The sequence below is a fragment of the Tiliqua scincoides genome, chromosome 5, assembly GCF_035046505.1.
Source record: "Tiliqua scincoides isolate rTilSci1 chromosome 5, rTilSci1.hap2, whole genome shotgun sequence".
In the NCBI taxonomy this organism is placed as follows: domain Eukaryota; kingdom Metazoa; phylum Chordata; class Lepidosauria; order Squamata; family Scincidae; genus Tiliqua; species Tiliqua scincoides.
Window position 1 is genome coordinate 82,139,291 of NC_089825.1, and position 274,383 is coordinate 82,413,673.

The 274,383-nt window shown below is 45.0% G+C and overlaps 6 protein-coding genes and 3 pseudogenes across 8 annotated transcripts; 4 read left to right on the forward strand and 5 right to left on the reverse strand.

Moving 5' to 3' along the window:
* Positions 1-2,317: 2,317 nt before the first annotated feature.
* On the reverse strand, positions 2,318-16,032 carry PGAP3 (post-GPI attachment to proteins phospholipase 3). The gene is made up of 8 exons (XM_066628497.1): positions 15,814-16,032; positions 14,140-14,237; positions 11,564-11,716; positions 10,413-10,475; positions 9,397-9,458; positions 8,780-8,916; positions 7,249-7,453; positions 2,318-4,127 (listed from the first exon to the last, which is right to left on the reverse strand). The coding sequence occupies exons 1-8, from the start codon at positions 16,001-16,003 to the stop codon at positions 4,064-4,066; spliced, it is 972 nt and encodes a 323-aa protein (XP_066484594.1). The 5' UTR covers positions 16,004-16,032; the 3' UTR covers positions 2,318-4,063.
* Positions 16,033-26,348: 10,316 nt separating this feature from the next.
* On the forward strand, positions 26,349-98,564 carry ERBB2 (erb-b2 receptor tyrosine kinase 2). The gene is made up of 27 exons (XM_066628432.1): positions 26,349-26,564; positions 60,397-60,548; positions 61,864-62,050; positions 63,200-63,340; positions 65,197-65,265; positions 65,824-65,939; positions 67,284-67,425; positions 67,986-68,102; positions 69,238-69,364; positions 70,271-70,344; positions 70,486-70,576; positions 72,736-72,935; positions 73,501-73,633; positions 74,542-74,632; positions 77,538-77,698; positions 80,618-80,665; positions 82,918-83,056; positions 84,310-84,432; positions 85,374-85,472; positions 85,645-85,830; positions 86,621-86,776; positions 88,960-89,035; positions 89,115-89,261; positions 90,597-90,694; positions 92,992-93,162; positions 95,567-95,840; positions 96,420-98,564. The coding sequence occupies exons 1-27, from the start codon at positions 26,483-26,485 to the stop codon at positions 96,809-96,811; spliced, it is 3,792 nt and encodes a 1,263-aa protein (XP_066484529.1). The 5' UTR covers positions 26,349-26,482; the 3' UTR covers positions 96,812-98,564.
* LOC136654974 (5S ribosomal RNA) lies at positions 70,081-70,207 on the forward strand (annotated as a pseudogene).
* Positions 90,296-106,614, reverse strand: MIEN1 (migration and invasion enhancer 1). Of its 2 annotated transcripts, XR_010794542.1 has the most exons (5): positions 106,397-106,614; positions 104,987-105,084; positions 103,853-103,929; positions 102,634-102,778; positions 90,296-90,389 (listed from the first exon to the last, which is right to left on the reverse strand). XR_010794542.1 is itself a non-coding variant. In XM_066628431.1 (4 exons), the coding sequence occupies exons 1-4, from the start codon at positions 106,474-106,476 to the stop codon at positions 102,695-102,697; spliced, it is 339 nt and encodes a 112-aa protein (XP_066484528.1). In that variant the 5' UTR covers positions 106,477-106,614; the 3' UTR covers positions 100,939-102,694. The 2 variants fall into 2 exon arrangements, 1 of the variants encoding a protein (XP_066484528.1); XM_066628431.1 differs by lacking the exon at positions 90,296-90,389 and having other exon boundaries at positions 100,939-102,778.
* Positions 106,615-115,438: 8,824 nt separating this feature from the next.
* Positions 115,439-186,749, forward strand: GRB7 (growth factor receptor bound protein 7). 2 transcript variants are annotated; one of them, XM_066628420.1, is made up of 16 exons: positions 115,439-115,668; positions 119,940-120,030; positions 155,897-156,092; positions 157,841-157,985; positions 169,767-169,923; positions 173,469-173,590; positions 174,263-174,343; positions 175,393-175,530; positions 176,188-176,298; positions 177,391-177,489; positions 180,328-180,408; positions 181,330-181,446; positions 183,060-183,120; positions 183,663-183,750; positions 184,434-184,527; positions 185,546-186,749. In XM_066628420.1, exons 1-16 carry the CDS (start codon positions 115,513-115,515, stop codon positions 185,690-185,692), a joined length of 1,884 nt encoding a protein of 627 aa, XP_066484517.1. In that variant the 5' UTR covers positions 115,439-115,512; the 3' UTR covers positions 185,693-186,749. The 2 variants fall into 2 exon arrangements, with proteins under 2 accessions (XP_066484517.1, XP_066484518.1); XM_066628421.1 differs by having other exon boundaries at positions 169,767-169,821.
* On the reverse strand, positions 162,063-162,179 carry LOC136654654 (5S ribosomal RNA; annotated as a pseudogene).
* A 1,398-nt stretch (positions 186,750-188,147) lies between the features above and the next one.
* On the forward strand, positions 188,148-205,620 carry LOC136654279 (retinol dehydrogenase 8-like). Its single transcript, XM_066631231.1, has 6 exons — positions 188,148-188,244; positions 189,986-190,147; positions 194,946-195,125; positions 196,086-196,179; positions 197,647-197,830; positions 205,381-205,620. The coding sequence occupies exons 1-6, from the start codon at positions 188,148-188,150 to the stop codon at positions 205,618-205,620; spliced, it is 957 nt and encodes a 318-aa protein (XP_066487328.1).
* Positions 205,621-219,600: 13,980 nt separating this feature from the next.
* Positions 219,601-219,717, reverse strand: LOC136654461 (5S ribosomal RNA; annotated as a pseudogene).
* Positions 219,718-224,794: 5,077 nt separating this feature from the next.
* Positions 224,795-253,009, reverse strand: IKZF3 (IKAROS family zinc finger 3). The gene is made up of 5 exons (XM_066627404.1): positions 252,943-253,009; positions 252,229-252,396; positions 249,260-249,376; positions 242,601-242,717; positions 224,795-225,507 (listed from the first exon to the last, which is right to left on the reverse strand). Exons 1-5 carry the CDS (start codon positions 252,965-252,967, stop codon positions 224,795-224,797), a joined length of 1,140 nt encoding a protein of 379 aa, XP_066483501.1. The 5' UTR covers positions 252,968-253,009.
* Between the last annotated feature and the right edge of the window lie 21,374 nt (positions 253,010-274,383).

The following is a 274,383-nucleotide window of genomic DNA, read 5'->3' on the forward strand; positions in this document are numbered from 1 at the left end:
TATACATGGATATCCTGCTGTAGGCACCAAAAATGGCTTGAGTAGGACCTGGCAATCTTGTATGTCACTGGGTCTTTTGGAGCACATTTACCAATAAGAGCATTTTCTTCCTCACAGCATTCACTGTCCCACAGTGCTCTTGGGAGCAGCGGCTGGGAGAGCAAGAGTGATATAGAGGTCATCGGGAAAGCAGCAGGCCGATCCCTAGGGCCAAGAGATGGCAAAGGAGTCCAGGTGGTTTAGTTAGGCCTCACTGGGATACACCAATGGAGTATCTGTCCGCTGATCCGGTATGGGAATTTCACACTAAGGACCTGTGAGTACCCTGTTCATTATTACTTTTCCCCCCCTCCCAGTTTTCACTATCCTCCTATTCTGGCCACACCACATCACCCATGGCTTTTCCTATGCTTTATGTCATGCCTACATGCAGGCAAGCTAGCTTTTGATGTGACCTGCTGTCACAAAAAGCAAACAGACAACCAGGGAGTGGTTTCTGTTCCCAAAATACAGTATAAGGAAGGCAGAGGATGCAGCACCTCTCATTAGATTACTAAATGCTCCAGGGGCCAAGGACAAGGAGGCAGTGGAAGACCCACCATGAGAGGATGCCTTTTCACAACAGCGTGATGCGTACTAATGAGATCTTTCTTTTGTTCTGAGTAAGTTTCAGAATAGGCTTACTTTGTCTACCTTTTCTTTTCAGCAAACGAACATCAGCCTTCTAATCAAGAAAGGCAAGCCAAGTTTCTAGCTCTCATTGCACAGGAGAAGCCTGAGTAACCGTGGTGGAGTAGGGTTTCATGGTTGTATCAAAGCTGGGGAGTGAACACAAATAGTGCTGGATGGGGTAGGTGTGTGTGTGGGTGCGTAATGTTCTTTCAAAGGTGGAGGATTCTCCTCCTTGGTCCTGAGCCCCACAGCTAGCAAAAGCAGAATGAATCAGGCAAAAATTTTCAAATGTGCACTTAATTTCTTCCACTTTGTCCAATATAGCTTTTCTCAATATAGAATTTGGGTTTGATGTGCTATGTTTCAATGGGGTTTGGGGTGCAGTGATGGGATGCAGGAGCACAACTCACTGTTCCCAAGTGGGGCTGTAAAAAACCAACTCTCCTAAGGCCTTTGACCTTTAGCAGAAATATAATGGGCTTTGGTGACAAGCCCCAACAGGTCACCTTGATCCATCCAGTTTCCAAGCTCTTAGCCAGACGGGTTGGCAAAGGTTGTGGAATGTACAGAATTTTGACAACAGGGAGGTGGGGGAATGGTTTCTTGATTGGAGCAATGGGTTTACTGTTAATCTAGCCAGAGACATTGGGCAGTATCCCAAATTGCAGATGACCAGTAAGTGCTATAGATAAAAAATCTGCAATGGGGCAATTGGCACCTAGACAGAAAGCAAGCTACTCCTTCCTTATGTGCTGCTGCAGCATGGAGAATCTCGTAGCTGCCTCCTCATAGTCTCTAACTTTGTTACTTTCCCATCTCGGTCATCTCACTGCATTACAGGGGTAGGCTAGCGGCAGGGGCAGGCCCTCCCTTTCTATATCTCTTCATTCAGCAATGCCTTAAAGGGACATTGTGTGGACAAAATACACAGCACAACAAGAACAGGATTCCTTCTCTGTGACAAACATGCCTCCAACATGTTGCAACAAGCTTTGTACTTCTAATGCAGGGGTGGACAACCTTTCAACTTTAGGGCTCCTAGACCTTTAACAACTGTATAGAGGAGGGAATTTCAGCAGATGCAGTTTGTCATCCTTGAGATGACACTTGATGAAGTTCCCTCTTCTACACAATTGCTAAAAGTCCATTTTCCAGCATTAGAGAGTAATCCCAGGCATACCTGCTCTGAAGTAAATCCCATCATGTTCAGTGAGGGTTACTGCATATGGGATTGTTGCCTTAGTTTCTTGGAACACACAGAGGATGCTGAGTTCCAGGCCACTTTCCAAATGTGCACTGAATCTCACATAGAGGAATATCTCTCTCCTGTACCTAATGCCTGAAGTTTAGAAACATAACAAAAAAGTGATAATTTCTCTGCTATGCAACTCTTGCAGGAATGCAGGACCTGAAGTTTGCAATGACTACACCCATATTCATTGAGTGTTCCTGTGACAATTTTCTCTGGAACCGAAGTTTCCTACAACGTGCTCTAAAAACCACTGCATGAAAATAAATAATCAAATCATCAAAGGCAAATGCTGGTTCCGGACAGATTAAGAGGCAACTGCTAATACCAGTGAGTTGGCCACCACTGCCACCTAATGGCTGACAGGAGCCATAACAGCCTACAACAGCAATCCAACCTGCTCCATCATCCTTTTACTTTGGTTCATTCTTGGTTTCTTGTCTTTGAGAACATCTGAATCCTTTGGCACTCTTTGCACAAAAGGCACTTTGGGCCTCCTTCTGGTTTTCTGGCAGACTTTTCTGAGAGGTGTAAAAAGCTCAAGTGTTCACACTCATCTTGTGGAACGTGTACTTTAAGAATGGCGCAGTCTTGTGTGGTATCAAAACAGCAGAGATGTGTAACCACAGATCTCGAGACACAGGGACTTGGGCCACTTGTCCCTGGGAAGGTACAAGAAGTCATCTTCCTTGCTAGAAATCTCCAGGATGCTTACCACCCATAGCCCCAGATCAGAAGGGGGTCCAGGTCACTCCAGTTCTCTTAAGAGGCGAAAGGAAGATGGGCCAGCATCATATGTAAACTGGAGGTCTCCAGGCTTTAACAAATGGTTGGCCTTAGAATTCACTGATGTTTGATCAGGCCAGCAATGGCTTTTAACCACAATAGTTAAAAATGGAACCTGAGGCAGCAAACTCCACAGATGCTAAGGACATACAGCAGGGCATGGCTTCTTCCATCAGGCTTTATCGGCTTCTTAGACACAGCTGGCTACTGCTAGATTGGATGAAACTTCAATCAGCCACAACAAGACAAATTTCATCACTTAGAAAAAGCCCCATCAGTGTCTGTATTGCTATTTTAAAACAGAGAGCAGATGTATCAAAGGACAGAAGAAATGCCATTTATTTCCTCTCCTACATTTCAGTCTGAAAATTCTCAAGCAGCTCCTGAAATCTGGGAGGAGCAGTCTTTGCAATGGATGTTTCACAGATGCATCCCAAACACCTCTTGGTTATTAAGCAAATCCCAAGGATTTTCCCCATCCAGCTCTGAGTAATTTGAATCATGGCTCAGCAGTAGAGATGGTTTGCAGTGTCAGAGTTCAGCTGTGGAACAGGAGGAGTTTTAATAATAATGAATTGAATGTGTCTGATCATAGGCAGAGTGTCTGCTCCACCAAGAGGTATTTGCAGCCAGTTACACACCTTTGGGATTGGTGTGTATAAAGCTTCAAGGTAAGAGGGCATAACTCCTAGGAGGCTTGAGCCCAGCACTTCTCTTTCTAGAAATCACTGCCATCAGGAATGTCTCTTTTGCTTTTCTCAGTACCGATGAGGAAACAGAGTTTGTTGTGTAGCATTTCCCAGTGGGCCAGCAACGAAGAGCAAAAGATAACCCGTCAACGAAGCAGCAGGTCTGCACTGCTTTTCTGAAAAGGTCAAAACTTCATTTTGCTGGTGGTGGTGCCACTGTACAAAATAGTTTCTGAGTATTCTGGGTCACCAAGCCACCATGTCACCATTTTCCATGCTGCTGTTGAAGTCTCTTTAGCAGAACCTATTTGATCAGAGGATCTAACCCCAAAGAGTTGCTTCAAGGAAAGAAGAAAGGGGGTGGATTTAACCAAGACAAACTGTTCCACATCCCCCCAGAGAAGCATGAAGAGTTAGAAGGCAATACGAGGAACCCAAGTTCCAGGGTAGGTGAGAGTCATACCCTGATACATCCAGGAGAAAGGCAGACAGTTTATTACATTGTGGCAACAGAATCCAGTTATGGAAGAGCATAAGGACAGAAACAGAAAGTGCAAATTCTCACTGATTCCCAAAACAAAGTGGACTTGAAGCAGCACACTCCCTTGGATGCTTGAAATCACTTGGATGCTTGAATTCTTCCCCAAGCAATGCTCCAACAAGGACTTTAATCTATCTTAATAATGTCTGAGTTGGCCTTCAAGAGATAGATGCTGTCATCAACAAGGAAACTGCAAGGAGACAAAATTCATAATGCTATTGTTACTGGAGAGACTGGCTAGTGGTAGGCTGGGTTGATAGGCATGGAACTATCATCTACCCACTGGCCTTTTCAACCCAGAGAACCTGCATTGGTCCCTCTAGGCTTTCAGTGGATCAGGCTATTGAATTAAAGGTGGGAAGGCAAGATTCAAACACCCTCAGGAGTCATAAGTGATCTTGGAACAGTGGGCAAGATATGGTCCTCATAGCCTAAGCAACAACAGGGTTGTTGAGAAGATAAAATTGGAGGTGGGTGGGCAGAGGGCAGTTGGGGGGGGGGGGAATGAGCTCCAGGACTTCTCCTGCAACAGGACTAATGATATCATCAGCAGGTGTGCTCAGGTGCTGCCTTTGAAACTTTTTCAAAGGACCTTAAATGAGAAGAAGCACCAGATTTAACAGGATGTTAATTTGCCTGGTGGCATATCTTAATATCCAGGCCAAGGGCCAGCTATAAGATAGTATGGAGCTCATGTTATATTGAGGCTACAATCTTAAACACACTTACCTGGGAGTAAGCCCCACTGAATATGGTGAGACTTATTTCCAAGTCGAGATGCAAAGGATTGCACTGTCATATTCTTTTTATATTTATTTGGGATTTTTTAAATCCCGTTTTTTCAGTTTGTATACATTTGTTTAAAAAAAACGATCACAACCAATTCCAGTTTGAGATGAAATGAACTGGATATTTTAGTTAAATATAAGACATTTCAAAGTAGAACTAAGTGGTGGGGAAGAAAACTCTCTAAGAAATGCAAAGTTGATTGTTGTTGTTGTTGTTATTATATGGTCTTTGTGGGTAGGCTTCATGATGGGGCTTCATGGAGGGCTAGCCTTAGGAGAAGGACCAAACTGGAAACATTTTTTGCTGAGCCTCCAGGTTTACAGTCAAGGTCTGTAGAATCTTAGAGACCGAAATAAAATTTATTATATATTTTATATCTCTACAGTAGAAGAGAAAGCAATCAAAACGTGCACTTAAAAAGCGCATGTGAGTTAATGGACCAAACAGATCTAAGCACATGTTAATATAAAATTGCATACATGTGAGCCTACAAGTAAACAAAATGTGGAGATCACCTTTTAAAACTAAAAAGTTTAAAAAAAACACCATTTGTTTTAGTGACTGTGCAATGATTTAGTAAAAATATTGATTTTATTTCTTAATTTTACCACAATGCGGGGGACCCTTAGGTACCAGGGCCCAATTGAGAGCAAATTGTTCAATTAGCTTAAAGCTGGCCCTGGTTTCATAATGAATATTGATTTGGGAACACTGGAAACTGATTCTGTCTGAACTGGCCAACCCTTGCATTTCTTTTCTTTCGGCACTTTAGAATTTGCCACAACACCTGGCAGGGGGGGGCGGTGTCCACATATAACACCCTGAGCTCCTGTCCTAAAGGGGCAGGATAAAAATGGAGTAAATGGGGTTGGCGCTTGCATCAATTCCTTTCTGTTGCTCCTCAATCATCACCCTAGTTCAGCTTCCTGTTTCTGTGCTGATCTCCTCAGCAGTGTTGAGAAGGACACAGTCTCACCTCTGCCCATCTGCCTTTTCCCCCACCCTCTGAACATGTCAGCCACATATAAAACACACCTTTGCCATAAATTTCCAGTAGGTTCCAGCCGCCACTAGCAGTGTGAGGGAGAACAAGGTACAGTCTTCCCACCCAGCCAACAGTATGTCTGTTGATCAACAGTTACCCAAGGAGGGAGGAGTATCTAGACTCTATGGTTGCTGCTTCACCTTTCATCCACTCTCAAGTAAATCACTATACACAGTCAGACACAAACAGTAAGTTCTTTAGGTTGCATTTTAACTCAGAGCATTTTGGCTGCAGAGATAGGGGACTGTTTACTGTTGAGGTTAAAGGAACAGGCAGGGTTGTTTAATTGAAATGAAAAAGGATTATCGGGAGTCAAATTGGGACACGGGTGAAAAAGTCAAATTCTAAATTTCAGATCAAGTGGAAAAGTTCTAAATACAGTCAAAATGGATTCTAACTACACTTCCCTATGTGTTGGATGCAAAACAGGCATTAAGCATCATGCACCATTTTCTCCTTGAGCACAGTGGAAAGTGACAGCTTTGGGAACTAATTCTTTCTTCACTGGCCAACCCTGGCGTTTCTTTACTTCTGGGGGGAATCTCACAATTCAACTCAGCCAATCAGCTCTCTTTTATCCCGTTTTGGGGAGACTGGTGATGGGATGTCATGGATTCCCAGTCATGGGATTCCAAGAAGTACTTGAGGGGGCAATGCAATACAGCGGGCTCTCCTTATCTGCAGGCCTGGCATCTGTGGATTTGAGCATCTGCGAATGCCAAGCCTGCACCTTAAGAGGGAAGTGGCAACTGGAAGCCACTTCTGGTTAATGTTGGTGACTTCCATTCACATCCGGGAGCTGTTTTGAGGCACAGGGAGGTCATGCGCATCCTCCCAGTACCTCAGAACACCTCCCAGATGCAAGTGGAGATCTCCAGTGCAAACCAGAAGTGACTTCTGCGCATCCGAGAGGCCTTCCGAGGAGGCTGAGAGGCTGGCATGACCTCCGGAGGGTCCGATGCGGCCTCCAGTTACATTTCTCCCCACCATGGATTTCAGTATTGCAGAACCGACCCCCACAGGTACTGAGGGTCCACTGTATGTGATACACGACACAGGGCTCTCAACAGAATGGAGGATGTGACAGGCTGATTCCTAGGTCAGCCTCAGTGTACAAAGAGGGAGTTTAGGGGAAAGGAAGCCTCAGGAGAGGGGTGCTTGTTCATGATAGTTTGCAGTACTAGCAAGCCAGATGCTCCTGGCGACTTGCAAGCAGGACATGACAGCCTTCCCCTATTTATCCTGAGCATCTCGTATTCAGAAGCACACTGCATCTGAACATGCCATTTCCATTCTTAGCAATCACTGTGAACAGCCTTTAACGTTCCTATCTCCTCCATAATTAATTCTTTTTAAAAGCCACCTAAAAAGGGGAACGGGCCATCCCTATGTGTTGTAGCGTTGATCTTGGCAATCAAACAGCAGAAGGCACCCAAACGAGGATGAAAAGGGGAAAAGGTCAACAAACTGGACTGACCTGTAGAAAAGGATATTGACAGGGATGGTGCTGATGTGCCAGATGGCATGGGCATCCAGGACCCAGAACAACGGTGGGAAGTCTAGGAGTTCCAACAGGGCCAGGGCTTGCAGGAGCAACACAACAGCCACACACTTCCACACGTATGGCAGGCGCTGCTGGTTCCTCATGCACCAGCCCAGCCACCAGAAGAGATTGAGAAGGCCTGCAAGGTGGCAGGAGAAAAAGAAAGAGGGTAAGTGGTGTATCAGTGCCATTACTGGGTAGTCACAGGAGGGGTCAGAATGGTTGAACATTGTGGATGCAGCAGTACTACCGCCCAGGACCTGCTTTCTTTAAACAGAGGCTAGACCACTCCCCCCCCCCCCCGAGGATTTCAGGAGTTCCCAACCATCAGTTGAAGAGCTCAGGGGAAATGAGAAGAACCTGTAAAGTCACACGTTGTAATGCTACTTTTAACTGGTCCCATAAGGCAGGGAGGAGCAAATTTATTAGGACATGGACTCTTTCATACTGTGGAGAACACTAGCACAAAGCCTACACAGGCCACTTCTCCCTGTCCCCACCAGAAAGGGTGCTGCTACTTGCTTCCTACACACACTGTTCTTGGAGCACCTCACCCCCATGAACTTGCAGCTCTAACTAATCTGCCCCGAGGACTATGGGCTGTTAGCTGCCACCCTGGGACATTGGAGCTCCACAGACCCAAGTCCTTCTGTTAGGGACTCAGGACAAAAGAGCTGTTTCAGTGCATGGGGAGGGGGAGAAATGTGTTTCTCAACAAGCCACATGCAGCCTCATCTTTATGTGAGCAGCCTTTTTCTGGGGACATGGCTGTTTACCAGCATTACAGATTTTCAGATTTCTATCACCTTTTGCTCAGGTGATAGGAAGTGGGCACCCTAACCCCACTCTGTATCCAGGCAGAATGAAGGGTTTGTCAGGGAGCCTCTGGCTCAAACCAGAAATCTCAGAGTTTAAGGCTGGAACCTAGGCCAGTGAGCTACTATGACACAAGCGTGTGTCTCAGGTGCAGAAAGGAGTGTGAAATGTTAGCCCCAGCAATCAACAGGCAGTATGAAGCTTCTAAGCTGGCTTGTCACAAATACTCAGAGCCTGGCTTTCTCCCCTTGCCTTCTACCCCTCCACTTCTAGAGACTGTGGGCTGGAGAACCCACGCTCCACTATGGATTTAAGGTATGCTTGCCAGGGCCCCTAGGCTGGCCTTGGAAAGTTCTGAACGGCTTTTTCTTGCTGGATTTCTCTTTCAAGAGATCCAGAAGCACTGTTCATAAACCACATTGTAAAAGGAATAGCTACACAGGCAGGGACATTTCCAGTGGTAACTATTCCACCTACAGCAACACAGCCTGCATCCTGCCTTAGTGCCCCCAACCGCTCTAAGTCAAAGAACTGACTATAAAAGAGGTTTGTCTGCTGGGCCATGACCCCAGCCCCACTTCCATCCATCCAACTGCTCACACCAATCCTTGTTTGAGATGAAAATGAACGTCACTGCAGCAGGCCTCACCGATTGCCACATTGGCAGTCATGTTGTAACCATAGTCAAAACGCACAAGTGTCAGATACGAGACGTGGCAGGCCAGGAAGAGAAGCAAGAAACCCCCAAAGGCAGTGGCAAAAGCTGGACGCTTCAAACCCAGAGTCCTGCAATGAAAAAACAAATGGTGTTTAAGGACTGTGGCATGTTGCATGGATTGCACCTGGCCTGTTTCCCTTCTGCATACAGGTATGTGTGCTGTGGAGGCTGGCCCTGTGGATCAGACACTTGATTGGCTGAAACAGAACACAAAGTCCCCTGGAAAAGAATGCTGACTGGCCACAATGGTAACAGGAAGGTTGGCTTATTCCTGAGAGGGAATGGCTATACCAAGTCCTCCTAAGTAACAGTTCTTGACAATGCTCCTTAGTTGTTCCTCATTTGTTTGTATGTTTTCTGTCCATGCAAATTTGGCCCCTTCTTTTGCTGTTTTTAAAATACAAAGACTGAGAATTCGGTGGCTATGCATACAAAGGGGAGGCTAGGAGAGGAGCTTGTGGAGATGTGAATTTAAAGCTGCAGAGAGAGCTGTTTGCAACCAAGTACTGCATCTTCGTGCCATTGTCCAGGAGGGAAGGGAAACTCACCTGACGCAACACAGGTAAACAGAGTGAAGGATGACTGCTGATGCACAGAAATAGTCCATCTTCTGCAGGAAAGAGAATTTATTCAGAGATCAGGCTCAATGCAATTTGTAGGCCAAAAAAAGTTTTTATGGTCTTCATGCTTATTCATGTTTTTGCCAAGATCACACTGAACTCCATAGATTGGTGATTTTCAACCACTGTGCTGTGGCACATTGGTGTGCTGCGAGGTGGTCATATATTATTAGGGTTGTTGGGGGATGTGAGCCCCCCACCAGCAGCATGGTGTGCCTTGTAAACTGTAAAAAAAAAACTGATGGTATACCCTGACAATTTTAGTGCCTTGTCAGTGTGCCATGAGATGAAAAAGAATGAAAATCGCTGTCATAGATGTTGACTGTCTCCTTAGATGTTACTTGCAGATTCTCAGTCACCTGCTGGGATATTTTGACATCTGGCTATTTCTGTTTGGCTGGAGTTCTCCAGGAAGGCTTTGCTCTGGTAGTAACACCCTTTACATCCCTCCTCAAAATGCACCTTTTATTCCTGTTCATCTTCATCCTCTTCTGAAACCAGGCCCAGGGACACTAACTAAAATGAAATATTATTTCTTGGTCGATCCTCAATTGCCTCCTCTGTGGCAAATTTAGATTGTTAGCTTGTCAGGTCAGGGATTTGCCTTTGTTGTAGAGTACTGTGTACACATTGGTAGTGCTACACAAATAAATAGTCATTAGGCTCAAAAGGCAACCAAGGTTGTCATCCTAAGTACAATGATTTAGAAGTCTTGCATCAGCTGCATTATTCACTTCCAAGTAAACATGTTCATAACTGAAATGTTCACAGGTTCCCATTTTCCCCCTGAAGTCTTCTGGAATCTGTGGAGGGCAGTATTTACTTCATATTTAGTAAAATATAACTGGAGAGAAATGGGGGGAGGGGGGGTAATGCCCAACATTTCAAAACCTTACAACTCTACTCATATAACATTTTCATGACAAGATCAGAGAGGCACTCACCTCAGTTAGATTTGTCTCTCGAGTGTGGAAAACTGTAGACCAGAACCAAGCATTTAAAGAAACCTGGAAGAAGAGGGGGAGGAAAGAGAGAAATGTCCTGAAAATATTTGCAGAATACATTATGCAAGTTATCTGTTGTTGGGATCTATCTACCACAGAGAAAACACCACAGAAATATATAACAACAGGCTACTCAGTTAGGTACTGGGTTGACTGTCAAATGACACTTTGAGAAACAGACCTGGAGTGTCTATTGATTCAGGAACAATGGATTATGGAGCAATTGGGAAGGCAGAGATTTTACAAATGAGAGGTGCTTCCCACTCTCCTCTTGCCTAGGCTTTGGTTTGGAGAACGTGAGGGAGGAATCTGTATTCCTTCTTGGCCATCCTGCTTGCTTTGTACTGTTTATTTTATGTAGAGCCATTCAAACTTGGCCTCTGCCATGAGCTTAACAGGGGCCCTTAGACAAGTCACCACCTCTCAACTCTAGTCTCACACCTGCAATATCAGGACACTAATACTAACCTGCTTCACAGGATAATGTACATGATTGCTTTGAACTCTCAGAAAGTGCTACATTATTGTTAACCTAATTTTTCTCCCCACTATTTGGCTCATGGTGGCTTACAAAACACCACACAATTTTTTTCAGAATAGCAAAAGGAAGACACCTGGGTGAAACCAACAGATAACCTGAAAAGCAGCACTAAAAAAACTCAGGGATTTTTTTTTTTTTTTTTTTTTTTTTTTTTTTGCCAAAATGCCCACAGTGTCAGCCTCAAACAGAGCAGCTTGAGTTTGGCACCCACAAGGAATGCTGTCTGGCTGCCAGACCTCCTCCTCTATAGCTTTAGCTTTCCTTTTGCTGGCACAGACTGGTCTTTGCCTCCCATGATGACCTAGCCTAGCAGAGACCTCTCATTGTCTCTGCATTTTCCAGCTTTTTCCTGATCTGAAGGACAACAAAGGTTTCAGTCCTAAGCATACTGAGCCCGAAATAAACCCCACTGGAATCAATGGCATTTACTTCCAAGCAAACACAATTTATATCATGCTGCAAGACTGGAATGCATCAGAGAGAGAAAGGAGCTCAGCCACCCCAGCCCAAAACAACTACAGTCCCAATATGTCATTCAAAAATGACCCACCCAGGCAAAGGCAATGCAGGTATGGTACATGGGAGAAGATGACGGGACAGCAGCTTTGTATCTGTTCAACATCACTAAGTTGGCAAGTCCATTAAGGAACGAAGCAAAGGCAGAAGCCGGCTCCTGAAAAAACAGGAAACGGGAAAAGGGCCACTGTGGTGGAGGAGAGGGGAAGGGAGGGAGAAGAAAAAGAATGTCATCAGTCAGAAAAGAGAATCTATACACACTTTCCCAGGAAGTCTGAAGGGACTAAGACCAGGGCTTCTAATGATGTCTAACCCTACAGCAAGTTGCCTGGAAGGGTGGATGTTGAAGGGACAACTTAGGATAAATTGCAGCTGGCTGGCCCTTCTGCAAAAGCCTCAGTGAAAGAAAAAAAGGTGGGACTGAGTGAGTTTCTAACTTCTCCCCACCCCACCCCCGCCATCAGTAAATGTTCTCTTTGTTTTACTAAGAGGGTCGCATTCAACTCTAAGTACATATTAGTAAAAGGACTTGTTTTTGCTGGATAAGACTCTGAGTGAACCAGCATCAAAGTGCTGTTCTTAGTGTCAACACAGTCAGATATAAGAAGTTTTAAGAAGGGCTGAGTGGGGAGGGGGGAGGAAGACTATGGCAAATGTCCTGGAGAAGTTAATTTGGTCTGGACTGGAAAGGGCACGCATCTTGCCTAGAGGAAGTTTCAGTTGCCAAGGGCCCAAGTGGAGGGGGGGGGTTAAGTGGCTAATCAGGAAATCACATGGCGATGGGAATGCGGGTCCCAACTACATTTGAAGAGGCAAACATAGACCACAGAACTCTAAGGTGGATGGTGGGTGAAAGTTCCAATACTGGGAGGGCTAAAACTATGTGCCATAAAAGCCTGAATGTCAGAAAACAGGGAAGACTTCTACTGGCCGGGACAAAGGACATCTATACTTGAGGCTTCTATCTTCCCCAATCCCACTTTCCATTCCTCCAGGAGACCACTCTTCTTTGTTTCCTTCACCACCTCCGTTCTCAAAGTTCCACATTTTAGAATGGAAATAAAATGGGGAACACAGTTAACTTCTCCTGTGTATAGCTCACTCTGACCACAGAATAGGTGTGATTTTCTGGGTATCTGCTAGAGTTGCTTGGAGTAGGGAGTCTGTGGGAATTCAAGAATTCATGTAATTGGTGCACAGTTTCAAAAATACAATTGCAAAAATCTATGATTTTCTGCAAACATTTGAGAGCTGTGGCATTTTATGTTTTTGAAAACCAAAGGTAGGGTTCTCTGAGGCATGGCGGAAAACATAACAGGAGGATCAGGGCATCACAGCGCAGGTGGCTTTCAGGTGACCTAGGTGGTAGCTCTCAAGAACCAGAATGTTTTGAGCCTTCTCCAGCCCAAAAGGATCTAGATCATCCCAACAGGATTAGGATCTCACTCAGGGAACACACACAACAAGCATACTATGATTGTCTAGCAATGTTGTCAACTCTCTCTGCTCAGTGCAGGGAGGGTTGCAAAACAAGCACCTGGCACAGTCACTGGATGCTGATTGCCCTATTTCTCCCAGCAACTGAGCAGCTGGGAAAAGATATCTCCGTTGTCTATTGGGGAGGTGCTGCAATTTCGTGGCAGAGAGCACACATTGCATCCTGAAGGTCTCAGGTTTAATCTCTAACATCTCAGTTTGAAAGGATCTCTGGGTAGGGCTGGGAAGGCTTCTTGAGACCCTGGAGGGTCAACACTCCCTGGGGCAGACAACACTGGCCTAGACAGTGATCTGTCAGTGATCTGACAGTGTAAGGCAGTTTCATGTGCTCATAGCAGTGAAATTGGTTCACCTTCTTTTGGAAAATATTTTTATTGGGATTTCAACCAAAGTAAAACTATCATGACTTGAGTGTATAAAACGAGAGAAAGCTTAATAAGGCAATAGAGATAACCCAATATAATACATTAAAAGTTAATCAAGTGAGTCATTCTAAAATGAACAATATTGAAGAGCAGCTCTAGGGACAGGTGGGATACCAAATAGCATAATCTAGCTAATCTCAGTTCACAGAGCAGTTTTTCTAGTAAGGCAATATGCCAACCCCTCTCACACCATCTAACATGAATGCAGACTCACCCTTCCAATGGAGGGCAATTTCTAGGCATGCTGCAATTAACAAAAAAGAGAATTAAATATTTGTGCAGCCAATTCCCATATGCCCACTATGAACCAAAAGAAGAGTGAGCGTCAAGTCAGGCAATCTTAAAGTACCCACAATTGTTGACATTTCAAACAACACTTTCTGCAAAATTGTATACCAGAGTACACATCCACCACATGTGTCTTCAATTGAAATAACTGCAAGAAATATACCCCAACTGAAGCAGCCTAAGATACCATCAATGAAGTAATTTTAAGGAATGCTTTCAAATTTGTGCAGAAGCCAATCAAAACTGCTGATTATTCCATTTTAATTTTAATCACAAGGAAAAATTTCAGAGCCCACGTCTCTTTCTCAAACATTGTTAAGGTCTTGCATGGACTCATACCCCACAGAGATTAAAACATTTTCCAAGCTAGTGGTAAGACACTTAAGATGACATGGCTCACCTTTCCATGAAACTGAGGCACTTTGTATCCTTCTTGGACGTAAAGGCCCACAGTCAACCACATACATTCATATTTGCAATCATCTCGGCATGTCCACCCTAGAACACAAAAGGGGCAACATGCATAAATTAGGTAGGAGTTCATTTGAACTATACAGCACCTAAGACAATGCTATTCACTGAAGTAACATTAAAAGGGGGACAGTGGGGCTGACGAAGGCTCAAACAAGTTTTATTTTAAGACACTCTAACATATTTGTCACTTTCAAATGTTAAGAGTTTGGCTTTTTATCTGGCAAGCCTATTGTGGCCCAAACTGAACAGGGGTCCCGAGGCTGATGGGGTTTTGCTATTAATAATGTGTTGCATATTTCTAAACTGGTGTTAGCCCAGATAGGAAAGTTAAACTGTTGTCTGCCATCTTATATGAAATTCCCAGAATTAAATGCACTTTTGAAATTTGGATCTGCCAGTTACAGCTCAGATGAATAGGCAGAGAATGAGAGAAGAATGAGGGATAGGTGGTTGGGAAACATGACAAAGATTCCCTGAATGAGACAAAGTGAGGAATGTTTGAGGCTGCAATTTACTTGCAATTTACTGCATTTACTTGGAATGAATAAATTATATGTAATATAGTTTTAAATTTAATAATAAATAATACAGTATTTAAATTAACCACATGAAATCCATATACATGACTGTTTTTTAGCTTTCATTTTGTCACGCTCTACATTTTTCTTAGATGTCCTACATTTTGGGATGCCGTGTCATCTTCTTTGGTTATGACATCTGGTCACCCTACTCTCCAATGACCAGAGAGGACTAGCCAGATTATATGCAATCCTGCAGGTATACTTACAACAATGGCAGGTGTGCAACCTAGCTGAAGAAAGGTGCTCGCAAAGGGCCTTGTTATAAAAATATTAAAGAATTGCCTTATATGGAAGAGACATGCTGCAAGGTGCCTGGCTGCTTGAAGCAGGGAGAGGGACAGCAGCTGATCTGTCTGTTGTCCAGCTGCTTTTGACTGCAGTGTGAGCAAAACCAAAATCCTACTTGCTACAGCTGGATAAAGGAACAGAGGCAAGAGCACAGAAGCTCCTGGGTGCTTGCACTTTGCACACTCACTCACACTTCACAAACTCACTCACATTCACTCACACTTTGCACGCTCGCTCACACTCACTCACTTTGCACGCTCGCTCACTCACACTTTGCATACTCGATCACTCGCTTACACTGCACACTCGCTCACACTCACTCACACTTTGCACGCTCATACTTCTCTAAAATCCTTAAAAATACAGGTGTGTGAAAAAAATTTAAGTGCAACAAGGCAGAAGTGGGGTGTACAAGTGCAGCTTGGCTTCATAGCAGCAGGCTAACACTCCTTGCAGAAGACATTACTCAGTGATGTGGAAAACACACTCTATACATGCTCAGATACTCTGCCCTTGACAGTGACTCGCCCCAAGTTCATTCATTGTAGACCCTGAGACTGTTACTTGGTTTCTTCTCCAGACAGAGTGGGCGGGGCCACAGTGGAGAGGGTACTGATGAAGAGAGGTGGGCGGGGCATCGGTCCTTAGAGGGCGGGGCTATGCAAATGAAGAGCATGCTAAGGACCCCCAACCGCGTCGCGTGGGCGGGGCGGCCTGGCGCTTTCCAGTACCTGTGAGGCTCATGTACAGCGGCTGGTGGGAGCGGAAGTGCCGCAGCCCGGCCCCAGAGCAGTTGCGCCTCTCGCAGTTGGACAGGCACTCTCGGTAGACGGGCTCCCGGTCCCCCCGAGAGCCTTGTGCGGGGGCCGGGCCAGCCCCCGCCGCCCCCAGGAGAAGCAGCAGTGCGGCCCGCGCCGCCATCCCGCCTCCCGGGAGGCTAGAAGCTCCGCTTCCGGTTTGCGCCGGAAGTAGTCTTTTCCTCTCAGCGGTGCCTGGAAACTCGAGCTGTGAGCGAAAAGGTCCGGCCATGGTTGTAGAGCGGAGGATTATGGGAAACGTAGTTTTCCTCCTTTCTCATGTCAAAGGAGCCAATGAGTCTGGAAGTGGAACTTTCCCTTCCAACTAAAAGAAGAATTTCATGAAGTCCCCCTGGGGTTCCCACCCCTGCGTATCACCCACTAACTCTCAGGGTTGCCCCCTTCCCACTATTTGTAAGGGACAAGCCCTATTAAAATAAAGAAATGTCCCTATTTCAGCCATCTATCTATCTATCCCTCCCTCCCTCCCTCCAAGGAGCCCAGAGTGGTGTACATAGCTCTTCCCTCCATTTGTCCTCACAACAACCCTGTGAGGTAGGTGCGGCTGAGAGAGTGACTGGCCCCAGGTCACCCAGGAAGCATCATGGCTGAGCGAGGAATTGAATATGGACCTTCCAGCATCCAAACCAATACACCACCCTGGCTCCTTTTGCCTCCTTAGGATGTTGCTAATGCCATTTGTTACAGTTGCCAGTCTTCAGAGTTCAATTTCCTTACTATGGCAGAACCAGCAACCCAAGACCTCTTGGCACCTCAGGTGGTATGCCAAATGCTGCCATCCCCCCTCCCCCCAAACAAATCTGGCTGGCCTCTGTCAGGCTCTGCTATCCCTCCTCTCTGGATTAGAAAAGTGGGAGCAGAAGATGAAGTGTGAAGGAGAGCAGAGCTCCCCTGGCCTGGCTCTCTTCTGTCTTCCCCTCAGGATGCATAGAAGTAGCTCTGGGGAAAGAGGCCAGGCCCAAGAGATTCAGGTGCCAATCCTAACCCACTTTCCAGCACTGGCATAGCTGTGCCAATGGGACATGTGCTGTATCCTGCAGTTGGGGGACATCATGGAGGTCTCCTCAAAGTAAGAGAATGTTTGTTTCCTTACCTAGGAGCTGCATTGCCCTTATGTCAGTACTGGAAAGTGGGTTAGGATTGTGCTCTTACCAAAATAAAAAGGAAGCAAAGTAACACCCCACCTCACCTTATCTTGAGCTGGATCCCTGAACCCTGCCTTATTTATTATGGTTGCCTTATATATTTATTTTTCACATTTTAAAACCACACTTCCTCCAAGGATGGTGTACATACTTCCTCCCTGATTTTTGTCTTCACAACAACCCTGTGTGGTAGGTGAGGCTGAGACAGGTTCAAGGTCACTCAGGATGCTTTGTGGCTGAGCGGGATTTGAACTAATGTGACTTTGGGACTTTTATGCAAGAAATCTTGCCCAAGCATAGTTCCCAAGTCAAAACGGGATAGTGGAGTTGGCTAGAGCACTGCTGGGTGATGGGACATATCTAGCTCTCTCCCCAGAGCTAGTTCTATGTGTCCTGAAGGGAAGACAAAAGAGAACCAGTTCAGAGGAGTTAACACCATCAGCTCTTGAAGGAACCAATATTGGTCTGAAACATCCTAACCAGATGTCACCACCTGAGAATAACCACAACTTAAGTCCCTACCATCGAAGATGATGTCAAAAAGGGCTGTATGGTGCCGAAATGAGATCCCATATGGATGAGAATATCGCCATCAACAAGAAGAACCCTGGCCACGGTGCACCACCAACCTCTCAGTATTCCATTGGATGTGCTCCAGGTCAAGTTGGCCACTTGAGGGCCCAATCCAATCCAATTTTCCCGTGCTGGTGAAATGTGTCAGGGGTGTGTGCACTGCATCCTGTGGTGGAGGGGTAGTCACTGGGGGTTGCTCAAGGTATGGGAACATGTATTCCCAAACTACAGGACTGCATTGTAGCTACACCAGAGTTGGAAAGTTGGATAGGACTGGGCCCTGATTTGGGTATGTGAGTATAGACAGAGAAGCTGTAGGATTAGTAGCGTAGCTTGAGGGGGCAAAACGGAAAGTACTGCAGGCACCGCAATACAATGTGTAAGCAGCCCCTCCCATTCGGCATAAGAGCCCTTGATAAATGCATTCTAAATGAAATTATGAGGCAAATAAATTATATGTTAGCCAGGAATTTACAGTACTTCTCAATAATTGCCTGCATTGGACAACTCTGTGCCAGCGTTTTCTAAGAGGAAGATAATAATTTATCTGAATTCATTTTTTTACACTATTCCCTATTTAATAAATCTCTGACACAGTGTTCCCCTCCCCCTACACTTATCCTTGTTTGTAAACCAAAAAGCTCCAGCTTATTAAGACTACAATCCTATACACAAATATACAAATATTTTCAATTTCTCTCTGTCACAGTGCTCTGTCCCTACTTGCTTGAAGACATCTATTATGGTGCCAGTTCCTAAGCAGACAGTAGTTGCTTCTCTCAATGATTATCGACCTGTGGCTCTAACTTCGGTAATTATGAAGTGTTTTGAGAGGCTGGTGTTGAAACATATTAAGTCTGGTCTTCCACCCACCTTGGATCCTTGTCAATTTGCATACAGGAGTAAGAGGTCGACTGATGGTGCCATCTCTATTGTTTTACATACAGTCCTTCGTCATTTGGAACAACGGGGTACATATGTATGGCTGTTATTTGTGGATTAAAGTTCTGCTTTTAATACCATTCTACCTAGCAGGCTTTTTTTTAAAATGACTAGTTTGGGCATACAGCAAGACATTTGTCTGTGGATAAAGGACAAATTAGTCCTTTTTGACAAATAGGCCACAGTCAGTTAGGATGGGCTCTTATCATTCTTCCTCTCTGATATTAAATACAGGAGCTCCCCAAGGCTGTGTGCTGAGCCCCTTCCTCTATTCCCTGTATACACATGATTGTACCCCATCACATAACACCAATGAAATTATAAAATTTGCAGATGATACTACAGTGGTGGGCTTGTTTAGTGGGACTGATGAGTCTGCTTATAGGAAGGAGGTACAGCAGTTGTTATTGTGGTGCAAAGAAAATAATCTCTCTTAACATCAAAAAAACTAAAGAACTTATAATTGACTTCCAGAAAAAGAGGGATGTACACACACCATTATACATAAATGGTGAGGAGGTGGAGAGGGTTGCTAGTTTCAAATTCGTAGGTATTTACATCACAGAGGACCTCTTATGGACTACGAACACAAGCATGTTGATAAAAAAAGGCACAAAAGCGGTTATATTTTCTGAGGAAACTTGGGAGGTTAAATTTGTCACAGCAGCTGCTTGTGCCTTACTATCATTGCACCATTGAGAGTGTCCTAACCTATGATATTTTGGTGTGGTACGGAAATTGCTCTGCAGGGGACAAAAAAGCTCTGCAGATAATTATTAAGATTGCACAGCCCATCATCAACCTTCATCTACCAGCTTTGAAGGACATCTATACATCTCGCTGTCTGCAGAAGTCACATAGTATTCTGAGAGACCCCTTCCATCCGGCTCATAAATTCTTTGAACTGTTGCCTTCGGGTAGACGATACAGAACTGTTAGAGCATACACCACTGTTACCAAAAGGGCTGTTTTGTTTAGGGGGAATTAGTACACTACCCTTACTGGAACCTCAGGATTGCAGGCTGGATAACAAGATGGCGTAATGCAGAGAAATTCCCTTTGCTTAAAGAGGAGACTGGGAGAAAGATAACTTTAAATAAAAGATTATAGCTTTATTACAAAAGCACAAAGGTAAATATAATGCACATGGAAAAATGTTAAGTATATGTTCCTTGGTCCTAGTACTTGAATCTAGTGTACCTAGCTTTCATGGAGGTTGCATGTAAAAAGTATTTGGTGCATCCAAGGAAATTAGAAAAAGGAAAGGTTGTAGGGAAGGATTTTAGGGGTCCCTGATCTGCCAATCCCAGTTGCTGACTAAAGATGGGGAGAGAAGGGGAGACAAAGGGGGGGGGGTGAAAGAAGAAGGGAAAGAGTTCCAGACGTGAGATAGTTACCTGTCTTGTAGAGCAGTTGGATGGGGGGGAGAGTCCTGTGTGGAGGACCCTCTGACACAACACAGATGCGTTGTGTCCTTGGAGGGGAAGCCAGAGAGAGAGCATGTGGTGAAGCCCTCTCTTTAAGAAGGGGTTTTTTTTTGCAACAGAGCTGAGCTGGGTTGAAGGAGTCAGGATGTCTCTTATCAGCAAAATTCAATGGGGTCTAATGGCTGGCTTCCTAGCTGGGGGAACTTGGGCAACCCAGGAACGCAGTTCAATTTTGCGTACAGTACTTAAGCAGTGATTGAGTTAGGAGACACTTTTGCAAACAGTGATTGGATTAAAACAATACAATGTATAGGAGACACTTAAACAATGATTTACTATGCCAGACTTCTTCCTATACGTGAATTTTGTGACCATGAGCTTGTGACTTGGCCAGAGTTTTTTGGAAAAGTGTGCTGGGAGAAGTGTGGCCTGCATGATGTTTTAGTAACATAACCAGATATAAAATCACAACTAAGGAAAAAGGGGATTTTCACGTAACATCACAAGATTCCTGAACAGTTTTTATCCCATAGCCATAATTACATTGAATAAGGTGATATAGTTGTTACAATGCTCCTGGGCATTATGGTCTGTTATACTGTTTTTATATTATGATGCATGTTGTATAGAATGCGTGGGTGAGTGTGTAGAGTGTGATTGTTGGAATTGTAGTATATATTTATGCTTGTATCTCAAAGGTGCGTAAATTTTGTTGTGCTGTAGCAAAATGACAATAAAGTCTGGGGCTTACACTTTTCTGGGTGTAAGCCCCATTGATCACAGTGGAATGTCTCCACAGACATGCATAGCATTACTATAATCCTCTTTTGAAAAAAATAACAATAATTTGGAATGTGCAGTGCTTGCCATTTTACAATACAATCCTATACACATTTGAATAAATGGATTATCATGCCTGCCTCTTCATAGGATTGATCTAATGTTTTCTCTGATTCTATGATGACCTTTGTGAGATGGCAATGACCACAGCTGATATCTGGGAGAATGCAGTATAAATTACATAAATTATGATGTGTTGTTTTGTTTATTTTCAGTCTCTTTCCTGATATTTTTTATTTTCCCTTGGTCAATATTGGTCAGTTGGGAAACTATTGCTCTTCAGACCTTAATACTCTACAACAGGGGTGCTCAAACTTTCAACTTTAGGGATGCTGGACCTTTAACAAGTGTATAGAAGAGAGAATTTCAGCAGGTGTAGCTTGTCATCTGTGGGGTCATCTGTGGGATGACAAGCTGCACCTGCTGCAATTCTCTCTTCTATACACTTGTTAAAGGTCCAGCATCCCTAAAGTTGAAAGTTTGAGCACCCCTGCTCTACAAAGCTCTGCATTGAGATTGTAAAGGTAAATGTCCTGTCTCTTTTAGGCAGAAGATGCTGCTGCTCTTGAGCAATAAACCCACTCTTTGCGAACAGCTGCAGGGCATGAAAAAAATAAGGACAAGGGAAGAGAAAAGGATCAGTTAAAGAACACAGAGAGTTTTCCCTGTTTTTTGGCTGCCTGCAGGGTTTGATGGATGCCTTGAAAGAGCCCATTCTCTAGCAGTCCTACCACGATCCAAGAATTTCCTCCCCAGGGTTCAATCTCTCAAGCCAACAACCCCCTCCTCCAAAGCCCTCTCCCACCCCCTGGCCTTTCATATCTGAGAGAGAGAGCTACAAAAAAATCCAGCAAAGCTGTGATCAGGACTGGCCGCACAAGCCTGCCAAAAGCAGCAAGAAAATGCAGCAAACTGGCAGGGCCTTACAAGTGTGATGGGGGGGGGGGGAGGATTTCTTTGGTCAAATATCTTTAAGGATCTCCTTGGAAAGGACTTTGCAGGTAGCCTATGAGACCACAAAGAAAATAAGTGGCAAATGCTGAAGGCATGGTTCCAAGAGGGGGGGGGGGAGGAATTGCCCTAGGCCTCACACATGGGGGGGGTGCACATCAACATTGACAAAACAGTACACTCCAACTGGAAAAAGAAGGAAGGGGGCCTCAGATGAGCATTCAGCCCCCAGGCCTTTCAGAGTCTCAAAAAGGGCCAGCCTGTTCCAGCACAAACAAAGACAAGCGCCAGGTTAAAAGGCTTTCTGTGCTCCCATGCTGCTGTACAAAATGCTTGGGGTGCTGGGAAAGGGGAATTGGTTTGTGCAGGCTCTGTGTCACAGATGCATTGGCCAGGGCTCATTGCCGAATTGGCTTAGTGTTTTGATTTGGCTGCACAGAACACAAGCAAACCTAACCTACAACGCTTTTACGGTCAGTCTGGTGGCACTGGAGTGTAAAAGGAGCTGAACGTTAATAGTGAAACTGTTCAGAAAGCCTCCCATGGGGTGGCTGTAAAACCAAAACATGCAGCAATTTGCAAAGAAGCAGCAAATTATGGTATAAGGAGGTTTAAGGACTGCTGGTGTAGAAGGTACATCTCCTAGAATTCTGTATGTTCAGTCCATACATACAGAAGATGAAGAAGTGGGGACAGAGTGGGGAATACTGCCAGTTTTCAAATATTAAACAGGGAAAAACAGAAACATTGTTTTCTCTCCTCAATGAGGACTAAGCAGGAAACAATTTACATATCATGTGGAGGCAGATTTGGTTAAAATTTGACAAGAACATCTGCAAAAGCATCAAAAGAAACTACCTAGAGCTGCAGTATCTCTTGCTGTGGAGGATTCCTAGGTTGAACAGAGATATTCAGGGTCAGAGATAAGAGTTTGGTTTCAATGACCCAGTGGCGTTGGCTGTTGTAACCCCTCCTTAAAAGTACATCTCTTATAGGAGCAATTTACAACCATGGTGCCATGGCACATTGGTGTGCCCAAATGGTCTGCAGATGTGTCGCAGGAGCTTGGAGTCATATATCCTCAAACAGTGTCAGCACCAGGCTGCTGTAGGCCTTAGGACAAAAACGTAGGTCTTCAACCAGTGCCAGACCTAGCAGAATTCCAATGCCACCTCTGTCCTCAGAGGTACGTTAAAAGAGGATAGAGTGACAAAGTCTGCAGTCCTAACCACACTTTCCTGAAAGTAAGCTCCATTGAACAAAATAGGACTTACTTCTGAGTAGACCTGGTTAGGATTGTGCCCTAAAATGATTACTGGACTGGGGCACCTTCCTTATGAGGAAAGGCTACAGCATTTGGGGCATCCAGTCTAGAAAAGAGGTGCCTGAAGGGGAACATGATTGAGACATACAAAATTATGCATGGGAAGGATAGAGTGGATAGAGAGATGCTCTTTTCCCTCTCACACAACACCAGAACCAGGGGACATTCACTAAATTTGAGTGTTGGGAGAGTTAGGACGGATACAATAAAATATTTCTTTACTCAGCATGTAGTTAATCTGTGGAACTCTTTGCCACAGGATGTGATGATGGCATCGGGCTAGATGCATTTAAAAGGGGATCGGACAAATTTCTTGAGGAAAAATCCATTACGGGTTACAAGCCATAATGGGTATGTGCAACCTCCTGATTTTAGAAATGGGCTATGTCAGAATGCCAGATGCAAGGGAGGGCACCAGGATGAGGTCTCTTGTTATCTGGTGTGCTCCCTGAGACATTTGGTGGGCCACTGTGAGATACAGGAAGCTGGACTAGATGGGCCTATGGCCTGATCCAGTGGGGCTGTTCTTATGTTCCACTGCAGGTTCTCAATCGAGAGTTGCACAACAACCATATTCACTGGAGCTTGTCCAAGAGAGCTTTCTGTAGGGGCTGTTCATCAATTCTTGCTGCTCCTTCCTTGTGATCTGCTCCTTTCCTCTCAGCTCACCTACTTGCTAAAACCTTTTTGCAGGCTCTGACTGTTAATTCAGATCAGATAATTTCTGACATTGCAATCCTGTATTGTTGGTTTTCCCCAGACTGCTCAAGAGCAACATGCTCCTTTCTCTTCCTCCTTTACTCCATCTCTTTTCATTGCCAAATGTGTGTGCATAATTGAATCAAAACTAAATTGTGCTTAATTGCTCTGTTCCTGCTCTGTAAGGTGCCCAGGCTCCAGTCTACATGGTAGTCATGCTTCTCGGCCTGGGAATCCTTTTGCGGGAAAGTAATTTGACAGTATTTTCATCTGAGATAATTACATAGTTGATGTAACACAGTGGCTAAGGCTGCAATCCTAGACTGTAACACATTTTCCTGGGAGTAAGTGCCCCATTGAACGGAACTTCTGTCTGAGTAGATAAGCCAGGAGGAGGTATGGATTAGGAAGTGTGTATTCGAACCTTGCTTCTGCCATTGGGTGCCCTCGGGCAACACGCTTTATCCCAGCCTTAGACACCCCCCCCCCCCAATAAAAAACTGATTTATCTTACAGGATCATTGTAAGGATTACAAGATGAAGTAAAGCAATTTGAACACTGCACTCTAAAGCATTACATAAATGCTTATGTATTTGATTGCTTATTTATTTTCCGGGACAGAGCTCTGTCAATAGCAATTCAGTTTATGGGACTGACTTGGCTATTACATTCACCTAATTTTGCTCTGTCCATTTTGGATAGATTTCTCTATCCAAGGTAAGTGATACCTTGGTACCTTTTATGCATACATACAAACTCCCCTGGGGGCTGGGGGATAAGAATAGGCCCTCAGTTTTGTTGTACTTGTTGTAAGAGGCAACTAAACAGCCACCAGGTAGATGGGACTCCTTAGCCTGGGAAGGCAGCTCATCTGAGAGAAGGAAAACTCTGATCCCAAACCTCCACTGCCTTGTGGCTACATCCAGTTAAGGAAAAGGCTTCAGGACTCAACCTCGAGGCAAAATCTGGAGCCGGAGTCCCTGAGGCAGTTCATGGCTGAACACAATCACATTCTGGCAACTCCTGCGACACCGCTGGAACCAACTGTATTGGCCTCTGCCTTTCCATTGGACCATTTCAGTGACGTGGAGAGGGGGGATTTGCTGCATGGGTAACAGCCTATCCTCCATACCTACTTTACCCAGGCTTCACGCACTGGAGAGGACACTCTGTTCTAGAACCACCATTCAGAGCATGACACCATAGTCTTCCGAGACTGAAGGATGCTAAAATGCATAAAAATGCATACCTTTTACGCAATATACGTGCATTTTTTAAAGTAGCACCATAAGGTTTAATTAGTAGATGAATCAACTACAGGTTGGCTGGTGTGACCCAATTTTAACAAATGGGGCTGAGAAGTCCCATCTGTTAGTTTAATAAGTAGAGGTGTTCGTTTCTGTTAAAAACGCATAAAAACACAAAACACTGCCTTTTGGTGTTTAAGATATTTTCCAGAAATTAAAACAGATTACTTTTTCCAGTTAGAAATAATATTATGGCTGCATCTGCTGACACTTTCTCACCTACATCACCTACCTAGTACTTTTAAAGCATTTAAAATTAATAAGGATGAGAACTTGGAATAAAAACTTGTAACACCTCTTGCTGCCCTTTTCACTTTTTTTTTCAAATCACAAAATCTGCCAAAAAAAAAAAATCAAACACTTCTAGTATTAAGAAAGGAAATATTGAAAGCTTCTGCTGCCAAAAAAATGGGCTGTAGCTTTTTGTTTATCAAAAGGGAACCTATAAAGAGATTTTGGTAATATGTAACTACTGTACAGTATATTGGCAACACTACAGTAACAAAGATAAACCACTTGCCTCTTAAACTCTTGGACAGCCCTACAGTTCAAACAATTACTTATTTTGCCCAATTTAATTGTAATTTACAGATTCCCCTCCTTGTTTTTCCTTTAGGACACCTTTATGCCTTGCCAAGTATGTGTGTTTAGCTCATTTCTGCCCAGCCCCCAGGTGTACGTATTTGACCCTCCCTGTTGCATATATGCAACATTGGGCAGAAATGCCTTAGGCTGCCATCCTATTCACTTTCTTCAGAGTAAGTCCCATTGACTGTAATGAGACTTACTTCTGAGTAGACATGCATCGGCTTGGGCTCTTAGGCTGCCATCCTATCCACACTTTCCTGGGAGTAAGTCCCATTGACTATAATGAGCCTTACTTCCGAGCAGACAAGCCTAGGCTTGGGCTCTTAATTCTTTGCTTTCCCTTTGCTCCTTCCAAGTCAGTGCTCTCATATGAAAACATTTCCAAGCAGGATCGCCCAGGGAGAAAAGAGTTCCACCTTCAAGGAGTCAAAACAAAACTTTTTTTCCAAAGTGATCCTTTTTCTCCTCTCATTTCCCACGAGGGACAGACAGACAGACTGAGCTTTTTGACGTGCTCCAACGAAGTCTTTGCTTTGCCACTCCCCAGGGAGCTGGAATCCTACGCGGGGGCGCGCTGGGCGCGCTCCCGACGCCCAGTGTTGGAAAAGAGGTGGTGGCTTTTTTTTTTTTTTAAGGAAGTGAAAGAGGTTGAAAAGTTGGATTGCAACAAAAAAACAAACCCGTGAAGGAGAAAGCGGATTTCCAAAGCTGTTGGGAAGGCACCCGGCCTCCCCCTTGCCTCTCTTTGGAAGGGATCATGAGTTGGGATTTGCAATGAAAAAACAATGGGGCCCTTTCTCAGCCCCTGCTGGTTTTGCACGGGGCTCCTCTTGGTTTCTGCCTGGCCGGGCGTTTGGAGTACAGAAGGTAGGTCTCAAGGCTGGTGGGAATGGATCTGGTTGTGATCCTGAAAGTGGGGTGTTGGTGGGGTGGGGAGAGCGGAGTGTTGGGAAAGCAGGAAAGAAAGTGGATCCTGTCTGGAGGCGATTGCACAACCGAGGGAAAGAAAGAAAGAGAGGGCCACTGCTCCACTTGTGGATTCTTGGTGTTCTTGAAATGAAAAGCCCCGAACCAGATCAACTGGTTTGAGCAAGGCGATCTCGGGGTCCGAGGGGAGCAAGCCGAGGCATCTGGACTGTTCAGCTGGACGGAAAGGGGGTGGATCTCGGATATGGGGTCGAGAGAGAACTTTTCCCCCCTGGGAAGATCGATCGCCCTGATGAGCTTCGCGGGGATTTCAGGGCGCACGTCCAAGTCTCAGCCCGCACTGACTTCCAGTCTTGGGATGTTGGGTTGATCCCAGTGCGCACCCCCTTCACCTTTGTACCCCCTCCCCCCCAATCGTGTCGGCTCATAGGAGTGCATTTGGCAGCCCCGCCCTGCAGTACGTGACTCTGTCGGGAAAGAGCAATTGCCGTCTACAGGGGTGATCATGGAGGTCATTCCAGAGTTGAAACCGTCTTTTTCGGGTGGGTGGATTGCATAGTGATGTTTGGGGGTGGTGGTGGTCTGCTTTGTGGGGGGGGGGAGGAAGGAGAGAGAAGGTGCTAGCCCATGATGTCACCAGGTAGGGATTGTCTTCTGGGGTCCTGCACAGTCCATGTGTCCCTCCCGCCCACCCATCCATCCACCCACCCACCAATGTGTGTTAAATTGACCAACAAAACTACATATTTAAGGGGGCAGCATTCACTGGTCTTCTGGCTCCAAAGGAAACTTCAGGCCACTCCTTCTCTCTTAACTGTCTCAAAGCAGAAGGGCTGTCAGTGTTGAGTGAGTCTGACAGGACAACCAGGGCCGGCCCATTCATGAGGCCAACTGAACTGGTTGCCTCAGGTAGTAAATGGTTGGTGGGGGAGGGGGTGCCTATCTTCTCTGCTGGCCTGCATCACTCTTCCTGCTCCTGCTTAGAAAAGAGGGGGATAGAGAGGAATGAGGAGGGGAGAAGAGTGCTGAGCTAGAACATTGGGGAGTGGGAGAAGCAGAGGTTGGCACTTCATTGAGTAACCCCTGCTAACTGGGTAAGAGGCACTCTTTCAAGTGGGTGCTCCTCTTTTTAGCAGGGGGAGAGTAACTGGCCCTCCTCACCCCAGCGGTGTCTTTTCTAGTGGGTGTCTGCTGGTGATCTTTTTAGATTGTGAGCCCTTTTGGGACAGGGAGCCATTAGTTATTTGATTTTTCTCTGTAAACCAATTTGTGAACTTTTAGTTGAAAAGCGGCTTATTAATAATAATGATGACAATAATAAGGGGATGGCATTTGGCATGCTGCCTCAGGCTCTAAGAGCCGTGGGCCAGACCTGAGTCCAATCCTATGCACAGGGGTGTATCTACCCTGGAGAAAGATGGGCAAGAGCCCTGGGTGCCAGTTGGAGGTGGGCACCGCCATCTGCAATTGCTTCTCCAGTTGGGGCAAAACTACCCAACTGGCTGCTGAAAGTGTGCACACACTCCAATCAGGCTGGAATTGGTGTGCATGCGCCCTCTCAGTTGGTTGGGCGATAGGCACTCGCGTCCATCACTTTCCAAATCAGGAAGCTACAGGAGCGCCTGCCACCTGGGTACTCACAGCCACAGCTTGGCTGATTTTGCCCTGTCACAGCTTTGAGCATGGGCAGTCACTCCTGTCACTTCCTGAAGTGACATCACTCCATTCCTGTCCAGGGTGCCCAGCACCCTGGTACGCTTCTACCTGCGCATGTCTATTCAGATGTAAGTCTCATTGTACTCAGTGACGAGTACAGTACTGTATAAGTGCACCCTGAGTCTGTGCTCTTGTTTAGGAACAGAGGAACCATCTTATTTATTTATCACGTGTGTATATGACCCTTCCTCCAAAGAGAGCTCATGGCTGCTCCCCTCCTTATTTCCTCACAACAACCCTGTGAGGTAGATGAGGCTGAGAGAAAGTGACTGGCCCAAGGTCACCCAGGAAGCTTCGTGGCTAAGTGGGGATTTGAACCTGGGTCTTCCAGGTCTGAATCCACCTCCCAAACCACTACACAACCCTGGCTCTCACCACCCTGGATCTTGTTTTGTTGTGCTCAGGCCAAAAGCTCCCTAGTCCAACCTTCTTTGCAAGAATCCCAGCAAGTAAAGGGTGGCCTGCAGGACATTGGTTAGTGGTTCACTAGGGGATCATGGTTTTCCTTCTTCCTTCTGTCCACATCTGGGCAATGAATTGTACAGTTGTGCAACTGTACATTCTGTCTTCTTTCGTTGTCTGTTTTTTGTATGTTCTGTTGCAATTGAACATTATGGATCTTCTCTTCTTTTTCTCCTGTCCCTTTCCCCTTTAGTGAGACTGCTGTTTTCAGACTGCATTATTAAAGTTATGTCTAAATGCTTTGGGCCCATAGTGTCTATCTGTGGAGAATTTTGTTGTTGTTTAGCCAAGTGATTTCTTCCTTGGCTTTGCTTCTGAGAGGAAATGAGGTGGGGAAAGAAAGAAAGCTTTTTTCAGTTAAGCTTGGTTAATATTCACACAAAAGCCTTTATAGGTTTGGAAACCTCTGGCACACAGCTTCTCAACATATCATATCACCAAAGACTCCCTTAAGGAGACAGCGTTGTTGAACAGTTGCCGGATCCTTCCCTTTGATTAGAGTGAAGGAATGAATGGGTGGTGCTTCTTAGGTCAAAGGGTGGAGCAGAGTGGCACCTAGTGGGGGCAAGGAATGACACTTGGTGGGTCTAGTGGTAGAACCTGGCTTTGCTAAGGTGGAGCTGGATGGGCCCTGAAATATAGTGAACAGGAAAAATTCAAACTGATAGGAAATAGCCTGTCCTCTCAGTTTTCTTGCCTCCCACTCAGATTTTTGTCCTTCCCTTGAAAGTCCAGAGAAGGAAGTTTTATCTCTGGAGACTTTGCAGTGTTAATTACAGAACTGATTATGAGGACTCAGTTCTGCAGGCCCCTCCCTCATGCAAGTGTCTCACCAAGGAATGATGAACTCCAGGAGTGTCCAGACAAAGATTTTCACAATTGACCTCGTGCTTTTGGAGTTTGGTGTTGCCCACAGATGAACAAGGCTCAGTTGTATCTCTTATTTTCCTTGAATCCTGATGAGGCAGGGAGACCTTGAACAACTATTTCAGTAATTTATTAGACCAGTGGTTCTCACACATTTTAGCGCTGGGACCCACTTTTTTAGAATGAGAATCTGTCAGGACCCAATGGAGTGATGTCATGACCGGAAGTGACATCATCAAGCAGGAACATTTTTCACAGTCCTAGGCTGCAATCCTACCCACACTTACCCAGGAATAAGTCCCATTTCCTATCACTGATAAAAAGCATATTCAAAGTAGCCTGTTAAAAAATACAGATGTGCAACATTTCTCCAAATGCAGTCACATACCATGGTAGCATCAAGTCCAATATATTAAAAATAAAATATTGAAATGAATGGGGACCCACGTGAAATTGGCTCATGACCCACCTAGTGGGTCCCAAACCACAGTTTGAGAAACACAGGATTAGACAAAGGTTAATAAACTGAAGTTCAGTCTGAATCAGATGGAACTGTTGTGAGTGGACAATCAAGTTGATGTGAGATTAGGTGGTCCTGCCTGCGTGACACTCTCTTGAAGGACCAAATCCATAACTCAGGGTTCTTCTGGAACCAGCTCTGAAATACATTATGCTCAGACATTGGTGGTGAGAAATCCCTTGTTCTGACTTTGCTCAATGTACCAGCTGTGGCTCTCCTAGATGATGAGAATTTGGCTGTTGTGGCACTGTGCTGGTAACCTCAAGACCATATTACGATCATGTGCTCTATATGAGCTGCCTTTGATGAGCACCTGGGAATTCTGCACCAGAACTCAAGATAATTCAGGACTGATATAGTACCAGTCCTGACCCAGTAATTAGTTTTCAGTTTCCATTCAAAAATGCAGTTATTGACTTTTCAAGGTCTTAGTATAGTCTTGATCCAGAATATCTGAAAGTACGCTTTTCTCTGTATGTCCTTCTCCCACCAGTGCCTTAAGCTCATCTGAAGGTGTCCTGTCTTTTGAAGTGAATTGAGAGGCCACACCAGCTTCCAAGAGACTTCTGTGCATGTCTACTCAGAAGTAAATGCTTTTGTGTTTAGTGGGGCTTGCTTCTAGGAAGGTGTCTATAGGATTGCAGTCTTCGGGAGCTTCTTGGTAGTGGCTCCATTGCTGTAGAACTCTTCACCCAGGGAGACTCATTTGGCCAACTCACTTCTATCTTTAAGAAGGTGTGTGAAATCTTATTTGGGAGAACTTTCAGCTGGAGTTTGAGCAGAGTTATTACTTGCTGATTTGTATGTGGATATTTTACATGTGTGTTTATGCATTTGTTTTAGGGTGCAATCCGAACCAACTTTCCAGTACTGACCTAGCCACAATGCAGCCCCAAGGTACGGTAACAAACATACCCTTACCTTGAGGAGGCCCACTTGACTGCCTCCCCACTGCAGAATGTAGTGCACACCCCACTGGCACAGCTATGTCAGTGCTAAAAAGTTGGTTTGTGCCCTTAGTTGCTTTTCCATATAATTCACCTGTATGTTCATCAATAGGGTGACAAATGCCATACATTCAGTAGCAGCAAGACTTACTGCTTCACTGAGCAGGTGAAGCTTTTTCCCTACCATTTCATCTCCATGTTGGTGGTGATGGGGAAAGTTCACTTGCTAAATCCCTACATATCAGGCTGATGTGGAAACACAGGATCGGGGCCAGTTGGCTGCCGATAAGGTGATGGACTTGGTTCAGTTCACACAGCATCACACAATTGGTCAAAGTTTAGTAATCCGCTGTGAGTTTTAATGTGCACTTTTTTTTCTATGTACTGTATGTGGAATTCTTGTTTTTATGAGAGGGAGAAATCACGCACGCACGTGCACATACCATTCTTCATTTACTGTCTGCTGTGGCACTGTCTCAGAAGGGTTGGACCATACAGTTTTCCTGAACATGCACGTCGGCTTTTTGGACATGCAACCCCCAACTCTGCACTCCTGTTTATCTTTGCTGCCGGGGAAGAAGCCCATCCATGAGTGTGTTCAGCGTGCATTGGAGTGCAGTCCTCCTAGAAGTTTCTTGAGGGTGATGCCATCTTTGTAAAGAAAGTGGTTGGTCTACAATGTGTGGCAGGGGAGGTGGGGAGATAGTTGATTGGCATTTGACAGGCAATGCCAGTAAGATGTCTTAAGAATACAGCTTCATCAAGGGACAGTAAAACATAAGAAGAGCAAACCAAGAGACCAATTCTATCCAATTTTCCAGAGCCGGTGCTGCTGTACCAATAGGGTGTGTGCTGCATCCTGCGGTGGGGGAGCAGTCACAGAGGCCTCCTCAAAGTATGGGCACATTTGTTCCCTTACCTCGGAGATGCAATGCTGCGGCACTGGAACTGGAAAGTTGAATAGGATTGAGCCCCAAATCTCCATCTAGTCTGGTATTGTGTTTCCCACTATTGCCAACCACATGCTTCCAGGAAGCCCGCAAACAGGGCCTGAAAATAACAACCTGTTCCTGCTGGGTACTTTCAACAGTGGGTATTCAGAGGCATACCTGGAGGTTCCATGTAGCGGTTAATGGCTAGTACCCATTCAGAGTGAAGGTGTCTAATTTTTTTAAAGCCAGCTAAGCAGCAGATTTCATCATCGTGGATTGCATGTATGCAATCAATCACTACTTCCAATGAACAAATATATTGCAATCCATAGATCCAAAAGATATCTGCACTCATAACTTTTCCGCCTTCCTGCACTTCTGTCACGCTTTGCTCTGGGGCATAACTTAAGACGCAATTCCCTGCCATCATAAACATTGTCCAAAATTTGCTGCCCTTAAACTGCACTTCGGATTTACTCCATGAAGTGTGGGAGGAGGACTCCTATTGTGTTGAGATCAAGCCAGCCATCCCCTTGCCAAGGTTACATTCACATGTGTCTATGTCTGCAGTATTGGGGTGCCTGTGTGTGTTGGGCTGTGTCATGTTCTCAAAAGGTTGGGTGAGGACATTCCACTGAATGGAGAATGTTCACTTTGCCTGCAGCCCGGGCAAATTGGCCCATGTGACTCCTTTCTTTTTTTCTCAGGAGGTTGAGTGTTGTGAGCTGGGTTGGTGTTTGTCATGAAGATGAGTCTTGATTAATGTTGATGGTGTTGTTTTAGGCAGCGAACCAGCATTTAGTGGGGTTTTCTGGAATGCTGCAAAACTTCTGATGTGGCAAGTGAAGATAAGTTAACAGCATGTTCAAAATTACACAGCAGGGATTATTTCTCAGCCATTCTTGTCACTTCTGGCTCCTTGCTTTGCTGCCTGTTATTCCTTGGCTCCTTTATTGTGAAATACAACAGGCAACTGGCTGTAGTGTTTGTAAATAATATTTTATCTTTGGACTTTGTCATCTTTATCTTGCTTAGTAATCCAAGACCTACTGGATGAATTCAAACAAGAAAGCTGCCAAGTTTCTCTTCTGGTCTCTCTTCATCCTAGTTCTAGATCGGTGTTTCTCAACCAGTGGTATGGATTCCACCAGTGGTACATGAGATGGTGCCTGGTGGTACTTGCAGGACCCCTGTCGCTCGATAGCGAGATCAGGAACTTGATGCAAGAAACAGTGGTAGGAGACTTGGCTCAGCAGGCAGAGCTCCAAATCACGCTTTTCCATGCTTGAAAAAGCCTTCCTGTCCACCCTGAGCCTCTTGCTGGTGTTTGTTGCATCATATCTGGTCTCCCAACTCAGAAGTAACTGACAATGATGTCATCGCCTGTTATTGCTGGTGGTACTTCAAATAAGTGGACCATGTGAAGTGTATGGTGGAGGACAAACGTTGAGAAATACTAGTCTAAGCCATTTCACAGGTTTGTTGCAGGGATAAAATGGAGGCAAGGAAGAGATCATTGTTCTAGATCAGGGGTGTCCCAACATTTTGGCAGGAGGGCCACATCATCTCTCTGACACTGTGTTGGGGGCTGGGAAAAAATTAATTTACTGTTTAAAATTGGAATATAAATTTACTTAAATGAATATATTAGAGATGGAACTTATTTGAATGAATGAAGGTCTTGCAGTAGCTCAAGTCCTATAAAAGACTTTGTACAAAGCAAGGCCAGCCTTTCCTTCACTGCCACTGCTGCATCACAGATGTGAAACAGCAAGTAGTGGAGGAAACCCTTGTCCCACAGCTCAGGTGAGAGGTCGAACAGTCGTCCTCATGCTGAGAGCAGTTGCGTCAGGTCACCATGGGCTCCAGTAAGTCTTTGGAAGGCCAGAGTCTCAGTGGACACTGGGGGCTCCCCGAGGGCTGGATTGGGAGCCCCCGAGGGCCGCACGTGGCTCCTGGGCTGGGGTTTGAGCACCCCTGTTCTAGATCTATATGATCATCACTGGGAGTGTAAGAATTGTCTTTGTTTTCAAACTGACCTTGCCTTCCTGTCAGTTTTATTTTTCACATACTTGATTGACTGACTAGGGAAGTGCATATATGTGTAGGTTTGAGATGGACAATCCAGCGCTGTCAAAAAGATCACTGGGAGACATGGAAAAGGCAGTTTCAAATGTGTGTAGGTGTGAAATATGAAGACATCCTCTGTTTTGTTTTGCTGGAAGAATTCTGTGTGACTGGAATGCCTGTATACTTCGTAGCTGACTGGTGCTAAGCTTAGACATGCTTTGTTGCATGAGTGCCAAGGTTGTTCCATGGTAACCTCTAACCTGGGGCTATAGTACAAAGATACTGGCCTCCATTACAGGGTTGTCACAAGGATTACTGAGACAATGTAATTTACCAGTAATCAGAAACCTTTGTTTTCACAGGGTTGCTACGTGGCTTGTTTTCTACTGACCTTCTCTTGATTTGTCAAGGCTTGGGCCAGATGCCTGTCTAAGCAACACAGTCTGCTTATGAGTGGCTTTCTAAGCAACCTCTGTGACAGCCTGATCTGTCTGGTAGGGTTGGGTTCTTGACTGAGTTCACCTCTCCCGTTCCCTTCAATAAATTACCAGTGCAGATCCAACCAGCCAGAACCAGAGCATGATGGAGGAGTCATAAGAACATAAGAAGAGCCCTGCTGGATCAGGCTCAGTGTGTTGGAACAGATACGTGTGGTCCAGGCTTGGAGGGGGATCACACCTGGGATGTATGTAGTGAGTTAATTTAATCATTATTTATGTCAGTCATCCTTAAGAATTATAAGCTCTCGCTTAGTTCATGCATGTGTTGATCATGCTGTGACTTCAGTGACTGGTGGTTATTTGTAAGTGTGAATAGACCACCACAGTTAGTTCCAACTTATCACCTTTAATACAGTACTTTTTTAAATTAAGTGAATCCACATTGCCACTCACAAACAATCATGAAGTATTGTTTGCACAATCTTAGGCACGTTCTGGGAATTGCTCCCATGTAAGCACTGCTGGTGCTGACTTTCTCTGCACCCTGAGATGAAATCTGACCGTGTTCTCACCTATCTCTATGGCCACCACTGGCTCCTGGGTGCTGGGACTTCAGCGGTTGGCCAGGTGGAACCTCTGATAGCTGTGGGCTGTTAGCCAGTGCCTCACCTGGCCAATCTCTGATGCCCCCCCCCCCAACATGTAAGCACACGTAGGATTGTAGTCTTGTGGAATCTTCCTTGTTGTGAGACAGAGATGAAAAGTTGCCAGTTAGTTCCCAAATGTGTTTTTTATGCCCTCTTTAGGTTTCTGATCCTTAAATTGATGAGCAAAAGAAGTGCACTTTTGAGCATGGGGCTCACACTCGTATTCAATTTGTCTTGTATTGTATACAGAAGGAGCCTCCAAAAATCTTGAGCAGATGCAAATAGAATACCTGTACACTATATGCTCGAGTCAGTTTCAAACTGATGCAGTGATCATAGCATTCCTAGAATAAACCTGGGATTTGGGGGGGGGGGGGAGGTTGGCGTGTGTGGCAAATTCTGTTTGGGATTCCTGGATATCTCTAACTTTGGGGAAAAAATTAGATTAAATTATCTGAAACATTAGAGGCACCTTCTGGATAACAAGATTAAATATGAGCTTGTGTACCGTGATCAAAAGCATCAGACAAATGAGAAGAGCCGCCCTTTGCTCCGAGCAGGATGTACCAAGGGGCGTGCAAGACAAGGAAAAGGTAAGATGGGAATTTGGGACGGTCTGTTCAATTCTCAGCGTTTCATCTCTGGGATATTAGCATGGGGCATGCAAACTCCCTCAACCCAGCTTGTTCCCAAGGTGACCTTCAAACTCCCGCCAGAACCAGGGCCTCTTTGCGCTCTCTCCCTGCTCTCTTCTATTGCAGCTGTTAAATATTGCTGTTAAATATTAAACTATGAAAGGTTTTATAGCGTCAGCAAAAAGCCTTCCAGTGGTCCTCACCCTCTAGCTGCACTGCAGCTCTTCCCCCTCCTCCCCAACTCAGCACTGAGGGATGTTCTAGGAACTTTGCCTGCTGTAAGGTTTTCAGAAGTGGGAAGGGGAGACAAACACAACATCAACCTACCACAAGCCTCTGGCACCTGTAGTCAAAAGGGAAACTGGGAATGAAAAAACAAAGATGGTCATGTTCCTAACCCTCCCAGGCAGGTACATCACCCGAGTTGAGGTACATTCCAGAAACTTCTGCAGTGGAGCAGAGGATGCTGAGGTGCATCTCTAGGATCTGACATTGTCCCACAGTTCATCCAGTTTCCTCTGGAACATCCTCTGATATCCTAGACTAGAGCATGCAGGTTTTTGACTGCACTGCGTTTTTGGCTCTTGTACACATACACACAAAAGCCATTCCAAGTGATTGCTGTATTTGCAATACTTATGTTTGTGTTTCTTTCAGTTCCTCTTTTTAAAAAGATACGTTTGCTTTGTGACTTTTATTCACAAACCATCCAGTAGGGTAGGGGTAGTCAAACATAAGGCCCATGGGCCGAATGTGGCCCCTGGAAGCAATTTATCTGGTCCCTGTTACAGTTGGTCTCTCCCAGTTTGATAAACGGGCTCTCTCATTTCTTGAAAATATGAACAAGATTTGCACATTCTCTTCTGGCATTTGTAGCTAATTAGTTTCTATATGAAAACAAAGTGCTTATTTCTGGCCATCATTTCCTTAATGACATCACCTCCTGCTTCATGATGTCACTTCTGGCCCTCAGCAGACACCATGAATGCTAACTTTGGCGCTCTGTATGAAATGAGTTTGACATCCCTGCAATAGGGGATGGAATATCCTATGGTGCAGTCATATCCTATGGTGCAGGCACACTAAAGTACGAAGGAGGAAAAATTGCTCAATAGCAAGAGCTTGGTTTGGTAAGCGCTGCTCTACTTAACCCCTTCCCTGTCACTTGTGGTGAGTAAAAATAGCCTCCAGGCAAGCCGCCTCTTACACTCCTTCCTGGAGTTATAGGTTACCATTTCAAGCTTGGAAGGGCAGCTGAGGGGCTGCAGATTTTACTGTGATATGGAGACTCTCTTTCTGGCTTCCTGCCTGTCACCTGGGACAGGAAATGGGAGACAATAAAGAAATGATGAAAATGAACCAATTTCAAGATTGGTTTTATCTGCAGTGCAACTGAAAGGCTTGGGAATAAGTCGGACTTGCCAGTTTACGGCCTCTTCCAATATTGTGTGATGTTATCACTGTCCTTCATGTGTCTTCATAATGGCCAAATGAAGTCAAGGTGAAGTCAATGGCCTATGAGTCAAGGTGAAGCCTCATGATCTACTTTCAGTGCCTGGAACTCGGTTCTAAAGCGGATGAAATAGCAATGTGCCTCAGTAGCACATGCAAAATGCCTTGTGTTCAATATGGAGTAACTAACTTAAAGCTTCAATATGGAGGCCAAACTTAAAGCTTCTGGGACTAGAACAAAAGGTTGTAGGGCAGAGGGCTGAACCTGTGCAGATAAGTTTGAGGTCTGTTGTGGTCTTTTCAAAATGAAGTAATATGTTGGACTGTGAAGGAGTGCTCGTGTGGGTTTTTGTGGTGACATTCTCTGCAGAAAGTTGCACATTTAGCGACCTGGGTGTACTTTGTGAATGAGGAATGTGTGCGTGCTCGGAAATGCTGCTTAACTTTTGCTTTAACACTCCTGGTAAGTGGGTGGGTCCTGGGGCCCATCAGACAGTGAGTACTGACTGGGGCAACATCAGTATGCTGCTGAGCTGCCACGGAGCCAGTGGATGGGTTGAGGGGAGACTGTCAAGGAACAGCACACTTGTTCATTGTAGATCAACAGGCAGCAACTTTTGAAATGATAAACTGGGGATAGTGGGCCTGTGTCACACCAGTGTTCTTCAGTGTTGGGGTTGGGACTCCAATGGGGTCGCGAAGCCTCAATTTTAGGGTCGCAGGAACTTCCAGGAGCTAAAAAAGTTGAAGACCACTAGATTAGAGTACCACCAGGTGAAGGGGAAGGCATTAGGTGTAACCCTTCAGGTATCAGGAGATTGTGTCCCAGGCCTGCCCAGGTTCTTAGCAATTGTGCTAAAATAGCTTTCGCTAGTGCCAGGTGTCATGGTAACTTTTTCTGCTCTATGATAAGAATATTTTGTTACAGTGAACAGTCCTGGGAGGGAGTAACGGGCAGGGAGTGAATGGTGAAGGGGGCAGGCAGTGGGCGGATAGGGTCCCAGGAGGGGGTCAGGACCAACAGTGGGTCCCCAGTCTCATACTTTGTTTAATGGGGTCGTGGCTTGAAAAAGGTTGAAGACCATGGTGTTCAACAGCATGTGCATTCAGTGGTAAGTTTCATTCAGCCTAATTTTCCTTGTCATTTGTCAACAGTGTGTCCACCTTTGGGAGCAGAGGGTCATGGATCTTTCCATGATGACTCTGTTTTGCTATTAGTATGCAGGTTATACCAACTCAGTCCTGCCTCCCAGGAGTCTTTGTCAACCACTTTCCAATTCTCCATTTTTATCTGAAAATGAAAACATGACGAATGATGGGAAGATTGGAAGATGATTGAGAGGGGCTGGTATCTGTGCCAGATCCGCTGATGTACTAATATTGTATACATGTCCCTTTGACTTTGTCCCCTTGCACGTATTCGGGTTTGCATGACCGTACATTCCTGCAAGCCGCTTGAAACCTGAGAACCATCCCTGGAAGGCCAACTGATCTTTATTGCAGACCCAGGCAGCACTGAATTTGTGATACTAATTGAAATCGCAGACAGGATGATGGGAACAGGAGCCTTTTACGTAGCAGCTTTTGAGTGATTGAAGGGCTTTGTGTGCATTCCTATGGTAATAATTACAACCATCCCTCTAAGGTAGGCCAGTATTATTAATTCCCCATAATGCACATGGGGGTGGCTGAGGTTCAGACAATTAGTGGCTTACCTCAGGCTACTGGATGAGTTCATGGCAGAGCTGAGATTTGAACTGGTGACTTCCTCCTTCACAGCTCAGTCTCCTAGTCGGTGTGCTATAATCAGATTTCCTTCTGGGTAGACTGTCTTCTTGCTCACACAGATACTTGCTCTTGTCTTGTGGCTTGCTGGGATCTCCTTTGAGTGAGTAGGTTTGAACTGCTGTGTGGCTGGCTCCACTTCTTGACCAAATGGGGAAGAAACAAAAGCTCTGATCTGGGAGTGCTGGATATCACCAGCTTGGAAGAACAGCTCTCGAACTTTGCTACGTACTTCTAAAAGCTTTGGAGCTTTCAGTAGGCATTCAGTACCATTCAGTAAGAAGGACACTTCATATGTACAGGTCCAACCTTGTTACATTGGCGTAGCTGGGGGGGCACGCTAAGTTTTGCAGGGAGCTTCCCTGCAGTGTGCAAGCGGCTCCTGCCCCTCCCTTTGGGAGCCATTCGCCTCCGTTCCCCCACCCACCCACCCACATGGCTCCAAAGGGGGGGAGCTGCTTGCACAAGGTGAGGCTAAAGGGAGGTGAATGGCTCCCAAGGGGAGGGGGAGGAGCCGCTTGCATGCTGCAGGGAGGCTCCCTGCAAAACTTAGTGCGCCGCCCCCCCAGCTATGCCAGTGCCTTGTTATACACTGATTTTTTATACACTAATTTGATTCAACACAAATGGCCCCTGCAAATGAGAAGGAATGTGCTGATCCCTGGAGAAGGGGAAAAATGCATCCCTTTAAAATCACAGCTTAAAAAATTGTTTTTTTTACTGTTGTAGAGAGACAGTCATGCAGGCGATCATTCCATTCTCCTGCTGAGCCAAGCAAAGGCAGGAGGAGGTCCTTTGCATTTCTAATTGCAGATTGTCTCTCTGCGACAGTAAGAAAAGCTGTTTTTAAACCACAAATGTAAAGGGACACACTTTTTATTTTTTAAAACCACTTTTATTTAACACATTTTACGGTATCAGCAAGAAGTTCCATAATCAAATGCCTGAGGATGTCAAGGCAAGACATTATTCTATTAGGAGCAATGGAGGGGCAAGAAACCTGGATATGGGTCTTTAAATCTATTTTTCCACTGTTTTTTATCCATGGATTTTTTTATCCACTAGGAGTTCAGGAATGGAACCCCAGTGGATATCAAGGGACAACCTGTACATATATCCCCATATCCACGGGTCCCATATCTGCAGTTTCACTTACCTGCAGTTCTCAAATGTTCCCTCTTGTGCTCATGACTTTTTATTTCTTTTGCTTTGGAAAAGAAAACAGACAGTGAGAATCGTGACGCGTAACTGCTAGCTAGAGGAATACTAGAGAAGATGACAGTGGGACGTTAATAGGAAACAGAGTCTAGTGTTCTTGCTGTCTGCCTGCTTCCTCTGCTGTTCACTTCCTGTTAACAGCCTCCCTGGAGCAGGGAGGTTGGCTGGCCTGCCCCACATCCAGAGCAAGGTTGGGGCCGAAAGCAGCTCAGTCCAGGGCAAAGGGAATTGCTTCCCCTTACCCCATGTTGTGTTGCAGCAGCCCCAATGAGGCTACTCGGATCTGCCCTGGCCTGCCTGGAACTGGGATTAGGATCCAAGTGCCAGATCCTGGCCCCGCCCCAAATCACACCCCACCCACCCTTCCCCACCCTGAAAGTCTCCTCCCTGCCCTTCCCAGACCCCTGCACTGACCTGACTTGGCCAGTGCAGGCTTACCTTATCCACTGGCCCAAAGGGGCTTGGGCCAGCATCCGTGCACCGGCCTCCCTCCGTGGGTGGTGGCCCGAAAGTGCTTTATGGCACTTTTGTGACACTCTTTGGCCAGCACGACAGATTTGTGCAGGCCGAGGTTGCCCTCTGGCTTGTGCACTAAGTTCTTACTGTCTGCCCCAAAACAAAAGGAAGAGAAAGCTGCCTTTTGCAAAGTGTTTGCAAACAGAGAGAGGTGAGTTATGAGCCCCATGGGAGGAGGATTTGAGTAGGATTCACTACTGTCCATCGTAGCTGCAGGAATTTATCCCCCATGGATATGGGAGGACATCTGTATTCAGATGCATTATTGTAGCCAAATTTCAAGTTTCAGGTTTCCTGGTTGTTTCAGGTAAAGAGGGGAGATGAATTCGGTTGTTGGATCTGACACTGGCTTCCAAAATACATCTGTAGAACTTCAGACATTACAAGACTTGTCTCAAATTAAGCAGTGAGCTAACAGTGCACTTACACACACATACGAGTCATCTGTCTACTTACTTGTTTTTGTTTTTTTTAACTAACCTTGTCTTCCAAAGATCTCTAGTGTGTGGTGCCCTGTTGTCTCTCCTGAGGTCACACCATGATTTATGCCTAGTAGTCTGGATTTTTCCGTTCTTTTAATTAATCTGTGGAGTCTTTGGGATGGAAGAGTATGCTAATCCTAGTTGTCAGTGTCAGGTTTTAATATTTTCACTATTACTTTTTTTCCCAGTACAGTTAAATTTTGATGAAAATTTAACAAATCATTCTGCATGTATATGTGTGTGTGTGTACTGTGCAGATTAATATAGTCTCATTTACAAGAAATATTTTATCAGTTTTATATGAATGAGAATTCTCGTCCACTCTGTCCTGTTCCCCACCTCCCAATCATTCTTGTAAGGCCCAGATTTGGCATTGTAGCTCACCAAACCTCGTGATAAAGAGGGAGAAACAAAACAGTGACATCATTCATTCATTTTTGAAGCCAGAAAGAGCAAAATATTCCAAGAAGGGTGGCAGATCAACTCAAGAAGTCTTCTAAGGAGGCTTTCCTAAGAAACCCTCTTTTGATAGAATATGGTGTTAAAGTGAAAAACTTGCATATTCAGGAATATCAGTTTATTGGACTCCTGAATAGTCTGTTTTCCCAGCACTACCTATGAGCCCTACAAGGGGCAGAGCTATTCCACCTTTGGGAGGTGTATGTTTTTTTTAGCAGATGCAACTGAGAGTTGGCATAGTTTCCAGCTACACCTGTTTTGTAGGCAGTAGTACCTTGTTTTCTCATTGCGTGCATAGATTCTGTTGATGTATACTGAAGTTTGCCTGGCAGATATAATTGTTTCCACTTGGGAACTGGATTTTACACATTAACAGTTCTGAAAATGTTAGTATTTGGGAGGCTGGATCACAGCTTTTTTTTTTTCCTGGCAAGATTCTTTCCAGTTGTGAGACAGGAGGTTATTCAACAGGTGTTGCTTTTCCTGTCTTGAATCGAAAGAGGAAGCTATATCTTTTGAGTTTCTGCTTATCACATAGCTGCTGAAAACACCCAGAAACCCTTCCAGGGAAAAAATCGATGGCAACCCTATTTGAGAATGAGATGTTGGGTGATGGTAGCAAATGTATGGCTTCTAAAAAATTCAGAACATACTTTCTGAGCTGTTGTATTTTGGAAGTTTAGTATATAAGAAGAACCCTGTGAGATCAAACCAAGGGTCTATCTTGTCCAGCATCCTGACTCCAAACAACAACAGCTGGATGCTTCCAAGAAGCCCAGAGACAGAGCATGTCAGTATTTCAAAAATCCCGTGGCAGAAAATAGTGTTAGCCCCATAGAAACGTCTGCTTGCTTAGCTGAATGGAAACGTTAGAAGCTAGGCCACAAGCCCTTCAGCATGGCCAGCCCAGCCATGAGGCAAGTTCATGAGGCTTGTAGCTGCAGCACATGGTGGAAGGGTGGGGCAAGAGATGATGACTTCAGGGTGCCCTTCACCCCAAGTTGCTGCTGCCTCCTCCCTCCCTCCTGCTTCCTGGCACGAGTCACATTGATCTGCTTCCAGCTTGCTAAAAGTGAGTGAAAAGTGCATCATCTGCTTCCTTACCATGCTCTGTTGCACAGTTTTTGCAAACATGGAAGTGTGGGGCTTTCAGTTTTATTTAAAGGGATTGCACAAACGAAGAGGTCCCACACTTCCAGGTTGCCACGGAACATGGCAAGGGTTCCCCCACTCCCCCACTGTACTAAGACAGAGGTGGCAACAGCAGACTCTCTGCCAACTGTCGCAGTGTGAGGTGGTATCTCTGGCTGCACCGCCCCTGCCCTCTGGACTATAATGTTGTATACCAAGTCTAGCACAGGGTTGGGAACGTGACTCAGATGACTCGGGCTGATTTTGGGTGACTCTTGAGTCACACGCATGGAAGACTGGAAAACACTTGAGTCAGGGTCCCCCTGACTCGGCACTTGTCCCCACACACGCTGCCTGTGTCTAGGTGTGCTTCCTTACTGTTTTCGCCACATGAAAAACCTCATGGGGCCATCATTCTGACCGGTGAGCAGCAGGGAGTTCCAGCCACAAGGCAGGGAAAGGTTGATGCATCCGATCGGGGGGGGGGGAGGAGAAAATTCTTTTGCTCATCTTGATAGGAAGGAAGGAATGGATGAACAGTGGACCAAGGATGGGCAGGCCGGTATTTTCATTGACTGCAAGTGGACAGGAGGAGGAGCCCAAGGGGATTCTTGCCTTATGATTGGCTGGAGGGGAAAACAGGAGGTGGGAAAGCGGGGGGGGGGAGGTGGTTCATAGTAATCACGAACCTCATGGCTTCTATGGGCTTGTTGTTACTTTGGAGGAGGAAGCCTCATTGAACGACTAGCTGCAGTAGTACTACTTCTGAGTAGGCCTGCAAAGGATCAGGTCGTCTTGGTAAGCCTCGCAGCTGCTGCTCGTGACACTCCTCCCTCTTGCCACTTCTCTCCCACCTCCTCCCGCTCTGTTTACAGATGGGTGGGGACAATAGGGGAGTGAGTAAAGAGAACTTTGACACACGCATGCCTCTTGACAACAGTTCTGTTTTTTCCACTGTGGGATTTGTAAAGGCGGGGAACTTGACTTGAGTCCTTTAGAGTCACTAAAGGATGACTTGGTGACTTGGAAAGTGCCCCCCCATTTTGACTCTTTTTTGAGTTGAGTTGCGGGGGGGGGGGGGGATGACTCAGCTACTTGACTTGAGTCAAGCTGTGCTGGACTTGCCCATCCCTGGTCTAGCACCTATTAGTAGCACAAAATAAACCCTTGATTAGTAGTGGTGTCAGTAGACAGTCTGTCTCCTTATTCAACGCACAGAAAGTGTTGAGCGATCATCTAAAGGGCAAAAAAATAAAAACGTCCTCTAGGATGGTGGCGAGGACTTAATCAGGATTTGGCTGGTTCTGGTGCAATGGTGCGTGTAGACAAATAGGGCTTGCTTCTTGCCTACAAATTATGTCGAAGTGCTATGTGGGCATCTTCATGGGAGGCTGTCAGGCTGGCTCATTGATATATGTAGATACTCATTGAACAGCCACCATCCGTAGTAAGTCTTAAGCGTACCTTGCTTTGACTGAGTTCCACCTCCTTGGTGGAGAGGTAGACTAACTTCTTACATAGCATCTGTGACAGTGTCTGGGGCACCCCAAGGGACCCAAAGCCCCCTTCCCTCCTCTTGAAAGCTCATTCGTCACACAAGCCCCCATGAGTGTATATGAAATGATGCTATAAAGAGAAAATATTTTTTTATATGTGTAGACCACAGGAGTGGTTAGCTAGGGCTTGGTCAGCTAGGTCAGATCTGCTGTGAATCAGCAGCTCACAGATGGGATAGGAAGATGATAGCCTTCCCTGTTATTTATTACACAGAATCCCTTGGAAGTACACTCTGAATTTAGACCTATCCATAGCGATTGGGTATGGTAGTCATCTTTTGTGACTTTGTCTAATTTTTTCAAGCCATCTATGCTAGTGGCCATCACTAAATTCATTATGGCAGTGAATTTCATAGGTTAATTATGCATTGTGTAAAGAAATCATGTTTGCAGTATTAGTTTATGAGGCTGCCAAAAATTTTTTTTCTTTTGTCTCTGCACTGATGAAAAGCCTGGGCAGTAGGTGGGGAAAGAAGTGGTTCAGAGCATGGTGTAGCACAGTGGTTCTCACACATTTAGCACCGGGACCCACTTTTTAGAATGAGAATCTGTCAGGACCCACTGGAAGTTATGTCTTTAAACTTTAAATCAACCTTAAATCAACATTGAAATTTAGCTTTACCTAAGCTAGCACCTAATCTAACCTAAGAGAGGGAATCTAAGGTCCAGTGAGTTGGGGCACAGGAGCTAGGTGAGGGCAATAAAAATAAATATGTAGGTGTGTACATAGGTCTACTTGAGCAGGAGCAGAGTCCTACTCGTGAGTAAGAGCCCAAGGGTCAGGCACTTGGAAAAATAAATAAAACAGAGGAGGATAAAGTGGAAAGCAAATTCTTTGACTTTGTTTAAATTAACCCTACACTTAACCCAAGTTAAACTTAATCTAAGTTAGAACATGATCTAAACCAGGGGTGCTCACACTTTTTTGGCTCGAGAGCTACTTTGAAACCCAGCAAGGCCCAGAGATCTACCAGGGGGGAAGGAAGCGTCTGACAGACACCCCCTTTAATGTATGGAGCCCCTGCTGGAGTCTAGTCAGTTTCATCAGTTTTGTTGCTGCATGTCTGAAGAGCAGCTAAAGTGTCAGTTTCAGTTTAGTGTCAGCTAAATATGTCAGTTTCGTCTAGTCACTAGACGAAATTGACATATTAACAGTTTGGAGAGACAGGGCTCCCCATCTACTCATTTTGCCTCATGATCTACCGGTAGATCGCGATCCACCTATTGAGCACCTCTGATCTAAACAGTTCAGTAAATTGGGACACAGGATCTAGGTGAGAGCAATAAATAAATAAACTCAAATAAAACCTTGCTTAAGGTTAAAAAAACAGTCCAGCCTAAGAGAACTGAATTAGGAGGGTAAGAACCTAGGAAGAGCCAGTTCCCAACCAGACAGGGCAATTTAGCATAGTCATTGACCTGTAGGAGGTGATAAGAGCCCCATTAGGCTAATCCAAGCAACCCATTCAGGGGCCTGCAGAGTGGATTTAGCCCATCAACAGTCTTTTGTCTTCCTGAGCTTTTGTAATCTCACCTGGGAAGACCAGCCCCCTTTCAATCAGCAAGGAGGGAAGGAGGAGGAGCCAGCTAGGGTTATAAAGCTAGTGCCTGCCACCGCATGAGCCTCTCTGCAGAAGCGCGTGTGGCCTCTGGGACACCAAGTGCCACGGGAACAAAGTGCCAGGTAAGGCACCGCGAGTTTAGCATCTGGGCGAGTTCAGCAGCAGGGCGAGGAAGCCAGGGCCCCAGACACTGTCCTTCTCTTCCCTTGAGAAGAGGGTAGCAACCCAGTGAAGGGTTTTTAAGTACCCCTAAATAAAAACAACAAAAAAAAACTATGCAGTCAGACAGCCAGCAGCAGGACGGGGGGTATCCAGTGTTTTGCAAGAGTGTAACATGTATGACTATATGCCTCTGGGGCATAAGTCATGGGTGTGTCCTCGGTGCAAGGAGCTCCAGGGTCTCAGGGAACGTGTCCGCTTCCTTGAAGCCTTGGTGGCCGACCTGGAGAAGCAGAGGCAGGCAGAGAAGGACCTTGGGGAGACTTCTGGGGACGATCAGGCTTTGTCCCAACCTCAGGCACGCAGCTCCTCAGCTGCCAGGTTGGGAAGTCTCAGGGCTGTAGGACGTCAACCTGGAGAGGAGGGAAACAATCCCCTAGGGGGGACCCCTTCTCCAGGGGATGGGCCCGTATCCAAACGCACTCAGGATACTTCTTGGCGGGAGGGGGGTCGGGGGCTTCTTGTAGTGGGGGATTCAATTATCAGAAACATAGAGGGATTCAATTATCAGAAACATAGAGGGGGGTTTGTGATGGATGTGAGGACTGCATGGCGACTTGCCTGCCTAGTGCAAAGGTTACGGACATCACTTCTCGTCTAGACAGGTTGGTAGACAGTGGGGAGGAGGTATTGGTTGTGGTGCATGTTGGCACCAACGACGTGGGCAAGTGTAGCTGGGAAGTCCTGGAGGCCAAATTTAGACTATTAGGAAGGAAGCTGAAAGCCAGGACCTCAAAGGTAGCGTTCTCGGAAGTGCTACCTGTTCCACGCGCAGGGTCAGCTAGGCAGCCGGAGATTGGGGTCTCAATGCATGGATGAGACAGTGGTGTAGGGAGGAGGGGTTTAGATTCTTTAGGCACTGGGGAACGTTTTGGGACAAGCAGGGCCTGTACAAGAGGGACGAGCTTCACTTGAACCAGAATGGAACCAGACTGCTGGTGCATAACATTAAAAAGGTGGCAGAGCAGCTTTTAAACTGATCCCAGGGGGAAGGCAGACAGGAGCAGAGGGGCATCTGGTTCGGGACTCCTCATCCCTATGGGACGAGGATGGGGAGGTTAGAGAACAACAAGACAAAGACAGAGTAGGAGAAGAAATTGGGAATGGTAGCATGATGGGATGTGACAGACGGTTTGGCACAATGAGAAGATGCGGAGACAAAGGAGCGAATAAGCAGCCCATCCTGGGGCATTCCATGCACAAATGCTTTTATGCGAATGCCCGAAGTCTCCGAGCAAAGATGGGAGAACTGGAATGTCTGGTTACAAGGGAAAACATTGACATAGTGGGCATAATGGAAACCTGGTGGAATGTGGAGAATCAGTGGGATACTGCAATCCCGGGCTATAAACTCTACAGGAGGGACAGGGAGGGGCGTGTTGGAGGTGGGGTGGCCATTAAGGAAGGGATAGAATCCAGCAAAGTAGAGATTGAAGGTGGGTCCGACTCCACCATAGAATCTCTGTGGGTTAAATTACCAGGCCTGAGGAACGATGTAATACTGGGGGTGTACTATCGTCCTCCAGACAAGAAATTGGAAGGGGACCTTGAAATGAGGAAACAGATCAGGGAGGTGACAAGGAGGGACAGGGTTGTAATCATGGGGGACTTCAATTATCCTCATATAGACTGGGTCAATTTGTGTTCTGGTCACGAAAAGGAGACCGGATTCCTTGACATGCTAAATGACTGTGCCTTAGAGCAGCTAGTCATGGAGCCCACCAGACTTCCCTCAAATGAGGAGGCTGGTTAGATGGAGGTTGAAAGGGAAGGTAAATAGAGTCCAATCTCTCCGGAGTGCATGGAGGCTGCTTAAAACAACAGTAATAGAGGCCCAGCAGAGGTGTATACCACAAAGAAAGATGGGCTCCACTAAATCCAGGAGGGTGCCTGCATGGCTAACGAGCCAAGTTACAGAGGCTGTAAAGGGCAAGAAAACTTCCTTCCATAAATGGAAGTCTTGCCCTAATGAGGAGAATAAAAAGGAACATAAACTGTGGCAAAAGAAATGTAAGAAGATGATACGGGAGGCCAAGTGAGACTATGAGGAACGCATGGCCAGCAACATTAAGGGGAATAATAAAAGCTTCTTCAAATATGTTAGAAGCAGGAAACCCACCAGAGAAGCGGTTGGCCCTCTGGATGGTGAGGGAGGGAAAGGGGAGATAAAAGGAGACTTAGAGATGGCAGAGAAATTAAATGAATTCTTTGCATCTGTCTTCATGGCAGAAGACCTCGGGCAGATACCGCTGCCCGAACGGCCCCTCCTGACCAAGGAATTAAGTCAGAGGTTAAAAGAGAAGATGTTTCAGACCTCATTGACAAATTAAAGATCAATAAATCACCGGGCCCTGATGGCATCCACCCAAGAGTTATTAAGGAATTGAAGAATCAAGTTGCTGATCTCTTGACTAAAATATGCAACTTGTCCCTCAAAATGGCCACGGTGCCATAGGATTGGAGGATAGCAAATGTCACACTGATCTTTAAAAAGGGAAAGAGGGGGGACCCGGGAAACTATAGGCCAGTCAGCCTAACATCTATACTGTGTAAGATAGTGGAATGCCTCATCAAAGATAGAATCTCAAAACACATAGAGTAGACGAACAGGCCTTGCTGAGGGAGAATCAGCACGGCTTCTGTAAGGGTAAGTCTTGCCTCACAAACCTTATAGAATTCTTTGAAAAGGTCAACAGACATTTGGATGCAGGAGAACCCGTGGACATTATATATCTGGACTTTCAGAAGGCGTTCGACATGGTCCCTCACCAAAGGCTACTGAAAAAACTCCACAGTTAGGGAATTAGAAGACAGGTCCTCTCATGGATTGAGAACTGGTTGAAGACCAGGAAACAGAGAGTGGGTGTCAATGGGCAATTTTCACAATGGAGAGAGGTGAAAAGCGGTGTGCCCCAAGGATCTGTCCTGGGACCGGTGCTTTTCAACCTCTTCATAAATGACCTGGAGACAGGGTTGAGCAGTGAGGTAGCTAAGTTTGCAAACAACACCAAACTTTTCCGAGTGGTGAAGACCAGAAGTGATTGTGAGGAGCTCCGGAAGGATCTCTCCAAACTGGCAGAATGGGCAGCAAAATGGCAGATGTGCTTCAGTGTCAGTAAGTGTAAAGTCATGCACATTGGGGCAAAAAATCAAAACTTCACATATAGGCTGATGGGTTCTGAACTGTCTGTGACAGATCAGGAGATAGATCTTGGGGTTGTGGTGGACAGCTCGATGAAAGTGTCGACCCAATGTGCGGCGGCAGTGAAGAAGGCCAATTCTATGCTTGGGATCATTAGAAAAGGTATTGAGAACAAAATGGCTAATATTATAATGCCGTTGTACAAATTGATGGTAAGGCCACACCTGGAGTATTGTGTCCAGTTCTGGTCGCTGCATCTCAAAAAAGACATAGTGAAAATGGAAAAGGTGCAAAAGAGAGCGACTAAGATGATTACGGGGCTGGGGCACCTTCCTTATGAGGAAAGGCTACGGCATTTGGGCCTCTTCAGCCTATAAAAGAGGCACCTGAGGGGGGACATGATTGAGACATACAAAATTATGCAGGGGATGGACAGAGTGGATAGAGAGATGCTCTTTACACTCTCACATGGGGACACCCCCAGAACCAGGGGACACACACCAGAACCAGGGGACACCCACTAAAATTGAGTGTTGGAAGAGTTAGAACAGACAAAAGAAAATATTTCTTTACTCAGCGTGTGATTGGTCTGTGGAACTCCTTGCCACAGGATGTGGTGACGGCATGTGGCCTGGATGCCTTTAAAAGGGGATTGGACAAGTTTCTGGAGGAAAAATCCATTACGGGTTACAAGCCATGATGTGTATGTGTAACTTCCTGATTTTAGAAATGGGCTATGTCAGATTCAAGGGAGGGCAACAGGATGAGGTCTCTTGTTATCTGGTGTGCTCCCTGGGGCATTTGGTGGGGCTGCTGTGAGATACAGGAAGCTAGACTAGATGGGCCTATGGCCTGATCCAGTGGGGCTTTTCTTATTTTCTTATGTCATGACCGGAAGTGACATCATCAAGCAGGAATTTTTTTTTACAATCCTAGGCTGCAATCCTACCCACACTTATCCAGAGTATATCCCATTTAGTATTATTGTTAAATGAATATACATAGTAGCTTGTTAAAAGTGCAGGTCTGTAACATTTCCCCAAATGCAGTCACATACCATGGTAGCATCATCTAATATATTAAAAATAAAATATTTAAATGAATGGCGACTCACCTGAAATTGGCTTGCGACCCACCTAGTGGGTCCTGACCCACAGTTTGAGAAACACTGGTGTAGCATATGAATATATATACTGCCCAATATTGAGTCCAAACTACTAGTCCATCTAGCTCAGGATTTTCTGATTGAGATACCCGCGGATGCTGGGGACTAAAGTGTGGAATCTCCTGTAGACAAAGTACATGCTTTTCCATTGGTCTGCAAATGTTGGAACAAAGGTGTCATCATTTTTCGAAGGGCAAATTATTTTGGGATGGGGTCACCTCTCCATTTGTGGTCTTGAGCAAATTACTTGTCTCCATGTAGTCCGGTATTTTGTTTCCAGCAGCCTTCAGTCAAAAATGCCCCGGGGAGCTTCCAGCTTGAGCAATGTGTATGAGCAACAAATGTTCTGCTGTCCTTTGTCCCTAACTTTCTGGTATTCAAAGTTATACTGCCCCTGTATGTGGAGGTTCAATTTACCTATCATGGCTTATAGGATGGGCTCCTGTTGGTACCGTGGTTGAGTGGAGCCAAGGGAAGGTTTGCTGGGGGTGCCTTGGCAGAGTTGATGGAATTGAAGATCTTTCACTTTGGGGGAGACACCAAATCCCCTTGCAGTGGCTCGTTTTCTAATACACTGTGAACTTCCTGTTTGAATTAATTTAAAACAACCGTTCCTACTTGCCTCTGTAGGATTTTATTTATTGGTATGTTTTCAGGTCTCTCGTTCACCTTTGCAGTAAAAAACTATATTTTGTGAGAGTGACTCAGCTGGCCTTCTGCACGATTCCATAGGATGTGGCAGCTCTCTCCGAAACTGCCAACCCTAACAAAGTTAATTCTAACATTCCCTCTCTCTCCTCATGTAAGAAGTGCAAGATAAGAGCCAGAGCCTTTTGGTCATTTGGGTGGCCCAGGCCCAAGGCCTACTACTTACTGCCTGTTGCTGGGAGACTAGTGGCGGACATGCCAGGAATTCCAGCAGCTGAGCGTTGACTTTATTACTGGTGCTTTCAAAACATTGTCCAGTCAGAGAGCCCCGCTGTGCACTAGACGCTGGGGAAATGAGACAGTTGTTTGACAAGGGAGGTAGTTGCTATGGCTCAGCTGTGGGGCAGCCCCCTTACGTGCCTACCATGAGCAACGTACAATTTCAGCAATCCTTTTGGTTAGCGCAACCCTTCCCACCCACCTGCCACTTCTCCTGCTCACAATTTCCACAGGCAACAGATCTGTATGGTCCATCCCCAGATTCTGCATAAATTCCAATACAGTATTCATAATCTGGGAAGCCCTACATGGGGAGCAATTGGATACTGGGCTTTCTCTGCGGTAGTACCTTGATTGTGGGGCACCTCCCCAGACATCCTTGCTTAGTGCCTGCTTTTGTTTAGGCCCCAGGAAAAATATCCTTTTGTTTTGCTGAACCTTCTCTGAATGGTGTAGTCGTGATTTATTGTGTTTTATTACCTCCGCAGTTCTTCATTGTTGAATTTGAACGGTCTGGCTTTAATTAGTTGCTGTTAAATTGTATTTGATGTTGCTCTTTATTTGAGGTTGTAAGCTGCGTTGCAGACAGTGTAGGAAGTGGAAAGCAGGATAAAAGTCTTGAATAAGTACGTATTGGCTCTGGAGTAAAGACTGAAGAGGGAGCAAAGTTATTTGGGCTGCTGCAAGGATTTATAGACCCCACAGCAAACACAAGTCTGTTTTGAAATGGACCCACACTGTCCTTGACATCTGTCTTCCCTGATAGGGTTGATCAAGCCTCCCACTTGTGTCTAGAAATTTATCTGTACTTCTTGACGAAATGTGTGGTTTCTCTGATGCATTCCTGGGTAGCCTCACTCATCAGGCTATGGCTGTATCTATTCCTTTTTTTTAAAAACCCTGTAGACACAGCCTGTGGTGTAGTCCCAGGGCTATTCCAGCTCAAGAATGATGCAACTTGCTTTCCTCTGTATCTATTTTCCCTTACAGTCCTACAATCTATAGATGCAGATCTACTAACAAGCCCTGCTAAGACCCCTGGAAACAAGAGGTACTCTCTCAAAAAAGAGAGTTCAATTTTGTTGTTGTTGTTGATCTTAATGTCCTTTTCCTTAATCTTGAAAGCCAGAGGTTGAGAAAGAGGAGCGTCCCTATTCCTTTACCAAATACAGGAAGGTGTTCAAGAACTGATGGCTTAATTTTATGCCCCAGTCACCTCTCATAGGCTGCTTTCAAGGTTGGGGCTCTCAACTCCGAAATGTGTGAAATGAATTTGGGATGTGTCTCTGACCATGTGCAAAGTAATTGCCTCCCTCCTCACAGAGTAGCCACAGCCAGCCCTCCTCACAGTTAGGAATAGGGTGTGATGATTGAGCTTCCGTTGCTCCCGCCTTCTAGCCATATGTTTCCATTAAGAAAAACCCTACCATAAGTTTTGACAGAAAAGAGGCTTCCCTGAGACACTTTGAAATTACCTGTGGTGCCATTGCAGAAAGACCTCAAGGCCATGCAGACTGTGGATTGTGTTTCTTCATTATCTGAATCCACCAAGAAGAATAGCTCCTACCCATCTGCTCAGATTGGCATACACCAGCTGATTGGACATCCAAGCCCTTTCTAACCAGGTCTGAGGGCAGATAGGGATGCCCAGGTGATCGTAAACCACCCACTTGGATGGCCAGTGACCTCACTGAACCTAGGTTATTTAAAGTCAAGCCCAAGGATGCTCATGTGTGTTCCAACTTGGCCTCCTTAAAATGCATGTATATGTGGTCAAGTTCACCCACCTCCCTGGGAGTAGAGATGTGTAATGGCATTTAGAAAACCGAAACCCTGAGTAAGTAAAGTGAGGATCCAGTGATACAGCTGCGTTGGGGTTTTTATTTTGTTTTTTGCCAGTAATCATCTTGTATTTTTGCTAAGATCCGCATCTGGGCACTTTGAATGCACAAACCTTTTGCCAAACTTACTTGTTTGATTCCTTCCTCCTTTGTATTATCCACATATTCTCTCATTTTGCATTCAAAAAAAAATCTCTTTTTATGTTTTAACTCTTTACTTTCTTGTTGTCTGCTGAATCCAGCCAGAGTCTTGCTCTAGTCCTCCTGGATCCTTGGCTACCTGGTACAGTTTACGTTTTTTTGGGAGTTTTCCATATGCCTGGGAGGAAGGCTTTCAGGACAGTCTGTCTCTGCCTGGCTTTGTCCTTGTGGGTACCAGTGGAGTATACTGATTTTGGCCCTGTTATGGGGGGTAGATCAAGGAAAGGAACACTGGCTCTGGAGCTCCCCTCCATCCTGACCACCATACAGGGTAGTCGCTTCCAGAGCAGGTAGTGTGGCTTCTAGGAGGGCTTCAACGGTGGTACTACCTCTGTTTTTCCATATTATTCTCCCCAAGTTGGATTTGCATAGGAAGTACTATAAAAGCCCTTGACTTGTGTTAGAGATGAAGTCACCCCACGCCTGTCAATTGCTTAGCAACTCTTTTCATTTCAGTGTCTATGCTTGTGTCTCAGTGGCAACCGGGCTGGGTGAAGTGGAGCTGCTGATCTGAATTCCAGCCGGCTCAAGCTGTGTGGGCACGACTAAGACGTGTTGGAGGCGGGGCACATTGGCTCCACTGGCATTGCTTCAGAGAGCCACTTTTTCTTTCTAAAACATGCCTGGCTTGAAAAAGCGGTTCAGTCAAATCTTGCCAACTGCCTGAGGGTGACCTGATGACACCATTGATCACACAGTGTGGAAGGGCTGAGCCACAGCTTCTGCTGGTGAAGTTGTTCCTTTGAGAATGTTTTTTTAAAGGCAATTCTAACCTCCACTCATATAGCTGTATATGTTGCCTGATGATCTAAAGTGGAAATAGACGAGTAGTATATTTGGGGCCCAATCCTTTTCTTGGGCAGCACAGTGACTACTGCGCTGGTACTAGCAGTCACAAACATACCATAAAGCATGTTTGCGATGACTTGCGAGTAAGTAGTACCAGTGAGAAGGCCTGTGCCATCCTGCCGGTGCTAAATCCAGCCGAGCAGCACAGGGATGGAAAGAGGGTGGAATGGAAGCAGGGAGGTGGTGTTTGGGGCAGGGGCAGTTCAGGCCCAGGCGGGGAGCAGGGTCAGCGGAGGAGGCCTCCACTTTATCCTAACCCCTGTCCCAGGCCTGAAAGCCCTACATGGATCTTCTCAAACTTGTGCCATCAGTTTTGCTGGCACAGATCTGAGTAGCCCCATTGGGACAGCTGGAGCACTACATGAAGTTAGGGAACAAATGTTCCCTTACTCTGCAGAGACCGCCAGCCTGCCCAATTTCACTGCTAGATATGGCATGGGCCATGGGCTCAGTGACGTCGCCAGGGGGGTGCGGGCCACACCGGGTGACGCACACGGGGGCTGGTGGCGCGCACTGGGGGGTGACATGCTAAAATTGTGGTGGTTAGGAGTAATACCATCATGTTATATACTGTTGGATGCAGAATTTCCAGCAGAATGCAATGCAAAAAACTAGAGTGAAACTCCACATTCTATCTTTGTTCTGTCGAAAGGTACAGCCAAAAAACCAGTGGGGGCAGAGTGATGGTACATCACCACCTGGGGTGTTGTTCCGCCCACTGCATGGGGGGGGTGACGCGCTGGCATCCCGCACCGGGTGACATGAACCCTAGTGACGCCATTGAACCTGCTGCACCAGCGCTGAATAGGATTCGGCTGTTATCATCTTTTTCTTCAGAATCTGGACCACAACCCTGGTCTTTAACCAACATCAATTTTTTTTTTTACTATAGATGTCCATAATTATCTTTTTTTCTAGAGGAATCAGAACCAGGTGGGGAGGGGAGGTATAAATATTATATCTTTAATAATTGTGTAGAAGGGAATGTTGGTAGTTACAGCTTGTAATGCGGGAGGAGAAAAACTGTACCTACTGCAATTCCCTCTTCTGCACAACTATGAATAGTAAAAGAGCTCTGTCGCCTTTTTGCCATCTGATCATACTCTTGCCCACCTTTGTTTTAAAAATAACAATGTAGATGTCACCCACCTCTTGTTGACCTAATTCCTTGCTGATTTTTTGCTTTTCTAAAATTATAAGCTGTGAGTGAAAGAAGTCCATGAAATCTCACCTTGGCACAAGCTCACTTGGTATTCTGAGGCAAACCAGTACTATATCAGCCCCTCAGCTGTAATTTGTAAGATATTCCACTACCATTATCCATTATCCAGATCTGCCTTCCCAAACAGTATTATTCTGTTGTGTCAAATATGTCCTTTGCAACTTCTGCAGCCAGAACACCCAAATTCTGGAAATGGATTTCTGTAAAAACAGTTGTTTTAATTAATAGTTGACTTTCTAAGAAAGGGCTCAGGGGAAAAAACATCAGTCGCACACAAAAACAATATTTGGGTTTCCTTGTCCTAGGGCTAGCTCACAATCTAGAGCCAATTAAGACTCAGAGAGAGATCCAAATCCCTTGCAAGTACTCTTTTATTTAAACAAAAGTTACTAGTCCTTATAGTTGAAAATTCTTCATTTTTTTTTTTTTCAAAAAACTGTTTGTGTGTGGCTGTACAACAGGCCTGTATTGCAAGTGATCCACAAAGCTGAATGCAGCTCAGTCTATTGTGATCAGCTATGTCCTTGGCCATCCCATTGTTTCTCAAAATCCCAAGACTAAACTGTACCCAATGTTTAAAGTGTTACAGGTTCTGATGAGCTCAGTTATTTACATGAATAGCAGCTAGATGGGGTGCCCAGTAGATTGAGTAGTGGGGAAAGTTTTAATCCTTTCCTTATCATAGTCCCTATGCACAGGGGGTCTAATCCAGCTATGTACCCCAGAAAACATGCTCCCATTGGCACCAATGGAAACTTTTTTTCATCGCAAAGTCAAATAATGAATCTGGTGGATCGGGGTGTGGCAAGGGGAAGGTAAAAGTGTAAGCCCCATCCAAATCTGGCTGCAGTTCTCAAAATAAAATATAAGCCCATTCGGATAACAAGTTAAACATTGTGTGTGTAGACTGGCCCTCCAGGCAGGCAGTGAAAGTTTATCCCTCCTGGCTGGTGGGGGCTGTGTTTGGTTTGGTGAGCGACAGTTGTGCAATCTGTGGGAACAGCCCCCTGGCTGCCGGTGAGCTCACACAGCATCAAGTTACCCATCCTAGAGGCCAAGGCCGGTTCTGCTTCTCTTTCTGTTGCTTGTTTGTGCAGGAAAGAAGGTTGCATAAATGGCCCTTGTGGGAAGGGAGTAAGCGTGGGGGAAGGACGCCCATCCCAACCTGAAAAACGAGCTTGTACCTCACCTGCACAGAGTTTTATAACTGGCCTGTTATTAAGTGTGTTGCTTTTTCTTGGAGGAACAAAGTGCATGGCGTATGGACATTAGCCCTCAAGTTTGATTTTCTGTTTAAAATCCTCAGATAGCAGGGCTACAGAAGTCTCTCCTTATCTAGAAAGCCTGAAAAGTTGTTTCCAGTCAGTTCCCACGCATGGAGGATTGTATTGACTATTTATTTATAGCCCACCTGAATCTTGCTTTCAGCTTGGTTTCTAAGAGTGCTCAAAGTAACACGTGATTCAATTTAAAATGAACATTCAACTTTCCCAAGGGCTGCCTGAGAACCGGTATGTAGGTCATGTTACATTAAGGCTGCAATCCTGTGCAAATTTACCTGGGAGTAAATTCTACTGAGCACTGTTTAATGAGTAAACATGCATAGGCCAGTCTAATAGACCTTTTAAATTTATCTGGGATATTTTTTAAATTAGTATTTTAAAAAATTTTTATACAATTGTTTTCAACTGTTTATTTAGAAGATTTACAATATATACTGTACTGTATATACTGTATACTTTCCTATATTCAAGGCAGTATCTATTGCAACTACAGTTCCCACCTCTGGATAAGTGGATTCGGGACCCCTGGTTTTAACTTACCGCTTGTTCCGAACCTGCAGTGGAGGCCAGATCCTAGCTCCCAGGATGCAACTGGAGATGTTCTCCAGTTGCGCTGGGAGTCTTTCTGAGGTCCAAAAAGGCCACATACAGAAGGATGTGTAATGTGATGTCACTGTGCACTGTTACCCCTTTTCCGCCTCGCTGGCTTTTGTTTGCTTGGACAAGAGGACTTCAGACATGTGCTTTCTACAACAGCCAGGCAACCTTCATACCCTCCAGTTCCAATCTCTATTAGCATTTATTGGTTTCTGTGCTCCTAAGAAGAGCCTTGCTGAATCAGGCCAAAGTCCAACTAGTCCAGCAATGCATTTGCCACAGTGACCTATACCTCTGAATCCCATAAGCACACCATATAGGCAAACAAGCCTCTCCTGTTACTTTTCAGCATCTGGTGTTCAAAAGCATAGTACCTCTGCAGGTGGCTATATGTGGGTAGCATCAAGCCATTGATTGAATTGTTATCCATGAATTTTTCTAATCCCTTTTAAAAGCTATCTCGGCTAGTGGCCATCACCATACCTTGTCCCAACACTGAACCAAGTTCCATAAGTGAATTATGTGCTGCACAAAATACCTATCCTTCTGCTACCATGGATCGACCAATCTAGGAAGCACAGCAGCAATTTTCAGCCACTGTACATTGGTTTGCTGAGAATGGTCAGCAAGTATGCCACAGGAGTTTGGGGGAAGGGTCATTTATTAGTAGGGCCATTGGGGGATGTGAGCCCCCTGCCAGCAGTGTGATGTGCCTTGTCAATTGTCAAAAAACTGATGGCGTACCTTGACAATTTTAGTGCTTTGTTGGTGTGTCATGAGATGAAAAAGGTTGAAAATCCCTGAAGTACAGTGTAAAGCTGTTCTTTATCACATGATGGAGAGGGTAAATGTTCCCAATGGTCTGACTTTTTAGATGGATTTAAAATTGCATTTTAAATGTATGTAGCTACTTAGAATAGGAATCTCAGCTTCCTCCAAAGTCTGTGCAAGACGTCCCCATGGGCTTCATTTTCTCTTCATGTGGAATGGCATGCTGAATTTCTCAATTGAAATTCACATTTAATTTTCAGCAGTTGTCCCAAAATGTTTTTAAGATTTGCTCATTCTGTTTTAACAATCGGTCTGCCTCTCTGTTGTCAAGTTTATCAAAACCGCAGAGATTACAAACCTCTGCTAAGTAAGGAGCAGCAACAAAACACAGAAGTTGTCAGGCTGCCGGAACAAATTGGGATAATACAGGAAGTCAATAGGAAATGATTGAATTGGGCCATCTTTAAGAGGAACACACAGGATTTCCTCTAGGAAGGGATACTTCTGAGTGGTATTCAATATCCAGAACCTGGGGGAGGATTTTATTGAGGCAACGGCTGTACGTGGGAACATGAATGCCAATTGGTTAATTTTTCAATAATGGGGGTGAAGCACAGGAAGTAGTGGGCTTTCTGAAAGGATGAGAGAAGTTCCTGCTTGGCTTGGAAGAGAATTGGATGGAGTCCAAACTCCAAGACTGAGTGGTGTGCTCGAAGATTGGAGCCAAAAAATCTGTCTGCTTAATTCTAACCAGTATGTGAAATTATGATCCTGTGTAGCCTTTTTTCTACCTGGCAAAAAGAAGTGCAAAAGGTACAGCTTTTTGCTGGCATGGAGATACAGCATGCTGTGAGGAGAACATTTCCTGTTGAATTTCTGCTACGCAGTTACTGAAGGCACAGAAGCCTTCCAGAAAAAAAGTGACAGCAGCCTGAGAGCTGGAAAAGTCGACAAGGCAAAAGTTAGCTTCCTAAACTAGCCTGTGCTTCCCCGCCAACATAAAACAAGACTCTTCCAAGGAACTGGGACTTGGCGGGTGACAAACGTGTCCGTTCTCTTGTCAACCACCATTTTGGGGGGGGGCAACAAGTGAATGAATAGCATGCTGGGTGTATTAAGCAACACAAGAAAATAGACTTCTGGTGCAGGGTACAAACGAAATTCACTGACATGAATTAATCAAATTTGCATACACTTGTTTGTCTTGTCCAGTTAATTTTGCTAGACCTGGAGAAAAAGCAAAGTTGGGCAAGATACTGAACCCCATCTTCTAGAAATCTGAACGCACTTGTCCCTCCATCTCTGTAGCCTTAATGGCTGAACAGATCTTTCAAAAAGAAAGCTGAGCTTCCCTGGGTGTTGATTTTTTTTCCTGCCTATGCCAAATTCTATGCTTATTGATGGGCAGCTCAGTCCTAACCCATGCTGCAGCAGTCAGGCTGGCCAGCCTGCCCCATATCCAGCATGGGGATGGCTCTGGCTGTGGCTTAGCCTGGAGCAAGGGGAACCAATCCCTGTTACTCCTAGTAATGCGGTAGCAGCCCCAATGGGGCTACTCAGATCTGCGCAACCTAAAGAGGAGGTGCAGATCCGAGCAGCCTGGCACTGTACCGGATCACCCAGGAGTGGGGTTAGAATCCGGCCCATGTGCTAGATCCTGGCCCCACTCCCTACACAGACTCATGCCACCCACAAGACTGACCGCCCTCTCCCCATCACAGAACACCTCCATTCCGCCCTCTCTCCACCCTCCCCAGACCCCTGCGCCAGCCTGACATGGCCAGTGTGAACTCACCTTTCACACTGAGGTGTGAGCCTCTCGACTCCTGAGGTGTCACAAAAGTGTCTTATGGCATGTTTGCAACACCTCTGGGTTGGGGCAAGGGACTTGCGCTGGCAACAAGGGCCAGTTGGGATTGCCCCCTGAGTCGTATATATGTGGAACTCACATATATATATTGCTTTCTGCTTTAGAGGCATAGATGTTGACCCTGTTCTAGCTTAACCTCGTCCCCCAAAAAGAATCCATAACAAGGAGGAAAGGCTTATCCTTAGTTCTCTTACAAAAAAGAAAGTAATCCGTTTAATCCCAGCCAATAAAATTCATTTCTAGTCTCCTGAGTTCAGCCTAACTGGTGTTCCTTCTCCTTGCTCACAGTATGCACGGGGACAGACATGAAACTGCAGCGACCCTCCAGTCCAGAAAACCACCAAGCCACCTTCCGCTGTCTCTATGAGGACTGTCATGTTGTGCAAGGCAACCTGGAAATCACCTATTTGCCAGCAGACGCAGATACGTCCTTTCTCAAGGTAAGTGTGATGTCGGAAATATATGCAGGATGAAATCCCCCTGTTTTTGGTGTATGAAAAGGGAGAAGGGAGAGATGAAATGCACCCTTGCTTCTAGTTCAGTTAGCCCTCCCTTTCCTGAATCGTAGATTGGGGAAAGTGGATACCCAGGAGGTGGAAAAAGTGCATTCCATCCAATACTACATCATAGCTTTTGATGCAGATTGTGGATTGCATCATAGCTTCTCCAGAACTAGGTCTGTCCACAGAGGAATCTGATGTTGTCATACAGGAGAGGGAGTTGTCAGTAGCAGGCAGGGCACTTTGTCAAGAAGCAGCTACACTAGCTGGGAGAATCGTGACTGTGTCTGAGAGGTACATTGGCAGATATAGCCTGGGTCACACTCAGCCAGCAAAAGTTCCTTTACCCTGAGGAGACCTCTGCAATACCCCCCCCCTCCCCGGGGTGTGTGTGCATGTAGCAATCGCAGCCCTTCTTATAGGATGTCTGAGCCAATGTTAACCGTGAAATCAGCATTTTGATGTTTGCTTAGTCGTAGTTCCAGTGAGTGGCTATGGGAAAGTTTCAGCCTCAGCGTCTTTCTGTCAGATGGAAAACACGAGTGACCTAGGAGTGTTGCAAGAATGAATAAGGGCTATAGAATTCCTCATGCACCCTTGTTTTAAAATAAATGTACCAGTAGAACATGGAGGTTGATGGCAGAACATCACTTCTGCTGGGACGTGCAGTGAGGTTGGCAGAGCAATTGCTAGTGGCCAGATGCGCTGACTAGTGGAGAAGACTCTGTCCACTAATGTGAGATATGGGGCAGTGGGCAGAACAGGGGAGTTTATGGATGGGAAGGGAAGCAGAACTGAGGAGGAAAGGGGTGGGATTGGTGGCATTCACATGCAGCTGGATCCTGTCCCTCTACCTTTCCCCTACAGTTACACTCCTTGATTTTGTACCAGCAGAATAGCTGGTGCAGAACTGAGGAGTCCCATAAAGAAAGAGATTTCCCTAGGGCAAGGCAACAAAAGTTCCTTTACCCTGGGAGGCTTCTGCAACTGTCCCCCCCACCCCACCCTAGGCCGCTGTGCACACTCCATTGGCATTCCTGAATCAGCGGGCAGAGGTTAGGAAGGATTGGGATGTAAGTCATTGGTAGGGAGGTTAGGTAAGGATTAGGATGTAAGTTGTTCCAGCTGCTGGAACGAACACGGAGGGCCCTTCTATCTTCAAGGGGTTGGTCTAGATGACCTTTGGAAGAGTACTGGTATCTTGAATGTATGATTCCTTACCTTCTCTGATTGATCTCTCTCTCTCTTCTTCCAGAACATCAGAGAGGTGCAAGGGTATGTCCTAATTGCCAAGAACCAAATTAGCCGCTTGCAACTGGACAGCCTGCTTATCATTCGTGGGACCCAGCTGTACGAAGAAAAATATGCTCTGGCTGTTCTCAACAACAGTGACCCAAGTGGGAATGTGGGGCTGCAGGAACTGGGCTTGTTGAAACTGACAGGTATGGTAGGAGGGGCTTGGCAGTATCTAAGAAACAGGGCATCAAAAGTTGAGGCTGTTTTGACAGATGTGTGGCAGGTGTGTAAGGTTTGAATGACAAGCATTGATGATGTATACAACAAATCCTATATTGAATAGTAGTTGAAGAGACTCAACTACAAATTATGGAAGTCCCCAGTTACTCATGAAATACATTTGATATCCTCAGGCAAGCCTCCCACTTCTACAACAACCCCTCCCCCCATCCCCATGTAAAGGGAGAACAAGACTGATCTCATTTACTTAACACATTGTAGGAATCATAATGAGAAAATATATGTGAAGTGCTTTGAACACCCTAAAGCAGTGTTTCTCAAACTGTGGGTTGGGACCCACTAGGTGGGTTGCAAGCCAATTTCAGGTGGTTCCCCATTCATTTCAAAGTGTATTTTATATTTACTATAGTGGTGCGCCGCTTAATGACAGGGATGTGGACTGGCATCCCTTTTGTTAAGCAGAGTTTGACACTTTGCAAAACATCTGAAGGCAAGGGGAAGCCCCCCCCCCTTTGCCTCCAGAAGCTGTTCTGAGCCTCCCAGAGGTAGCGCATATCCACACCTGCCTGTTTGAGGCTCAGAATGCTGGAATCACAGAAGAGACACGACTTCTGGTTTCGTCTGGGAAATTGGAAATTGTGTCTCTCGCGTGATTGGGGCATTCTGAGCTTCGCAGAGGCAGCAGACATTGTTGCCTCTGGGAAGTTCAGAAAAGCCTTTGCGGGCGAGGGGAGCAAAGCTTCCCTCAGCTTTGGAGGCTTGGGGTGTGTGACTTCTTGACCAGCTGCAGCTGTCACATATGCGTCCTATTGCTAGTTGGAAGGTTGTTAAAGGGTGGCACACCTGTATTGGATTTGATGCAACCATGACGTCACTTCCAATGGGTCCCAACAGATTATCATTCTAAAAAGTGGGTCCCGCTGCTAAAAAGTTAGAGAACACTGCTCTAAAGTATGTTGTTGTTTCAACTTGATCAGAAGGGAACTGAACTTTGAATTGTGTAAGAAACTTTAAGAGGAAAAAACAAAACAGAATCCTAAATCAGAGAAAATAAAACTGAATATATCTCTTGGTTGTTTGCTCATCTATATGTTTCCCTTGTCCTGCCTTTTTAGAGATCTTGAAAGGTGGTGTGATTATAGAAGGCAACCCGCAACTGTGCTTCCAGGAGACCATCAGGTGGAAAGCCGTCTTCCACAAATACAATTATTTGGGACAAAATGATACACTGATCAGCTACAACCGCCGCAGGACATGTAAGTATACTCTTTGGTGTTCCGGGTTGTGTAGGGGTGTCAAGTTCTGCCTTTGAAATAAAACACCAATTTTTTCTGGGGCTGGGCTGTGAAGAGGATGAAAAACATCTTAAATTCTTCACAAAGGCAAGCTGAATTTGGTGACTGTGTAAATCATTCAGATACGTCGTCATCATCATCATCATAACGTAGTAATAATGGCATATATTTGCTTATTCTAATCTTGTTAGTCATGAAGACAGGGAAAACAACTCTGCAGGGCATTGAAGCCACAGCCCCTCTCTGCTGAATATCATAGTCCTACCTTCCGTATTATGAAATTTTAGCTGGCCTCCAGCAGAGCAATATGTATTTTGCATATAAGCAACAGGCAGCCCCGTCCTAACCTGCGCTGGTGCTGCAGGGCTGCATGGCCTCCACCTTATCCAGCAGTGGTTAGGAGGAGGCTGGAGGTCCATTTGGGGTAAGGGGATATTTTTTCCCTTATCCTCTATAGCACTCCAGCCCAGTGGCGGACCTCCCCAGCCCCACACCCCAGGAAAAAAGTCCGCAATGGCACCCCCCGTGGGGTGTCACAGCCCCCCCAATGTGGAAATCTGCCCCCCCTCACCTGAGTCTCGTGGAGCCTTGCACAACCTGAGCCTGAGTCGGGAAAGCTTCCTGATGCTTCCCCAATGCTATAAACTGTGCTCCCGGGAAACCCAAAGCACAGTATCTGATCCCATTGGGAGCCTCAGAGAGGCTTCCACAGGGTCCTAGAGGCTTGTTCCTGAGGCGTTTGCTCCATCAAACTTAATGGGAGGTCTGCCACTGCTCCAGCCTGCCCAACTGAGCTACTTGGATCTGCGCCAGCAAAACCGCTGTTGCAGATTCAGGCAGCTCCGAGTAAGACTGCCAGGCCCAGGAAGGGGGTTAGGATATGGTGGGGGCTTCGTCTGCTGTTACTGTCCCCCTCCTAGGCATGTCCCACCTCCTTTCCATCCCCCTGCCCAGAAAAACTCCCTCTTGCCTCCATTTTGCCCTCTCCTCACCCCTGTGCCACTGAGGGCACAATCCAAACCTGTGCCGGAGCATGCAAGCCAGGAGGCTTGCACTGAATCCAACGCAGGTTTGTTGGCTGCAGCGGCTCAGCCAGAGGCAAGGGGAAGCTCTTCCCCTTATCCCTGGGTAAGGGCTGTGTGCCCCAATGGGTCTCCTTGGACCTGCGCCACCTCTGGAGGTGGCACAAGTTCGAGGAGAGCAGAGTGGCTTGAAGCCGCTCCATTCACCCCGAGGACGGGGGTTGGGATCTGGCATAACTGCCTGGTCCCAGCCCCACCCCTGGCTCCCCACACGCCTGCCCCCAGGGCCACCCATCGCCCACCCTCCCCCTGATTCAAGAGACTAGGATTACACTGTCAAATTCTTTACTAAGAACAGCGGAGTTCTGGGTCCTCTATCAATTGAGCAACAATGTATATTTTTGTAATGTTTTTTGATTTTGTTAGTTATTGAAGGGGCAGGGGCACTGACTCCTCACCTTGCAGCCTCCGGAAGTCCTCTTCAGCCATCTCTCTAGCTTCTGAGATTTCAGCAGATATATTGGCTAACTTCCTCTCAAGCATATTTTCACAGCCTTCAGGATTAGAAACTTGTTTTTTTTTTTAGCTTGAAGCCTGAGATGCTCAGGACGCTGAATGTTCTTCCCATGACTGCATGTTCTACTCTCTCCTACGTGTGACTCTCTCTGTTATTCCTATAGCAGTCCCAATTAGCACTTTCAAGTCTGCTTTTGCTTCTCTGATTTTGCACAAATCCACTGATTAGATGATGATCTTCTTATTTTAACAAAGTCTCTTTGTTTTCCCTCCCACCAGGCCCTGACTGCAAGAGAATCTGCCCTGAGGGCAACTGTTGGGGAGAAGCAAAAGGGAGCTGTCAGATATGTGAGTAGCAGCTACTAGAAAGGGACATGCTAAAATGCTCTGTGTGTTGGCAGCCTTCAGTCTTGAAAGACTATGGTATCGCGCTCTGAAAGGTGGTTCTGGAACAGCGTCTAGTGTGGCTGAAAAGGCCGATTTGGGAGTGACAATCCCTTCCACACTGGGAGCAAGTGCAGTCTGTCCCTGGTCTGTCTCCCTGGCTATGGGCCTTCCTTCTTTGCCTCTTAGCCTCAGACTGTTGGCCAAGTGTCTCTTCAAACTGGGAAAGGCCATGCTGCACAGCCTGCCTCCAAGCGGGCCGCTCAGAGGCCAGGGTTTCCCACTTGTTGAGGTCCACTCCTAAGGCCTTCAGATCCCTCTTGCAGATGTCCTTGATGTCCTTGTTAAAATGCTCATGATTATACAATTTCTCTAATGATTGCAGGGCAGATACAATTGTAGGGCATATACTTCATCCTAGGTTCAAGTCTTTTGAAGGCTGGGAAGGGGAACCCCACTTCTGTTCACAGAAGGAATGTGGCCTTGTGTCTAGTTTTCATTTCTCTTTTGCCCCATCACTAGTGACCAGCACCATCTGTGCCAGCAGCTGTCCGAGGTGCAAAGGGAGACACTCCACCGATTGTTGCCATGAGCAGTGCGCGGCAGGCTGCACGGGACCCAAGCACTCTGACTGCTTGGTGAGTGTGTTTGAGTGCTCCCTCTTCATTGTTGCCGCAGTATTTTTTTTTCTTGTCTATGAAATGGATTGACTTGTGTTCGGAAAAAATGCTAATCAAGGTGGAGGGTGAGGGATCCTCCTTGAGGAGGGGCTACGGAGCACCTACATTGCCTAGCAGGTCCCAATTTCCACCCCTGGCATCTCCAGGTAGGGCTGGGAAAGAGCTCTAGCAGTGGTTGTCCGTGATTTCTGACAATCAGCTGACCTAGACAGACCAATGGTTTGATTCTGCATGAGGCAGCTTCTTACATTCTGGGACACAAGATGGAGAGAAGTCAGGTTGGAGCCCAGCAGGTGGTGGGCAGCTCCTAGTAAAATCCAGCATGTCATGGTTAGAATCTGTTGGAATCTTGAGTCGACTGGTGTTTGGCCTGAGTATTACCGACAGCTCAGCCATAACTGGGCTTTACGACAACGAACAGTGGTTTTGCTGTGGTCCATGGCATTATGGCAGTGTGCAGCCGGCAAACATTTGGAAACCGCAGTGGTGTCAGAGGCCTGCTGCCACAGCCAGCTACCTGCAGAAGTGCAGGTAAACTGGCATTGCAGGCAGGGAGGGGGAGGAATGGGAAAGACTCTGGGACAGGGAGGGTATGGGCCAGAGGTGGAGCGAGAGAGGGAAGGGCTGGATCCTGATGAGACCAGCATGTGTGAGGATCTGAACCCTGTTACTTCCCCCATTCTCTCTCTTTTATTCTCTTTGGGTCTGCACCGGCAAAATAGCTGGCACAAGTCTGAAGAGACCCATTGGAGTAGCAGAGACTTTTCCTTACATTGAGAAGATCTGCAGACCGCCCCCCCCCCGCCAGATGTGCTCTGCTGGTGCAGCTGAATCAGCAGGAGAGGATTTTGTTAGGATTGGGTTACTAGTCTACCTAATACAGGTTGTGGCACCCAGCTCATGGAATTCACTTCCGTTTGAGACCAGGATGCCCCCTGTTCACTAGCATTTCGGAAGGGAGTTAAAACTCTTTTGTTTCAGCTCGCGTTTGAATTGATTTTGCTGTATTGACTCCTAGTTGTGGCACGTTTTGGTCAATGCTGCTGTATTTTTTCCCCTCTTTTGCATTTCTTACAATTCTTTTGTTTTTATTTAGTTTTAATTTTATCTTGATTATGTATTTAGACCGTTTTGGTTATGTTGTAAGCTGATTTGAGCTTGACTCGAAGAGGCCTCCATGACTACCCTCGTGTCAGGATGCAGTGCATGCCCCGTTGGCATGGCTGCATCAGAACTGGAAAGTTGGATGGGTGTATTTGCCTTTAAAAAAGAAATCTGCCCCACCCCCTTCTGTTTCTCCAGGCCTGCCTACACTTCAACCACAGTGGGAACTGTGAGGGGCATTGTCCATTTCTCTTCACCTACAACCCGGACATCTTTGAGTCTGTACCTAATCCAAATGGGCGTTACACTTTTGGTGCAACTTGCGTCACTGAATGTCCTTGTAAGAATCTGCCATCCCCTCCATGTGTGTCTTTGGGGCATGTTGTGAATTTGGAGGCTGGGAATGCCCTGGGAGTTTTCCTGTCTTTTTTGGCTAGTCCTCGCTGTGGTGATAAACTTGTGTCTGGGCTGAATTGCTTCAGCCTGGAGATGGGAACTGTCTCCTCCATACAGAAGAGTTTCCTTAACATAGAAAACTTGATGTTCATGAGGAAGGATTCTAGCCAGGCAATCTTTTTTAATGCCCATTGTGTAACACTACCTTAACCTGGCCATCAAACACACTAGCCTTCCATGGCCTTAGGCTGTTTATGAGAAGTGCTCATAGTCTCAAACATTTTCATCCTTGGCAAAACTCCAGAGAAGAGGGTGTGCCGTAGAGCTGGAAGGACTGCCAAGAACTTTCCTTGGCGGACCTTGACCTTTTGGCATCTAATCTGATACACAGTTGGGGTGCGTGCCTGCATTGTTGCAGTCTGGCACCTTGCAATACTATCCATATGTAATGTTTACAGTCTGCTGAATCTGGACTTTCATGTGCTTCCTGCCCCTTGACTACAGATAATTACTTGGCTGCTGAGATTGGCTCCTGTACCTTGGTGTGTCCTCAGAACAGCCAGGAGGTGAGTGTGGGCACCGTGCAGAAGTGTGAGAAGTGCAACAAACCCTGCCCAGAAGGTAAGATCCAGGAGGATTTACATTTACGTAATTCCTGTGATACACCTGTCTTTTGTACCCCATCTTAAGTGCCTGCTACCACTAAGTACCTCTGGGACATCATCCATGCTTGCAGAAGTAGTCAGTTTATTGATTTATTGATGGATTTATTGATGCCACAGCACACTTTTGAAGCAGCCATTAATTTTCCTGTTTTGAGTATACAGTATGTGATTTGAGTTTTACGTGCTGGCCCTGGGACATAACCCTCAGCTAATACAAGGGGCGACAGTATAACAAAAGCAGAACACCCAGCAGGGAAGCAATTGTACAATTAAATAAAAAGAATAAGAGGGGAAATTACAAGGATATGGAGTTCACAGAGAAACAGAAAGAATTCTTTGCGTCTGTTATCACTACAGAAGAGGCATGGTGGATACATGTACCTGAACTGACTTTCTTAGGTTGGAAATCTGAAGAATTGAGTCAAACAGAAGTGATAAGTAATGAAGTTTTGGAGCATATTGGCAAAATTAACAAATTGCTCAGCCCAGACCATATCCACTGAAGGGTTCTGAAGAAACTCAAATGCAAAATTGCTATCTTCTAACAAAATATGTCACTTTCTCTCTAATTCGACCTCCCTAGCAGAGGACAGGAAGGTAGCCAGTGATATTTTAAAAGGGATCTGGGGAAATCTGGAAAATTACACGCTGGTCAGCTTAATGGCTGATCCAGCTAAACTGGTGAAAAGCCTAATTAAAGGTAAATTATTTAGCATAAGAATGGTCTGTCTGAAGGAGAATTGACATGGTTTCTGCAGATGTACATCCTGCCTCACTAACCTTCTAGAATTCTTGGACAGGGTCAGTGGCTTGTAGTTGATTCAGTTGATATGGTATACTTGAACTTTCAGAAAGCTTCTGCCAGAGCCTCTTGTCAAAGCTTCTTGCTCAAACTTAGCAGTCAAGGAATAAAAGACAGATCCTTTTATGGATTGGTAACTGGTTAAAAAAAAAAAGCAGTGTAGGAATAAAAGAGGAATTTTTACAATGGTGGAGAGTCTTTATAATTAGCATAATGTCAAATCTGCACCCTTATTTGCATTTGCTCCTCATTTTTCCTGACCTCATACCTCTTTGTGTCCCTCTTTTAGTCTGCTATGGCTTAGGGATGAATTCCCTGAAAGGGGTCCATGCTGTCAGTGCTTCCAATATACATCACTTTGCTGGCTGCACGAAGATCTTTGGCAGCTTAGCCTTTCTGCCGGAGACTTTTGCAGGGTGAGTAACCTTGAGCTTGGTTATGAGGGGCACATCTTCTTTCAGATCGTGTGGCGAGGGAAACATTTTCTTAACTGTAGCTTGCAAGACAGCCCTGGTTTTAGCTTTGGAAGGCTGTGTGCAGGTACACAGCTACGAAAGCGGAGGAGGCCGTTTTGTTACTTTTTAAAAACAGACCTCCTTCCCTTATTGAAACTATCTTGTGCTTTCATGCACAAAAAGAAGTTGGGCAAGGAATATCATGAACTTACCTTCATACCCAGCCCTGTAGACCCTCAAGCAGTTCTGTCACGTGTTGACAACATGGTGGGGTGTCAACTGAATAGAACCAAAGTGAAGGAATGACCATCAAAGTTAGCTCGAGTCAGGGTTGACCCAAGATACCAAGGCACTTGAAGTGGTATGACAGATGCTGCCCCCCCTTTATCAGGCAGTGTGCCAATCTCTGCTCCTCCCAGACCCTGGATTGGAAAAGGAAGAAGGGGACAGAGTGGAAGCGGAAAGGAGAGTGGTGGGCTAGAGTGTCGGGAGACACTTTTCCATGGAGGAGGAGGAGCAGTGGAGGCACATGGGCAGATGGAGGTGGGCACCCCCCACCCACCAAGCTGCTGTCTGAGATGACTGCTTCAGTTGGCCTCATGGATAGGCCAGCCCCATCCAGAGTGCAGAATTTGATGTATTAAGGGCAGGGGATGGAGGGGAAATTAGATGCTCCTGCCTGTATTCATTTTCCCCCATTGCCCTGCACATGCCCGATCTCATCTGATCTCGGAAGCTAAGCAGGGTCAGGCCTGGTTAGTACTTGGATGGGAGACTGCCTGGGAATACCAGGTGCTGTCGGCTTATACCATAGTCTTTCGGGACTGAAGGTTGCCAACCATTGCCATTCCTCTCTTTACCATCCAGGGATCCTGCCACCAACACCCCACCTCTGGCTCCTGAACAGCTTAAAGCTTTTGAGAACCTGAAGGATCTGACAGGTATGTAAGAAAGGATTTCTGGGTGGCCCTAAATTCCAGCTCCGCCCTAGACAATGCAGTTGCCTTGTTGCTAGAGAGTGACATTCCTTGCCATAGATTAAGTACCGAGTTTCTGCATTGAAGAGCCTTGTGTTTTAACAGGTTACTTATACATTGAGTCCTGGCCGGAATACCTCATGGACTTGAGTCCCTTCCAGAAACTTCAAGTGATCCGGGGACGAGCGCTCTACAAGTAAGCTCTCTCTCAGAATTGACATTATTCTGAGTGTAGCAGTGGTGGCATTCCTGGTGTGGCATAGTTATTAAGAGGCTGAGCTGTCTCAGAAAGTCCCCAAACTGAATATTGCCTCTGCCAAAAACTTACTAGGTGGCCACTTAGGCAATCTTAAGTACAAAAACTCAGTACATTTCCTTGTTGGGGTGGAGGTGAAGGTGTGATTTTAAGATGTGGGGAGGAAAGATGGCTTGGAGGAAAAATGGAAACCCTTTCCATTAACATAGTGTTAAATGTTACTACTGGCGTCAGTATGATGTCTGAAGAGGAGGTCAGAGGTGCATTCAAATAACTTCTTCCCTAAGAAACTCATTGGCTGGCCCTGGGCTCATCACTCAGGGCCCAATCCGATCCAATTTTCCAGTTCTGGTGCAGCCATGCCAATGGAGCGTTCCCTGCATCCTGTGGTCGTGGGGCAGTCACAGATGCCTCCTCAAGGTATGGAAACATTTGTTCCCTTACCTCAAGGCTGCACTGCGGCTGCACCAGTGCTGGAAAGTTGAATAGGATCGGGGCCTCAGTCTAGTACACCTCACAAGGCTGGCATCAGTATAAAAAGGAGAAGGGGAGGGACCTCATATGCCATCACAAACTCTTCAGAGGAAAGATAGGAATCTGAGCAAGCAGTTAAACTGTGTCAGGCCTCCAAGGTCCTTTTAAACTCCAGCATTCAGTGATTAAGAGCCCAATCATATACATGCCTACTCAGAAGTAAATCCCATTGTAGTCAATAGGGCTTGCTCCAAGGTGAGTGTGGATAGGGTTGCAGCCCGTATTATAATGCAGGTGATGTATTGTGATTCAGTGATAGATTGTTTTTTGACAGAGTCTTCACCTATCAAATGTTTATGCCTAATAAAGGTTTTGTTGACTGACAAATGGAATAGATTGTTTTTTTTTCTTTTAAAGGGCACTGATTTTCACTCATTTTGAAAGGGCGCTCTGAAGACAAATGCATTTGTTTTTCAGCAGCTGCAGAATGTCTGACAGCAGCACAATCAAGAATGGCGTCCATGTGTTTAAATGGCTGCTTTTCTCAGACAGAGGCATTGAGGTGGCCATCGGGAAAAGGCTGAGCCTCTATTCCATGCATGCAGCAGAGAAAAGCAAACATTTAGACACATGAGGGGTGCACAAACAATGTGTTGCACATGGTGGTTTAACTCTGGGTATGTCAATTTTATATCTACAAAATGGGGGGACAACTCTTCTGAAAATATAGATTTGCAAAATGAGAAGCCGGGAGGGCCTAAGAACCTGAAAAGCATAATCTCCTGGACTAGCGCTGCAGGCTCAGTATGTTTGGCAACAAATATGGCGTGTGGGAACACTGGTGGCTGATGCTCTTCTACTGTTACATGGCAGAGTGATGTGCAACAGAGAAGCTGTGTGCGGTGGGAAGGTGCTTGTTGCTCTTCCCCTGCATTCCCTACTTCCTCCTGTTTTTGCTGGGTTAAAAATTAATGGGGTGTATTGGACAAGAAGAAGGGTTAAACACCATCTTCCATTTACTGCTTCTGACCATTCTCTGCACCTTTGGTGTTCTCAGGCCCTGTGTATGTTGTGAAGCATTTTGGCCATCAAGACACTCCCCCCCCCCCCGGGTTGGGCCAGTCACTAAATTTCAGGCACTCACATGGCAACATACGCAAGACAGTTTGGTGTCTCTGTCACTTGGTTAAGCCGGACCTCAGAAATATTCAGTGTTCAAAGGCCTCACCTAGTCGTCTCTGGACTAACCTCTCCTTCTCAAGGGAGCTAACCTTGTGGTCTAGAAGCAATTAGCAGAGGTGCGCCTGAGTGGAAGGTCTTTCTCTTGCCTTTTGCCAGAGGCCTACCACACATAACAGGCAGGGTGTGCTTTATACAACCAGCTGTGCTCACGTGGTAATGGAAGATTGGTTGAGGGGCTGGAAGAAAGGAGCAGCACCAAAGCTGCCATGCAATGTGACCAGCCCAGGCCTGTCAGCAGCCCCCACTTCACGTGGCAATGTGTGACAAGAGGAGGGAGACTAAAACATGACACATTTTTTTCAGGCAGTGGAGAAAGAGATATGGTGGTTATTTCTGGCATTGTTCTCTTGCTCTTCCTAACTGGGGCATCTTGTTTTTGACAGTGGAGTCTATTCCCTGGCTTTGCAAAACCTCACCATCTCCTCCCTGGGCCTGCGTTCGCTGCAAGAGGTCAGCAACGGAATAGTCCTTGTCCAGCACAACCCCAACCTTTGCTTCATCCAAACGGTCCCTTGGCAAACCTTCTTCAGGAACTCTCGGCAGACGCTGTTCCAGAACAACAACAAACCTGATGATCAATGTCGTAAGTGGTGTGTGTGTGTCTCTGGGCAGGTGCAGTCATATGTAGCAGTTGGTTTCAGGCTTTCCCAATATGGGAGCCACTGCTAATCCTTGTATTTTGGGAGGTGCATGGGATGGCGGCAGTGTTCCTAGACATAGATGGAATTGAGGATCTCTATACAAGATTCAAGAACTCATGCACAAGTGGATGCTTGATGCGGCACATTCTCTGTTGGTTCTCAGACTCATAGCTGATGTGAATAACCACCATCAGGCCTAGCTTTGTTCCTAGCCTACTGGGTAATACTGATAAGAACAAAAGAACTGCCCCGCTGGATCAGGCCATAGGCCCATCTAGTTCAGCTTCCTGTATCTCGCAGTGCTCCACCAAATGCCCCAAATGATGACTGCCTTGTGGTTGGTTCCCTGTGTTAGGAATGATATTTCTCCCCCAACATTGCCTCCACCTCTGATAGGGAAAGACTCATTGCTTGATAGCAATGGTACTCAGTTATTGATAGCAAGACAATCTTTGTTGATAGCAAGACAATGGTTTACAAGTTCTAGCCTATTTCTTCTCTCCACAGAGCACCAAGGCCAGGTTTGTTTCCACCTCTGCTTGAACGGGCACTGCTGGGGACCTGGGGCGACTCAGTGCGTATCCTGCAATGGGTATCTCCGTGGGAAGGAATGTGTGAAGAACTGCAGCGTTCTGAATGGGTATGCAAGGATGGGGCAGGTGGAATGGGGGGGGCTGTCTGGGTAGAATCCTGGTTAAGCAAAACTTGTGGCAGGGGCAAAAGGGTTCTGGCAATGCTATGTAAAAAATGATTATTTAGCCATAAAAAAGTCTTAGAGCCTTGCTAGATATTTTTCATACAAATGAAAGGTGCAATCCTAAAAAGGAGATGGTGCAAGTCCCTTGTGCTGGCCCAGAGGTGTCGTGAATGTGCCATAAAGCACATTTGTGGCACCAAATGAGGAAGGAGGCTGGCCCAAACCCCATGGGGCCAGCGCAAAAAGAAAGCCCACGCTGGCCAACTCAGGCTGGCACGCAGGTCTGGGGGGGGTGGGGTGCAGGCAGGAAGAAGCCATATCAGGGTGGGCGGTGGGTAGGCCTATGGGCGGGCTGCGGTTGAGCAGGGATGGGAACAAGATCTGGCACTTGTGCCGCATCCTAACCCTGGTCCTGGGCAGCCTGAAGCAGCTGCAGCGTTACCCGGGGTAAGGGGAATGAATTCTTCTTGCCTCGGGATGAGCTACAGGCGGCCCCAACCCTGCTCTGGATGCAGCGCAGGCCAGTCAGCCTGCCTGCTCCAGGGCAGGTTAGGATTGGGCTGGGAATGTTATTGGGATATTGGCTTCTGTGCCATGTACTGAATTCTGTGGTTTCGGAGTACCACTGAAAAATCATGGGACTCGTGTTACACATTGTCTCTTTTTAACGTTGCCACCAAATTAAAAAATGAAATCAAACATACAGCCCTGATTATAAAGTTATTCTGATGATAATTGTTCCAATAGATGGTGGATTGCACCAGTCTCGAGCATTCTGGAAAGATGGGAGGTGAGACAGTGAAATTGCTTAAATTTTGGATTGATTGACTGTGCAGCGTCTTCTTTTGCAGGGATATCCGGGAACACATCAATGGGACACAGTGTTTTCCCTGCCATCCAGAGTGCCTGCCTCAAAATGGGACTGAGACCTGCAATGGATCGGTAAAGAACAGGGACTATGGGAAGTCCAAAGTGAAATGTACCAGGGCCCTAATTCTATTCTAAGGCAGCCTTTCTTAGATCCATAAACCCTGTATATGCTAACCTGTCATTGTTCAAAGTGTTTGCATGCATCCACTACCTTTCTTCCAGTCTGATCCTTAAGATCTTCTATCAAAGAAGGTATTGGATATATATAGAAGTGCAGGAACACGTGGCAATCTCTTCTCATACCCTACCTTTGGCACTACACCTCAGTCCTCATTCCCTGTTGTAACTAATTTACTTCTGTGCAATTGACACAATCATAAATCCTTCCCCTGGCTAGCCTTACCTCCATTCCTCTTCTTTATTCTCTCTGTTGCGTCCCTTGTGTCAGTATCTTCTAGACTGTATACTCGTGGGGCAGAGACCTGTCTTTTTATTCTATGTAAAGTACTATGTACAGAGGTGGCTTTGTATAAGTAAATAATTTTGACTTGCTGGAAAAGTCCAGATCCTACAATTTAGTTAGGTGAAATAGCAAATACAGCTTATATAAAAACTGCCTTTAGTTGCTTCTTGACGTGGACCCGGGGTTATTCAGTTCCCCTGAGAAGATTATTCAAGCGTGATCTAGAGTATGGTCTAGAAGATGGCTGAAACTATGATGTATAATACAGATTTGCCAGTAAACCAGAAGTGAGAGAGGCCATCGAAGCATGTTATGGAAGTGGGGATGCATGCATAGGGTCTGTTCACGTAGCACAAGATTGTTGTTAGATTTTATGTCTGCACAGACTCAGCTCTCTGGCTGCACATTGCAAGGGATGCTTCTCTACTATCACTTTTCCTTGAGGAATCTCTTGATAAAGTTTCTGAGAGTTCCCTGGAACAGAGTTTAAAACACAGAATTCTGCTTTATGCTGAATCAAACCATTGGCCTATCCAGGTCAGAATTGTTGATGCTGACACCTGGGTTCAGGAATTTTTCAGGAACTCTCCAAGCTTTCAGGAATTTTTCTCTGCTCTACTGGGAGATTCCAGGGATTGAACCTGGGATCTTCTGCACTCAAAGCATGTGCTCTACCACTGACCCACAGCCTTACCCTTCAAGTAGAGTTCCAGAGGGGCACTCTGCGAAACCTGTGACAAATCCAGACATCCTGCTCATAGAGCAGTGTCAGCGTAGGGGCTCTCTTCCCATCTCTCGTCTTACTTTATCCATTCAAGAGGAAGAATTCCTCAGTCCTGCTTTAAACAGAGCATGCAAAGGTGTATTAAACCAAGTTACTGTGAAACACCAGGAATGAATCATTAACAGAAAGGCTTGTTTTTCAGCAGTCCTGGCTAAATTACTCTAGGATTCTGCAGGAAAGGTCATGTGGTCTTGTTCTCGGGGGACAACCCACGATGATCTTTCTAAAAGTCTTCTGTAAGGCTTCTTACACCACAGTCCTGTGCATGTGAACTCAGCAGTAAGCACGGTTGAGTTCAGTGGGATTTACTCCACAGTAACTGCTCCAGATTTCAGTTCAGTACACACTTATCTAGGTGTAAGTCCCATTCAACACAAAGGGGCTCATTTCTGAGTGGACATGCATAGGATTGAACTGCTAATGTATCATATATTTTTACATTTTGCATCTTGGTGACATGATGATATTGTATCTTTTTACTGTTAGAGCTGTAACACATCAATTCATCAGTTACATGAACCTGTTAAAAACCTTAGATCCATATGTTTTCTCCTTCCCTGACTAATTGGATAGCAGATTTTTAACAAGTTATATTTTTAATGCAAAAGCCTCAGGAAAGCAGGTACCAGGCACCTTGGAAGAAGAATTTCTTCTTCTCACTCACAGGAGGGGGAAGCCTAAGACTCTGTGACATGTATGTCCATCATCTAAGCATAAAGAATGTGTTTTTTTTCTTGAACATTTGTTTTGTATGCAAATATTCTGCAGAGTTATTAAATTAAAATGTATATGAGGCCAAGATTTGTTGAGTTAGGTGACCGCCTTGGTTGCTAATTGATTTACCAGTACTGTCCCAGCTTATGATCTGAAAAATCAACAATCAATTACTATCTAGAGCCAGGAGGACTGAAAGCTTATTGAATTTTTTCCCCTGAATAATAAAGGCTGAGATTCTCACAACCAATGCCAGATGCTGGATTCTGTTTTGTGTTGCAACCATAAAGCCTTGGAATAAAATAACAAACACTCTAGCATTTTGAGGGTGTCAGATTTTGCCCCAAGCTCCCAGGCTGTCGTGTGCACACATTGAATACAAGGTTATGAAACCTGGTTGTACCGTAACTCTTGAGATCACATCTGTATACCTGTCATAAGAGAAGAGCACAAACGTAGTCTGATCTATAGACAACTTTAGATTCTATAGATAAAACTGGGTTAGCTTAATTCAGAGGACTTTACTCTCAGCGAACAAAGATAAAGTAACTGTATTCGCCACTTCTTACAGACATTTAGAGTACAGTCCAGCCCCAAATTAAGCAGTCCGAAGCCTCATGTTGCAATGCGTGGATGTTCTGCAATGTTTCAGTTGCCCATTGAAATCAATGGACAACATTACAAGGTCCAAGTAGCACAGTCTTTAGTTTGGTAGGCAATAAAATGTGGAAACCTTGTCCATTGATCCTTAGATGTTCAATGTTTAATGAAACACATCCACCTGAGGCAAACTTGCAACAGTTCCAGACACAGTGACTCTAGGTTCTGGATTCCTAGAGTCCTATCAAGTGTCTGGTTTTTACTGATCTGCAGGTTATGTCAGTCTAAGGTCCTGTCAGCAACAGTCCTAACTTGCATTGCAAATTGGCAGGCCAATATCAAATGTAGATCCTGTGGTAGTGTTCAGATGGATGGGTTCTCTCCTTCTCTAAAGGATAATGTTTCTTCCTTCCTAGGATGCTGACCAGTGTGTAGCTTGTGCCCATTTCAGAGATGGTCCCTTCTGCGTGGAGCGCTGCCCCAGTGGTGTAAAGGTTGACGCCTCCTTCGTACCCATCTGGAAGTATCCAGACAATGAGGGGATCTGTCAGTTTTGCCCGACTAACTGCACCCACTCGTGAGTTAGTGATGAAGGAGGGGCTGGGGGAGGGATCGACTGTGTAGATGGCTTAGTAGTTGTGACAAGTGGATGATGAGATGTAGGGAGAAAGAACAGCTAAGGCATTTGGGTGTTGGGCTGAAGGTGCTCTGGTGAGAGGCAATTTAAAGACAAGGATCTAGTATAGCGTTTCTCAACATTTGTTCCCCACTGTACCACTTGTAAGTACCATTGTAAGACCACCAGTTACTTCCAGATTGGGAGGCCAATGCAATAAATGCTGTTAAGAGGCTCAGGGAGGGCTTTTTTGAACACATGGAAAGCACACCATCAATCAACAACCTTTAATGGCATCACGGAAAGCACACACTGGAGCTCTGCCCATCGAACCGAGTCTCCTACTACTGCTTGTCATGTTGCATTGCTGGTCTTGCTGCCAGGTGGCAGGGGTCTGGAGGTCCCAAGAGTACCACCAGACACCACCTCAAGTACCACTGGTGGTACAAGTACTACTGGTTGAGAAACACGGATCTAGTGTGATCTCTCTCTTCCCTTTGATGGCAATGATCTTCCTTTCCAAGTGGTGTCTTGCCACTAACTTGCCTCTGAAATGATTTTTTAAAAATTTATTTTGTTATCCCTTGGTCTCAGGACAGATTATGGAAATTTAGCTGAAATGGTTTTGGTAACAGGCAGCATTTCTTCCGAGGATTGGTTTACACAAGTATCAGAGTGCAGCTCTGTAGAAGCTTGAGGTGATACAGGGGGCACAAGGGAAGCTTGAGGTGATATATGGGGGCACTTTGAATTGCTTCATCACATTAAAAAGATAAATAACATGCCTGGGAGTAAAACAAAAAACCCTTATATGTCAGGGAGAGAGGTTCAAGCTTCACGGTTTTCACTTAGGCAAGTGATCAAAAGTAGTATTGATTCAGCAGTACCACACAGTTCAAAATGATGCAGCCTATTCTACCACCTCCAAATTCATATCTCCTTGTTCCCACCTGGCCATAGCAAAAAATCCTGTGAAACCATGTAGGGGAGGGGGGTGCTTCCTGTCCTGATAGTGTGTCTTGTTTGCGTTCTATCATGGGGAAAAAAGAAGCTTCTATGAGTTGTAAATGGCATGCTGTGTGTGTGTGTGTGTGTGTGTGTGTGTGTGTGTGTGTGTGAGAGAGAGAGAGAGAGAGAGCAATAGGAATTGTGGCATGTACTAAAGCCCACTACCTACCACTGTGATTTTGCAATTTTTCACACATGCTCCCTACCTCTCTCAGCAACTTTTTACTATACAGCAAAGGGCCAAGCTAACATGTTCATCATATTGTGTAATTTGGCCCTTGCTCTTGAATATATAAGACCAAGGCAGGTACCAAGATATTTGGGCATACATCATGGAGATTAACAACCCAATCCCAAGCACCCCTAGCACCCAGGGGTCTAACAGTGCCAAAATGGCTACTGCTGAATCCAGTGGGCCAGGGAAGCAGCCACAGGTCTCTTCAGGTTAAGTAAACAAAAGTTCCCTTACCCCATGTCGACCTATGGCAGCCCGAATTTGTCTACTTAGAGCTATGCCCGCCTTTGAGGGGTGCAGAATCGAGAAAACCCGTCGGGTCTCCCAGCTTGGGATGGGGGATAGATATGGCAGTAGAGTCTGCCGCTATCTCCACCCCCCTCCCGAGCCCGATCCTCTCCTCCCTCTATCCAGTTCCGCACCCTCCCCGCCTTCCCCCCGCCCTCCTCTGCTACCCAAACCCATAGCTCTGGCAGGCGGCAATGCTCACTGCTGCCCACGCCTCAGCGTTGATCTCTCAGCACTGAGGCACAGCACCAGCAGCACACTGCTATGGCCAGCGGTAAAGTGCCTTACAGCACTTTTGTGACAGTCAGAGCTAGCGGTAGCAGTGTACTGCTGGTGTTGACCCCAATAGGGTTGGGCCCTCTCTGACTGCTGCACAGTGTGTATATGTGAAGGTTTAACTTTAGAAATGGAGTGATTTTGTAAAAATTAAGAAACGTTGGCTGCAGTTGAAAAGCAGGTAAACAGAAGCCCAAGTCTGTTCTGAAGCTCTGTGCTCAGGCTATCTCATCACCATAGATCAGAGGTGCCCAAACCCCGGCCTGGGGGCTACTTGCGGCCCTCAGAGGCTCCCAGTCAGGCCCTCGGGGAGCCGCCAGTCTCCAATGAGCCTCTGGCCCTCCAGGGACTTGCTGGAGCCCATACTGGCCCAACACAACTGTTCTCGGCAAGAGGATGACACAGCTCAGTCTCACCTGAGCTGTGGGACGAGGGCTCCCTCCACTACTTGCTGTTTCACGCCTGTGATGCAGCAGTGGCAGTAAAGGAAAGGCTGGCCTTGCTTTATGCAAGGCTTTTTATAGGCCTTGAGCTACTGCAAAACCTTCATTCATTCATATAAGTTCCATCTCTAATATATTCATATAAATTTATACTCAAATTTTAAATGGTAAATTAATTCCCCCCCCCCCGGCTCCCAACACAGTGTTAGAGAGATGATGTGGACCTCCTGCCAAAATGTTTGGACACCCCTGCCATAGATGGACAACAATGAAACAGTTAGATGGAGTAGCCAGTTAAATTTAACATTTTTTGTCATGTAATGTATTAACCAATAATTGCAAACAATAGAGAACTATTTAGTTAAAAGTACAACAGGCATTAATGGAAGGACAGCAAAATGAAGAAGAAGCAACGTGAAATAAAATGTGATCATATATATCTGTATCTATATAGTACAAAAATTTGGAATAATGTTTAGTGAATTGGCATATTTTGGACCTTATTTGGACTAAATAGTGTTTAGTGAATAGACATATTTTGGGTCTTATCTGGAAGTGACTGGGACATTTGTAGGCTTCCCACAGGCTATACAGGTAATGGTTGTCTATCACATCTGTTTCTTGTTCCAGGTGCACATTACGGGATGACCGTGGCTGCCCAGTGGATCAGAAACCCAGGTATTTGATTTTGGTTTCTTTTTATTTCCTTGTTTTATTTACAGTCCAGCTTTCTTTTGCAGGATCCATTGGGGTATACCTAGGACAGAGCAGGGAGTCTACAAATTATCCAGAGCTCCAACATAATGCTCAGTGTATGAACAATACCTATTCGATAGGGACTTTAATATCCTAAAAAAGTCTCCGCTTTTCATCAGCCACAGAGACTAGAACAGCAATTTTCAACTGGTGTGCTAAGTAGGCTTCTCTCTGGGGCTGATATGGCCAGATCCGGACACTAACAATCAAGCAAGCATAACATATTGCTTAAGGTGATGTGAGCATTATAGTAACTACTATATTTGAATATTTGATTTTTGTTTTAACAATTTACATTAAAGTTAAAATTTTTAAAGGGGGGAGTGTGAGGCAATAATTAGATCCTGGGATCACTAAAAGACTCAGTGGAAGCACATGGCCTGCTGATCAGTAAATTAATTAATTTGCACTTGCTTCATAGAAGGGGTGGAAGGGCATATGAAAATGGCTGACTGGTAGTGGGACTGTTAGTCTGATGACAAAAAGAGGAAGAGGGCACAAGAGCATGTCTGAATTGTATCAAAACTCATGAATCACAGGAGCTTCATCTTTACTTGTAAAGCGAAGCAGAGAGTCTACCACTTGTTAGTGCTTAGAAAGAAATACCTTTGGAAATAACAGTATTTCCAGTAGATATGTAAGCAGTTTCTTAATTGATATATTAATAAATGGTGTGTGATTGGCATGACACATTTCCTTCATGCTGTATTATTAATTGACTATTGAGAAATGATTGGCTTTAATGGATTGACCAATGAATGAAGAGTTGGATCAGGTATTTAATCTCATATATCTTCCTGTATTCTTCAGTCCCTGATTGATCATCTCTTTGCTTGGTTAGTCATGGCTGTGTTATAAAATTATACAGAATAAATCTCTGAGTGTTTCTTTAATCAATTTGGACTTTGCCTTTTATTCTAAAATTTCCTCCACAAAAGGAATGGTTCCCTGGTCTGGGCATATACCCATGCTAGAAGAAGACTCAAGAGAGAGAAGAGAGAAAGGAGAGGGCCACTGGGCAAAACTGAGAAAGACTATGCAATTATTTGAGTATGCATACTTAGGCTTCGTTAGCACTCTTCCCACGCCAATGGAAGGAGCCTTGGTATTTTACCTTTCCCTCTGCTGCAGCCTGATGGAAATGGCTGCAGGAGAATGAAACCATCTCTCAATACATCTCTCAATATTTGGTTCTCAATACTGAAAACCCCTGCTAATTGGGTAAGAGGCACTTTTTCAAGTGGGTGCTCCTTTTTTTTTTAGCAGGGGGAGAGTAATTGGCCCACCTCACCCCAGCACTGTCTGTTTTAGTGGCTGTCTGCTGGTATTCTTTTTGCATCTTTTTAGATTGTGAGCCCTTTTGGGACAGGGAGCCATTAGTTATTTGATTTTTCTCTGTAAACCGCTTTGTGAACATTTAGTTGAAAAGCGGTATATAAATACTGTGATTATTATTATTATTATTATTATTATTATTATTATTATTATTATTATTATTATTATTATTATTATTATTATTATTATTATTATACTTGTGTTGCCATCCCAGGCAGGAGAGGTTAGTCATCCCTCTCTATTATCCCTATTATCATAGTAAGTCACTATTTACTTCAGGCCAGTGGTTCTCAAAGTCCTACTCAGACTTTGGGAACCCTGTAAGTATTTGCAGGGGAGGGGGCAGCAACGTGATTGGGACAATCTTGCTGCTGCTGGGGAGGAAAGGGTTGTTTATACTTCCCCGGGGGTCGCTAAGGCTCTCTGGAGGGTCTGGGGAGCCTGTGACCCCCTCTTGCAGCCTTCCTAGCAGCTCCAAACTGCTGCTTAAAAAAACCCAAACACTTCCTGTTTTCATTGCAAAGCCGGAAGTGCTTTTATTTATTTATTTGTAATAGCAGTTTGGAGGCTTGTAGAGGGCTGCAGAGGGGTTTGCAGGCTCCCCAGATCCTCTAGAGAGCCTTAGCGACCCCCAGGTAAATGGAAAAAACCCTCTCCTCCCCAGCAGCAGCACAATCGTCCCAATCTTGTGTTGCTGCCAATTCCTGAACCGTTCCTCTTAAAGGGAAATGGCCCTTTTATGGTTCCCCTAGTGGGTCGTCACCCACCAGTTTGGCAACCACTGCTTTAGGCAAATAGTTTTTCCCATCTCTCTCTCACTCTCTGTCTTCCCCTTCCAGCCAGGCAACATCCATCATTGCTGGTGTGGTGGGCGCTGCACTTGCCCTGGTTCTGTTGTTCCTCATCATCATTTGCATCAACCGGCGGAAACAGCAGGAGAGGAAACATACAATGCGACGTCTCTTGCAGGAGACTGAGGTATGGTTGCCATCTGTGGCCCCTTTGGCACAAAGTGTTGAAGTTGAGCAGCATTTAAGGATTTGGATTTTTCCCTTCTTGGGAATATCTTCTTTGTGCCAAATGGAACCTCCTCCTTCAGAGCAGGGCCTCTGAGAGAAATTTTATCAGGGGGTACAAAGTTTCATTTGGGCCCCTTTGCAAAGGAGGAGGGGTGAAACAGACCAGGGGAGGTGGTGATGGGTGAGGGGTATGTGGCAGAGAGGGGCAAAACAGGTTGGGGGAGGGTGGAGACAGCTGGAAAAGTCTTTGGAGCCTGGAAAAGTCTTTGGCTGATCTGCTCAGCCACGTGGCATTGGCAGCTAGATGCAGTAATACATAAAACCAAGCACACTCCTAAGTCCCTCTAAAAATTTTTAAATATAGAAAATCATGCAGCAAATTAGCATCATTATATTTAGGCTCACACTAGAATGGAAAGTGTCCTGTGCATACCAAAATTTGCTTCTGCAACAGCTGTAGTCTTGCAGCTGTGTCCCTGAGCTCCTATACACTCCTTCATGGTAAGCAGATCCACAAGCCAACTGGAGCAGGCCAGTTTCCTTCCAGATTTGACACTGTGTTAAGGAGTGTCACATATGCATTCCGTGGCCCATCATATATGGCTTGACAGTAGCTGCAGTAGCTACAGCTGCACGCTCATGGTAGTGTCCCCAGCATCCTGTACAGGCAACAAGTCTGAGTAGATAAGAAAATGTCAGATCCTAGGACATTTCTGGGCCCCCTCCTTTGGCTCCTGGGCCCCCTTTTGGACCCTGGGCCCCGGTACAAATTACCCCCTTTACCCCCCTCTCCTAGGCCCTGCTTCAGAGGAAATCTATCTGAGTACAGGTGTTGGGAGAAATGACACAGGAAGACCTATGCATTTAGGCCCTGCTTGTTTTCTGGAAGCATCTGGTTAGTCAGCATCTGTTGACTGGTTAGTCAGCATCTGTTAGTAATCATCAGCATCTGTTAGCAATCTGGTTAGTCAGCATCTGTTGGAAACAGAATGCTGGCCTGGTTGAACCTTGTCTGATCCAGCCACACACTTCCTGTATACTTAAATGTTTAGTCCTTAGTGGTCCCCGCAGAAATACCAAACACGATGCACTTTTATTTATGTGACCATCCCCTGTCGAATGCTATTGGCATCTTGAATGTAAAGCTAACTGATGGGAAATGCAGATCTCTCTATCTCTCTCCATTATTTCCATGTTCCTTTTCTCTTGCAGCTGGTGGAGCCATTGACGCCCAGCGGAGCCATGCCCAACCAAGCTCAGATGCGTATTCTCAAGGAGACAGAGTTGAAAAAGGTCAAGGTTTTGGGATCAGGAGCTTTTGGAACAGTGTACAAGGTGAGAAGAATCAGAAATGGTTTGCTGTGTGCGCAGACCTTGACTGAAAACCATTTAAAGGGACAGCCAAAAAAAACCCTTCCAAATTTTTCCAAACATATAGCTACTCCTTTTCCTCTGGGGATTCAGGTGCCTTCCCACAAATGAATCTACCCATAACCTGAGATTCTCTGAGATGGCACTGATGCAAGCCCTCCTGCTATCTGAAGTGTGACTTATGGAGACGTGCAAGAGCACCTTCTTGGTGGTGGCGTCTTCCCTGTGGAATTCCACTCCCACCCACCTGCATAGGAGGTTCACTATGCTCCCTCCCTCTTATTTTTCCAGACAAGGCTGAAAACATATTTATTTCAGCAGGCCTTTCCCCACCTATTTTTTTTACCACTGTACATTTTTTTCTCTCTCTCTCCTTGTTGGAAGCTTGTGTTATTCTAAGAGTGTGTTGCATTATTCTCATGATTTTAATTGCATTTTAATTGTATTTTTTATCTCATGTTGTGAACTGTCTTGACTCTATAGAGAAAGGCAGGATTTAAATGTTTAGAAATGAATTTAATAAAAAGAAATTGCCTTTGCTCCAGGTTTGTCCCATTTTCCCAGCACTGTCAGTTCCCCACCTATCATTCTGTTGCCACTGAATCTTCCTCCTTTGAACCCATTCACCACAGAGATTGGCATCCTCTTGGTGAGCTCCCAGCCCACTATGCTGTCAGCCATAGTGAATTTTGTCCACTACAAATGATATTTTCTATCTCGTACTAAGCAGTTCAGCAAGTGGGACGTTTTGCCACCAGAAGGCCAAGAGTGACTTCTAGTTATTTGACCTGGGGCTTTAGTGCAGTGTTTCAAAAACTTCTAGTCACCAAGGTTCCTTCTGTAATCCAAGAAATCCCTGCTAAACTGACTCATCTTGCTTCTTTCTCCCTCAACCCTCCCTCCAGGGTGTCTGGATTCCAGATGGCGAGAGTGTGAAGATCCCAGTAGCCATCAAAGTCTTGCGGGAAAACACCTCACCAAAAGCCAACAAGGAGATTTTAGATGTGAGTGAAGAAGACATGTTGATGCCAGCAGAAGGCAGCAAACCCACACTATATTCACCCCACCCCCACTCCCTTGATGTTGTTTGGCTTCTCTAAGTTTTTATCCTGGCTCAGCCAGTTCCATTCCCAGAGGAGACCTCTAACATACTTCATCCCCATCTGCCCCCTTCAGGAAGCATATGTCATGGCGGGCGTGGGCAGCCCTTACGTCTCACGGCTGCTGGGAATCTGCCTCACCTCCACAGTGCAGCTGGTGACCCAGCTCATGCCCTATGGTTGCCTGCTGGACTATGTGCGGGAGAACAAGGATCGCATTGGCTCCCAAGACCTCTTGAACTGGTGTGTTCAGATTGCAAAGGTAGGCAGAGCTTCATGGCAAGAGTGGGGGATTATGGCAATGGGTCCTCTTGACGTGCATGTCATATAACTGCAACTTTTCCAGGCCTGAAAATCACATTTCATGTTTTACTGTATATGGTGGCAGTGGTGTCACTAGGAAGGTGCAAGGGGCAGGGTGTGTGGACTGCACCAGGTGGCACCATGAGAGGGTGACACCAGAATGACTGTATTGTGACTGTACTATGGGAGCCTGACAAGGCCACTGACATTCTGCTAAGATCTTGCGAGATCTCCCCAATGAATACCTTGTGCTATCTCGCAAGATCTTGGCCTACCCAAGATGGCAGTATCTGGGGGAACCCAAAAATGGAGGCTGCGCTACATGGACGATACCAATCCTAGTGACACCACTGTATGGTGGTCTTTCTTCTTTTCTCTCTGTGTTTTCTCCTCTCTCCCTCTCCTATCTTTCACCTGGTATTAAAACAATCCTAAACAAACAGGGTGATTGGTGTGTCCTGCAGACCACCAGCAGAAGATCAGCATTTTATAGGACTGGACTGAGGAAAAGTGTGTGTGGATGGCAGGTAATGTGGATTGGTCCAATATGGAACAGGCTTGATGTGCTTCTATAAATTGGCTAGAAAGGAGAATTGCTACAGGTGAAGTTTATCCCACCACTGCAGGGCTATAATGGGGGAAGTTGTATGTTAACACCAAAATTATCCAGCCAACATCTATGTTGTGGGCACCTATGTCTGCTTTGAAAGCTCCAGGAAACTAACAACTATTTGTTCCTTCTCACTCAGGGCATGAACTACCTGGAGGATGTCCGTCTGGTCCACCGGGATTTGGCTGCCCGGAACGTCCTTGTGAAGAGCCCAAACCATGTGAAGATTACAGATTTTGGCTTGGCCCGGCTACTGGACATTGATGAGACAGAATATCATGCCGATGGAGGGAAGGTGAGACAGAAGAATGATGGAACAGATAAACCTGGGAAGCATCTCTTTTAAGATCAAGATTTGACTGGCCAAATGCTGGTTGGTCGATATTGTTTGACAGTGTCTGTAGTTACAGCACACAGCCAGAAGGAAGTATTTTCTATTCACCTGGTTTGGATTCCGCTTGCCACAAATCAGCTGCAATAAAAAGTTTCGCCTAATAATCGTGTGCTGTGACTGCAGGCATCTCCAAGCCGCAGTTGCCCAGCTCCCCAATTTCATTTGATAGCACAGCGTCTCACAGAGCTAAAGGCTAAGGCCTCCTGCTGGCTAAGATTGACTGTGCCCTATACAGCTCCTAGCAGACCATTGGCATGAAATAAATGCTAGCACAATATATAATTATAGCAGAAATTCAAAATTCTGCAAAGAAGTTTCAGGTTAATTTTCAGAACAGATTTCCATGTGTAATAACTGGACGCTCACCAGTTGGTGATGCTGGATGCTTTGTTTGCCCTGAATGGTTACCCAGATCCTTCCCTGTTGGGACTGTTTCTCATGCCTGAATTGTGTGTGTATGTGTGTGTGTGTGTGTGTGTGTTTAATCAGTTATTCTAAGAGCTTATGATGATGACATCACTGCCACCTCCCCTCCCCTGCAAACACTTACCAGATCCCAAAATCTCCCTGAGTTTGGGAACCTCTGCACTACACCATCCTGGCTCATTGTAAAGTCTGAACTTTACAATGACAATTTGTATGATTTTAGGTTCTCCATGACTGACTTGTGATCTGACCAAATTTCAGAAAAATACGATTGAAAATGGCTGAATGATAGCAGTTTTAAAATTCTCTTTGAATCCTATGTGTCATGCTGCTGTGGTGTTATATTTTTGTTTTGGCTCTCCTCAAAACACTTTTTAAATTTCTCCCTTTGACAGTTTCGATCAAGGGTGCCCAAACCCTGGCCTGGGGGCCTTTTCAAATTTTAAATGTAAATTAATTCTTTTTTTCCCTGGCCCCCGCCCAGGAAAGAGAGATGATGTGGCCTTCCTGCCAAAACTTTGGACACGCCTGGTTTAGTTTATGACAAACATTTATCACAAAGGTCTACCCTACCATTGGTAGGGTGAAAAAATTTTTTGGGCTTTATCTTCTGCTTGTAGAAGCCCCATCTGAGCAAGGGGAAAAGGCAGGGAGGCTTGTGCCAACCTCCTTTTCCCTCTTCAGGAAATTCCTGATTCAACATTGTTCTTTCTTGCAAGTTCCTCTCATTGGAGCTATGCGCACTGCCCTGAGCTCCTTGGAGGAAGGGTGGTTTACGAATGTAAAGAACAACAACAACATGCTGAGAAATTTACTCACCTTAACCAGGTGACATCTAGTTGACACCTCAAGGAGATTCCTTTAACTGTATCTATATAATTACTTTTAAATTGAGTTATGAAACCTTTCATACATTTATATCAACAAAAAATGGTAAACTGTAACCTAGTCCATCAGCAACTGAAGACAAAAGGTATTTCTAATTACGCTGGCACTTATATGAAATCATCACTGTGGAATTACTATGTTTTGAGCTCAATAGTGCTGATTATTTTTCAATTTTTTGGGACCAATTTTTTTGAACCAGCCCTATTCCTGTTTTGATGTTGCACTACCTTTCATTTCACACCTCACGACCCATATTTGGTGTGACTTTAGGAAATAAAACATGTCATTAACTTAATCAGTGGGCGCCATTGTGCTTTTTAATTACAGTCCCTCTGCCAGGGATGTGAATCTCTCATGTAATCTGCACAATCTAACAAACAGATACCACTCCCATGATTGTTTCACGAATGGTCCCACAAACTTACGTTTGCAAACCTCTAGTCAAAAGCATTTCCCGTACCTAGAAAACCAGCACATTGGAGAGAAGGATTGTAGTCTAGCCTTCTGCTTGATCTCCTAGCTTTCTGCATGCAGTGAATGTTTTATATGGAGGGGCATTACTTTGTGAGCTCACACCTGCTGTCTGAAGTGATTCAGCCAAGCTGTAGGTTTTACCACCTCTGAATGAACTTGACCTAAGCCACACACTCAGCAGGTTTCTGCAGGACACCGGAAACATCCTTACACTTGTCTACTGCCTGGAGCTATTTCACCGAGGGATGGTTTGACACATATATGATCATCATTGTGCTGTTATTTACCTTGCCCAGGTGCCTATCAAGTGGATGGCATTGGAGTCTATTTTGCGCAGACGATTCACCCACCAAAGCGATGTCTGGAGCTATGGTAAGTAAGGTCTCTTGTTCACTCCCATCATGAAAGCCTGATTAGTGCCTAATGCTTGACAGGTTGTGTGTCTCTCCAGGTGTCACTGTGTGGGAGCTGATGACCTTTGGTGCCAAGCCCTATGATGGTATCCCAGCCCGAGAGATCCCTGACTTGCTGGAGAAAGGAGAGAGGCTGCCCCAGCCCCCTATCTGCACCATTGATGTCTACATGATCATGGTGAAATGTAAGAGATGGCAGTAGTGGATAGGTCTTTCTGGGAAAAAGGCATTGCCACAAAGTGTAGGGGCACAGCCGACAACATCTTGGTTCCTGTTGCTGGCATTAGCCACTTGGAAGCCCTTGTAAAAGGAAGCAGATGGAGATTGTGGTAAATGGCTGATAACCCATCACCTGGAGTTTTTGACTGAGCCTCATATCAAGCACTACATCCTTGAGCTTGGTTTTAAATGAGTTGTTTGTGATGCAAGAACTGTAATACAGGTTGAGTACCTCTTAAAAGGAATTCCGAAATATGAAATATTCCAAAATAACAGAATATTCCAAATATATAGCTTTTTTGAGCACCAATGTGACTTTAAAAAAAACAAAACTATTTTGCCTAAAGAAATAAAATCACAAATTGTGTTTTGTGCACAAACCTTGTTTCATGCACAAAATGTTTAAAATATTATATAAAAATTACCTTCAGGCTAAGCGTATATGAAACATAAATGAATTTTGTGTTTAGACTTGGGTTCCATCCCCAAGATATCTCATTATGTATATGCAAGTATTCTGAAATACAGAAAAATCCAATATCCAAAACACTTCATGTCCCAAGTACTTTAGATAAGAGATGCCCAACCTGTCCTTGTGGCTAGTTGAGATTTCTTCCTTTCATATCAAAACTAACAGTTTTCCTTGCATATACACAGGGCTGTGCATATGCTACAGGGCTACAATTTCACAGAGATATACAGAAAAAGCCCAGGATATGTTCATTTGATTCAGGGCCCAATCCTATCCAATTTTCCAGTGGTGGTGCTGCTGTGCCTATGGGGTTTGCACTGCTTCCTGTGCTGGGGAGACAGTCTTGGAGGTGGTCTTATGGTATGGGAACATTTGTTCCCTTACCTCGGGGCTGCATTGCGGCTGCCCCGCTGCTGGAAAGTTGGATAGGACCGGGCCGTAGCCTCTTGAAACTCTTCAGTTTCATTTATTAAAAAAGAAGCAAGTTTCCAGCTTTTATTGATCACAAAGACGCACTGTATCTGAAAATGTAGAGAAAATGCCTGTTGATATCTCAGAAATCAAATGGGTGGCTGCTTCAGGGCCCTGCATAATTCCTTGTCCCTTCCCTTGAACAGCAAACCTAGAAAACATGATGCAAATTGTAAATATTGCAGAATACATTATGCGCAAATATGAGAATTCCCCTGAATTTCCCCAGGAAGTGGCTTATTTAGGGCTGCCTGCTCTCTGTCCTTCTATGAGAAGTTTAGTTCTCTTCTGCTTGATAAGGACCTAACTTATTCTGACATGTGTTGGAGAGAATGCTTATGTTTTGCTTGCCACACAGGTTGGATGATTGATTCGGAATGCCGACCCAAGTTCCGGGAACTGGTCACCGAGTTCTCGCGCATGGCCAGGGATCCGCAGCGCTTTGTGGTCATCCAGGTGAGCCAAAAGTGAGGGAAGTGAGGTGGTGAGGAAAACAAACATGAACAGATGAGACTGCCTTCTACTTAAGATAAATCTTCTACAAGAAGATAAAAGTGGCCTGCTAGATGCTTCCAGAAAGCCTACAAAGCAGGGCATGAATACAACAGCCTTCCTTTTTGGCAACTTGCTAGGAAGCCAAGCATTGCCAAAAGTAAAAGGAGGTGCTGAGGGTGCCTGAGGCTGCCAGTTCCGACGACTGCTGCTATTCATTTGGTGGTATCTGAACATGTTCAAGCTGGTTCACAGGGGTCTTTTGTAAACCAGATCTTCATGGATTGGGTCCTGCTCCATAACTAGAATCACATTGATCTGGGTGAGGGAAGAACTTCCACTCCAAGTCAGGTTGGCTAATGTCCTCGAGTGATGGTGATTGCATTTTGTCTCTCAGTAACATTTGTCTTACTTGCTTTGGAGCAGCCTGTTTTCCAGCTCCACCTGCTCCTGTCATTGTTGTCTCAAATTCAGTTAGGCCAGGGCTGACTCATCCATGAGGCCAACTGAGGCAGTCACCTCAAGCACCAGATCAGCAGGGTGCACCTACATCTGTCTGCCCACTTGTGTTGACTGCCCCTCTTCCTACTCCCTGGATAGCAAAAGGAGGAGGAGGACCTCCCATCATTATCATCTCTTCCACATGTCCTTTTCAGCTTCATCTCCTTCCTCTGTCCAGTTGAAAGAATGGGATGAGGGGATAGGATGAATAGAGCCTAGCAAAACGCCAGTTAAGGGGTGCAACATTTGGTGCACTGTCTCAGGCATTGGGAAGTCATGGGCCAACCCTGAAATAGGCAATGAAACAGGAGAAGTGTTGAAACTTTTATGGTGCCAGTGGCCATTTCCATAACAACCCTCTGAACTCACAAAGGGGCTGACCCTGGGAGGAACTATCTGGTCCACTCCACACATTGCAAAATTCCTGTTGAGGAGGCGCTCTTGTGCAAGAATTGGCAAGAAACCTATTAGGCAATGGTTTCCAAACTGTGCACCATGGCACCTGAGGGTGCCATGGGAATTCACAGGATGTTCCTTGTGGCCTCTTCTTCCCAGTTCTCCCAGGCACTGGGAGATCTCATGTGATCCAAGATGGCGGCGCCTGGAAGAGCTGGGAAGAAGCTGCCACAAAAGAAGGGCACCACAATCATAGTAAGTTTGGAACCACTGCTGTACAAAGACTAGCACATGCAGCACCATGATGTCTGTCAAACGCACAGCCTTCCTTATCTGCGAATTTGGAACCTGTAGATTTGACCCAGTGCAGGTCAGGAGGGCCTCACTGTACCTCTGAACACAAAGAGTCTTCCAGTTGTGTTAGAAGGGAGGCGTTCTGAGGTGTGGGGGGCGGGTTGCATACAACCTCCCCCACGCCTCAGAAGGCCTGCTGGAGCTTTCTGAGATGCACTTCTGGTTTTTTGCTAAACTAGAAGTGCACTTCAGAAGCCTCCAGCAGGCCTTCTGAAGTACAGGGAAGTCGTGCACAGCCTCTCTGCACCTCAAATCATTTCTGAGTGCAGCTGGAAGGCACTTCCACCCGGAAGCCCTATTATGTCCACAACCCATGGATTCACTTATCTGTAGGTTTTTTTATCCGCAGGGTATCCAGGAATGGATCTGCTGAGGATATTGAGGGCCAGCTATAGTGATTTTTGGAGTTAAGAGTTTGTGTGTGTTTTCTGCTGCTGTGAGTTACAGTAGGAATTCCATGCCTTCCCAGCATGTCCTTGCACTGAAAACCTGACATCATGGTGCTCACGCATGTGCCAGGTGACATGGTTTCATAGTATGTGGGAGTGTCTCCCACGCAGGGATTTTGTAATATGCGACAGTCCTTGAAGAAAGTTAACCTGCCTTGATTTGGATGGTCCTTTGTCTGATTGATATCCCCCTGATAGCAGGTTTTGGGTCCCCCCTTTTCCCTGGAAGAACAAATGATGCCAACTATATGCAAATGAGTTTTGTGTAATATAGTTGCTAAGAGTGTGAACTGTGAACCAGGAAGTCCATAGTTCATATCTTGCCTTTTGCCGTGAAACCAGCAGGTGACCTTACATAAGTCATTGCCTCTCAGCTTCAGCCCACCCACCCGTATTATGAAGATAGTACCTTACAGGACTGTTGTGAGATGACATGTGTAATGCTATAAGCAAATCCTATTTTACCTCCAGTAAGGGCAATGAAATTCTGGAAGAATATTTGCTTTTGTGTGTTTAAATATGTATATGCATTTATTTATTTTGGTTGGTCTTTCCTGGCAGAATGATGATATGGTGGGGCTAGCCAGCCCCATTGACAGCACTTTCTACCGCACTTTGCTAGAGGAGGAAGACATGCAAGATCTGGTGGATGCTGAGGAGTACCTGGTCCCACACCAGGGCTTCTTCAGTGTTGAGGCATTGACCGATTATCGCTCTACGATACCATCCAAGGTGAGTTTATGGCTTAATTTATCAGTTTGTAATGATAGGCAAGCCCAAGTTGTCTTCTTGGGTTCATGCAGCTTCTGATGCCGTACACCTGCTTCTCCTGTAGGAGGTGCATCTGCACCCTAGAAACCCTGCCTGAAGGATGACAAGGAACTTGCACAGGAGGGAGGCAATCTGTGCTTTTGTGGAGCACAGGTACAAAGATCAGAGACACATCTTGCTGTCAGAAGAGATGATTTCCAGCTTTTTGTGCGTGGAAGTAATGTTTAAATGTCTGTCAAGGTGGAAGTGAGCGCTTCCCATAGAGATTAGTGGGGAAACCTGCTGTTTTAACATAGGTCAGGGCTGCCCAAACCCTGGCCCCCGGGCCACTTGTGGCCCTCGGAGGGCCCCAATTTAGCCCCCTAGGGAGTCCCCCATCTCCAATGGGCACTCGGCCTGCTGGAGAACCACTGGAGCCCTCGCTGCCCCGGCAACTGCTCTTCAAATGACAGTGAGGAAAAGGCTAAGCACTCACAGGAGAGCAGGAGTCCCGCCCATCCGAAATCCTCCCATTAGGCTGGGGAGGCTGCAGCTGAGTGCAGGCATTGTATGGGGGTGAGAAGTCCTGGGTCTGTTTGTCCTGCTTGAGTTTGGCTTGGGGGGGGCAGGCACTGAGGAGGGAGGGGAAACTGTGAGTCTATTTGTGCTGCTTGCGTGTGCTGGGGGGCAAATCGCGGGATGTTTGAATGCAGCTGGAGAGCATGTCTACTCAGCAGTAAATCCCATCAGACTCAGTGGGGTTTACTCCCAGGAAAGTGTGGATCCGATTGGACTGTGAGTGTGCTTGGGGTTGGGGGCTGGCACTGCAGGGAAGAACTCATGGGATGTTTGAATGGGGAGGAAACCTACTGCTTTTGCTTGTTGGGGTTGTTGGCAGAGAGGGAGGAAGGTGGGGGGTCCATTTGTAATAGGGAAATACACACAGCTCTCTGCCTGCTTCTAAGTTTGTTTGGTGCTGGGTGCAGGCTGGGGAAAGGACTGAGAGAGGGAGACAGGCAGCTCCCTTCTCTGTGTGAATGAGGAGAAACAAGCTCCTGTCCTGAGGGGGCAGGTGCCCACCAGCTCCCTGACTGTGCTCCTTTGCTGCTGCTTGTTGCCAGGATTGGGGGGGGGGGGGGAGTGAGAGTGAAGACATGCTCCTGCATGGGGGGCAAGGAGCCCACTCGGACTCCTCTTAAGTTTGTTCTGTACTTTTCCCTAGGAAGATGTGTGTTATATGTGTCAGGAATTATTTTAACAACCCCCTTTTTCTGGATCTCTTGTGTATTACTAAAAAGCTCAGTAAAATTCATTCATTCATATAAGTTCTGTCTCCAATATATTCATTTATGTAAATTTATTCAAATTTGAAATGTAAATCCCCCCACCCCTGACACAGTGTCAGAGAGATGATGTGGCCCTCCTGCCAAAAAGTTTGGACACCCCTGACATAGATAATTGCGCAGCAGTGTGATCTCTGCAGAACATATCAGCAAGGAGAGGAATTGCTACTCTTTCTTTCTCAGATCCTATTTCTGTTTTAGTTTTAATTTGAAAATGTAATTGTTTTTAGCTTTGAAACATTTGCAATTCCAGTCCAAATCCATTGTCCCCATTTTTGCAGGTTGAGATGGTGGGAGAGATTGGCCTTGCAACAATGTCCACTGTTAATGTTGCAGGAAAAGGATCAAACTGAGGTCAAGAGTGCTTTTTACAACTACTCAGTGTAGTCCAGCATTGTTATACCCTCATCACAGATGACCCCAGAGTCTCCTGGTCCAGGTCTTGCACTCAGTTGCGTGCAGTAGCCTTATGCTCCAGTCACTTGTTTGCGGATATGTTGTATTTTCAGCAAAACATAATATAATAACATTTTCCACATGAAATAAGACCTGAATCAGAAAGATCAGAGGTTCCTGACTTTGCAGGTATCTTTTGAGAGTTTTTAGTGGGGGGAATGGCACCCCTGTTGGCCAATCACTTCCAGGTAAAATCCTGGTTTTGTCCATTGATTTCTATTGCCTCAGTGAAAAGTCTACAGAAACCTGAAATCAGCCTTGTATGTCAGCAGAGTTCTAAAATCTGTGGTGTGAAGCCTATGGAGGCACATCAATTCCTCTTCCTCCTAATTCCCTGTATGGTGACGGGGGGAAGGGAGGGGGGAGGCTAGCCCAAGTGCTAGTTGTAGAATTTTACAGGCAAAAATTTAGGACAGAATTTCAAATCTGCCTCCCAACCTCCTTGTTTTGCCCAGACCCCTGCCACTTCCTCTCCATCTTCCTGAGTTGCCCATATCTCAACCTGCATTTCAAAGTGTGCATCAGATCGAGACTTAATTCCTGCTTTCCTCTGAGGCTGATGCTTGCCACCATTTACTTCCTTCCAGAGCCCCACAGAATCTCAAATGGATGCAGAAGAGAGTGAGGAGTCTGCTCAGTACCCGTATCTGGGCCCATCTCTTTCGAAAGAGGCAGAAAGCATCGCTCCCGACTTGCTTGAGAGAGACTATGGTGCAAACAGGGCACTACAGGACCTGCCACTGCCACAGGAACCTGGCACCCCCCATCGCTACATTGAAGATCCCACTAGCGTCTCAATGAATGATGAGAGTCCAGAAACCAAGAGCTATGGTTTTCTCTCACCCTCTGTTGTTGTTCCAGGTATGGGCATTCTGTGTATTCTATGCACTGGCAATAGAAGGTGTGGAATTTGCTCCAAGAACCTTAAATGGTGTTTGTTATGGGATTAGTTTTGATTCTAAAGCAAGTTGCTAGTCCTCATAACTGGAATTTCATTTTACATGAATCATGAGTATTTCGGAACTCAAATGTTGCTGAGAGTTCTGTCAGTGGCAGTCTTGGCCTCTGTGCCGCCCCCTCTGGCCTTCTACAATCTCTGGAGGGCCTTAAAATGTCACTTCCAGTTCTTGAAAATCGGAAGTGACTTTAAGGCCCTCCAGAGGCCTTAGAAGGCTGTCAGGGAGGCCACATGTGGCCTCTCTGGCCCTCAGAACCCCTCCAGATGGGAAGGCGGGGTGCAGGTGGCCCTCGGGTTGGCATGACTGGGGGTGGATTCTGCTGCCCCCCAGCTATGCCGCCCAAGAATACTTGCACCTGTGGACCCCTCACCAGCTATGCCATTGAGTTCTGTAACTATGTGTGTGGTGTGTGCAGGTAGAGAAGGGTATGTTACCACAACCTGACTTTTGCTTTTGTTTGGGCTTTTTCTTACTCCTGCAGAATATGTAAACCAGCCAGAGAACAGCCTCCCATCAAGCAAAAGCCTCTGGTCACCGGGATCCACACTGGAAAAGCCAAAGGGTCACTTGGGCAAAAATGGGATCATCAAAGAACCAAAGAATGCCTTCCCCAGCAGTTTCACCAATGTGGTGGAAAACCCAGAGTACCTGACTCCACGCAGCCTCCCTGTGGCAGGCCCTTTGCCACAAGCCTTTGACAACCTTTACTACTGGAACCAGGAGACTCCCAAAAGCAACCCTGCAGAATTCTTTGCCCCCTCTGCTGCTCCAGTGGCAGCCATCAATGGCTTTACTACAACCCCAACTGCAGAGAACCTGGAGTACCTGGGCCTGGCGGAATCAGTCACTCGTTCCAAGGACTTGTCTGCATGAAGGGCCATTCACAGTCACCAGTGTAGTTTTTTATTTTCCCAATCAAGGCAGCTCAAGACACAGACTAATAATGAATTAGCAATGCATGTAAGCTTTTGGGATGGATTCATTAAGGCCCTGATGGCACTCTTGGAAGAAAAGCAGGTCTGTGCATCCTCCTCAAAGTTGGGCTGTCACAAACAATCTTCCATCATGCAGTTCAGTTGTGTGACACATGAACAAAATGGAGGGACCTTTCACTTTTTGCCTGCTCCCTGTCCCTGTATGTGTCTTCTTTGGCTTGCAAGAGAGGCCACTACTGGATTAAAGAGCCAGAAGGACAAGATGTCTTTTGAAACTTAAGGGCTTTCATATTGATGGAATTTCAGCTGATGCTAGACCACATTTTTTAAATAGTGAGGGCAAGCCGTGGATGTCTGTTATAAATTGTTTATTTTATGACAGTGTAAGAAGGGAATCTTCCTTGACCCTGGGATTGGAAAAAAAACTGTGTCCTTCCATGAGGCCACAGTGAAATAATTTGTGCTGGTCCATAAAGAAAACACCTTCGTAGGAGATGGGGGGGGGAGGGGAGTCCCAAACTTTGCTAATGGTAAAAGCTACTTATGGTGGCATTTTCTTGACCTCTGAATATCTCCAAAAATTATAGAAGACCAGAGAAGAAACAGAAATTAGTTTCCTTTCCTGGCACGGGCAGCTTGGCAAACTCTTATGATCTATGCAGATAACTCAGAAATATTAATTTACAGGAAGTTTGGATTTTTAAAAAATGCTATGCTCCCTTTTTTTAACGCAACATCTTGTGCCCTAGTGGTTGTGGCTTTCTTTTTTGAGAGAGTGTGGCTGGAAAGCCAAGAGTGACCAATGGATTGTTGGGGGTGAAAGGGAGGATGGTAGAGGTTAAGCTGTGCCAGTATCATGGAAGACGGAAGTAACAGGCCATCTTTATTGACATTCTTGGAAAATTGATTATGCTGAAGTAGGGTCCGTGTGCTACAATTGCATGGGAGGGCAGCAAAAATCACAGAATAACAGTATTGAGAGCCAAATTCAGCTAAGAATTTTGACTTTTGCTTGCTTATTTGAAAGTAAGCAAGCAGGTTTCTAGCTTTCAGGGCTATAAAGATTTGCTTGAAAGTGAGTGGGCTGAAATCTCCAAAATCCAAGTGGTGGCTAAATAAGACATGATTGTGGGTGGGACTCAGTACTCTGCACAGCTCCTTGCCCCTCTCCTTATGTAGCAGAAAATCTGCAGAATAGACTATGCAAATTAAAACAACTTGCTCAATTTTTGCCACTGACACAGAACAGAGTTGAGTTTTTATGGTGGATAATATACACAGCCCTGACATAAAGCAGTGTTCCACTTTTCTCTCAGTGAATTAATCTTTGAGGACTGTACATTGGTGAAATGTTTTTCCACTATACTGATTTGCAGGTTCTAGCCTTGGGAATTCTTGCTCTGAGCTTCTGTTTATCAGCTAGTAACAGGTTACTAGTCATGAGGATCTTCTCCCAGCTGAGATTGTCCATATTTTACAATTCTGCCCATGTAACATTTTTCATTTTGAAATCTGCCCATGCAGCAAATACCATTTGGCTCTGGAGGATATCTGTAAGCAACAGGTATAGCAAAGGCTATACCTTTTAACCCCATCTAGCTATAAGGAAGAGGAGCCTGTTCTCAATTTGGGGAGGCAAGGGCTTCCCAGGAAGAATGGCATAAAGTGTCACTGTTGACTTTAGATTCAGACCACTCATCCCTGTTTTCAGCAGTGATTCCCATCCACTATGTCTCTGCAGGATCGAAGTAGTCTTGCCATTAGGTATGGGATGGCAGCTGCTTCAAGCAGTAGATTTTGGATGCCATTAAGGGGAGCACACCTGACTCACAAGATACAATCTACTGCAAACTCCACTGGAATGAATGGGCCTGTCTTTTAGTCCAGTGAGTTTAATGTTTGGGAAGATTTTCTGGTGGGTTGTGGCACATGTTAATATTGGGGAAGAGAAGACTTGTATTTTCCACCTCCAGCATCCAAGTGTTTTGGTTTGGCTGTGGCCAAATAATGAAAGAAATGCAACAGCAGGCTATCTTCTCATTTAGAACATTTTACAAGTGATGCTAAGAGGTATGTCTGGGCCATACCCATTCCATTTTCCCCACCAATTCCATTTCTCTCTGCTTATACTAGCACTAGTATCTTTCCTCATTCTGGGACTGTAAACTCAGTTGTTAAATTTTCTTTAAAGCAATGCCAAAAGGTCACACTGGCACCCATGCACAATCTAAACCATACTGGGGCAATGTGGAATGAGAAAGACGATAATAGAGATGAAGTAGGAACCTTGCAATATCTTTGTGAGACTGTGAAGTCACTGAGGCTGTGCAAAGCTGTAAACAACAACTCTGTTTCCTCCCCAGGGGGCAGAATTTAGAAGAAATTAGCAAAGTGAGCAAAACTGGTGTTTCTCATGGTATCCTGGCTATTTTACACACTTGCTTTCTACATTATCAGAGCTCCCAGGTCAGATGCCCTTGGGAAGTTCAGAGGTAGAGAAAGATGGCGATAGAGCCATTTCTGATACCCAGCATCTGGAAGTCATAGTTGAACTTTCTGACTAGGTCCCATAAATTACTTGACCTTGCTGCCCTCAAGAGCCACTGTTGCAGCTATCTTGGGATTCACGGGACTCTCTTTATGAACAAATCCAAATACTACCCTTAGCATCACCTGTAGATATTCCCTGAATCATCATGCAGAGTTGTGTGTGGAGGGGGGAGGCAATGAGTTACTTGCCACTCCCCTGCCATGCAACTTCCTTCTGAAACTTGCGTTTTAAAGTTTATGCTGTTGTGATACATCCAAAGTTATTTGCTGTGAACAACTTAAAAAAAAATCAATTATGTCATAAGTATTTGTATATCTGAGAATTGTACATTGGTTTGCATTTTCTACACTATTTGTCTTGAGTAATTTTTTTGGCTGGAGCCCGCCTCCCCCAACACTCAAGTGAGCATTCTGCAAAGGTCAAATCCCAAATATGGGGATAGAAGTGAGAATAACAGAATATGAGAAACAGAACCAACCCATCTTAGGCTCAATCCAAAGTGGAATTCTGGGGAAGATTCACTGTAATTAACAAATACTGTGGAAAAGCAAAGTAGAGGCACTTGAATTTTTCACCTCTGCCTTTAGTTCAGTACTGGGGTCCTTTACCTTGTTCCTTGCCGTAAAGTTCAAAACTATTTGAAAACATCAGATAGGAAAGTATGTAAAAAGTGCAAATGTACTTTTAAAAACTACATTGAACACTTTTTTCTTTTTAATTCTAGAATTCCCCCCCATCCTGTCTCTTTCTAATTTAAACAAAAATATGATCCTTATTTCTAGTGGTCAGGGTAAAGTTAAAGCAGTTATACATAAACTATAAAAGATGAATATCATTCCTCTAAAGGGCTTGTTCAGTGGAACTAAAAATTTTGGGCCCAATCCTATCCAATTTTCCAGTACTGGTGCAGTTGTGCCAGTGGGGTGTGCGCTGCATCCTGTGGTGGTGGAGCAATCATGGGGATCTTCTTAAGGTATGGGAACGTGTTCCCTTACCATGGGACTGCATTGTGGCTATACCAGAGCTGGAAAGTTGGATAGGATTGAGCCCTTTGTCTTTGACATAGAAAGTTGGATTGAATTGTTGGAGATGGACTGTTTTCCTCAGTATCCTTTAAGGGTGCATACATAAAGCAGTAATGAGCAACTGTTTGCCTTTGAGATTAATCTAACTTGAGCAAGGCTGCTAGTCAGCCCACTGATCAAATAAGCAAACCATCTCCACTCTACAGAAAAATTCATTCATGCAAAGTGGGCAAATCACTAGTAGCTAGCTGCTAATATTATTGTGGAAATATCGTATGCAATAAAATACTAGCGGCAATCATTCTAAATATATACTGTTCTTTGCAATCTAATCTTAGATACATCCCTGAGCAAGCTCCTAAAACCTTGCTAAGAATCTCACCATTGCTCCACACCTGGAAGGACACTTTTGCCCCCCTTCTAGCAACTTCTAATAGTATTAAGTGAAAAGCTTTCCTAATTCTCTCTGCCACATGCTCTACCACTAGCAACATTTTTAGTCCTTTATATACACATTTTATTAAACAATTGGTTCATCAACATTCGCAATACATAAATTAGACAGCAGGGAAAAGGTGCATTGTTGACTTCCTCCAATATTCAGTTCACCTCCCCTGCCTGACACTTCAAGGGGTATATGCATGTTTTCATTATCATTAGCAACACTACTTAAGACCAATCAAAGCCAGAGTTGGGAAACAACAGATAAAGTGAGAACTGTGTTTTATACTCCTGTGTTTTATCACCAGAGTATAGAAGCAGGGTGGAATGTGGCGAGACATTTTAGCCAATTAGAGTGAACCTAGATATGGAGATACTACACACACCACCCAGATCTCCTCTCTCCCATTCATGTTTTGTAGCAATCTAAAATGTGCAACATGCCATCACTGTACCAAGAATTTCATCACTCCATTTTGTTGGCTGCTGCTTGCGGGGGTTGGGAAACACTGCACAATGACCAAGTTACATATTCTGTGTTACCAAATTTGTCCTAGGGAGCTGATGTGGGGACAGCTCCAGCTTTGATGCTCCAGTAGTTTCAATGAGAAACCAAATCACATTGCTCTTTCCTAATGAAACAAACAGGAACTTAGAAATTCTTAAGGTAGGTTGGCTCATGCCTTCCTTTTCAAAACAACATTTAAATATCACTTTATATACAGCAGCTTTGCCAATACTTAATCAACTGCTATATGTAACCACTTGACAAGTCCCAGTGCATAGTTGGGGATCATCTAGATTTGGTGGGCATGGTAAAAAGTAATATAAGCCCCATCCTCTCCTTTACCTAAGGATTTGGTCTGGCTTGGGAGGTTCTTGTGGGACAATCCCCTGTAAATCCTGTCCATAGTTGGTGCTTTGTACCCATCTTGACCCCATTGCTGCAGTGATGACATAACCTGTAACACCAAAAAGTGGAACTGGCTGTGGAAAAATGTGAATTTTATGAATTACCTGGAGAGGGCTTAAATACTGAAAAATGAATAACTGTTTTCAGCCAAGGAGACTCCTCATTAAAGCCATGTTTGGATAGGGATTTCGGGATGGCTATGCTTGGAAAATATAGCTGCAGCACTGCTGTGGACATTTCCATTCACAACACGAGCAGTGGAAGGAGTTGCCATTCTAGAGCACTGACTTTAAAAAAAAGCCTGTTTCCTTCCCCAAGACTGGGTGTAGGGTGGAGGTGTGTGTAGTCCTTCACTTCCTATACAGAATGAGATCAGTGTCTAGGCTTTTTAGAAAGATCTGCTCTGCGCTTTAGACCTTGTAGTGGGGAAGAGGTTAAGACTAGGATAAGGATTAGCTCAATCTGGTTCTGATTAAAGAAGTATATGTGGATTGGGTGTGGAGAAAGAGTTGATGACCTAGAATGATACTCTAGAGTTAGGAGAAACCAGGAGGATCTAGTTCTGAAAAAGAGGGGAAAGGCAGCTTCACAGCAAGCAAATCAAGACATAATCTATACTGGTCCACAGAAATCAGAAAGTGGTTCCAAAGCAGACATGCCTGCAGGGAAAAGGCTGGCCGACCCAACTTCTTTAGCAAATGCCCTGTCTCTATCCCCTCCAAGTTATTCTTCCTCTTGGGGCTCATGTTTGGCTTATAAGGCTCTTTGTGTATTACCAACGGAAATTACCTCAATCTCTCTCCGGCATCCCACCTAGCAGGGTAATTTACCTGGAGGCAAGGATGGCTAAAATTAAGAGTGGGTGAAAGACAAAGACCAAAGAGGAAGAGACTATAGGATGATACAAGGTGGCCGGCTCTTGGTGATCTTCTCAAGTGGCTCCCCATTGCTGGCTTTCCGGATAGCTTCAATAAGCTGGTGAAGCAGAAGAGAGAAAACAAGAAGTGTGAAAACTTCCATTGCTAACCAAGGAGCCATCTATATTACTGGATGAAACTGGTTTAATTGCCAAGCTGGCTCCAAGGACAGCCTTAGAAATTATTTGTAAGGTCAAAGGGTGTTACGGTGGGTGACAATACAGTTAATTCCGTAAATCTGAATATAACAAAGGTAACAGTATTCTTTCACATAGGCCCCCTTTTCCCATAATCCAAAAACACAGAAAAATTTTATAATTAAGGCTGCCTACTATAGTAATAAATCAATTGATTGATGGGACCAATATTTTTATATGCGAGGCTAAGCGTTAAGGTCACACGTTTTACTTACTGAGAATATTTTGGTCTGCTGGTTCAGCATAATAGGGAATAGAAAATACTAAAGAGTGTGGTACACAAATGAGAAGTAGCTTATGATAGTTACATTGCACTTTATCAGGAGATTTTGGTAACATGCAAGAACATTGAAATGTAGTTAAATTGCCAGCTTTTTAAGCTGCTTGCACCTCACTTTGGCAAATCTTGAGGCAATGAGAATTTATGTATTTATTTATTGCATTTATATCACTGTCTTCCACCAAGGAGATCAGGGCAATGTACATGGTTCTCTCCTCACTTTTGTTCTCACAACCACCTTGTGAGATAGGTTAGGCTGAGAATATAACTGATCCAACATCACCCAGGGAGCTTCATACCCAACTAGGAATTGAACCTAACTCTCCCAAGTTCTAATCTGACACCCTAATTACTATACCATACTGGGTGGCAGTCCTCCAATTTAAAAAATATTAGAATCTTGCAGGAGTATAAGCAACAATCCTTAAAAGAATAAAGGAGAGGATGGATAGTCTGCAAACTCTCATGTCCTGGAACAGGATAGGAAACTACAGCCTACCTCCATTTGGAGCACAAGAAACTCCGTGGGTACTGTAATGTGCCTGAGCAAAGGGTAGTTACCAGCCATCTAAGACCTGGGTGATACCACAGAATGGCTATTATTGTGGACTCCCAACACTCAACATTGTTAAGGGACTGCAAGGAAAAAACTCACATCTTTCTCATAAGGGAATCCTCCATTCTCGAGTTTGGAGAAGATCAGCTGTCCATTTATCTCAATTTCAAAAGCCCCTGAAAGAAACAAGGCTCTTGGTTGTTTTTGTGAGTAAAACTCCAGCTCATGAGGAAGAGAACGAGGAGAAATGGAGTTGAAGTAAAAACACAACCCTATCAAGTCCAACCACAATCCCACCCCCATTATGCTGAGGCAGAATCACCCACCCACATATATCCCCCAGATATTAGCCTAAGTAAATACAATGGTATGGAACTGAGTGACATGAAGAGCAAAAAGATATAGCAGATACACAAGAAGTAAGCAAGGGCACATGCCAGAAAGGAAGAGACTAGTTGCCACTCCCCTTTCTGGTTACTATACCAAAAAACTTCACCAACACCATCAGCATCTGGAGGGGATGCTGTAGGCCAGCAGCTTACATGCTGTGTTCCAGGGAACACTTGGGAGTTCCACAGACACTTAAAAGATGACCCTCAATGAGAAGATTAGGAACAGCCAACAGAATTCCCTAAAAGGCCGTTTGCCCATCAATATGGAGCTTTCCCTGCAATATGGTGTTATAAGGAAATGTTGGGTGTGTTCTGGGGTTTACTCGTCATTCACAAACATATGGACATATGAAGTTGCCTTTAGGTGAGCCTAGTCTACTGCCAGCTGCTTTCCAGGGTTTCAGAAAGAGTTCTTCCTAAGGCAATTTAAGGAAGTCAAGGAGCATTCTGCACACAAAGTAGATGTTCTATCACGGAGAAACAGCCCTTTTCTTGACAAGTGAAGCCCAACAGGCCCAGTCAGAGCAAACAATAATTTGAGTGTGCTCTGTAGAACACTCCCCACAATGCCTAGCAAGATACATAGGAAGCATGCAGGAAGTCTGTGATAGTCAAGTCGATGTGAAAAGAGGTTCCACGAAATAGGAAGCTCATAAGTCACTATCAGCAGGCAGATCTATTCAGATTTTTACTGGTGCTCCCACATATCTAAGAGTTTGGAAAGCTGCAGGACAGAACCACTTGAATTTTAAGCTCACTGTATGAGGCATTCCCTGCATCACACAAGGAATGGGTCATGAAAGGTGCTACTTTTAGCACAGAAGTTTCTCAGAGACCATACCTGTCCCCCCAAGCCGGGATTCAATCTCCACATCTGGGTATTCTTCTTTCACTGCATTAGCCAGCTCCAGGTAGGCAGACTCAAAGCCACAGGGCTTGCTGGAAAGAAATGTAGTCCACATGTTAAATGGAAGTTGAAGATAGCAGCAAGCTCAGGATGGAAAGACTTGTGAATTTCAAGGTCTAGTAGGAAGAAAATGTAGTGCAAACAGAACCACGTGTAGAGACACTGTGTGCGAGGTTTGTTGCAGCTACTGCAATTCAAAGCATTGAAATCATTGGTATATGTTCATCTGAGACCAGGCTTTGAGGAAAGCACAAGCATGCCTAGGTATGGTCCCCATTCTGTGGGCTCAGCACAAGAACTTCATGAAGAGGCAGTGCTGCATAAAGTAAGCTTACAATAGCTCATCTGAAATTCGAAGGCTCTCACTCCTCATGTGTTCAGCAACTCATGGAGGGTAGTGGGATTGCACCAAGTGGCCCCACTCTTGATCAAGGTGCAGGCACCTGTCCTTCTCCCCCAGCCTGGCACACAATGTCTTGTCCAACTGCAGTGTGTACATTTGATCGTGCCAGAGTTCCCCATGAGCAGAGGCTCATAGAACTGTATGTGCATAGGGCCTACACTTACATTCCACCCAGCACAGGGAGGAGCATGGCTTGCAATCACACTTGCTGTGTGGCAGAGCCAGCCTACTTGATCCCATTCTCTTCCTCAAGTTGACTGGATACACAGAGGGGAAAGAACAAGAAGGCTCCAGCAGAGGAATTAAGCCTCAGAGTGGGGGTTGAGAATCAAGGGGGCAGATCTTTTTCTGCTTGGTTTGATAGGCTTTGCAATTTGCTCCCCCCCAAACCATCAGCCTCCACCCAAGCCCATGCGTTCAGCAACCCATGGAGGGCAGTGGAACTACACCAAGTGGCCCCCCCCCCACTCTTGACCAGGGTGCAGCCACCTGCCCTTATCCCCCAGCCTGGCACACAATTTTTGTCTGGCCCACAGGGGTACACATTTGGTCCCTCTTGTGTACCTGCAGTGTACCACACACAGTCTCTCCCCCCCCCCGGTTAAATTTAGACTGTAAACTCCTTGGGGCAGAGACTCTAATCATCATTTGCTTGTGTTGCTCCAGTAAAGGGCTGTGCACGTTGATGGGACTGTGCAAGTGACAACTGCACATAACACTCCCCCCAAACAGCAGCAGACATCACTGTTACGGGAACACAAGGCAGAGACGCGCGAGCGCAGCCAAGCAGGGCCACGAGCTGCAGGGGAAAGAGAAGCCAGCAGACCACGTGGGAAAGTGAAATGACAAAAGGGGGCGTGGCACAAGGAGGGAGCGTGGCTTGCAGAGTGATGGGCGTGGCCACACTCCTCCTGAGACTTTTTCCCTTCTCCTGCTCTCACCAGTACTCCACCATGATTCGGACCCCTCCTCCGGTAGTGCCCGGGGCCTCCGCGGCCGGCTCCCCAGACCCGTCGCTCATCCCGCCGCCGCCACCCTCCACTTAGCGAGCCCCACCCAAAGGGCCTTAGAAGCGGGCAAACTCTCTCAACTCGCTGCAGCGTCGAGAGGGAGGCTCACTTCCCGTCTCTCCACGTCACGTGCGGCGGGGAAGGGGGACTTCCGGTCTTCCCTTGGCGACTGAGGCCTTTTCCCGCCCACAAGCCACCGCCCCCTTTTCAGGGTCGCGTGCAGAGGGAGGCGCTGGCGCTCGCGCTCTCTTCCCCCCTCCGATTCTCAGCGGGTGACGGTTGAGCCCCGCCCGTCTGCCCTTTCCCCAGGTGGTTACCATAGAAACACCTCAGGAGGAACACTCTCGGCCCTCCCTCAAAGCCATTTCGGTGACTGCTTAGTGAGAGCCGAAGCCTATGCCTGCCTACTCAGAAGCAAGCCCCCTTATAGTCAATGGGGTTTACTCTCTGGTAAACGTGGATGATTGCAGCCTCAGGCAGGGGTTTTTACCACTGCATGCAGAAAACAATAGCCTTTGAGAGAGACTTGAGCCCCACCCTATGCTTGTCTACTCAGAAGTAAGTCCCATTAAAGTCAATGGGGCTTACTCCCAGGAAAGTCTGGATAGGATTGTGGCCTAAGGTTGCAATCCTAACCCCACTTACCTGGGAGTAAGACCCATTGACCATAATGGGACATACTTCGGAGGAGACATGCATAGGATTGGGCTCTAAAGCACCATCCTATTCACACATTGTCAATGCACACCATCAGTTTTTTGTCAGCTGACAAGGTGCACCCATTGACAGCAGGGACTAGTATCCCCCTGTGGCCCTTCTAACAAATGACTCTCCCCCAAACTCTCATGGCACACCTGCAGACCATGCACCGCACTCCAGTGTGCCATGGCACAGTGGTTGGAAATGACTGAAGTAAAGAATGGAACTTACAGCCTGTACTTGTGCTGTATGTGGGAATGGTTCACAATACAGAAAGCAAGTCTTGGACAAAAATGTCTGGATTTTGGAATAGTTTTGGATGTCCAGATAAGGGGTAATCTACCTGTATCTTATTATGCAGGAGGACCTGCCCCTTCACTCCCTTCTGAGTGCACTATCCCCCTCACCCTTTCCTACATCTCTCACTGCCTCAGAATCATCTTCCTTAACCTAATTGCACAGACTTCCTCCCCACTGTCCTGAATCCACACACACTTCTCCTCTTAGGTTTTATGGGGTTTTGCTAATCAAAGGCACACAGCAAGACCTCCTCTAGCACAAGCACTCAGATATTGACAAGTGTTGACATACTGACCTCTATTAAGAACAGTAATACTGTACTTCTAATCATATGTATTTGGGGCAAGAACAACATGAAAGACACTGAATTGACCACACAAAGTGACTTTTATGCTTTAAATTCATAGATTTACACCCAGGTGAAAATGTATGCAACTAGTTCCATGGTAGACCAACATGTATGGATGCAGGGTAAGTATGTAAAGTTATTTTTGCACATTCATGCACACCTTCCTATAACAAAACCTACTGGGTACAGCCAGGAATAACAGAAGCCAGAATCTGAATCCACTTACCTCATTCACAGAGGCTGCAATCCTATCCTCACTTACCTGGGAGTAAGCCCCATTGTCTATAATGGAACTTAACTTCTGCCAAGAATGCCATTTAAGTACAATGGAACAAGGGAATGGTGATAGCTCTTTTGAGGGCCAACATGTAGTATAGACATATGAACCTCCTCAGGGCAAGGATTCAAGCCCCCATGGAGGAACCTGTCAACTTGAAAGATTCTTTTACCAGGAGAAAACCAGAGACAATCGACAAGGGAAGCCCCAAGTGCACTTAAGTAAAGAGGAATGATGGAGCTCACTGTTCAGGGTTCCAGACTAGCAGGAGTGTTACAACCAAGGTCAAACTCACATTTTGTATGGATGCCAAAGAAACCCCTATGACAGACAAAAGAGGAAGTAGAGACAAGATCTTGAACTTACATTGATCAATCTACAGGTCAGCTTTCTAATCATTCAACCACAACAGGACACATATAAAGAACACTCAATTTAGCATCCATAGCATCCACCCAGTTGTATGCGGCAGGGATATGGCACTTGTTTATGGAATGCTGGCATAGTGAGAGAATACAGATGATATATGCAGAGGAAACTGCCAGCTCAAACCTGAAATGTGGTTGCTTGTTAAAACAGATTTAGAGGAACTATATGGGACATGAACCAATCAGAGGAAGCACAACATGAACAAATTATTTGGTTTGCACATGATACAGGTTCTTTGTTGCATCATCCCACCCATCTAGCCATCTACCTTGGGCCTACCTGTTTGCATAATTGCTGGCACCTGCTGCTTGTTTTCCTCAAATGTAGCTGTTATCATGCTGTTTTCTGTCCTCTATTGACTACCTCAGTGGGAGTATATTTGCTTTGTATGCAGAAGGTCTCTGGTTTAATCTATATTCAGGGCATAGAAAAATTTATGATTGAGAATTTGGAAAGTCAGTGTTGACAATAGTGAACTAGCTAAACCAGTGGTCTAATGTAGTAGAAAGGAACCTCCTATGCTCTTGCCCACCATGGCAGCAGAGAACAGGCTTTAAGCCCCAAGGAGCAAGTGACTGGACACAATGCAGACCCTAACCCCTGGTAGCAAGGGGGCCAGCAAAGGTAAGACACAAATGGGGTGGGAAACACTTATCTGCTAACAAAATAACATGTGTTCAAGTACAAGTGCTTCCTCAGCAAAATCTTTAAGAGAAATATACAAGTGGGGTTGCCAGGCACCTCATCCTAGCAGGACTTGTGTGCCTTTGAATGTTATGCACAGCAACCCCTGTGATGGGAGGCATTGTGGTGTTAGGTGTGGTGAGTTGGTGTCTTGGAGGCATTTCCCCATTGCTCTGTGTTGATTGCCTAGTTCCATGCCCTGCCCACATGGAGGCATTGTCATTTGCTGCTCCATGATTGGTATATAGTAGGGGAGTGGCTGGCAGAGTTGCACATCTCAAAGTGTTGTAAAGTTCTACTTTGTTCTTCTCCCTTTGTGCTAGATTAGTATATGATACAAGCAGCTAGGCTTATCAAGATGAATATAGGATTGCCTGGCATAGCTGCAATTCTTCACACCTTTGCTCTGTACCAGAGATTATGTTTACTGAACACAATGGGGCTTACTTTGGAATAAACATGCATAGGATTGTGCTGCACATGACTTTTTCTGACTTCATATTGGTGCACTCCAGTCATACTTTAAGAATTGCTTTTAAAAATTATCTACTTGTTGTGGAATCTGCATCCTAAATTGCTTTTAAAAATTTTCTACTTGTGGAATCTGCATCCTAATTGGAGGGAGGCAAGTTCAAATCAGTGGCATGCCAAGATGCACAGGCAGCCCTCTCTCAGGGTGTGTAATTCTGTAATCTCTGCCTTTAGGGAGTGAACAATCCAATCACATCAGTACAGAGAGATAGTTAAGTTACTTGCCCCAGAAGAGTCTGACTAGAAAGAGGCATAGCAAGAACCCCAAAAATGTGCAGAGATGTGGCAGGTAGCCCAATCTATGGGTGGGTTTTGGGCTCATGGAGCCAGGGTCAACATCAAGGGTTGGGCCATGGTTAAGGACCATGCCTTTCATTGGGCTCCCCCCACCCTTGCCAACCCTAACTCTGAACCAGTTGTCCTAGATCTTACCATTCACTGATAGGTGGGAGGAGCTCCTGTCACCAGCTGGTAGTAAACTTGTAGGGGGAGTAGCTTGATCTGGGCTTTGTTTCAGGAGCTCCAGCAAACTGGCATCAGCACTCCTGGAAACCTTTGGGTTGTTTTGTTGTTGTTGTTGTTTTTTGCTTAGCCCACTGAAAATTCATAATATACAGTTTGGGAATTCTCTTTGGGCCACTTTGGGTGCCCTTCAGGGAGAAAAGTGGAATATAAAATGAGTAAATAAGTGAATTTGTGCCTTGGACTTAGGATGGCCAGATAGTTCACAGGCTGAATATTGATCTGGAAGCAATTTATTGATCAGGAAGCAATTTAATGACACTGGTCCCCAGTGTCATTACTGATGTATGATTTAAAAAATTGTCCACATTAACTTGTAAGGAATTATTCAGTCTACATGTGGACTTTAACTTTAAACATTAAAAGTAACTAATTGTAATAATTACTATGACAAGAATACGTCTAAGTATACCCCCTCAAAACAAATCAGATGCTAAAATTGTTTTAGTCTATATCTGCACTATAAAATTAAGTTGATTTTAAAGTGGTTTAACTAGCATGTTTTCTCCTCCAGGAATTTTAGAAGAGGGCTAAGTAAGATTCTTAGCTTCTTTGTAAAATCCCCAGGGTTTCTTGAGGAGCAACAATAACAAATAAACCACACTATTTTTTGTCTCCTTGTTTTTTCACTATTCACCTCTGCAGACAAGAGCTCTCCTGTTGTTCTAAGAGATCTAAGTATGTACTGAAAGAGCGTGGTAATCTTCTGAGATAGCAATAAACCAGGGCAGAGGAAGGGGTATAGTATTTCCTGAAAGTTGCCTGGAAAGGTGCAGATTTTCACCATGCTCTCTGCACAATAGAATCCACTTTCTATTTTTGAAGTCCAAGAGTACACCAATTCTAGAAGGTCTGGGGTTGGGAGCTGGAAGGTCAGGCTTGAGCTCAGGTCATAGAATTGGTTTCCTTGGGCTTTCCAAATAACCCACTACCCATGTTTTGTGAATAAGATTTTCTGGTGCCTTGGGGTTGATGTGGCAGTAGGCTATTCCAATAACCTTGTTGGTTTCTGCTCAGTGGCATCCCTAGGGAGATGCGGGTGGTGCAGGCCGCACCAGGTGATGTACTGGGGGGTGACACGCTAAAATCATGGTGGTTAGGAGTAGTACCATCATGTTATATAGTGTTGGATGTGGAATTTCCAGCAGAATGCAATGCAAAAAACCAGAGTGAAATATCTCCTTTCTATCAAAAGTGGTGGCCAAAAAACTGGAGAACAAAAATGCAAGGAGCCCTATGGAAAGTGAAACTGAGCTGTATCGCGCGTTTATTTGCAAGTAGGTGAGCTTGCTAGTCCATCGGAAAGGGCAGGCTGAGAGGAATCCAACGACACCAGAATGGTCCTGATCCAATGAATGCAGCCCCTAAAAACACCTAAGAAGGATGTCTGTCCCTCCAAGCAGACGAATTTATTGAGCCCTAGGGGAAGCGAAACTAATCCTCACAGTTGTGTTTACTCATGAGTAAGCAAACGTGCCTTGGCTGGTGGTCAGGCCAGGCAAAGGGGAATGTGAAGCCTCAGAATGATCCTGATTTGATGGAACTGGAGCTCAACAAATGCTCTAGAAGGCAGCTTCCCCCCCCCCCCACTACAAAGGATCAAAACAGAGGCTTTAGCTGATAAGGTGAACTTTTTGAGACTTTCGAAGTCAGGTGGATCCTGACAGTGATCTGGTGTAAATAGAAATTCTTAAATTGAACTGGGCACTGGGAAGGGCTGAAAACCTTACTGATTTGGGGGGGATATTGCAGGCAGACTGCAGAGGAAATTCACTTGGAACAGGGCTGGCTTCTGCTTATTTAATTATTTGTTTTACTTTAATAATAATAATAATAATAATAAAACTTTATTTTTATCCTGCCCTTCTCCCAAAAAGGGACTTTATGCTTATTTATTTTAATTTGCCTGATGACGTCACTTCCACCATGACATCACTTCTGGTGGGTCTTGGACAGACTGTCATTCTAAAAAGTGGGTCCCAGTGCTAAATGTTTGAGAACTGCTGCAATAAGGTGTTAGTAAGTTGACACCCTGGGTGTGTGTGTGACACCATTAGTGACTAAAATCACAGTTTGGAGGAATAATACCAGCATGTTATATATCAATCAATGCGTAATTTCATGCAGAATGTGTTCTATCTTTGTTCTATCAAAAGGTACATCCAAAAAACCAGTGGGGGCGGAGTGATAGTACATTACCATGCCCACCATCTGGGGTGTTGCAATGCCCACTGCATGGGGTGTGTGTGACGCGCTGGCATCCTGCACTGGGTGATGCAAACCCTAGTGACGCCACTGGCCCTGCTGCACCAGAGTTGAATAGGATTGGACTGTTATCATCTTCTTCAGAATCTGGACCACAACCCTAGTCTTTAACCAACGTCATTTTTTTTTAAACTATAGATGTCCATATTTCTCTTTTTTTCTAGAGGAATCAGAACCATGTGGGGAGTGGAGGTATAAATATTACATCTTTAATAATTATGTAGAAGGGAATGATGGTACATCACCATGCCCACCACCTGGGGTGCTGCCTCGCCCACTGCATGGGGGGTGATGCGTTGGCATCCCACACTGGGTGACATGAACCCTAGTGACGCCACTGTTTCTGTCCTGTATTCACTTCCCAGTAATTCTTACCTGACTGGAAACCCACTGAGTCAAGGACATAGAGACAGGATTAAAAGTGCTATAGACATTTTGAGAGGGCGAGAGAATGGTAAAAGGATGGGATAAGGCTAAATAGCCACATCTCACTGTCTTTACTTTCACTTAGGTGTAGCTCATCATCCCAGACAGTTTGGATTAAAACAAACCAAATAATATCCATATGGATAAGAATAACTTTTGAAAGCTTCATCCAGCAGCACTTTTAAGGGTTCCCAGTACTTATTAGTACTAAGTAGTATAAAATTATTTGGTTTTGTCTCAACTGCTTTGTGAACTTTTTTGTCTAAAAGCAGTGCGGTATAAAAATATTCTTAATAATAAGACATTAATGTAAAGACCCTGAGGAAGTCACAGGGAAGGCGGGGTATGTATGTGTTTGCATGTGTACTTTGGGAACGTAAATAGAACCCAGTCTGTATCCAGATGGAACAGAGTCACTTTTGGAAGCTTCCTCAGGCAGCACTTTTGTGGGAAAGCAAAGAAAGTCTAGGAGCAGCATGAGAGCCTTGCATATTTTTGCATCTGATGAAGCTTGCAGAGGGAGAATGAACACATTAAAATAGCACCTCCTCTGGGTTATGATGCCCGAAGCCATTGCTTTATAATGTTTCATGGGAAGGTCAACTCTGTACATATGAAACTGTTTTAGAGTGTGCTTACTTAAAAGCCAGTTCCACTGAGTTCACTAGGATTTACTTCCTAGTAAGTATGCATAATACTTCAACCTTAGTTCTTGGTTTTTGAGGCACAGGTGAATCAAAGCAGATGTGCAGTAAGTCTTGTCAGTATGGATGTGACTATGCTCAATCTGACTGACAAGCAGCCCAATCCTAACTGGCACTGCCACAGCTGGGCCAAGTGGCCTGTGCTGTATCCTGTGTTGGTTAGGAGGAGGTTGGAGGTCTACTTGGGGTTAGGGGACATTTACCCTTACCCCAGATAAAACCCCAGCCTGACCAATGGAGCTTCTCAGATCTGTGCCAGCGATGTTGCTGGTGCAAGTTCAAGAAGACCCATGTAAAGTCACCAGGCCCAGAAAGGGGGTTAGGATACAGGTAGAGGTCTTCTTTGCTGAGCCCACCCCCTTCTGGACTTGTCCTGTGCCCATTCTGTCCTCCCCCTGCCCCTGTATGCCCCCTGTCCGCCTATGTTCCACCCTCATACTGCTCTCCACCTCCCCCTGTGCCGCTTGGTGCTGCATTCATCTCTGCCGGCCGCCAGGGATCTGACTGCAGTGCCAGCAGGGCAGCACAGGCCTGCTTGCTCATGAGTCATCCCAAATGTGCTTTTCGGCACCAGTGGCTGGTGCTAACAGCATTTAGATTGCAATGTGAGTTTACTAGATGCAGCTCTTCTGTATCTAAAGACTTATAACATCCAGAACAATATCTGATATTCTATAGCCGGCTGTTTGTTTTGTCCCACAATGAGTTCTGTAATGCAAGCTGCCATGTTGTGCCCAGACTTTGGAAGGCTAATATTTGCCAGATTGGGCATGGCAGTCTTCCTTTCCCTCTGACTGAGGGTCAAATCCTATCCAATTTTCCAGATCCCATTTTGCAGCTGTGCCGATGGGGAGTGCACTGCACCTTGCAGTGGGGAGGCAGTCACAGAGACCTCTTCAAGGTATGGGAACATTTGTTCCCTTACCTCGGCTGCATTGCAGCTGCACCGGTGCTGGAAAGTTGGATAGGACTCGGCACTGAGTCAACACTCCGTCCCCTCAGCCTCCCAAGAGCCAAGAGTGAAAAGTAGCCATTCTTTCTGTAAGAACTATAATAAAAAAAGTATCTCCCCAGATAAAGCTGGTAAGTTCACCTTCTTAAAAGTTTATTTGGTGATGCCTGGTTTGGGTGACAAATGGAAGAGATTTGTTAACCCTTCTCTTGTCCCAGCAAAGTTTGTAAATCTCTCATGTGGTTCTGTGACCTCATGTGACCTTGTTGGTTTGTCAAATGGAGCAGTGAATTTCTCTATACAAATGGCTGCGTGTTTCTTACAGAGTTTACGTAAAGGCCTGGTTGATAGGGAAGTCCTCCTACCCCCTACTCCCAACTACTCTTGGTCTGCCGGCTGTGCTTGGCCTGACTTGGCCCTGTCTGCCTCCATCTCGAAGCAGACAGAAATAGCTTGGCACCATGTGGCTTTTGAGTCACTCAGTGTCTCTGGATGACTTCTACTCCATAAGGAGACTCAGACAGATTCCAACAGCATACATTGCAGCCACCAGCGGTACCTTCTTCTTGATGGTCCTTTGGGTCAAGTTTGTGCCACAGGGACTGGGAGGAGGCGAAAAGATGGGGGGAGATAAGGGGATTGGTACAGAACAAGCCGTGCCGGATGGATCTTCTGTAGTTGTCACTATTTCAAACATCCAGTCCTGTCATCTAATCTGAGTGTGAAGCATATGGGACTTCAGCAGACCTGGGGGGTGGGGGTGGGGTGGCTGGAAAGCAGGGGGTGTGGAAATAGCCATCTATGCAACTATGGGCTGAGTCATTTTGGAGGAAGGTGGAAAGCAGTCTCTAACTCCCAGTTCCAGCAAAGGGGGGCGCTCTCTTAAAGACAGCCTGGAGAATCTCACTGATGGACCACAGGATGCAAGAGGCCCGTGGTTTGCACTGGAGGAGAGCTGTAGGGGTGGTCTTCTGCTGCACGTGCCTGCGAAAGCGGGGCCTCCCAGGCAAGGCCTCTGTGTGCCCCGAGCACAAGAGAAGTCGCAGTGTTGTTTCTTACTATAAGGTAACCACTGATATCTGGGAACTTCTAGCTAATTTCTTAGGAGGAAAATGGCAAAACATGGAAATCATGCCCCTTTGTCTGGAAGCCGAGCCTCCTAGCCTAGGCTGTGCAGGGGTTGTTTGTGATTACTCAGTGGTGAGGCAAAGGAATTAATATCTCTTTTTCTAGGACAGCCATCTTTTTCTCAAGCAAAGATTAATCTTTAAATTGTGAGATGCTAGACTCAGGAGAGCTCCATAATCTCAGGTGTGTGGTGGGTGGATTGTGGTTACTGTAGTGAGAGAAAGTCACTCTGTACTTTCTCACTGGCACTGTCTTTGTTCCAGACCTGAAAACTGTCCCTCTTAGGGTTCTAGGCCAAATCTTAACTCAGAGTAAAACTTCCTACAGTGTTAACGAATGTGGAGATAACAGATGTCTTTGGAATACAGAGATGACTCCCTGTTCTCACTTAGTACGGTATAAGGCAATTTCAAACATTTGGGTATATATATGTGTGCAGGCAAACACATTTGCATAAGTATTTTATGTAACTACCCTTATCAGTAGTAGTAGAGAATCTGGGAGTGTTTACATTGTCTGTGTACCAGCAAATGGAATTTATTTTATTTAAATATAATGTATATTTATTTTATCTCTCTTTTACTTCAAGGAGCTCAGGGTGGCATACATAGTTCTTCCCCCACCTATTTTATCCTCACAACAATCCTGTAATGTAAGTTAGGCTGAGAGTGGGTTACTGGCTCCAGGTTACCTGGTGGCCATTGAGGTCAAGTGGGGATTTGAACTGGGGATTCTCTGGGTCTAGTCCAGCACTTTTAACAGTATAGAACCACTGGCTCTCAGTGCATGTCCCCCCCACCAGACAGTGTAACTCAAGGGTGTCAAGCTAGTTTCATCTATAGTGGGCCAAATAGCTTTCATGGCATCTGCTGAGGGCCAGAAGTAACATCATTAAACAGAAAGTGACATCATCAAACAGATGATGGTACTTTGTTCTTACACAGAAACTCATTAGCTGCAAATGACAGAAGAGAAAGTGTGCAAATCTTGTTAATAATTTCAAGTTATTAGAGAGCCCAGTTATAATGGGGGCCAGAGAAATTGCTTTTAGGGACTGCATTTAGTCCACAAGTCTTATGTTTGACACCCATGGTGTAACTCATATGGTGTGTTCAGGTACAAATTGGTGCTCACTGAATAAAATGCTTCCTTTTTGAATATAAGGCTGGAGACAGGCAATGCCTGTAAGAGTGTTTAAAATGGGGGAGGGGTTGAGAATGGATTTGCTCCCTGTGGTGTATGGACATACAGTATTTATCTTGTCCTGCTTTCGCTCCTGGTCAAACGGGTTCTTGAAACAATGAAAATCCTGTTGAACTTGTTTCCTAGAGATAAAGGTAGACTGAGTTTGCACACCCACAACTTGTGTTCTATGCTTTTTATCACCTTCAGCTGTCTAAATACTATTGTCTGTCTCTAGTTGTAATTGCAGGATGGGACGGTAGGGGGGTCGGCAAGAGCTGTCAGTGCCTAGCAAGAACCACCACCCCGTACCTCCATTTTACCAGTTGACTGGGATTAAATTAGGATAGTAGCTGTTGCCACAATCTAAAGCTAGGGAGTTCTAGGCAGGAAGAGGTTGCCTTGAGAAAACCTCCCTCCTAGGTTAGCAGTTAGCCCCCAAATCCAGGGGTCCCTTTTAAATTAGACTGTGGAGAGAGATGGGCAATTTGGGAATCTGGGGAACCCTTCTGAAGGGACTAAGACCAGACGGAAAAAAAAAAGAAATTTTATTAAAAAGAAGTTGGGCAAACAGGCATGCCCCTGTATCCGCGGGGGTTCCGTTCCAGAACCCCCCGCAGGTACGTGACACCATGGATATGGGCAGAAGTCTCCCCTCCTCCAGAGCCGAGAGGAGTTCCACTCTCCTCGCCTCCCGGAACCCCCTGCAGGTACGTGACACCATGGATATGGGCAGACGTCTCCCCTCCTCCAGAGCCGAGAGGAGCTCCACTCCCCTCGCCTCTAGAGGGTCCTCTGAGCCCAGCAAAGGCTGCAGACATCTATCTGTCTGTGGCCTCTGCTGAGCTCACATTGAGCCCAACAGTTTTAAAAATGCTTCTCATTTTGAACATATCATTATGTTGATTAAAGTCTTCCTTGGAGTATTAGGATCTGATGCTCTCTTCCTGCATATAAAGTTCTATAAAAGGTTTTGATCATAATATTTTGGTTTTTTTAAATGATTATCATCCTTGGGATTTGGCAGATTTCAGCGAGGAAAAGAAAGGAGTGCCAAGGTTACAGCTAATTTTAAAACCCCAGCAGCAATTGCAGCCCATTGCTTTCAGTCCAGGATGATGCAGCAGTTCAACCCTGACACTTTTGCAGCTGTTTCAGCCTTGTAACCATAATCAGATTTATGTATCAGCTGTGATGCTACTAGTCAGCCCCCTCTAGTCCCTCTTTTTTAGGCACAGTTTCTGAAACATTTATAGCACAATCCTAGTATGCCTGCACAGTAGTAATTTCCAATGCATTAAATGGAACTTACTCTCAGGTAACTGTGTATAGGATTGCAGTCTTAATTTTTCGTTGGGCATTTTTCAAACACTTTCAGGCATATCTTCTTAACCATAAGGTCTGCGAACTTACTCAAAGCCAAAAAATAGAGCAGTCTGATTCTTAGGGATCCCATTTCTGCCTCATTACCATGGTCTGTGCAAAATACCCAGCATACATGTAGTCCTTGACTCCCCCCTCCAGCTCCTCTCTTAACATTTTGGCTGCTTTGGATTTTCATGTGGCCTTTGCTTCTGCTGCCAGGACAATTCTGGAAGAAGCTCCTCATTGCTGGAAATCTCATGTTAATTTCAACCACTGCACAACAGAATAGCAATTCCTTTCAGTGAAAGAGAGTGGGGAAGAGGATAATGTTGAGCCTCAGCCCTCCTCCCTTTGCTTGATGAGCATCCTCCTGTTCAAGTCTCCCCTTCCCTCACCCGAAGAAGTTCCTGGCAATCTTTACAGGATCAGTATCTGTCCTCCTGAGGCAGAAGCTTCCTGTGTCTTTAGAGATGCCACCAACTGAGGAGAATAAGAAGGTCAGGGAGCAGAGACAGTGATTTTAGTTTCAAAGCAAAATCAGTCAAGGAATCCTCAGGTCCAGCCAGTCCTGGATGTAGGGAACCAAACCAGTGCCAGCTGCAGATATGTCAGTGCTGAAATGAAAAATTCAAAACAATCTCCTAGGATGACTTAACACTTCCCCAAACCAGTGGCAAGGTATACTGTAATTGTAATAGAGTGCAAGACCTAGCTTCTCCAAGCATTTTTGGTACTAAAAGATTGAAGAGAGGCTGTAGCTCGGCGATTAAGCAAGTGCTTTGAATACAGGGCGTCATCAGCATCTCCAGTTAAAATGACGTCTGGGAGCAGAACTGGGAAAGACCTTTGCTACTGGTCAGAGTACATGGTACTGGCCTGCACAGACTAATGATCTGGCTCTGTATACAGCCATCTATTCAACTGGTTGGGTTTGTACTTAATTGTTTAATTAGTTGATGGATCCCTATCAATGTGTGATGGATACCTCCCCACTACAAATCCCCTTCCTCTGGTATGTGTGGAGGAAGGGAGATTGCACAGGAATGGACACAAGGGAGTTCTTGAAGAAGGCAGTGTGGGACTTCGACCCTTTTGTATGCCATACTGGTGAGGGGCGGATGCATGGATGCTTGCGCAAGGTCAGCATGATTACAAAGCAGAAGTTTTAAATTGCATTTTACTGGTTACTTAAAGTCACTGGAATTTGTGTCACACCCCACCTGCCTGGGGATAAGGGCTAAAAGAAACTCTTTTTTTTGCAACAGAAGAGCAGAGAAACAATTTAAAGCTGCTTAGAAGACCATACTTGACTGGTTTTGGAAGGAGTGCAAGGGTGTTCCATTGCTTTTGGGGACTGCTGCTGCTTGTTCTGCCTGTCCAGGTGTTCACTTCATTTCTGATTGGGTGCTCCAGCTGTTGTACATAAGCAAACATTACAAAAACACCACAGGTCTCAAATACCTGCTTTTTGCAAGAAACTGACCCTATGAAATCTTGGTGGAGAATATGAAACAGTGGAGAATATGGAAAAGTGGAGAATATGAAACAGATTTTTCAGGAACTGTTGATCTGGCAGACCTGTTCTGACATGGTGATCCATCAAGGGATTGCTGGCTACTGCAAAACTGAAGTGCTCATTGTAACTTTTTTCCCTTTTAAAGGAGAATGTAGAATCAACCACACTGGGACTGCGGCTTCAGGAGTGGATCCACGGTGGATCACATTGCTTCAGTATCCAGCATCCAAGGAAAGGTAGCATATTCCCTTGTCTTTTCTTCTCCCAGCCCCAAAACCCAGGCTTCAGTGAGCTGTTCTCTTCTACCTGAAATGGGCTCATGTGATACACAACATCCTCTACCCCTCTACTCTTGTCTGCAAACAGCTAGGGGCTCTTTAAAAAACAAAACTATAGATAGGAAAAGAAACTACAGTAGCACTACTACTGTACTCTTTAAATGCAGGCCAACCTTTCACTAACAATGTAATTCAAAGTGTGTTTGTCCATCATTTTGGGAGCCAGTTCACACAACTGCTCTTTACATAGCTTTTATTTTCAATATACCACAGTGTTTGTGGTCAAATCAGACATTGGAATTGATCATAGTGAGCACAAATAGCCATTTTTGCTCTGTTTGGTGAAGATATAAGAAATTTGCTCTACTTTAAAAGTGGGATTCTGGGCAAGCTATTGGTTGCTGTGTCATAGGAGATTACCATTTTTCTTGGCTTTTGTATAATGCTTCATGGTCAGTGGCGTACCCAGGGCTTCTGGTGCCCCGGGCAACGCCTGATGTCATGATGCCACACAGCATCATTATGTCATCAGCATGCTCGCACTCCAACTGCTTCCCAGTAGGGAAGCAGTTGGAATGTGAGCACGCTCTCGGAAGCTGGCTGGGTGATTTTGCCTGACACACTGCTGACGGGGCCAACTGCTGATGGAGAAGCAGTTGGAGTGCATACTCTGGCACCCCCCCCTCGATGGCACCCAGGGCATGCACAATGTTTCGACGCACGGGTGGTACACCTCTGTTCATGGTTGGTGGTTACTGGCTGCTGAAAGAAGCTATCCATTGAATTTGGATAGAAAGATGCTACATCTCTACATTTGAACAGAAAGAATCTCCATATTGCATACTGCAGCAAAATGAACATTCATATAGAACATTTAAAGTGCAATGCATCAGCAGCATGTGAGGGCCTAAGCAGAAGGGCAGGATTTGGGTGCTGTTGGCTGAGTTCTCCCTGTGTGGGCTTGGGCCTCAGGCAGTGTTGGAGAAGAATAAAACTGAGTGTGAGGTCCAGACAACTAGTAAGAGCTGCAGCCTGATTAGGATTCCACAGCTGAGGACATAGTTGGATTAAGAACAAAACGTACATGGTTTTACATGGTCAATATTTTATTTGTTTATTCATGGCATACTGATTTGACCCTTTGCTTTTAAATACATGTGCTTGATGCTGGGTACCTGGCTGGAGAGCAAAGGACCAAATCAGTAATGTGACTATTTCAAGGGCTGAATGCAAGAAGCTATAGATCCGTAGGCCAGGAAAGTCACACTTGATTAAAAGGCCACGTAATCACCCCCTTCAGCACAAATCATACAAAGCCGTTCCCTTTCTCATTCTTTTCCTTCTCTCTCTCTGAGCACTACCGAAATGGCTAAAGTAAGCACAGATGTCAGCCAAACTACATGGGCCACTTCTCTCTCTCTCTCTCTCTCTCTCTCTCTCTCTCTCTCTCTCTCTCTCCCCAAGGGCCCCTGTCTCTCCCACTCAGTTAAAAGGCTCCCTGCTCTGTCCACTTCAAGGCTACTGCCTCTGCACATGTTAAGGCTTTGCTTCACAGCCCTCTATCATTTGAGACCCTTCTTAATCCAAGGAGGTTTGTGTGATCAGTTCCTTTGCTGCCATGACCCCTGCAGCACAACGCTCCCAAACCCTGCACTTTGGTCTGCAGTGCATTCTCATAAAAGACCTACCAAATCCTCAGTATTATTGTCTTTATTCCATTGTAAGTTAAATTGACTGTACGGTTAGTGATTGTCTCTGTCTTTCTTGTGGGGGGGGGCGCTAGCCTTTTTCTCTTTTTGAACCGTTGGAGACCCAAGATCAGCTTCAGACTCCATTTGACTGAAAAAACTCACTTGATGCATGCCTCAGTTTCTTTAGTGGGCATACAGTGTGGGTCAAGAGAGACTAGATCCCCCTCAGCAAATGAATGAAGTGCTTTTTAAAGCCTGTTTCTAGGTTCTGTCTAGGCTTAACTTGCTTTGGGTCACAGAGAGCAATTCTCAGCCTTTTGCTGTCTCCTGAACTATCTGTAGCTTTCCCCTTCTCCTCCTGGCAGGGGCCTACCCCACAAGCAATCTAAACCATCCACTCAGTTCACAGCCAAGCATTACCCACTCTCTTATCCCTCTCTCCCATTCACATTCTCCCATCCCTTCCACCCCACAAGTCACCAGAGAAAGCAAGGGAACAAACTAGTAAAGAAAACTTTAGCACATTATGTGGCCCAGCTCTCATCTAGGCCACCATAGACCACTGATCGATCTCTACCCTAAAGACCTCCCCACCCCCCAAACAGGTTACTGCTCTGCTCTTAGCAAGGTTCACCAACAAGAGAGAAAAGGGAGGGTTCTTGCTGCTTACAGAAGGGGTGAACCAGAGAGAAATCCTCTCCCTTTGGTGCTGCATCTTTTGATGGAGACTCATCCCCGTTCTTGCCATGCTGCTGTCACTCCCGATCTTGGGCCTCTCCTCCCCAGTATAGATGGTACTGACTGAAAGGAGGGATGGAACTGCATTTCCACACTCCACCTAGAGTAGTAGTGGCGGCGGCGGCGGCGGCGGCGTGTGTGTGTGTGGCTGTAGAATCTGTTCATACTGATATCTCTGCTGGCACTGTCGCAGCTGTTACTGCTGTCAGCTCTCTGACTTCTTTCCGTCTTTATCCACAGAGGGCTAAGGGGAGTTTGGTACTACTCTCCATGGCATTAGCAGGGCCACAAACTCTGGGCTAAGAGCCCTTTGGCTGTCACCCTATGGCTCGCACCTCTGGACAGCAAAAGTTCAAGTACCTGTGGATCAGAGCAGGGTGGGGTGTTCTCAGTACCCCTCTCTCACTTCAACTTTCTCCTCCAATTCCGATTTTGGTTCTTTACGCATGTAACACACGTTCACCCTTGCTTCTGTTTTCCTTTTGCTGCTGAATTTCATAGATGTTCCATTGGGCAGTACACTGGGTCCTTGCACACTGTTGTTTCCTGCCTCCCCTGCCCATATGTGCATGTTACTTCTTTTTTTCTAAAAGCATGTCTGGTAATGATGGACAGCTTCTCTTCCAGTGTCTTCCATTTTTCATGCTGAGAAAGAAGGTGCACCAGTCCTGTGTATATGGCTGTTAATATATGGACACAAGTTAAATTTAGTGGGCATTTTTTGTATTCAGTATCTTGCTTGTATACATTGACACCCACTCTATGCATGAAGCATCTCATTCACGTGCACCTACTTACATTCACTCAGTCAGCCAAATAACTGAGCATTGTTGCTGTAGCTGTCTCCATTCTGTGTCATACCCACCAAGAGTTCTTAACTCCTTCTGTTCCTAGGCACCTTATACCGACAATTTACCTACTTGGCAGTTAAAATATTTGTGAACATTCCATTGCACCACAGCAAATGAGCAAATGGAGATGAGAGATCATTTCTCTAAATGTCAGGCTTCTGTGATATTGCAGTAACTCAGTCAACCTATTTGTCTCAGGGCCCCTCCCCCCCTTTTGAGAACCAGTAGCATTCTGGGACAAATTCATGTCTTTGTTCTTTAATTTAAACCCTCATTCTTCTCTGTACAACTACCATAAAAAGAACTTGGGTATGAACCTCAAACGGTGTCTGACTGCGCATTATGTAGGGATGGATTCAAGTGAAGTATGGGAATGAACCCTATCAGAGTTGAAGTAATGTTAAAAACTGTCACTAGAGGGTGCTGATTGCCACTCACAATATTTAAAATGAGGAAGCTTAATGGTTTACTGGGGAAGATCTAAAAGGATGTTCTTGTTTGGATATTGCATGGAAGGATTGCTGCACATCATATCCTACAGGGACATGACTTGAGGACTGCAGTCTGCAAAGCATTTTCTGAGAAACTTCTGCACAAACAGAAAAAAAGCTTATCCTCAGTAGCAGGAATGGGAAAACCCAGTGTTCCTTGATTAGAGTCTAGAGTCACCACCCCCTGCGACTCAACTTGAAAAAGAGTCATAACAGGGGTCGCTTTCTGAGTTTCCCTTTCGCAATTCTAAAGAAGTCAAGTTGACCCCCCCCCCCTTAAAAAGCCCATCATGGAAGAAATGGGCTGCTGCTAGGCTGTTGTGTGTGTTGAAGCTTTCTTTGAATGCTGCCGCTTTGATGTCCCTGCCCATCTGTAAACGGGGTGGGAGAGAGAGCCGAGAGAGAAGCTGCAAGAGGGAGGAGGGTCACATGCAGCACAACCCAATCCTTTGCAGCTGTATGCAGAAGTAGTCCCACTGGTCATTCAATAGCCTTCCCCCCCCCCAACAATGGAGCCATGAAGAGGAAATTGTGATTGCTATGAACTGACCCCCTTCCCTGCCTCCTCCCCCCCGCTTCTGCAGCCAATCATAAGGCAAGAATCCACTTGACTCCTCCTTCTGCCCTCCCTCAGCTAAAGAAAATACCAAACCCTCCCATCCTGTGTCCAATGATCATTTGTTCCTTCCTATCAGAGAGCCAGTTCCTGCCTCCCCCTCTCCTACTCAGATGCAAATGTAAACATTAACCCTTCCCTTCCTCCTGGCTGGAACCACTCTGCTGCTCGCCCGGTCAGAATGATGGCCCCATGAGGATTTTCACACCGCAAAAAACAGTAAGCAAGCACACCCACACCCAGTCCCAGACTCAAATCTGCATGCGTGGGGACGAGTGCTGAGTCAGGGGGACCCTGACTTCAGTGTTTTTCCGAAGTCTTCCACGCGTGCAACTCACGAGTCAATGGAAAACATGCATTTTCACGATTCGAGTCTGAGTCAAGTTCCCAACCCTGTCCTATAGCGTTTTATTAGTTGAGTGATGCTTTTCAGTATTGCCAATTTTATAGGTTTGGGAAGTGTGGCTAGGCTCCATCCATGTGTACTCTTACGTATAAGGGCTTTTTGGAATTGGGAATTATGGTCTGTTTGTTGTTCTAGTCATATAATATAGCTCTTATGTTTAGAGGCCAGACTGACACTTGGTTGTAGGTATGGGAAATCCAAGTTCAAATCCCTTCCTAGCCAGGAAATTCACTGAGGGCACAATCCTACCCAACTTTCTATCACTGACATAGCTATGCCAATATGGTGTGCATTGCATCCTACAGTGGAGAGGCAGTCAAGGAGGCCTCCTCAAGGTAAGGGCATGTTTGTTACCTTACCTTGGGGCTGCATTGCAGCTAGACCAGTGCTGGAAAGTTGGTTAGGATTGCACCCTGAGTGGCTGTGGAAAAACTGTGATAAAGTCAGTTTAGCCTCCCTCACAGGGAAGTTGTGTGCATTAGGATATGTCATAAACCAATATGAGCTCAGGCCTAGAGTAGAAATCTAAAATAAAAAGCAGGGGATATGATAGAGCACTGGATTCTTTGGATGCTTATCAGAGATTCTCAATGGGAAGATAAATGATCGTAGGCAATTTCTACACCAACTAGCTTGCCCACAACTACTGGACCTCCTCTGCAGTGCATAGTACCAGGGAAGTGATAGGTTAACTCCAGGGCACACACTATTTATATGGGGGCAATGCAAGGCCCAAAATGGGCTGATAACACTCCTTAGAATGCTCCCTAATTCCCAAAATCCTTTGCAGTGTGCAGATGTAGCAAATGTGAAGTGTATCCTCACCAGTCATGTCGGTGAAGAATAGGTTTTTGCTACTTGCTGATAGACGTTTTAGCCCTGTTCTCATCTAATCTCCATTATGTTTACTGAACGTGAGGGAGAGTAGTGGAATTGCACTTTCTGGCCATGACACCCTCCCGTGACAGCAACACGTTTCATGAAATAGGGGCCCTACCTGCATAGTTCACGCAAAAAGAAGCACTAATTGTTCAGGATTCCCCACTCATGTAGGGTACATAGGTAAGGCTTTTTTTTCCTTTTTTTTTTAAACGAATGCTGAATGCACAGCTACCAGTGGCCATGGCACAAAGGTGCAATATTGCTCACCCTATTCTTGCATAGGGAATTATGGAGAAGAAGGCTTTTGAAAACTACTATGAGAGAAGGCATTGGAGGAAAGATTTGAATCTAGTTCTTATGTCAGTCTGAGTTGTGCCATGTTATGAGAGGCTTATATGTGAATGCCTTCCATGCATTTCCTGCACATAAAACCCTTTTCCTTGACATGCTAGTTTTCTGTGTGCAGGGAATGCATGTTGTAGGAATTCTCCATGCATAGTCTAAAATGGTACAGTCCTGGTGAAGGTTTACCTGTCCAGGTTGATCTTGGTCTAACATGGCTACCTTTGTGGAATTTGCTCCTTTGGAAGCTTATTTGCTGAGATACTGTTCAGCAGACCAGCTAGAAATGCTATGCTTAATTCTCCAACCTCCAGTCTTCCAAAGCTGTCAAGTTTGGTTTTATCAGGCTTGCAAGCAAAGCCAAATGCCCTTTCTTGCTAGCTGGCAAAGTTTTAGGTGATTTGAAATATTGTCATGACCTGATCTGAAAGGAGAGATTGAATTTGGGGGTGGGGATGAGAAGAGGAAACGTTAAGGAAAGTTAAACATCAAACTGTCTGTGTGGGCTGAGGGGGAGGGAAGTTGAAGACTTTGTGCACCTGCTATAGTACTTGAGTTGCTCCTGGTCTGGTTGTGTGTTTTGACCTGATATGATGTCAGGAGGAGGAGGCGTGGCCACTTTGGAGGCAGGTAGATAAAGGATTCAAACTGAACAGGATTCCCCAGTTCTGAGCTTGGAGGCGAGGCGGCAGCGGAAACTCAAAACATCAGGGCCAGGTAAGCTGACTCGCCTGCTCGCTCTCCAGGCCAGTTTTACTGCTCTTCTTCCTAGTCTGGGAGCCAAGAAGGGTCACACTGAGGGTATTAACGGTGGAGGGGAGATGTGTGATTTGCATCATGAGCCTATATATGATTACTTGTAAGTAGGAGCCACTGTGTCAATGAATCTTGCTACCATATAAATGTGCATAGGGTTGCAGCCCAGGTGTTAGTAAGTCTGAAGTTCTGAGATTTCCAAAACTTCATTTTCTCTTTTTTTTTCCTGTGTTAATTTGGATTGGGTCCCCTCCCTATCTGTGTTTTCTGTCTTGTGAGTTTCAGGGTAGATATCTTTTTCTGTGGTTCTGGTTTGTTTTCTTTTTATTTATTGTTTTGAGTTTCAAAACCTCATTCTTTGTGTTCTCTGTTCTTAAAGAAACATTTTTTCATTTTTGACTCCTACCAGTTGCCTCTGATTCTTCACGAGAATTTAGTTGTCCCTACCTGTTTTCTTTTTTGCTTAGTTAAAGCAAAATGAAAAGGGGAGGAGGACCTTAACAAAAGAAAATGATCTGGAAATCTACAGTTTGAGGTACTCTTGTCTGCAGTGTTTCTGTTTGCTTTTTCAAAGAAGAAATGTTTTTTTAAAAAAGGAGATGGGGAAACTGTTGGCTAATACTAAGGGCATAGCTCCCTCATTAGCTGATTTTACTGAAGGGTCACTTTGTGTTTGTATATAGCTAAATGTATGGAGGAGGAAGAGAAAAGCCATTGGCTATTAGCCCTAATAGATAAATGGAACTACTGTGTTCAGAGGTACCTTTTGTAACAATTACTGAGGGCCAAATAGCAGGATGGAGGCATTGCCTCCATGCCCTGCTTGTGAATTTCCTGGAGCATCTGGCTGTTGGAAACAGGATGCTGGACAGGGTGGATCTTTGGTTTGATTCAGCAGGACTCTTTTTATGTTCTTATGAGGGAATGGTGGGTAGTGGGGCCCAGTTCCTATCTCCTCCCAAAAGGGACAGCTGGCTAGTACTATGGTTGTTGATGCAGTTCCATACAGATGCACACTACTTCTGTGTTGTCAGTTGAGACTAGATAGTACCCTTCATAAGTACAGATTTACCACAGATGTTCTGCTCTCATAATTTATAAAGCAATTCTAGGTATGTCTACTCAGAAGTAAGTCATGCTGAATTTAGTGGGGCTTACTGCTTAGTAGGTGTGTACAAGATTGCAACATTAAAAACCTGCTTTTCTTTGTCTGTACACATGTGTGTATCCAACTTTGGAGCTAGTCAGGATCCAGGGGAATGAATAAATTCCCTATTTGGATTCATATTCACTCGATAAGAATTTACTATCCTTCAAGTAGATGCTCACAATCCAGGTGGACCACAAGGAGATAATGGGGATGGTCTTTTTCATGGCATGTTTATAAATGTATCTGGAGCTTCATCCTGTTATGATCTTATGCAAGTGCTTGGCTCCCAAATATACAGGTGCATTTCAGGAATGGGAAGTGGAAAGGCGAAAACAGATGACAGGAGCTGGGATCTCTTTGTTTATCATGGAAGAAGGAACATAGAAAACTGCTTTCTACTGTTGGTCTGTTTAGGGTAGTACTGTGTACTCTGTCTTGCAGTGGCTCACCAGGGTTTCCCCTCCCCCCTTCAGCCCTACCTGGGGCTTTCTGCATACAAAGCATGGGCTTTGCCATTGTACCCTGAAGTTCACTATCACTGGATAGTGGGACATGTGATGACTGGGCAGAGATTTTTATATTGATGTGATACAACTTCAAATGTTGCTCCAAGATTCTCTATTGACAAAATAAAGGAGTAGTGGCTTGAGTATGCCTGTGGGTTTTTTCCCTGGGAACAGGGAGTCCTCATTCTTAGGGCTTAAGTAAACCTTCCAGAAGCACGTAACAAAATTGCAACAACTTTGGGGGGCGGGGGGGAAGGAGCCACTTTCATAGAGGAGAGTAATTTAGAGTGGAGGGGCAATTTCTCAATTTCAAATCCATTTCAACTGTTCTTCCCACTCATGGGGAAGGGTTGATGAATTAAGGGTTGCCAAATCTCAGATTTTGCCCATAGTTTTGGGATTTTTCCTCCCTGGGGTTTCTGGAGATGGAGTGAACTCTCAGACTGAAGAGCTGGAAGTAAAGAGAGGCGATTTACTGCTGAGCCTCTCCCCAGTCCTCCCCCCATTAAATTGTAAATAACCTCTTCTTTCCAGCATGAGTATTGTTCTCTTTCTGGGATAAGCCTCAATAAAGGCATTGTAGTGTATCTTGGAAAAGTTTGAAAAGAGGGTAATAATCTTGCACTGAAGATCAGAACTCTTTTTAATAATTAACAAACAAATAAAAATCACCAAAGGCCTCCAGATTCCAGCCCCTGACAGGCACCACCCCTGAATTCCCAGGCTCTACTCTCTGCATTTTAGTGGCAACTATAAATACCTTTGCCCTCCTGAACACATTTTTATCCTTGCAGTGGAAAAACTGTGTTTGTGTGTCTGTGAGAGAGAGAGAGAGAGAGAGAGAGAGAGAGAGAGAGAGATTTGGAACAGATTTGTGTTGCCAGTTTCTTCTTCCTAAAATGGATCTCTTCTTTAAAAATGGAAGGAATCCCCCACTGGGTCATTGTTGAAGAAATATGCATGTAATGGCTGTGGCCTTTAGGACAGAACTACATGTTACTTTGGAAAACAAGGGGAAGGGCTCGGTATCTGCAGGTAGGGCTGGGAAAGAGAGCCAGAATGGTGTAGTAGTGGTTCTGGTATTAGACCTGGAAAACCAAGGTTCAAATCCCCACTTAGCCATGAAGCTTCCTGGATGACTTTGGGTAAATTGCTATCTCTTGACTTCACCTACCTCACAGGGTTGTTGTGAGAACAGAAGGAGGGAAGGAACTATGTACAATGCCCCGAGCTCCTTGGAGGAATGGCAGTATTAAAATGTGAAAAATAAAGACCATCTGAAACCCTGGGGAGCTGCTGTCAAACAATGTCAACAGTACTGACCTAGGTGAACCAACAGTCTGACTCAGTATAAGGCATTTTCCTGTTTTCGTATATGGGTTCTCAAATCCACCTTTGCCAGTATATCATGTGTACAGGAAGGGGAGTCATGTTTAGAAGCAAATCATCTGTTTGAAAGAGGCTGCTTGACTTTTTCTGTGGCCGCAAGCACTTCACCCCCCCCCCCACTATGGGAGGGATGGTCAAAAAGAGTTCGGGTGCTATAATAGGGGAAAAGTTATGCTCCTCTCTCCCTCTGTAAACACTTCATTCTGTCCTACGTTAGCATTACAGAGCGAACACAGAGTTGCTGCACACTTAACATGTATTTCCACACATAAACTTAGGTAGAGTGATGAGGGAAATGCACATGTTCATTGTCATTACCATCTACATTTTGACTAAATGTTGCTGCCAGGATGTAGCTTGTTGTCTGCCAGCTGACCATTGGTCAATTCTAGAGGGAAGTAAGTTAATGGGTTTGGGAGAGGGATAGAGCATTCAGTTAATAAAAAAACCAGGTGGAACTTGACTCCTGCCATCAAGTTTAATTAGTTAGGACTGGGCATGGAGCAGACTGATCTGAAGCCGTTGAGGGCTGCCTGACAAAGGAGGCCGTTCTTTCAGATGGCTTCCTGAGTGGTCAGCTTCCACCGTGGCCTTGTAAGCTGTCTGTCATTCTCTGGAACCATGGTGGGGTAGAGTTAAACTTTAAGCACATTAACTGGAGCGTTGAGTTGGAAAAATCTGGATTCTTCTGTCGATGTATAAAGGAGCAACATTTGTAAAGCTTTAAAAATTCTATTAGGATCAGCCCACTGAATTATTGTTGGTGGATTTTGAAACCGTTGTGTAATAACAAAAATGGCTACAAGGGTTATGGCTTTTAATGTGTAATGTCCCAGATTCTGTTCCCCAGCACTTTCAGTTAAAGGCTCTTAGAGAGCTGGGTTGGCACCATCTCTGCCTGAAGTTTTGGAAAGCCGCCTCCTGTCATAGTAGGGAATACTAGGCTGATTCAGTAGTATTATTTTTCACATTTATATACTGCCCTTTCTCCAAGGAGCTCAGGGCAGTGTATATATGGCTCTTTCCTCTCATTTTATCCTCATAACAACCCTGTGAAGTAGGTTAGGCTGAGAGATAGTGGCTGACCCAAGATCACCCAGTAAGCTTCATAGCTGAGTAGGTGTTTGAATCTCAGTATTCCTGTTCCAAGTTCAGCACTCTAAACCCTGCACCGTATTGGCTTTTGATAAGTAGATTATTATAAGTAGATTGGCAGCAGCTTCTGATATGGATATGGGGTACAGCTTCTCTGCCTGGAGAAGACAAGAGTTTTTATTGTAGGTTGTGGCTGTGTATACTCTGCGATGAAAGAACATATTCTGTGCTGAGAAAAGCTGAATCTTGCAATCTATATAAATGACAGAAAATTAGGATTGCCAGGTCTCTTCAGGTTCGAATGCTGGGGTCTTAAAAGGATGGTGCCTGATGGATTAGGGCAGGGGTGTCCAAAGTTTTTGGCAGGAGGGCCACATCATCTCTCTGACATTGTGTCAGGGGCCGGGGAAAAAAAGAATTAATTTACATTTAAAATTTGAATAAATTTACATAAGTTTACATAAATGAATTTATTAAAGATGAACTTATATGAATGAATGAAGGTCTTGCAATAGCTCAAGGCCTATAAAAGGCCTTGCACAAAGCAAGACTGGCCTTTCCTTTGCTGCTGCTACTGCATCACAGACGTGAAACAACAAGCAGTGGAGGGAGCCCTCATCCCACAGCTCACGTGAGAGGTCAAACAGTCGCCCTCACGCTGAGAGCAGTTGCACTGGGCCAGTGCAGGTTCAAACAAATCTCCAGAGGTCCAGAGGCTCATTGGAGACTGGGGGTTCCCTGAGGGCCACATTGAGAGGCCTCGAGGCCCGCAAGTGGCCCCAGGGCCGGGGTTTGGATACCCCTGGATTAGGGGATGGAACCTGGAATGGGCCAATGCCCAGTATTGCCTATTGAGGAAAGAATATTGGCACCTGGCAAGATGGGAGAGCCTGGCTGTGCTTTCGCCCATTGGGTTTGAGCCTTATGAACTGGGGAAGGGGAGGGAAGGAGCAAAGAAATGGCAAAATCTCTCAAACTAAGTAGGAAATAGGCTCTTGATTCTGGACATTCACCCTGAGATCAAAATTTCAGCTTGAACCTTGAGACATGGCAAGTCTATGCAAAACAAGTGAATCGTTGTACATTGTCTATTGACTTACTTTGCATGATACATTCTGTTTGTGGTACTTGTGGGGAAGTTTAAGCTTAAGCCATTTCTGCCTGAAGTTGCATATGTGCAACAGGGGACCAAATGTGTACACCTGTTGGCTGGTGTACACTTTTCAACAAAAAAGTTCCCATTTTAATAAAAATAAGGAGAAATGCAGGGCACTGCAGCCCCACCACCCTATGCCCTTTCGTAATCCTGTTCTCAGTCCCCTCTCTCATTTTGGAGATTTCCCCATGTTTTCAAGTCTGCCGTTGCAGTCTTCAGAACTGAATGTCTCAGGATGCTGAATTAGCTGTGCATCAGTGGTCCAGAATCACAGAATGCCCTGTTTTATAGCAATTAATCTTTATCATTGCGATTATCTGTGAAGTTATAGGACTCTGTCATTCCCACTTTAGAGATAGGACATCATACTTTGGAAGAATGACCTTCAGGCTTTTTAATGAATTCATGCATAGGCTGAAATTTGGAATTGTGTCTTCCAGGTTCAAGTCCAGCTCACTCTCCAGGATATTATGCTGGCTGGCTATTGGCCAGCATGTGGAAAAAAAGTTTATTTGGGGAAAGAGAAGCTCCGGTGGTCAGGTCTGGTTGGAAAATGTACCTCCTAACCTGAGGGAAGGTCATAAGAACATCCCTACTGCATCAAGCCAAGGGCCCATCTAGTTCAGATTTCAGTATCTCACAGTGACCCACCAGATGCTTTGGGGAGCACACAAGACAACAAGACACCTGTGTCCTGTTGCCACTCCCTTGCATCTGGCATTCAGAAACAGCTTTCTTCTGAAACCAGGAGTCTGGTATACCCATCATGGCTTGTAATCTCTGATTGTAACAGGCTTGTAACTGGTGCAGTTCGTGTCATTTTAAAATCCAAATGGAGGTATGTATTCTAAGGGGTGCATAGAGAAGGAAGTTTGCAGACACAAACTCCCCTATCAGCTAGCATAGCAGCCCCTGTGACTCTCTGGAAGTTTGTGGGAACCTCTCAAACAGTCCTGTGTGGTATATTGAGGACAGCAGGGTTAAGAGGAAATCAATGAAAATCCCTCCCTTCTGCAATGGAAGTGTCTCCCATTCACAGAAGAGGGACTTGGGACCCAACAATGTCAGAAAGTATTATAATACTTAATTATAAAGCCAAGAAATTCAAGAGATTCCTTTTTGTTCGTTTATTTACTTGTGTGTGGGGGTGGGTGGATGTTTTGTTTCCAATCATTATCAGTTTTGTTTAGAAAGCAGTTGGTTATGAAGCACTGGACAAAAGTATAAACCAATGGACCTTGCCACAAGTTTGGGGACAAGTGACACATTGTCTAAACCAATGGACCTTGCCACAAGTTTAGGGACAAGTGACACATTATGACACATTATGATAAGTGTGAACTGGCCCTTTAAAAGAGGCTTACCTTTGCTGAAAATAGCACATCAGAAGGTTGGCGATCTGGATTGTAACCATGGTCAAGGACAGAAAGGTTTTAATACTTTGCTCTGCCATAGTTCCATTCTAGATTGCACATGCTCACATCCAGCTGTATGGTTTCATTCATGCCAAATGGTAGAAACATGTATGGAGTTAGAAAGAGAAACCATTCTTCATTTGCAATGGTTTTCTTTAATCCTCCTCTTTCTCATGCGTTTGGGGACACTATTTTTATATTTGATATAATTATATATATAATATAATATTTTATATGCTAATAAATGATTAGGAATTAAGGTTACTGGCACCTCCTGCAATCCTGATTAGTAAATGTCAACTCATGACAGGAATGTGTTACAGCACTGTTTGGTTCCCTCCTTCCCTAGCAGTGTTAAAGGATTCAGGCTTGGCCTTTAAAGCCTCTTTAGGAAGAGGGAGCCACTCTGCTGTGGGGCAGGCATGAGAATGACTCTGAATTTGGCGTTGTTATTCAGACTACCCACGTGGGTGAGCTAGTGGAGAATTAGATTGTGCTGGCTGGTGACCTTAAAGCTTGTAATGGAACAAAGGTTATGTTGTCCATTGCTAACGTGGGTAAGCCCCAAACCAGCAAGGCTTCATAGGTCAAAACCACCTTGATTGATGCTGTACATGTTTTGTACCCTGCCTTTGTGGCCTTGAGATTTCAAATCACACCCTCCCAAAATCCATGGGGTGGTAGTTAAAGCTACCAGTTAGGCAGTGGCTTTGTATACGTAACTAACAAGATACAGAGGATGTTTGTCACTAACTTTATTTACACTCTTCTGTTGATGCAATGATCTGATGAAAATGACGCTTTTGTTAAACAGCCAAGCTCTGTACATGACCTATCAGATGCTCAACTTGCTTGGGGCAAAAAAGTTAAGATGATCATGTGCTTTTCTAAAAGCAAATGTGATGGATTGCCAAGGGGATCTTCTTGCTTAATTATTGTACTGAGAAATACCCAGCCTGGATTTTCGTAATGTTTCTGATCTTTATATGAACATTTGTTGCTGTTGACCTTGAGTCTGTAAATTCCCATTACTCTAAAAGTATAATCAATAAAAATGGTAAATTGTTATTTAGAGTTAGAATTGCAAACTTGTAATTGGAAGAGAAATGACTTTTCTGTTGATTCTTGGTTCAGGAGTTTGGAATATTTTGCTTTTAAGTAGCTTGTGCGGTGTAGCTGCCAGATTGTTGGACTCTGTCTGGGAAAATGTGACTTCAAATCTTCATTTGGACATGAATCACACTGTGGTACATCTTGGGTCATTCACTGTCTCTTAGCCTTACCTTTTCAACAGGATTGTTATGAAGATAAATCTAAATACTGTTTGTTATTTGATGGACAGTATAGGTGTTTTTGATGTATTGGGACTCATTTTTTTCTTCTGTACCTGAAATATTGCTCATTTTAGGAATGAGAGCATTTTTAGGATTTTAAGCTGAAAATCCCCCCTTCCGCCCCCCACACACACAGAAGAGAAAGATAATAAATGAATGATTAAACCGTAGGATCAATGGACAACTTTATTATCGAGCTAACTTTCAGCAGGCCTCTTGGTAGTGCGCCATGTACCACATATAGTGTTCTAGACTTGCAAATAAGTGCATAAAAGTTAGCAGCCAGCAACATTTTTTTTAACTAGGTTGCTTTTTTCCATTCATACCTAAGTTAGTCATTTTTGAGCTACATTTATTTGTTTAAAGAACCTGTTTTTGTAAAGCATTCCTGACTGCAGTGGCATAGCTAAGCAGGTGCTGGGGGTAGCTGTTGTACTGGGAATCAAGCTTTAGGGGGGCAACAAGCTGAGCTTGACACTAGTGACCAAAACTGTGAAAATCTTGGTATATATGAATACCACCATCTTGTTATATATCATTGGAAAGGTAATATAATGCAGAATGAAATGAAACAAACTGCATTGGAATATCTGTATTCTAGCAAAGGTTTTGACCAATTAAGCAGAAAATGAAAACACAGTTGCCTTATGGAACAAAAAGTGGATTTCTTTAACTCAAAATTGACCCATGAGACTGATTGTTCTGAGAGCCAGTGACATTTTCCTGTTATTGACATGTTGCAATGGCATGCTATCATGATGCAGTATGAAACCAATAAGGTGTTAATAGGAGTCAGCTCTCATTTCCATGTATCATAATACAGTTACCCCTGCTAACTGGGTAAAAGGCACTTTTTCAAGTGGTGCCCCTCTTATATTTAGAAAGGAAGAATAACCATCCTTTTTCACCCCAGCACAGTGTCTCAAACCTATCAGGGTCACACTTTTTATTTATTTACTTAATTTGATTTTGTCGGGGGGGGGGCTACAAATCTTCTTTGACCCTCAGGTAGCAGATAGATGCCTTAGCTATGCCACTGATTGAGGGAGGCAGCAGAGCAATTAGGTGGCAAGCTGCTGGGGGGAGGAGGTGGGTTCCTTCCAATTTTCACTTGTTAAAAAGCCCGGGTGTGACGTCACTTCTGGTTGTGACATCACTTCCGGGGCAACATTTTGAGCTTGGCACCGGGCTACGTGATCATTAGCTACGCCACTGCCTGACTGGTAACCTGTTGGCAATTTTCAACTTGTTATAGGCAGTCAGGTCACTGACTATTTCTAAGCACAGTCTCTCCCTGGCATGATTTCTCTGTAGGTGACAGCTGTCCGTCTTCACACTGTGATAATATGTGGTGTGGCAGATGGAGACATGCAACATGAGCCTGGCATGTTTAAATTGTTCTATCGATTTCATTCAAACTTACTCCCAAGTAAGCATGCTTAGAATTGCAGCCTTAGACTTGCATTTGAATGAAAGTTCAACCTGCAAAAGCTTTATTGTCAGTTTCCAAAGGACTGTTGGGGTATAGCTACCCTACTAACTTGTATTGGTTTTGTACCAGTTTAGCTATCACTGCTCCCCAAGGAAGCCTGGGAGTTGCAGTTTGGTGAAGGTTTGACTGTTCTCTGTAAGATCAGTTTTCACCCTCACGAAACCATGGTTCCATAGAGAGAGGGAATGACTATTAAACTGGTTTAAGTCTGGAATATAGATTCACCAGATATAGATTTTTTTTTGTTTGCTCTGTTGCCCTTCTGAAATCTTCTGGCCCCAGAGGAAACAAATTTTAAAAATTTGTATAGCTAGTCTGCTGCTTACCTAGCTACATCTGCTGCCTTTCAAACAAAGAAGTGGGTTGTTTCAGATATTATGTTAATTCGATTACAGGTAGTTAGGTTGATGCTGATGGGACTCAAGTTACAGAAGTCTCAGGCAGTGAAGGCAGCCATGAGAAAAATATGATACCTTTTGGGAATATAATTACCGAGAGCAAGGCATAACTGCAACACTAGTACTTCCGTACTTCTCCCCAGAAAGAAAAAGTTCCTTGGGAAATGGACTGTCACTTGGAGATTTGACCACTTTATGAGGTAGGCTCTGGAATCTTGCCTTTTAGTTTGAATGTCAGGGCTAGTTGGCATGTTTGATTAGACATTGCTTGCTCTCTTGAGCCTGAACATTTGGTCTATACATGCAGCAGAATGAGGTGGTAGAAAGGATGATTCCCAGCAAATTAAAAAAAAAAAAAGTAACACATCAGGGAGAAAACTTCCTTTCTAACCTGTTCCCTAGTGTGCTGGTCTTCTGTTTGCAGGGAGAGTGTTTCATTTGTTCAAAAATAAGATCTTCTACCTGCAGACTGCAATGATACTGTCCATTCTTTCTCTTGAGGACATTGCCATCTCATTCTGCTGCATACATAGACCTGATCTTAACACAGTGTATAAGATGCCTCAGTTGAGTTGGAGTACATTGGGCGATTTGATATTAACATTGGTAAAATTGTTTCTGTATTCACTAATGCAAATCACTGCTTCATCCTTCCGTCAGTGAATGATTAGTGATGGCCATGCATCTGTGAACCAGGCCGCACAGGAACTGTGAGCACTGGAGTGTTCCTTTGCAGTGTGCTTCCCACTGGGCCTGCTCCTGTGATTTGTGGAAAGGAAGTGGTGGGATTTACCTTGATAGTGACAACAATTGTGCTGGGTAGCTTTAAAAAAAGAGACTTTTTTCTGACTTTGTGCTGCTGGCTCCTATGACAATGATGGTAGAAGCAAAGCTCTCATTCGCATCTGGCCATTATCTTGGGTTTCCCAACAATGCTGCTTGGTGCATCACTATTTGGGGATGTTGTGCCACATGCTGATTTTGGACCTGCTAGGTTTGCTTGCTGCCTCTCTTCTGAACTTGTTTGCTGAAACTGTAGGCTGACAACAGTACCAGGTTACTGGTGGTCCTTGATGCTGCCATCTTCACCAGTATTGAGAGTTCAAGGGTCAGCCTGGCCTGATGGGCCCTCTGTGTTTTATTTAACCTGTTTTTTGTTTGTTTAAAGATTTTTTTTTTCCTTTGAGATTTTGTTGTGTTATCTATTTAAAGGTTTTTCTCTTACTGTAAAAAGTTGCTGCCTAACAGTGCTAGAGAGTATTTGTACTTTCTCTTGTAGATAAACAACTTGGAGCTGAAGTTTTATTGATGAATTTAATGAATTTATTGAGTTTTTATCCCATCCTTCACCCAAGAAACACAGGGCAGCAAAAAGCATCCCCCACCCCTGTGATTTTAACCCTCTTGAGAACCCTGATGTGATAGGTTAGGCTGAGAGCAAGTGCCTGACCCAAGGTTATCCTGCAAGCTTTATGGCTGAATGGAGATTCGAATCTGGGATTCCCTAGCCCTGTTCAACATGCTACCTGCACTTATTGTCAGTGCGTGAATGTTAAAATATCTGCCTTGGGTTTCTTGACTCAGATAGTGGGGACCTAGGTTTGCACAGTGGAGACTTATGTTTTTGGAGGTTCAGGTATACCAGCAGTTGTTCCTTTATATGGGGCCACTGGTATACATGGCCTTGTATAAAGGAATATTTTACCTTTGTCGTTGTCTTAAGGAGCTTGCTGTCTAAATTACAAGAGAGGGAAGGAAGAAAAGACTCAAACAATGGAAATGTTTACACACTTAGGCGGCTGAGAAGTGTGAATTTATAATTTGGAGATATCTAAGCTAAGGCAATTGCTTCCCCCCCTTTTTTCTTTCCCTTGCTTCACCCTCCTTGGTGGTTGTGCTGCATTTGCAACTTCCGTCTATCACAGAACTTTGACCCTCCATCTATCTATCTCTGTGGGCTGTACTGCAACTCTCTGGTGGCTTTTTTCCCCTCTTCGTGATGAAAGGGCAGCTGATGTGCTGAGTTCAACTCAGATTCAACATCCGGATCTTGCTGTGGGTGTGCTAACTCGGTCTGTTGTGTCAGCGTTTGAACTGACCCTTGTGCTGTCACAGCTGCTGACTTGCACGCTTCACTGTTGTCATTCCCCCCCCCCCCAGTTCTGTTGCCAGCAGCACCAGTGTGCTCTTCTGGCCGAATATAGGGAAGTGGGGAAAACCCTCTTCCTGGTAATGACAGTTGTCGAAAATAATGACAGTTGTTGAAAATTGTCTTGGAATCTAACCTCTGCTGCCCATATGTACCATGACAGTTGTTGAAAATTGTCTCAGAATCTAACCTCTGCTGCCCATATGTACCAAATCCTCACAGCGTTTCCTCTCTATCCTTTCTGGGCCTAGCAATTCAAATTCTTTGACAATGGAGTCTCAGAAACGAAAACCGTTAGGCAAGGTGAGCAAATGTGTGCAAACTAAGGTAAGTCCTGAGGCTTATCTAGAGTAAAACATTTAGGTTGCCATGGTGCATCATTCGGATTTATTTACTTTGGCACCAGTACCATAGTGAGCTCTGTGAGCTAGAGGCAAAGAGACTGAGCTATGAAACAGGAAGATTTCTGGTTCAAATCTCCCCTCCTCCATAAACCTATTAAGTAACTTTAGAAAAGCAAGACAAGCTAGTCTCACTCAGAGTTACACCTGTGACTTAGTGATAGTTATGCTGATTGAGCTGGAGCTACACATTACTACAGCAAACATACTAAGGCAAGAGGGGCTTTTGTGGGTGAAAATGTTTAGGAGGGAGGGTGCTTAAGCCATCACCTGCTCACTGTTTCATACCAGCCTGTAGTTGTTGAACTCCACTCAAGCAGTTCATTAAAAGCCAGGCTTATTTCTGATCTTGCACCCCACCTGGGTTAAATTGGCCAGGGGAAAAAGTTACATGGAGGAAAGAAAGGGGGAAAGTATTAAATACTTACCCCATGTACCAATTCTCCCCTGAAAATTCCTCTTTTGCCCCCACATTCACATTACCATGCAAATATGGGTTGGGAACCCTGTTTTTGTCTTGTGATGAGTAGTTCCTGCCTCATGGTATTGTTGTTAAGATTATTGAAATCAAATATGTGAAGTGATTTAAAAGCTCTAGAAAACTGCTAAATAGTTTTATGAGTGTTGAACCTCTTCTACCCCTCATCTTCAGCAAGAGAGGTGGCATTTCAGAAGTCTCCAACATTTCATACTGATCGTATAATTTGAGATTAGGATGAATTAGTTGATGTGGCCTGTTCACATGCATTAATTTGCATTCTTTTTCTTTTTTTTCTAAATATCAACCAGATTAACTCTCAAGGCTTTGAGAAGGAATTCAAGTTCACAGTGGATCTTGGGCAGAGGAATTTTTGGAAGGCTGTAGTACAGCTTCTAGGGTTCCTTGTTGGGAAGGGGAGTCTTTCAATTTACAGTACTTGGTTTAGGATGTAGACATAGCTTCCTCTTTTGGAAATCATCTAAGGAGGTCATATGGTATGTTGACCATCTGCTTTCAGCTTAGAAAGACTGTTGATAGTAACTCACTTGCCTTTGGGCTCCTGCCAAAAGACTGTTGTATATTTTCTCACTCTCCAGTAGTGTGTACTGTTTGAGAAATGGCTTCTATGAATGTGATTTAGAACAGAACGAGAAAGTCAACAGAGATAACAGGAAGTGGGTTGGTTCCACCGTGAGCATGGATGATCCAGATGTGGTGCTGAAAACAATAGGTAGAGTTGGAAGGGAAGAAAAAGTTCACCTAGACCAACCCCTTCCTTAAATTCTGCACCCAACCCTCTGTAACTTCAAAGCTGCCTTATAATGAGTCAGGTGACTGTTTCATCTATGCCAGAATTGTTTACTTTGGCTCACCAAGAACTTGATGAAGAGGTCTCTCCCAGCTCTGCAGTCTGAAATCCTTAAACTGGACATTCTTCTTCATGGTTTCAGTGCAGTCACTTGCAGTGGAGTTCTGCACATGCCCAGAGTCAATCTTGGAATTTCCAGAACTTTGTTGAGCATTCTGCCCTTGTTTTGCATTTGCCCAAGTCTCTCAAAGTTGAAGGTGGCCTACTGTGTGGCTCATGGCTCACCTTGTACTAATTCTTTGCACCCTCGGAATAGGATGTGTTTGGCTAGCTCAAAACCAAGAGCTCCTGAAGTTGTCTGCCTTGTAAGCTAGAGCAGAGAGCCAGCATGGGAAATCGCTTACCTATAGCAAAAAACCACTACCTTGGCCTCTTTCTTGCTCACACCCACATGTGTGAACCAAATAAATCAAGCACATGCATGTAAAAGAACATGGGCACTTGATTTGTAACACTGAAAATTGATTTTCTTTATGACAAATTGCAATGTGAAGGTGAGGGACTGTGAAGCTTCAGAAAGTTCAAACTGGAAGGGAATCCATTCCTAAAAAACATGGCTGGACTGATGCATTTCTCACGAGGGAAGAGAGGGAAAGCACTTAGGGTGACAACTTGGGGCAGGGCAAGGATTAAGTTCCCGCTCTCCATCACTCTCAGTTGCCTCCTCCTGAAGGTTGTTCCATTAGAAAAGGGCTGCCATTCTACATTTACACATTTGCATTTAATATGGAGTTTGACTATTAATATCTAAATACCAGGGGGATGGAGCAGAAAATCAATTCCATCAGTGCATACTGACAAATTTTACACTGCATGCCTCCATAATAAAAAATGGGAGCAATGGTATGTGTTTAAAAAATCAGGAATGTGTCTGGTTAAATCAGGACAGTTAAAGCACATAGTGATGGGGATGAAGCAGCAGTTTTCCCAGCTCTCCATCCCATATGACCTTGAGACTGTTCTGCAACTTGCTTAACCATGGAAAAAGGCTCGGAGCCAAAGACAAAAGCCAAACAAATTTGTTTGCATCGCCTAGCTTGCTCCCGCTCCAGTGACTGGGGCTGGGAGTCTCGGGTCCCGTCAGTCTGAGCTTCAGACCATTCCCTGTGTGGTTAACTAGTCAACTACTTGTAAACCACACAGTTGAACACCTAAGGCAAAGGAGTGGGAGGGAATGCACTTGAAATGAGGTGGCAATCCCTAAACTACAAGGCATAATCTGAACTATTTGCTGGGAGGGATAGGAGCAAATCTGAAGGAAGTCAGTATTTAGCATGTTTGTGGTGGTGTTTTTCTGTTTTGTGCAACTGCCAACTTCTGATCACTCATCTACTTTGGCTACTGGATGCATGCTGTTGAAGCTGATTGGCTGGTACAATATGGAATCGAGAACCAGACAAAATGGGGTCCATTGGTGTGTATCCAGTGTACAAGGGGAGATGATCTCATTGGGTCAGTTGAACTAAATACACATTATGTTGAACAGAGATACCAGGCTGCTAGGCTGCATTACTTTGAGATGGCACAACATGGAAGGGAAAGACAGTAGCCAAGCAGTGGAATGAAACAGAACTGCATAGGAGAGAAGGATACTAGCTGAAGAAATTCAATGCTATGAATGGGAATAATATAGGAAAAATCAGGTTCTCTAGGTCCATTGAATTGAAATGGAACAGAGTTCCTTTCATTTGTAAAGCTGCCTTCTACTGAGTCTTACTGTTGATACTTTCAACCCAGTGTGGTCTGCTCTGACTGAAAGCATCTCTCCAAGCACCTGGGCAGAGGTCATTCCCAGTCTTACTACCTGAGGTCCTTCCTTTATTCTCTTATGTGTACTCTCACGTGTGCTTAGGTCATTAGATGAAGTTTTGCTCTGAGTTGCTTGACCTTTGGAGGGTAGGCTGTTAAGTGCTGGGAACAGGACATTTGAGTTGTGGTATCCTCTACTTGGATGTTATTACCTAGAATGGTTCTGTAGGCTTGTTAGCTTGGCATCTTTGGGAACGTGGCAAAGACATTTTTATTCTAGATGATATTGGTGATAGCTGACCAATAATATTGTTCTTAATTCTATTCTGTGATGTGAAGTTGCTATTTTTGATGCTTTTATTTGAGGGTTGCACACCTTCTGGTCTGGTGAGGGCCATAGGAATCAATCTCCTGGACTGGAAGGAGCATATAAGGCAGGGAAACTAGCCAGAAAGACATGTGGACTTCTAATCTGTTTTCATCTTGCCTTTTAAGCTTTCAGCCAACCTTTGCTCCAATTCTTCCACTTGGTTTTTTTATTGCTGTGGCTTGATTCCCAAAACTGCCCAGTTTTCTTCCCTTTTATTCCCATGCTTTGTTTAGCATGTTCTTATTCATTTAAGAAATTCTTTTTTAATTTTTACTGCTTCTCCTACCTGTCTCAGTTCACTCAGGAGAGAGCTGATTGCCTAATCTTCCCACACAGCCCATCTCCACTACCATCAGGCTGTTGAGAGGACCTCTGGGATTTGGATGCACTGTGCCATATCCTGGAAGGGAGGATTCCTTAAGGTGACCTTCTTCAGTTTAAATCCTCTCTACACTTGGCTGATGGCAATATTAACTACTTTCCCAGTTTAGCCTCAGTCAAAGACAAATGGAGGATAGCTAATGGGTGCCACTTGCTACACAGCAAGCCCTGCACAACACTGTACCCTCACAGTGGCTGACTCTAGAAGGAAATTCTAAGCCAGGAATCACCATTTTGCCTTTTGAATGTGGCATGGAGATGGAAACTTAGGCTAGCTATTTGCACCCTATTTGTGTGAAAAAGGTGGTGGAATGTGTGATCATTGTAATCCAATTAGAAACTGCAATTGTAATACAGGGCCAGACCCAGTTGGTAGTTTTGTCATCTGTTGTTTACTGTTTTGTTTTGAAATTTCCTCCTGGTATCCAAAATGAACCTGTCTTCCTTCCAGCACAGTGTCCCAGATACCAAGCCAGTGAGGTGTTTAAAAGGGAGGGGCTAACCAAGCACTCTGCCTTGGAGATCTTGATGCAAAACTGGTTTGGCCGGAAGCAAGGAGGTGTACAGGCCTTGGGCAGTATTGACCTTATATGTGGTAAGTGGGGGGTGGTGGGGTGGGGATAGAAGGGAATTTATTTGTCATGAGGTCATTTAACCTGCTTTGTAAGTGTTCAGTTGCCATCCTTTTCAGATTAGAGTTCACCTTTAATCTCCAACTGTAATATGGGACTCGTGTAATTTTAAAATTTGGTCCATCTCTTTCTGGTTTTTCTCCATCTCTCTTATTCCTCTGTCTTTTACCAGTGGTGATGTCATTGTTGCAATTCACTTGAGTCCAGGCCCCAATCCTGAACTTTACACTCCAATCCCAGTCTTTACACTCCAACTTCAGGCCCCAATCCCAGTCTTTACACTCCAACTGATGACCAATGGTTTATAGCAGAAGCAATAATTGGGAAAGGATACAGTATGAATATATGAAGCTGCCTTATGGCCCATTCCTATCCCCCCTTTTTGCTGCTCTCTGCCCCCCTCTCTTCCTATCCCTCCCATTCCTATCCCTCCTCACTGCTTCATTCCAGCAGTGGGGTTTGCTTTAGGGCTATTGTAAGCAATCTTACAAAAACGCGCAGAACTGTGCACTTCCGTCCGGTCTCTGGGAAGGCTGCAGAGACATTGTGCACAGCAGTGGGATGAGGAGCAGCCCCCATCACCTACATTTAAGCCCTGGGGCTTAAGGAATGGGTGGGGAGGGAGAGGAACAGGGGCTGGGAGGGAGTGGATCCAGCAGCAATAGTGTGCATCAGATTCTGTCCCCACCCCTCTGAGGCTGCCCATCCCTTTCTTCTCTGGACTTGTGAGCTGGCACAGATCCAAGGAGACCCATAGGTGAGTGGAGGGCTTACAGAGCCTCCCAAAATGCCCCCTCCCACTGGATGCAACACATGCCTTTTGGGCACGGCTGCATTGGCGGGGGGTGGGGGATGGAGAACAATCATTGGCCTGTCTGGCCTAGTACTGTTTATTCCAACTGGTGCTGCCTCTCTAAAGTTACTGACCAGAGTGCTTCCCAGCCCTACTACCAGAGATCCTTCTAACAGGAGGTGCCAGGATTGAATTCGAACCTTCTCAATGTAAAATATGTACTCTATCTTGGAGATTGCTCTCTTGCATTTCTGCTCAAATCACCAGTTCAGGGGAGGCAAGCCCAGAGCAGTGTCAGGAGTTCACCTGGTGGTGAATAATTATACTGCATCTTTACATCAAGAGTGATTGAATTATTGGATTCCACCTGATGGTAGAGATACTACAAATTCCCCACAAAATGCCCCAAGCAGAGGCAAATACCCCTAGCAGAGGCAAGGGAGGAGGCAAGACCAAAGTAGTGAATCATGCAGGGATGCGCCAGACAACATCCTCTGTGTCTGAGTAATGTGGACTCCCATGAGCCTTTTATTGTTTAAATATATTCCCTGCAGTATACTAGTAATTCTCTTGTATACAGTTTGGGAATTAGTGGTCTAGGTCAGTGGGTCATGATCCACTGGTGGGTCTCGACCTAATTTTTGGTGGATTGTCAAATGGTGGTGTAAAGATCAGATAACTAATTGCCTCAAGTCCTGAGACTACTCAGAAATCAAATACTGTAGCTGCTAATCACCCTGTAAAGAGCTCAGCTCCTGCAGTTTGCAAGAATGTGTAAATATAGGGAGATAAATGTTTGAAGGTCTTTTGATTATTATTACTTATAAATAAATAAAAATATTTCTTTTTAGATCTCCTTTCTTAAAAGTCTGGTAAGTGGGTCCCGCTAGAATGTTGTTTTAAAAAAATGTGTCCCGTTGCTAAAAGATTTGGGAACCAGAACCACTGATCTGGGTTTTTTGGTTATTTTCTCCAGTGTTGACCATGCTATCGATCTGTACAGAGTTGAGTTGCTGTAATATGGTCTCTGGTGTGGAAGTCCATCAGAATTCTATGGGGTGTTGAAGGAGCAGGTGGGATTGTAAATAATGTGGCTGCAATGGAAGCAAGATGCTGCCTTTACTCATATTCTTGGAGTATTTATTATGCTTTGTGTCCCCGAATTAATGGGAGCATAGGGAAAAAAATCATAGATTGTGGTATGAGGTATAACGTTAGTCGTAAAATCCAGCTTGCTGGGTTTCTTTCAGCAAATTCCAAGTCCTTGTGGTTGTTCAGTATACTTACAGTACATAGCCAACTGTCTGATGAAACCTCAGAAGCCAGCTGCGCAGGAATTCTGGTAGCAATGAGTTTGGGCTTTGCTAATCTGCATAAATACCAACAGAAGCAGACTAAATTATGCAAAATAGAGGCAAATTGGCATGACTTATTGAGGCTTTGGCGGGTCAATGGCCTTGGCACAGCATTTGGAATAACTAGACTGAACTGACTTGACTCATCTCCTGATCTCAGACTCCCTAAATTAGAAGACTGGCACACCAAATTCATTTGTCTTTTTGGGATGTGGCTGGCAGCTATTCCTGGATAACCATTTGTCTTCATTATGCCATTTCTCTTTCCCAGGCTTAGGTGCTACTGTTCCTTACCACTCTTAATAATATGTCTTGTTTTGCAAACCTCTTTTAGCATGTAAAATATTTATTATTTCATTCACACACGTGGGATGGTAGGTAGGTAAGTGGGATTATTGTCAAGCTGCAGATGGAGAATTAGGTCACAAGGCTGGAGTACTCCAAAGGCCCAAGCCAGGCTTGCATTTGGGATGGCTCCCAATATGCTTCATCTAGACCAGTCGTTCTCATACTTTTAGCACAGTGACCCACTTTTTAGAATGAGACTCTGTCAGGACCCACCGGAAGTTATTATATCACTTCCAGTCATGATGTCAGTCAAGGAAATTTTTAACAATCCTACCCACACTTTCCCAGGAGTAAATTCCATTTACTATCATAGTTAAAAGCATATACACAGTGGTCTGTTCAAAGTACAGATTTGAAACATTTCCCCAAATGCAGTTACATACCATGTCTCATCAAGTCTAATATATTAAAAATAGAATATTGAAATGAATAGGGATCTACCTGAAATTGATTCACAACTCACCTAGTGGGTCCCGACCCACAGTTTGAGAAACACTGATCTAGACCATTCCACCTGGGAACAACCATTTTTATTATGGCAAGCAATGTGTTATTTGGATCCCTGGTGAGCACTGAATGGGGAGGCACTCTACTGATCTATTATGAGCCCAATTCACAGCTTATCCTGTCACTTTTCCACTCTATGTAGTTCTGGAAGCTCAGTGCAGGCACAGAGAGAAAAGCAACCAAGTGACCATTTAAGCACAGATCTGGTGCTCACCTAACACATAATGTATGGTTGAATACTCACTCCAGTTAAAGGAAATTTGGGGCAGCATTCACATGTCCTTTCCTTCTCTTTTTGCATGTAAGTATGAAGTGATTGCTCATATGTGTGAATCAGACTTTGTAAATCAACTCCTTACAATTATAGTATTTCATAAGTACTATATCATCATCCAAGCAAACCCAATGTTTTTCAAAGCAACATAGTCAGCTCAGAATCAAGAAATGGACACTGTGTCTCTGCCGTGAATGAGCAATAAGCCTAAACTCCACTTTACCCATTGACAAACGCAGTCATTAGTCAATGTCCCATGAATTCTCTGGGCCTTTTCAGATTATGTATTTTCCCATGTAATAATTGCACAGTTGTTTGTTGACAGGAGTGGTGGAATAGGGTAGCTTCCTTGAAGTAGCGTTTTGGTTGTGGAACTATCTCATTTTCCTTGCAATCCAGACTTTTTGTCACTGAGGAAAGGTAGTTTCTGCCAGACTGCATTCTGCTAGGGTTGCCAACTCTGACGAAAGCTATTCTTGGAGATCGTTGTTTTCCAATATGACATAATGTCATTAAACTAGGAAGGTGCTGTTAAAATCTCCAGGACTGCTTTCAGTAGTATTCTGGAGTTTGATGTTGAGTCCTGAAGAGTTGGCAACCTTACAGCCTGCACCTGTTGTGATTGTGATTATTGTGGGAAACAGAATCTGCAGGCACCAGAGGCATCTGTTATATGGAGCCTGAGGTGCAAAACACTCTCACTCATGTATGCACTCCCTCTTTCTCTCTGTGCCTGTACTATTTTGTGAAATTTTTGTTTGTGTTTTTCTCCTTTCTGTAGACTGAATGCTTTCAACAAGCATATCCCCATTGCAACAGGGGTACACATACATCCTTTCATTTTATGGGAACAAGATACCATCAACCATAGCATAGGCAGACTTCTGGCAAAACAGGTGGGGAGACTACTGGGAGTGGAATAAGTTTCACTTAAAGGAAGGATCCTGTTCACCTAGTTAGTTTTGCAGAAGTGGTGAAGGAAGAAACAAGGTGGCAGGAGGAAGAGATGGTGGTGACAGTATGGGTTTTGTGGGGCACATATGCTCGAAGTGAAATGGGTATACAGAAGGGGGTGTCAGAATTTGGGCACCATTCAGCATAACCTCAACAATTGTCAATAATGGTTGCTCAATTCTGTGACTTCTTAGGTGGTTTGCTAGGTGGGGCAGTTGTGTCCTAGGCTAGTCAAATGAATTAAACAGGTGTCTCTTGCTATGCCCAGTCAAAGGCACCTAGTCTGAGAATGTGCAGGCAGTGATTGCCCCAGAGGCAAGGTGGACCAGTAGAGCTTGCTCTGTTTTCTGTCTGGCCCACACAAACTTCCAAGCAGGATGGGAAAGGGAAAAGGTCCCAAGGAGTTTGGGGAGACCAAAAGTGAAGGTATGCGAGGCTTAAACGTGCTTGAGCCGGTAGTAAGGGTGTGGTGGTGGATCTGAGTCACAAGCCCACGCTCTGACTCACTACTTTGTTTGATGGAAAGGGAAGCACACTAGAGCGTAAGTCAGGGTTGGTTTCCGCATCCTACAGGAAAAAGAACTGGTTGTTGCCAGGAGATCAGTGGCAAAAGAAGCAGCCATTTGATTTTTAGATATATATTTGGAGTGAGCATTCAACATTCATCACTGCTGACAGGAGCATAACTTCGTTTGTAAAGATGCAGGTGTCTGATTTTTGATAAGCTGGATCAAACCAGCATTGTCAGTTGGTGATTCATGCCTGACTGGTCTAACCCCACCATAATTGAATACAAGGTGATCTTGGCGCCTCTAAGAAAAAAAGTAGTTATGATGATGATAATAATAACTACCTTCTGGTAGAAAACAAGTGCCAGAAAACAGGTTGAGGAAAGGCCCTGGTGGTGTTGGGTACTTATAGAGGCCTCCATCTGGAACAGGCTAGCCTGCAAGCCAAAACAAATGTCGCCCCCAGTGCTCTGATACATGCATAGGTATAGCTCAAGGTGCTGGTTATAGTTTTACAGAATCAAATAATTAACTTAAGCTGGCATAGCTTACAGGATACCTTGTGTCTCATTACTACCTCTGAGATCCACCAGAGGTGCCCTCTCAAGGATACTATCTGTTGGGTTTACAAAGCAAAGACATGAAGAGAGGTATTTTTGGTTGCTGCCGCTCCCTTTCAATCCATGTCACAGCAGACTCATCAAAGAGCACGTTTTCAAATGCCTTGTTGGAGCTACCTGATTTGGGTTGACCTTTTCAGGCTCAAGTTTCATTTGGGAAAGGATGTGGAGATTTCATTGACTTAGTTGCAGTCTTATTCTATTCTGTTAGTTTGTTTTGTTTGCTTCTTGTTACTTGCTCCAAGCCTTCAGAATTTGGTGAACTGTAAATTTGAAAGCACAATAAATATAACAGAACAATCTATGGCACTTACAGTGGAATTTACTTCTGAGTATTCACTGGAGCTTTCTCCTAGGAAATGTATATGGGATTGCAGCCTACCTTTGGCAGGCACTGAGGGGACTTAAACCCAGATCTCCTGTCTCAGCAGGTATATGCTACCCTAACACACTAAGGGCCACATCCTATCCAATTTTCTAGCAACGATGCAGCCACAATACATCTCCGGAGTAAGGGAACAAACTTGAGAAGGCTTCATGACTGTCCCTCCACTGCGGGATGCATCATGTGCCCCATTGGCACATGCTGCATCAGTGCTAGAAAGTTGGATAGGATTGGATCCTAGGCCCTGTACAACATAACACTCTTCATACCTCTCTAAATTCTATTAGGACTTCAAAAATACCCCAGCAGCTTTCTCAATAATTTCCTATAATGTGCACTGGTGTTACCTGAGCAATACTGTTATACTGTGTGGCAGTACATGTGCAGTCCAATCCTATTTTGCGCTGGAACAGGCAGATCAGGAGGCCTGTGCTGTATCCAGCGCAAAATGGGGCTTTAGACTGGCTCAGCTGAAGGTAAGGGAAATCTCTTCCTCTTACCCCCAGGTAAGCCACTGCAGCCTCTATGGGTCTCCTCATACTTGCACCACCTCCTTTAATCCCTATTGCTGCTTTCATGTTGTTTTTATGTTATTGCTGTTTTATATTTTATCTGCTCTTGTATCATCTTTACTTGTTTTAATGGTTTTATTTAAAAGTTTTTATCATCTCTGTGTTTTTTATGTTGTACACTGTTTTGAGTACCAGAAAAGCAATATATAAATTCCTTAAATAAAAAGATAGTCATGTCCTGGTTTTGAAGGGCTTAGTGCAACAATATCTTATTTTCAGGGTGAGTTGCTTCAGTGCAGTTCTATTGCTCTGTAGCACAGCGATTTTCAAACTCTCTTGGAGAGTTTGCATTGCTGTAAGTCCTTGCTGGGGGGAGAAAGTGGAGGTGGGGGGAAGGCAGCAAGGCAATCCCCAGGATCTGCAATCCCCAGCTCTGCGTGACTGTCTGCAGGGCTCCCCAATGTTCCAAAAGTGAAAGTGGAGCAATCGTACTCCACTTTGGCAAAACTGGAAGTGGAGCGCGATTGCTCCACTTTCACTTCTAACGAGCTGGGGAGCCCTGCAGGCGCTTGTGCAGGGTTCCCCGCGCCCCCGAATAGGCTACTGCAGGAACTGGTGAGTGCATCCCAGTCCCTGAGTGGTGTGATCCTGAGGATCGCATCACTGCCTCCTCTTTGCCTGTCCCCTGCCCCCACCCCTAAAGGGGAAAGAGGCCAAGGCCTTTAGGCTGGGACATCGTGATGCCCCAGTCTGAAAACCAGTGCCCTAGCATGTTGCCTTTTGCAGTGCCATTTTAATAGTTACTTTCTGATCTAGGCCTCGTATCTGGTAAGAGAGAGTAGAGGTAGGGTCATGTCAGAGCAACCATACTCTCAAGCATCATATTGATGAAAAGGAGAGGCATGGCTGGATATTGCCAGTTCTTTTCTGGCCTCAATTTAATAACTACTTAGTGATTGGTTGTTTTGTCCCAGAAAGAGGTATAGAAATATAAAAATAAAATAAACAGTGCTTTTGAATAATAGGAGTTTTCTCTATATGTCATCTTGATGAAACATTTGTGTATATTATGGCACCTCACACTTTGTTTTGGAAAACTATAGATGGAAAACTATAGATGATACCATCTTGGTGACAGGCAGAGAGAGCAGTGGGCAACCCAATCCTAATCTGTACCAGTGTAGCAGGCCACATGGCCTGCGCTGTATCCAGCACAGGCCAGAAGGTGGCTGGAGGTCTCCTCAGGGTAAGGAGGAGGTATTTCCCCTTACCCATGTCAAGCCCAAGCCTCCCTTATGGGCTTCTTGGATCTACGCAAGGTATATAACTGGCACAAATCCGAGAAGTCTGGGGTAATGCCGGGGGGGGGGGGCTAGGATACAGCGGAGGAGGCCTCTGCTGATTCCACCCCCTTCCTGGGCCAATCTGCATTTGGTGGGCCACTGTGAGATACAGGAAGCTAGACTAGATGGGCCTTTGGCCTGAGCTAGCAGGGCTCATGTTCTTATGTCCCTCTTGCACCCTCCCCTGCCTAGAAACACCGCCTCCCTGTCACCCTCCCCACAACTCTGTGCCTACCTAGTCCGTCTGGCGCTGGTTCTGGCACAGGCCTTTGAGCCGGCTCTGTCAGCTCATAAGTTGTTGCAGATGTGCTTTATGGCACGTTTGCAGCACTCGGAGCCAGCACAGGGATGGCTGTGCTTAGGCTGACATTATGTTTGCGCTATGAGTCACCTCTGTAGCCTCCATCTTTCTGGGAGCCAGGTTGCTTATTGTTCATTGCTAAGACAGCCACCTGCATGTTTGGTTGCTGGAAGTAAGAATAGCCTCCATTTAATCAGGCAGCGAGAGCTGGTTCTTAAAACTGAAGAAGCCTTCAAATGGCTGATATGCCATAAATTATTTACACTGGTATGTGTGGACAGATGGGCACAGAGCTGTCACTTGGTAGGCCAGGTGGGGGAGCCACCCTGGGCCCTGTGCTTTCGTGACCAACATATGTCCATAATAGGGGAGACTTGCACAGTTTGAGTTGACCTGGCGCACAACCTGCCCACGCTTTTCTAGGAATGGCTCTGGATGGGCAAATAAAATTTTTTTTCAATGCTTGCAAGGTTCTGAGTATTCAGTGATTCTGCAAACACATTGTACAAAGCACTGAATTTTTACCCACACCCAGAACTCAGTGTCCATTTATTCTTTAAAATAAAATAAAATAAAATAAAAACCCTTAAGTTTCTAGCCCCTGTGGTTGAGATGATAAATTTGCAAGTGTGTGGGCAATGCACAATGACATCTCAAACCCAGAGGAGAGGAGACTTCTAATATTCAGAAGGCAGGTTTTCAATGCCCTGCAGAGCCCTTTGCCCCTCTATGTAGATTACAGGCAATATAAATGACGCAAAGTTATGCTGATTTACAGAACATTAATGTTTTATACAGGGTGAGTAACTTGGTTGCTCTTGGCACAGGATTTTTTAAAGCACAGAGTGTAGCTGAGCATTTGGCACCCCCCCCCCCACCCAAAGTTTATATGGGGGCACTAAGCAGTGTCACATTTAAATAGAGATTATCTGCACTGCACTGAAGAGGGTGAATTTGAGACAAGAATTTCTGGTAACACTACTTCCCACGCTACCTAAAGCACTTTGTGACCTTTGGCTTTGTTGCAGCTCTGACCCAGAGAGAAACCCTGAGTCACCTCGCCGAGTTCTGATAAGGAAGCCATGGGTGGCTAAATGAGGGACGAAGGTTGGGGAGGTGGGAAACCTTAGTGCAGGATTTTTAAAGAATTGCTGAGCGTTTGAAAAGCCACAACTGACTCATATAAGAAACTGGTGACAAAGTGGAAATGGGGACAGTGAACATGGTGGTAGAGCTGCCATTACCCTATCTGAGTCTGTTGCAGGAAGCAAACTACAAAGGGTCCTATGGCATGTGGGAAGCCGAATATTGTATTGTAACATTAACGTTGGCAGGACACCACAACAGTAATTATCTCACATGTGGCCTCATGAAAATTAGGAATGATGCTTGAAAGTTGTTTATGGCTACACACTTCTATATCTCTAGGTTTGTTGATCCTCAGTCACTAAATCTGATTTTCTTCAGTGGATTGACTCATACGTGGCATGTGTTTTCAGTTAATTAAGGGTGCAGTCCTGATTGTGCTTTGGGCCGGTGCAAGTCCTTTGTGCCAGCTCAGGAGGGTAATGAATGTGCCTCCTGGCTGGGACTTCCCTTCTGCTTGCCCAAAATTGTGTAGATCATTGCGCATTTTTTCTTATCTCAATAGATCTAGAAGCTTCCTTAAAAATATGTTGAAAATTCAGGGAAGGGAGCAAGAATATCATGGAGTGTGATAGCCCACGTTTCCCATCTCCAAATCTTCTAGCCTTGAGGTTCTCAAACTGGGGTGTTGTGACACCCCAGCCTGAGAACCCTAGCCTCTGGTCTCTTAAGGGGCATGGGAAGGGGGAAGGCAGCGATGTGATCCCCAGAATTGCACCGCTTCTGGGAGGCAAGGGGAGGTTTATTACTTATATGTGAATGCTGCAGCCTCTAGCCTAGGAGATGTGGGGAGCCCTGTGGAGCCTTCATTCTTCTACAGTTCACAATTGTAAACCGGAAGTGGTTTGTGATCACTTATTTTTAGTATTTGGAGACCTGGGTAGCCCTGAAGTGGGCTCCGCAGGGCTACCCACACCTCTTGGAGGCTGCTGTCTTCATATGTAAGTAAACCCCACTTTGCCTCCCAGAAGTGGTGCGATCCTGGGGATCACGTTGCTGCCCTTGCCCCTCCCCCGCAAACACTTATCTCAGGAGCTTTGCTCCCAAGAAGTCTGAGAACCCCTGTTCTAGCCTCATGCATAAAACCTGTTATTCTGTCAGAACTTATGTTAACTGGCATCGTCAGAATGCAATTTAACTTAACTGTTAACTTCCCCATGAGCTAATGTTGCAAATAATTTTTTAGACTCTGGTTACTCAGCCCCTGCTGCACTTGTCCTACTTCTCCTCTCCTGGTCCGCTCTTTTTGCCCTCTCCTGGTGTCTGTACTCGCATTATTATTGTATCATCAGTGTACATAGCACTCTTACAGAGAAATATAGACAGAAAGACAGGTCTCTGCCCTGAACAGCTTACAGTATTGTTGCAATCAGGTGGCAACTGAGTGTGGCCTGTGTTTCCCCTCTGCAGCTTTTGTTTTCAGCCTGAGTGGCACAAATGGGAGATCATGTAGTGAATGAGATGACATTGCAACGTGCATAGCCAGTCAGATTTACTGGTGCTATCACAGAGGGTAAGTGAAGGTAATTGAAACAAGCAAACAAAAGCAATATAAATGAACACTTTCTTTGGTGAATTTTTCCACAAGGAATGCCAAAAAATTATTGGAAAAAGTTGAAAAACTAAGTTTTAGCAGCTAACCCCTCCCTGGGAGTCTTGTCTAATATGAATGTTTTGGAGGATGGTAGTGGGTCAGAAGCTGGACTTGGACCTGGAAGATCCAGGTTCAGATCCCTGCTCTACCATGAAGCTTCCTGGGTGACCTTGGGCTAGTCACTATCTCTCAGCTTCACCTACTTCACAGGGTTGTTGTGAGGACACAAGGAGTGAAGGAGCTATGTATACCTCCCTGAGCTCCTTGGAGGAAGCGTAGTGTGAAAATAAATGCACAGGAAAATTCCAGATAGTGTTTCTTCTGGGACTGCCAGATTTTGTTAATGTACTTTTAACAAGTGATCTGCATAACATGATGTCATCAGAGTGACCAGACGTTGTCTTTTTCCAAGACATGTCCTCTTTTTAGCCTCATATCCTGGAAAAGAACTTAAATGTCCTCCTTTTCCCTGGGAGCAGGCAGTGCATTACCTTCTCACAATTAATAAATTATATCTAACAAATGATATATAGCATAGTTTTAAATTTAATAATAAGCAATAGATTGTTTGACCGCATGAAATCAATATACAAGTGTTTTTAGCTTTTATTTTGTCATGTCCTACATTTTTCTTGGATGTCCTATGTTTTGGGGTGCCTGGTCCTCTTTTGCTGTTATGACATCTAGTCACCCTGCTTTCATCCATGCATAGTCTGATTCACAGTTTTGCTGTTGCCATTGGAGGTGATCGGGATTCTGCCAAAATGATGTCCTACTAGTTACTTTATTGCCACAAGTAGTTTCCTAGCACCTCTATATATTATGTCAATAAAGTGCCAGTTTTTTAGATAAATAAAAATGGCTAAGGTGTACTGACTACACCTGTGCATACCCACAAAAATTAGGATCAAGGGGTGAGGGTGGCTACGGTTAGGCACTGTAGAATACTCACTAATTTGGATAGGAAATAGCTCCTCTGTCAGCACAGAAACCCTGGCAGCTGTGGATGGAAGTGATGCAGTTCTGCTTGTGACTTAATTGTGGAAAGGCAATGACTCGGTGGTACTTTAAATGCCCAGTCTGGGAGTACCCATAAGCTCTCATTTAATTTATTTATTTAAATGATTTATATCTTGCTTTTCCCACTGAACAAGTAGAGTGCTCAAGGCTGCCTACAACATAGAGAAAAAAACAGTAAGATGCCAAAATAGGAATGAAATATAAAGTGTAATAATCATGAAGAATAGTACAATAATAAAAGTTAAAATAAAACAACAAAACTCCAAAGCAACAAATTAAGGAAGAAAGACCAGGCAGAAAAGGAATCTTCTTTCTTAGTTTAACTAAACTGGGGATGTTGAATATACAGTATAACAGCAAAGCAAAATAAAGCAAAGGAAAATGTATTTAACCACATCATTGTTTTCCCCCTCCTTTACTACAGATAATGACATGGATCTGGGAACTCTTCAAAACAACCTCAACAGCACCTTGGACAATGTTTATGAGGATGACCTGGAACCTGACTGTGCCAGGACCCTTTCCAATAGCAATCCGCTTTCCAACAGTGAGCAGGCTAACCTTCTGACTGGAGGTGACATTGTCAAGCGTTCACAGCCACTACTCATCCAAACGAACAGGTATGTGGAAACTAAGCAAAGCATTTTGGGAAAGAGATGTTCCGTGGGAAGTGAGATTAAGTTTTCATTCAAGCCACAAGGTACCTCTACAACTTCTTTTCAATGCCAAAGCTTAATTCTGGTATGTAGGAAGAGGTAGCAGTATGTCCCTGAAAAAGTGCCAAGTGTGCAGTTTACTTTGAGCTAGAACTCAGCTCTGTGAGTAATTACAGAATTGAGGGTTTCTGAGTATGAGCTGAATGCATTTACTTCATTACTGAAGGATCACAGTCCATCTCTGCCACCTTGCCTATCTGGGAGTAGGTGACAGTTTCCTGCAGGCCGTGAGCCCTTCCATCTCTCTCTTTAGAAACCAATCCTTGCTCAAGGTGGCAGGGTTCATACTTTAGCTACAAGTAGGGGAAAAAGAAACATAAGTGACTTGCATGGTGCTGTGTTTTTGCTTCTGCTAAGCAATGTGGGAAGTGAGATTTGCAGATTTCACTCACAATGACTTTTATGAGTTCTGTCTGGGGCATGTGCAGTGGAAGCAGGGTTATTTTGGTTGCAATAGAAGCTGGTTTATTATTGTTTCCAGAGCACATTTGAGCTTGCCCTGCTATTATAGGAAGGTGCTTAAATAAGTTTACAGCTGTCAGCCAACGCAATAGAATGAATTCAGGGCAGACATTGCTGCACACAAAATTCGGAGTCAATTGGGTGACTCCTCTAGTGATGCATCTGAGAAATGTTGAGGAAAGTCAGAGTTTTGATTCAAGTTGTGGAATTTTCTTGGGGTGAGGGTGGTCACACGTACCAAGTCTGAAGATACTCAGTGTCATTCTAGCCCTGAAGCTAAGGCCTGGTCATGCCCAATATCTGGATGCAGCACTGTCTATGATTCTACATATGTCGCTCTGAGCTCCATGCTAATTAATAAAATGAATCTGCACGCATTGCCTCCCACGCATCGAGTTTTGTAGCTTTGACAGTGTGCAGCTCTTCATGTCTTGTGTATGCTATGCATACACATAAGGTCTAAAGTTATGCCCCAGACAGATTTCAGACTGATTGTGTTTTTATGATATGCATTGGAAGGAAAAGGCAAAGGGTATTGGGATTAATTATTAGCTCCCTTACCTGCCCTTGGAGCCAGGAATGTGGGGAGATGGAGTGGTGCAGGGTTGCTGAGTCTGACTGCTGTGTATGACTGAAAGTCTGACTAATGGCTTCTGAAGTCTCAGAGCCTAGGGATGTGGCTGAATAATATTCCTATTGGTTAAAGATGGGTCTTCATTGTCCCTACATAGTTCATCCCCTTCCCAATGACTAGCAAAACTAAAATAAATTATGCAAAACAAGATAAATTGGTACAGGTTTTCTCAACCTGCATAATATATCCAAGTACCAGGATTCTTTTTCCCTTGGCACAGGATTTGGATTGCCTGGGTCTAGAATTTGAATATTTTTAATGTGTACGCAAAGAGTTCAGGGCAGCATGTATGGTTCGAACCGCCCTTATATTCACAACACAGCAAGGTAGACTAGGCTAAGTGAATTTGCATCATAATTAATTATTTTATTTATTGTTATACAGTACATTGTACATTTATTGTGGAACTTTGTAAGCTGCGTTGGGCATTTGCTTTGGCTTGGGAAAGGCAGGATATAAATTTTTTTAACTAAACAGACAATCCAGAAATTCTGTCTTGCTCCTCTTCTTGGCATGCAGCACTTAAATGTTTATATAATATGTTCTTTTCCCTTAGAAAACTGAAGGAGGAGGAGGTGCCATGTGCCTTATCTCTGCCCTCCATCCCGAACCCCTTCCCAGAGCTCTGCAGTCCCTCCAACTCGCCTATCCTCAGCAATTCCTCACTGGGACCATGTTCACAACGAGAAGGTGTCTCTCATGTAAGTGTGTACCACTTGTATTTGGAGAGGCGGGAGAAAGCAAGGTTCATTTGGATGTAGGGCTCATTAAGGCTCAGCTCTAGAAGTTGGGTGGTGCAGACCCAGAGGTCATACTGGAATATATGAAATAAATGAGGAAGTGCAAGGTGTCTTTTTCTGCAAATACCTGGGATTAAAAATTAGGGCTTGCAGTTTAGAGCCTCTGCGGTATACACAGCGATGCGTTATGCCACCCCATTTAGGGGTTCCCGGAATTATTATACAGGCCTCAGATTTAAAGTGAGAATTACCTATTGGGAGACAATTAATGATGGGAAAGCTCTTTGCCACCCCCTGCTTCTCTAAACCATAAGGCAAGGGGTAGCACAACACAGCAAACAGTGCAGGCGGCTGGCTGAGTAATCAGAACTTAAGAGGCAGTGCACTGTGCTGGGTTGGGGTGGGGGTACAATTGCTGTCCTTAACCTGTGATTTGGGAATCACAAGATCTGAGATAGGAACTTGGGTGTTCTATCCTATCCTTGATTTTTCCCCCAGTTTCAGCCCTTCTCTCACTCCATTTCTGTATTGGACAGCAAAAATGGGTTACAACTGGGAAACTTTTGAGGAGAGACTACAATCTATTTGCTGAGGGCAGCAACCTTAATTTTTACTTAGAGGAGCAATTTATTTTGAGGAAGTGTATGCCTCCAAGAGCTGAAAATGGAACCCAGACGCCCCAATGCATCTGGGTTATTAAGGGCGCAATCCTAACCAACTTTCCAGCACTGACTTAAGGGCAATGCAGCTCCGAGGTATGGAAACAAACATTCCTTTACCTTGAGGAGGCCTCTGTGACTGCCCCCCAACTGCAGGATGCTGCACATGCCTGATTAGCACAGCTATGTCAAAGCTGGAAAGTTGGATTTGGGCCTTAGAGGAGCAATTTATTTTGAGGTAGTGTATGCCTCCGAGAGCTGAAAATGGAATCCAGATGCCCCACTGCATGCTTGTTCTCTCTGTCTCCCCCTGCCCCATGTAGAAGAACCCTAGAATTTGAACAACATTTTAGGGATCCAAACTCACTGGGCATGGCGGAACAAGGTTCATTCCCATGGGACTGTTGTCAAGACTGACAGGTTTTGTTTGGCTAGCCCATAGGTCTCCACTGGGAGCCTGTACTTGTGGGGCAGAAGGTTTCCAGCTGCCTTGGTAATACCTTCAGTCCACCTGATGCCTCTCATGGTTTCGTATCAAGGCCCAACTTAGATGCTTAACCCACACCTTCCAGTGAGTGACAGAGGAAAACAAGGATGCTCAGTTTGTGCTTGGTACAATAAGGTGCTAATGAGAGGCTAGAGAGCAAGACAAATAAGCAGGCTGTTTCCATGGTGACTTGTGGCTCATCAGTGTTGCTGAATTTTTAGTGGTTGCTTTCAAAATAGATATAGGCGTACCCCTGTATTTGTGGGGGATCCATTCCTGACCCCCCCAGTGGATACTGGGGACTCGCTTTAAAAACATGGCTAAAGTAAAGGAAGCAGCAAAGAATAACTTTGCTTACCCTTGCTCATGGAAACTACCACATTTAGTGGGCTGCAGGCAGTCTTCTGAGCTACCTAAATCCCCTTCCTGGTCGCACAAGGCTTCTTCCTTTGCTTAGCGTTGTCCCAGAATGCATTGCCATGGAACGCTTGGTTCAGTTTCTCACGTCCGCATGCACTGGGTATTGTAAAAAGTAGATGTATCCCCTATTTTAGATCTTAATTGGGATTAGATCTGAATTAGAACATGAACTACAGATGTGGCCATCCCCATCACATCTAGTTTGGACTTGAAAAAGTCCGAAGCTTAACATTTCATGAGTATTAGCGGAATGATGGAGGAATTATCAGATGGAGGAATTTTCAGGCACACTGATGGAATACGTTCAGATATCTCTGAAAGATGTAAGAATGGCAACAGGATAGAAGTACAGTATATTGTGTCTTGTGTTTTCCCAGAGGCATTTGATGGGCCTCTGTGAGAAATAGGAAACTGAATTAGGCGTGCTCTTGGCCTGAACCAGCAGGGTTCTTTGTATGTTCTTTTGTACACTTTGAGATTTGTAAGGGCTGCATCTCACCAAAAAATTTCTCCTGCCCAGAGACAGAAGTGTACAGTAGCATTAATGACATGTGTCCTGTATCTGTTTTTAACATGAACATTCTGATTAAGAAGCTGATTAGTGTAATGACTTCCCATCCCGTGCATTTGAAGCAAAATCAATAGAGGTGCCAGTTTTGGGACTGGTCTCTATTCCTTAACAGTAGCTTGATCTGCAGACATTTATTAACATTTATATCCCTCTGTTTTTACTGTCACGGAGTTCAAGGTAGCAGCCATGAGGTACTCGGGCAATGACCAGGCTTAGACCTACTTAGCTTCAGTAAGTTAACACTAGCTTGTAAAGTTCAGTAAGGTAACTCACAGGCCATCCCGTGGGGCCAGACATTAGCAGCTGAAATGCTTATCTCCATGCTGTGAAAATAAACCAACCACTGATTTCTGAGAATCAAGCTGCTGTGAAAGAATGTATATCTTTCCTGGTCATTTGCCAACCCTAAGTATAGTGCCAACTGTGCACATAGAGAGTGCTTCTGTTTGGGTGAGGCAGAGTTCTTATGCCTTTAACAATTCCCCGAGAATAAAGTTTTCAGCAGGGGACAGTTTTTCTCTTCACTATGCTCTGTGCTGGGAAAAGCTTAACTTACTGAATCTTTGTTTGTCATGCAGCTGATACACAGGAGTCTTGCCAGATTAAAAAGGTGCCTACCTAGTTCTCACTTGATGGTTTATTCATTTATTCCCTGGAGGTTATCTCCAGTCTATGTAGAGGTGACATTCTGTATGAGGTACACATCCTCAGAAGTACCAAAGTTGCAGGTACTCTGTGATCCTAAGCACGTGCCTATTGAAATACTAGGCTTACTAGGAAGATCTTACTCAGAACTGATCAGTAAATAGATTAGTACTTTATAGATGTTTCATTTCTGTCTTGCTCATTCTTTACCACAGTGTCTGACGGCGGAGGAATTTTCCTGGTTCCGATCCTCATGGCACGTTGCCCTTGTACAGCCTCCACATTGCAGGAGACTTGAAGGGCTTGACCTTCACTGATCTCAGCTGCTGAGGTAGTGGAGCCATATGTCTTAGGCACTTGCATTCCCTGCCTCCCCAAGACAGTTTCATGAGCATTTTGCTCCAGAGGTAGCTTCCTTGGCAAGAAAAGTGTATTGGAGATGCGCTGTTTTTGTAAAAATAATTTTATTTGCAAATGTATGATAACGGGAAAGCTGACGGACACCCGTGCAGGCAAGTGTAAGTCTGTAAGCAGCACCACAAACAGCACATCCATGGAGCTCTCTTCCAGCTAGCTTATTTTCTTTATTTGCTGGTTATATTCCAGCTGCCAAACTCTTGTTCTCAGCCTGTATTGGAGCAGGTGGATGATTGCCAGTAACTAGCATCCATAAAAAAACTCTCCATGCTTATTTAAGTAAGCGTTTTCTACCCATAGTGCCCATTAAAGAAACATTGTTAGTATGCCGGACAAAGGCCCAGACTGAAAGTGATCTCCTCAGTCTGTCTGGCCTTTGCAATGTAATTTTGCTGGTAGCATGGCTGACATTGTTTTCAGCTGCAGCCAGGTTTTTGAGTGAAGGGTGCTTATACCTTCAATTAAAGAATTTGGAGAGCCTGCAGTGTGCTTGTTCTTTTGTTGCATATACCTTACTGCACTTGTGGGCACATGGGGTTTTCTTTTCGTGTTTTCTAAAGTGACTCTTGAGTCATGCAGGGGCCATAGTCATCCTCCTGCCGATCCTCACTGAGTTGAGTGACAGATTGGGCCTCAGCAGCATCAAAACACACCAGAATCCAAACAGGATTTCACATGGCCCTGCACAATATGTACCACTTTCTTATAAGAGCTGTTTCCCACATTTGTGCTTTCATGCTAGAATTGTACAAGCATCCGTGAAGGAAGCTGATCATAGCCTTAGATGGGTTTGCAGTCATGGTGGTTGGCAACCTTCAGTCTCGAAAGACTATGGTATAGGCCTACAGCACCCGGTATTCCCAGGCGGTCTCCCATCCAAGTACTAACCAGGCCTGACCCTGCTTAGCTTCCAAGATCAGACAAGATCAGGGATGTGCAGGGTAACAGTTGCTGCCTTATTAGCAGTAATATACAGTAGTCCCTCCCCATCCTCATCAACTGGTTCCCAAAGTACCCAAAGGGAATAAAGGGACCCCAAATCATATTAAAATATTATAAAATGTGAGGGAATGTGAAGGAAAGGGAGGTACAACAGTGGATCCCTAATATAATTTGGTTGACAAAGATGTTTTCAGGCACTTTTTATAAAGGAGTAATAATAAACTGTATATTTTACTTTTTGATTGTTCAAAATTCATCACATATACGATCTCAGTAATCCCTAGCAATCTTGTAAGGCTAGGATTCAGTATCTTTATGCCCATATTTATTATAAACAATGTTATCTTGCACTTTTTGCTCCCATGGAGGGAGACCTGTTAAAAAACAATTAAAATCAGAAATTGCAAATGTCAGGGAGAGGCTGAACCGGAGATGTGTGTGTGTGTGTGTGTGTGTGTGTGTGTTGTCTCAGGCTACTCAGTGAGTTCATGGCAGAGACAAGATTTGAATTAGGAACTTCCTGGCTCCCATCACAAACTATTTGTCACTATGCTACATGAGATCTAAGAAGGGAGGAAGAAGGATGCCTAACTGGAGAGAACAAGTGTGAGCTGCTGTTGCAAAGATAGAGTGGTTGGCCAGCTAAACCCATTTTTTCCCAGCCCACAGGTGTACACATTTTTTTTAAAAAAATTTATTTTCCAAAATAAAAACAAACAACAAATATAAACAAACATAAACTCAATACACAACACAAAAAACAAACACAACAGCACACCGTTGGAGGGTGCAAGCAATCATATATCAATATATCTAATCAATCAATACATATCTTCTGATTTTGTTCCTCTTCTAATTTAGCCTCAATATCATTTATCATATCATATCCTGTATAATATATCATGTATACGGTATATTCATCTAAATGCCCTATCTTATACATCTACAACTTCATTTTCAACCAAGCATAAAATGGTCTCCATTGCTCTATCTGTGTCGGTTTGGGCTATTGATCCAAAATCTCTGTAAGCCTATCCATTTCCGCCACATTCATTATTCTCTCTATTAATTCATCTTTCATTGGAATTTTAATATCTTTCCAGTATCTAACATATAAAATCCTTGCAGTAGTTAATATCATAGTAACTAAACACCCATCATTTTCTTTATCTATAATATCTAAGGTAATATTAAGCAAAATTAACTCTGGTTTCAGCAATATCGTAAATCCAACGATCTCTTGTATTGGATTCCTTACCATTTTCCAATATACTTGGATTTTTTTTACATGTCCACCGCATATGATAAAACGTCCCTTCTACACATTTACACTTCCAACAATTTTTTGATATGTTCTGATTCATTTTTACCAGTTTTACTGTTGTCATGTACCATCTATAAAACATTTTATATACATTTTCTTTAAAATTTGTTGCTCTAATAAATTTTATATTATATTTCCAAATCTATTCCCATTGTTCTGATGTAATATTATGACCTATCCATATTTAACTTTTACAATTGAAGGAAGACTTCCTTTCGTTTTTGAGGTGAATTTAAGCCATTTATGTTGACAGAGTAAATACTCCATCCTCCCTTAACCATCATGTTTCTTTTTACTATTCACCTTTTCTTTTTGTCGTCTTCTTGTTGCTATTGGTGAATGCCTCCTTGCCCCTTTTAGTTTCTTCCTTTTCTGATTCCTCAGTTATCTCTGAATCATCTGATTTCTTTTCTTCCAGCTCCATTTCTACAATTTCTAGTTCTTCTCAGTTCCTCTTCCTCAGTTTCTTCATTTCTCATCTCATCTTTCATCTCACCCCCACAGGTGTACACATTTGATCCCTGTTGCGTATATGCAGTGCTGGGCAGAAATGGCTGTGATGTAGTGGGATCTAAGCCCAGTGGGATTCCAGGGCATGCACTTGTTTCTTGGAAAGTAAACCCCTTCATTAGATACCAGTTACCTGCAGGCATAACAAGAAAATAGCTACTATGCTCACACCTATAAAATTGTAAAATCAGTTAAGTGGCTTCTCTGGTAGACAGTTCTGATCTGTTAAAACAGTCTCCTGTCATACAAATTTTCCCATTTAAAAATGTCTGCCAATGCTTTTCAGTTCCAATTACTAAGCCTTACTCTTCTTCCAAAACTTAAGATAGGCAATGTAACCTCATATGCCCATATTTTCATATTCTGTTTGGGAGTACAGCTATAGAGCAGTGGTTTACCTCAGGAGGGCAACGGATGCAAATGCCCCAGGCGCCAGACTGGGAGGGTGGCACTGTGCCGCCATCCACTCCCTCCTGCAATGCCCCCCTTTGTAGCACTCAGTTGGCTGCCGATATTGGCATGTTGATCTGAGGGCCACCCCCTGAAGGCCTCCCTCCAGAGGCATTCAGAGGGCTGTTCTGAGGACTGCGTGCTTTTCAGCTGAAAACTGGAAGTGATGATTTTCAGCCTTGCAAGGCCTTCTGAGGGCTTCTGAGAGCTGGGGATGCTGCATGTGCTGGCCTCGCTGGCCCTCAGAATGCCTGCGGGTGGGGAGACTGCAGGCACATATCCAAGTGGGGGGCAGAACCCCTGCAAGTATACCGTGCGTGGCGCAGTGGCCAGGAACACCACTGCCATGGAGTCTTCCCTGATCTCCTGCTTCAAACCATTGCAAGAGATGGGAGCAGATATCTCAGATTCCAGATTCCCCAACCACCACCTGCTCCCTTAAAAGAGGGAATGAATTGCAGAAGGCAACAAAGGTGTACTTGCTAGGAGGGAAGAGGTTAATAATCCTAACCTTTGCAATCTTCAGAAAGCACATAAGAGGGTGATTACAGGCTTGTTCTTGGAAGAGCCCTTGTCTGTCAACTTGTCTGGTATTTTGAGGCTCTCAGAACTCTCAGCCAATTTCTAGATTTACTGGCAGGCCAGCCTGAGATTAGCATTAAAGTGTTTATGTGAAGAAGGACAAGAACACTCCCTTGCCTTTCATCTGGAGAGGGGGTGCTACCCAGGGTGGGGTTTTCTAATACCTCCCCTAGGATTCAAGCCAAGGTTGCTGGCAATGGTCAGAATGAAGAGAGAATCGGTTTTTAGAGACTAATTACATTCCCACAGTTTTCCCTAAGTGTGTCCAATTTCTCTTGCAAAATCTCAGAAGTGGTGTACATAAAGAAGTTTGAAATCAGTCCTATGCAGCAACTTGTGACCCAAGCTGTAGTTTGCCAGCTATGGATAACAGCATGCACACAGGCACACCCACACACACACACAGTCTCTCTCTTTTTCTCTGTCTCTCTCTCTCTTCCCTAAAGCTTGATGAACCTTTCATCTTGACTGCCTCCCTGGAAGTGTGAAAATAGGGAGGATTGTCAAGCACCCAATAAGCCAGAGTAAATGGTTGATGGGCTGTATTTGAACTGGAGGATTGCAAAGTTAAGCAAACCTGCTGTGAACATGAAGGATAAAGGACAAGTGTATTGTTTCAGCCATATGGTCTTACAGTTGAATTTGGGAAAATATAAAGACAATTCTCTGTAAGAGTAGGATTGCTAGGTTGCAGCCAGAAATCATGATCACATACCTTTAAAGCATCCAAAGTGGTTGCTGATGATGCTGAGTGGGGATTTGAACTCAGGACTTCCCAAACTAAGTCCAGCGCACCATACTAGCTTTCAATGTACAGTATAAAATAATGGTCACAATCCTAACCAACTTTCTAGCACTGACATAAGGGCAATGCGACTCCAAGGTAAGGGAACAAACATTGCCCTACCTCGAGGAGGCCTCCATGACTGCCCCCCAACTGCAGGATGCAGAACATGCCCCACTGACACAGCTGTGCCAGTGCTGGAAAGTTGTTTAGGATTGCGCTCAATGCTAAGCACATTAGATATGAGAGCATGGCAAAGACTAGACAATGAAGGGGCCATCTCCTATAAGCCTTGCAAACTGAAAGCAGGCTATAAAGAACTGGGATGCCTGGCAATGTTAAGGATCTTTCCTCTGGACAAACCCAGCTAATTGTTGTGAGCCAAGCATTTCTTCTCTCAGCTTGTAGTGGTTCTTCCAGGATTCTGTGGCTGCATAGCTCAATCCAACAGAGACTGTAAATTAATTCTGTATTTCCCAGAGTCCAGACACTTCCTATTCTACCATGGTCCTGTGCTTGTGATGGATGCGGTCTAGCTTCAGTTTATATTTCACCCGCCAACCAGGTCAATCAAATCTTAGGTAATCTCTCTTCAGAGAAAGAAAAACAAACAAAAACAAATCTTGACCACCCTGGGGACTCCCTGCATTACTGGACAGGGGGTGCTATTTCAGAACTTCCTGGTACTACAGAAACCCAGTTTAACCCACTTCTGCCCAGCTTATAGGTATACACATTTGATTCCTGTTGCATATATGCAACATACCTCCTCAAGGTATGGGAACATTTGTTTCCTTACCTCACGGCTGCACTGGTGCTGGAAAGTTGGATAGGATTGGGCCCTGAACTATTTACTTCTCTGCACCTCCACATCATAGCAGTACAGAAAAAGATAAAGTGGGTTAGGCCACTAGAAAAAGGGGGGGGCATGCTGTGATTCAGAGAGATGCCTAAAAAGAACTGGGAAGTCTGGAGTGATTGAATCATGGGGGAAAAAACCAGGCATCTGCCCTCCCCTCCCTTTCAGGTTTGAACAAGGGTTTAGCCCTACGGCCAGTGTTGAATGCCAGGCATATGTGAAATAAAAGTGGTGGGTGAGAGAAATGCACAGGCATTTTCTCTCACCATTAGAGAATCACATTTAGAATTATTAATTTGTCCATTTATATCCCACCTGTCTTCCCAAAAGGCACCCAAAGTGGCTCATAACATCAGAAAACATATAAATTATAAAATGCATAAAAATATAAAATGCATACAGCATATAACATCAAGCCCCTATCCTACATTAAGCCCCTACCCTCCCCCCTCAAAAGCTACCCTCCCCCTCTAGTTAATTCTCTAGAATTAGCAAGCAAGACAGCAGTTAATAGACTTGTAGGCAGGTTTGAGGCTTGATACTTATTTTTCTTATTTAAGAAAATTAGTCTTTCAACTTCTGATCCTCAGGCATACAAAAACTTAACTATAATATTTCTTGAGTAAGTATTTAGCTCCCTCTTGTGGTACAGCAAGGATCTTCCAGAGCTAGCAGTAGCTCCGGCCCTGTTATCCCAGGACTTTGCCAACTCTTCCACTACATATGTAGACCAGGCGTCAACAGCCATTTACTGAGGATACAATAATGATACAAATGATACATATGAAATGCCCCTGAGTAGAAGATACTGGACATTTGAGAAGCCGAAGGGGATCAGGAACATTCTTTCCATCATCATTTTTATTTTTTTAGTGTGGCACCTGCCACAGACACTCTGCATGTTTTAGAGGCATGTTTTAAGGTACATATTCAGTTCACCGGAGATATTGCTATGACTTTTGGACCTCACTGGCGATCTCCATGTAAAGGATGCCATCAAGAGACTGTTCGCAGTCTAGAGATTAACTTAACAGAATTTGCTACCATCAGATATGGTGATGGCCATGGACTTAGATGGCCATCACCACATCTGATGGTAGCAAAAAAAATGACTTTAAAAGGAGACAAATTCAGGGGATAAGAGTTCTAGGATTAGTTAAATAGCACCTCCAGGTTCAAAACCAGTGTACTTTTGAATGTCAATTACAGGGAACCAAGTAGCAAGGGAGGGCTGTTGAATTCATGATCTGCTTGTGGGATTCCCAGAGACATCTGGCAGAAACCAGATTCTGGACTAAACACAGGATCAGCCCATCTATGAGTTCAACTGAGGCAGTTGCCTCGGGCGACAGATTGGCAGGAGTTGCCCAGGTCTGTCCATCTACTGTTCCTCTTTCTCCCACTCTCTGAATTGAAAAAGAAGGGGCAGAGCAAAAGACGAAGTGCAGAGGAGAGTGGTGGACTAGTCTAGAGCAGGGGTCTCCAAACTTTTTGGCCAGAGGGCCGCATCAAATATCTGGTGTGGTGTGGAGGGCCGGAAAAAAATTTAGATATAAAATTTAAATAAATAAGAGTTGGAACTTAGATAAGTGAATAAATGAATGAATGGGCTCATTCATTTAATCTCTGGCCCTCAGAACACCCTCCAGACACAATCGGAGCACAGTTCTGGTCATGTTCAGTTGAGTGGGCCAGAGGCTTTCAGGGGACAGGAGGTTGGCCGTGGGCCGGAAAGAGGCTTGCTGCGGGCCGCATCTCCCCCCCTGGCCGGGGTTTGGAGACCCCTGGTCTAGAGCATGAGAGACTACTGGCTCTCACTTACTATTCTCTTCTCCATACTGCCTCTTCTGCTCCATCACCCTCTGCCTTTTCCAATCCAGGGAGTGGGAGGAATAGAGGTTGGAGCATCACCAGGTAAAGTGGAACAGCATTTGGCAAGCTGCCTCAGAACCTAATCCTGTCCCTCATCATCATCTTCCTTGCAGCCACACTGATGGCGGATGTGCTGCATGCAGTAGTGGGGAGGGGGGCTGCATGGCTGTTTGAATCAGACAGATTAGGAGAAGGAAGTAAAACATTTTTCTTATTGACCTCTTGGTAGGCTGTCTGGTCACCAGTGGGTCTCCTTGGGCCCACACAAGCTATTTGCATGGTATAAACCTAGGAGAGGATGAGGGCATGTCTGGTTAGAAAAAATGGGGTGGCATCCTGCCACATGCTGCTGCCACTAGGATCCACCCCCTCCTGCTCTCCCTGCTCCAAACTGCCCATAACCCACCCCTGACAGCACCTTGCCTGCTCCAATGAGGGTTGGGTCTATGTTTAGCAAGCCTCCAGCTGTGTACAATGGTGGCACACTTGTTGCACCACTGTTACAGTGGATTAGGACATCTGCTGCAAGACCTTCTGTAGAACTGAGCCATAAGTTGCCTGGAAGTCTTGGACTGGCTCTCACTAAATCAGGGGTGCCCAAACCTCGGCCCTGGGGCCACTTGCGGCCCTCGAGGCCTCTCAATGCGTCCCTCAGGGAGCCCCCAGTCTCCAATGAGCCTCTGGCCCTCCGGAGATTTGTTGGAGCCCGCACTGGCCTGATGCAACTGCTCTCAGCATGAGGGCAACTGTTTGACCTCTCGCATGAGCTGTGGGACGAGGGTTCCCTCCACTGCTTGTTGTTTCACGTCTGTGATGCAGTAGCGGCAGCAAAGGAAAGGCCAGCCTTGCTTTGTGCAAGGCCTTTTATAGGCCTTGAGCTATTGCAAGACCTTCATTCATTCATTCATTCATTCATTCATTCATATAAGTTCATCTTTAATATATTCATTTATGTAAACTTATGTAAATTTATTCAAATTTTAAATGTAAATTAATTCTTTTTTCCCCCGGCCCCCGACACAATGTCAGAGACATGATGTGGCCCTCCGGCCAAAAACTTTGGACGCCCCTGCACTAAATGGATCCTTGATCTGTTCCAGCAGGAGGATTCTTAAAGGCTATGTCCATAACTTTGTGCTAATGGGACTGAACTACATTTAAATCTCAGGAAATATTTCAGCTTCTCATCTTTCATCTCTGTCTATCATCTTTTCCCACAGGTGGTAAAAGTCTACAGTGAAGATGATACTTGCCGCTCTCTGGAAGTCACAGCAGGTACCACAGCACGCCATGTCTGTGAAATGCTGGTACAGAAGACCCACGCTTTGCATGATGATTGTTGGTCCCTAGTAGAAGTCTTTCAGCACTTGGCTCTAGGTGAGGAGAGGAATGGCTTGTCTGGATGAAGGCAGGGTGATATGGCTGAAGGGACAGGCAACGTGTGCAAGTTTGTTAGGCGGCATAATCACGAGTCGCAAAAGATTCCACTAATCATCTGATCCAGCACTCTGTTCTTAGACAAAGTAGAAAAACCCAACAAGAGGAAAAATTTAGATGTTGTCAACCCCCCCCCCCGCAAGCCTACTGAATAGGGCAGGACATATATCAATAATGAATGAGTAAATGAACTGTTGCTCCTCCCTCCTTTTATTTTGGTGGCTGATGTGTAGTGGAAAACCAGATGCAGAAAAATTCAATAATATAAAAATTGCCTTCCTGAATCAGAGATTCAGCTAGTCCAGCATTAGGTTTCTCAGGCCTTGTTCTCATCTAAATGGCATGCCAGGTTTCTGTACAGGGAATTATTCTGTATGGAGTAGCATCCATTCCTGTGAGCCCCACCTGCACTCTGAAGTGATACGACTCAGACACACATTATTATCTTAGTGAGAACTAGGCCTAATAGCAGTTACCTAGCTCACAAGTAGGGCATTGCATCAACAACCTGCCCCTGTTGTTTGTCTTCTGCAATTCAAAGCCGCTGTTCCCTCTAAGCCGTGTGGGCGCACATGTACGAGCGTGTAGATACAATAAAAGCCCTGCGCACCTGAAAGAAGTTGCCGAATGCACTTATCACGAGCTTCTATCTCTTCCCATTGTTCTCTTATTGCTCTGCTGAAGGAGGACTAGGCATTGTGTTCAGGTTTCTGAAAGAGTGTTTGGAACAACCAGGCCTGAGTGCAGATCACAGATAACGTGTTGCCTCTATTTGCTTTTATCTCAACCCTCTTGGCGTGCATGATATGAGTGATAGAACAGGGTGTGGTTCTGGTTGTGCCATCTGGTAAAGGATATCCTGGGAGAAGGTACATGACAGGGTTAGTGGTCTGTCACAAAAAGGATTTTGTTGTAAAAATCTAGTACAGTAGAACCTCTTTAAGTTGACCATCCAAGGGACTGGATGAAATTGGTCAACATAGGGAGGTGGTCAACATATGGGGGGGGAAAGGCATTTAAATATTATCATGTTTAGCTCCCAGGACAACAAATGCAAGGCCAAGTTATTATTTAGATTGGATTTTTAAAAAGTTTTATTGCAAATATCAATGAGAATTGATCCTCTTGTGGTGCTTACTATTTATATCATCTATATCTATATCAAGAGACAGAGAATAAACAGCCCACAATCAGTGTTTAAAAAAACCCCTGAAAATTCATAAGCTTAAAAAAAATTGTAAGTTAAAAAAAAATTCGTAGCAGACAGGCAGACCAATACTATCCCTTGCCAGCCCATAGCATGTAGTATGTTACATAGCCCCAAAAGCTAAAAAAAACACAACAAAGCACTTTTTTACTTAGGCTGCCTGGCTTCCACTGGGTCTCCTCAGATTCACTAAATGCCAGAAGGTGTTTGATAATGGTCCCTCACTAAAAGCTGTTGAGAAAACTCCAGTCAGGGAATAAGAGGACAGGTCCTCTCATGGATTGGGAACTGATTGAGGACCAGGAAACAGAGAGTGGGTGTCAATGGGCAATTGACAAAAAAAGTGGAGAGAGGTGGAAAGTGGAGTGCCTCAAGGATCTGTCCTGGGACTGGTGCTTTTCAACATCTTCATAAATGACCTGGGAACAGGGATAAGCAGGGAGGTGGACAAGTTTGTGGATGACACTAAACTTTTCTGAGTGGTGAAGACCAGAAGGGATTGTGAAGTGCTCCAGAAGGATCTCTCCAAACCAGAAGAATAGGCAGCAAAATAGCAGTTGTGTTTCAATATAAGTGTAAAGTAATGCACTGGTGATGGGAACCAAAGTGAAAGGAAAGTGGCTTCACTATGCACAAGCAACCTCATGTCCCTCACAACTTGATACATGTCCAGGTAAAATCAGCAGCTGGCGCGGGTCTGTCAGCTATGTGCAGTGTGCCCACCTATAAAAACCCTTTTGCACACGTGCTAGCAGGCGTAGGGGAGGGATTGCCGCGTGGCTTCTTGCTTTTTCAAGATGGGACAAACCAGACAAAACACAGGCCCACAGTATCACGTTCAGTGGGCAACTTAGGGAGGGTAAATTAATACTTTGTGCAATGGTCGAAGTGGTCAAGATACAACTTACGGAGGTGGTCAATATAGAGAGGTTGGTCTCCCATAGTGTATATGCAGTGTCTGTTCGTACTGTGAAAATTAGGTCAGCTTAAGGAGGTGGTCATTATAGAGAGGTGGTCAACTTTGGAGGTTCTACTGTATGTGGCATGCTTGAAGTACTAGGTTTTTGTCTGAATTCCTCCAAACATTAATCAATTCGTGTATGGGCTGTACTACTATCTTGCTGTTTCATAAGCATCTGCCCTCAAATACCCTGAGCCATAAAGGGCTTTAAAAGTAAAACCAGCACTTTGATTTGAGCCCTGAAACAAATCAGCAGCCGGTGTAGTCACCAAAGCAGTGGCCTGACTAAGTCGAACCAACAAGCCCTTGTAACCACACGGGTGGCCGCATTCTGCACTAGTTGCAGTTTCCAAGTCGACTTCAAAGGTAGCCCCACATAGAGTGTTTTGTAGTAATCTAATCTAGATGTCACTAGGGCATGGGTCACCATGGCCAGGTCTGAGCAACCCAGGTATGGCCACAGCTGGTGAATAAGCCAAAACTAAGCATAGGCTCCCCTAGCCACAGCCGCCACCTGGGAATCCAGGAGCAGCTGCAGATCAAGGAGAACCCCCAAGCTGCAGACTTGCTCTTTCAAAAGGAGTGCAGTCCCATTCAGAGGAGGACAATAGTCCAATTGCCAAGTTGTGGACTTCTGGACTAGGAGAACCTCTGTATTATCAGGAGTTAACTTCAGCTTGTTCGTCCACATTCAGCTCCCAACTGCCTCCAGACAGTGATCCAAGACTTCAACTGCTCTCTCAGACTCAGAAGGAGAGAAAGAGCTGGGTGTCATCAGCATACTGTTATCACCCTACCCCAAACCTCCGGATGACCTCCTCCCATTTTAAGATTACAGTGCCAGGATGCTGAACAAGTGTCCCCCAGCACCACCTTCTGGGATCTGCCAGCCAGGAAGGAGCGGAACCATGCCAAACCGTACCTCCAGGCTCCAGCTCAGCCAACCGACCCAGAAGGACACATGGTCAATGGTGTTGAAGGCCACCAAGAGGTTCCCTTGTCCATTTCCCAGCACATGTCACCTGCGCACTTTAGTTGTGATGCATGAGCAGTACCTCATTTATTGCATAGTGGCCAGTCTGTCCATTGCCCATTTTAAGATTACAGTGGTTATATACTGCTCAGATTGTTAACTGTTTTGCACTGTGGGGAGAAAAATGGAGGAAACATTGTTCAGAGCCTCTGAATATGGACATTACATTCTTAGCTAGCATGGTTAATAGCCGTCGGCAGACCTATCTTGGTTCAGCACAGGAAAGAGCTGCCAGAGAGATCCCTACTAATGGTCTTTCCCTCTGTCCCTCCCTGTCTTCCCAGAACGGTGTCTGGAGGACCATGAGTCTGTGGTGGAGGTCCAAGCCACATGGCCTGTTGGGGGTGACAGCAGATTTGTCTTCCGGAAGAACTATGCCAAGTATGAACTGTTCAAGAACTCACCGGTAAGTGGGAAGGACAGTAAAACCAAACGAAGAAACCACCCATTCCCCCAAAGTTTACATGGAAGCTTTCAAATTCTCCACTTTTGAACAAATACCAGATTTTACATGATTTCGATGGAAATCACATGCTTTATTTAATAAACTGTGTGTGGTTCACTGTGCAACTGTTATATTAAGCCCTGAACTCGGTTTCTCCAATTCTCCATGCATTTCTGTATTCCTGAATTTACATCTCAGGAAATTGACTGACTGTATGATATTGTAAGCTTTTTCTTTTCAATAGCTTACAGAATTCCTCCCCTTTAGGAACTTAGGGAGCATATTACATGTATTTTAAAATTAGATTTTTATTAGTTTTATATTAGAGATTTGTAGAGTTATTAGCTCTATGCCAAGGCTGAGATAAAGGTTTAAAGGGGGGGAAGGGAAAACATCAGGCAAAAATGCCACACATTTTGGCAGGATTTTCCTCTGCAATTATGAGGACTAGAAACTTATTCTTATTTTTTCTTTAAAGAAGGAAATTCAGAATCATATGGAGGTTATTTTCCTGCATAGTGTTAAAATTGTCACATTGCCACGTGTGAACATGAACATGTGACAACCCAACATATTCATAACTATTGTCTTGGTTAGGTGAGCAGATGTCACCCCTCTTCTTCTCAATTTCAGCAATCACTTTTTCCTGAAGTCATGGTCTCCAGTTGTCTGGATGCAGCCAACAAAGGCATGTCCCACGCAGAACTTGTACAGGTATTCCCTACTTCCTCTGCTGTTCTCATTTCATCTTGTTCTCATGACCAACTCTCCAGTCATCTGAAAGGACAAAGCACAGTTCTTGGGTTGCCATGATCTGATGCTGAGCATAGTCCAGTAGGGCCTTGATGCTGAACTGGAGACAGCCAGGAGATGATGATGTGGAGCACCACTTTGCCTTGGACTCCACTACCCTGTTGCTTGCATCAGGTGCCCAGAGTCAGCTGTCTGTTCAGAACAGTTCAGAAATTCAGTTCAGAACAGAAAACACGTGTTTCTCAACATCATACATAAGTTGTGAAAAACACAAAAATGTGGTTGTGACTGTTAGTTTAGGTGACTTTAAAAGCATTAGACAAATTCATGGAGGACATGATTGGCAATGTAGTTTAGCTGTGATCTGGGACACCGCATCCACATTTGGTGTTGGTAGGGATTGACTCTGTTGCCATGCCTGGCCTTGCTGGTATCATGTCTTTCCCACTGAAAACAGAATGTTGAACTGACCCATAGTCACCCAGGGAGTTTCACTGCTGAATTCTCAAAAGTATTTGGAAGCACACATTCCAGGTCCAGCTCTCTAACCACTACACCGCACTGGTTCTTACAACTCATGTACAACAGCCCCCAATACGGTCTGATTATATTACCTTAAGCATGCAAGTGCACCACATCTTTTGGGATGCTTTCTTCTGCATTTTGTGACCTTGTGTCCCATGTTGTTAACGTGATCCTGTGGATTTCAACCCATGTGTAAAAATTATGCATCCTGTTTTCTCTACTTTCTTCATATGCCCAATGAAGTAGGTCAGGCTGTAATCAACTAGTGTCATGTGGCACTAAGGTGCCATTTGGTAGAGTGCGCGTGGGTGTGTGCTGCTATTTCCCAGAACTGCATCTCCACAGTTCTACCAAACGCATGAGCCACACTATGAGTCTCGTACTTAGATAACCCCTAAAGGAAATAGCATGGGCTAGTGGCTGTCAGTGGGAACTGCTAATGAAACTTCTAATGTTTGCCTTCTTTTCCTGTCTCCCTCTTTCAGAATGTGCTAAATTCAGGAAGCTGTCCCGAAATCCAAGGGTTTCTGCACCTAAAGGAAGGTGGGCGTAAAGTGTGGAAAAGGTTTTACTTCTCCCTACGGCGCTCTGGGCTCTATTACTCAACCAAAGGCACATCAAAAGTAAGCTTAGGTAGTGGTGAGGAGGCAGGTTTTATGCTTCCATCTTCCTATTGAATTCAGTCCTGTCTGTGTACCCTGTCAAAATGAGTGCAGTTTCCCTGTGCCATGTCACCAAGAAGTACTTGTGCCCAAGATAAGTGATGTCCCATGAACAAATGAACTGAGCAGTGCCATTCTTCCCCTTTATTTTTTGAAACCAGAGTCTTAAAAGTTTTGCAAAGTTTGAGATCAAATCTTGGTTGTTTTTATTGGGAAGGGGGCAGGTTTAGCGGCGGCAGCATGCACTGAATCGTAGCCCCTTTCCTGGACCTGATCCCATGGCCTGGGTCCACACAAACCCACACCACTAATTTCGCTAGCACAGTTCTGAGTAGGCCCCTCTGTGCCATGGAGGCTTATGCCCCGGATAAGGGAACAAATGTTTCTTTACACAGTAGAGACCTCCACGACTGCCTTCCCCCGCAGGATGAGCATAAGCCATTTTGGCATTGCTGCATTGGCAAGGGGAAGACAGGATTGGGCTGTTAGTGTGATCACAGGCATTCAGAATACATCTGGCATCTAACAAGGCAACTAAAGTTGAGGATGGGCTAGAACTTCATACCACATGTAGCACAGAACCTCATACATTGTTCCTTCTTCTCTTCCCAATTCCAGGACCCGAGGCATTTACAGTATTGTGTTGATATCAATGAATCCAACATCTACTACATCACCCAAGGCAAAAAGCAGTACAGCACACCCACTGAGTATGGCTTCTGCATTAAAGTAAGAAGGGTGGGAAACACTGCCGTGTTGTTTCCACCGTTAACTGTGCTTGGCAGTTCATTTAAGAATTGTACCCTTCCCCCTGCACAGAAAAACCATGCTGAGGAGGAGAAAAAAATGAAGCTGGAGTGGCATACAGACTCACCCACCCTTAACTTTTGTATTCTACTATTGCGTTTGGCAGTCATAGCTCAGGCCAAGAAGGGGCAGAGCTACTTGCCTGTTGGCAGAGGCTGATTAGGAAGAGGCAAAATCAGAGCAGAGATTCTTATGAAGAAGCAAGGAATAGTCTTCTCTGTTGATGAGAGTACTTTGGGAACCTTTAATTAGAAAAGTGACTTCTCCCTTCACACTAGTAGTTCTCTCACAGATAGTAGTTTGCCCTTTCAAAGAGTTTGTATATTATTGCTGTACGCTAAAGGAACCCAAGTATGGCCATCCAAAATAAGGAAGCCTCATAGTAAGATGGCCTAATCATTAAGGTGCAGTAGTGGACCTGCCATTAACTAAAAGGGGCAAATGCCCCGGGTGTGGAGCTCCGCACACCTCTAGGACCACGCGGAAGCCTCTCTGAGGCTCCCAACATGGTCAGAAATTGTGCTTCCAGTTTGTCGGAAGCACAGTTTAAGGTTTTGGGAAAGCCTCAGGAGGCTTCCCCAGTGTGTCCTGGAGTTGCTCTGTAATGTTGTGGTGTGTGGGGGAAGACGGCAACTCACAGGGGAGGCGCCAGCATGGACCATTGCCCTGGGCGTGGGACTGGGGAAGTCTGCCACTGTTAAGGTTAGCTGTCTGAATTTTATGGGTTCCCCCCACTGGATTTGGAAGGGTAAATTGGATTTAGCGCAAAGGATGAGTGGACTTGTAGCTGGAATTCAAGGCTTCTTTCCTCTTTCTGGGAAGAGTATGGCTCTGGTAGATATATCGAGAATTGGTTCTGTGATCCGGGACTCAGCCCTGGGATGTGTGAATGATACTTAAAAAACAGTGCCTCAAAGCACATACAAAGTACTTGCACCTTTCATAAGGTTCGGTGGAGTAGTCTTGTGCTGTCATTATGTGTGCATCTGTATGGGTCTTGTGTCTCTCCCACAGCCATACAAGTTGCGTAATGGGTCAAAAGGACTGAAGCTCTTTTGCAGCGAAGATGAGCAAAGTCGCACCTGCTGGATGGCTGCTTTCCGCCTCTTTAAGGTAAGGCTCCATTCACTGGCCCACTGAATCCGCCTGCTGTTTTAGTTTTGCCTCTCCTTGGTTCTGGACTCTGATTGGAGGCAGGCAGGCAGGCAGGCAGACAGATAAAAATAAAAGTGAGAAGTTTAAAAAAAATCTCAAAAAAAAATTGATTTAACTCACATGCACACTACAGCCTTAGCAGGGGCCTGCTAAGCCCAAGGCTACATGCAAAGACCCTGGGGAGTTGGCTGTCAGCCCTGAGGGAGGGGACGGGAACGTGAACAGGCAAGGAAAAGGTAAATTCAGGTCCAAGGAGCAAGAAGCAGGGGAGGTACTCAGAACTGAGCAGAAGGGCATTCCAAGAAAAGCAAGCTTGGGATGCAAAGGCAGGGGTGTTATCTGAGCCAGGGTCATAAGGCACGTTTGCCAGCCTTACTGCGGGCCCAGCGCTGGAGCTAGTCCAGTGTGAGCCCACGCTGGGCCAGCTCTGGCACTGGGCCCGGAGTCCGCTGCCCTATGTTCCATGCAAAGCGCCCAATGGCGGAGAGGTAAGATGGAGAGGGGGGAGGCAGGGAGGAGGCGTTACGGGGCTGGCGGAGGCTGGGGAGAAGGCATGGTGAGGGGAGGGAGTGGGGCAGGAGGGAGGCTGAACTGTCAGAGCTCAACTTTGCTGGATCTGGAGCCCTGTGTCAGGCTGCAGGGCTCAAAACGGAACTCCTTGATTCTACGCCAGCTGCCGCAGAATTGAGTAGCCTCAATGTGGGGCTATTTTATTTACCCAGGGGAAGGAGAAACCTCCGGCAGCTGCCAGGCATGCTTAGGATGCTGCGGCAACTGTTTTGGCACTGTGGCAGCCCCACATATTAGGCAGTTCAGGATTGGGCTGCCTGTTCTGTAGCTCTGGCAGTGATATCAGAGGGGAAAGACCAGAAGTGAACGTCAAGTCAAAGTCAGGCAAGACTGCAGTCCAAGGAAGCAATAAAATAAAAGGAAGCATGAGTTTGGCGTAGTTCTCAATGTACTGATGAGTTGCTCAGACTCTTAGGAGCTAGCTCTGAGGCCCAGGCTTTATAGGGGTGATCTGAAAGGTCAGCCTTGATGATGTCATTGAAGACCAGAGTTCAGTCTTCCAGGCTTGCAGGCGGAACAGTGTGAGGGCAGCACAGGACATATGGTGCTGGAACCTGGCGGGGGGAGCTCTGGTTTGAGACATGCACACGCACACACACACACGCATGTATGCAGGGAGCTACATTGAAAGTGATGCTATCTCCATAGCTTTTTTCTGTCCATAATTCTTATATCATTTTCTTCTTGGAAAACAACAAAAACTCTTGTGGCTAAAGAGCCTGGCAAATTTATTTCAGTATAAGGTTTCATCTAACAAAGTGGACTCTAGTTCACAAAAACAAATGCTAAAATAACTTTGTTAGTCGTTAAGGTGCTACAAGACCCTCTTTATTGTTGGTGCAGGAGGCTAACACCTCCTTTCTCCCACCATAGCATGTAGCCGCCCCAAAATGGGCTGTGCTACATGCTGTGGTGGTGGTGGGGGTAGATCAGGAGGCTTGGAAGGGGTAAGCAAAAATATTTTTCCTTACCAGTTTATAAGCCTCCTGCTCGCAAATTAGCTCTTTAGCTGACACAAGTCTGAGGAGGGAAACGGGGCATGGCAGCTGCTATCAGAGGAGATAGCATATGGCATAAGTCGCCTGTGCTAGTGCCACCCCCACCTGTCACACCTCTAGATCTACACCCCATTTCACCCTCCCTTCCAGCCTTCCTTTGTCAGTGGGCACTCTGTTTCTTCCTACTGTGTCCGGGCTGCTCTGCCCTCTGTGATGTCATTCTGGAAGCATACAGCTCCACACACTTTCAGAAGGCTGTTTATGCTCTGCCACCAGAATAGTAGTTCCAGTGTCAGGAAGGGGGGATAGGACTGGGCCAAAACGTGGCTTCCCCCCTGGGAGGTGTCTGCATACAAAACAATGCTGCAAGGCTAAACTTATCCTAAGTTCAGTGAACTTTGTGGCTATTTGGGATTTGAACCTTAGCCATACCTCTAGCCAAGCCCAACGTTCTTTTCTCTGCACCAGTGATTGTCAAACAATAGTCTGGCAATTTCTGAGGTAGCCTGGGGCTTCTCAGAGCCTTCCAGTGCTTCTTCAATAAGAAGACCAAAAACGGTAGACAACATTCCCTGACAAACTGCCTACAACTATCAGTATACATTTGCAATGCGCAGCCACGAAATAGTGTTATATGCTTTTAGTTCACATGGAGCAACAGTAAGACCCAATAGGTATGCACCCAAAAGTGTGCACCCTGGAACGTGCCTCAGAATCCTTTGCAGTGTGTAAGAGCTCTGTGATAGATGCCTGGCAGTTCTGTAGCAGATTTGATTTGGAAAATGGTAGCCTGAATGTGGACGTTTTGGTAATCATTACATTACCAGAAGTAGCCTATAGCTAGGAATTGTGACTTTGTGGGAAATGCAGTCAAAAGCAGAAGTAATATGGATGAATTATAGAGGAGCATCTGTGTAATACTAAGCATATTGCTGCACAAGCCATCTTGCTGTAATTCTGTTCTGTTCTGTCCTTCACTGTCCTGCTTCTCCTTTTCATATTTTCTCTACATTGTGCTGCTGTTGCTTCCCAGAAATGAAGTCTTAGGGAGGTTTTTTAAGTTGTTTTGTTTTCCAAAAATTATGCTGAGTTTATTAAATTGCTCCTAGCCTTAAAAGTCTTGGCTATAGCAAATGTCAGGATTGCTGTCGGAAACATCTAGCATAATGGGCTGGTGCTGACAGGTTCCCTGCCATGCAGACACTAACAAATCTTGTTCTTTCCACAGTATGGCATACAGCTCTACAGGAACTACCAGCAATGTCAGGCACGGCAAAGGGAACCAGCCTGGTTTGGCACCATGCCCCTAGTAAGCTCCCTGTGATAACATTTCAGAGATCTTCATTATTGGAGGGTGAAGACAGTTGTAGTTAGGATATGGCCTCACTACATTCCACTCAAATGTATCTTTATCTCTCTGGAGCAAGCACTGAAGAATATCTTTCTCCAGCTTTTTAGAGTCATTTTAATTAGAAAACCCCCACTGTGGATAGTGCTGATAGGCCAGCATCATAGATGTCACCGACCTTCCTCCTCCACCCAGACCCAAAGCATTACTGCATGGGTTGTTTTTTTTTTGTTGTTTTTTTTTTGGGCGGGAGGCAGGTTTGAAGAAGAAAGGGAGAAAGTATCAAATGAGTGTATATTTGCTGCTTTAAAAAAAAAATCTCACTTGAAGTGGGCAGAGAGTGACAACTGAACCAGCTTTCACTCGCTGGTGTGTTCCTCTGTCCTGCAAAGTGTGGCTGCCACCATGAGGGTGAAGAATTCACTATCTAAATATTACATCTGTTTTTGCACTGAAAAGTGTTGCTTTGAGAGATTAACCCCTCTGCCTTGGTCTTCTTGGGTCTGCTAAAAACCAATTTCGTGTACCAACTTGGGGCAACTCTTGAAATTCAACCCCAGAGGTTTGGAATATTCTGCCCCGAGGAAGCACCAAATCTCTCACCTGAACATTTTCTTTTAAAAGCACTGTAAGGAAAAAAAAAAGCACTTTTTTTTGTTGTGAATGGAAGTTTTAATTGGGATTTTAGTATCTTCTTTTCAGGTTGTCATAATTAAAATTTAATTAAGGCTGCATGTGCTTTTTTTAACTTGGTCATTATGTGCCTCTGAGCTTTCAAGATTTAAATAAAAAACTGAGTTGGAATTTGCAACCTAGCATTAGGGACAGAGTATTTATTATTGGAGAGATCAGTTGCTGAAAGCTTTTTTAAAAATCCCACAGCGGAGCGTATCAGACAACACCCTGGTGGCCATGGACTTCTCAGGTTGTACAGGCCGAGTAATCGAGAACCCCAATGAGGCGCTGACAGTAGCTCTGGAGGAGGCTCAGGCATGGCGGGTGAGTCTGCTGTTTGGTTCCTAGTTTGAGCTCCCAAAGAGCAAGGATGTTGACTCTAATTCACCTAATGGAAATTATTTCCTACATATTTACCTTAAAATGGTTGGCAACTTTCAGTCTCAAAAGACTATGGTATAAGCCTACAGCAGCTGGTATTCCCAAGCAGTCTCCCATCCAAGTACTAACCAGGCCTGACTCTGTTTAGCTTCTGAGATCAGATAAGATTGGGCATGTGCAGGGTAACAGTTGCTATATATTTACCTTAGGCACACTGGTTAGCTTCAGTTCTGCCTGTAGGGCAGGAGGGTTGTTTAGCATTGCTCTTAGCACTGTTGCATTTACACCCACGTTTCATCTGTAGCTACTGACCTTGCAGCCAAAACAGCCATTGTGGTCAAGGTGCTGGACAGATAATGTAGATGGGCAGAACTAACGTCCAGAGCAGGATAAGGATTGTACTTAATGGTTCATAATGGGAATATGGTTCCAGTTTTTTTGGCTTGTGACTTTTCTATCTTATCAAGGCTACAGTTTCCATTGAGGGGGAAAGATTCTGAGATGTCTTGATGTTATGGCCATGGACATTAGCATGCGTTTTAGCACTTAAGCTCCATGTCATGAGGCACAAGGACAACTGAGTGAAAAATAATCCCATAAGGTTGCTGGTACATAAGGCTGCATAAAACCTAAAATTGTGTTTTTCTGCATGCTTTGTAAGGAAATAAGGAAATGTAAATATCTTACTGTTATGTTTTATGATCATATTCATTCATCATTACTATTATGCTCTATGCTCTAGACCAGCCATTCTCAAGCTTTTTTTTTTTTTTTTTTTTAAACTCCCCTTAGGAGCTCAGGTTCCAGGGCCCCCTTGTCAAACAAGACAGGAACATAAAATCATTTATTTTGGTTTTCAGTCTGTGGCCCCCTTTAAATGTGCTAGGATCCCCCAGGGGACTGTATTTCTCCCATTTAGAATGACTGGTTTAAACCAGGGCTTTCCAAACCCTGGCCAGGGGACCAGATCCGGGGTTTGGGGAAAGCCCTCCACTCCATGAGTGGAGCTTACCATTCTGCCTCCACACTGTATGTATTCTCAGTAGATTTGGAACTGGGACAGTCTGGTCAGACACATCTGCCCGGATGTCCTGTTGCATAGCCTTCTGGGATGCTGGGCAATCTACTGTGTCCAGATCTACTGAGAATATACTCAGCTGAGGCGGAATGGCAAGCTCTGGTCCGAATAGGGAGTGCTATTTTGATGGACTGCAGTTGCGAGTTTGGCAACCCGCTAGACAAATAGACATCAAAACCTTGGGGCATCTCAGAGACTAACATATTTATTACAGTGTTTTTGTGAACTAGAATCTACTTTGCTAGGTGCATCTGATGAAGGTGTTCTGGTACACAAAAATATGCCACAATGAATCTGTTAGTCTTTGAATCACAAGGTACTTTATTTGTTGCAGCTGACGAACACAGCTCCTCCTCTGGAACCTGTCACAAATTAATGTATTACAAAACTTAGTGACAGTCCTTTGTGGAGCAGGGAAATCATAATGACTGTGGCAAACATAAACACCTGCGCCAACCTCTGATATTCTTCATTCCAGAAAAAGACAACGCACCGGTACAGCCTGCCCACCCCATTTCAGAGCTCCCCACTCAATAAAGGTGAGTGCCTATCATGGATACTTCTGTTTCATGACTTGATGACCACTGACTTAATGAGGCAGGTCAGGGTGTGATTTGATCTATGACAAATCACCCACCATAGTACTTCCTGTAAAGGGGCTCAGCTCTGCAGGGCTTCTTGGCCAGGATACAGCTAGTGCTTAGTTGTGGTTCCTTCCATAAATTTTATTGCGCAACCTTGATATATGTGAAGTAACAAGTAGGACAAGAGTTCCTCTAAACATGGGCAGACTAAGGGGTTAATTCAAATTTTTCCTTAACCATGGATACTTATTTCAGTGCCAAGACCCAACGTTGGTACATGTGAAATAATAATGGGCAGCAAGAAGATGTGCTTCTGAGGATGTGGAAATTGCCTCCTCTACCCACAAATAATCCTGGACAGCCCATCATTTTTCACATAAGAGAACGAGTCCCCTAATTTCTCATTGCAGAAATAAATGGTTTTAGGGGTACATTCAAAGCACTTAAAATCAGGCTCAGTTCTTAAATAAAGTTTTCCCTTTTTATCTTCCCTTTAGCCATCCACATAACCCAGCCGTGGTTCCATGGACACGTTTCTAGAGAAGACACCCAGCGCGTTATAACACGGCAGGGCTTGGTGGACGGGTACGATGCTCACAATATCTTTTGAATTCACAATATTTGCACCATTCAATTCTATATATACATACTCAGAAGTAAACCTGATTGAGTTAAATGGGGCTTACTCCCAGGTAAGTATGTATAGGATTGCAACCTTAGAGGTTCAAAGGCCCATCTTTTTATGTCTAGAGGTAGAGCAATTCATCTGCCATTACATCCATTTTGCTCCAATCAAGCAAGTGAGCCAAACCCTGCACTATAGAGATAAGAATAAAGGTTACTAGTCAATCTGACCTGGGATGAAATTACTTTTTCGCTTGAAATATGCTGAAAAATCATACCTTGAACATGGACAAACTAGGAAAACCCAGTGAAATTTTTCCGAGTTTGATTCCATACCATTCAGAGTCCTGCTTGTAGTTGTGGCCATCCCTGCTTGGCCCAGTGATCTCTGGGAATAAAAAAAAACCCTTTCTAACCCCATATCCCAGTTAGAAGTAGCAAGATAGTCTACATGCCATTTTGAGATAAAAGATATCCAAATTTCTGTCATTAAGAAACAGAGACCTATCACCTTCAGTTGCCTCAGTGAAATGGATTGGGGAGGGACTGGATTAAGTAGTAATGACATAGTTGGCATAGGCATACTTTTCTGTACTACAGGCACAAGAGGCATGTGTGACCTTCATGTGTCTTGTCTCCTACAGGGTATTCTTGGTGCGGGAGAGTCAGCGGAACCCCAAAGGTTTTGTCCTGTCACTCTGTCATCTGCAGAAGGTGAAACACTATCTGATACTTCCAGTAAGTGAATGTATGGCCATATGAAGCTGCCAGCTTTCCACATTCTCAGGTGGGGCTGGGGAGGGGGGCAGTTTTCTCTAGCCTTGTTACCTGGGATACTTTTGGCTGAGGATTGAACCTGGAGCCTTCTGCATGCAAGCCATGTGCTCCTTCACTGAGCAAAATGTCTTCCCACACCCCACCACATTTCTGCCCCCTGCCAGTCTTCAGACCGCTTCATTAGGCACCTGGAATCCCCTTAGACTTGTGGGGCAAGGAGAAGCTGTCTTCTAGCAATGTCCCAGTGCCTCTTAGATGGACCTATGGGGGGGGGGGAAGCATCAGTTGGGATGGAGTTACAAACAAGGCTTTCTTGAAAGTCCTGGAATCTCTTTTGAATGCCAGATCCAAACTTTGTGGGCATCAAAGGGAAGAAAAGGTGCTGCCAAGCATGTATAGTATGTGCTTCCCTAATCAGAGCCAGTTCACACTTATCTGGGTTTGTTGGAGAAGGATTTCAAATTGGAATGCAACTCCCTAGCAGGTTTTTAAACTCCTTTTTTTTTTTTGCTTTAAAAATTAACCCCCTTGTACAAGACAGGGGAGTCTTCTCTTCAGAATCTCTTCCTTTCAGCAGTAGTGGGAGATCAGTAGTGGGAGACCTGAATAATCAGTCAGGAACACTGTGAAGATCTCACCTTCTTCCAGGGCTTAATCTAAACAAAAGCTTCTGGGGCACAAGACCCTAAAAGTCTGTCCTTCTAATTAATACTAGTTTAAATTCCATTCTTTCTACTGAGGGAATATTGGGAACTGTAGTTATGTGAGAAGTGCTAGAGATTCTTCTAGCACAGAATTATTAGCTCTTTCACCAAGCTACAATTTCCAGGAGTCTTTGGGAAGAGCCACTGCTGTTAAATTGGTATAACACTGGTGTAAACATGTAGTGTATAAATGTATAAATTCCCTTGATGCCTAGAGGGACATGTCTTCAGAGGCACCTCTATACCAATGCCTCACCATCTTTTGTGGATTTCAGAGTGAGGAAGATGGACGACTTTACTATACCATGGATGACGGGCAGACTCGCTTTGCGGACTTGATCCAGCTGGTGGAATTTCATCAGATTAATCGTGGCATCCTGCCTTGCAAGTTGAAGCACTATTGCACATGTGTTGCCTTGTGATCGGCTGTCTTCCCAACTGTATACCACTCTACTCTGACTTTGATTAACTATAGCCAGCAAGAAGAGGAAGAGGGGGGAAACAGACTTTTCTGAACTCCACTCACTGGAATTGACTTTCAACTGTTCCTTGATTATGCCTTTGGCAATGCCTACAGCATGTGACTGAGGAAAGACTGGTATGAATCCTCCTGTTCTGCCACCCTTTGGGAAAACTTACAATTTTTAGTGGACTTGAGGATTAATTTGGGGGTCATTGTGATTGCAAATCAGTATGTTGGAGGGCACTTTTCTGTTCTTTTCACAATACACAGCAGGACGAAAACTGTATTCCTCTGTCCAGTTAATGTCTCTCTCCAGGTCAGTGCTCTGTGTGTGCTGATTCTAGAGCTTGCTTTATCGCCACATTTAAGAGATTTTTGCTGCTTTGGCACCTGTATCTACCAGTCTCTAATGTGATTCCAGAGTTCCCACTTGCTGGGAATCATCCTGCATTCCCAGTCTGAACTTTGACTCAGAACTTGCAAGTGTGAGAAATTCCAGAGAAAGCATGGTTTGAGACAGCACAGCCATTCTCACACTTATGCTGATGGAGACTGTTGCTGCAAGTGTCACTTTTTCTTTGCATTTTGGTGGTTGAGAAACAGAGAAGGTTGCAGACAGCTACATTTTGAAGCCCGAATGAAAAGCAGAGCAGAGATCCAATGCACTCTACTGCATTCCTTTCAGCTCCTTCTGACAAACCCATCCCACAAGCATTTAAACCAAAAGTTTTTCTCTAACACCCCCCTCCCCCAGTCTGTTGGCTATTTAGTGCTTATACCATTGCTGGGCTCTGTTGTAGGCTGTCTAGTGCAACTGTACCTGCATCACAGAGGGGTTGATGAAGTCAGAAGACCTGGTATTCTCTTCTGTTTGATGGGTTTGAAAGGATTTCCTGGTGGTGGGGCATCTGGTGGCAAGAAGACTCCCACTGTTGTGTTGTACAAATCTGTGAGGCCAGTATAACTGTGATAAGTTGTGTATATATATGAGAATAATAAATGTTATTTTTTTCATACCTTTGCTTTGGTTTTATACTTAAATCAATTGTGAGAGAGAAAATCAAGCTAAGAGTAACTCTTGAAATGAATAGCAAATATCACTCTGTAAAGAATCAAAAGATTATTTTGTCACTCTATTTAACTGAGATACAAAACTTGTTCCTCATAAATAAAATTTTATGTTTCCTAATTCTCCTGGTTTCCCTATCCTCAGCAGCCCTTGTGGCAGGAACAAGGGTTAAGCCAACACCAGACTCCATTTGTTGCAGTTACTGATGTATCAGTTTGGCTTTTAACCATGGTGTGACTCTCCAGGCCTTTCCAGATGCCCTGGAGAGAACTGCCTACTATTGCTGACTCACTTAGGTGATATCCCATGACGAAAATGTCAGGGGTCGAGCCCTTGTCCAACCCCTGCCTTACCTGGCTGCAGGGCAGGGGCAGAACTGCCTGGCCACGGAGCCACCACCTCCTCTCCAGCTGACCAGGCAAGATGCAGGGCAGCTGGGGGGGGGGGAGAGAGACTGCCCCCCCAGAGTTCACCTGACCAGAGCAGTGAGCAGGGCCGGATCACCATTAACCACCAAAGAGGAGGGAAGCAGGCTAGGGTCAGAGCCCCTTTAAGCCTAGATAGGAAGGAAGGGGAGGAGCTGAGGGTGTGGCTGGGGAGGATAAAAGCAGGGAAGCTTGTGATGACAAGCAGTTCTGGAGAGGGAAGGCAGGAGGCTGGAGCCCCTGCCTGAAGACCAAGGGCGTCAGGTCCTGCCTCCAGGGAGGAGGACAAGGGTGTCATGAACCCCCTCCACCTGACTTTGTCTGAGGCTTCCCCTGCAAGGAACCCCAGGGAGGTGAACACCCCACCCAAGCGTCCCAAGAGACCATCCAACCAACCCTCGGCACCCCGCTGGGTGACCCCCCGAGACCCCCCCTTTTGGGGCACCCCTCACAGAAAGTTATTCCAGACTATAACATTTCTGTTGATTTTTCTCATGGCAGTTCCATGGCATCAGTTATGTTTGGGAATTTGGTATGGCAGTTCTAAAAGCAAAGCATAGTGGGTGATGCTTCTTGCAAGGCATTCTGGGAAATGTCATTTTCTTTCTCCCATACATTGTGCCAAGTCTTGTGGTTCTCTTTATGCATCACGAGGCCGGGTCTAGAAGGGATTAGGTGGGATTCGTTATGTAAATCCACTTGGGGTTTAGCAAGAGTCAGGAGATTAAGGCTTTCGGTGTTGGCCAATTAGATCTCAAGCTGGCCTTTTTGAGGATCTTTGAAGAAGGACCCTTTGGGGAAGATGTAAGGGCGAAGCTCAGAGCTAAGAGGAACCCAGAATTTTCTCAAAGGATTTGTGGGAGCCAGGCTGCTAACTCATCCCTGCAGGTCATAGTTCCCTCCCTAACACTTGGATTCCCATGGCTCCCAGAACTGTACTGATAACGGGATGCTCTTCTGGCATCGGGCTGGCATTGGCTGTGAAGCTAGCTCAAGACAAGCAGAGAAGGTTCAAAGGTGAGGTTTTTAAGGCTGCTTTGCCATGACAAAAGTATAATATTGATAACTAATGAGAAACCAAATCTATTAGCTTTCTCTGCCTTCCTTCTTTAAATCTGATGCAGTCTGTTAAATCAGACATTATGACATAATCAAGTACCTTCCCAATTCCTGCATAGGTGGAATCTCTTTAAGTCTCCCATATTTAGTATAAATTATTTTGGCCATGTACTGTGACTATAGACTATATGGCAATGGGTTTTTAAAGAATTGAAAGTGCTGGGAAAGGGTCCACTTGCTGTGATGTGCAAACACATTTCTTATGTCTCTCTGTCAGCTCTGATCAAACAGTTTTTACAGCTTTCTGTTAAAAAAAAAAGCTTTTTTAAAAATGAAAGTTTTTTTTTTATGAAAGCTTGCCAGAGCTGTTTCCCAGAAGTGAAACTGAGATCCGTGCACACACTATGAGCAATAATCACTCTGTCAAAATGTCTTCAACTTTCTGAAGAACTCCACCACCACTGCCAAACTTTTGTCTGACACCAGTTTAAATATTGAGGGCTCCTGGCACTTCTCATCACTCAGGCGGGTTTGGGGAGAGGAGTGCACGACCACACAACAACTTGCTGAGAGGGACAACAGGAATTGTTGTATGCATACACTGTTGGTTCCAGGACTTGGCAGGGGGAACAGAACTCTTGACCTCAGTGGCCCCCTTAGCTTGGAAGATGCAGGGTGTGCACACTAAAAAATCTGCTGCATGTTCATGCCTACAAACATGTGAAGTTGCCTTGACCTGTGCTGGTCCCCACAGTGCAGTGTTTCTGCTAGAACTGGTAGCAGGCAGCCCTCTAAGGTCTCAGTCAGAAGGGCTGTCTTGTCACCTGCTGCCTGACCTTTTAACTGAAAATGCCAGAGATTGAACCTGGGACCTTCAGTATGCAAAACCATGCTTGTAATACTGAGCTATGCCCCTGCACCTTATACACACAGATTCATTTACTGGTAATTTATAACAACAGTTAGTGTGTTGAACTACTGAGTTCGAGGTATGGGAGTTCCTGAGGAATAATTACACAAGGGCTGTAGCATCTGGAATTGGTGAGAACCACCCTTATTAAATTGTACCCAGAAGCCAGACAATTTCTTTATGGCCTGTCTGATTTGAGCTTTTGGTTTTGAACATGCCGTGGAACTAGCATGTTATCAAAACATATGCCAGAATCATTACTAGTCTAGCGACATGCTTTTTAATGAGCTTTTGATTCTCTTTTGCTAGCTTTTTAATTTGTTTTTGGTGATGGTTTTGCCTGGGAGCTTCTAAAGGGATCAAAGTCTATTCTATTTCTGTTTATTTCTAGTTCCAGTTTGAATTTTGAAAAGAAATTTCAGCAATGTTTTGTCATTCAAAATGCTGGTGTCTTGGCCCCTGAAATGTGGGCCTGAGTTTAGAGCTCCCAACTCCAGAAAAAATGGCCAAGCCTATTCTTGTGTCTTAATAGCAGCCAAATCTGCAGAAATCAGCAGGTGAAGTTTTAGCAGCATGGATCAGCAGTTTCAATCAAGCTGCAGTTAGGGAGCATAACTATAAGGGTCAGTTGAAAAGTTGGCAACCTACAATACTTGAGAGTGAAGCTGTTCTTTCTATAACCTTTGTGGAACCAAATGCCTGATTTCTGAAAATTGAGGCTTCTATACAAAAAGGTGGAAGTTTTGGTCTCAGTTGTGAGCTTATAGTGACCCAGCTCCCATGTTCCAGTAATTGCCACAATGAGGAACATAGCCAAGAAGGAAAAACTGGAAGCAGCTGCTGGGACAGCTCTCAACAGAACATTGGAGATCAAACAGCTGGATGTCCGCGATGAGAAATCGATCTACAGCTGCATCAACAGCATCCCCAACAGGCAAATTGACATCCTCAGTAAGTATCCATAATGTTTGGCACACTCTCCATCTCCTGAGTTCAGGCAGAGGGAGGTACACAACCAACTCATCAAGGAACGTGCAGGAGGTGGGGAGCCCCCCCATCAAGGAAACCCTAGCCTTTAAAAAAAGGGGGTGAGCCTTTAAAAAAAGGATATTTGGGGTGATGGTAGTGAGGCAGCAGCAATGGAGGGGAGTACAGGGCCTCAGTTCCTCTACTGTTGTGCACATACTGTGCTGTTCAGTCCTCCCCTGCAATCCCTTTCATGGTGTGTTAACGTCTGTAGTCTGCATACCTTCTGACGTGCCCCAGAGGAAAATATGGATCAGCTTTGTAAACACCTCCTATTTTCACACCAAGAATCAATACCCAAGACGTGCCCCTACCCCAGCATTCCATATGGCTGCAGCCTCTCATCTAGCTGGTCAAAGTTTGTTACTTCACTCTTCAACAGCCTGCCCTGCACTGTTTCAGTAGCAAAGACAGTGTTTCTTTGGGTTAATGTGGTGCATAAAATAGTTGGCTGTGTACAAACTGCCTGCCGCCTTATTGTTTGTGTGTGGGCATTTTTCATCATGTGCACTAGAAAGCTGATATGTGCTCCCCCTCTCCCCCCATGCTGAGACTAAAGTGCTGGAAATCCAGGGGATTACTTGAACCCTGAAGAAAGAACTGTAGCAATCAGTGCAACCTGAAATTACTCCTGATGCCGTCTCAGGTCTGCAGCCTCTGCACTACAAAAAAAGCCGAACCCATATTATGTTCCCTGCAAGCCGTCATCAAACCCAGAAGTGCAGAACTTCAGTTTTATTTACAGGGGCAGAGCGAACCCTTGCATTGTCCCTGTAAATAAAACTAGAAGTCTTGCACCTCCAGGTTTGACAACCTAGAGTGAAGGAGAAGCAGTTTATTGTGGTTTACACGGGCGATTTGCATTGGCAGGAGGTTGGAGGGAGGTGGCGGCAACAGACTCACGGTGAAAGGCACCCAAATCCTCCACCCCTTTGGACCCCTGGCAACCTGCAACTGATGCAACGGCATCAGCTGGCCTCATGGATGAGCCAGTCCTAGTAGCAATTCACTCTAACAAAATTTGAATGGCATCTCCAAACAATTAAAAACAGGAGCTAATAGTAGCAGGCCCCGAACCTCCCAGCTTCCGAGGCAGCATACTAAATGCTTCCCACCCCTTACCTGGCCATGTGCCAATCCTCAATTCTCCCTTTTCCAGGACTAGTGGAAATGCTCTAGCCCAGTCATTTTCGACCACTGTGCCATGGCACACTGATGCGCCATGAGTGGTCCACAGGTATGCCACAGGAATTTAGGGGAAGAAGGTCATTTATTAGTAGGGTAAATGGGGGATGTGACCTCCCCCATTGGCAGCATGGTGTGGTTTGTCAATTGTCAACAACCTGATGGTGTGCCTTGACAATTTTAGTGCCTTGTCAGTGTGCCACAAGATGAAAAAGGTTGAAAATTACTGCTCTAGCACATCACTCTTTTCTCCTCCACACTTTAGCTTCACCCCCTTCCTCCTTTTCAAATCCAGGGAGGAGAAGGAATTGTGATGGAAGGAAGTGATGCTCTCCACCACCATAGCTGCTTGAGGAACCATTTCAGTCGGCCTCATAGATGGGCTGACCCTGAATATTAGTAGCAAAAATAACAGTGAAAATGTTTAACTCCTGCCAACTGGTCAAAGAGGCACCTTTCAAAGTGGTGCTTCTTAGCAGGGGAAGAGCAACTGTCCCTCTTCACTCCAGCACGGTGTCATTTCTAGTGGCTGTTGCTGGCATCCCTTCTGCCTCTGTGAGTCCTCTGGGACACGGAACCATTTATTGGTTTATTTTGCTACGTAAACCGCTTTGTGAACGATTTTGTTGAAAAGCGGTATATAAACATTCTTAATCATGTTTAGATTGCTTTAAAACGGTCAAAGCATTTTGCATACTTGAGCTTCTAACATTCATAGTCCTGCCAACAGTCTTGCAAGGTAGGCCATACCGCAGGTTAGGGTGGGGTGGGGGAACTGCGGGTGAGGGAATAGTAATGTCCCTGAGGTCACCTTGTGAGTGCACGGCCGAGGTCCTGGAAACGTTTGACATTATGAGCCCAGGAAATGCTACTGGTGCTTTCAGTGTCATGTGAAAAAAAAGCCTTGGGTGATCCTCAGTAATCCAAATTGGTTCGTAGCAGCACTTTCATTGCTCTTGCAACATTGAAGCTAAGACGCAAACAACAACAGAAGAGTGGGTATTGCAACACAGCAGCGCAGATTATTCTGATCAGGGAGACCAACTTAGGTCAGGAATGTGTGTCAGGGAGGGAGGAAAAGGGGGATAAATGGAGTAAGGGTGGAGCAGCCCTCTGAAATGACACAACAATGGGGTCTAGTGTGAGAATTCTGCCCATATCCCCTTCTCCTGTTCAAGGGCATTGATTCAATTCCTGCTGAACCAGTCTAAAATTTTCTAGATCTTGGGTGTAAAATGGCACAGCCAAACCCAGGGTTGCCCCAGTCCTTGGCTCTGCTGCAGAGAGAAGGAAAAAGGCATGGGGTTTCTTTCACAAGTAGAAAGCTGTCCAGAAGTTAGGCGGCCGCTGCTTAAACAGTTACTATGAGATGGCTCGCGTGTGCACATTTATCACGGATGGCTGCCAACCTCAAGGCTTTGCTTGCACAAGAGAACGGCCTGTCCCAGGTCAAGTGCCCAGTTAGAATTTTCCTTTCACCTCAAATCCCCTCAAACACAGTGATGGGCAGCCCAATCCTAACCTGTCCTAGTGCAGCAAGGCCTCGTGGCCTACAGGTTAGGAAGCGGCTGGAGGTTTCCTCCAGGTAAGGGGATATTTTTCCCTTATCCCAAGTAACATCCCAGCATACCTTATGAGGCTACTCAGATCTCCACAAGCTATATGGCTGGTGGAAGTCCGAGAGAGGCTCCGTGTAAGGCTGCCTGGCTTGGGAGGGAGGATAGGATAGGATATGATTGGAGGCCTCCACCAATTCCACCCCCCTCTTACATAAGAGCATAAGAACAGCCCCACTGGATCAGGCCATAGGCCCATCTAGTCCAGCTTCCTGTATCTCACAGCGGCCCACCAAATGCCCCAAGGAGCACACCAGATAACAAGAGACCTCATCCTGGTGCCCTCCCTTGCATCTGGCATTCTGACATAACCCATTTCTAAAATCAGGAGGTTGCACATACACATCATGGCTTGTACCCCATAATGGATTTTTCCTCCAGAAACTTGTCCAATCCCCTTTTAAAGGCGTCTAGGCTAGACGCCATCACCACATCCTGTGGCAAGGAGTTCCACAGACCGACCACACGCTGAGTACAGAAATATTTTCTTTTGTCTGTCCTAACCCTCCCAATGCTCAATTTTAGTGGATGTCCCCTGGTTCTGGTGTTATGTGAGAGTGTAAAAAGCATCTCCCTATCCACTCTGTCCATCCCCTGCATAATTTTGTATCTTGTGCCCAATCTGCCCCCTCCCACTCAGAAATGCCCTCTCCCTGCCTCTGAAACACCCTCCAGCCATAGTCTCCCAGCCCTTGTGCCACTGAGTGTGAAAATCATCTAAGCCAGCAGCCAGGGCCTTGGATCTAGTGTTGGCAGGCAGGCACTGTTGCTGCTTCCTCCCGAGTTGTCATGCAGTGCTTTACAGCACTTTTTACAGTAGCTTGCAACTGCTGTGTAGCGGTTGCAAGTTGCGGTGTAGCAACTGCTGTGCCAGCACTTCAGAAGGAAAGGACTGCACTATGAGTTACTTAGAGCCTAATCATCTCTGTCCACTCGGAAGTAAGTCCCAGTATAGTCAATGGGGCACAAAGTAAATGTGCATAGGATTGCAGTCTCATTGTCTTCCATTGCTGGTCATGGGTGAAGTGGCTGTGCAAGGCCGCCTTTCTAACCACATGGAAAGGGGATTGTGCGCACCCTCTGATGAATAGCACGCCCACCATTGTCATACAGACACTGGGCTGGTTCACACATGCACATAAATCCCTTGATTTTCCCACACTTGCTTTCTGGACCTTTGATCATGATTGGTGTGGGTGAATTCTTACCGAAGAGCAGTGCACCCAAGGTAATGTGACTCTATACTACTGGTTTGGAAGGGATCATGTATCCATGAAGCATGGCTACCGTCATCATCCCCAGCAGCCAGCAGGGCAAGGGCAGTGGGGGATATATAGTGGAGTAGTGGGGGGGGAGGAGAGAAAGAGGGAGAGGCTGCTTAACCCTTCTGACGCTGGTTGCTTTTCTGCTACAAATTCCTGCCCAGTTTTCCCCAGCTGGGATTCCAAAAATACAAACATGAGCCTGAATTTCTGATGATTGGAAAAGCAGTGGGTGGAGAAAGAATTAACCATCCATCTTCCACCAACTCCTTCTCCTCTGAAAATTGTTGACTTTGCCTTGACTGCCATCATTGCCCTGGAGGGGCAGGTGGGTTTCTCAGACACACAGTTTTAACTTCTGGCCAACTGTGTGTATCTGTGATGGCTTATTTACTCATGTGAGCACATGCCATCAATTGATGTGGCAGTCATCTAATGATCATTATGCACATACAAACCCACACTCCAGATTTCTGAGCAACTGGGGGGGGGCAGAGAGGTGTTACTTGGTCCCACCAACTGGCCAAGGCTTTGGACACCACCAACCCCCACAGCTGAAGCCACCATACATGAAGCTTTCAAGGAACTACTACGTGGTTTTCAACTTGATATTTCCTCAGCATTGGATGCTGGGGGAACTAACAGGCAGATCTCTTGTAGTCAACAACGCTGGGGTAGGCCTCATTGGCCCCATTGAGTGCCAGTCTATTGAGGAGATGAAGGCCATCATGGAGACCAACTTTTTTGGCGTGGTGCGGATGATTAAGGAGGTCCTTCCTGATATGAAGAGGAGGAGAAGTGGCCACATTGTGGTCATCAGCAGTGTCATGGGCTTGCAAGGTAAGCTGGTTTTGCTGCCTACATGTGACTTTGTTCATACCGAGCTTTTGTTAGCCTCGTTCATGGGACCGGACTTTAACAAGCTGCTTCCACCTTCACATAACATAATATGGTGGGTACCTGCACCAAAAAGGCCCTGCCCTTGCACCTGCCAACCTAACCCTCAGTTAGGCTAGCAATCAAACCTTTCCATATGAGATTGGTCAGCTCATAATAAAGAGGACACTCCCTCAGGTACAGACTGGACACACAGAAATTCACAGGTCACAGCCAGACATTCAGGTCTCCTTCCAACTCTCTTGCCCAGAACCTTGGCAGAAGTGGCAAAGCTGAAAGGGCAGTAAAGGAAGAGCCCAATTATCATGTGGGCTTGATAAAGAGCTTCCACAGGCTGTATTCGGCCCACAGGCCTTATGTGAGACACTTGGGTGGAGCCTGTGGGGCATGTGCACCAGGCACTACATCGGGGGGGGGGGGGATGACTGCCCCAGGCTCTGCCCAGTCATCTCCACCTTGGTTCCCCTTGGAGTGCAGAGCCCAGCTGCAGCTTTGTGCTAGCCCTGTCCTTTCCCCTTTGAAGCATGGGAGCCTCCAAAGGGAAAGGGTTGGGTACACAAGGCCACAGCAGCAGGCGACCTTATTCTGGGAGAACCCTAAAGTAACGTCATGACGTCACTACCCCAGGTGCAAGGGCAGAACGTTATGGCTCTGGTGTGACACCCTTGGTTCAGAATGTAAACTCCTTGGTCTTATGCTACTTGATGAAGTGGTGTGCAGTGATAATGCTGTGTCAATAATAACAATAATTAATAATAATTTGGATTTTCGACTCAGGTGACTGAACGTCTTGTGCCAGACTTGGTCAGAGAATCTGAGTAGGATTCTTGCAGGACTTACGCTTACTTTGTCTATGTCCTTCTTCCTACTGTTCATCTCTTTACTTTGGGGTCTGTCTTTCAGGCATCATGTTCAATGACATCTACGCCGCTTCCAAATTTGCCATTGAGGGCTTCTGTGAAAGCCTCGTCATCCAGACGCTCAAGTTCAATGTCTTGTGAGTGACTTGATAACCAAAATGATGCTTTTAGAATCGCCATCTGCCCCATTTGTGTCAGGGCTCTGCTGGCTGTATTGGCTGCATGGCAGGTAGGCATTCAACAGGGGTAGCATTCTCCAGCACAGCAAGAGTTTTAGAGAATTTCCAGGAGGAAGAAATGACAACCTAGGTATGGTTGCATTTTAACCCATAGCCACTAATTGGACTCAGTTCATTATGATGCATACAAGGCAAGCCTCTTTCTTCAGGGTTCAGAACGGGTGGTAGAGAGGCTGGAACCATTCCACTTGATCTAATGCACTGGTTCCCAACCTGTGGTCCGTGAGACCCTGAGAAGTGGGAAAAAACCCCACATTTGATCGCTTCCAGTCTCTTGCCAAGCAGGTAATCTCCCATGGGTTACCAAAGAGGATGGAGACCGTCTGCAACCACAAGTGTCAGCTGTGGCTGTGGGCAGTCCATTCTCTGTCCTCTCTGATAGTCTGTAGGGGAATGCTTGGAAACAGACCACCAGAGAAGGCGGAGGTCAGATCATTCACAAACACGTGATCAAATGTGATCATTCACAAACACAATTTTTGCCTCTGTGGTCCATGAACTCCTAAGGTTGGGAACCACTGATCTAGTGGTAATGTAGCTCATATCTGGGCCCATTCAGACTTATTTAGCTACACTGAATGCATCCAACTTTCCTGGAAAACACACAGGAGCTAAAGGTTCTTGAGGGCCAAAATAAGTAATTTGAAAATGACTATACTCAGGAATGGCAAGTGTGTAGTTCTCTCAGTAGTATATTATCACAGTAACTTCTAAATTGTGTACTGGTGCACGCTGGCAGGCCACTTGATAGAAATGTCAGGGTGCAGTAAGAAGTAAGCAAATGAAACAGGGGATCCTGGGAGCCCAAAGCAACTCTACTCTGGGCCTTGCTTCCTATTGATCTGCCTCTGATGAGAGCTGGGTAGTTCTACCATATCTCTGCATTGGGTGTGATTGAATCATTCAGTCATTCCCAATGCAAAGCTATTGCCAAGAGATGTTGCCAATAGAATTACCTGCCTCTGCAAGTGAGTCTACCCACTGCGTCTCTGCATGAGTCAGTGCCCTTCATGAGCATATTCCTTCTGGTCAGGATTACCTATCAGAGGGAATGAGTCTCCCCACTGCATGCCTGCATGAGTCACTGCTCTGGGTGAGCATCTTCCTTCCAGTCAAAGAAGCGACTGAGCCTGCAGAAGGCAGATAATTCCCTTTTACAGTGTGTGTGAGAGAGAGATGTGCCTTCTGTTCTGTCCAGAAAGGAAAGGATGCCAGAGCAAATTAAAAATTGGGCAACATGCTGGGATCAAGGCCCCGTACCATTAGCTTTCCTGGCATCAAAGGGCCATGCTGAGGAGGGCATCTCCTGCTGGGTTTCCCTCATTCCTCCCAGACTCATACTATATTTTTATGCCTTCTTTGCAGTGTCAGCTTGATAGAGCCAGGTCCCGTGGTGACCGAGTTTGAGATGAAGATCTATGAAGATGCAGAAAAGGCCGACTATTCCCAGACAGATCCTGAGACAGCCGAGATATTCACCAATGTCTACCTGAAGAATTCCAAGGCCATCTTCTCCAGCTTGGGTCAGACCCCTGAAGATGTAGCTGAGGTAAAAACCCTAACATCTGACTGGTTTTAATCTGGGGAGCTGCCAGAGTATTTATTGTAACTGCGCATGGGTTGTCAGAATCTGCATGCGCACGTTCCAATAGATGGGGGAAAGTGGACTGTCTAGATTATTTTAGAACCTTGTTTGCAATAGTATTGTCAGAAGGCTTTGCCCCTCAAATTAACAGCACTTAACAGGTTTGTGAAAGGAAGCAAGAAATTCTCCTCTGCTTATTTGAAAGAGCAGCATCATTTGAAAGTAATTTAAATACCCTATCGATACTGGAGTATCAGTCTGGATGATGGTTCTGTTATCTCTGTGAGTGAGACAGAGTCCAATCCTATCCAACTTTCCAGCACTGGTGCAACTGCAATGCAGCCCCAAGGTAAGAGGACAAATGTTCCCATACCTCTATGACTCCCCCCCCCCCCAGGATGCAGTGCACGCCCCATTGGCATGGCTGTACTGGCGCTGGAAAATTGGATAGGATTGGGCCCATAGTCTTCAAGTATATCTACCTGCTTTCTTGTCCTGACACGGGGGGGGGGGGAGTTTTGTTACAAAGGTGAGAAGGTGAGATGGGCTACATTTTGGAAACCCATGACTTTTCATCTGGGAGAGAATTCCCAAGTGCCCCATCTCTTCAGGAACAGCAATAATTAGAGGTGGGTGAAAATGACTTTATTTTTTAAAGGATTTTGTTGTTTTCCACTTAAGTGCAGCAAAGCGGTGTTATGTGTTTTTATCCCGAGGGTGCATTTTAATAAATAAAAATTGTAAATTATAATTGCTTAAAAATGTACTAGGTAGGTGATATAGGTGGTATAGTGTCAGCAGATGCAGCCACATGCATGTAGAGGTGTTAGAAATTTTTTTTTTTTTGCAGATTTTGAGGATTGTTTAACAAAAATGAGAAGTGCAAGAAGCAGTTTTATGTGTTTTTATTTTGTTATCACTGAAAAACCCTCCTTTAGCAATAAAGAAAGGCCCTCTCATTACATAGTGAAGGGTCCTTGTGAAATCAATAGCCCATCAGTCCTGATTCTCTCCCTTTGTCCTTATCCCTCTTCTCATGTTAGAACACACCAAACTCTAAACTGACTATCTTGTATGTAGATTATAAATCTTATGTATCCAGTCGAGCTATTATGTGAAGTTCTTAGACATACAACTGAATGATAGCATTTGCTCTGGATTGGAAAAGTGAATTTCTCCTGGTGAATTACTCCTAAGAACATACGAACAGCCCCACTGGATCAGGCCACAGGCCCATCTAGTTCAGCTTCCTGTATCTCACAGCGGCCCACCAAATGCCCCAGGGAGCACACCAGATAACAAGAGACCTGCATCCTGGTGCCCTCCCTTGCATCTGGCATTCTGACATAGCCCATTTCTAAAATCAGGAGGTTGTACATGCACATCATGGCTTGTAACCCATAATGGATTTTTCCTCCAGAAACTTGTCCAATCCCCTTTTAAAGGCATCCAGGCAAGATGCTGTCACCACATCCTGCGGCAAGGAGTCCCACAGACCAACCACACGCTGAGTACAGAAATATTTTCTTTTGTCTGTCCTAACCCTCCCAACACTCAATTTTAGTGGATGTCCCCTGGTTCTGGTGTTACATGAGAGTGTAAAGAGCATCTCTCTATCCACTTTATCCTTCCCATGCATCATGGGCAGAAAAGAAACAAATATCCACTCACCCAAGTCACATTTCCATTCACATTCCCACATGTGATGGACATATGCTTGGAGTAGTAGTGACCATTGATTGGTTAAACAAGTTGATTGATTGGTTAAACATTGATTTGTTAAACAAGTATGTTGGTGGGAATGTGTGCTGACAATGTGTGCAGTCTGGTACCTGTGAGTGAAGGGAAACTTGTCAGTTTGACTGAAATTAAAGCCTCACAAGAATTCCTTTAGAGGTTTAACTTTTCTGGGGCAGACGGAAGACTGGAAAGAGATCCTGGGAATTACGAAAGCAGGGAGCCCAGAAATATTAAAGGGCATGTGAAAGAGAGTAGACCAGGACTTCATAAGAGGCCAATAAGTGCTGATGGAAGAAGGAACTGAGTTGCACATTTTGATTTAAATGAAAGTCTGTCCTTGGTCTACAGGCTTCTAGTACTCCTCAAGAACAGTAATCATATATGCACCCTATGCATTTGCTAGTGCCCAGCATTTGAAACTGTGCAAAACAAATTCGCAAAGCAACACCACCACCACCAAATGTCTGAGCAATCTAAAGCAAGAGAAACCAACTCTGACACAGGTCAGTGTAAGAAATGAAGGCATCTTCACCACATCCTCTGGTTTGTTTTTTTTTCTTGTCCCTGCTAAAAGTACCCCAAGCGGTTATTTTTATTTGCACCTCAGATCCTATTTCCTTCCTCTGTTTATATCACTTTGCGTGTTTGCAAATTCATTAGTTCCATTAACAAATAATTGCCTGTAATCTCGTTCCAAAGCCTTTTAAACCTCTCTGAGATTTACACCTTAATCACCTGCACCCGCTCCTCTGCAAGCTTAACTGGGGGCCACTGGGGGCACTCGGTCGGTCTAGCTAATGCCGACTGGTGGTGACTATGACAAAAGCCTTCTTGCAGGGGGGGGGGGCGTACTGGCAAACACATGCATGGGGCTGCATGTGACCTGGATAGCTCAGAACTGGGGTCTGCTAAAGCAGCGAAAAGGACACATCTGTCCTCCAGGTACACAATATAGGTATATCCTGAAATTTGTGTTGGAGTTTGTTGACAGGTGAAGCTTTGGATGCTGGGAAAAGGTGGGCCAGGGGGCCAAGAGGGCAGGGAAGCAACAAGGATGTTTGTGATTCAACTTGAATCCCCCCCCCCCCCGCAAATTGTAATTTATGTAATGTTTTTGTCAATGGCCAGATAAAGGTGGGGCAATTCATTCCAGTTAAAACGGAACATGCTCGGTCTTCTTCTCTGTTGGATGTCAAGTGCAGGTCTGTGTGATCAAGGAGCAGAATAAACCATTAGTGCTGTTTTAAGCCTTGTATGTTATACTGGCAATGGAGGTAACCTGGACACAGCTTGCCTTCCCTGATTCTGCACATGAACTGAGCTGGAGTGCAGCTGGAGAATGACTACTTATGGGGCCATAGAAGAGTTTGGTGCTGATCAGAAGAGCTGGGTGCAATATGCAGAGGCTTTTGCAGTATTTGGTCGCTTCCAATGTTGATGGTTTTTGCAAGAAGCATGCAGTGTGGCTGAATGTTTGTGGCGCTAAGTCATACAGCTTGATTAGAAGTTTGGTCGCCCCCGAAAAACCTGGTGCCAAATCCATTGAGGAGCTGCTGGCAATTATTTCCAAACACCACAACTCAGATTATACGATTGTGACGCAACTTGAGTTGCACAGTTTTGCATGCTTGCCTGATGTCTGTGGCAGTTTTGGAAGCAGAATGGTATCCCTTCTCAGAATGTTGTGGTTTTGGAGGACTCTGTGCGTCGGCGCATCTGAATACGCGCATGCAGCTTCCTCCCATGGAGGCGCAAACATGCTTTAGGGCACGTTTGCGACCCTCCAGGGGCTCCTATGCTGGCATAACTGCCGGTTAGGATTGCGCCCTAAAAAAATCACAATGAACTCATAATCAAAATGGATACACTTCTGATTCCCAGGACTGAGGATTGATATGCTGTCCTCTCCAGAGTAAAACTTTCACAAAAATTAATCTAAGTCAGTGGCTCTCAAACTTTTAGCACCAGGACCCACTTTTTAGAATGAGAATGTTTCAGGACCCTCCAGGAGTGATGTCATGGTCAAAAGTGGTATCAATAAGCAGGAAAATTTTTAACAATCCTGGGTTGCAATCCTACCTGGGTTGCAAGTTTTATTTACTATCATTGTTAAAAGAATATTCATAGTGGTCTGTTAAAAGTACAGATGTGTAACATTTCCTCAAATGCAGTATGGTAGCATGAAGTCTAATTTATTAAAAATAAAATATTGAAATGAATAGGGACCCACGTAGAATTGGTTCACGATCCACCTAGTGGGTCCCGACCCACAGTTTGAGAAACACTGATCTAAGTGATACAGACATGCCTTTAAATTCTTCTCGAGAATAGTACCAAAACGTATGTAACCATAAATCCCCCCAGAGGACAATTTCGTTATAACCAACTTCCTTGTGGTTTTTTCAGTGGCCCCTGGGATTTTTCAAAGAGCTATGGACAGTTTGTTCCAAGGGAAGAAGCATGTCTGTGTGTACCCTGATGACATTCTGATTTCAGCAATACTTCACACTTAATACCTGGTTAGAGACCAGAACATAGATGGAAGTCAAAAATGGCTGAATGTTAAAGCACAGCCTTATTTGGCTTGCAAATTTATTTTGGCTGGCAAAAACTGTAAATAACTATCTAATACATGTGAATGTGTGCAAAACCTAAATGATCAGAAATAAAAGAAAAATAGGCATAAGAACATTGAATGTTGTGGAAGGTTGGATGAAATGGGACAAAAGAGGAAAGCATGTAAATCATGTGGATGAAATTTGAAATGTGATAGTAATTGACTATGGAAGAAAGTGATGAAAGTGATGAAAGTCAAGTGGATGAAAGCCAAGGAATTGCTATACTGGAGAAACTGAGGCAGCACACATGGAAAACTGAGATCAATAAAACTAGTATCTATGGGTCTTTCCCTTTCTAAGAAGCAAAAGTGCCCCAGAAGTGGTATGTCTGGGACATAAAATGGATGTAGCTGGCTTGCACCTTTTAGAAAAGAAGGTCATTGAGGCACCCTCACCAAAGTCAGTTTCAAAACAGAAGTCCTTTGGGGGCTGCTAAATTGTTATGGTAGACTGTTCCCCAGCTTGGCATCAATACTGCACCTTTTACATAAACATTTGCCAAAAGGGCTAAGGCTGCAAACCTATACACACTTTCCTGAGCATAAGCTCCACTGAAGATAACAGGACTAACTTCTGAGTAGGCAAGCATAATCTTCTGCTTTAAGTTTCCAGTGGGACTGAGCATACAAAGGAGCTTCTGCAGCAGAAGTTGAGGACATATAATCGATTAATTGGTAGAATTAATGTATTAACTCGTTCATTACGCAAGTGCTCCTGGCCAATTACACAGCAGAGTTTTGTTTTTTTTAATTAACTACTTTGCATAGAAGCAATTCCAAAAACTGTGGGTGGTAGGGTAGGAGTTGTTTTAGAAGAAGCCTGTGATGTGTGAACACATCATCTAAAATCAAGCAATTTTTTTCCCCTTCCAAACTGTTATTCAGCCTCATTTCATGTGCATTTTTTTGCAGATTTGATTAATTCGTTGAAACTCACATTATTAATGAATGAAGACTCCTTTGACTGACTGACAGCCCAGAGATTTTTTTTTCTCATGAATGGTGAACCACAACACATCTAAAATTAGACAGGGAGGTCATAATTTCCAGGCACGTTGGAGTCACGGCACCTCTGATTTCAGCAATTAAACACCAAAAGCATCCCCCAGCAGAAAATCCAGGGGCCACACAGGAGTTTTCGAGCGTGTGAAATCTCTCCCTGCAAACCCTCCTGTTGACCTTCAAATGTAATGTGTTCCCTTTGCAAACACTGGCAGACATGATTATCACTTCCATTAGACTGGAGATTGGAAGTGCCACCTGATTGCCCAGGAGGTATGGAAGCACTTTTCTGCCTTCTACCACTTCCTGCCCAGGGGAAGACAGGGAAACATTTTTCCCTGGAAACAGGAGGCAACTAGGAGACTCAACTGATTGGTTCTGTGCTGGATCAGAGCTCTGGAAAAACAAAAAGATGGTGATCATTGTGGTTCTTTGAGTGTAGTCACAGGCACAATGAACCGGAAGGAAAATGCAGAGTGGGAGTGGGGCAGACAGGGTAATGCATACTATTTGGGACAGGATACTACTTTGTTTTGCCTCATGTGTGTTGCCTTTTTTTTGGTAGGGTTTAAAATGATGTTTTATTATTATCCGTAGTTCTGCTTTCTGTGTCGCTTTTATTTCTTACTAGCTGTTCTACTTTAGTTTTTCCTTTTTTTCTTCCTTGCATGGTGATCTTTTATTGTAATGTTACAAATTATTTTAGATGCCTTGGGCGCTCCAGCAATGGGGAAGGGCACAGTACACATTGTTGAAGGGCCCAATCCGAACTAGAGCCTCCCCCACTGATGCAGCCACGTCAATGGAGTATGAACTGCATCCAGCAGAGGGGAGGCTCTTTGGCGGTCTCCTTGAGGTCAGGGGACTTTCGTTGCCTTGGGTCTCCTGGGACCTGCTCCAGCTGCTTTGCTGGCACAGAACTGAGGAGAGGAAAGGAGAGGAAAGGGAAGGAGGAGGATGAGATTGGGGTGATGGGGGTAAACTGTACCCTGGTCCAGGGTCAAAAGATGGCCCAGGAGCCAAAGAATGCCCCCCCCCCCAAATTTCCTGGGATCTTACATGTTCCTATCTCACCAGAGCCCATGAGGAGGAGTGCAAGGGGGTATGTTGTACCTGGGCCAGCGGTCAAAAAGGGAGCCCTGAAGCCAAAGGAGAGGAGCCAGAAATGTCCTTGGATCTCAGAAAATGTTTGCATATATTAGAGAGCCAGGGTGGTGTAGTGGTTTGGGAGGTAGACTCAGACCTGGAAGATCCAGGTTCAAATCCCCTCTCAGCCACAAAGCTTCCTGGGTGACCTTGGGCCAGTCACTTTCTCTCAGCCTCACCTACCTCACAGGGTTGTTGTGAGGACAAAAGGAGGGGAGAAGTCGTGTATACCGCCCTGAGCTCTTTGGAGGAAGGGCGCTATAAAAATGAAATAATAATAATGTACAGACTGGCATTCACATTGTGTGTAAGCCTACATAGCTTTATACATTTATATCACAATTCAGATGAAATTATGGTCCCATGGAGAAGGGAAGGGACCGCAAAGGAACTTTGTACCCCTGCCCACAACAGCCCAAAAGAAACATGACACCACCGGATAAAACTGCTCTCAAAGGCCCTGGCCCAGGATACTGGCACACATGACTGCCTCCCATAACCGCTCCTCCCTCCCAGTTTCCCTCCCCACCCAGAAATTTCCCCTTCTCCCTCCCCTGTTGCTCCCACCCTCACCCCCACTACCAGCAGGAGGACTCCCTGCCAGTCCACGCACGATGCTGGCAGCCATCTGTGCTGGTGGCTTTGTTGCGTGCTGCAGAACAACGCCAGAAGAATGCGCCGGAAGAATGCACAGTAGGATTGGGCTGCCCATAAAATAAATAATAAAATGACCAAAGGGTTTGCCCCCCTGAAATACTTGTCCAAGCAAGAGGGGAAGAAAGGAGTGTGCCTTTTGCAGAGAATATGTCACTTGGTGATATTTGGCATGGAAGTCCAATATTCCATTCCTGGCATCTCCATGAAGGGCTGGGAAAAGATGCCCAAGTCCAAAGCCCTGAACTGAATTCGATATGCTATGTGCCCGATCCAGCAGAAGGATGCTCCAATGAGCACAGGAGATCCTAGCACTCCTGACATTCACACAGATGCTTTTGCTTCCTCTCAACAGCACACGCTGAAGGTTATCACTGCAGCCAAGCCTCCTTTCCGCCACCAGACCAACGCCATCTACACGCCCATGACTGCCCTCAAGCTTGCTGATCCCACCGGGGCCCTGATGACCGATTCCTTCTACAAGCTGGTCTTCAGATATGACACCCTTCTGCATGTCAGCCTGAAGGCCATTCGGCTGATCCGCTGGCAGGCCCACAAAATGCGGCAAGGGGCCCGGTTGCTGGGTTTCAGATGAAGCCCCTGGGAGATGGAGGCTGGGGTCCGGAAGCAGGCAGAGACTGGTTGGCTAAGCCAGCTATTCGGAAGATCACTTTGACAATTAGTTTCACCTTGACCAAACTGGTTTTTTCGCACCTTTTCAACACGCCTTGTTATTTGCACGCTTTTTTCACTCTTAGTTTTGTTTTCACTACTTTCACCCCTGGAATGGCTCTTTTATTTTTTTAATTCACACCTTTGGGTCTTGCATTCTGTTTTGTTTGCATGCTTAGCCCTACATTTTAATATCGTCTTTGAGCCCTGGAGAAGAGACCTCCTAAAGAAACATCGTTACCTTGCTCTAAATTCCTTGAAAGAAGATCAGAGTCCAAAAATAACAAATAAGAACATGATTAACCTTCTCTTTGTCATAGGTTTTCCATACAAGCCTTTAATCCCACCACCACCTTTAATTTATACCATTTTAAACTGGCCTTTGATTTCAACCTATTTCCACTCTCCCCTTTTTTGTTTATATTCTTTCTTTGTCACCTACAACCCTTTTCATCCCTTTTTATTTTAACTCTTTTAAGTCCCCTCTAGCTAAAAACATGGGCTTCTCCTTAACCCCTCCATTCAGTGGAATGGCTTTTTGAAGCCATAATGACAAATGGAGAGTACACGGCAGAACTATTATCTGTTGCCATCCGGCCCAACCTGAAGCCAAGTGTCACTTGATTGGCAGGCAAATTCTGCCACCACATGCATGACCACCCCCCGCCCTGCAAAAGCTGTGTGGAAGGTAGCAATCTGGTCACATACAGTACTCCCTTTCCCTAACTCCTTCCTCACACTGTTGCTGTAAACAAAGTAGGACTTTGTTTGACATATTGGGAGCGCATTTTGCACTTCCTGTTTTGTTTAAAGAGCACAAGGAATGCTCTTCCTTGTAAGTAAGGTGAATGGACAGGGAAATGGATTGCTGCCTTCACCATTTTTTTGGGGGGTGGGGGTGCAGTGATGGCAGTTGCAACGGTCCACTTCCCTATCCCCTTACTGTATTCTTTCCTTGTGTGGTCCCTTTAAGCAAATCAGGAAGTGTGGGACACACTGGCGCATTCCCAGGTTGTCCTGCACTTCCTGTTTTGTTGAAAAACAGTCTGCAGGAGAAAGAGCGAGCTGTGGGCAGGGGGGAGGCAGCAGAAGACTCAGGGAAGGGCACTCAGGTTGCCTCTCCCTGTAACCCATCTCTTGACTCAAGCTGCATCATCTGCTTCATGGATGGGCCAGCCATGGCTGCTACTTCACATCAGATCCAGCGTCAGTAAGGTGTAGTGGCAGTGCCAGATTTAGGCATAAGCTAAACAAGCTACTGCTTAGGGCCTCACAGTCTGCAGGGGCCTCAAAAGAAATTGAGAAACTTGGGGGGGGGGGGTTATGTGTGCTGCACACACACAAATAATATAGATCTTTTTAAAACATCTTGTTCAGCAAATTTTGCTGTTATTTTTTAACAAGAAGCCTCCAATTTTTTGACAAGGGGCCTCTAAGCTTTATATAGCTTCAGGCAGTGATTTTCAACCTTTTTTTCCTCATAGCACACTGACAAGGTACTAAAATTGTTAAGGCGCACCATCAGTTTTTTGACAACTGACAAGGCACTACCAGCTTGTGCTCACATCCCCCAATGGCCCTACTAATCAATGACCCTTCCCCAAACTCCCGTAGCACACCTGCAAACAATTCACGGCAAACCAGTGCACCATGGCACAGTGGTTGAAAATGGCTGGCTTAGGGCCTCACCAAGTCTAAATCAGCAGTGTGTAGTGTGGCTAGATATGTTGGGCATAGACTGGGTCAAATCCCTACCAAGCCATTAAGCTCCTTTAGGGGAATCTTGGGACATTCACCCCCTTTCCGACAAACTGATCCTATTTTATCCTCCCAACAACTTTATGAGGCAACTTCATGCGTGACAACCACAGCGTCACAGGGTCTTAATGTGATTCATAACTCTGCAAATGTTGACAAGGGGAGAGACACAAGAGTAAAACTTACCTGCCAATTTTTGAAAACCCAGGAGAGGGAGATCTTAATGCCTATTCTTGAACAGCTCCTTCTTTAGCCTACAATCACATTCAAAGAAGAAGAAAAAAAGATTCAAAAAATCCAGAACTGTGATTGAATTATTTAAAAATCCTATTTTAAAAAATGTTCTACTTTTGCATTCAGCCAGATCTATTTTTCTTGCAAAGGAATATGCAAGGGCTGTGGCAGGGTGTTCGGTTATGTAGTGCTGTGGTTTTCACACTGTGTTCTGTGGAACCCTGGGGTTCTTCAGAAGCTTATCAGAAGTTTGTCAATGAGAAGATCAGTTATGGAGGCTAAGCTTCTGTGAAAGGCAGCCTGAGCGCTCGCCCACTGTTAATCTTTCCCCAGCAGTGGACAGTGATAGAAGAATGCTGGTGATATCACATGCTCGGTTCCCACAGGGCCAACTGAGGTCCGGCCAGCCAGGGTCAGGAGTTCCAGCATAGTGGAAGGGCACACTGGTGGCTGCTCAGAACCCGCTGGGGCACCAGAAAAATATAGGATTGAGACAGACAGAAGGGGGAAAGTGCATTTTGGGAGGCCCAGAAGCTGTGCTCCACTGATTTCATTTCTGAAAGAGAAATAACAGAGCATTTCACATGAACGTGTCCATCCGAAACGTACTTTCTCCGAAGAATCTTTTTTATTTTGATGGCGTTCACTTTTAAGTCAACATGCTTCCAGCAGCAGCCTTGTTTTAATTTCCAGTGTGTGATTCAATTATTATAACTTCCAGGTGCTGGCCCAATATATATCTTTTTCTGACTATATATTGGCAACCTTCAGTCTCGAAAGACTATGGTATCGCACTCTGAAAGGTGTTTCTGGCACAGCGTCTAGTGTGGCTGAAAAGGCCAATCCAGGAGTGACAATCCCTTCCACACCGGGAGCAAGTGCAGTCTGTCCCTGGTCTGTCTCCCTGGCTATGGGCCTTCCTTCTTTGCCTCTTTGCCTCAGACTGTTGGCCAAGTATCTCTTCAAACTGGGAAAGGCCATGCTGCACAGCCTGCCTCCAAGCAGGCCGCTCAGAGGCCAGGGTTTCCCACTTGTTGAGGTCCATTCCTAAGGCCTTCAGATCTCTCTTGCTAATAGAACTGATTATAATAAAGAAAAACACTCAGAGGGTTTGAAAAGTGTCTTTCCTTCTAGTAACCACAGGGGCCCAGCACTGAGAAGAGGGGTGGAGTATTTGACTGGGGGAAGTGCTGACCTCCACCTCCTTTCTGTGGATATGTATCTGCCCACTCAGAGGTTGTCTCCCACTTCCATAGTAAGGTGTTGTACTGGCTGCTTCTCCTTGCCCTCTGTTCTTGCTTGACTGAGCCACTGCTACCTTGCCGTGAGGATCCCCCCCCCCCCAAAAAAAAACAACAACAGTTGCTTGAATGTGTGCTTTAGACTAGAATATGTCCAAGCGATAGTGTTGAAACAGCCTTCAAATGCAGTGAATATGCAGTCCTGGAAATTTCAGCAAAGTTGAAACTGACCAGAACAATGGAAAACAATATATATCTCTATGGGTGCAATCCTAACCCCTTATGTCAGTGTTTTCCAGCACTGACATAAGGGCAACGCAGCTCTGAGGAAAGGGAACAAACATTCCCTTACTTTGAGGAGGGCTCTGTGAGTGACACCCAATTGCAGGATGCAGCACACATCCCACTGGCACCACTATGCCAGTGCTGGAAACCACTGACCTAAGGGGTTAGGATTGCGCCCTATATGGGATATACTAGTATATACACCAGTGTTTCCCAAACTGTGAGTTAGGACCCACCAGTGGCTCTCGAGCTGATTTTTGGTGGGTCGCAAAAAGTTTTTGAAACATTTTTTTTAAAAGCTGCAAGCACCCTAGCCCAGTTTGCAGAAGAAAGATGTTAGCTGCTATGAGATAATCTTTATATCCCCAAATTAAAATGTCACATTTTCCAATTCTCTCTAGTAATTGGCATGCTGTAGCAGATCATGTGTGAACCCAGTTTCAGCCTTTTGTCAGGCCTGAAAGTCCCTAACTGCACATCTTGTTCTCCAGTTCAGGCTTCTGTGTACCCTGGAATGACTAGGGTTTGGGGGGAACAGTCCTTGAGCTCCATTTCTAGGGAGTTTCAAGCAAATGTCTACACATTTGAACATTCAACATTTTTGGAATTCTGAATCCAGAATCGCACACGCCATATATAAGGTCTCTAGTAGCCTTGGGAGCACAGAACTTGATTATTATTTTAATAAGATATTAACTATTACTAATAAATACAATTTTATTGCTTTCTAGATTTTGTCTAGTGGGTCATGATAGATTGTCGTTTTTAAAAGTGGGTCCTGGTGTTAAAAAGTTTTGCAAGCACCGATTTGGACTATATAGTATATGTATAAAGCACCAGAACCAGGTATTCTCCTTGCAGGGGGCGGGAAGGGAATCCTATATAACTTTCTAGTGCAGATGCAGCACTATGCATCAGTGGGGGGGGGGGTGCATTGCATCCTTCAGTGGGGGGGGGAATCAATCGCAAATGCATCCTCAAGGTTAAGGGGGGTGGAGTGTTGCAGGATTCAATTCTCCTAGCCACAGCGTTCAGATTAGCCCAGCACAAAGTTTGAATTTCTTCAGCATGGAGAGTGCCTGCTCCTGACTATGGGTTGCTTTTCCCCCAGCAAACCATTGGGAAGTCAAGATAAACCCAGGAAGTAGGGCAGTCGCTTTTCTCTTCAGCATTTTGGAATCCTGAAACTTGGAATTTTGGAATCTTGACTAACAGAGCCCAGAGGTGTTGGCAAACCTCATGAGACCTCTGCTGGAGAATGGAACTTTCCAGAACGCTGGAATTGCAGCAACTGTGCAGTGCCACAATCACTAACTGTGCTAACCACTGGCTAACTAAGGTATATGAGTCTGTGAGAACACCTAGTGGTCTGTGTAGGTAATTCTCTCCGCTCTTGGGTTTTTGCTGTGAGGCTTCTCTGGTCAAAATATTTCCTTGATGCGAATTCATATCGCCCCAGTTGAGTCCCATAGGGGTAGATGCCCCATCCTGTATGTTAGGATTGGTGGGTGCCAATCTGAGATCAAGATATCCCACATATTCCATTGATGGCATGAGTTTATTCACCACATTTTTTTTTTCTCCTTCAGGAGATTTGCTGGATGAAACTTGCTCACTCTCATAATCTTGAATTCTTGAGACATTTAGAGCATAGAGAATTTCCCCCATACTCACATCAACCAGGGCAATGTTTCCCAAGCTTCTAACAACTGAGGCACACAGAGTTTTACATGTTCTGAATTACAGTTGGAAGAAAGCTTCACACTTCACATTTCCACCCGCAAAAGTTTCTCTTTGCAGTGTGTCATAGTAAGAATTAGCAACCCTCAGAGGAGCCCATCCTCCTGTATTTTTGGATGAGTCATTAACCTGGACATGTCTCAAGACTAGAAGGAAGCAAGCCCAGAACAGTGACTCATGCAGAGACGCGATGGAGAGCACGACAGAGAGCAAAGCGGTGTCCTCTTCTATTTAGCAGGGGGAGAGCAACCTTCTCTCTTCAGCTCAGCACAGCATATTTTCCCAGTGGCTGTTGCTGGTGTCTCTTCTGTATTTTTTGTCGATTGTGAGCTTTTTGGGAACAGGAAACCATTGATTGATTGATTTTACTGTGTACACCACTTTGTGAACAAATGAAAAGCAGTACATTCTCTGCAGTGTAGTGCCCTGCTATCTGCTTGAGTGATACTCAGATCCAGATTATGCAGGCTTGTCTATGCGGATCTGGTGAGTGCTCTGTCCAGAAGGTGCAGTTGGGCTAGACTGCTGTTGGCCCTTCCTAGTGACCCAGGGAGCTGTTCTTTACAGAGAGTGCCGTGGATCTTAATGCAGACAGGAATCTTTGAAGGAATGGAATTTGTCATAATAATGACTGGGGTGTCATCAATAGATGGGTCCCTGCCTGAGGGACTTAATGTGTATTCTGGAGCAGGTCTACAAATCAGTCAGTGGGTAAGCAAGTCAACAATCCCAGCCTTCCTTGGGGTCACTAATTGGGGTGTATGCAAATATGTGGAAGCTCACTACCTCTAAGTGCCCTTGGCCTTGGGGGGGGAGAGGAGGAAGCATAGCATGCTCCCATCATACTGCTTGAATCACATGATCCTGAGGTAGACAGGCCATGACCAGCCTGAGGGGTTTCAGTTCCCAGTCCCAGACAGAAATAACTCCAGTGAGCAGTGCTTGTTAGACCATGTCATGATATTTTTAACCAACTTGTGGGGTTATGCTGTAAAGAAATAACTGAGCAGCAACTAATTTCCTTTTTATGACTGTGTGGACTGAAAAGGCAGATGCCACACAGAAGGAGGGAGAGAGGCTTGCGGCTTGCAGGGCAAAAGGATCTTCAGTCTGAGTAGAACAGGTTTTTATGAGATACCAAGATGGTGCTAGAGTTCATATATGAAATGCAATTTGAAAGAGATCTCCGCTTTTTCACAGAATTCACGTGCAGCTGGGTTTGTTTTGCATCAACAGAAGCCAAAAGTATCCCAGCTCGCCCTGTGCCAAAGGTTGACCTATATAGCCAAACTTCCACAGTGACCAAAAGCAGCCCTTTTCATCTGATACCTGTCCCTAGTCAACCAACAGGGCGCTTTAAAGATGAACTAACAATTGAAGCAGATTAGAGCCCAGGTGGTCCGACTTTTCTTTGATTCACTCACATTTATCTCCTGCCTTTTTTCCCCAGCTTGGAGCTTAAGGCCGCTTAATGTGGTGGTCTCCGATCCAGGCCCTGACCAAGTCCAGACCTGCTTAACTTCAACACAGTGGCTGGTTGCCTTGTGTGCCTGCAGGCCAGACTCTGGGAAATTCAATTAGCAGATTATGGGCACAAAATAGCCCCCCCCTCTTTTTCTTTGCACTCATGTATCTGTGTGGGCACCAACTGAGAATAGTACTCCATGAGTTTGGCAGTGGGCACTAGGCCACAAAAAATTAGGCCAAAGAAATTGGCTAGTTTTTAAGGTGTCACAAATCTCTTCCTTTTTCCCGCTTTGCTGGGAGGGAGGAAGATTTGCCACATGGTTGCCCCATATCATTACAACTGAAGCAACTCACCAACAAAATCGTGGAGGGGGGGGGAAGCTGATCTCCCTGCCCTCCCTCAGAAACATTTATTTTATTTCTTTAAAAACATTTTTTTTCTTGATCGTTCAGCCTGAGGATCTGTGCAGCCTAGATCCTTGCACATAGCATCATGAACATGGCTTCATCCTTCATAGTCCGTATTAGGGTTTTTCAATATTTCTTCACCTCTGCTCCAAATACCACTTTTCCAAGTACCACCGTTTGCATGTACCACTCTTGCGGGTGCCCCTGGAAATGGCAGCTCTACATAGGCCTCAGCAGTTCACCCTGCCCCTAGTGCACCCTCCTTCGCCAATAGTGCCTCAGACTCTGTCAGTTGCATAGCCAGTTTACCCACGGGTGCACCACTATTGCAGTCATCTGTGGGGTCAGTGGGGTTGGCCCAGGAAGGACAATGCAGTGGGGTCCCCATGGTGGGGCCAAGTACCCTTTGCCGTACTGTGAAGTCCCTCTCATGGTCATAGTAACAGTGATTGAAAAGTATTGGTCTGTATGACTGATGGTGCAACCTGGAATGCCATTCCATACCCCCATTTCCCAGATTTCTGGTAGTGGAGGCCCGCTTTTTTCCACACTGAAATTAGACAATTTCACTACATAATTATGCTTTTTTTTAATACCTTGAATTTCTAAAGTTGTGTATTTTATGTTATGTTTTATTTATTATACTGTTTTTATATTTTTTAAGCCGCTTGGGTGCTTCTTTGGAAGAAAAGCAGGGTATATAACTCAGTGGTTCCCAAACTGCAGACGCCCAAGGGCACTGCAGCAAACTCACAGGTTTGATGCGGGATGCCCACAGTGGCATCTTCTTATCGGCGGTCTGGGGCACCACCGTCTTGAATTGCGTGTCATACATTGCAGTCAGAAAAAGGAGATCTCACGAGAACTTCCGCGATTCATGATGACAGAGCCCAGGAAAGCTGTGTGATGGTGCTGCTGCAACAGGGTAGGTTTGGGAACTGCTGGTATAAATGGAATAAAACAAAAACAAAACACTGATGGCCTGATATGCTGTAGGCCAGGGGTGCTCAATAGGTGGATCGCGATCTACCGGTAGATCGCGAGGCAAAATGAGTAGATCGCGGAGTGCCGACCCCCCCCCAGGTGCCTTTGGGAGGAAACGCCGGGAGTAAGGCCCATTATACTCAATGGGGCTTACTCCCAGGTAAGTGTGGCTAGGATTGCAGCCTCACAGCCTAATCCTAGGCATGTCTACTCAGGAGTAAGTTCTGTTATACTCAGTGGGGCTCAAGGTACACCAACATACATTGTACACTTAAATGTTATATGTTATGATGGCGCGAACATTGTAAAAAAAACTCTGGTAGTTCTCCGGGCCTTGCTGGGTTTCAAAGTAGCTCTCGAGCCAAAAAAGTGTGAGCACCCCTGCTGTAGGCTATTTACAAGTTAGGGTTTTTCCTGAAACCTGATAGCCCTGCATTTCTCCGTGGTTCTCTTCTTCCCTAGGAAGTGCTCTTCCTTTGGATGCCTTCTTGCTAAATCTTACTTTTATAATGAGCTTTATAAGCCAAGGAGCCCTCCCCCCTGCTTTGCAGTCGGCTGCCTCCTCCACAGTGACAGGAAGAACACCTGCCGGATCCACAGCTCACATGTGTTCCCATCAAAGACCCTAAGAGGTGCAGCCACCCCTGACTCTGTGGTTTCTGAGAATTTGAATAAAACTTTCCTCTGCTCGGAACTGTAGGAAGTGCCCGCGACAAGCTGAGAAAGACAAAGAGGAAAAAAAGTGAGTGAGCACCCCCACAACTCCGCTAACATGAATCCTTTTTATGTGCCATTGATTTCAGTGGAAGTGAGTCCAGCGCATGCACCAGTCTTCATGCGACATCATGGGGCCTTACACTTGCATAATTCTCGTGCCCAACAATTTCCTCTAGTGTGGCAGAGCAGACAGAAGTGCAACAGACCCATAGGCAGAGGCAAATCATGGGGTTACAAAGGGGTATGGACGAGCAGGCATGAGGAAGAGGAGCAGGGGGGTATGGGGGTAAATTGGGTACTTCAATCTCAACCTGTCCAGGGCTGCTTTTCCATTACATCTTTAAACCCCTTTCAATGCAATTCTATTACACCAATGTATTACTGAAACTGTAGTTTGCTAAGGGTAACCTTAGCAGTTAAAACTGTCAGTTAAAAACCTTGTTTAAAAATGTAGTAACATCTGGCTTGTAGGCAAATTTAGGAAGGGGGGTAGCCAGGCATCTTGCCCCAGACCCAAGGCCAGGTCTCACTGACCCTGTGTGTGAAGCATGGTTTTTATGACTGTGTCTGCTCATTCCTTTTGTCCTACCAGCAACTTTATTCACAGATTTGGGGGGCTATGTGGTTGTAGTAAGACAATAAGAACAACCCTGCAGGCTCAGGCCAAAGGCCCATCTAGTTCAGCTTCCTATATGGCACAGTGGCCCACCAGATGGCTCAGGGAACACTCCAGACAACAAGAGACCTGCATGCTGGTGCCCGCCCTTGCATCCGGCATTCTGAGGTAGCCTACTTCTAAGATCAGGAGAACATAAGAACATAACTGGATCAGGCCATAGGCCCATCTAGTCCAGCTTCCTGTATCTCACAGCGGCCCACCAAATGCCCCAGGGAGCACTCCAGATAACAAGAGACCTCATCCTGGTGCCCTTCCTTGCATCTGGCATTCTGACATAGCCCATTTCTAAAATCAGGAGGTTGCACATACGCATCATGGCTTGTAACCTGTAATGGATTTTTCCTCCATAAACTTGTCCAATCTCCTTTTAAAGGCATCCAGGCCAGACGCCGTCACCACATCCTGCGGCAAGGAGTTCCACAGACCAACCACACGCTGAGTGAAGAAATATTTTCTTTTGTCTGTTCTAATTCTCCCAACATTCAATTTTAGTGGATGTCCCATGGTTCTGGTGTTATGTGAGATTGCACAGACCCACCATGGTTTGTAACCTGTGATGGATTTTTCCTCCAGAAATGTATCCAATCCCCTTTTAAAGGCATCCAGGCCAGATGCCATCCCCGCATTGTGTGGCAAGGAGTTCCACAGACTAATTACATACTGGGTAAAGAAATATTTTCTTTTGTCTGTCCTAATTCTGCCAAGACCCAATTTTAGTGAATGCCCCCTGGTTCTGGTTATGTGTGAGAGGGAAAAGAACACCCCCCTGTCCTCTTTATCCATTCCCTGCATAATTTTGTATGTCTCAATCATGTCTCCCCTCAGGCGCCTTTTCTCTACACTGAAGAGCCCAAAACACTGTAATCTTTCCTCATAAGGGAGATGCCCCAGCTCAGTAATCATTTTGGTAATTGTGCTGCAAAAGTATTTGTGGTAATTGTGCTGCCAAAGGTTCCAAAATCTGCTTTACCAGACATGATAGTGAAAGAAGAGAAACGAGAGTGCCCATCCCCAGGGGAAAATGGTATTCATAGGCCATCTTGAGGGGTAGTTGGTTCTGGCCACCTCCTCCTCCAGAAGGAACAAGTGGGCTCTTGCAAGTCTTTGAACAGCATCCTGGGATCCTTCCCATACCACAAGCCCTCTTATTCCCTCTGACATTATTATTATAATATTATACAGTATTTATATACCGCCTTTCTTGGTCTTTATTCAAGACTTTATTCAAGGCGGTTTACACAGGCAGGCTTATTAAATCCACACAGGGATTTTTACAAATTGAAAGAAGGTTCTCTCTTTCAAGAACCACCACATTCAAGGTGTTACACTCCGATCTGGTTTAACATTCTGGCCTCCATCCTCCCACGCTCCGAGCAGATGGAACAGCTCAGCTGCAGCTTGCCAGCTGCTTCAAGGTCGCACGGTGCCGGTGGCCTCGAACTGGCGACCTTGTGGATGTTAATCTGACCATGAACGGAAAATGACATGTGTGCTTCAAAGGATGCTTATTGATTGTATTGTATTTATTACTGTCCATTCTCTTCACATCTCATGACATTTCCTCTTTTGCCTTCCTTTCTCATCCACTGTGAGGCTGCACCCCCCGCCATTCTGCACTGGGCTTATCTCCCATCAGCTCTCTTTGGGTGGAGGCAGATGATCGTCCTGAAGAGAACTGGAAATGGTCTTGCTACAGAGGCATTGTTACCTGTGGTGTACAGGATCCTTTTGTTTGGCCCATTGTTGCCTCTGTCTGTTCCAGCAGGACTTGCCTGTACGCAAACAGGCACAATGTGTTTGACCCCAGACAAGTGGGATGAGTGCATCAGGGCAAGAATCTGATTCTATTAAACCACCTTTGGTGCTCACCCACATCCCTTGATGCGTGTTAAAGATGGTGCGATGGGGCACAGTTGGTTGGTGAAACTGTGACACCCTTACCCCTCCCCCCGTCTCTGGCAAACAGCATCTTGTAGGGTTTCTGAAACCTGCAAACCTTATTTGGCTATAGATTTCTTTCTATCATTATTGAGATCATATTGGGACAAAAAAAGAAACGAGAGTGGACCTTCCATGCAATGCCTCTTCCATAACATTTTCAACTCTGGGGAACAAATGTGATTGTCTGAGTTGACTGTGATGGAGGTACTGTTGTGTACACCACTGTAATGCTGCCAAACCTGTTTGGCCAGAGGGTCCAAAGAACCATGTGTGCATGTCCACATTCTACAAACACAGCTGCTGTGCATCAAATCAGACTCTCTAGACCACTACTGTCTTTTCCAACTGGAAGCAACTCTCAAAGGTCAAGGCCTTTCCTAGGTTTGGGACTGCAGGTGTCAGGGCCTTAGGAGCTTCTGCTCGCAAAAGATGGGCTTTGTGGGCCTTCCACACAAGCCGTGTTGCTTCTCTCATACCATCTTCAACTCTCTTCTGTCTCCAAGTATCACACTCCCAGGAACTAGCTCTCCAGCAATCGAGGGTCAGGGTGGATGAATCCAAGGAGGGAGTACAGTCAGGACTGCCCTCCATGCAGACCCAGGATGTCCCTTCTCTGGAAACCCCCATGCAAAAAGCATGGGCCTCAGCATTTGCTTCATGATCATGGCAAGGGGAGACTGCCCCTCCCCTAGCATTCAGAGGATTCCCTTGGAGGACCCCACAAGGGAACAACAGTTTCCCCTGTGCTGTAGGTGTCCATTCGTAAGGGAACAGGAAGGGGCCCTTTAAACCACCATACTTTTCCCAGAAGAAGGGGAGGAGCCAGCTTCGTGAAACAGTTATAGAACACCTGGCTCAGACTCACAGCTCTGGGAGTGGAACACTCAAGTTTACCTTGAATGCTGGGTCAGGCCCAGTTTGTTCTGCAACACTCTTTGGAGCTGTCTGCGGTCCTGACTTTTGGTACCTGCAGAAATGCCTCAGAACTTGGTGGGCCAGCTCATTGGACAGAGTTCACACCATCCTTTTGGTCCCCAGATCACCCTTTTGATTGTGATCCAGATCAACCCCCACCCTGCATCACTGCTTTTTTTAAACTGTAAAGTTAAAACTGGATGTTTGGCCCTAAGAACACAAGAGCTCTTGGAGTTAAAATTGCATTGATTTGTAGCTATTACTACAAGACAAAGAAAACATAACTGAACTGGGGGCTGCTGTAAGACCAAAGCAGTATTTGCTGCTTAAATCTGCCTTCTTCCAGCAATGACAGGAAAGTGTCTCCTAAGGGCTGTGGAAACCTCTTCAAAGGTTATTCAAAGCTTCAGATTGGTCTCCAACTTCTCACCTTTTCAGAAGCTGCTTGCTCACTTGAGGTGGAAAAGGCTGCGTGGGTGGGTTAAGGCATCACTTGGGCCAAAGTGGTTGGTAAGAAAGGAAGAGGAGGAGGAGAGAAAAAAACAGTGGCAAGACCAGGATGATTGTCTTGTGGGACAGGAGCAGCTGGGTGTCTCAAAGACCTTGTAAGCAGGGTTGTTTAGGGGTAAATGTAAGGTCATCAGGACACTTTGGGGCACAGATTGTCAGCTGACCAAACAACCAGCTTGCCTCACTTTTTGGGGTTTTGTTTGCTTTTGAGTCACTTGCTGCACAAGTAAGGTTCTCTTCCCCTCCTTTGGCCTTGTTACTTTGAGGGCCCAATCCTACCTAACTTTTCAACACTGGTGCAGCCCCAAAGTAAGGGAACAAACATTCCCTTACCTTTGGGAAGCCTCTATGACCGCCCCCCACTCCCCCCACCCCACGGATGCAGCACACACCCTATTTCTATGGCTGCATTGGTTCTGGAAAGTTGAATTGGATTGGGCCCTGAGCTGCGCTCTGCCTTGGATCTGCCCCACTCTTCTAGATTTAGCCCAAATCTAATCCCCCATCTGCTCTAGCCTTAACCTCAGGTGTTAGAAGGGCTACTCACACATAAGATTAGCTAAATGAAACATGTTCAGAGTTGGTATGCTTTAAAATATCCGTTGCTGGAGATGACCAACAAGGGATGGTGTTGACCTTCAGGTCCTGCTTATGGACTTCTTGGAGGTATCTGGCTACGTCCTGTTGAAAATAGGATGCTGGGCTAGTGGCCTCTTGGTCTGATTCAGCAGGGCTCTAATGGGAAGTCTTCTGAAGTAACCTCATGTATTTGAGACAACTCAGTTATTTGGTTGTCAACCTGCATTATACATGTATAGTTTGTGGTGGGGGAGGTTTGATCATGGTGGGGGAGGCGATCATGCTCTTCCCCTACTTCTGAACCTGATCTCTCCCTATTTGGCAGAAGGAAATAATGGAGTGTATGTGCCTAGGGTCTGTGCTCACCTTTGGGAATCCTGATCACACTATATGGGTAGAACTTGTTCCTTGTTGGCAACCTTCAGTCTTGAAAGACTATGGTATAAGCCTACAGCACCTGGTATTCCCAAGCAGTCTCCCATCCAAGTACTAACCAAGCCTGACCCTGCTTAGCTTCCAAAATCAGATGAGATTGGGCATGTGCAGGGTAACAGCTGCTGCTACTGAACGCCCAGAGGTTGAGGCTTAGGGACAGTGGCTCTGAGGAGTGTGGGCTTGGAGCTGCAGGTATGTTTGCTGTACATGTGTATTGAAGAGCTAAAGCGTCTTGCACTGGAAATAAGAAAGGCAAGACACCAGGAAATGGACTTTGATAGTGAATCTGCTTTTAAGACAGCTTTTTTCTCCTGTTCTTGAAGAGTTTCTCTCCAGGAAGCAAATCCCTTGCAGTGATAGATCAGCATCAAGAAGAGGAGCAATGGGGGTTAATGTTCATCCAAAAGATGTGGCAGCGGCTATATTGGATGAAAGATTTAGGAATGGGGACCTAGGCATCTGCTAAGTAGGGAGTTTGACTCACCAAATCCTTTAGATTTTTATGCCCCTTCAGTTTTCTATGAGCCTGTCTAGGTGTGAGTAAATGCTTCCATAAGGAGCAGCCTGGCCTTTACAAGGGATGCAGGTACCTTTGCTTTCACTCTGGAGAAACCCTGGATATGGTTGTTTTTGGTGGTACTTCAGTGCTTGAAAATTTGTATTCTGTCTGGACATGGAAGAACCACTGCAGTGTGCAGGCCAGGATGTTCACAGCTCAGAAACTTCCTCTGCCCCAAGTTCTGGACAAGCTTAGGATCAAATCCCACATAACTCTGAGTCATGTGAATGTTTTCCCCAAGGTTTTTTTTTTGGGGGGGGGGGAAGAAATCGAAAACAAATTCTGAAGTGGAAATTTGCAAAAATGGGAAGCCCAACTGTCATAAGGATTACTGACAGTGCAATCCTATGCATGCCCTAGAAGTAAATCCTATTGAGTTCAATGGGACTTTTTCAGATCAATGAATGTAGCACTGCAGCCTACGATAATGTGCATGAAGCAGTCTGAATGCTCTAACATATGTGCTAGTAATTAAAAATAATAATAAGAAGAAGAATTAAGTGGGGAGGTTGTAATGGAAGATCAGAAGATCATCAGGTGGATGATGTGGTGTTGCCAGCGATTCCATGTTTTGACAGCTGGTTGACAGCTCTGGGAAGGGAAGGGCTGGCTCCACAGCTGTAATCAGTCAAGGCCAATGGAGACCTGGTTGGACACCTGAGCTTCATTTGACCTTGATGGGGCTGTGAATGAGCTAAGGGGGTAGCTCACAGCTGAGCTGCCTTTGCACTTAATGGGACACAAAGGATAAAAAGCAGCTTCAGAAGGTCAGCCGAACGCTGACCCAGAGGGAAACTCTGACCCAGAGGGAGACGCTACCTGGCCCAGAGGGAACCAGACCAAGAGGGCTACCTGACCCAGACTTACAGGAGAAGGGGACTGCCAGGACTCTGCTGGAGGACACAGAAGACTGGGAAGAATGGACTGTGCTTAGGAGACCGGATTGGACTTGAACTGGAGGCTTCAGACCTTTACCCACTGAGTTAAGTGGAGTTCTGTGGAAGGAAAGCCTCTGGACAAGAGGACTTGCAGGGAGTGTCTGTGTTCATGGCAATAAATTTGGTTAGTTGCTATAGATAAGGAGTTCTGTGTTCATTCCTTCACACACCGCAGCTGTTGTTCTAGAGGGTGTTAATTAGCCAAAAGCGGGCATTAGAAGGGAGTTGGGATATTTGGACGGGACAAATTGGCATAGTCAGCAGGATTCAAAAATTAGGACAGGACAGAGGTGTCAAAAACATTGTCCATCCATAAACATAACTGGAAAGATTGTACAAGGAACTATTAGAAATTCTCAGCTCACATGTTTTGATCCAGAGAACATGGATTAGCAGGCAGATAGGCCTCTGACATAAAACCGGGATTAATTTTGCACATCGAGGACAGCCAATCCACCTGCACACAAATGGCATTTACTGGTTCAGGATGCTATGACAGTCTACAAACCATAACTTGCCTTCCCCTTTTATTATCCGGCTGTCAAAATAAAAAATAAAAATACAAAATGAAGGAGCCAGACTAATTGAAAAGCACATTGTATTAAAAATAAATCCAACACTTTACATAATAAAGACAGTTTAAAAAAATAACCAAACCACAAACACACACGCCCAGTGAACTTGATATCAAGTTCTCATCATTGTCATCTAGCTAGAAATGAGAGCTGCAGCACAAGTGCTAGAAGCTGTTTATCAAAACAGAAACATGTCATTGCAGGGCTTTGGAGAAAGAGTCACATGTAGCTATTTAAACAGCAGCAATAGGCACAGAAAGAGGTGTTTGCAGGCGGCTGAAGAGTGCAATGGCACCCCAAGATGCCTGCTGTCTGTGTACCTCCAGGGGACATTTTTGTTTCTCAAAGCAACCGAGGGTGATGTAGATGCTCTCACTGAGGAATTTTTTTTACTAGCCTTATGAAATGGAAAATCTTTTTTTTTTCCCCCTCCGAAGTCCTTAGTTGTTCACCCTGGCAGGAACCTTCATCCCTACCTTGAAATGTCCCTTTAGACAGAATTTGGCTGCAACTGAGAACTGCCTGGCATTCGCACTCCCATCCCCCAGTGAGAAATTTCACACTGAAGACTTCTGTAATGCAACAACGATTCACACCTTCAGGGATCTGACTAAACTGTTGCTTAGGTTTCTAACCACCTTCCTCACATCCTACTGACCTCCCCTACATCCCACTGCAGTAAATTCCACAGGCTGTGTAAAGATTTTTTTTTTCCCCAAGGCGCTAAAGGCAGCCCACCTCTAACCTCCATGCAGGGGCCTGTGGGAGGAGCGACAATCACCATAAGATAAAAAATGTCAGCAGAAATGGAGTAAATCAGTGGTTCCCAAACAGTGAGCTGTGGTTCCCTGGGGAGCCATGGAAAGTAGCCAGGGGAGCCGCTGAATCCTTGCAAAAAACCCACTGCCTTATACCAGTGGTTCTCACACACTTAGCACCAGGACCCACTTTTTAGAACGAGAATCTGTCAGGACCCACCAGAAGTGACGTCATGACTGGATGTGACATCATCAAGCAGGACAATTGTTAGCAACCCTAGAATGAAATCCTGCCACACTTATCCAGGAGTACGTCGCACTGACTGTCATTGTTAAAAGCTTATACAAAGTAGCTTGTTAAAAGCACGTATCTCCCCCACTGCAGTCACAGCCCCTGGGCGCATCAAGTCTAATACATTAAAATGAATGGGGACCCACCTGAAATGGGCTCGCGACCCACCAAGTGGGTCCTGACCCACAGTTTGAGAAACACTGCCTTATACAACGTATAGGATTGCAGCGCTAAAGGGGAGCTACTGCCAATGGCCCAGTAAGCAAGGGAGTATGCCAGTCAAAAAAGTCTGGAACCACTGGAGTAAGTGGTTACCTGATGAAAACTAGAAGCACTCAGGTTGTTGCATGATAACTACAGGCCAGAAATGCAATTTAAGATTTCAGGAAAGGGCAGGATGGAGATACATTTTCATAAAGGATCAGGATTCTCTGAGGTCCAAAACTCCGCTCTTGAAATGTGGAGTTACACTGAAAGCAATGTAATAGCATTTGTTGTAACTATTATTTTAAAAACCTTGCTATACCTACTGTAGCCACCTTATCAGCACAGGGCAAAGGTTATCTCCCCTTCAGCTCTTTTTGAAACAAAGGCATCTGTGCCTTTGACATGCATACCTGGGCCATGTCCTTCTGACTGCGTAAAACAAGTCACCCAGGATGGCCAATATTTTCTTGATCTAGCTTGTACTTGGGTCTGGAAAGGTAGCTGAACTTCAGGTTCTGTTATTCCATCAGACCCGGCCCTGATTTGTCACATCCTGCCTTGGCTCTGCCTGCTGGTCCCTTCAAACACAAGTTGGCAACTTAGCAATCACAGATTGGCACCCTTAAATGCACAGGACCAGTAATCTGGCCAGCAATAAGAGGCACTCCTGGGCAATAATAACATGTGGTTTGAAACACAGGGACAAACGGGGCTGCATGCATATATATGCCTACAGTTTGGATGAAGGTCCCATGGAATGAACTGTTGCTAACATATATAAAAACTTGATCAATGTTGCAAGAAGTAAGAACCACATTTTCATTGCTACCAACAGGAAATCAAAGTCATATCTTTGCTACAAACAAACTGGTCTAATAGCAGTGGGCCCCCACCAATGCACTGCAGTATTGTGAGAATTCGCCATAAGCAGATATTATATCATTCACTGTAGCCAGGGCTTCATTTGAAGTACAGATCAACAGGGGTCCTCCATCCCAGCAGAACCTCTTTTCAATGCCAGAGCCTAGGCAGAATGAAATTGATTTCTTTCCTAGATTATACCATTTCAGGCATCAGCTGGGGGAAATAATCTTCAGGAATGATAAGCCATATAACAAGCTCCCCGCACATAGAAAAACAGCATGTCATGGAGATGGGCTCTAGTCTACCCTTTGAGCTGACACACTGCTGTTCAATGTTCAGAGATTTTTTTTGTGGGTGGATGGGGAACCATTCAGATATGTAACCCTCCTACTTCCTCCTGATATGGATAGAGGTCCAGGAAAAATAACTGAACTGCTTTGTTCTGCTGATCATATACAGGGACCTTCCTTTTGGAAGATATGTCAAGAAAGGATAAAAGAACAGCAGCTCGCAATGTGCTTTCTCATCACTGCCAGCTAAATCCATCCCTATCTAAACGCCATCTAAAACTAGAAAATGAACCCTGACACCCTTCTTTTTTTGCAGAAATTAAGTACTGTCCGGGCGGGTGGGAAGCCATGACAGTTTAACCAGTTTAGTTTCACTGGTGTGCAATGCAGATGTGACCTAGCCCTTTTACAACAAGTGTAGAAAAAAATACTGAAACAATTTTTCTGAAGACAATTTTTAAAAAGAGAGAGACAGAGATCATTTATGATCGAACTACGCTTCAAATGTAAAACAGTTTTGGACTAGTTTAACTCTCCTGGTTCTCTGTCAAGGGACCTTGGGAACGGAACTTCTAGGAAGGCGTGGTCTCTTAAGATAGCCTTACAAAAGCTACAATTCCCAGAGTTTGACAGAAATCACAGTGCTTAAACTGGTTCAGACTGGTTTACGCCTGCAGTGTAGATGTGCACTGAGTCTCCCAGAAAATGAGTAGTTCCATTATCACTTCAGTCCCATTCTGTGCTCACCACGGACGATATGAGAGGAGAACTCGTATTTGTCATGGCTCCTATGGCCACACATGTTACACTCAAAAGGGTCACGGAAGCCATGGCATCCCATGTGGATGGTGAACATCACATAATCCAAGAAGAGGACACGACAGTGGTCACATCGGTAGACCCCAATGGGTTCGCCTTCCTTATTGAAGACTTTCAAGACATCACGTGGACAAGTAGCTGGTGGCCTGAAGATGTCATAAGCCCTGGGGTGTTCCTTGAAGGCCAGAAGCCCATTACGGACCTGCAAAGGAGGAGGGGCCACTTGGCTTTGATGGTAGGCATGATTCTGGCGTTCCTCTTGGTTGCTGTCCGAGTCTGTGGAATCTTGGCCACTGTTGTTTGGGGAAAGATCTCTTTCAGAAGATGTGGTCTTCTCTCTCAGCTGGGCATGGCTCTTCTCCATCTCCTGCAGGTTGCCATTGGGCATTTCAGCACGGGTGAGTGCAAGAGGGTACAGACTGCTGATCACAGGTACCATCTCAGAGGTTGGAGGTGCTGGAGTCTGTACAAGTGGACGCAATGCTTCTGCACCAAGGTAGCCGATGGCATTGTTGATGGCTTGATCCATCATGCAGCCTTGCAGCATGGCATCTCTCTCCTTCTCAAACACAAAGCTGGGGCTGTAACTCATTTCAAAGCTGGGGCGTTTCTCACCTATTGGAAAGAGAAGGCAACCTGTGGAGTTAGAAGGTGAGGGCATGATGGAGACATAAAATTATGCATGGAATGAATAAAGGGAAGTTCTTTTCCCTCTTGTACAACACCAGAATCAGGGGACATAAAATTGACTGGCAGGAGAGTTTGACAAAAGGAAACAAAATGGACAAAATTTTTTATTTATACAGCATGTAATTGGTCTGTGGAACTTCTTGCTGCAGGGTGTTGTGATGGCACCTGACCTAGATGGGACTGGACAGATTTATGGAGCAAAAATCCATCACAGGTTTCAAGTCATGATGACTGTATGCACCCTCTGGGTTTTAGAAGTAGCCTATCTCTGAATGCCAGATGCAAAGGAGTGGCAACAGGATACAGGTATCTTGTGTGCTCTCAGAGTTATCTGGTGGACCACTGTGAGATACAAGAAGCTGGAGTAGATGGGGGCCTGGCATGATCCAGCAAGGTTCTTCTTATGTTCTTGATATTCTAAAACAGTATTTCAACTCTAGGGGTTATATTCTTTAAAAGTAAACAATGCATGGAGGCCAGTATTTCTCCTGAGGAGTGCAATTATCACAGGATAGCCTCACTATGAGAGACTTTGCCTCGGTTAACTCTCTCTGTGACAGCCTTTTCAACAATGCAAGCAGGCAGTTACCATTATTGGGAGAAAACCTTGTCCGCAGCATTGCAGCATCCGAATGGGATGTCTGTGTATATTACACACTAAAAAAAAATTATATGCCAGGCAATCAAAATTCCATGCTAATAAAAGCTGAAACTGATGCATATAAATCATGCTGTGTTGAAGGGCAGTACTCTGTCTTGCTTGATCTTTGTAGGCCAGCAGATATTCATACCTTTGGCCACTATCTGGCAGGATATTTGAAAGACTTTCAGATTTAAGCTCCTGCTGCGCTTGTCCTTTTAAAAATTCAAAACATTAATGAGTCCTCTATGGCCACTACTCAAAAAAGCTTCATGCATAAACAAGTGAAAACTATGCATACAGTCAGAAGGATTTTTTGACATTTCTACTGTGGTTGCCTGTGCTGATATAAACCAGTTATCCAGCAACCTTTTATCACTTCAACTAGAAAGTGGCTTGCCTCTTCAACATGTGGAAACAAGCCCTCCAGCATTTCACTTTGTTATTTTTATTGTGGATTCTTGGACCACCTGAAAGGGTACCAGGAAGCACTGATGATTCCCAGGCCACAGTTTAAGAATCTCTGTCTAAAGTAAATTCAACTCATGGATATTTATTAGAGAGAGAGAGAGAGAGAGAGAGAGAGTATGGAAGAAACAGGGAAGTTCATGCACAGCGCCTCATGCATGTATTTTAGTTGTTGTGTCACTCACAGTCCAGAAGAACAACCAACTCCATGTGCAAAGGAAATTTGGTCATGCACCTCCACACACATATACACACAGACATGTGTGTACAGTTTGTGTATAGTCATATGCAAGACTGGGGGGGGGGCAATGCAAATGCTGCACAAGGGCAATTCTCAATTCTGGAATAAGAAAAGTTGAACATGCTTTGGAAATGAAGGCGACAATTCAGTTCCACTGCAGCCATGACACCCATGTCCAGCTACTTCTGTAGGATTGATGGATTCCTGTTTTTACTTCTCTCCACCAGTTCAATATGAGGAATGGGAATCCAGTGGGTGCAGCTTATATTTTCCATCAAGTTATGCTCCAGAGTTTGATAGGGATATGAGAGACACCACTTCAGAGAATGATGTCATGTACCTTGCCCTGAACAGTGGACTCAGAGTCTGATCCTGAAGGGGCAAACATATCAGAAGGATTAGCCCTGGGCCCAGTACTGAGCCCCAACCTAGGCCCAGAAAAAGAGCCATCAGAGATAGAACTTCTGGAACCCAAGTCTTCCAAGAAAGCATTCCCTTCCATGTTGGGAACCTTGCATCCTTCAGCACCTGTACACCAGCAGACCAGCTGGACTTGATGGAGAGAAAGATAGAGTCAAGGTCAGAAGACTGACTCTTTAAGACTCTGGACCTTGTCAGAGAAAGTTGCTCATTTGAAGCTTTCTGGAGGTTTCTGGAGGAAGCTTTCTGGAGGTTTCTGGAGGAGTTTCTGGAGGAAGCTTTCTGGAGGTTTCTGGAGGAGTTTCTGGAGGAAAAATCCATTATGGGGTACAAACCATGATGTGTATGCGCAACCTCCTGATTTTAGAAATGGGTTATGTCAGAATGCCAGACGCAAGGGAGGGCACCGGGATGAGGTCTCTTGTTATCTGGTGTGCTCCCTGGGGCATTTGGTTGGCCGCTGTGAGATACAGGAAGCTGGACTAGATGGGCCTATGGCCTGATCCAGTGGGGCTGTTCTTATGTTCTTATGAAGCTCTACAAGGTTCTGCTATTTGCCCTTCCTTGCTATGCTCTCAGTTACCCCCTTTCACACCCCAAAGTTCCCATTTATGGTCTGAGCATGCCCTTGTGATGGTGCATTGCCTATGTGCACATTGAGAAGGTGCAAACATAGCTCTAGTGATCCTTTTGGGAATTCTCATAAGAAGAGCCTCGCTGGATCAAGCCAAAGGCCCATCTACTCCAGTTTCCTGTATCTCACAGTGATCCACCAGATGCTTTGGGGAGCACACAAGACAACAAGAGACCTGCTTCCTGGTGCCCTCTCTTGCATCTGGCATTCTGAGGTAGCCTACTTCTAAAATGAGGAAGTTGCACATATACATCATGGCTTGTAACCCATGATGGACTTTTCCTCCAGAAATTTGTCCCGTTCCCTTTTAAAAGCGTCTAGGCCAGATGCCATCACCACGTCCTGTGGCAAGGAGTTCCACAGATTAATTACATACTGATCAAAGAAATATTTTCCTTTGTTCTATTTTCTTTTCTCTGTTCTCTACACACTTGTGGTGGGTCTCAATTTTGGACTAAAGACCTGCCTTTCAAAAATGAGCAAAATCAATGCTGAGATTCTCTAGCTGCTGGATTCTGCACCCAAAACAGATTTCTGCACTGGTGTCAGACAATTGTTGAATTATGGAATACGATTAGCCTTTACGGAAAGCAATGGAATTGTGCTGATGAGGCCTTTTAGATTCAAGTCACTCTTCAAGTGAGAGAAACTTGAACCCTCGAGATATTTATCACAGTGAGTACTATGACTCAAGGAGCATGAAACTCGCCATGTTGTACTGCGGATGGGGTGAAACCAACCACTCACGTTTTGTCAGTAATGTGCCCGAGAGAGTGCTGCTAACTCTCTGCCAATCTCGTGATCCATCTGAGAGTTAAAAGGAATTTGAAAAAGAAAAAAATCCCCGTGGCATGACATTTCTTTATGACTCATAATGCGAGTGCTAGTAAAGATGAATCAAAGGCAATTCTTAGGCTAGTTTCTCAAAGGATGTTGAGAATTCTTGGTTTTTGTTTTGAACTTGTGAATATGACTGACTAGCAAAATTCTTGCCATTATGGCACACATTATGGCACACATTATGCCATTTTTGAACACAAAAGGGAGGCATAAGACCCAACCCTATTCAACTTTCCAGTGCTGATGTAGTTGTGCCAACAGGGCATGCAATGGGGGGGCAGTCATGGAGGCTTCCTCAAGGTAAGTAAACTTTTGCTCCCTTATCTTGGGGCTGCACTGCAGCTGCATTGACCCTAGAAAATTGGATAGGATTGGGCCCGTGGACACTGCGGGGATGCATGGAGAGTGCAGTGCGTCTCTGTGCATTCTGGAGGGACACACATTACACGTTTCTGTAGGAACTCTGCCACTGAGAAACACTCAGTTTCAGGGATGGAGAGAAGATAATGCCCTCACTACAACAGTGCTTGCAAGTTCATTTTTTTCTTCTTCAAATTTTGGTATTCCAGACACCACTCGAATGGGAGTTAACCATATTCTCTGTCCCTGGTTGCCCAGGCTATTAAGAACCAAGTCTGCCCCAATGTGCCAAACCTGCCCCATAGCTTTATGCTATTGTGGGGAATTGGCTTCATGGATGTCTTGGATTTGCTGAGATCTACCATTATAAACCCACCAGACCATCAAGTTGATTTCCCTGGTCCCTATGACATCTGAGGGGTATAATCTGCTAAATTTCAGAGAAAGCTAATCTAATGAAGAATATTCAGAACTGAGGTGCAAAGGTCCCTGTGATGACCATTCTTTCTGCCACTGCAAATTACACCTTACATTATCTTTGGGGAAGTACAGGTCACATCTCCTTATCCACTGATTCAGGACCCTTGGATTTGACCCACCACAGGTCCTGATATAGGTTGACCTATATCTCCTGGCTGCAACAGGAAGAGTGTTCCAGTCAAGCCTGGGAGGTGGTATGAGGCCCTGGGAGACAGAGTGCAGCCTCCCAGCAGTGGACCTCCCCAGCCCCGTGCCTGGGGCAAAGGTTCGCAATGGTGCTGCCCCTGTGGGCTACTGCCGCCTCACCCGTGTAAAAATCTGCCTCCCCACTCATCTGAGGGTCGTGGAGCCTCATGCGACCTCCACCTGCGTTGGAAAAACATCTCTGAGGTTCCCCGACTCTATAAACTGTGCTTTGGAAAACCAGAAGCACAGTTTCCACCCCGTTGGGAGCTTCAGTGAGGCTTCTACAGGGCCCTAGCACCTTTCGCCTGGGGCTTTTGCCACATTGAACCTTATGGTAGGTCCGCAACTGCAGCCTCCCTGAGCCTAAGAAGGCTTCTGAAGGCCCTTGGAAAGCCTTAGAAGTGTAATTGTACTTCTAAGGCCTTTTAGGGGCTTCAGAAGCTAGGAGAGACTGTGTGTGGCCTCTCTGAGCCTCTGAAGGATTCTGAAGTTCCTCAGAAAGCCTTAGAAGCACATTTCCGGTTTTCAGAAAAAACCAGAAGTGTACTTCTAAGGCCTTCTAAAGCTTGGTGAGGCCACATGCAGCCAGTGACATCACTAGGGTTTGTGCCACCCAGTGTGGGAGGCCAGCACGTCACCCCATGATGGACCTCCTCCCATGCAGTGCGCAGGGCAATTCCTTGGGTGGTGGGCGTGGTGATGTTTTCTGTCTAAACCTATACAGATATTTCAACATGGATTTTCATTGTATTCTGCTGTAAATTACGCCTCAAATGGTATGCAGTATGATGGTGTCATTCCTACAAACTGCAATTTTAGTGATTTTCATCACTAGTGATGTTATTTCCCCCCATGTACGTCAACCAGTGTGGTCTGCACCCCCCCCCACACCCCTAGTGACACCATTGCATGCAGCCTCACCAAACTTCAGAAAGGCCCCAGAAGGCCTTAGAAGCACACATCTGGTTTTTCTGAAAGTCGGAAATGCACTTCCAAGGCCTTCTGAAACATTCAGAGGCTTAGGAATGCCGTAGGCCTCAAATCACCACCTGGGAGTGGATGCTGGCCCCCACTACAGATTTCATTATCAGCAGTTTTTTGCATCCACGGGGCTTCCAGGAATGGAACTCCCACAATGCTGAGGTTGGACTGTACAGAAATAAGACAGATGGCAGGCTAATTTGGGATAATTATTCTTAGAGGGGTTGTAAAAAAAAACATTGAGAACTAAGAAACATTAGGGAAGACAATTCAAGAGTATTTTGTTGGTTGACCAGTAAAATTGTGTCCTGTTAAGTCACCAGCACTGGGACTGGAAAGGCCAGTAACACCCAGATTCTGCCATCATTGCATACGCCATGTGTTGCACCAAGTCATATCTGCCATGCTTTGCACCAAGCGCTACCTTGATTTGCCCCTCTTCCATGTATGCCCCTGTCTTGATGCTGCTCAGGAGTTCAATATTTTAAAGTCAAATCTTGCCAGTCCATAGAAAAGATACTCACAGGTCCCTAAGTGGCCAACAATTCTGTAGCAGTCTTTCCCCATTGTCTGCCTGTCCCTGTTTAGCTTCTCTTTCTGAAAATTCTAACTGAATTTCAGTCTTTTCATGGGTTAAAACTGGGGATGAGCCTAAAAGGTGTGTATGCGTCATCTCACCAGCTGCAAAAAGTGGCCCCCTTTTTAGTGCCCCCCTTTATAGCACTATGTCAAAGGGGGGGGGCAATGGTTCCTGAATGGAACTTATGTCTGCATGCCTTGGTTGGCAACCTTCAGTCTTGAAAGACTATGGTGTAAGCCTACAGCACCTGGTATTCCGAGGCGGTCTCCCATCCAAGTACTAACCAGGCCTGACCCTGCTTAGCTTCAGAGATCAGACAAGATCGGGCATGTGCAGGGGTCAGCATGCCTTTTTGTATTGGCAACCTTCAGTCTCGAAAGACTATGGTATCGTGCTCTGAAAGGTGGTTCTGGCACAGCGTCTAGTGTGGCTGAAAAGGCCAATCCGGGAGTGACAATCCCTTCCACACCGGGAGCAAGTGCAGTCTGTCCCTGGTCTGTCTCCCTGGCTATGGGCCTTCCTTCTTTGCCTCTTAGCCTCAGACTGTTGGCAAAGTGTTTCTTCAAACTGGGAAAGGCCATGCTGCACAGCCTGCCTCCAAGCGGGCCGCTCAGAGGCCAGGGTTTCCCACTTGTTGAGGTCCATCCTTAAGGCCTTCAGATCCCTCTTGCAGATGTCCTTGTATTGCAGCTGTGGTCTACCTGTAGGGCACTTTCCTTGCACGAGTTCTCCATAGAGGAGATCCTTTGGGATCTGGCCATCATCCATTCTCATGACATGACCGAGCCAACGCAGGCGTCTCTGTTTCAGCAGTGCATACATGCTAGGGATTCCAGCACGTTCCAGGACTGTGTTGTTTGGTACTTTGTCCTGCCAGGTGATGCCGAGGATGCGTCGGAGGCAGCGCATGTGGAAAGCGTTCAGTTTCCTCTCCTGTTGTGAGCGAAGAGTCCATGACTCGCTGCAGTACAGAAGTGTACTCAGGACGCAAGCTGTGTAGACCTGGATCTTGGTATGTTCCGTCAGCTTCTTGTTGGACCAGACTCTCTTTGTGAGTCTGGAAAACATGGTAGCTGCTTTACTGATGCGCTTGTTTAGCTCGGTATCGAGAGAAAGAGTGTCGGAGATCGTTGAGCCAAGGTACACAAAGTCATGGACAACCTCCAGTTCATGCGCAGAGATTGTAATGCAGGGAGGTGAGTCCACATCCTGAACCATGACCTGTGTTTTCTTCAGGCTGATTGTCAGTCCAAAATCTTGGCAGGCCTTGCTAAAACGATCCATGAGCTGCTGGAGATCTTTGGCAGAGTGGGTAGTGACAGCTGCATCATCATGCAAAGAGGAAGTCACGCAGACATTTCAGCTGGACTTTGGATTTTGCTCTCAGACTGGAGAGGTTGAAGAGCTTTCCGTCTGATTTGGTCCGGAGATAGATGCCTTCTGTTGCAGTTCCAAAGGCCTGCTTCAGCAGTGTGGATTCCGAGCCAACAGGTCCACCACTGATATGGTATTCTCCCTTAGACAACTGCAGGAGAAATGCAGGGAACAACAACAGCCACTCTTTATAGCCTTCATAGATCTCACAAAGGCCTTCGACCTGGTCAGCAGAGACAGCCTCTTCAAGATTCTCCCCAAGATCGGATGTCCACCCAGGCTCCTCAGCATCATCAGATCTTTCCACAAGGACATGAAGGGCACTGTTGTCTTTGATGGCTCCACATCAGACCCTTTTGACAGCATGCCTTAAGCAACATCATTCCATATTAAAACCTGACTGGTTACACAGTGTCCTGATGCTAATTATTACATGATTTCCAATTGGCTGGGACCGCTTGGAAGAAGAGATTACAAGTGGAGGGAAATGGCACAAAAGCAGGGGCAAATAGGGACAGTGAATGGGCATTAAAAAGGTAAGCATTTCAAGCATGATCTAGCCAAAGTTTAGTGCTTTTTAAGACTTATTGATATCAGTAGGAGGCTTTAAAATCTCCTAGCAAAATCAGGGGGACTTTAAAGCACTTTGCTGTGACTGGATCATGACTTTTAGAATTTGGGGAAAATATTGCCCCCATTTCCAATAGCTTCATTTTCAGTCCTCAGACTGAATCAAGTGAACATTCTGTACAGCTCTAGTTACGCAATACTGTGTAATGCAGTAAGACAACTTCAAGCAAAGGAGAGTTTTCCAGTAGGGGAAGTGCCTGTACCCACCCTAGAATGGAAGCAACTGTGGGATGGCACCACTGGGTGGCCACTGATCAAAGCTCATGCTTTGCCCTGAGGCAACCTGGTGCTGGCCCTGAGCAACCGACTGGGGGAGAAGTGATATGCAGCACACCAAGGGGGCTCACTCTGCCATCCACCACTCCAGTGGCATCTCCACAAAGATACCCAAAACTGAGAAAAGACCCACATTTGTTCATTTGCAGAAACGAGGCAGGAAGGAGGCGGTAGGGCTAACAAATTTCTGCCCAGAGGCAAACCCCAAACTGGAAAGATCTGAGTCACTCAGGACAGACAGGAATTATGGTTTCCACCTGCACATTTGTAGCCAGTAGGATTTCCATAATTGGGTAACAGCAGCTGCAGACGCCTGTGTGCATCAAAAACAGGTGGCAAACCACACAGTGACCCAGAAAACTCTGGTGCAATTTTGGCTGCAGACTCAAGAAAGAATGTGGCATGACATTTTTCCAGAAACCCTGCAGTGCAAACCCAAGTGTTTGTGACATTGTTTTGGGGTTGACAGTGGAGGTGTGGACACAACTGAAAGAATTGCAAAGCTATGTTTGCTCAATTAACTTTTAAGTTAACTTTCATTGTCTTAGTGCCATTTGTCCACCTCCTGTCTCTTCAGTAGGGATGGTGGGACATAAATTGAGAATGCCGGCTTTGACCTTTCTCCTTGATGTCTACTACACTGATGGCCTTTTTCACGAATGCAGAAAATCATTCAAACATGGAATCCCTTAACTGCAGTCTGAAGGGGGACAGTCTAGAACTGCATTACTTCTTCTTTATGTATACTGTACAGAACAGCTCAAACAGACCTAGGCTACACATGCAGAAGAAAACAGCCTTTTCTCAGAGCAATGGAAGTGGCATCAGAAACACCCAATGAATGGGGCAGGAATCTCTAAAAAGCTTCTGTCCCCGCCCAGCACTTTCTTTTGTGGGGAGCAAAGCCAGGAACCACACGGCATGACTGGTAGCAACCGGTATGCCGGATCTGTCATTGTGAGGACTCTTGGCATCTGCCTGAAGATTATTAATTATTAACAGTATTTATATACCGCTTTTCAACTAAAAGTTCACAAAGCGGTTTACAGAGAAAAATCAAATAACTAAATGGCTCCCTGTCCCAAAAGGACTCACAATCTAAAAAGATGCAAAAAGAACACCAGCAGACAGCCACTAGAACAGACAGTGCTGGGGTGAGGTGGGCCAGTTACTCTCCCCCTGCTAAAAAAAAGGAGCACCCACTTGAAAAAGTGCCTTTTACCCAATTAGCAGGGGTTAATTGCCCATAGCAGATTAACTGCCCATAGCAGATTAACCAAATGCTGCCCAATTGCACGGCAGCATTGCCCATAGCCCAGTGTTTCCCAAACTGTGGGTTGCAACTCACCCAATGGGTTGTGATGAGTTGTGACCCAATTTTTGGTGGACCCAGGGCCCACCAAGGCCAGGAAGCAGCAGAACAAAATGGGGTGCAACCTGGAAATTGCTTCTGAGGTGCACCTGCGTGCACCTCGTGTCATTGGATGTGTCACACCACATTTCCCAAATTGTGTGTTGAACCAGTGCATTGAAACACACAGTTTGGGAAAGGCAGCACAATGCAGCCAATGACACGGGGAGTGACTTGTGGGTCACACGCCATATATTTACTTTCACTTCTGAAGTGACTTGTGGGTCACACGCCATTTATTTTGCAGATTCTTGGTCCCAGATCCACTGCAGACTCTGCAGTGGGTTCCCAAAGTAAGAAGTTTGGGAACCCCTGCCAACACCAGTATACTTGACCAGTTGTCTGTGGCTAAGAAACTGAATCCAGATTTCCCTGGTTCAGATCCCACCTCATCCCATCAACTCATGAGGAGGCCTCAAGGCCGAGTCAAGATGCACTGTGGCAGTAAAGCATTTTGTACGCTCAGAAAGTACTGTGCAGATGCTAAATATTGTCTTGGTTCCTGGTCCTCTTGCCTTGAGTAAATGATTCCGGGATGGAGAAGTGTGGTTCTCAACCAAACTTTCCACCTCCCCCAACCAATTTTTCACCCCAGCTCGCTACAAGAAGTCAAGTTAAGGTCAGACGGGAGACAGTGGGAGCATGTATGTCTAGGAGGGTAAATGCAGTGAGTCACTTTAGTACTCACAACAGCAACACTCAGAGAGGAGTTCTTTCTAAAAGTGACAGAAAAATAGTCACATGAAGCAAGGGACCCCATCATTCCTTCTCATGCACTTCTCAAGAATGCATTTGCTAAACTGTACTATACAAACATTACATGGCCCAATTGCTATAGTCACTCTTGTGGCAACACGGCTGGTTTAAGCTCCGTTCAGTTTATGTTCTTGAATCTGACTACACATTTGTGTACATGGATCCATAAGCACACAAAGAAAGGCTTGTGTGAATTGGGTTCAACACATCACACCTATGACCATGGCTACTGGGAAACATATACATGAACACACATGCAGCTGGATTATGCAGAAATCCAGCTGCATAAATTGGCCCTCAGACATCAGGCTGCTTCACTCATGTTTTTAAGCGTACTCCTAAAATCACAGAATCATAGAATCATAGAGTTGGAAGGGTCCTAATCGTTCACCTAGTCCAACCCCCTGCCTTAGGCAGGAAATCCTCTTAGATGTGTAATGTGTGAATGTGACAAACGTGCTTGCAAACACACGAATTAAGAGAGACATTTGTCAGAGAGCCAGGATTGTTTGTAGCTTCTTGTTGAGTTTGTTAACTTGAGTTAGCTGGACTTTCATGTACGAAATGCCTCGTTTTCTTAGCAGACCAGGCCACCTATTTAATGGTCTCCACTACATGAAGCCAGCTTCCTCCTGTACAGTGCCTGTATTTGTGGCCACAGACTGCATACTGGCCAATCTGAATTTGCTCCTGGGATTCATTGCTGTGCGGATCAGTTAGTTTCATTGCTAGTTCATTGCTGTGACAATTCCCAGAGGGGCGGCCAAGCTAGTCTGTTGCAAAAAAAAAAAAAAAAAAAAGTGGTTCCCCTACAGAACTAGAACTGCCAGGATGAGGGGATTACCGCTAAGCCAGTTTAAAGCGTAGACATGCCCTTCAAACAGTTCATGTGATTCTCTATTCCTGCTTAGTAAACTTCCCCCTCCCTTGCTTCACCCTGCTCTTTCACACAACCTGTATTTACATGACCAATCTTCTGGAATGGAAATCCTTGTGATGGAAGAGTTGAGAATGGGACTGGCTTATTTATTTGCATCTCCTTTCAAACAGCAAATTCTCACATAAGTGTTCAACACCTGACATTGAATTGACCTCATTGAATCTGTGAGTAGACCACTACAGGCAGAATTTCTGTAGCACCACAAACATCACTCGTTTAGATAGAATCAACTCATCTGCAGCTGACAATCACAGGAAATCACAAAGAAATTTTTGGGAAGACGTTATTAAATATATTACAGCAATCATTGATACCTACGTCCTTGTCCTTACCTGTATCATGGAAGTTAACAGTGGGACAGTGGAATGGACTCTCAGTGCCCTTAAAGTAGCTAGAAAACTGATATTGAAAAATTGGAGGGATTGAAGACCTTTTGACTCTATCAACTTTTGAGTGAATGGCTTGCAGACAACAACTACGAATGGATATATTTGTGGATATTTGGAAGCCTTTCCTAGACATATATAAATAGCATGAAATATACAATAGTATAGATTGCTTAACCATCTTCATAATGTATTTCCTTTTTGTTTTTTTTCTTGCTCCTCCTTTTAAAAAGATATATCTTACAGCCCAATCCGATCAAGGATGGGGCTGCAGGCTGGAGCACATTGGGACAACAGAAGGCACTTCCACTGTTGCAAAATGGTGGCCAACAGTGAGCAGAATGCTCTGCCAGCTTCTGGCAGTGCTTCACCTCCACTGCTGGACCTCTCTGGGCTGCTGGAGAAAGTAAGGTGAGGGAGTATTGTGAGTGGGCGAAGCTGGGCAGGGAGTGGGGAAGAATGGGAGCAGGGAGGCTGGAGGAGGGGGTGGATCAGGTGGTGATGGCGCATGCATCGGTGGAGGGGAAGGGTAGGATTGGGCTCTTTGTAAGTTTTAAAAACAGATATAACTTAGTTTTTCTTTGTAACAGTTTTGTTCCATTTGTATTTGTTTTGCGACTTGAAATGCATTTTTTCCTCACAAAATTGGATGTTAATAATTAAAAACTAAATGATGATAAAAAAAAATACCATGAAATCAAATGGATGTGAGAACTGGACCACAGAGAAGCTTCAGTGTCAAAATGAAGGAAGAAGCAAAATGAATAATGATGAATGAATTAAAGATGTTCATCAAGCAGCGTCTAGGCATTTGCATATCTATTGTACTTGCATAGGGGCCCTTCTCTTTTTCCACTCCCAAGGAGTTCCTCATCCTTAACTCCCAGACAGATGTGGGGGCTGAATTGTAGCTCCAGCAATGGAGTCTGAAAGTGGATGTGGTAGCTGGGGGGGGGGGAGAGATAATTGGCCATCAAGTTTAAAAAAGCCAAAGAGGAGTTCTCCATTTAGTGGTTTGTTGTGTCTTCACCTCTCCAACGCCCCCTTCCCAGCCTATTATCTAATTGACTGAGTGCTGAATGGGCTTTACTAAGGGATGGAACATTTCAGTGGGCAGAATGGTTTGCTGAGGTGAAGGAAATGGAGAGCAGGTGTGAAGAGATCTTCCTTGGTGGGAGTTGTGTGGGGCGTAAATTAAAAGGGGTTGTCTTGCCCTTTTTTTCAAAAAGGAAATGCTCATCCAAAGCATACTACAGACTTATTAAGCGCACGTTCCCCCTTCTTTACCTACGGTAGTTCTGTGAAGTTACTGATTACCCATGGCACACTTTTTGGGGATCCTCTGTCTGGAGACACTGGGGACAGAAACTGGATGAGTAGCAGTGGGGTAAACTCGGACAGAGTGGTGCCATCACTACCCCTCATTGACTCAGTGTGTGCTGCTTAATGCAGATCAGCGCATTCAGTCATTGAACGCTGTTGGTTGGGAAGGAAAACATCTATTTAGTGTTTTTGTATATAGGAGGTCCCAAATAAGCCTTTCAGTGGGGTGAGGTGGTTAGTGTATGGTATTAGGACCAGAAGGCTCAGATGCATATCCTCACTTAGCCATGAAGCTCACTGGCTGGCCTTGGCCCAGTTGCTCTGTTTCTCAGACTAACCATTTTACAGGGTTGTTATGAGAGTAACATGGGAGTGGGAAGAACCCTGAGTCCCTTAGAGGAAGGATGAGATATAAGTGGCATTAATAATACATTCAAATGGGTGGATGGTGACAGCAGCAGACCTCCCCAGCCCTGCGCCCTGGGCAAAGGTCCGGGATTGCACCCTCCCCCGGGGCATTTGCCCCATAGACTTTTATGATAGGTCTGCAACTGGATGGCAGAGGGCCTAAAACCTGGAAATTTCAGGTCAAGTGCTGACAGTCCTACAGAAAAAAAAGAATTGCCAGCACCCTCACAGTGTTATTATGATATCATTATTACTATAAATTACTATTATTACTATTACATATTACTATTATTATTACATTATTTCCATTTCAGCGACATGGGGGATTTGCTGCATGGGAAACAGTCTATCCTCCATATCTACTTTACCCAGGCTTCGCGCACTAGAGAGGACACTCTGTTCTAGAACCAACATTCAGCGTGCAATATCATAATCTTCCGAGACTGAAGGATGCCAACAACATTACTATAAACCTTTCTGTGTGCATGAACTCATGCTGATAGCTTGCAATATTCCCTGTGTGAAAAAACTGCACAAGCCTTAAGAACTAACAACTTGTGCCACATTCCCAGGAAGCAGCCTTTTCAAAAGTTACAAATGCGTGCCGCGAGCCGCTTTTGCAAGGTGGCTGACAACCCTTGTTTGTGAGTACCTGAAGCATCTCTCTGTGGCGATGATGAACAATTGTTCCCACTCTGCTTTTGCAGTGTCTGGGAAAAAATAATTAAGGTCAACTTTATTTTTATTCAAAGGCATATAAAGAGGGGGGGAGAGGAGAGATAATGGCAGTTAGTCATAGAATCTTGTAGCAAGATCAGATAAAAATGCACTACCAGAGGGCTGTTGGTAAAGCGCCTGTTTAACTTGGGAAGCTGGGAGAGAAGGGGATTCAGTGCATTTTGAGGCATTTTTGCACATGAAGCACAAAATATGCTTTTTTAAAAAACAGCGATACGCAGAAATGGAGATTGAGAACATGAACTGAGCGCCTTTGTAGGAGTCTGATTCCTAATGTTAATGCTTCATACTTATTCTGGGCCGCTGATTCACTGGGGCCAGTGATTCATTAGGGCAGGGGTGTCCAAAGTTCTTGGCAGCAGGGCCACACCATCTCTCTGACGCTGTGTTGGGGACTGGGGGGGGGGGGATTAATTTACATTTAAAATGTGAATAAATTTACTTAAGTTTACATAAATGAATATATTAAAGATGAACTTATATGAATGAATGGTCTCGCACAAGGCCTATAAAAGGCCTTGCACAAAGCTACTGCATCACAGACGTGAAACAACAAGCAGTGGAGGGAGCCCTCATCCCACAGCTCATGCTAGAGGTCAAACAGTCGCCCTCACGCTGAGAGCAGTTGTGTTGGGCCAGTGCAGGCTCCAACAAATCTCCAGAGGGCCAGAGGCTCATTGGAGACTGGGGACTCCTTGAGGGGCACACTGGGAGTCCTTGAGGGCCGCAAGTGGCCCCAGGGCCGGGGTTTGGGCACCCCTGCATTAGGGCAACAAGCTTTAACTAAAGTTGCCAGCTGATCAGGAAAAATACTGTTTGGCCTGTTCCTTGAACAGCAATTCAATCTGAGGAAATCAACAGATGAAGTTCTACGCTGCATGGAGATTTATATGACCCCCTTATATGTTAACAACGTCTGGTGTTAATTAGTTTAAATTGGTAGATTAATCTACTACAGCTTGGTGATCCTTGTGGCTCCAAGAGCTTGGTAAAAGCACAGATAATAAATAAAATAAAGGCACAAATGAAACTGGTGAGGTTTAGTGTGAAGGGCATGCCAGTTTAATTTATGAAAGTTATTTTTGATCTTCTGTTACTGGAATAATGAAAGAGTCAATATTTAAAAAGGCCCTTTTCTTCCTCTAAGACTGAATGGAAACTTTTATTGATTAAATTTTTACATTTCTTTCACAGGCCCTAATCTGAGGTTTTCATATTAGGCAAACCTATGTACATTTTAATAGATAAAAGACAGGTAATGAACCAACTAGTTGTGCAACTTTGCTAGTTTTTCCAGTTGCCTTTCATGGGTGTTCTCATTTGCTCTTACCACCTGCAATTTGATATAAGTTGCATAAGATAACTCTACTAATAGAAACATGATGTAATAATCCTAGTATCATTTTAAAGATGTTATTAATTTAAAAATACAAATGCGGCTGGTATTCATGCTAAGTGTTCATGCTAAGAAAATATTAACATTATTTCTAATTATTCATTGAATAACTTGGGAAAGTCTTTAGTCCTGTTGACATTTATAGTGTTCCTTTCAGCAACACATAAATACATTTTTTATTTGCTCAAGAGCCTTTATATCTTGTTGGACTTATTTTGGAATTCTGAACTACTTCTGTGTTCCACATTTTAATGTGGAATTAGCATATGTGACTGTATCCCTCTTTGAAAACCTTGACTGAAGACTGGCTAATAAATATAATAAATTTTTCATTTCACTCCTACACACAATCGCCCTGATCCAGCAATCTATGTTCAAAAAATTCCTGGGTTGCAACTTTTAATTTTGTTAATGCTACAGCTGATTGATTGACCCGGGGTCATTTTTATTCAGTGAGAGCAAATGTCAAAGGCAAGTCTATGAGTTAAGGGCAAAATTGCTTATTATTGTTTACACAATTTTGATTCCAGTATCTGACTGTAACACAGAATAAAAAAGAAAATACATTATTAAGCTGCCTTTCCCTCCTAGCAATTAGCAGTACCCTGAGTTCATTGAACTGCGTGTTTGTTTGAATTTTCATTACAGCAGTTCATTGTAAGCTGCCTTGAGGATCATTCAGGCAAAAAGTTGGGTATAAATCTTCTTAATAAAGAAATAAATAAAAAGTTATATCATAATTTCTTTCACATTCTAAAAAGGTATCTATACTGAGGCTGCAATCCTATGCCAAATTACCTGGAAGTAAGCCCCACTGAATGTAATGTGACTTATATCTCACTAGACATGCATAGGATTGAGCTGTCAGGCTGTAGAAGTATCTGGATTCATAATTATTTAACGATAACAATTTTTTTAAAGGGCAGGCAGGCAGCAATTTGGTAATTGGTTGACAATCTAAACAAAAACAGATTTCCAAAAGGCAGATCTGCAATAAAATTTGCTGCATGGTAAAACACAGACTGCAATAGGGTAATATATGCAGAATTCCATGCATTGCCCCATAGGGATCCATATGCATGCATCCCAATAGCTCTGCCATATGTCTCCTGGATCTCAGCTACCTACTTGGAAAAGTGCTACTGATTTCAATGGTAATCAATCTAATCTAATGGTAATCAATCTAAGTTCTTGCAGGCACTGAGACTCCAACATGAACCCAGACTGAAACCAGCTCATTCCCTCACCGTCAAGAGCTACCCAGTGCATTTCACTAGAAGGGGCAGGTCTGCATTTGCCAAGGACTGTGCAAAATGCTGCCCACTCCACTGAAAAGAGAGGGGGGTGGCAGGCTTTGTGTATAGCTTAGGGTCACCCAGGGCTCTGGATCTGAACAAATGCCATTTCCTGCACGTGACGCAGAATTAATTCCTGCATCTGACAAAAAGCGAGCTTTGAAATCAACCCTCACAGAAGAACTAGGCAAAAGTACAGTACTGCCCTTCCTATGGCTGCAGCCAAAAGAAGTTTCATTTTTAAAACTTTCTTACCAATAAATTTCTGGGGCATGGAACTTTTCCGTTTGGCGACATTGCTTGCTAAGCGGTCCAGCACAAGTGCCCGTTCGGTCCCCATCTCTGTTTTGACGTGCCTTGCCTCCACACTCTCTAAATTTCAAAGCAGAAAAGGGAAAAATCAGATGCAGGCAGAAGAGATACAAAAAAAAGGCAGCAAGGGAGGGTAGAATATTTAGTTGCCTACAACGGCTCACTCAGGACAGCTGAATGGAACTTGCTATAGTTGTCGCCCCCCCCCCACTCCCTCCAACCCGCTTTGGTTCTCATACCTCTTCTTCACCCCTGTGGTCAGCAAAGCTGGGGGTCAAAATACCACAGATCCAAACCTTGCAATTCTAAGACTCAAACAAAGAACCTCAAAGAATTAACATCTTGATTGTACACTTCCTCTTGCTAATGATAATGAACTATCTGGACCTGGTAGCTGAGCAGAGGGAGATCTTGTCCCTCCCCCCCTCTCCCTCCCCCCCGCCCAACTTTCCATTTGATTTTGAGTAAGGCTGCAAGACACCTGCAGACAGGCCGACACACTTAAAAGACAGCTTCAAAATGAAACATTCTGTCTTTTGATTGTACTAACATGAATGTGCTTAAGAGAAAACACCATCTGATCAAACCTGGACTTTTCTCTCCCCTCCCACCACATCTCCCCACCCTATGAAGGACGTCTAGCGTGATTTATTTTATTATAGTAAATTGTACAGAACCATCGTGGTTCATGGTATATTACGCAACAATATAATGAAAAAGGTCTAAAGAGTGGCCTGGAGGGGTTCGGAATAAAAATGCTGTACGGTATATTACAGTGGGGGAGGCAACCGGGAAGGAAGGAAGAGAGAAGCAAAAGTATCAAAGGAAGAATATGCAAGTGAGAAAAAAAAAAAGTTCCCCACAATTGGCCCCACCCTTGTGGCTGCATCATTCACACAGCCATCCCCCTGGCTGCCTTGGGTCACACTGTCGAAAAGAAGATCTTATTCATCTGCAACTTGGGTATGAAGACTAAGGAGTTGAGCCACTGGTTTCAGAGAGCGGGAACTGGAAGAATGAGAGAGGTGGCACTGAGTCAGTGACCTGGGAGGTTTCCAGAAAAAAGGAGCAGCACAGTTGGACAGAGAGAGTTGATGGAAATCAATGAAGGTCGTAGAGCAGGAGGAGCAAAGGTTGTGGGCCCATGGATTTACATTCAGATAAAAGGGAGGACACAAAGGACTTGAAAATGAGAAGTCAGGGACTTTAATTTACTGATTTACAGGACTTACTAACGTCATACAATCATGTAAAGGAAGCATACAAACAATGCCAAAAAGTGCAGAAATAGTTGACGTGGCCTATCAACCAGCTTCCAAAAATAATATTAAGCTAACCACATCATCTACATCATAATATCAAGACTATGCTTTTCCACTGTTTACATCTCTCAAGTCTGATAGAAAACAACACAATCTTATTACGGTGTTCCTTTGTTTACAGTGCAATTGTCTTTACAGTGCATGTTTACTCAGATATAAGCTCCACTGCATTCAGTAGGATTTGCTCCCAGTTCAGTGTGCCTAGGATTGCGGCCTCAATAACAGCGGACATTCTTAAGATTCCATAAGTGGGTCTGATCATACATCAAATAAAGGCCAAACACTGATACTTTCAACCAGGTACCAATGTCATCTAGCTCAGTAGTTTTCAACTGGGGTTCCGGGCTCTTGGAAGCTTATTAATACAGAAATTTGTAACAGCAGATAACTTTTTGAACAGTTAGCTTGTTTTTAATGGATTTCTTTCTGTAACATGAAGAGGAGAGGGAATGTTGGGCATGTCTTGGGAGGGCAACACTATAGAGAACAGTTGGCCCTGAAAGGCCTGGTGATAGCCCCACACATACAGAAATGTCATCTTAGAACGCACCTCAGAGTGACACAAACACAGCAAGGAGCTGTATGGTACCTTAGAGATTAATGAATTTACTGTGGAAGCCCACTCTGTCAGGTGCTCTGGCTCATGAAAGCTTCTGCCTTATCAAATTTGTTCATCTTTCTTTATATTTTTTATTAATTTCCATGCATAAAATAGCTTCACAGCACAATAATGATAGTAACCCATTGCACTTTTTTTTACAGTAATCTGAATTATGATTAATCTTCCTTCTTTCAGCACCCTCTATCTACGCAAGCAATTGAAGCAGGTACACTTTTAGGTTAAGAACATAAGACACTGCTGGGATCTATCCAAAGGTCCATTTAGTCGAGCACCCTGTTTTCACTGACAACCACCGAGGCTGCCACAAGAACTCTGTCATGTTTGATTACAGAGACGGACTCTGACGGACTTTGGAAAGCCCTCAATAGTGAAGCAAATTTGTTCTTAAAAACAAATACAGCATCAGCCACCAAGACACAATACAGCACCGTGTATGAAAACTGCAGTACCGTAAGTTAACCCTTCCGCTTGTTTTGACAACTCAATTTTAAACTTGCCTCAGACGTATTTGAATCAGCACTGAAACTAGTCACAGAAAGGAACCTCAGGTAGGTTACTTAATTTGCTGGCTCTCAGTGTACACTGCATTTTGAAACCGAAGGCATCAAAGCACCCCTCTCCCAAATCACACTACGAAAATGAGTCAAAATGGATGAGGGGGCGGGCGGGGGACGCTATTAATCACTGCCGAGGCTGTTTCACTTTTAGGACATTATCCCAGATGAGAAAAGGGAGGCCGCCACGCACAGGGCAATACCTACGCTGAGAATATGTGGAAGCGCCAAAAACACAGCAAATGTAGTAGTGGGTGCTGAAGTCAGTTTCCAGGAGGTAGTTAAAAAGCAAGTTCTAACCCTTATGGCTGCAAATGAGTGCTTGATGTGTGTGGGAATTGTCTGCCGAAATCTCTGAATGAATACATTCAGAGTATGTTTCTGTCCCCCCAAAATTGTTCAAGCACAGAAATTATGCTGGCTGGATCAGGGAAATGGTTCTCCAAATAAGATCCAGAATTTCTGATTGATTTATAACAGAAGGAAACAGAAAAAAACTGTGAGATGGGGGAAAAGGAAAGAACTCCTCTCTGTAGAAAAAGGAATATGCCTTAAAAAGAAACTAGCACCCTTTATTACTGACTTCTACTTTCCAAGCGCATTTCACCCATGAAGCTTAAATTGCCTTTGAGCCTGCTCCTATAGTCTATCAGTTGCAGACCAGCCTTTTTAATTTCTTCGTGCTAATTCATTCTGCTGTTTTCAAAATATGTCTGCTACACCTTGAAAAATACAACCAAATGTATTTCCCCCAATTTGTCCTTTGTAGACTATCAAAACAGAAATGGAACAGCTAAGAAATGGGGGGGGGGGTATCTGCATGCATACTTTTAGGGCTGTCCAAAGATTAAAGAATTTGAAGTTGTTCGATGGCAGGCAATTAATCAGCCATTGAATTTATTAGATGAGTGGTTCTCAAATTGTGGGTCTTGGACCCACTAGTGAGCCATGACTCAATTTTTGGTGGTTTGTGAAACTGACAGGGCAGTTTAGGCTATGTGCATCAAGGGTTAAACAAACTGCTACTGGGGGGGAGCACTGCTACCCAATCACTATTATAGCCGCACCCCTTGGCATTTATACATCAGGCAGCAGCCTCTAGGACAGGGGTGTCAAACTTGTTTCATACCAAGGGCTGAACAGCATTCATGGTGAATGCTGGGGGCCGGAAGTGATATAATTAGGCACGAAATGATGTCATTAAACAGGTCATAACCAAAAATAAGCACCTTTTCTCACTTCGGAACTCATTAGCTGCAAATGACAGAAGAGAAAATAAGCAAATCTTGACCATATTTCAAGATTTGGGAGAGCCCAATTTTCACGTGGGCTGTCCTTATAGCAGTAACACCTCAGCACTGCTCAGCAGCTGAGAGCCTGAGGGTTGGATAAAAAGCTTCCACAGGCAGCATGCGGCCTTATGTTTGACCCCACCCCCGCTCTAGAGCTTCTGAAAAATTTGAGAACCACTGTTTTTGATTAAAACGCATTTGCGTGTTACACAGATAAATACATGACTGTTTTTAACTATCAGCTCCAATAATTAAAAAGGACCCTACTGATTAACCAACGAAACTTTCATCTACCAATCAAAGCAATTAAAGTTTGAAATCCTAATAATTTGTACAGATAATATTAGCCTTTTAAAAAAACCCATATCTTTTCAGCCAGTACTGAGCAATTACTAAGATGATATTCAAGGACTGGTGATTTGTAGAATGGGAAGGCGACATGGGATGATTAGAACACAGATACTGTGAGGGAAGTGAAAAGGTTGGTTCGGTGGGAGTGGAGGGAACCTCACATAAGGCCTAGGTGCAGGAAGATCTGGGTACTGCTGGACAGCTAAGAATGGGAACAAGGTGAGGTCTTAATTCCTTGCCTCCTAATGGGCCATTTTTCTTTCTTTCCTCTCTCTAACCTTTGATCTTCCGTTCCAGCCACATCAAGATGGCGTGGCTCCTTGGGAAGCAATTGAGCTGCTCCCTGCATGTGACTTCTGTCGCCCCAAGCCCACAGCTTCACATTTTTTTTAAAGAGAGGGTATGGTTAACAAAACCTCAGAACTGCTAAGTGAGACCTGAATGAGCGGCATTGCTTCCTGTCACACCAAATGATGTGGTCACTATGGGAATGGAGCACGGAACAAGACAACAGGCTAATAACCTGATTAGAATCTCTCATCAGGCATGGGAGCCACATTTGAATGATGTGGCAGGGCTTTTTTTCCTTCCCAGCCATGTGGTCACAAGTGTTAACCTTTTCACTAGTGACAAATTCCAGAGGAGTCATCAGGCTGTCAAACAGAAGCCTCTCAGAGAACACATGCAATATATAAAACCCTCCTGCTCTCTCTCACAAACAGGCAAGCTAGATTCTGTACACCCACTCTACTAATGGCAATCTGCATTTTTGTCCATCTTTTGGTACATGCAAAACCAATATATGAGATTCTGCATTGTCATTAATTTATACTTTCAGTAATGCCATTATTTCAGTCATGATCAAGTTGTAATCGTTGGAGCTGATATGAATATGTGAAATTCACCCTTGAAATTCATCATCTTTCAAAGGTGAAAGTTGGAATTTGGAATGAGATTACGCAACCCAATTTTTGAACTTTGAGTGCCTAAGGCTGCAAACTTACAAATACTTTCCTATGAGTTAGCTCCATGGAAGACAGTGAGACTGACTTTTGAGTAAACATGCATAAGATTGTGCTTTGTTAGAATTTGTTAGTTAGAGCCCAATCCTATGCTTGTCTAAGACGTCAGTCCCACGGTCTTCAATGGGGCTTACTTTCAGGAACGTGTGCATAGGATTGCAGTCTTTGAATCTTTTGATTGTCTTGATTTGGCAGTCATTAGACATGAAATGCCATAAGCTGCAAACTATTAAATACAACATATCATTGCATGCCAGTGATCAAATATAATCAAACACTGCAACCATTCCACGCCAAATATCAAATACTAAAAATAAATATAATCAGCTATTACAGAAACAGCAAATACAAGAATCAAACCATACTGTACTTCAAAAGCAATTATCTTAGGGCACAATCCTGACCAGGTCTACTCAGAAGTAAGTCCTATTTTGTTCAATGGGGCTTACTCTCAGGAAAATGTGGTTAGGATTGCAGCCTTACAGTATCAAAGTTGTCTCTGTTTAATCACCCTGAGCAATCCTTACTTGCCACAAGTCACCAGGGGAATGACTCTATAATATGCCCAGTGGGACAACAGTCTACTAGCACGGGTGTCAGCTCCACAAGCACAAACAGATAATAGCTGTTACAGGCTCACCTAAATTTAATCTGAAGAATATTTAACATTAAAATGTGTAGAGGAGAATTTTGGGGAACGTTTGTTTCATGTACTCATCTATACACACTGTATTTCTTTAGATATCCTTTTATGAAGGCGTGATGTCCTACACATTATAGACCTGCATTATTTTTGTACACTTATATTCCCCTTTCTTTTCTCCCATCTCTCTCATTTCTTGCTGACCCTGAAAGCTGGGAACATTCAGGCAGAGAATGATGGTAATTTATTTGTGCAGCACTTATTTTAAGCGCAAGCCGGCTAAATAATAATGTATCCATTTGTAAATGTTAACCTCCATGTATGGCACCAAGGGCACAAAACTTGTGGGGAGGGGGTCTGCAGCGTAGCAGACAGTTTCTCAACTGTGGCTGAGAACCCCTATCCTAGTGGGAAATAGTGGTGGTTGGAACAAATCCCCATCTCCCCCTCCAAACACACCCAAACCGCCATGGGTGCACACTTTCTCGGATCTCAGTCTCTCCTCCCCCTCATGACTGCTCTGCGGAGAGGGCAGGATCTGAAATGGCTGAAAGAGGAAAATGGGCTCAGTTTTCACTGATCCCTAGTTATCATTTCAGGGGCTAGTGGAGTTTGGACCCATTGCAACAGATTTAGAAGCGAACTAGACAGGGAGTGGAGGAAGAGCAACCTCACAGACACCACACCATCCTCAACAAGGAGATAATTCCTTATCGGAGTCTGCTCCTGTATCTTCCTGACAGCACTCCAATTTAACTCGGAATTTTCTGCATCAAATTAATTTTGAGGAACTCACCAGCTTCGCTGAGGCCAGCATTCTGCAGGTAGGTTCGACATCTCTCTTTGTGTTCTTCCAAGGAACTTCTTTGCTTATAGCTCCGTCCGCAGAATTCACACTTGAATGGTTTCTCCACTGGAAGGAAGAAGCAGGTAAACCAAGGGGCAATTATGTTATATAGGTTTGTTTTATATGAACTTTTATATCTATACTTTCCATTATTTAAAAAAAAAACCCTCAAGGCAGCTTAATAATACTACTACTTAGCATTTGTATAGCACTTCTGAGTGCACAAAGTTGCTTCTCATGTATTATCTTGCTGGAATCCTTACAACAACCCTGAAAGGTAAGGGAGCTGCAGCTGAGAGCGAGGCCATTCTCATAGCGAGAATTCATAGGAGAGGCAAGATTCAAACCAAAGAAAGTTGCAGCTCAGTTTCTTACAGCCCAATCCTCTCATGAAATGACAAGAGCAGAACTCATGTTCAGCTTTCATAAACTGTGTGGCACCACTGTAAATCATTTACACTGTAGACTGGGGTGTCCAAACTTTTTGGCAGAAGGGCCACATCATCTCTCTGACACTGTGTTGGGGGTCAGGAAAAAAAGAATTAATTTACATTTCAAATTTGAATAACTTTACATAAATGAATATATTAAACATGGAACTTATATGAATGAATGAAGGTCTTGCAATAGCTCAAGGCCTATAACAGGCCTTGCACAAAGCAAGGCTGGTCTTTCCTTCAATGCCACTGTTGCATCACAGATGTGAAACAGCAAGAAGTGGAGGGAGCCCTCATCCTACAGCTCACGTGAGAGGTCCAACAGTCGCCCTCACACTGAGAGCAGTTGTGTCGGGCCAGCATTGGCTCCAGCAAGTCTCCGGAGGGCCAGAGGCTCATTGGAGACTGGGGACTTCCTGAGGGTCAGATTGGGAGTCCCCGAGGGCTCCAGGGCCAGGGTTTGGGCAGCCCTGCTGCAGGGAGAGCAGCCAGTGGAAATGACCAAAGGTTCCCCATGCATGCCAGCAGCCCACCCATGCTGCACCGGAGCAGGTAAGGTAGCAGATGGGGCAGGTTGTGGGCAGGAAAGGGGAGGTTTGGGGTGGAAAGTGGGCAGGAGGGAATGGATTTCAGCAGCAAAAGTGCATGCCTGATCCTATCCCTAGTTTTCCAACCCACCCCTCCTCTTTAACTTATGCAGGTAAAATTTAACCAGCCCACCAGGAGAAGTAAAAAAGCTTTTTATTTACCTCTTGCTGGCCATCTGATCCTTCCTTCCCCCACCAGCATGCAGCACATGCTCTGTTGGAGCGGGTGCATGTTATGGAGTGGTGGTTTGAAGGTAGGATTGGGCTGTTAATTACTATGCTACACCAGCTCTCATTGAGCTGAGAAGGCTCACAAAACATAATAAAAATCCAAGCACAATAACAAGACTAGAATAATTCGACATGAAAAGAGACCACAGTCTAAAAAAAAAAAACAGTAATAAAAACAGCAAGCATCAATATAACAATTAAACAAATGTACGGATAGGAATAAATGTAAAGTAAAAGTGGGTATGTTGTCGCTAATAATCATTTTATAGTCCTCCCTAACAAGCGGAGCACTTAGAAGCTTGGCATTGTTTATCTCCAGAGCAAGTGCAAGCCAGATCAAATTTGCACTAAGGGCTGGGAAAATCCCAGATAGCCAGCTGAGAAATTTACATTCCACCCCCACACTGTAGTGCTACAAGAAGTACTTTCGATTACCAAGTGAGTCCATTTCGAAGAATATCACTCAGTATCACCAGCATCACTAGCTGAGTGGAGGGGGTGTGGACTGCACCAAGTGACCCCACTGGAGGAGGCAACATCAGAGGCACTGCAGTGTGCCTGGGAGTGCTGCAGCAAGTGGCTGGTATGGAAAGCAAGCCCTCGTGAGAGAAGGGGCCAGAGCAAGACTAGAAGGGGAGGGGTCACAGGGGTGACATCATTGGTGCAGTGGGTGACCTCAAGACACCTCTGCTCTGCATATCTCCTGCAGCACAATCCTATGCATGTTTAGTCTTCCAAACTTCTCCTGTCCGCTCCTCCCAGCTTCTTCTCATTCAAGTGCCTGTACAAGATTTTAATTTCAGCCAGACTGACAACCTTCACTTTTCGTACAGGAGCTAGACTGCAAACAGTCCAATCGCTTTGTTCCCTGTGAGGCTCAAATGTTCACAGATAGTGCTATATAAAAGGATCTCCTCTATGGAGAACTCGTGCAAGGAAAGCGCCCTACAGGTAGACCACAGCTGCGATACAAGGACATCTGCAAGAGGGATCTGAAGGCCTTAGGAATGGACCTCAACAGGTGGGAAACCCTGGCCTCTGAGCGGCCCACTTGGAGGCAGGCTGTGCAGCATGGCCTTTCCCAGTTTGAAGAGACACTTGGCCAACAGTCTGAGGCTAAGAGGCAAAGAAGGAAGGCCCATAGCCAGGGAGACAGACCAGGGACAGACTGCACTTGCTCTCGGTGTGGAAAGGATTGTCACTCCCGGATTGGCCTTTTCAGCCACACTAGATGCTGTGCCAGAACCACCTTTCAGAGCGCGATACCATAGTCTTTCGAGACTGAAGGTTGCCAATACAGAGAATTCATGAACATTCAATGCCATCACAGCAGCTCAAGTAACCAGCATCAGAAGCTTCACCCCCCCCCCCCGCAAGCACCATACAATAGGGATTGGTTGCCATGACTAGCCATCAATGCTCTTTGTTTACACCAAAGCAAAATGAGTTTGCATAATCATTGTCCCTAGTATAGGTGGAACACCTTGCATCAGCAGTTTGATAGTTCATGTGGTTATCTGAATCTCACGCAATATCTGGGTGAAAAAAGAATTACTCATCACCATAGGATGGTAACAGGCTTGGAAAGGAAACAAAAGAGAAGAGTCTGAAGGAACAGACTGTTCAGTCAGGGAAAAACAGTGATGTTTTTGAAGCCACTTACCCGAATGTGTCCTTAAGTGACCAGTGAGTGCATCTCTCCTTTGACAGGCATAGCTGCAAAGGTGGCATTTGAATGGTTTTTCCCCGGTGTGAAGTTTAACATGGCGGAGAAGGTTGCCCTTTTGAGTAAAGGAGGCCCCGCACTGGTTACACTGGAAAGGACGCTCACCTTCAAAGCAACAAGCAGAAGAGGAGGAAAAGGCATTTAATGGCTATTGTTCGGGCAGCGAATTTTCTTTGCTAAAACAATCCCCAACCCACATACAACTGGTTCTGCCCGAATGGGACATGAGGGATCAGGTAGGGTTTCTACTAGTGGGAACTACTCAGCTCTAGCACTAAGAAGGAACTATAGGGTGACCTCACGGAGCTAAGGGGAAAAAAAAACCTAGAGTAGTATTTCCCCAATTTCTGATAGTTGAGGCACACTTCAATCTTTTTCTCAGTAGAGTTTACTTTCACTATGTAAGAGTAATAACTATTCAGACTTGGAGGAGCCCATTTCCTGTGCTTCTCTGCATAAATTACTGTTCTGGCCATACTTCCTGATAGGAAATGTCCTGCCCTGCCTCATTGTCACCTTGGCCTCCCCACACGTCAGGTTGTTAGTGTAACAGTTGATACATTTTACTGGGCCTTTACTGGTCACTGGAACATCCTCAGATCAAATGCTTTCAACATGAACTTTGCCTTGGGCTACCCAAAAAGTAATTACCAGTGTGGCTGCGTTTGTGAACCATCAAAACGTTGAGGCTGACGCAGGCCAATCCACAGATGTCACAACTCATCTTTCCACTAGTAGGCCTGATGAGGTCATATGGCCCAGAATGTCTCTCAAGCTCGATGCTGTCATACTCTCCATACTCTCTCTGGCAGTTATAAAGGATCCCAGGCTCTCTTCGAGTTTCCATTGGTCCCGGATTCAAACCACCATCTTCCTTTTCAGCATATTCACCCTTGACTTTAAGCAAGCCGTCTTCTGGGGGAGGGCGAGGGTTGGAGAGACACGTCATAAACATGAGGAGATCAGTACAATCCAAAATCCCATAGAAATGACATCACTTTTTTTTTTGTAATGGAATGCTATATTTTTATGTTAGAACCAGAACATACACATGTATAAATTATAGTCACAAAAAGGTGGCCATCTTTTTTCCTCTAAAAAGATAGCATGTAAGACCATTCTACCTGATTGTTTCCTTAGTCTTCCTGTTTGCTTCTTCGGTGTCTTTCATTTCAAAAAAACGAACACGTTTCTATTGGTTTTAAAAATCACTGTAAATGTTAAATGTGAAGGATTATCCAGTCCAATGAGATCGCCTCGTAACCACCAATAATATTAAGAAAAGAGAGAGCAAGATAAGAAAAAGGAAGGAAGAAAAGGAGGGAAGAGATGAAACAGACAAGAGGAACTGAGGCACAGATTCAAGATGGATCTTCCTGGGTTTTGGAGTCATCTGACATTGGAGAGATTATTGCTGCAACAATTTAAGAAACTGCTTCCAAATAAGGTAATTGATGTCCTGCGCATTTCATGTATTTTACTCTACTGTTTTATTAATTTTATTCCACCCTTTGATTAATCCAGATCTCTTCTTGTATCCTAGGATTCTGGAGCCTCTTTTGGTTGCCCAAGTTGAGGAGGGGTTCCAGATTCCTGAGTGGTTGCAGGAACAAGATAATATTCAGTTCACTACATACTACTAAGGTCCAGAGTATAATGAAAGCCACCAGGCAGCATGTTTTAAGCAACCATTCATGGTATGTGATCATGCAGTTCCAACCCACTGCTTCTGAACTTGAAGGGAAAGGGGCTGGTTATTTATACTGAGGTTTGGTCACAAATCCCTAAGCACAAGGACTCCATTGGGGACTGCATATTTAGGACTAATTGAGCCTTGGTTATCTTAATTAGAGCACAGATGGGGCCAACTTTTCATGTATCAAAAATAAAAATCAACGTTAAAAATAGCAAAAGAGGCACTGTGAAAGGAAAGGAAATGTGGTAGCATTCATGACAACAGCACTATGCAATAGCATTAAAATGTAATACTGTCTATCACGGTAGTGTTGCAGATAGAAAAAAATGAATGAGCGCAGCGTAGAGCTAGCATTGCTCACTGTAACTCTGGAGGAGCAAAAAGACAAACAGAATTCAGTTTCCTAATGCGTAACCTACATTACACACAAATATGTATAACAGAACCGTGATGGGTTTTTTAAATAAAAACAGAACTAGACAATTTAGAGCAGAGAAACAATAGTGACAATGGAAGGGAGGGAGAAGCATATTTAACCCTTGCCGAGCCAGGATAGGTTTGTGTTTTTTTTTTGGTTGCTGTTCAGTATCATCCATGTGCATCTGGAACCCTGCAGCACTGAGAGAAGGATCAAGGGATTACAAGCAAATCTCAATCTATATATGAGTCAGAAGCGTGAGTGATGAGTCAAAGGCAAATGTTATTTGGGGTTGTTCTAACAGAAGGGTTGTATACAAGACTTGGAAGGTCTCTGTTACCATTCAAGTTAGAATTTGCTGTGAAAAGTTATCCTCCACGTTTTCCTTTGTGGATGAATATTCAGATATTCACAGATATTGGAGATATGAATTAGATGTCTGCCAATATATGATTGGCTAATGATTTTACATAGCTAACATACTATAGTACTATACTCTTGACTGACTATATTGACTGCATCCAATAATAGTTTATGTGCAGTGGTGTCTAGGTATTTGATAGATAACATGCAATGGTGTATACCAGGGGTTTCTAAACTTTTCAGTACAACGGCCACATCATATAGTTTACACATTTTCGCGGGCCGAAAAGAATCGTTTTTATGAGTGAATGAATGAAATTTAAATTAATGAATAAGTTTTACTTAGATCTGTTTTGTAATCAGCATGGCTTGGTCATGTCGTGAGAATGGATGATGGCCGGATCCCAAAGGATCTCCTCTATGGAGAACTCATGCAAGGAAAGCGCCCTACAGGTAGACCACAGCTGTGATTCAAGGACATCTGCAAGAGGGATCTGAAGGCCTTAGGAGTGGACCTCAACAGGTGGGAAACCCTGGCCTCTGAGCGGCCCGCTTGGAGGCAGGCTGTGCAGCATGGCCGTTCCCAGTTTGAAGAAACACTTGGCCAAGAGACCGAGGCAAAGAAGGAAGGCCCACAGCCAGGGAGACAGACCAGGGACACAATACACTTGCTCCCAGTGTGGAAGGGATTGTCACTCCCAAATCGGCCTTTTCAGCCACACTAGATGCTGTGCCAGAACCACCATCCAGAGCGTGATACCATAGTCTTTCGAGACTGAAGGTTGCCAACACTGATGATTCAGAACAAAAAAGAAATGTGACCATTACAAAGAAACAGTGCTATGCTTAAACTAAGAATGATGTATAATGAGTAAAAATGTCAAATATTAGCAAATGCTCTGACAAAAAAAACAAGTTGCTGCGGGCTGGATAAAATCTTGTGGAGGGTTGGATGTGGCCTCCGGGTCGTAGTTTGGAGAACCCTGGTGCATAATATATGGCACTATATAGCATTTGACAGCTAGCTACTTTTGAAAAGTTGTATTTGAAGCCGAAACCAAAACAAGAGATACTAACAAGTATCTTAACAAGAGATACTAACAAGTCTGAAAGCACCAGAATATCAAAATTTGAGATAAGATTTTTCATTTAAAATGAAAATTCTACTTTGAAATTACTCACTCAACAGTTATATGGGGAAAGTATGCATTTTGAAGATTTTAAAATATTAGTAAATATTCGTAGTCCAGGTGATGTTATGAGGTTTAATGGGCCATTCCTTAGGATAGGCTGCACTTGAGGACCCTCCCCCCATCAGTTTTGCTTGGGCTACCCATGGATTAGTCCACTTTGCAAGTTTCTGATGAACAAAATCAACAAATCTGAAAAAGAACGCTGTCTAGGTGGGCAGCCAACAAATTGCACAGTCTGAGTTTTGGTTGGCTAGGTGATGCCAGAGACTTGGGATGCTCAAGCACCTGGCCACCACCTGTCTGGTGGCTGAGATGACCTGGACAAATCACAAACTCTAATTCAACCCTAATCCGAGGCTGGAAATGTACGAGTTTTTGGCTGCAGTCCTATCCTAACTTGCATGGGAGTAAACTCCATTGACCATTATGGGACTTACTTCTGAGTAGACATGCATAGGATTGGGCTCTTCGTTTATTATATCCAAAATCTCTAATCCAAAGATTTGGCAGGGTTCTGCATTAATTTCTACCCGGCCCGCAGGTGTATACATTTGGTCCCAGTGGCATATATGCAACATAGGGCAGAAATGGCTAAAGAAAGCTAAACAAAAGTGCAAATCCAGTCTGACCAGGGGCAAACAATGGAACAAATAAAATAAATTTGTGAGCACACCTTGGGAAAAGATGCTTTTCTCAAACCATTTGTAACTGGTGTGATCACCCAAGTGTGTAATTGCCTGGTATGTTATATGAATATGACCAACTTGTAATGTTTTGCTGAATTATGAATCGAGAAGCATTTTTCCCAAGAAGTTCTTCTCTGTTTTGGAATGCTAAGTTAGACTTTGCACATATAGAGTATTCAGGAGAACAGGCACTCAGGGTCAAATTAGAAGCACATAATCTAATCAGAAGTGCCCCTTCTTTTGCCTTAAACAGTCATGGGGGGGGGGGGGGGAAGGCTGGTACTGATAGAGACCAGAATATACACAGGAAGTAGGTAGATTCACTCTTTTCCCCTTTAAGTCATTTTCTAGCTGAAAATCCAACCCCTTGAGCAGCTACTTACCCCTGAAGTACACACTCACTGCAATATAATATTAGAATCCCTGAAGTGCTTCAAAAGCAAATAACAGCACAATCCTAACCTGTGATGGATCAGACAGCCAGTTGGCCTGCCCTGTATCCAGCACAGGGTTGGGGCTGGCTGTGGCACAACCTGGGACAAGGGGAATTGATTCCCCTTACCCTGGGTAATGTGGCAGTGGCCCAAAAGGGACTACTCAGATCTAAAGAGGTGGCGTAGATCCAAGCAGTCTAGTGCTAGGTCTGGCCTCCAGGGAGGGGGCTAGGCAGCACCATGTCCTCCTGAGCCCAGCTTGCCCAGGGGCCTACCTGCCACCCACCCTCCCCCTGCTCCAGAACACACCAGTTCTGCTCTCCCCAGACCCCCGCACTGGCTTGACTCAGCCGGTGTGAATTCATTGGTCCCAGGGCTTGCTCCGGCCTGGGGGGGGGGGGCTGGTGCGTGTCCTTGCACCAGCCTCCCCGACTCTCAATAAGGCACAAATGTGCTTTATGACACATTTGTGATACTCCCAGGGCGGTGCAGGAAATTTGCGCTGGCCCAAGGGTGACCCAGGATTGCGTCCTAAGACTCTAAGACTCATGGAAAGAAGAGATGCTCTAATAAAACACCTAGATGGTTTATTTTTTAACCAGTTTACTACCAAAAATGCTTAATTTGCATTATGCTGCATTATTGATTGGAAGATGCTATGAGTCCCTGTTAGAAAAAATTTTAAATGTTCTAATTTCAAAATTCTAAAATACCTTGTGACTATGCTTGTGAATCTTTGTTTGAGAATACTGTTTCAAGCAAGGTATATTTGGGTACGTATAGTGACTTTCTCTCAAGGCTTTGTGTAGCTTCCTAGCTAAAGATGCTTAAGAACATCAATGGCCTCAACAGCAAGGGCTTCCAAGCCACTAAAACACCACACCTGCTTGGGTGGAGCTGAAGAAATAGCAGTTTGGCAGTTGGATGTAACCAGTGAAGGAGAAAGAAGTTTGAATTTTTGCAGCTGGCTGGCAAGTAGGAGCCTTACAGGGGAAAGCAGACTCCAAGGGCATGCTGTGGCTTTCAAGAAACTGAGGCACCTTTCTAGGCTAGCATGGCTTGCCTGAGTACTTGCCTGCTTCCTGATGTTCAGGTTGCACACGGTAAATAAAAGAGATGTTTCAGAAGGTTCTAGTGTACTGTCTCCTCTGAAGAAAAGAGACTGCATAAAAGGTGACCCCCAAACATTTTGTACTGTTTGGGGATATGGAAGCATGATGAAAACAGTATGCCCCTGTTTTGGCATTTTGTTTGGGAACCATTGCAGATGCATCACACACAATATGATGCTGGTGCTATATACCTATTTATTTCTTTAAATTATCCTGCCATGGAAAAATGTCAACCTTTTGCATTTCCTTCAGGTCATGCTGCCTTTGGGTCATGCATCTGGACCTTTGACAAGCTCTGATAAGGAACTGAAAGGATGCACCTGAGTCTTCCCGACAGAAGCCTCCACCAAGCTCCAGCTGGCGAAAGATTCCCCCAAGCAAAAGCTTGAGCGATTTTCAGTTTGCATGTAGGTGCTTTAAAAAAAGAATCTCAACGGAAAAGATGTGCTGACCAAAATGTAGAAGCGGCAGAAAGCAGAAACTGTGAGAGAAGAGCAGTTTGGTCATAAGCAATAGCACAAGACCCCTTATTCACTTAAAGGACTAATAGCCCAATCCTAATGGCGGTGGCGGCGCTGGGTGCAGTAGAGCCAAAATGGCGACCACTGTAACCAGCAATCTTGCCGGGGCTACTGGAGGCCTCCATGGGGGAAGGGGATTTTTGCCTCCTTCCCCCTAGTAAGGGGCCACAATGGGTCTCCTCCAGTCTTCTCCGACTATTTTGCCAATGCAGACTGGAGGAGCTCTAAGTCAGGCTTTTCAACCTGACACTGAGCATAGTATCCAGCAGAGCAGGGCTTGCCAGTCCCACCCCCCTTCCAGCCTGGTTCTTCCCCTGTCCTGCCCTTCCCCCTGCCACGGAATGCATCCCCTCCAGCACCACCACCTGGCAGAGCTCCATACCATGGGTGCTCCTCCAGCGTTGGCCTCCTGGCGCTAGGCCCATTATCAACTGCCATGGGCCCAGCACTGGCTCTCCATGCTGTCCTGGTGCCATAAATGTGCTTTATGGAACATTTACGGCACCCAGCACTGGAGCTCAGCACCCATGCTAGGAGTATAGGATTGGGCTCTTAATGGGCAGAAGACGGGATGAAATCAGCCTGCCTTTCTCAAGGCTCCATGTGCAGAAAACAAGAGATGATACAGTTCAAGTTTGTCTGGAAACAACACCATCTCAATCAGGAAGTGTTTCTCTTAGAGCAGTAGTTTCCAACCTTTAGTAGACCGCGGACCACTGAACCAAAAATTGGAATTATTGTGGACCACATGCAACTTCCTACGCCTGCACACAAAGAAATACGTTAAAATTTGTAATACAGGTGGTCCTCATTATCCATGGGGTTTCCTTTCCCAGAACCCCCACAGATAAGGAAAACCGCAGGTTTTCAAAACTGGCACTTTTTGGCTTGCCCCTGATCCCAACCGGCGCACAGCTCCAGTCAGTCTGGAGGCTCTTCTGAAGCCTGCAGAGGCCACAGGTGGACATGCATGGCTTCTATGGGCTTCAGAAGAGCCTCCGGAGGTGAGAGGAGCATAGCTCCCCTCACCTCCAGAGACTCCAGGTTCAGCAAGCACAACAAGTTCAGGGACTCACAGATGAAGAAATCCGTAGGTACCGAACCCATGGATAATGTGGTTGCCTGTAATTAGAAAAAAAAAAATATTAATTATTTATAGAGATGATTTGTGGTTTGCTGCTAACCAGCACCTCTGAGGGGATTTTTATCCGGGGGTACAAAGTTTCTTTTGGTCCCCTTCCCAAAGGAGGAGGGGGCAATGGAGGCAGGCAGAATGGGAGGGGGGAATAGGGCAGGGGAAAGGTATGTACAGCCAGAATAGTCTTTGGAGCCCAGGTCTACCAGGTTTCTTGATGAAGAGCCCAGGTCTACCTGACCATGTGGCATTGGCAGCTAGATAATACAGAAAACCAAACACACTCGTAAGTCTTTCTAAAATCTTTGAAATATAGAAATTCATTGCAGGAAATGAGCATCATTGTTTTTAGGCTCACAGTAGAATGGAAAGTGTCCCGTGTGCACCAAAATGAACTTCTGCAGCAGCTGCAGTCCCACAGCTTGGTCCCTGAGCCACTGGTGTAGCTAGAGGGGGGGGCAGCACACTAAGTTTTGAGGGAGCCTCACCCCAGCGTGCAAGCGGCTCCTCACCTCCTCTTTGGGGCCATGTGGGTGGGTGGGGGGGAACGGAGGCGAATGGCTCCCAAGGGGAGGGGCAGAAGCCGCTTGCATGCTGCAGGGAAGCTCCCTGCAAAACTGAGTGTGCCACCCCCCTAGCTATGTCAGTGCCCTGAGCTCCTATGTATTCCTTCACAGTCATCAGACCCACAAGTCAAAGAGCAACTGCAGCAGGCCAGTTTCCTCTCAGATTTGAAACCGTCAAGGATGCATTCCTGGGCCTGATGTGTATGGCTTGCGGCAGCAGTTGCCACCACATGCCTGTGGTGCTGCCCCCAGCATCATGTGCAGGCAGTGAGTTTGGGTGAGACAGGAAAATGTCAGATTCCAGGAATTTCTGGGCCCTTCCTATGACTCCTGGGCCCCCTTTTGGACCCTGGGCCCGGGTACAAATTACCCCCGTTACCCCCCTCTCCTAGACCCTGCTGTTAGCTGCAGCTGCAAGTGGTCCATTCTCTGCCCTCTCTGATGATCCACGGGAGCCTGCTCGCTCAGAGAGATGCTGGAAGTGATCGAAAGCAATTTCCTTTTTTCGGAGACTTTGCAGACCATGGGTTGGGAACCAGTGCCTTAGAGTCTAGCTACATGCCATACAGCACAATCCTATCATGCAGTTATGACAGCAGAACTTGTGTTCTGTGCTGCCGTAAACAGTGAGTCACTGCTGCACATGAGGGAGCCACCAGCGGACATGATTGGCAGCTCCCCATGCAGACTAATGGCCTACTAAGGCTGCACCGGAGTGGGCAGGTTGTGGGTTGGTTGTGGAAGTTTCAGAAAAAAGGTCCAGGGCAGGGGAAAGGCAGGGAGTGGGGAGTGAGCTGGAGAGGGTGGATCTTGGCAGCAAAAGTGCATGCCAAAACCTATCCCCAAAAACTATTTTCTGTCATCGTTGGTTGTGCTGAAGCTTATGCACCTATGCATGTGATACTCTGGATTGCATTTAAGTTTACAAGCAATAGAGCTTAGCACACTTGCAGAAACACTCAGCATATGTGACATTCAGTAAAGAATTTTTTAAAAAGCCAGAATGCATAAAGTCATCTTGATAACAAAGGAATTTAATCATCATAATGTGACGAGTTAACAACATATCTGATTTTGCTAGACCCATTGAGAGATAAAGAGCCCTCATCCTGGCAGATGTTCAGTCAGCCAGATGGGTTCCCTCCCCAACATATACGATATATATAGAAACTTCATTTATGTGCCATCGTTCCCTCACTGCCTCATCTTAAAAAATTGTGAACATGCCTAAATGGCTTAACAACATTTTGACAGCAGCTAATTAGATTTAGGAGCTTAGAGCAATAAAGGCCCTAAAAAAAACAACCGCCCATAGAGCGAGAGGAAATTAGAATATACACTATGGGCTGGGCAGGCAGATATGGATTAACAACGAAGAACCAGGATCAACAGAGGGCTTATAAGCCGGGATATTCAGGGTGCACTCACACTAAATGCACGTCTAAGCCCCATGCACATGTGAATGCCACATATTTATTTATTTAAATGTTATATATTTATAATGCAGGTGGGCCATTTTTAAAATTGGCTAACCAGCAACTGGTACGTTGGGGTCAGGATTCAGTTTTGGGTGGGACGGACCATCAGAAAGGTGGCTACAGCTGCAATTGGCAAGGGTTTCTATTTTTCTCCCATGTCTACCCCCACAGCCAGTCAGTGGCCATCACGGGGCCCAATCCTATCCAGGGCCCAGAATAGGAACAGTAGCAGGGCCCGCTGGAGCATTTTGACTCCCGGAGCTGTCCACAGATACCATATGTTGACCCCGGCCCTGCCTGGATTCCTTACCTACTCTGCAGGATAAAGGAGACAGAGGGTACCTACGACAAACTGTGGAGCCCAAGCCCTCTCCTGACTCCTTGGTGGGGGGGTGGGTGGTGAAGCACTGCGTATAACTGGCTGTTTGTAGAACTGACAAAGTACAGCTTTAGTAACTTTTGTTGTTGTTGTCCCCCCTGCCACCACTGAGGTCATTCCCCCACTTGCCTTTCAAAGTGATCACACAGGATGGAGAGGACTTGGAGCCTTCACCATAGTCATTCTTAGCCAACAGATTTTTAATTTGCAAAATAGTGCAGAAAAGGCACAAATAGATTTCACAGTCATGTTTGAACGTGTTAGGTTACTCTTCCAATAAATATGCCTTGCTGGCAAAAAGCAACAGAAAAAAGCTTAACAGTGCAATCCTAGGCATGTCTGCTCAGAAGTAAGTCCCATGCATTGGATTGATTCCTAAAGGGGAAACCTACTGACATAATGCAAATATCTCAAAGGATATCTGAAAGAAACAATGTCGAGGACTTCCCTAGCCACCTCTGGTCTCTAGCCTGGCTCAGTGAATACAAAGCTACCTTTCTGAGCTTCAGGGCCAGTGCCAGCCTGAGAAATTTATTTTACATCAGAAGCTAGGAATGTGCATTCATGTTTGAATAAGGGTGGATGGTAGGCACACAGGAGTGGCCATCACTACTTCACACCACATGATGCAAGGGGATGGGTTCAGGGCCAGGGCCACAAGCCCTGAAGGCTTGTGAAGGCACAAGCCAGGCAAGGCAGGAGATCAAATGTCCATGACTTCCTACTTAAGTAGGCACCTCTGATCGTGCTCAGGGAGCCAAAAGTTTCAAAATCAGAAGTTGACAGTCCAACTCACTGAGGGCGCAATCCATACCTGCACTGGAGCAGGCAAGCCAGGAGGCTTGCGCTGCATCCAGCGCATGTTCGTTGGGTGCAGTGGCTCAGCCACGGGCAAGGAGAAGCTCTTCCCCTTACCCCTGGGTAAGAACTGCGTGCCCCAAAGGGTCTCCTCGGACCTGTGCCACCTCTGGAGGTGGCGCAATTCTGAGGAGAGCGGAGCGGCTCAAAGTCACTCTGTTCTCTCCGGGGACGGGGGTTGGGATCTGGCATAACCACCGCATCCCAGTCCTGCCCCGCCCCCGGTCCCCACGCGCCTGCCCCCGGTGTCACCCATCGTCTGCCCTCCCCTGCCCAGAAATGCCCCCTCCCACCACCTCCCCACACCCCCCACGCCTACCTTTGCCGCTTGTGTTGGTGCAACGCGGCTTTAGATGCGGAAACGCGGCTCCCACCCATGAAGGCACAAACGTGCTTTACGGCATGTTTGCGACCCTCCTATGCCGGCTCAAGGGACTTGGGCTGGCATAAGGCGCCTTTAGGATTGTGCCCTGAGTCACACATTTATATGAGAGGTGGATGGCAGTAGGATAGAGTGGAAAGTTGCAGTGTGTCACATCTGCTTTGTTATGTGTTGTTCTATTGCTTTTATTATTATCTTATTTTGGATTTCTATTGTTTTAACTGTTGCGAGCTGCCTTGGGCATAATTTTTTAATTACAGAGGTATTAAAAAATTCTAAAATAAATATGCAATAAATAATAATGTACCAAAGTCTGCTTACTTTGGGCGTACAGTGTTTTTTTTTAGTGGTTACATACTTAGATCAGTTTTTAATTGTCATGACTTCCTGCAAAGAATCTTGGGAACTATAGGCTGATGAGAATTCTTTGTTAGAAATCTCTAGCTCTTCTTCAGAACTATTGCTCCCAGGGCTCTCCAAGAAGGAAGAAAAATGACTGTTAAATCCTTTCAGTAACTAGTGCCCTTATGGTTGGTTTACAGCATTATAATCTGTTCTGATCTTTCTCTAGCTACATCTTACACTCCTCATGTGAAATACACAGACATGTGAAGCAGTGGCGTCACTAGGGGTGTGTGGGCCACATTGGGTGACGTGCATAGGGTGGTGACAACACTGCTGGCCAAAATTTTTAAAATGTTGGTATTTTTTAATAAGACCATCATGTTATATATCATTCAATGTGTGTTTTCATGCAGAATGCAATAAACTGTGTGGAAATATCTCTATTCTATTAAACGTTGCAGCCAAAAAACCAGCAGGGGGTGGGGTGATGGAGCGTCGCCACACCCACCACCCAGGGCATTTCCCCGCCCACTGCATGGGAGGAGGTCCATCATGCGGATGATGCACTGGCCTCCTGCACCAGGTGAAACAAACCCTAATGATGCCATTGATGTGAGGCACTCTAACGGTTGAGAATCCTAAAGGCTACCCCAGAGAAGAACTGTAGAGCTGCCACTATTCTCCAGGGATGTGCTAGAGCCACAGCACCGAGACTCGATTTGAGTCCTGAGTCTCCACCCCCTCGACTCACCCACGAGTCATAACAGTGGCCGTCGTGACTTGTCTAGAGCCATTTTTCGCGCCATTGTGACTCATCCTAGTCTTTTTGAAAACGAGTTAAAAATAAATAAATAAAGTGAGTTGCCAACCCTATAGCAGCGGCTGGAGTTTCAGGCATCAGCATCCTTCTCTAGGTGATGACCAAACTCAATTCTGGAGATTTTTCACAAGGCCTCCTTGGCTTGATGACATTACCTCATGTTAGGAAAAAAAAAATCTCCACAAGTAGCTGCGGTCAGTTGGCAACCATACCCCCAACCCTTCATGAAAATTAGCCACTAAAGAAGAGATTGGTAGGGATGAACAATGGAGGAAAAGCAAGCAGTGGTTCTATAATCTTCTCCAGCATTCTCTTCCTGTTTGGGGGAACCTTCACAATTCACATTAATCAGAGGTTGATTTATATGTGACTGTTTTTTACCCGAGGAGTGTAACATGTAGCCCAGCTCTCATTCACACATTGCTGCAGCAGGGTAGGAGCCACTTCCCCATCACTTTTTCCACTACAGCTCCCTGCTAATGCCTCTGTGTTGAAACCATCTGTCTCATTGACCCCAAGGCTGTAGTTCAGATCTATAGTTCACATCCATCTATTGACCCCAAGGCTGTAGTTCAGATCCATAGCGTGGAAAGGGACCACAGACTCAGGCCTCTCTCTCGCTCGTGCTGTCCCTCTCATTTGTGCTGTGTTTCACAAGAACCTACGCTTCCAGTCTCTGGATTTACTGTTGAGGAGAGGGGTTACTTTCGGTCTTGTCTTATCTTTCATTTAAATGGCTCATTTCTAGGGTTATGCCTCAATGAACCCAAATAGACAGTGAACACCTGGTGGAAATTTCACATACTAAAAATAGCAACAAAACTTTCCGAATTCCCTATCAAGCATGAATGCTTATTGCTAATTAGTTCCTCACTCTGGAAGAAGAAAAAAAACACATCTGGTAATGTAAAAAACAAACAAACCAGATTGAGGGAAAGTATAAGGAAAAGATTTTCAATAGTCTCCATCATGGAAGGTCTGAAGGTACCTCAAGAAAGCTGATCTCTGATAGTGTGACTAAGTCCAACATTTGTAGTTTTCAAAAGTTTCTACTTTCAAAGATCCCTTTCTGTATAAACATTCCTGTTAACGAACCCCTGAATGCTGCAAAGCATTCTGAGTAGAGTTCAATGTCACATGCTCAGCATATGTAGGGTGCTGTCCAGGCCTATTGGGACCCATCATTGCTCCAGCAGAACCATGCATGTATCCCAGAAAGCATCCAAACACATAATAAGCAAAGGCGATGATGAGCGATATTTCACGCATGCAAAATGATTACCTTTTCAGGGACGTTTGTCCATTCTTAATTAATGTGTCCTTGAAAAGCTTCCCCAGTAAGCTTACAAAGAACCCTATAATGCAGTTTGAAAGGCAGCGCCCAAATATATTTAAATGATCATTGTTTCCAACTAGTGAACCCTGGGAATTGTAGTTCTATAGTCTAGACTAGTGCTTCTCAACGTTTGTCCTCTACCGTACCACTTCACATGGTCCACCTATTCAAACTACCACCAGAAGTAACTGGTGATGGCATCATTGCCAGTTACTTCTGGGTGGGAGGCCAGATGTGATACAACAAACACCAGTAAGAGGCTCAGGGTGCATGGGAGGGTGTTTTTGGGCACAGAACAGATGCTTTGGAGCTCTGCCCGCCGAGCTAAGCCTCCTACTGCTGTTTGTTGTGTCACATTCATGGCCACGCTGCCAGGCAGCAGATGTCTAGGGGTCCACTAAATACCACCTCAAGTACAACTGGTGGTATCCATACCACTGGTTGAGAAACACTGGTCTAAACTAGACTAGCCTAGGGAGGGGGAAGGGTCATAGGTTAGTGACAGAACACATGCAAAAGGAACCAGGTTCAATCCCTAGCATTACAGTTGATACAATTTTGAGTCATGGAACTGGGAATGACCTCTGCACAAGACCCTAAGGCTGCAATCCTACCCACACTTTTCCGGGAGTAAGCCCCATTAAGCTCACTGGAACATATTTCTGAGTAGACATGCTTAGGATTGGGCTGTAAGAGAACAACTGCCAGTCAGACAATCAAGGCCAAGATGGACCAGTTTACAGAGGTCTGTACACTTTACATTGACTAATGTTCCCCCACAAACATACAAACTGTGCAACAGAAACAAATACTTTCACTTGTCCAACTCCTCCCCTCTCTCTAGTGTCTCCTCAAATGCTACAAGTGAGTCTGTAAGCTCCCTGGGAGCAATGACATACCTACTGTTGATATATATATAAATATAAATAAATATATAAAAAAATAAAAGGTTGAGAATGAATTTGGAGTAATATATATATATATATTTGTATACTGTATACAGTATAACTGTATACTGTTTGTATACTGTATATATATATATATACTGTTTATATATATATATATATACAGTATACAAATATATATATATACAGTATACAAACAGTATACAGTTATACTGTATACAGTATACAATATATATATATATATATATATATATATATATATATATATATATATATATATATATATATATATATATATATATATATATATATATATATATTACTCCAAATTCATTCTCAACCTTTTATTTTTTTATATATTTATTTATTTATTTTTGGCTATGGCCCCTTAGGAGCTCATAAAATCATAAACATAAAATCATTTATTGTTTTGGTTTTCAGTCTGTGGCCCCATTCAAATGTGCCAGGGCTCCCCAGGGGGCCATATGGTCTCTGCTGAGAATGGCTGCAAAGCACTATGCTCATTGATAATACTGATCAAACAATAATAACTTGCATGTGTTATGTATGTCATAACTCAGTTTGTCTTGGCACAGAATTTTTGCTTCCTTGATTCGGAATAAAAAAACAACAACAGCAACCACAGAGAATACAGAGCCCTGGCTATGAGTTTAAAAACAGAAACCACAATCTAAGGAAGGCAGTGCCAGCACAGTTAGCTCAAGTTCCACAACCTTCTTGTGTTTTTTTTAATCCTTTGTGAAATCCCCTGTTAAGTGAACCTCTGCAGAAAAGTACTGCTGAGGTTGCTAGATAAAGCCCCCTCCCCCCCCCAACTTTGTCCCACTAGCAGGACGATGCACGAGATGTAATATTCTGATAAAGAACACAGCACTTCCTTTTACAAGCACAGCCACACGTCTTCGGAGGCGACAGCAGCTGGAACCTCAACTTAGCACCCAAAAGAGCTTTGGGCAGATTTTCCCGCCTTGCTCCCGTCTTTTGTCTGCCTTTCTTTCACGCCCTTAAAAAAAACAGCAGCAATGCATCAGTTAGCTTATGTAAAAAAAACAAAAACCCAAAGCCTGCACATTTCAACTGCATCCCTCTTCTCGTACTGCACACTCAAAAGACGAGGATGGCAAACTAACCTGTAGCATGGATAAAACTCTACCTTAGGAGTTGAAAACCTCAGTAGCAACCTGCAGCCAGAGTTTGGCTTCCTTTGAAAATCAATACATGATATGTGGCTGTCTCACCTCTCTTGCCTCTCTTTCTGGTTTCTACCACACTGCATGACTCCATGGCCTGGTGTTGCTTTTTTGCATCCACTCTACCCCACCTCACTCCCTGATCCACTTGCCTCATATTGGGTTGGGAACTTTCAGATGCCCCTGAATCATGTGACTCATCCACCCCCCCATCCCCCGCCAATCCTGGTGTGAGATCCCATGAGGGAACCATAGTTGTCTGAGAGGTTCACTGCTTTCAGTACTCTCCCTAAAGGTTTAGACACGGAGTTGTTCTTGGAACAATGGCCAGTAAGGGATGCAAGATTGGTTTCTAGGAAGAAAGTAAGGCATAAGATGCAGAAACAAAAAGAGTGGCCAAGTCAAGGTACAGAGAAGATCATTTATTGCCCAATATGTCCCTCTCAAGTTTGATAAGTCTTCATAAGGGCGACCCTAATTTGATTCTTTCAGGACTCACGCCATCTCATAATTACAATTTTGGAAACACACTGAGTAACAGATGATTTTCTCTGCACTCTGCAAATCTCCTCCTCTTTGGTTCCTAGGGAAGTTCCTTTTGATGAAAGGAAAGGGATTTTACATATTTGTTTATTTTGTAAAAATTATCCCACTTTTCGTAACCCAGTGGGAAAGCTCAAGGCAGCCTATAAAAAAACAATAAATTGGTACAAACCAAAAAAAAATCAACAAAACTAAAATAAAACAAACAGAAGACAAATCAATGAAAATAACAAAACACAGCAAACAGAAAACACTGAGGTTTTCATCCAACGTCACAATCAAGAGCCAATACACTATTCAGAGTAGGAAACAAACTATCAGTTAAAGTTTTAGTGAAACAGAAAAGTTCTAGCCCTCTTTGGACTATCAACAAAGAAGGGGTGGTCCTGATCTCAACTGAGACAGAATTGCAGAGGCTGGTTGCCACAACAGAAAAAGTTCAGTCACTGAGCCCTGCCAACTATATTTGCTATTATTATTATTAATACGTATTAATGGTGTGTATAGTAATGTTGAGGGTCCCGAGAGGACCACATGGAGTGGGCAGATTCATATGCGGAGAGATGGTCCTTCATGTATTCAGGTCCTTAAGGACTTTATAAGTCACCTCTAGCACTTTGAATTGTCCTGAAAACATAGAGGCAGCTAAAAACATACAGGCAGCCAGTAAAGATAGTACAATAAGGGCACAATCCTAACCAACTTTCCAGCACTGGCCTAGCCAGCCCCAAGGTAAGGTAACAAACATGCCCTTAAAGAGGCTCCCTTGACTGCCTCCCCACTGCAAGATGCCATGCATGCCACATTGGCACAGCTATGACAGTGCTGGAAAGTTGGTTAGGATTGAACCCTAAGTGTGTAACCTGGTGACAACTTGTGGTGCCAGTCAATAGCCTACTGGCTGCATTCTATATCAATTGCTGTTTCCAAACGATTTTCAAAAGCAGATCCATATAGCATATGTTACAGTAGCCAGTCTTGATATCACCACTGCATGGGTAATCATGGTTCGATCGAACTGATCCAAGACAAAGTAGAGATGGCACACCAGCTAATCTGGCTAAAGGTGCTCCAGGTCACAGCTGTCACCTGGGCATTCAGGTCCAATGTTGGGTCAACAGCATGACCAAACTGTGAATCCATCTGAAAGTGGAAGTACAACCCTTTCCAGGACAGGCTGACAATACAATTCCTGGGTCTCATAAGAACATAAGAACAGCCCCACTGGATCAGGCCATAGGCCCATCTAGTCCAGCTTCCTGTATCTCACAGCGGCCCACCAAATGCCCCAGGGAGCACACCAGATAACAAGAGACCTCATCCTGGTGCCCTCCCCTACATCTGGCATTCTGACTTAACCCATTCCTAAAATCAGGAGGTTGCGCATACACATATCAGATATCCTAACTAACAGTGCACTTATCTGAATTATACTTCTGCTAACTCGTGCAAGGAGAACTCGTGCAAGGAAAGCGCCCTACAGGTAGACCACAGCTGCGATACAAGGACATCTGCAAGAGGGATCTGAAGGCCTTAGGGATGGACCTCAACAAGTGGGAAACCCTGGCCTCTGAGCGGCCCGCTTGGAGGCAGGCTGTGCAGCATGGCCTTTCCCAGTTTGAAGAGACACTTTGCCAACAGTCTGAGGCTAAGAGGCAAAGAAGGAAGGCCCATAGCCAGGGAGACAGACCAGGGACAGACTGCACTTGCTCCTGGTGTGGAAGGGATTGTCACTCCCGGATTGGCCTTTTCAGCCACACTAGACGCTGTGCCAGAACCACCTTTCAGAGCGCGATACCATAGTCTTTCGAGACTGAAGGTTGCCAATACATACTTCTGCTAAAATAAACTTTGCAGTAGCAGCCAGGTATTCATGTCTAAAAATGGAACATGCCACACACACAACAGAATGGGGAAGGGTAGGAGTTCTTTTTGCATGTTTTAACAACCTTCAGGTGCAGAGAGGGGGAAATTTCCATTGATAGCCAGGTATGTGTCTATGCCTGCAGAATGAACGCCCATGACTGTAGTGACTATGCCATGATCAAGGCAAGTTTAGATGTGGCAGTCCTAGCATGACATCACAGCTCGGGTCATGTGTCAGTCAGTGCCCACTTCACACATATATTGCTCATGCAAGCCGTGCACTGGTAAATGTTCGCTTACCTGTGCACAGAACCTATTTCTAAAAATATAGATTGGTCTCTTGGAGACCAGTCCTGAGCCGTGGCAGCGCCAGCAGCCAGCATGCAGCGGCCAGCGGTCAGCAACTGCCATTGCAAAAGTGCTGTAAGGCACTCCTGCACCGGTGGAGAGGACTCCTGTGCGGGCCAGTCGACACTGGGCCTCAGCGCCAAGAAGATGACCTTGTAGAGCGGCCATTGGTAAGTACTACTGTTGGCTGGTGGAGAGGCTTTTTAGGGTGGGTGGAGGGTGGGGGAAGGGAGGGGAGGGGGCAGAACTGAGCAGGGGATGGTGGGCCAGAGGGAGGATCAGGTCTGGGAGGGGACAGAGATGGCGGCCCAAGTTGCTGCCATATCCTGTTCCCCCTCCCAAGCTGCAGAGCCCTAAACTAGCCTCCTCGGTTCTGTGCCAGCTCTTGAGCCGGCACAGCTCCAAAGAGACATATTGGAACTGCTGCAGTTCTACATGGGGTAAAGAAACAAATATTCTCTTACCCTGAGGAAACTGGTGGCTGGTCTGGGCCCCACAGGATACAGTGGTGGCCATTTCGGTGCCACTGTTCCTTGAAGTGGCCCAGACCTTTGGATTGGGCTGTTATACTTCTTGACAGCATCTTCTGTGAAAGAGAACAGCATGGCCTTCCCCATTATCTCCCTTGCTGTTTATCTCTTCTTTTGGTGCAGACAGTTGCTGTCCTGTTAACTCCACAGATACAAGAAAGATAAAGGCCACATTTCCGGACTAGCTTCCCTTGGTGCAAGAAAGGGGTTGCTAACAGACTGTTCTCCAAAGGAGGTGGAGGATGGCAGTTGATGCATGTCTCATCCTCTCTGTTAAGGTGAGCAGTTGTAGAGGAGGACAGGGCTCCTTTAAGAGGTATATAGGAAAAGGAATGTCAGCATGTGCAGTGACTAGAAAAGATCCTCCTGCTGAAATAACATTTTTATACAACTATTAAAAATATGGAAACATCGGCTAATTCTCATTGAGGGGGTAAACTTTTGTCTAGGCTATATCGCTTCAGGTTGCAGGTGGAGATACACATGTTTCCATACTAAAATACCCCCTGTACATAGAAAATTAGCATGTCAGGGAGAGGTAGATTAGAATCTTTCTCTGACATGCTACTTTTCCACATGGATGACATTTTTCTCCATGAGAAACGTTCAATCATATGAGCACCCACGAAAGCCCAAAGTGGTACAGCCCAGTGGTAGGCCTCCATGTGAACTAATCCCTTGTGTTAGGGCTGACCCACAAAATTTGTGTGCATGAGGAAAAAGACAATCTAAATGGCATTGTTCAGAAAAGAGGCGATCCATTGAAAATGACTGGAGCTGTGCGAGAGGATGCTGCTTTGAATCCCATAGGTCAGATCTGTGTGTCTCAGACTAGGCCATTCTCTTCCTCCACAGCCACCTGCATCAAGTTCCTCATCTTGCTCAGTGGTAGAAGTGCTTCCGCCTTATCCTTCTTTATATGAAGTTACTCTATGCATAATGCTTTTTTTCTGCACTGGCCCCCTTCTTCAAATGGCTCTTGTTTCAAAAACCAGACAAGATGCCCATTAAGAGGCCCAAGAGGTTATTAAGCATGCATAGAATTCTAGAATTGGAAGGGACTTTGGAGGTCATCTGGTCCAAACCCCTGCTCAGCACATTCACTGCGCTATAATGTGTGGAAAGCCTATGCGATTCATTGGTTCAATTCATGGATTAGAAGTGGCAACTCCAAGTGGCATATATCCAATTATTAACTTTTCACAATTTCCACTTTACCTTCTCTCTCTCCTCCATTAGTCAGATGATATTCCTTTGCATCTTCACCATTGTCGATGTTTTCCATTTCATGGGACGTGTTAGAATTGCCGTCTGTCAAACCATCCTGAACTTCTGGAAAGATTTTTGTTTTTAAGATGACATAATGGAATACTGGTGATGAATAATTCAGACAGCACTTTTAATGTGCGATAGACATTTTAGCTTACTCACCATAATGACAAAGGATATTATTAATATTCCCATTTTACAGATAGAAGAAAGTGAGAACCCAATCCTATATCCTCCCCCCCCCCCCCACTGATGCAGCTGTGCCAAAAAGCTGCTATGTATCTAGAGGGGTGGGGGCAGATCAGGAGGTTTTGGAAGGGAAAGGGGATTTATCCCCACTCCTCCATAAGCCTCCCACTCCACATTGGGACTCCTTGAACTGGCATCAGCAATTTTGCTGGCACAAGTTCAAGCATAGAAAGGTGGCAGAGAGGGTGTAGAAAACGATAGGATCTAGCATGTGCCATCACTGCTGGATCTACCCCTCCTGTAGCCTTCCTGCTCCCATTCCTCACTCCTCCCTGCCCAAGTCTGCACCAGCTCAGCCCTATTCTGCTATCACCCTACCCTGCCCCACCTCCCCCACTGTTTCACTTGCCCCAGCAGGTGGCCAGCGATCCCCATGCATGTGCAGGAAGGCTCCAGCCTTCACACACACTTCACACACTGCTGGAAGCACTTTTACAGCAGTAGTAAAGCAGGTGGCACTGGTGGAACAAATGCTTCTTCTGTTAGTGCTACAGGCCCATAGGATTGGGCTAAGAGATTGAGAGATAGCAACTTGCCCAGGACCACAGGCCCCCCCCCCACAACTGAATTAAGATTTGAACTTCAATCTTTCATTCTAAAATCTCATACACTACCATCAAATTATTAGAAGCCTTGACCGTCTTGGATGTCAGCTCTCTGGGATAAAAGAAAATTTTACAGGCATATAAGCATCTGTATTAATTTTTAGGCATCCAATGTACTTCTCAAAAGCTACTCGTATGGTCACGTATAGTAAGAATTGCTTCCAGGTGATCAGTAAAAGAAACTTTTCTTATCTAGAAGAGTATCAGGCCTCTGATGTGCCACAAATGATGTATACAGACAGATGAAGCCCGGTGAGCTAGGCTAAATAAATAAGGGCGCAATCCGAACCCCTTATGTCAGTGATTTCCAGCACTGACATAGCGGTGCCAATGGGACGTGTGCTGCATCCTGCAGTTGGGTGTCACTCACGGAGCCTTCCTCCAAATAAGGAAATGTTTGTTCCCTTACCTCAGAGCTGCATTACCCTTATGTCAGTGCTGGAAAGCACTGACATAAGGGGTTCGGATTGTGCCCTAAATGAATGAAAGAAAAGAGAGAGACTATGCAGGCTAGTAACTTTGGTGGGTTACAATAGTTATAAGACTGAAATACACACCTGAGATGTTTCCAGCTCTGGACACACCTCAGCACTCACCTATTAGTTCTATCACACACCAGTCCCTTTACCTGGAAAACCATGTACTGATTCTTGGTACTTCTTACTTCTGTTTAAAATAAAAAAAACAAATCCTTTCAAAGATGTGGGATATTAAGAAGCTTTGTAGCACAGTACCTGTGGGCTCTGGTTGTTCCCGACAATTACTGAGGTCCATGCCAGCTGGTGAATCTGGAAGAAACCAGCAGAAAAAACATTTCAGTCACTAAAAGTCATGTACAATCAGT

What these genes read in the sequence shown, in the direction of transcription:
- PGAP3 (XM_066628497.1), bottom strand. Translation starts at nt 16,003, where the DNA reads ATGGCGGCGCGGGCCGCACTGCTGCTTCTCCTGGGGGCGGCGGGGGCT. An exon ending in GAGAGACAAATCTAACTGAG is followed by an intron (nt 9,459 to 10,412) that starts GTGAGTGCCTCT and finishes TCTTTCCTGCAG; the next exon opens with AAGATGGACTATTTCTGTGC. An exon ending in GTTTACCTGTGTTGCGTCAG is followed by an intron (nt 8,917 to 9,396) that starts GTGAGTTTCCCT and finishes TTTTCATTGCAG; the next exon opens with GACTCTGGGTTTGAAGCGTC.
- ERBB2 (XM_066628432.1), top strand. Translation starts at nt 26,483, where the DNA reads ATGGGGCCCTTTCTCAGCCCCTGCTGGTTTTGCACGGGGCTCCTCTTG. An exon ending in TTGCGTCACTGAATGTCCTT is followed by an intron (nt 67,426 to 67,985) that starts GTAAGAATCTGC and finishes CCTTGACTACAG; the next exon opens with ATAATTACTTGGCTGCTGAG. An exon ending in ATCATGCCGATGGAGGGAAG is followed by an intron (nt 86,777 to 88,959) that starts GTGAGACAGAAG and finishes TACCTTGCCCAG; the next exon opens with GTGCCTATCAAGTGGATGGC.
- MIEN1 (XM_066628431.1), bottom strand. Translation starts at nt 106,476, where the DNA reads ATGAGCGACGGGTCTGGGGAGCCGGCCGCGGAGGCCCCGGGCACTACC. An exon ending in ATCCCGGCTTGGGGGGACAG is followed by an intron (nt 103,930 to 104,986) that starts GTATGGTCTCTG and finishes TGTTTCTTTCAG; the next exon opens with GGGCTTTTGAAATTGAGATA. An exon ending in GATTCCCTTATGAGAAAGAT is followed by an intron (nt 102,779 to 103,852) that starts GTGAGTTTTTTC and finishes CTGCTTCACCAG; the next exon opens with CTTATTGAAGCTATCCGGAA.
- GRB7 (XM_066628420.1), top strand. Translation starts at nt 115,513, where the DNA reads ATGGACCACAGGATGCAAGAGGCCCGTGGTTTGCACTGGAGGAGAGCT. An exon ending in AACGAGAAGGTGTCTCTCAT is followed by an intron (nt 157,986 to 169,766) that starts GTAAGTGTGTAC and finishes CTTTTCCCACAG; the next exon opens with GTGGTAAAAGTCTACAGTGA. An exon ending in GAGCTCCCCACTCAATAAAG is followed by an intron (nt 183,121 to 183,662) that starts GTGAGTGCCTAT and finishes TCTTCCCTTTAG; the next exon opens with CCATCCACATAACCCAGCCG.
- LOC136654279 (XM_066631231.1), top strand. Translation starts at nt 188,148, where the DNA reads ATGGCTCCCAGAACTGTACTGATAACGGGATGCTCTTCTGGCATCGGG. An exon ending in CAAGCAGAGAAGGTTCAAAG is followed by an intron (nt 188,245 to 189,985) that starts GTGAGGTTTTTA and finishes CCCATGTTCCAG; the next exon opens with TAATTGCCACAATGAGGAAC. An exon ending in CCCCTGAAGATGTAGCTGAG is followed by an intron (nt 197,831 to 205,380) that starts GTAAAAACCCTA and finishes TCCTCTCAACAG; the next exon opens with CACACGCTGAAGGTTATCAC.
- IKZF3 (XM_066627404.1), bottom strand. Translation starts at nt 252,967, where the DNA reads ATGGTTCACAAACGCAGCCACACTG. An exon ending in TCACTTAAGGACACATTCGG is followed by an intron (nt 249,377 to 252,228) that starts GTAAGTGGCTTC and finishes TCTTCCTTCCAG; the next exon opens with TGGAGAAACCATTCAAGTGT. An exon ending in CATGCCCCAGAAATTTATTG is followed by an intron (nt 225,508 to 242,600) that starts GTAAGAAAGTTT and finishes TCTTTCCAATAG; the next exon opens with GTGAGAAACGCCCCAGCTTT.